The sequence below is a fragment of the Mastigoproctus giganteus genome, chromosome 14 (genome assembly GCF_048544385.1).
Source record: "Mastigoproctus giganteus isolate SK-2022 chromosome 14, ASM4854438v1, whole genome shotgun sequence".
NCBI lineage: Eukaryota > Metazoa > Arthropoda > Arachnida > Uropygi > Thelyphonidae > Mastigoproctus > Mastigoproctus giganteus.
The window spans coordinates 93,427,330-93,648,328 of record NC_143588.1 but is presented as its reverse complement, the minus strand read 5'-3'; the positions used below and the strand labels follow the sequence as shown (position 1 = coordinate 93,648,328).

At 38.2% G+C, this 220,999-nt stretch overlaps 1 protein-coding gene across 3 annotated transcripts; it reads right to left on the bottom strand.

Annotated features, from left to right (window-relative positions):
* Window positions 1–59,104: 59,104 nt before the first annotated feature.
* On the bottom strand, window positions 59,105–205,569 carry LOC150075376 (uncharacterized). Of its 3 annotated transcripts, XM_090389300.1 has the most exons (14): window positions 205,477–205,569; window positions 182,321–185,216; window positions 126,536–126,892; window positions 121,464–121,600; window positions 109,359–109,505; window positions 100,577–100,630; window positions 100,309–100,350; window positions 93,518–93,619; window positions 88,579–88,686; window positions 87,580–87,892; window positions 85,201–85,662; window positions 82,321–82,427; window positions 71,229–71,328; window positions 59,106–59,636 (listed from the first exon to the last, which is right to left on the bottom strand). In XM_090389300.1, exons 2-14 carry the CDS (start codon window positions 185,067–185,069, stop codon window positions 59,350–59,352), a joined length of 4,965 nt encoding a protein of 1,654 aa, XP_090245426.1. In that variant the 5' UTR covers window positions 185,070–185,216; window positions 205,477–205,569; the 3' UTR covers window positions 59,106–59,349. The 3 variants fall into 3 exon arrangements, with proteins under 3 accessions (XP_090245427.1, XP_090245428.1, XP_090245426.1); XM_090389301.1 differs by lacking the exon at window positions 93,518–93,619 and having other exon boundaries at window positions 59,105–59,636; XM_090389302.1 differs by lacking the exons at window positions 88,579–88,686; window positions 93,518–93,619 and having other exon boundaries at window positions 59,105–59,636.
* Between the last annotated feature and the right edge of the window lie 15,430 nt (window positions 205,570–220,999).

The following is a 220,999-nucleotide window of genomic DNA, read 5'->3' as shown; positions in this document are numbered from 1 at the left end:
AAACATTATCGAATAGTTCAAGACACGTTCATACGAATTCTAACACATTGTCGCGAGCTTGCGACCAAGTTCACACGAGTTGGGTGACATCCCCCCCACAGACACATAACGCACTACCACAGAATATGTCGGCTAGTTCACGAACACCCCCTCACCCAGTATCCAACGAACCGACATATCAACAGGTTACAAATCTTTCCTCGTGTACACTATCGCAGGACCAGATTTCACTTTTATCCAAAGGATTAAAGGAAGGAAAATCGTTTTGAATATTTTCGTTAGATTCTTTTAATTGCGTTAATTTGAATTTTAATTGTTTTGAATTGATTTTGAATTGTGTTAAATTGATTATTTAATTATTTATATTTCACTTTAATTATTTATATTTTACTTTAATGTACCGGTAAGTTGTCGATTTTTTCGTTTTAATTTCTGGAGGGTATCATATGGAAGTGTTCCACGTACTATATTGAGGTAAACTCCTCTTATCAATTTACTAAAAAAATTGCAATGTAATCATTTATATTACAAACATTTTTTAAAACTTTTAACTACTGGAGACTGTAAATATACTAGTGAATTATATTTCTTTTTATGCAGAACTGAGTCATTATGAACTGTAAAAGAATATTTGTGTGGCATTTATTTAATCTCCATGTTTTGTTTTAATTATAAAAAATTAATTTTTAGCTTTTACTTAATTGAAAATGGTGATCTATTAATTATGATTTAATAAAGCAAATTTTTAAAATATTGAATGAAAACAACCAATAATAATAATAATAAAGAAAGTTTTATTGTATTTTTTAGAAATTTCAAGGTGACCGATCCTGATGGGATTGGTCACATTGATGGCACTGCTCAGGTGCCACCTGGCAGATGAAATGTTAACATCTGTATTTTTGTCAGCTGTTCATGTTTAGCCATGAAATCAAAGCATTAAGGTAATATTAGATGTCTGTGAGATGTCACTGGCATATCACAGACACCACATGGGAATGAGGAGTAGCCTAGAAGATAGGTAGACACTTTTGCTCACCTGGTGTCTCTTAAATGTCAAACAATGTTGTTTCATAAGTCATAGTATATCGAAATTATTATTATTAGCCATATGGTGCAAGGAAGCCTGAGGCTTATGCTGCACCAGCCAAAAAAATAATAATAATTTCTGAATTACCCCAAGAGAGAGAGAGAGAGAGAGAGAGAGAGAGAGAGAGTCAGAAGTAGAAGGGAATCACCAAGAAAGAGAAGAATGATGATATCCAGCTCAGGATCCTGGGTGTACCAAGCCCATACTCACCAGATGTGAGCCCCCCGGGGTTAATGAAAACAGAACATACAATATAACCAGTTAGAAGACATTGGTGGGGAAAGGTACATGGGAGGATATGATTTCATTTCTAGATTAAAAAAAAAAACAGAAAAAATTTAAAAAGTGGTATCTATCATACACCATGCTAGCAGATAAAATTTAAGTGCAGGTCAAACTTGCTATAAATTTATTTTTAAAAAATTCTTTTTGCCTAATGATATTGTATTATACTGATTTTTTAAATGATTATTTTACTTGCTGTATTGTAAAACAGGCCTAAAATTATTAATAATAATAATAATAAAAAGTGCTGGCCAGACCATCATAAATATAAATTTTCTATTAACACAGGAAAAAAAAGAAAAAATAAATAACATTCTTAATTTCCTTAGTTTATTTTGTTCATTTTAGGTCAGTCTGTAATTCTTCCTATGAATCAAATATACCTGTAAAAGTAATTTCTTCTATTGCTATTATTTTATTTATATATATATAGCATTATTTTTAAAAATTGTCTTTAAGAAAAAGTGGAAATTACTACTTCTGAAGATTGGAAAAGTATAACAGAACTTATTTAAATGTATAAATATTATCTTAAAATAAGTCTGAACAATATTCAGTAGCACAAACTTTTTAATACACTGAAATGATTCATATTACCCAAAGAACTTTTCAAGTAAAATTCCATTTGGTGACAGAGAGGGGGGAGGCAAACGTAAAATTAACATTAGCATTAGCATTAGTAGAGGCATACGATGCAAGAAAGCAAGCTTATGCAGCATCAGCCAAATAAAAAAAAAAAAAAAAACACTTCCACTTCTCACCCCTCCGTTCGTTCAAAATACCTGTCCAGCTGAGCATGACAAGGGATGGAAGTCTGTTCCACCAACCAACTGCCTGCTGGCTAAAGGCAAATTTCTGCACGTCTGTCCTACATCTGTCTTTCCTCAATTTGAATTTATGCCCTCTCAGGTTATTATTCTGAGCAAGAGGAAGAATCCCATCAGCATTGAGCATGCTCAAACCATTCAAGGCTTTATACGTCTCGCTGGTGCCTAGTATCCAGAAACTGTAATTTGCATAACTTAGGCCTTTCTTCGTAAGAGTACCCCTTTGTTCCATTCACTAATCTTGTTGCCCTTCTCTGTACTCGTTCCAGCAGCTCTACATCCTTTTTGAAATGAGGCCTCCAGACCTGTATACAGTACTCAAGGTGTGGCCTGACCATTGCCTTATACAAGGGAATAATCACCTCCTTATCCCTGCTAGAAAAATTCCTGTATATCATTGACAAGACACCATGAGCTACTCTTACAGCCCTTCTGCACTGCTCAGAGAACTTCATATCTGCCTGCACAATTACCCCCAGGTCCTTTTCATTCTCTACCACTGTCAGTGTAGTACCACAGAGTTGATACATTGCTCTGGGGTTGCTGTTTCCCATATGTAGTACTTTACATTTGTCAATGTTAAACTTCATTTGCCACCTCTCAGCCCATCTGCTCAACCTTTCCAGATCCTGTTGCAGCAGCGTATTGTCATTAGTGTCCTTGACAACCCTGCCAACCTTCGTATCGTCTGCAAACTTGGACATTAAGCTTGATCAATATCATTTATAAATACAGAAAACATCAATATCATTTATAAATACAGAAAACAATAATGGACCCAACACTGAACCCTGAGGGACTCCACTAATAACATTAGTCCACGATGAGCAGTGTCCATTGATTACAACTCTGTCTTCTCCCCCTCAACCACCCCTTTATCCATAGCAACAATTTTCCTCCAATGCCACACTGCTCCAATTTGTGCAGCAGTCTTCCATGTGAAACAGTATCAAAAGCCTTTCTAAGATCCAAATATATAATATCAAAGTTATTCCCTGCATCCAGTTCTTTTGTGACTGCATCATAGTATCCAATCAAACTGGTCAGGAAAGACTTCCCCTTAACAAAACCATGCTGTGTCAGAGCTATAACTGAAGTCTTGTCTAGATGATCCTGCAGTGCTTCTTTAACCAGTGCCTCCATTAATTTTCCTGGAACAGAAGTTAAACTCACAGGTCTATAATTTCTTGTGTCGGCCTTTGATCCTCCTTTGTGAATTGGGGTCACATTTGCACATTTCCAGTCTGTGGGTACCTCCCCTGAGTCCAAGGAAGCTCTCATAATTATGGCTAAGGGTTTGCTTACTTCCTTTGCTACCTCCTTTAATATAACTGGACAGATCCCATCCACCCCAGGTGCCCTTCTTGTGTTTATCTTCAACAATTTCTCCTCCACTTTACTCTCAGTTACTACAAGATTATCTAGCTTACTGCCAGAGTTGAATACACCTCTGGAATTCCCCTCGCTGAATAACTCCTCATGTGTGAATGTTGATGCAAAATATTCATTTAGTTTGTTAGCTACCTGAGCAGGATCATCAACAGTTGACCCATCGATATCAAGTGGACCAATCTGATTCATCCCCTTCCTTCTAGAGTTTACATAAGTAAAGAACTCTTTCCTGTTTTTCTTTGCGTCCCTTGCCAAAGATTTCTTGTAATCTGCCTTTTGCCTGCCTAACCTCCTTTGTAACTTGGTTACAGATCAACTTGTATCTATCATAGGCTTCTGTGTCACGTGTTAATTTATATGTATTCCATGCATTTTTCTTCTCTGTCATATGTCTCATTAGTTCATCTGACATCCATTTAGGCCTAAACCTTGAACAATATTTCTTAGTTGGTATGTAAAGCCTAGTAGCTTCCAAGATAAGTTCTTTGAATGCTTCCCATTTTGAATTTGCTGTTGGTAACATCTTCAGTTGGTCCCACTGTATAGAATTTAAATACTGTCTCAGACCATCGTAGTCGCCTTTACGAAAGCAATAACCCTTCCCTTTACCCCTGATAGTAGTTACCTCTTTGAGTAAATCCCACTTCAGCACACTGTCATCACTGCCACCTAGTGGTTCCTTTTTCTGCAGATTCTTAATGCATGAAGAATCACTACTGATAATCAAATCAAGAGTATTACTTCCTCTGCTATTACTCCCAAACATGCTGATGTAGAAAACAATCATCCAATAAATCCACAAAAGCCTTGCTAGTGTGTGAGTAACCAACCCAAAAATTCCAGTCAATATCCGGGAAATTAAAATCCCCCATTATAGGACACTCTAATTTTCTGGCCCACTCTATTTCCCTGTACAGTTTCGTATTATACTCATCAGAGTCATTAGGCCTATAGCACACTCCTGCTCTCAATTTTGATCTCCCAATGCTTATGTCACACCAAACTGACTCGACACTACACTGTCCGGCGATGTCGACTGGCTTCACTTCCTTGGATTTTATGTGTTTCTTAACTAATAGCATAACACCTCCTCCCTTCCTATCCTTTCTATCCTTTCTGTTGACGTTGCACTCCCCAAATTCCAGTTCTGCATTCCTTATACCTGTGTGACACCACATCTCTGATATCCCAACAATATCCGCCTTTCATGCTTTGAGAAATACCTCAAATTCATCAAATTTATTTACAAAACTCCTAGCATTGGTGTACACGCAAGTATACATGCACCTGTTTCTATTCTTAGCTACCCTAACACAACCCATGTGTTTACTTGTACTGCAATGACTCCCAGCAGTCTCTGAAATACCCTGCATCTTGTTTTCCATTCTGCTGCTCATTCTAATAGAAGCAGTGCAAGAATCTCTTTCACCTCTGCCAGTGGCTACTGTTAATCTATTAGTCTTTGTATCCCCCCAAGCCAGCAGTTTTCCGACCCACCTAACACTGCCTCGATAGCATCAGCAAATATTCTTGCACCCTTTCTATTTAAGTGTATCCCATCCCTGCAGAAGCAGTCTCTCCTGTTAACAAGTACAGTCCAGGCTGAAAAAAATTCTACCCCTTGAGCCTTGCACAATCTTTCCAGGGCCGAATCGATCGACAAGGCTCTCATCATATACTCCCTCCTATTGTGTCTGGGCAGAATTGCAGACACTTTCAAATTCAACCCTAATTCACGGCTTGACCTGTACTTGTTAAGTAATTCATTAACATAATAACATTAATGGTATTATGTTAATGAATACAACACTTAATAGCCAGAAAAAATTTTTCTCGTGTACTAAAATATAGATAAACACAAATTTTAACAATATCATAAAATATACAGTAATTTCAAAAATTTGAATCTTACTTGGTGATGAAAGAATAATAGTTGGTGCAACAGGTACTGCTTGTGGAAGAATTAGTGTTGCAGGAGCATGATTGGCACTAAGTAAAAATGCCGGTAACTGTTGCATAGTTCTAGAAGGTACTGTTGCAATTAAATTATCTCGTGCATCTAGTCTTGGTATCATGGTTAATGATGCAGAAGGTTGAGAAACAAAATAAGTAGGATGAGCATCATAAGCAAAAGGTCGAGGAAATGCAGGTGGCCTAGTCATAGTTATGATTCCACTAGTATTCACTGGTTGATTTCTATCTGGTCCAGGAGATATGAATTGAACCACTGGAGGCTGTACAATTTGCATAAATGATAACGGCATTGTATTAGCATAAGGTGTGCAAGAAATAGACTGACTTGCTTGTGGTAACGAATGTGGTACAGATGCACGTGGTAATGAAGAATTTAGTACAGGTGTACATTGTAAAGAAGAACTTGGCAGAGGTGCACGTGATAATGACGCATTTGGTACAGGTGCACACACTAATGTTTCATAGATACATGGCAATGATGAGGTTTCAAGTGGGCATAACTGTGATGAGGTTACAAGTGTGCATAACCGTGATGAGGTTACAAGTGTGCATAACCGTGATGAGGTTTCAGGCGTGCATAATCGTGATGAGGTTTCAGGCATGCATAACCATGATGAAGTTTCAGGCATGCACGGCAATGGTGGATTTTCAGGTATGCTTGGTAATGATGGCGTTTCAGATGCACACGGCAATGATGGCGTTTCAGATGCACACGGCAATGATGGCGTTTCAGATGCACACTGCAATGATGGCGTTTCAGATGCACACGGCAATGATGGCGTTTCAGATGCACACGGCAATGATGGCGTTTCAGATGCACACGGCAATGATGGCGTTTCAGATGCACACGGCAATGATGGCGTTTCAGATGCACACGGCAATGATGGCGTTTCAGATGCACACGGCAATGATGGCGTTTCAGATGCACACGGTAATGATGGCGTTTCAGATGCACACGGCAATGATGGCGTTTCAGATGCACACGGCAATGATGGCGTTTCAGATGCACACAGCAATGGTGGAGTTTCAAGTGCACATGGCATTGACGCAGCTTCAGGTGTGCATGGCAGCTTTAAAGTTTCGAGTATGTGCAGTGATGATGAGGTCTCTGGTGCACATGATAATGAAGACAGTGCAGATGCAGATGGAAATGATTTAGGAACAATCACTTTTTCCTCTAACAGTAAAATTTCAAATTAATCTGATATTCCAAAAGAAAATTTCTAAACATGATTTTCATAAAATATGTGTAAAAGAAACAATTCTTGATGTAATGAAAATGAAATATTCAACATCAGTTGGCTACTTTTCTAAAATTTAACAGTGTACTTCAATTTTAAATACATACAAAAGAAACAAAAAATTAATAATTAATTCTCTGTTAGTTATTTTATTCACAACTATCTTGTAATTTTTAATTTATAATCATAAAAATGTTAAGAGATACAACATATTTAAAATCTATAAAATATTCAAATTAAAATCCTTTAAAACCCAACATAATATTTGATCAGCCGAAACAGAATTTAAGAATAACTGCTGTAATCTTGAGATGTTCTAGGAGGTCTTTTACAGAGTCCAGAAAAAGAAGTGTTATAAATTGTACTGCTGTATTTTCTAAATTATTAAAACATGCTTTGTTTTACTATAAATACATTACATTGTTCACTGGCTGCAATAGTGGCTTTTTTTCTTTTTCTTTTTTTTTTTTTTTTTTTTTTTTTTTGCTGGTGCAGCATAAGCCTTGGGCTTCCTTGCACCATATGGCTAATAATAATAATAACTCAAAAATCGTAATTCTGAGATAATCGATGAGGAAGATTTGGCTTTTAAAATTAATTTGTTTACAATTGAAGAAATTATGTGATTGTTGAAATATATTGTAATTCATCTCATCATACCTAGTGGTATTCAAAATTAGGCTGGTTTGATCAACGTCCATTATGGGTAACCAGAATATTCGAAAATGTAACCCAACCCCCCTTTTGAGTTGTGCCACTATTGCACCAACAAACACTCAAAATTTGTGACTTGAGTCTCCTAAAGATGGAAGGTAATTAGGATGAAGAACAAAAAAAAAAAACATTAAACAAGAGCTTTATTTATATTCATAAACTCAGTTTAATCTTTGAGAACATAATTGTGGTAAAGCATATATAAGAACAAGAAGTTAGTACGTAATTACTGGTGTAAAAACAAGCAAAATGGAAGAATTTAAGTAATGCTTAGAAAATTTTATTCCTTCCATAAATTAACTTTTAGACTTTTATAAAAGCCTGCATGACATTTGGGAATTGTGTTATTGTTCAACCAACAGTGGAGCTCACTGTGCTTCTTTTTCAAAATTAGAATAGAATTCTTTAGCCTTTTTTCAATTCTAAATCTACAAATGTCTCCAAAGGTTTTCTTGTTTTACTAGCTTTAACATTAACCGATTTATAATCATCCTGTTTGTATGATGTTTTTATAAAATAAAAAGAGTCCAAATGCTGCTTTTCTGCTTTAAAGCTAGCACTTCATCAGTATTTTCATTAAATTTCATAGAAGTGTGTCAGGTGAAATCTTTCAGGTCGCCTGAAAATTGCAGTGACTCGCCTCTGTCACCTTGAAAGGGTTTCCTGTCGTCTTTCTGGGTAATGTAACATATTGTGATGGGACGAATACAGGACCAGACTTTAGCAATCTTTTAATATTTTTCTATAATAATGAGTTTGAGTTGCACAGTCACCCTCGTTTTTCCTGCAACAAGAAATTTGCATTGCGTTACACTCCAATACTGGCACAACTGAAAAAGGATCACTATTACACACAGACTGTGCTCCATTCAGTCCGGTGCCTCCGTAGCCAGGTGGGCAGCAGCAGCAATGCATAGCACATGCTTCTTGATTAGACTGGGCTTCGAGCCCATGACCACCAAATACGGAGGATGCGGAAAGGTCAGGGAATGACCACCGCATATCCCCGGAGCAATATGGCCTTAGTTGCTAATGCTCCTAAAAACCAAATAACAAACAACCAAACAACCATTCAGTCCCAAGGCTGGGGCATATTGAAGAAGTGCCACTGTTGACCCTTCTCGATGCAGTAAAAACTCAGATGGCATAACGACACTTGTGTCACCTAGCGAGATAATATTGATCTCACATTGTACTGTTATTGCATAAATGTAGAGTCCACTGTCCCAAAATCAATTGTATTAATTCAAAAATTAAGAATTTTGAGTTGTGTGAATATTGCAGCCAGTGAGCGACATATGAAAAGTAATGTCTGATAAATGTGCATCTTGACTTGATACACTCTGGCATGCACTTAGAATAACATTTTATCATGAGCTAAAGTTTCAAAACACTGATTCTTCCCTCATAATATCAATTAATATTCATAGCATTTAAAATGTATATTCTCTCCTGCAAGTAACACTATAGAAATAAATCTGAAGATCATGGCAGCCAGTTTATGTCTCCATTAAATGGATCTGTTTGTAAACAACTTGTGCACCACATCCATTGTGACTCTTACCTAAAGTGACCAGATCCTAGGTCAATGCAGGACATCTGGGGGCTGAATTTTCAACCCCCCTATAAACAATATACACATACAAAATATAAATTAAATACATATACTTCTTTGAACTAAACTTATAAAATAAATCTTATAAAATCTTAGTGCTTAAAAAAAAAAAAATATATATATATATATATATATATTAGCCTATATTTGGGTTTTCTTTTTTTTTTTCCCCCACAGAAAGGCTGAAATTCCGTATAAGGTACCCCTCATGGTATGCTAAGTAATGAACAGAAGGGGTTACGTGAAGGACATGAACTGGAAAAAATAGTTGTAATTAGAAGGAAAAAAAAAACACTTATTGGAGGAGTCATTTTTTTAGTCGATTTTCATTTTTGCTTAGTGAAAAAAGGTTCGATTTTTTTCTGTGAAATAATAATAAAAATACATACTTTTAACAATAAATACAACAGAAATTAAATAATACAATTAAATATATTTTTCAGCCGAGTGAATTTTTGTTAATAATTCTTCATTATTTGCTATTTCTTCATAAAATTCTTCACAAGAATTAGCAAAATTGCACTTAACTTGTAGTATTGCTTTCAGCATTTCTACGGTCAGTTGTGTTTTTGTTGACGTCCACAGTTTATTTACTACCAAAAAAACTCTTTCTGTTGTACCATTGGTTCCTGGCAAACATAATGCAAATCATTTGCATTATGTTTGCCATTAAGTATGGAGGCTACATGTCCAATCTGGGAGAGTTTGTAATTTGGGGCAAACGACTGAAATCCGGGCATCTGGTCACTTTACTCTTACTGTAAGACAAGCAGCTTTATTTTGTTGAAAAGCTGAAGAGGGAACTAGGTTTAACTCATTTCATGAAGGCAAGGATGCAGTTAAAGAATAAATATTGCAAATACCAAAATTTTGTTACAGATGCAGCATAATCAATCCAATGATAATGCAATAAATGTATTGATATTAGTATTGTCAACATAATGTGAGGGAGCAAACCACCTGCAAAAAAAAAAAAAAAAAAAACAAGAATCACAATCACATTTTTGCAAGCCAATTTGTTCTATATGACAGTTCAGTGCACGTGACAATTCGGTGTACAAGACAATTTGATGAATGACATTTTTCTGTATTTGACAATTTGAAGTATGATGATTTGGTGAAGGATAATTGGTGGCTACAACAATTCAGTGAATTCTGAGAGAATACAGAGTACTGTATAGCAAAGCAATACAAAATGCGCTTTTAGCATGCCACAATGTAAATGATGAATTCAATGGTCACGATAATGTTCTTTATATTTTATATATTTTATGGAGCATACTATTCACCTTCATTTTTTAATACATATTTAGTGTTTTTTTAGAAGTACTATTAAAAAAAGTGCCATGGACAAGTTAAATATTGGAATATAGGAGTACCTTGTACGCACTTACTTTCACTTCTGCAACTTACATTTTTTTAGGAAATACACAGGGGGCCGGGAGGTCTTCCAGTGACCAAAAGTAGAAACCATTAATGGATGCCAGCTGGGTAATGCACATCCTCTGATGGTCAGTTTGCAATTCACTCTATAGTTTTTATTGAAAGAAGTTAGCAATAGACTCATGGATGGGTTAAAGATAGGTGGGTAAACTTTGGTGGGTTGGAATTGGAGTCAGAGTCCCTTACATAGAAAAGCACCCTGTCCCAATGGGATGTTTTCACCAGGGCCCATGGTGGTCCTGACTAAGGATCACCATGCCCATTTGGGATCTTATGCCAAAAGGCAGCTAGCATGGGGGGGGAGGACAGTAGTTAAAAGGTGTTTATTTTTGCACCAAACAACTAAGGTCATGAGGCATCTGTATATAATGCCTGTGCATTGCATATATTGTATTGTCTGTTTGCCTTGTTTGCTTCATAAAAAACCAGAGTTACCAGGTAGAGGAGGGGACTAAGCACCCACCCATAAAAATTCCTCCTTTGTGATGGGATTCAAACTACCTCATTTTCCACATGGCATGGACCCTAACCACAATGCTACCTAAACAGCCTTTAGTATGGAGATTTACAAAAATGTACAGAAATACCTTTCAAATACTCTTTTTTTGGGGGGGGGGGGAGTCCATGTTTTTCTAGTAGCTAAGATTGGTTGGTTGCAGGTTGAGAAGACTGAGGAAGGAATTTATTAACAAACTAGAAGAAAAGAAAAAATTAAGATTAATAGTCTTTTTTTTTAGGCTATCGAGGCCCATGCTATTCTAGCATGAGCTTCGATTGTTTCGGGGTTGGGAAACCAGAAGTAACTTACATGTTCAGAAACCAGGTGAAAGAAAGAGAAATGATGATGATCCCTGTAAAAGTTGTTGAAATCATACGCACTTTTAAGTAACATTAATTGGCTCAAGTTTAAGAGGGTAGAATATACTTACAGATACAAAAACAAGAAGACAAGGAAATAAAGAAGGTGGGCATTCTTTTGAGATTATTATTATTTTATTATTATTATTAGCTATATGGTGCAAAGAAGCCTGAAGCTTATGCTGCACCAGCCAAAAAAAAAAATTCTGAATTATCCCGAGAGAGAGAGAGAAAACAAGAGTCAGAAGTAGAAGGGAATCACCAAGGAAGAGAAGAATGATGATATCCAGCTCAGGACCCAGGGTGTGCCAAGCCAGGTGTGAGCCCCTGAAATTGAGAGTGAGTTGGTTTCCAATTCTCAAACACAGTAAGGACAGTCACTGTGAAATTTGCTGAAGTGGTAGGCTGGTTTAATAATATGGATTGATTCAGAGTTGAGAAAACTTATTGGCACAGAAACCAGAAATGAAAATGATTGCTTTTTTTTTTTTTTTTTTTTTTTTTTTTGGAAGGTTGTGCAAGGCTATGCTGTTCTAGTAGCATGGATTAGCTGCAGGTTTGTAAAGCCAAAAGAAACTCATTTAGATTGAAACCACAGGAAAGAAAAGTTAATGAAGGTAGGTTCCTGTTTTTCAGATACCTCCAAAGCCTGTTGTATTCTAGCAAATAGATTTGTGAGGGTTAGTTAGGAAGTTGCAAGAAATTTATTGACTGACAGAGGGGGAAAAAAAGTTATCAGGCTGCAATTTATTTTTTTTAATTTTTGATGCTGATGGAGCCTGTGCCGTTCTAGCAAGCTGGGAATTGAGAAGAAAAACCAGAAGAAACTTATTAAAGAGAAACTATAAGAAAGCAAAGTTACTGAAGCTCACTTTGCTTTTTATTTCTTTTTTGGACTGTTGCAGCCTATGCTATTCAAGTAGTGTGATTTGGTGGACAGAGTTGGGAAGACAAAAGAAATTTATTCAGTGATACAGAGAAAGAAGAGAGGATAAAATGAAGCTTGACTATATATATATTTTTTAGACTGAGTTGTTTTAATAGCATGGGTTGGGAAACCAAAAAAAAGAGCAAAGAAAAGAAATGCAGTTGACTACTGTGAAAGTTGTTGAAGTCGCATGCTGGTTTAGTAACATGGATTCGTTGAGGGTTGGGATGCCAGAAGAAATCTGACACAGAAACCAGAAGAAAGAAAAATAAATAAAGTGAAGATGTTTAGTAACTTTTTTTTTTTTTTTTTTTGAAGGGCTGTGAAGCCTATGCTGTTCTAGTAGCATTGATTGAAGGTTGAGAAGCTGGAAGAAACTCATTGATATAGAAAATAGAAGAAGGTAGCAATGATGAAAATTTCTAGAAGAGAATACAGAACCTAGTGCTCCCATATATAATATGCGATAGACAAATAATAAAACAATGAATGGACATCAGTTGGTTGTCCTACTTGTTTGGATGCCATAACAGACAGTGCAGCTGAAATTAACTGTAGCAGATAGACAGACATAATAAAATGGACTGATAATTTAGCAAGCCGTATAGATAATGTCCAAACTATGCAGGTTGTAAAATTTAAATAGCCAGGTTGCAAGCAATTCCTCAAAAATACTGGAAATGTTCAGTTTTGTGGAACTAACTCATGATTGTTTTGATTTGCTTGTCTAGATACACATACATTTTGTGTCATTGTTGGTCCTGTTCTACTAATAGTTGTTCCACTTTTAGCATTAGCATTAGTAGAGGCATTTGATGCAAGAAAGCAAGCTTATGCAGCATCAGCCAAAAAAAAAAAAAAAAAAAAAAAAACCACTTCCACTTCACCCCTCTGTTCGTTCAAAATACCTGTCCAGCTGAGCCTTAAACTTATTTAGGCTATCAACCTCCACCACAAGGGATGGAAGTCTGTTCCACCAACCAACCACCCGCTGGCTAAAGGCAAATTTCCGCACGTCTATCCTACATCTGTCTTTCCTCAATTTGAATTTATGCCCTCTCAGGTGATTTTTCTGAGCTAGAGGAAGAATCCCCTCTGGAAACACTGTTCATTTTTTAATGTTTTGATCAAATGCTAGATAGAAGAATGGCTGTGTGTCACAGCAGAATATAAAAAGCAAGAGCTGGTAATGTATGCATTTGGACACCGAATTTGCATAATTTACTGCCTATCTGCCTTGGAGGCCTGCTTATTGAATTTAGCAAAACACGTTTGGGCAGGTGGAAGAGACAACCGTGAATTTGAGAGAATTTGGATATACACATACTGAGTGAAATGCATTCATTGCAGCATGTTCAACATCACACACGACAGACCGCAAACCAACAAAATCATGACGTGCAGACAATGTGGTCAAAAAAAATTTCATCTCCTGTTGCTTATTCAGCAGCAGTGTGTAGACCAATGGAATGCAGTGTTTCTCAACCTTTTTTGTTGCTGTGGCACACTTTTAAACATGTTAAAATTTTGCAGCACATTACAATCACTACTATACTCATATATTCACAATCAGGAAGCGATTTATGTTGGGTATATTTCAAGGGCTTAGTGTTAGACAATGTTAAGTACAAAATTGCATTTTTGTTTTGAGACAACTTCAGTTTAACTTTATACAAATAACAATGCATAATATATCATTGAAACATATTTCTTAAGTAGTTTACAAGTTAGCTTGGGCTATAAGCACATTTCGGACCCTGAATTTCTGGTAAACCAAGAAAATGTCAAATGACTTTTTCTTGGTTAATTACAAAAACATTTGCTACAAAATGATTTTGCAATTGTTGTCTGACACTAAACCCTCAATTTAACAATACACTTCTTTGTGCAATATAAGTAAAGTAACCAGACATCCCGGATTATGCAGGATAGTCCCAGATTTCAGTCATTTGCTCCGCAATGCAAACTGTCCTGGATTGGACACATAGCCTCCATACTTAATGGTAAACATAATGCAAATCATTTTCATTATGTTTGCCAGGATCTAATGGTATAACGGAAACAGTTTTTTCGATATTAAATAAGCTGTGGATGTCAACAAAAATACAACAGACCATAGAAAAGCTAAAAGCAATACTACAAGTTAAGTGCGATTTTGCTAATTATTGTGAAGAATTTTCAAATAATGAAGAATTATTAAGAAAAATATATTTAATTATATTATTTAATTTCTCCTTTTTTTATTGTTAAAAGAAGTATGTATTATTATTGTTTCACAGAAAAAACCTAACTGTTTTTCACTAAACAAAAATGAAAATCGATTAAAAACTGACCCCTCCCTCTAATAAATGTTTTTTTTATTTCTAATTACAACTATTTTTCTCGGTTCCATGAAAGAACAGAACATGATATAACAGAACATGAAAAAACAGAACAGTGACAAAACAGAACAGGGGAAAAATAAAACATTTATTTTTGTCATATCGCGATATGTATTTATTTATTTATGAAATATCTATATAAAACAAAATATAAAAGAAACATATATATATATATAAAAAAAAAATTTTAATCGTAAAAACCTCAATTTATCTTCTTGATTTTGATATTTCTGCACAACTATTGCCACTTTATTACTAAGGGTCTCATCCCTTTTTTTTCTGACTTCTGGGCGACCTGTATGGGCATTGGCTAATAATAATCGCTGGCAAGCTATATCTCGTCTTAATCCGTCTAATAGATTCCAAATGCTTGGGTGACTACAATGAAACAATGAGTTTAAGGCATTGTGAAAACCTTCACAACAATTTGCAGTCTTAGGACATATCTCAGCAGCAGACTCAAAATGATTCCATATTCTAATTGGAAAGAGAGGTGATCTTCCTACAACTCCTTCGATGTAGGTTGAGAAGAAATACATTGTATGTGAGAACTTCACTGTAGTTATCCTCATCCGGAAATGTGGCAGCTAGTTGGTCAAAGACAGTTCTTACATCTGGTATTGGCACAAAGGAGAGAGCAGGTAGGGACTTCAGTTTCAACTTCATGTCAATATCAGACTCGTACACTTCCTTTAAACTAACACTGTTGATCTTCCTAATAACACTCTGGCAAAGGTGAAAGTAGCACCCTTTTACTTCTGCTTGTGGAAAAGCGACTTGAGCAGCAGAAATACATGCTTTTTCAAAGTCCTGCAGAATCTTTTGGGGTGTTATATTGAGCACCAATTGTTGCAATACGGTAAACATTCTGTTGTATGTATCCATATTCTTTTTTGCAAAAGAAAATAAATGCATGGAGGATGTGAATTGCCAATCTTAACATGCCATGTATACAGCTGATAAAACATGCTAGGTGCTTTATCAAATGTTCCATCTCCATAAATGACATCCTTGTCTAATTCTGAGAGCAGATCATCATTCCCAATTGCCAATATTCTTTCTGGGTCATCAGCTCCCATATCATACAAAATGAGGTCAGCATACTTCTCTGGGATAGGAAAATCAGTTGTAGCTGGATTGGGAATATAAGTAGTTTCTTTATGTTTAAAAAGACTTCGTGTGAGTGAGGATTGCTTTGGTAAGTGTTCCAAAACATCCCTATTCACTTCTGATAAAATATTTCCCATAACATTCCTCGGAGTTGCACCAACTGCCTTCATGTCTTGCTTCATCCTAGCCTTTAAAATGTTTGCCTGTGCTTTTTGAGGATTAGAATCATGGCAGTGTTGTGGATCTATTTATTTATGAAATAAATAAATAGATAGGACAAAAATAAATGTTTTATTTTTCCCCTGTTCTGTTTTGTCATAGTCCTGTTTTTTCATGTTCTGTTTCTTCTGGTTACCATTTTTCTCAGTTCATGTCCTTTACGCAACCTTCTGTTCATTACATAGGTAACAAGAGGGGTGGGGTACTGTATACCGAATTTCAGCCTTTCTGCGAGAAAAAAAAAAAAAAAAAAAAAAAAATATATATATATATATATATATATATTATATTTTTTTTTGTTTTTTTTAAGAAGTGTGGTATATCATTTTATAAGTTTAGTTTAAAAAAGTATATGTATTTAATTTATATTATTTATATGAATATTTTTTACATATAAATTTAAAAAAAATATATATATGTGTATATTGTTTCTAGGGGGTTGAAAAATTCCTCTCCCCAAGCTGTCCTGCATTGGAACACTAAGGATCTGGTCACTTTACATTTGTCTACTAATACACTGTATTAGGGGTTTGGATCACACAAGTTGTCTATCCAACGTGAGGGAGTACTTATAATTTCAGCCTTTCTGTGAAAAAAAAAGAAAAAAAAAAAATATATATATATATATTTTTTAGGCTATATTTGTAGCCTAAAAAGTATATATATTTTTATATAGGCTATATATATATATTTTTTTTTATATTTTATTTTATAAGTTTAGTTCAAAGAAGTATATTTATTTAATTTATATTTTGTTTGTGAATATTTTTTATAAATAAAAAAATATGTTTGTATATTTTTTCTAGAGGGTTGTCAAATTCTCCCCCCCCTAAGTTTCGCATTCGATCTGGTCACTTTAAATATAGGTGAACAGAACTAGTACTAGCAATCAAAACGTGACGTTACATTGACCACCGGAAGGCTCGCGGATCGGCGCAGCGTAAATCAACGAATTTTTTGTTTGAATTAATTTTATTATAAATTTTCGATTTTTTTAATTTTTTTTTTTTTCTAATTTGCATTTTTAGCGGCACACAGGTTGAGAAATGTTGGCTTAATCCCTGCTACTTCAATTGCAGCGAACTGGGCCACGAGGTGGTTTGTAAATGGTATGACGTCAAGTTAACGTGCTGCAAAAAGCATTGAATGCGGGATGACCATAAAAAAAAAAAAGGGGGGGGTTTTCTAACGAAAACGATATAAAATTGGTTTTTTTAATTTTTTTTTATGAAAACCTCAAACACGAAAGGTATCGAAACCTATAGTACTTAGTACCGTGCTTGGGTTGCAGGTTGAGAAGACGAAAGAAGATATTTGTTGACATTGAACTTCCGTAGACTGTAATTTTCAGGAAATACGTGTGAAGGAAGGTTGTTCCAGAAAACGGCAGTTGAATGAATAAACGAGATGGTTCTGTGAGTTTGAAGTTGGACAGTAAATGGATGTTGGCTGGGGCCGGCACGTGCTCGGACTGTTTTGAAAGAGAGAGCAGGAATTATAGAAGCCAATTCAGAAGAACAGTGCCAATGGAAACATCTGTAGAAGAGGCATGCAGCAGAAACAGTACGTCTATGAGACAGTGAGTGGAGAGACTCTGTTAGAGATGAGTCATTAATTAATCTAACTGCTCTCTTCTGAATGGAATCAAGAAGCCTGAGAGAGAGAGGTTTTGGGGCACCACCCCAGATGTGGGAACAATATTCCATGGTAGGGCGGATTTGCGATTTATACAGAGTGAGCAGCTGTTTGGAAGGAAAGTAACGCCGACAGCGAAAGAGAAAACCAAGTTTTTTAGATGCAGAGAAAGCAATATTTGTAATGTGCTTGTGCCAAGAAAAATTAGAAGTCAGGGTAATCCCCAAAAGAGATATATCATTTTGCCTAGAAATCGGAGTGTGACCAAAGATAAGCACAGGAGCAGAAGAATGCTTTTTGGGAGATTATTATTATTGTTAGCCATATGGTGCAAGGAAGCCTGAGGCTTATGCCGCACAGGCCAAAAAAAATTCCTGAGTTACCCTGAGAGAGAGAGAGAGAGAGAGAGAGAGAGAGAGAGAGAGAGAGAGAGAGGTAAAGGAGTCACCAAGAAAGAGAAGAATGATGATATCCAGCTCAAGACCCTGGGTGTGCCAAGCCCATACTCACCAGATGTGAGCCCCTGGGGTTGCATTAAGACAAGACTGAGTTTTAGAAGGATTGTCTTTGCCCCATGGAGGATTACCTGGAGATCGACACTTAGGGAATTGGCAGCAGATATTTGAGAAGATGAAGCTGATTGAGCAGGCAAGGTTCTCAAAATGGAAAGTGGAATGCAATGTGCTATCATTGGCAAAACTATGGATAGGATTTCCAGTCAATGGAAGAAGGTCATTAATATACAAGAGGAAAAGAATGGGGGAAAGTACTGAACCTTGGGGATCTAGGGGGACTTCTCCAGCATTAGTGGAGAAGTTAGAAGACAGAGAGCCATCACCCTCAGTGAGCGATCACAGAGAAAATTAGATAACCAATTACAAAAAACAGATGGCAAACCATAAGATTGAAGCTTGTTTAGAAGACCTTTATGCCAAATACAATTGTCAAGAGTAACTGCTTGTGTTTCACCAAACTTTTCCATTGAATTTGTCCATAATTTGTCCTAGTATGATAGTCGGCTGATCAAAGCAGATGTGTCTACTTATAATCGATGTGGCATGTATTTCAATCAATTCCTGACAAAAATGATATGAAATAGGTAACGTGGAACTTAATGCGCGAATCCGTCTACATCGTACTACTTCTTTTGCTCGTGACATCTGAACACACTCTGGCGCTGTATTTGCCGCAATAAACTTCAGAAAAAAAAAAAAAGTTAATCTTCGAAAAAACCCTCCTTGAAACTCAAGGAGGCGTGACATCACTCCTTGTGCGATGAAAAACTTTTTCTCTTTCTCTCTCTCTTGCCTTCCCTTTCATCTATCTTCATCCAGCACGGGATATTCCTATGTGGGATGATATATATATTGTTTTTAAATAAGAACTAGTAAAAATTTTCAGAGCTGCAAGGCTCAATAATTTCCACGATTTTTCGTGGTTGACCACGAAATGCAGTTGACCCTCCGCTTAACGCTGATAATTCGTTCCCGAAAAACAGCGCTAAATGAATCACGCCAAGCGAGTGCCATATTCCCGTAATGTAACATATATATTTGTGGGTCGCGGTCTACGCCATAGGATATTTCCTAATCAATAATAAACGGTAGCGAAAAGACGCACAAATATCGGTCAAAATATATAATATTAAAAATTTATACATATAAAATATTCTCCATTACATCTGTATATAATTATGTGGTAAGAAACTACATTACGTTTCAAAATTAAACTTAAAATCAATGAATTTATTAATCCGATGGCCCTGGGCTGTCGAATTTTTATAACTCTGGTCGATTTCGGGTTGCACTTTGGCTGTCTTCCTAGTAAACTAAAAGAGCTTTATTTAATCTAATTTAATTTAATCGAAAGAAGGGAGGGAAAAAATGTCAGGCTTTGAAGCCTGACATGTTTTTTCCCCTTTCTTTCGATATGAAACTTCTTTTAGGCATTCGTTTCCAAAAAAAAATCCTGTCGAGAAGTTTAACACCACTCTTCAATAATTTTTAGAAGTTCTTTTTTGAAAGTTTTGGCTCCTTGACTTGCGGCTTCTCCCTGGATTTTATATCTATCTTACCACCCCTTACTAGCTTTAAATGGTTCCACGTTTTATTTTTTTAAAGGTGAGCTTTCTTCAGATCATCTTATAGGTTAATCGATTTTTCTTTAATAATATTTAACTTAACGGAATTGTGCGTTGGATATTACCTTCAATAGAATTATTTAGAAGTCTCTCCATTTCAATTATAATAGCCGGCCTACGAATTTAGACGTAACATACAAAAGAAACAACTTGAAAGGGTGAATGAAACCAAGTTTCTCGGAATCTGGCTAGATGATAAGCTAAGTTTGGCAAAACAAATGATAACCCTACGAAAGAAAACTTCGTCACTAGTGGGAATACTCGCCAGGGCCTCTGCCTGGGTGTCGCCTCTTCTCAGACAAGTATTACTTTCTTTAATTCAGCCGCACCTCACCTATGGAATCATCTCATGGGGTACCACCAGCCAAGAAAACCTTGCGAGAATGAACTCCATTCTCAATCGATGCGTTCATTCAATCTTGGGCCTTCCCTGGAACGCATCGGTTAGTTCGAGATACAAGGAAGGGATATTACTAAGCATCTACCATATTGCAGAAAGCCGAGGCGATCCTTGTTTACAATGCTATGAAGACAGCAGACTTTCCCCCTCTCTTCAGATCCCTTTCTCATAACCACAGACGAAGAAGAAATATCATACAATCTAAGAAATGAAGCCAACCTGAAGATTCCGCTTTTCAGAAAAGTATAAAATACAGAGGTGCTAAAACCTGGAACAAACTTCCTGCAAAAACCAAAAATGTCACTTCACTAAATCAATTCAAGAAATTACTAACTGAACACATCACCAGGGATGTATGATTCAAATTACCTTCCACTCAACTCCTGGATTTTAAAAACACCAACATGGAAATAATGTACAAATGTTAAAGGAAGCAGTTGGCAAATTTCTGTGCATGTATCTCATCATTTTTTTTTCTCTCCTCATTTAATTGTAAAAATGTTCACAAGTATATTTGTATTATAAGTAGTGATGCTTTTCGAAATCTTCTGTAAAAAAATGTACAAAACATTTCTCAAATTTATTTATGTCGTTCCTGCTGAACATTACCTGTACAATTTCAGAACTGTACATTTTTCAATTGTATATTTGTATAGTCATCATTTTAGGGACCACCCCCTAAAGAGCCATTGGCTTATGTGTTCTCCCTCCCTTTTTGCTGTATCTCCCAAAAAAGTGTAACATAAAATAGGGATAAATAAACTATTATTATTATTATTAATTAATTAATATTCAGGATATTTTTAGTAACACTTTTTAAATTCTCCTCCCGGATGCAAGAATGTTGGGGTAAAAGACAGCAAGGAAGAATCCGAGTTCTTCTTTGAATTGAGCTCAGCTCCTCTCCTCCCTGTTTGGATTTACAACACTTTTTAGTCCTGCGTTCAGATGTATCGCACCCCAGTGGCTCTGAATGCAGTGATCGATACGGATTGGTAGATGCTCAGTAACTGAAGAACGTCCCATCCATATATACAAGTTGGCATTGCACAAAGCATTTAAGTTGGTTTTGAATTTAAAAAAAAAAGAAAGATATTATGTAGTTCACATCACAAATCATTAGCAAACCTTCATTTCAATTTGTTTTTATTCCCATCTGTTGTAGCACGTTCCAAATCCTTACATGGAGCAGTGGTGTCCAATTTACGGCCCGCGAATAATTTTTCATACGGCCACTGTGTGTACAGTATATGCAAAGTTAGATTTGTTTTGTGGGCCGCATTGAGTGATACGAGAAAAATCAGTGTTACATTTTATCTTGTTACATGTAAATGGAAGTTTCTATTTCCATGTTACAGTTTTTTATTTTCAGAATATATATAAAAAATGCAAATTCTCAACACTTTTATGTGCGACAAATCTATATGACTTGCTTTTGTTTTTTTTTTTTTTAAAATACTTTACTTTTGCTTTTAAATTCTCACTTTGGAAAATTTACAACCTGATAAGGATCACTACTACTCAATATTAAGGTGAATAAATAAATATAATGATACAGCTAAAATTTAAAATATTCGAAAATTTTATTAAGTACAACACACAATAATATTTACTGAACATAACATTTAAAGAGATGACTGAGGATGGATATTTTTAGATAATTGTCCAAAATTTGACTGAAAAATTGACGCCAATTCTCAATACGTTTGTGTGGAAACATTTGCTCGCAAGCATACGTTGATCCTAACAAAGTAGCCATTTTAATGACATTTCCTTTTATTATCAGAAAATCTTCAGATGGAAGGATCTTGTAGAATTTAAGTAGCTTATTTTCGCAGTCGCAGCTTGATGATCCATAATTTCAAGTTGCAAGCTGGGATTGTAGTTTTCAGCCATAGAAGTTGTAAATAGCTTGTCTTTTTTCATGGGATCTTATATCAGCAAATGGACTTTCAAAATTATCAAAAAGTAATTGTAATAACGAAAGGAACGATTCGTTGGAAATATGTGTTCCTCTTTTAGCTCGATACAACATTTAAAGTGAACTAAATTGTCTTGCTCAATATGGGATTTTTTAAAATTATTTTATTATTAGCTATATGGTGCAAGGAAGCCGAAGCCTTTGCTGCACAAGCAAAAAAAAAAAAAAAAAAAAAAACACCCCAATTTGCCCAGAGAGAGAGAGAGAGAAGTAGAAGGGAATCATCAAGAAAGAGAAGAATGATGATATCCAGCTTAGGACCCTGGGTGTGCCAAGCCCATACTCACCAGACAACTTATTCTGAAATGATTTGAGACAAATTTTCTTTTCCCTTGTTTTAAATTGAGAGAATTTAAATGACTAGAAATGTCTGTAAGAATTGTAAAAACAAACAGCCACTCCATATTTGATAGTTGTTTTATTGGTTTCCCTTTTTCTGTCATAAAAATATCAATTTCATGATGAAGCAGAAACGATATAACACTTTGCCATCTCACTGCACTATGTAAAATTACATCTTCGTATTCAACTTCAGTTTCTGAAAGAAATTGTTGAAACATAGGGTGATTAAGGCCATGTGATCTTATAAAAATTTTGTTGAAATAACCACATTCATAACGTGCTGGAGATCCAATACTTTCCCAAAGAGAGCTTCTTGGTGCCCAATGCAGTGAATCCCAATGGGAGGTTCAGCTCCGATATCCATCATTTTCTTGGTTATTCTACCCATAAGCCCAATGTTTTTACCAATCATATTTTTTGCACCGTAAGTTGTGATTCTTACCAGGTTTTCAATATTTAATCCTAACTTTTCAACAGATTGGCAAAATTTTTCAAAAATATTTTCACCTGTAGTTGTTCCGTGCATACTCTGCAGATCAAATAAATCTTCAAATACATTCATACAAAATGAAAATTTCAATCTTATTGAGAGGGAAAGAAACAGAAAAATAAATAAATAAATAATAATAATTCTCAGAATTTTCCTTACCTGGTACAGGCAGTTTCAAACATTGTCCGCATATGCTCCTCGTGTGATTTCGACACATTATTCGTTTGCACATATCGCAGAAGTTTCTAGTCTTCTTGTCTTTCTTGTATGGGCACAAAGGACATCTTTTACGTTTACGAGGTAGCCCAGGAGATTCGTAAGTTTCTTGAGAAGATTCTTCAACACCTGATAGTCTAGCCGCTTTCGAACGAAGATGTATTGGAAGATGGTGGATAAATGCCCTTTTTCGAAGCTCCTGTGTTACCAAACTCAAACCAATATCTTGTAAAAACTTTTTGCGGGTAATATTTGTATTTGGACTACTGCTACTGAAGACAGCTTGAGAATTGATTCCAGCAATGTCTAGAAGTCTAAAAAAGAGAACTAATGGCCAGCGTCTGCATTTCCTAGCACAAGAATAAATGCTGCACATTTTATCGAGTTTATCAACTCCTTTAGTTTGATTATACATTGAAACTATTTCTGGCATTTTATCTCCAGTTCTGGAATCAATAGCATCATCGAAATGCATTGATGATATCAGGATCACATTCATCTGTGTTTTGGGCACGTAAGAAACAATGGTTGCAGTGTCCCGAAAACCAAATATGCTACTTTTTTCCTTTCTGTTTTTTATCAAGACGAATTCTTGTGGCAGTTCCATTGTATTCGTTCGTAACGCACCAACAAGTTTAAGTTTTTTCTTTAGTAATCTTCTAATCAGAGGCACACTACAAAACAATTTATCAATGGTTACGTTACTACAAGTTCCTTCAATTGGGCGAACTAACCGCTGAACGATATCATCTGGTGTGTTGAAAATATTGTGTGGACCTGGCTGCCTTCCGCAATACACCTCCATGGACAATGTGTAAAACGTCTGAGGATCACATAAGGTAAAAATTTTAATCCCATACTTTGCATGTGTATTTGGGATGAATTGCTTAAAGGTACACATTCCATTAAATGGCACGAACTGTTCACCTATTGTTGTGTATTCAGATACTTCGTAATTTTTTTCACAGTTGCCAACGAATAATCCAAAAATTTCTCTGAATGGAGCTAATCGGTCTGTTCCTCTCTTTTGATTTCTGCACAGCACGTTATCAAACCTTAAACTACCTAGCAAAAAACGAAAACGCTTCAAAGACATAGTAGCGTGGAACAGCTCAACGCCTAAACCATTCATGTCCCACATATCTTCCAGGCTTTGATATCCAGAACGGCAGATTCCTATCAAAAGCAAAATTCCGATGACGGCCTTTATCTCTCCTTCATTCGTTGGCCTTATATCAGTTTCTCTGCTGTATTTAGATGATAATGTCTCTATATAAATATTAGTATTTACTACAATATTATGTACCATCGGATCGGTAATAAATAAGGAAAAACATTCGTGTGGTGGTCGAAGGTGCTTAGCTTTATCCTTTATCTTTGTATGTTGAGATGTTTTATTTTGCTTCCATTTTCTAGCCTGTTTCGAAACAGGTGTCTTTTGCCATTTTGTTTTTTCATCACGACCCAAATAATAATCTGACTCCGATTGTACTATATCCTCCATTTCTTCAGGCATCTTAGACGATTTTGTTATTTTATCACAACCTATATAATGATTTGGCTGCATTTCATCCTTAATTTTAACAGTTGAAGTCCTCCATACTTCCTCATCAGACATTGGTCTTTCTTCAGTATCGACAGAAATATCTTCACAGAGTTTCTGGCTTTTCAGCGGTCCGATACTCATTTTTAACCCACTCTGTTTTATGAGCTTGTAACTTTTATACGCAACTTGCATATTTATAAATTAAACTTAATTGGATATACATACAACACACACATTCCCAAAAAAAAAAAAATATATATATATATATATATATATACACATACCGTACTTAAATATATATTAACATTTATAACGAATTCAAATGAGAATGGTTTCCTTTCGAAGACCAAACGTGACTGCTTTGAACAACTTCACGAAATCCATATCAGACGATCGGATGGTGCTTGGATCTGTTGAAACCCCATTGGTCGAAAATTATTTCTACTGGCTACATGAGTGGCCAATCATACTCCGACTTTTGGTTCCTAGTTTCGGTTTCGAAGTTTCAGTGCCATCCATACTATGTGCGTATAAAATTCACATTATTCCGTACTCACAATTTATTGTATTGAAATTTCGTTCTAATAAATATGGCTTAAAAATATCAAATAAAATCAAGTTTAAAAAATTCATAATATAAAATCAAAAAAATATCTATTAAAAAGTACAGAAATTTGTACAAATAATTCCGAAAGCATATTTTCTTTATGAGAATACGTCATTATAAGAAACATGTCAAAACCAAAACTTTACAAGGAAACTAGGTAACTCTGCTCTAACTGATGTCACATGCGGACATTACGTGTTCCCAATTAAACACGATATTGATTGTAAGAAAATCAGGGCCGGATTTAAACTTGTATGAGGTATAACATGTATGAGGTACTTCTCTCTTACTGTTCACCTGTGACAATATTAAATATACCAAGTCATTCACCGGCTTGAAGGGTTACGAGCTTCAAAATTTTTTCCACCATTTGCACTTCTTCATGAATTGGTTTCAAAAATAAAAGAAACAATGAACATCTCTTATCACTGAACATTGAATATAATATTTCGACTGTATGACATTCTTTCTTCTGACAATTTCAAAATGATTCTCAAGTTCCACCATTACTGCAGAATTCTCACTATGGTAATACTACACAAATATAGCACTATACTCATTTCTGGTCATTGTACAGAGTTTTGTATATCTCCATAATTCATTTCACTATAAAGCTTGTTATTTTTATTCTGTCACAACAGGTGAATATGAGAACTAATTGTACCTTTTAGTTTCCTGGCAGGCGCTCATCGACACCATGGGGCACCGCTAGTTGGAGGGAATCGCATACACACACATGATAAGAAGCAGATGGGGCAATCTTACATGCCAACCAGATGCATGATAATACCAAACATTGCAGATGCACAATTATACCAAGAGCTATAAGTCTGTGCAAATCTAATCCATTATTTCTTAGTGATGTTTTCAATGATTACTTCAGCGCGTGCGCGTATAGTGTGTGGCAGCATGCGAATCAGCTCCGATTAAAGTTACTAATTTGTGCGGTTATACTGTTTTGATTTTCGAGAAAGATGTTCTAAAGAATTCCTCTGGTGATGATCTGTCCGGTAATGATGCCAAATCGCTTACATCTTCCTCAGGTAATGTTTTGCTTCGCCTTCGTTTTTCCGCCCTGGTAGGGTAACTACTAAAATCATTACTGTCGCTTTCCGTCATACTGCAATGCCGTCCAGGAACACCAAAAATCAACTAAAGACGACTACTGTCGTTTGCAGCCGCTGCAACAAAGAAGTCAGTGAAGTGGTCTCGTGTAAATTATGTTTCGCCCTGCTTTGCGAATCATGTTCGGGCCTAAAATCCCTACATAAATTAAATGCCCCGCGTCGCAAGAATTTCACGTGCGTTCCTTGCAAGAACAACCAGCCGAAAAAATTTAGGTCCTGCGAGCAGTTTACCAGTTGCACAGATAATCAAGTTGGTGAAGCGATCGCAGTTCCATTAGCAGATGATAATGATACATCACCCACTTCCAGCACCTCAGCTGCTGATACATTTCATCCAACGAACTGCTTCCCAGATATAAGGGCCGGATCCGTGGAACGGCTTATTTCCCATTGTGATATCACTAACGCCGCAACCTGTTCGGTTGACCCTGATGATGAAGACTCTAGCTTCTCTAACTTAACAGACGCAAAGGATAAGTCCCACCATCGCAGTGTCGCCACTGTAGCAACTCAAACAGAAGACTTCGCCAATATCCCGCATGCACAGCCAACAATGCATGCAGATCCCCAAAGAAGGAACTCCCCACCCTCTATCATGTTTACTAATGTGTCTACACAAACTGACTTTTCGCTTGCTGAATCTTTGTTTCCTAGCCACTCCACGTGCCTCTTCAAGAACCGTAAATCACTTGAAATTATTATAACATCAATACTTGAAGATATCAAACACCGTATGCTCTGCACTACTAATAACTACGTATCCGCCATAGCTGATAACTTTTCTCAAGATCCAAGTTTGTGTACATGTAATGATGGTGGTCCAGCTATTAAATGCGCTACAACTCAGACCTGCGCTACTAATCAGGATCACAATAACTTATCCTACAGCACTAATGCACTGAATTCTGGCCAAACACTAAATTGCCCCGAGATCCAGATAGCCAAAGAACTTCCTTGCCAGGAAAACCAGACCAGAAACCCTGCCAATCCTACGGAAGAATCAGCTAATCCAGATAAACCACTTAGTGTCCCACTCCACAAATCACAGAAGCCATCTACTACATTGCAATGGAAACCCAATCCTGAAACTATCGTCGAGCCTTACTCGTACTCAAGCCGAGTGTATCAACCTACAATGCCGAAGAAACCTGAAATCCACAATTGCGGCCCCCCACTGCAAACATTACAACCATCCCGGGCGGAAGTTGTAGCTGCACCTCCTCCTACACTTGTGGCCCAGAGTTACTGCAGTAAGCCTCGCCATCCTGAAGAAGGTAAAACGGGAACCCCAAATGTACTAAAGAGAAGGCGATCGTTTAAAATGGGCACCTCGGCCACCTCCAGGCTGCAGGCGATGAATCCACCAACTGTCCGTCTTCGACGAAGTCTATTCGTTTCCCGACTGGCCCCAAATACAACTCCAGATGATATCGCGTCATACATAATGCATGAGCTGCACTTTACTGTGTCCGTCACACTTCTTAAGAAAACACCCCTGCATACATCGTTCAAAGTTGAGTGCGATGCACAGAATTTCAGCTCCATATCAGCGACTGCTCTCTGGCCGTCTGGATCACTACTCAGGCCATACTATGAACCTAAATCCAATATCACCCCACTCCTAGCCATGGCTAATGCGCTATCCCACCAAGACTGCTCCCAAGCGTGACGGTTTGATAGGCATTCCTATTCTCAGAAGCCCCAAAACCAGGAATCAGGGTCACACGATGATGAGCCCTATACATACCCCGATGACAAAACCTCTCATCAATCTCTGCAATACCACAGCTACAATGAAATCCACCCTCAGCTCATACCAACTATTGTAACTAACCGTGCTAAAAAGCCAACAAAGAAAATAAATAATGTCCTCGAATCAGCACTCGTGAAGGTCTCGTGTCACCTTACACTCAAGATTTTTTATCAAAATGTTCGTAGTATTCGGAATAAGCTCGAGACACTTGAGCAGATGCTTCTGTCCCAAATGGCTGACGTCATCTGCATGTCTGAAACCTGGCTGGAACCACAACAAGAATCAATTGCCTCCGCCCAAGCTGCTGGTTACAAATCTTTCTTCACCTCCCGCTCTCATACCTGTGGTGGGGGCGTTGCTGTTTTCATAAATGCCAGTAAACTTGAGTTCGTACATGTAGTCTCCAGCAAATCCAATCTATTCGAAGCATTGATAGTAACGGTCAAGATCAACTCTTGCTTATTAGATCTCGGTGCAATATATACACCCCCAACCCCCGATGCTCAGACAATCAATGATATTGCATCCTGGCTAATAAATACGCTTCACACATCTGCTATCCACCTCATCTGTGGGGATTTTAACTTACCACCAAATCTCCAACATCTTCATGAGTCACTTATGGCTAAGATTGCACCTAGTGGCCTCAGGATCATAAACGAAGGCCCAACTAGAGGTCTTCATCGCCTGGATCTCATATTATCGTCTGGTTCCTGTAGCGTCGACATTAAACCCGAAACTCACTTTGAATCCGATCATGAACCCATCGTAGTCCTATTGCAGCTCCCAACGCCCAACTTTAATGTCTCCCACTACGTCAAAAGGAAGATCATCATCTCTCCCACCTTCCTACAACCGAACAGATGCCTTTATGCAACAAGATTAATTCCCTGGGAAGTTCTCGAATCAGGAGATCCGGAACTGGCTCTAGACATATTAACTAGATGGTTGCACACTGTTACTATGTTCTCAGCAGCTAAACAGGTCAGTATCTCCGCTAGAACTAATGCTTGGTGGTCTTCGGAGCTAAATCACAGTTTCAAGTGCAAACAGTCCCTCCATAAACAATGGAAACAGTCTGGTACAGCATATGACCGAACTCAGTACTCCAAAGCTAGAGCACTGTTTAATAGACTGAAATCGCAAGCCATTAAAGAATACACTGACAAGACCTTATCCAAAGGCAAAGTGCCATATACCCATAACTCTGAACCAGATTCCAATTTCAATCCAGTTGAATGGATCAACTATGTAGCCAGATTCCAAGACAACATCACACAACCATATGATTACCAACCAGACCCCATTTCAAGTCCAGATGATGAGCTGTTTTCTATTCAAATCGATCGACAGCAGCTTCGTCAAGCCATCAACTCGCTGCGTCCGTCATGCACCGCTGGCATCGATAATGTCCCACATTTCATCGTAAAGTGCCTCAGTCCATATATCCTTGATCCTCTGCTCTACTTGTTCAACTCCATCCTCTCCCATAGAGTGTTTCCGGCATCCTGGAGCAAATACAGTCTTGCCCCACTACCTAAAGTTCAACTACCAAGCCAGCCGAAGCACTATAGACCGATCTCCACTGCATCCACGCTCCTAAAGCTACTGGAAAAAGTTCTTCTTCCGCATATAACACGCCATCTTCTTCCACAATCATCAAAACAACTCCATTATGTTCTCCCTAATAGATCAACTGTCTCCAACCTTCTGGCAGTCCAAACGGAAATTTTAAATGCATTTGAGGCCAAATCAGAAATGGCGGTTGTTTATGCCGATATTGAAGCTGCTTTTGATAGCCTCAACATCTCAGCCCTTCTGAATCTCCTAACCAATTTCTTTCGGATCAAAGGTGACGTTTTCGCTTTTCTGCACTCGCTCCTCCGGAACAGAACAGTGTACTTCACTCATCGTAACCTCTGCTATACCCGATCCATCAATGCTGGTGTGCCGCAAGGTGGCGTTTTATCGGGGTTACTTTTTACAGCCCTCCTTATTCCGTTTGTGTGTAACAGAGATGATGTCATTACCTACGCCGACGATATAAAGTTCCTAACGGAAATACCACCATCAGCCGACAGGGGAGTGATCACATCGGAAATCTGTAATAAGATCACAGCGTTCTCTAGCCATCTCAACCATTTCGGTCTCAAACTGAACCCCCAAAAATCCGTTATTATGGTTTTTTCTCTGAAGAAGTGTCCCACATTCATACAACCCTCACTGGAGGGCGCAATTATTCCAAGTGTTACTAAACACAAAGATCTCGGTGTAACCTTCGACCCAAACCTTAGGTTCAACTGTCACATCGAATGTGTTCTACGCAAGATCAACCGAATGCGCTGGATTGCCCGTCAACATCTTCTTCATAACACAGACGCAAGAACCACAATCAGATATCTGGAAACCATTGTGTATCCTACCTTTCTGTATGCCTCTGAAATATGGGCATCCGCAGTACCTTCTCTCATGAAGCCCATCTTCGCCAGTGAATACTGGATATTGAAGTGGGCAACCCACAAACATCGACTCCCCCCTCAGCAGAGGACCACCAGCATGGCCGACCAACTCCAAATCCCACGGCTGCCTCAAATAATCAGCATGAGGAGAACTGTGACCACAGTCAAAATGCTGGTTGGCAAAATCAACTCCCCTGACTTCTGGGATATATGCCAGTGGCATGTTCCACTTCCGTCCTTACGAGCCACCCCTCTTCTTCAGCTACAACGGAACAGGCTGAAGATCAGTGACAGATTCCTACCTGGACAAGTACTTCCTACAGTACAAGCCCTGCTAATGATCGGAGTTGACCTGCAGAAATTCGCTTCTGATCGCAATTACAGGCGCTCGTTGGCCGAACTTGTTCCCCTTTTGTTTGGCCCCTGATGTCGACTCATACTGATATCTCCATCTTCTATCTCCTATGAGGTGCATAACGGCACGTCGCAGGAAAATCGACGAACTGTCTTCACAAGAAAATGCAATACCGAACAATAATGTGGCACTGTGAAATTTTCTGACTTGTGTGAATATGCTTAAATATGTGCTTTGTACATATGAACGTGTACATACCTTGGTGTACTGTCTGCCTCACAACTATGTACATACTCATATCTATTGAATGGCTAATGCTACGTTTTTAATTGTTATGTAATATTTTATACTGCACAAATTTTTATACTGTACATATTTTTATATTTCTATATCATTGTCAAGCCCCTGGCCTCCTGGCTGTGGCGGGCACATTATTGTATCTTTACTGTACAATAAAGATTCATATTCCTTCTGCATTGCATCCACTGAGTTCAATAATGTCAAGAAAAGTTGTCACAAATCGATTCTCGATCAATTCGACCAATACCGTATTACAATTCCCAACATTGTTATGATGCTCATTAGCATTGTTACATTATATTAAATTATATAAATTAGCATTACTGTACATTTATCGATAATTAAACTGAAGTTTCCATTTCCTAAATCAGATTCTAAATCTTCCACGAAATGTGGTGCTATAGCATTGAACATTATTGAAATACATTTTGTTTCTTCGCAGTTTGAAAACTTTACATTCCTTGATGTTTGAAAAACGAAATTTACAAATGTCCTTCAAATGATCAACTACCCTAGAGGGTCGCACCACCCCTCTGTTAGTTTTCACTCTATCATAACAAATAATGATACCATAAAACAACAATATAAATAGCAATACTGCTTGTACTAAAAATAAATCCTTGAATTTACAGAAGAGGAGCGAACATGCGGTACCACCTTCTGTTTAGGCCATGTTTACATAACTAATTTACAGTACAATGTTGGGAACACAGATTGTCAATATGTGCCATCAGTTAGAGCAGAGTTATCTGGTTTCCTTGTAAAGTTTTGATATGTTTCAAGATGCTAGGCAGTTTAGGAATGAGTAGTGTTAAAAGAAAGTGCATCACAGAATTTCAGCTTATAAAGGAGGACAATTTTCATGAAAAATAAATAAATTTTCTGTTTATACTCCGGTAGGAGTCAGAGGAGTTCACAAGATAGAATGCAAGAAACAGCACCGTATTCACGGACTTGAACCCCGGTCACTCAAGGCACGTGCGTGTACTTATGCACCCGCGCGCCTGACCTACGGCGGCCTGGCTAAAGAAATGATTCTAATATAGTGCTTAAAATTACCTCACTGCGAAAAAAGAGCGTGGGAAATCTTAACAAATGATTTCTCACGGTCAGGCTGCACACTGGTCAATTATTTCTGTATATTTGAAATGTTCTGCCATTTTTAAACGCAAATATTGTAATAAAAAGTAAAAATTCAGATTAAACCGCTATACAATTGCCTACAAACACAAAACACGGTGTACACAAAGTTAGTATTATGTATTATTACTCACCAGATGTGAGCCCCTGGGGCTAAATATATACAGTATATTATTTCTTTATAATTTAATTTCTTATTATATTATAATTTATATAAATAATATTTATTTATAATATATTTACAGTATACAGTATATTTAAAACTGCGAACGAGCGCGCTTGCCCTAAAGTGCTACGGCGGCCATTTTATATATAAAAATAATAATAATAACAAAAAAAAAAAAAAAAGAAGTCAATCAGAGTAACCCAAATGTAAATTTTAGTATTCTAAATTTTCGAAAATTGCTGGAATTAAAAGTTTTATAACTGCTCAGAACATAAAGCTTATATCAAAAAAAGTGTAAATATTGAAATGATTAAAATGATTTTTCCAAACATTAAATAGTACTGATCTGGAGGATGGAAAAGTAGCGAAAATTATTATTATTATTATTAGCCGTATAGTGCAAGGAAGCCTGTACCAGCCAAAAAAAAAAAAAAAAAAAAAAATTCTGAATTACCCCGAGAGAGAGAGAGAAATAGAAGGGAATCACCAAGAAAAAGAAGAATGATGGTATCCAGCTCAGGACCCTGGGTGTGCCAAGCCCATACTCACCAGATATGAACCCCCTGGGGTAAATTAATAGGATAACTAGGCGCCCCTTTTTAACTGGATCGTCCAGTTTTTGTATTCCATTGCCCCACCAAAGATGAAACGGGACGCCAAATAATCTTGTTTTTTGCTATTTTATTTAGAAGTTGCATGAAAATTTTATTTTTGAGGTCGGATTTACGGACGTGCAGGTGCACCGGAACAATGAAATAAAAATAAAGAATAATAATAGTGAGAAAAAATAAATAAAATAACTCTGCATATACAGTACTTCCCAACGAACATAACAACAAGTCGGAGTTGTTTACAATTAGTTGTTTACCCTTATTGCTTAACCATTGCTTATTTTGATTTCTTTTTTTTTTTTTATCTACCAGAATATTAGCTAAATATGAAAAACAGGGCGTCCAAAAAAAATCTCAGTTATAACGCTTTTCAGCTTATTGTACTCCTTACAGCTGGTCCACTCCCGCCCCACCCACTACAAAGGGCTATAATGAGAGTTTACTGTACTAGTATATGGTTGCCAGGTGCCCAGTTTTGATCTGGGCAGCAGCCCCGAAGAGGAGGGATTAGGGGGTGTACTGTACTGTATCTGGGTAGGGCCAAGACCTTAACAGTGCATTTTTAAATAATTAAATCAATTTTTAATTATCAAAAAAATTTCTACAAACCTATTTATTATACATTAGAAGTGACTTGTTACTTTTTTAAACTTTTACATCTACATGTGGACACAGAAACGCATATATAAACAAAAGGTTTGGGGGGGGGGCGTCATGCCCTTTGCATTGGTGCCACATGGCTGTCGAAGCCACTGCCGGACAGAACGGTACTTAAATTAAGCTTTCTGTGCGGTTATTAACAAATTGTTTATAATTGAATTTCTATGTCTATCTTTTCGATGTCTACATAAATAATATTTTACACTTTCAGCCTGTACAATTATTAAAGTTTGAAGAGGTTATAAAATTATGCACAAACGTATTTACCCCAGAGGACCAAAAATCCAATACCATGCCTTGAGTTGAGGAGGCACCGCGTCAGCACAGCATTGTAGGGGTTTCCTGTAAGGTTGCCCCAACTGCAGTGAAGCCAGGGTACCCTGTCAGAACAACAAACTCTACAGAGTCTACATGATTACACAGTCTACGCACCCATCATACTTACACATGCACAAGTACACCATACAGGATATAAGTGCCACCTGTATGGACAGCTATCAAGAGGATCACACTTTTTGTTTATACTAGTCACTAAGGTTCACTCAGTCACCGCACAGTTTACACAGATGGCTTGGCATTCACACAGTTTTATACAACTTGAACTACAAAATTAAGGTATATATTCTTTCATATACATATACGAATATATAGTTTTTTTTTTTTTTGTACAAATTCAGGGTACTATTTAAACAGTTAACATCACTTGGACACTCATGCATTCACCATTCTATTACACTTATCCCACTCAGTACAATTACCCTTAATAAAATACATACATATATCCATTTACAGTTAAATATCTGTTACCATTATTTATTCAGTTTTACATAGGAAGTGGGGGGATAAATTTATACATTCCTTCATTTTCACATAATTAGTCGTTCATTCACACTAGGAATAGAGGGGGAAACACTGAGTAGATATTTTTCAATATGAGAGCTTATATACACAGATATAAGCTCTCAATCACATCCCAAAACGCGGACGTGACTGAGAGCTCCGCCAGAGCTTAGACTAGTCGAAACAGTCATTCCTACAATTATTCTTTTTTGACCATAGTCAAGTCCACTGTAAATACAGCAAACATATACTCATGCAACCAGAATACATCCACACATTGACTCATTTATAATCATATCCCCAAGCATTCAAAACTATATACTCATTTGTAATCAACACATATGAGGTAAAAGTATATACTGTATATAGGCTCACATCTGGTGAGTAGGAGGCTTGGCACACCCAGGGTCTTCAGCTGGATATCATCACTCTTCACTTCCTTGGTGATTCCCTTTTATCTCTCCCTCGGGGTAGTTCAGATTTTTTTTTTTTTTTTTTTGGCTGGTGCAGCATAAGTCTCAGGCTTCTTTGCACCATATGGCTAGTAATAATAATAAGGAAAATACACATGAACATACATATTGCTAATAACTTATAAGGAATACTCAAAGTGACCAGACGTCCCGTCCCAGATTATGCGGGACAGTCTCGGATTTAAGTCGTTTGCCCCACATTGCAAACTGTTCCATAAAGGCATTTGAAAAGAATAATTGGATTTGCATTATGTTTGCCAGGAACCATGGTGCAACGGAATTTTTTTTTTTTTCTGTGATAAGTTGTAGACGTCAGAAAAAAACACAACTGACCGTAGAAACGCTGAAAGCAATACTACAAGTTAAGTCAAGTGCAAAATTGCTAATTCTTGTGAAGAATTTTACGAAGAAATAGCAAATAATGAAGAATTATTAAGAAAAATTCACTCCGCGTAAAAATATATTTAATTATACTTAATTTCTATTGTTAAAAGAATTATATATATATATTTTTTATTATTTTACAGAAATACCAATATAATATAGGTATTTCTGTGAAAAAATTACGATGAACTCTAGCAGTTGCGACGTCAAAAGCTGGATGTGCGTACTTAATTAGGGTGAATTTTTTTGAGTTATGAGTTAATTATGGGGAAATGCATTCTGGGTCATGTCTGATAGCCGTGATAAAGCTGCACGTGCATACTTAATTAAGGTGAATCGTTAGCTTTTTTTTTTCTTGAAAATTGATTAGAGGACGGGGGATCGCAAGTCGCCTGCTCCTCAGACAGCCCCATGTTTTAACTTAGAATTATTTTCAAGAAAAAAAAATCTGAATTTGGGTTCGAAACCATTTTTACTTCTGAAAATATATACCATTATTATTATTATCATCATTAGCCATATGGTGCAAGGAAGCCTGAGGCTTTTGCTGCACCAGCCAAAAAAAATTCTAATTTACCCTAAGAGAGAGAGAAAGAAGTAGAAGGAAATCACCAAGGAAGAGAAGAATGATAATATCCATCTCAGGACCCTGGGTGTGCCAAGCCCATACTCACCAGATGTGAGCCCCTGGGGTTACTGTATTTAATTTCCCATGTTGCTCCACCTATTGGTACTGGTTGAAAAGTTCTGAAAAAAAAAAAAAAAGCCTATGACTTGTGTTGAATTTGAAACTGTCATTCACCGTTCCAATCAACGCTTCATATCAGGAAGTAATCCTTGGTAGCTCTTGTGACAATATGAATTTGTGTCTGCTAATTTGCGTCTGCTAATTTGTGTCTTCTAAATAATTTGTATGTTTCTTGTTTTCAATAAATTATGTTTTGTAAAATTTAACAGTATCTGTTATTCCTTATTTTTTAGGATAACTACTGCTGATTAAAAGAACTTAAACTTAATTGACTAAATAAGTTAAAATTAACTGTTGATCAAATATGCCAAATTTCAATCTTAAACTTTATATAGGAAATTTTCACTTTATTCTCAAGCTATAAATGTTTATTTAATTTCCCGTGTGGCTCCATCTATTGGTACTCGTTGAAAACTAAAGGAAAAAAAAAAAAGTGCATAACTCAAACTGTATTACACCAATGTGTTTTTGAACCCATCCCAAGAATAATTAAGTGTATATCAACAATAAATATGTTTCTGAATCTACTTAATTCTAAGTTAATATTGAAAATCTAGCGTCTCTCGATACTCCAATTTTGTACTAATCTGAATACAGCTCCATTGATGCCATAGACCTCGATGAAGACATGTGCCAGTCACTGGACGCCGATGAGGAGTCAGTAATTTAACCCCAGGGGCTCACATGTGGTGGGTATGGGCTTGGCATACCCAGGGTCCTGAGCTGGATATCATCATTCTTCTCTTTCTTGGTGATTCCCTTCTCTCTCGGGGTAACTTGGGAAATTTTTTTTTGGCTGGTGCAGCATAAGCCTCAGGCTTCCTTGCGCCATATGGCTAATAATAATAATAATAATAACAACAACAACAAGGGAAGGGTAAGACCATCCAGCCCTATCAATTGCTTGCAACCAAGTGCTTCCTACTTCCAAATGCGCTAGTGACCAACCAGGATGGAAGAAAATGCCAACGCATGAAGTGGACCATCGAAATGAATACAGTACTTGCATGCTACTAAACAATAATTTCGTAGTATGCAACATACTACGAAATCATTGTCTTTTTTTTTTAAACCAATTCATGAAGAAGTGCAAATGGTGGAAAAAAATTTGAAGCTCATAACCCTTCAAGCCGGTGAATGACTTGGCATATTTAATTAATTCTATATGCTCAAAAGTTGTTATTCCCTAAACAAAAATCACCATTTATACTGTAATTGAAAATAATTTAGCTACGAAGCTGTACTTTGGCTACAAAAACGAAAAAGTATTATGTGATTACAAACGTTCAGATGAAGATAAAATAATACTCCCGAAGTTCCTGTTTGAACTTATAAAACAACTTCGTCAACGTTTGTCAGAATATGTTATTGTCTTCAGGGTCGGATTTACATATAAGCTAACCTAGCTACAGCTTGGCACCTCACATTACAAGGGGGCCCACTCCATCTTAAGCCGACCGGGCTAGCCGGGTGGGTAAAGTACCTGCCTGACAACCCAAAGGTCGCGGGTTCGAATCCCGCCTCGGGCTTGGATCAAAGTACTGCAAAAACCTTGGGAGGTGCATTATGGCCACAGATGCCGATGCGCCAACTACCAAAAAAAAAAAAAAAAAAACTCCATCTTAAAAAATCCTTTTTTACTATTGTCACAGGTGAATAGTAAGAGAAACGGGCCTCATACATGTTATAACTTAGGGTCAAAACAATCCGGCCCTGATTGTCTTACAATTAATATCGTGTTTAATTAGGAACACGTAATGTCTACATATGGCATCAGTTAGAGGTGGGTTACCTAGTTTCCTCGTAAAGTTTTCGTTTTGACATGTTTCTTATAATGACATAAGAAAATTCGCAATTATCTGTACAAATTTCTTTACTTTTTAATAGGTATTATGTTGATTTTATATTATGAATTTTAAACTTGAATTTTATTTTATATTTCTAAGCCATATTTATTAGAACGAATTTTCAATACAATAAAATTATTCTTGATATCCTAGAAATTGTGAGTATGGAATAATGTGAATTCTCATAGTAGTAACTGTATGGATGGAACTGAAACTAGGAACCAAAAGTCGGAGTATGATTGGACACTCATGTAGCCAATAGAAACAATTTTTGACCAGTGGGGTTTCAACAGATCCAAGCACCGCCCGATCGTCTGATATGGATTTCGTGAAGTTGTTCAAAGCAGTCACGTTTGGTCTTCGAAAGGAAACCATTTTCATTTGAATTCGTTATAAATATTAATATATATATATATTAATATTTATAACGAAATAACATTTATATAATGTTATAAAATTTATAACGTTATATAAATGTTATTTATAACATTTATATAACGATATATATATATATATATATTGTGAATTTGTGTGTTGTATGTATATCCCAATTAAGTTTCATTTATAAATATGCAAGTTGCGTATAAAAGTTACAGGAAAAGGTCGTAAAACAGAGTGGGTTAAAAATGAGTATTGGACTGCTGAAAAGCCAGAAACTTTGTGAAGACATTTCTGCCGATACTGAAGAAAGACCAATGTCTGATGAGGAAGCATGAAGGATGAAACGCAGTCAAATCATTATATGGGTTGTGATAAAATAACAAAATCGTCTAAGATGCCTGAAGAAATGGAGGATATAGCACAATCGGAGTCAGATTATTATTTGGGTCGTGATGAAAAAACAAAATGGCAAAAGACACATGTTTCGAAACAGGCTAGAAAATGGAAGCAAAATAAAACATCTCAACATACAAAAATAAAGGATAAAGCTAAGCACCTTCGACTACCACACGAATGTTTTTCCTTATTTATTACCGAACCGATGGTACATAATATTGTAGTGAATACTAATATTTATATTAGCATTAGCATTAGCATTAGTAGAGGCATATGATGCAAGAAAGCAAGCTTATTCAGCATCAGCCAAAAAAAAAAAAAAAAAACCCACTCCCATTTCACCCCTCCGTTCGTTCGAAATACCTGTCCAGTTGAGCCTTAAATTTGTTTAGGCTATCAACTTCAACAACAAGTGATGGAAGTCGGTTCCACCAACCAACCACCAGCTGGCCAAAGGCAAATTTCCGCACATCTATCCGACATCCGTCCTTCCTCAATTTGAATTTATGCCCTCTCAGGTGATTATTCTGAGCAAGATGAAGAATCCCATTGGCATTGAGCATGCTCAAACCATTCAAAGCCTTTTACACCTCTATCAGATCACCTCGCCGGTGCCTAGTCTCCAGACTCTGTAATTTGCAAAACTTAAGCCTTTCTTCGTAAGAGCAACCCTTTGTTCCATTCTTTAATCTTGTTGCCCTTCTCTGTACCCGTTCCAGCAGCTCTACATCCTTCTTGAAATGAGGCCTCCAGACCTGTATACAGTACTCAACATGTGGCCTAACCATTGCCTTATACAAGGGAATAATCACCTCCTTATCCCTGCTAGAAAAATTCCTGTATATCATTGACAGACACCATGAGCTACTCTTGCAGCTCGTCTGCACTGCTCAGAGAACTTCATATCTGCCTGCACAATTACCCCGAGGTCCTTTTCATTCTCCACCACTGTCAGTGTAGTACCGCAGAGTTGATACGTTGCTCTGGGGTTACTGTTTCCCATATGTAGTACTTTACATTTGTCAATGTTAAACTTCATTTGCCACCTCTCAGCCCATCTGTTCAACCTTTCCAGATCCTGTTGCAGCAGCATAGCGTCAGTAGTGTCCTTAACAACCCTGCCAACCTTTGTATCATCTGCAAACTTGGACATTAAACTTGATATCCCATCATCAATATCATTCATAAACACCGAAAACAACAACGGACCCAACACTGAACCCTGAGGAACTCCACTAATAACATTAGTCCACGTTGAGCAGTGTCCATTGATTACCACTCTCTGTCTTCTGCCACTCAACCATCCCCTTATCCATAGCAGCAATTTGCCTCCAATGCCACACTGCTCCAATTTGTGCAGCAGTCTTCCATGTGCAACAGTATCAAAAGCCTTTCTAAGATCCAAATATATAATATCAAAGTTATTCCCTGCATCCAGTTCTTTTGTGACTACATCATAGTATCCAATCAAATTGGTCAGACAAGACTTCCCCTTAACAAAACCATTCTGTGTCCGTGCTATAACTGAAGTCTTGTCTAGACGATCCTGCAGTGCTTCTTTAACCAGTGCCTCCATTAATTTACCTGGAACAGAAGTTAAACTAACAGGTCTATAATTACTTGTGTCAGCCTTTGATCCTCCTTTGTGAATTGGGGTTACATTTGCACATCTCCAGTCTAGGGGTACCTCCCCTGAGTCCAAAGAAGCTCTCATAATTATGGCTAGGGGTTTGCTTACTTCCTTTGCTGCCTCCTTTAATATAACTGGATAGATCCCATCCACCCCAGGTGCCTTTTTTATGTTTATCCTCAACAATCTCTCCTCCACTTTCCTCTCAGTTATTACAAAGTCATCCAGCTCACTGCCAATGTTTACTTTACCTACATCATTCTCCTTCCTGAATAACTCCTCATGCGTGAATGTAGATGCAAAATACTCGTTTAGATTGTTAGCCACCTGAGCAGGATCCTCAACTGTTGAACCATCAATATCCAGTGGACCAATCTGATTCATCCCTTTCCTTCTCGAGTTTAAATATGTAAAGAACTCTTTTCTGTTTTTCTTTGCATCCTTTGCCAAGGATTTTTCGTAGTCTGCCTTTGCCTGCCTAATCTCCTTTGTGACTTGGTTACAGACCAACTTATATCTATCATAGGCTTCCATGTCACCCATTAATTTATATGTATCCCATGCATTTTTCTTCTCTGCCATATGCCTCATTAGTTCATCTGACAACCATTTAGGCCTAAAGCTTGAACAATATTTCTTAGTTGGTATGTAAAACCTGGTAGCCTCCAAGATTAGTTCCTTGAATGCTTCCCATTTTGAGTTCGCTGTTGGTAACATCCATCAGTTGGTCCCACTGTATAGAATTTAAATACTGTCTCAGACCATCATAGTCGCCTTTACGAAAACAAAAACCCTTCCCTTTAGCTCTGATGGTAGTTACCTCCTTGAGTAAATCCCACTTCAACACACTGTGATCCCTGCCACCTAGTGGTTCCTTTATCTGCAGATTCATAATGCATGAAGAATCACTACTGATAATCAGATCAAGAGTATTGCTCCCTCTTGTTGCCTCACGAACATGCTGATGTAGAAAACAATTATCCAATATATAGAGACATTATCATCTAAATACAGCAGAGAAACTGATATAAGGCCAACGAATGAAGGAGAGATAAAGGCCGTCATCGGAATTTTGCTTTTGATAGGAATCTGCCGTTCTGGATATCAAAGCCTGGAAAATATGTGGGACATGAATGGTTTAGGCGTTGAGCTGTTCCACGCTACTATGTATTTGAAGTTTTGTTTTCGTTTTTTGCTAGGTAGTTTAAGGCAGTGGTCTCAAACTGGCGGCCCGCATCCGGCCCCCTAATACATTTCAATTATGTATTTGTTGTAAATACGGTGCTTATAATTTTAGAGACATGGACTGAGCTTATGTGCGCGACTGCTATTGAAGGAAAAAGAGAGAGAATGAATAGGTTGGGGCTTTGTCTTTGTCACTGTATGCCAGGCCACATGATTGGGGTAAGGTGGGAGAACTTCCCACTTCGATACAATCAGTAAATTTAGTTCGCCAGCCGACCGTTGGTGGCGCTTCAGTATTCTGGTGTTTCTGATTTTTTCTATTGAGTTGGTACTTCTGATATATATTTTCCTTGAGTCAGTCACTAGTTGGTTAGCTGGATGCACCGCTGCGCAGTTCATATTGCTATATAGATGGAGACAAACTAACGTACGGCCCGTCAGCTGCTTTCAGATCATGTATTCGGCCCGCGTGCAATTTGAGTTTGAGACCACTGTTTTAAGGTTTGATAACGTGCTGTGCAGAAATCAAAGGAGAGAAACAGACCGATTAACTCCATTCAGAGAAATTTTTGAATTATTCGTTGGCAACTATGAAAAAAATTACGAATTATCCGAATACACAACAATAGGTGAACAGTTCGTGCCATTTAAGGGTAGCGAAGAAGAATTTACGGTGCATTAAATATGAATTATTTGTTTCTTTCGCTGTGTTTGGTTTTTTGTCTAACCTGCTGTTTGCTCACCCTCATAACCCAGAATCTGAAAATTACCGACGTCAGAGGCCCAATTACAATAAGAATTTGTGAAGCTAATAATTACAGAACAATTTTATCAAGTAAGGAATTTGTTTACGGCGTTGAGTGCGCCTTCACAAGGTTCTTTGTGTGTACCATATTTGGGAAGATCACATCTACATGTAGAGGCATATCTACGGCAATATCTGTCGTCGCTCAAATTTACAGAGGCCGGGCCAGACGGCCAGCACAATATACACACACTCTGGTTTGAGGGCACAAACTTGGCCTGTGCAAGCAGGTCTGTAGGTACCTGAATGCATACGACATTGGTATATTACCGCCAAATTTGAATCCACTAAAACTGCAAATAACAGAACTTATATCACCAAACCAGCCTCCATGCTAATTATTCAGCCACAGAACTCAGCAGTGGCGTAGCTACCATGTAGGCAGGCAAGGCAATTGCCTCCGGGCCCTTTAAGGGCCCTGCGTCTTTGGCTGTCTCCTGTTTTTGCAATTTTCATTAATTAAGTAGGGACCCGAACATGTTCTTTGCCTCCGGGCACGAAAAAGGGTAGCTACGCTACTGGGAACTCAAGTCAACATTCGGATTCACATATCTATAACACTCAAACAGATTTTCTAATAATATTAACAAAACTGAACTCCAGTTATAAACTATTATTTTAACATGAAGCTTCAGTCATTGAATGATTTTCCGACTGAACCTCGCAGAATAACATGTAAAATCTGTAAAAGTGTCTGCAATTCTGCCCAGACACGATAGGAGGGAGTATTTGTATGATGAGAGCCCTGTCGATCAATTCGGCCCTGGAAAGATTGTGCAGGGCTCAAGGGGTAGAATTTTTTTCAGCCTGGTCTGTACTTGTTAACAGGAGAGACTGGTTCTACAGGGATGGGATACACTTAAATAGAAAGGGTGCAAGAATGTTTGCTGATGCTATCGAGGCAGTGTTAGGTGGGTCGGAAAACTGGTAGATTGGGGGATACAAGGACTAATAGATTAACAGTAGCCATTGGCAGAGGAGAAAGTGATTCTTGCACTGCTTCTATTGGAATGAGCAGCAGCCTGGAAAATAAGATGCAGGATATTTCAGAGACTGCTGGGAATCATGGGGGTACAAGTAAACACATGGGTTGTGTTAGGGTGGCTAAGAGGAAGAGCAGGTGCACGTATACTTGCGTGTACACCAATGCTAGGAGTTTAGTAAATAAATTTGATGAATTTGAGGTATTGCTCAAAATATCAAAGGCAGATATTGTTGGGATTTCAGAGACGTGGTGTCACACAGATATAACGAATGCAGAACTGGAATTTGGGGAGTACAATGTCTACAGAAAGGATAGACAGGAGAGGGAGGGAGGAGGGGTTATGATATTAGTTAAGAAACACATAAAATCCAAGGAAATGAAGCCAGTCGACATCGCTGGACAGTGCAGTGTCGAGTCAGTTTGGTGTGACATAAACATTGGGAGATCAAAGTTGCGAGTAGGAGTGTGCTATAGGCCTAATGACTCTGATGAGTATAATAAGAAACTGTACGGGAAAATAGAGTGGGCCAGTAAATCACAGAGTCTTATGGGGGATTTTAATTTTCCACATATTGACTGGAATTTGGGGGCTGGTCACTCACACACTAGCAAGGCTTTTGTGGATTTATTGGATGATTGTTTTCTACATCAGAATGTTCGGGAGGCAACTAGAGGGAGTAATACTCTTGATTTGATTATCAGTAGTGATTCTTCATGCATTAAGAATCTGCAGATAAATGAACCACTAGGTGGCAGTGATCACAGTGTTCTGAAGTGGGATTTACTCAAAGAGGTAACTACCATTAGGGGTAAAGGGAAGGGGTATTGCTTTCGTAAAGGCGACTACGATGGACTGAGACAGTATTTAAATTCTATACAGTGGGATCAACTGATGATGTTACCAACAGCAAATTCAAAATGGGAAGCATTCAAAGAACTTATCTTGGAAGCTACTAGGCTTTACATACCAACTAAGAAATATTGTTCAAGGTTTAGGCCTAAATGGATGTCAGATGAACTAATGAGGCATATGGCAGAGAAGAAAAATGCATGGGATACATACAAATTAACACGTGACACAGAAGCCTATGATAGATACAAGTTGATCTGTAACCAAGTTACAAAGGAGGTTAGGCAATCGAAGGCAGATTACGAGAAATCCTTGGCAAGGGATGCGAAGAAAAACAGCAAAGAGTTCTTTACTTATGTAAACTCTAGAAGGAAGGGGATGAATCAGATTGGTCCACTTGATATCGATGGGTCAACTGTTGATGATCTTTCTCAGGTAGCTAACAAACTAAATGAATATTTTGCATCGACATTCACACATGAGGAGTTATTCAGCGAGGGGAATGCCAGAGGTGTATTCAACTCTGGCAGTAAGCTAGAGAATCTTATAATAACTGAGAGTAAAGTGGAGAAGAAATTGTTGAAGATAAACACAAGAAAGGCACCTGGGGTGGATGGGATCTATCCAGTTATATTAAAGGAGGCAGCAAAGGAAGTAAGCAAACCCTTAGCCATAATTATGAGAGGTTCCTTGGACTCAGGGGAGGTACCCATGGACTGGAGATGTGCAAATATGACCCCAATTCACAAAGGAGGATCAAAGGCTGACACAAGTAATTATAGACCTGTGAGTTTAACTTCTGTTCAAGGAAAATTAATGGTAGGCACTGGTTAAAGAAGCACTGCAGGATCATCTAGACAAGACTTCAGTTATAGCTCGGACACAGCATGGTTTTGTTAAGGGGAAGTCTTGCCTGACCAATTTGATTGGATACTATGATGCAGTCACAAAAGAACTGGATGCAGGGAATAACTTTGATATTATATACTTGGATCTTAGAAAGGCTTTTGATACTGTTGCACATGGAAGACTGCTGCACAAATTGGAGCAGCGTGGCATTGGAGGCAAATTGCTGCTATGGATAAAGGGTTGGTTGAGGGGGAGAAGACAGAGAGTGGTAATCAATGGACACTGCTCATCGTGGACTAATGTTATTAGTGGAGTCACTCAGGGTTCAGTATTGGGTCCTTTATTGTTTTCTGTATTTATAAATGATATTGATGATGGTATATCAAGCTTAATGTCCAAGTTTGCAGACGATACGAAGGTTGGCAGGGTTGTCAAGGACACTACTGACACTATGCTGCTGCAACAGGATCTGGAAAGGTTGAGCAGATGGGCTGAGAGGTGGCAAATGAAGTTTAACATTGACAACTGTAAAGTACTACATATGGGAAACAGCAACCCCAGAGCAACATATCAACTCTGTGGTACTACACTGACAGTGGTAGAGAATGAAAGGGACCTGGGGGTGATTGTGCAGGCAGATATGAAGTACTCTGAGCAGTGCAGACGGGCTGCAAGAGTAGCTCATGGTGTATTGTCAATGATATATAGGAATTTTTCTAGCAGGGATAAGGAGGTGATTATTCCCTTGTATATGGCAATGGTCAGGCCACACCTAGAGTACTGTATACAGGCCTGGAGGCCTCATTTCAAGAAGGATGTAGAGCTGCTGGAACGAGTACAGAGAAGGGCAACAAGATTAGTGAATGGAACAAAGGGGTGCTCTTACAAAGAAAGGCTTAAGTTTTGCGAATTACAGTGTCTGGAGACTAGGCACCAGCGAGGTGATCTGATAGAGGTGTACAAAGCCTTGAATGGTTTGAGCATGCTCAATGCTGATGGGATTCTTCCTCTTTCTCAGAATAACCACCTGAGAGGGCATAAATTCAAATTGAGGAAAGACAGATGTAGGATAGATGTGCGGAAATTTGCCTTTAGCCAGCGGATGGTTGGTAGGTGGAACAGACTTCCATCCCTTATCGTGGAAGTTGATAGCCTAAATAAGTTTAAGGCTCAGCTGGACAGGTATTTCGAACGACCAGAGGGGTGAAGTGGAAGTGGTTATTTTTTATTTATTTATTTTACTTTATTTTTTTTTGGCTGATGCTGCATAAGCTTGCTTTCTTGCATTAAATGCCTCTACTAATGCTAAAGCTAAATTTTCGGCGCGTGTTCGCGCTAACCATGCACCACGGGATCTAGAGTTAACCTTTATAACATTCAGAATTTCTCTCCTGATTAAATGAACCAAATGATGACAGAACTGCGAAACTCCAACGTTAGGACCCTTGGTTCTTCTCATTCTTAGTTTCATTATCGTTAATTTTTATGCATGACAATCCAAGCGGAAAAGAGTGCACTTTTCTTCCCTCGGGGAATTTTTTCATATTTTTTAATTTCTTTATTATATTTTAACCATACGAATTAGGAGGTAAGTTTCGTGATATTTATAATCAATGCTAACAAATAAGTTGCATATGGTAACACAAAAAATACTTACCTTGAGAAAAAAATTAAAATACGGTATAGTCAGACCCCTGTGGGAACTGAAGAATCAATATGCTATCTTATGTTTAATTCTATTTTCTTTTATAATACCCCCAGCTTACCTTGGAACCTCAATAGGCTGTTGCTATACTTTTAAATTCTAGAACAGGGGTCCTCACTTTCTTCCAAGGTCCACAAGCTGCCCAATAAATATATTTTTATTTACCTTTTTCAATATCAGAAGATTCCATGTAATGAGGATTTTCTTTTATTCTTTCCCCCAATAAGTCAGGTTATTTACCATAGAGCAAAGTTTATTTCACCGTTATGACCATAAAGAAAACACAAACACTAAACAAATCATGATTATACAATTACCCATAGCCTTCTTATACTCTACAAAATTACTAAACTCACACATACCTCTTTCTTTTCTATTAAAATGCTTTAAAACAACCAATAGTGGGAACTTATCTCTCTCTCTCCTTTGACTCACTTTCTAAAGAGTCTTCCAACCTAGCATATATTCACACACACATACATAATTACTTCATATTTCATCTCAGTAGATTAGGTTGGGGGTCTAACCGAGTACGGCTCTATGAATTTTGGCGTCAATTTTCGTGCTAGCAGCCGTCTCTGTCGTTTGTTTTGCCGTTTCGCTTTTGAGCGTCTGCCGGTGAGGCAAGTCGAGGTTTAGGTTTAGCGCTTGCGCCGAGGCTTAGTTGCGGAAAAATATATTTTAGTTCTTATTTCGCCCGCTAGATGGCGCCACTTATTTTCGACATTAAATTAAATTTTTTTTTTACTTTACCCAGGCTGGAACCCATGTCATTGCTACCGATGGTCTGGTGCTTATCCCCACGGCTACCCTTTCAGTTATAAGAATATGTGTAAATGTAGCTGTTATAGTTAAGAGTGGTGTGAGTGTGACGTAGGAAGTTGTATTTCGCCTTGTTCTGATTGGAGGGGGATACGAACCGATGTTCTGATTGGTCTGGGGGTATAAACCGACTACGTCTGTGACTCTGCCTGTTATTTCTGGTCGGTTGATGCCGTAGAAATCGTCTGTTTTTACCGCGTTGGTTTTCAAGCTACTGTGTTCGCAATGAATTGTGGGTTCGCACACGCACACGCACACACACAAGCCCGAGCTCTCCTGCACGCGCACACACACACCGAGCAGCACACATTCTTTCCCAAGACAAAGGATTTGGCGGGAAAAACGTGGACGCTTCGCCTAACATACGGGTACATACGGGGCCACAAAACTTCGAGCAGGGAGATTGCAGCGACATCGGAAGACCCAGAAACTGTGTCACCATCTAGCGAGTCATTCTGAAAGCTGAAAATTAAAGATTTTATTTTTATGTAAGGTGTTTAAATGTATTTTTTCCTAGATAGCCATGACTTTGACGTTTTATAAATATATTTCCGTAGCTTTGCAATATGTGTCGCCATCTATCGAGTCATTCTGAAAGCTGAAAATTAAAGATTTTATTTAACGATATTTTTTTTCAAAAAATATCGTTAAATAAAATATGCATTTCAAGGCAAGTACCAAGTTCCATAACATGGCTTATTTTAAAGTTAAAGACTGGCTCCATCTAGTGTGTGTTTCTGCAAGTTGATTTATTATTATTTTTGCAATCTGTTTAATCTCAAAATAACACGGTCACTTTATGATCACATGCTGTATCTCACACATATAACGGAAACAACTCATTTCCTTTTCTCACAACCAAAACGGCGACTTTGTTTAAAGTTGATTTATTATTATTATTTTTTATTAACTGGATACTATTCTTAGCAAGACAAGCATACGATTTTGTTTTTTTTTATTAAGTTCATAACATTCCTTAGAAAGACAAAATAGAATCACAGCAACCAAATATCTTTTTTTTTTTAACTCCAACACAATTCTTTAGAAACAGTAAAGATTTTTTTTTCGGTTCCGATGTCGCTGCAATCTCCCTGCTCGAAGTTTTGTGGCCCCCAAGTACCCGTATGTGAGAAAAAAAAAATATATCGTTAAATAAAATCTTTAATTTTCAGCTTTCAGAATGACTCGATAGATGGCGACACATATTGCAAAGCTACGGAAATATATTTATAAAACGTCAAAGTCATGGCTATCTAGGAAAAAATACATTTAAACACCTTACATAAAAATAAAATCTTTAATTTTCAGCTTTCAGAATGACTCGCTCGATGGTGACACAGTTTCTGGGTCTTCCGATGTCGCTGCAATCTCCCTGCTCGAAGTTTTTTGGCCCCGTATGTACCCGTATGTTAGGCGAAGCATCCACGTTTTTCCCGCCAAATCCTTTGTCTTGGGAAAGAATGTGTGCTGCTCGGTGTGTGTGTGTTTGTGTGTGCGCGTGCGTATGTGCGCGCGCGCGAGCAGGAGAGCTCGGGCTTGTGTGTGTGTGTGCGTGCGCGAACCCACAATTCATTGCGAACACGGTAGCTTGAAAACCAACGCGGTAAAAACAGACGATTTCTACGGCATCAACCGACCAGAAATCACAGGCAGAGTCACAGACGTAGTCGGTTTATACCCCCAGACCAATCAGAACATCGGTTCGTATCCCCCTCCAATCAGAACAAGGCAAAATACGACTTCCTACGTCACACTCACACCACTCTTAACTATAACAGCTACATTTACACATATTCTTATAACTGAAAGGGTAGCCGTGGGGATAAGCACCGGACCATCAGTAGCAATGACATGGGTTCGAGCCTGGGTAAAGTAAAAAAAATTTTAATTTAATGTCGAAAATAAGTGGCGCCATCTAGCGGGCGAAATAAGAACTAAAATATATTTTTCCGCAACTAAGCCTGGGCGCTAAACCTAAACCTCGGCTCGCCTCACCGGCAGACGCTCAAAAGCGAAACGGCAAAACAAACGACAGAGACGGCTGCTAGCACGAAAATTGACGCCAAAATTCATAGAGCCGTACTCGGTTAGAACCCCAACCTAATCTACTCATCTCTCTCTCTCCTGTTATGTGGCAACATCAAATTTGGCATACAACCTTCCCTGGCCCTTCAGAGGGATATGAACAAACTGGTTGTTCCCTCTGAGCACAGACTATTTATTAATAACAATAACATCTATAATACATTCTTTTACATATGCTTCTACTACAGATGGGTAATTCACTCTCTCACTCTTTTCCTCACTATCTACTACTGTTTCCCCCTTTCCTGCAATATTCAGTTCAACCTATTCATTTCCCCCGTTTTTTCAGTTAGCATAATCAAAATTTTCAGGACTTACTTTCTCTTTTCTTCCCTCTGCCTTGATGGGGGTTTTCAGCTTCAGGACTCCTTCAAGTGATCGTCTTCCTTGGTCTAGCTTACTGGTCCACTAGATGTGCATCTTTGGACTGTGTTGTTTGTTGGACCTCTTCATGGTACAGAGGCTCTGCACCTGGGATGCTGCTTTGGCCATTCATTTAGGTTTTCCTGCAACTATCTTCACTTCTCATATCATTTTCTTTCTTATTCTTTTCCCCTCACTTTACCTTTATTAATACCCACTGAACTGTGCTGGCCTGGTTCTCACTGCCATTTCCGAAAAATCTCTGTCCTCCAAAAAATTCCCCCCCACACACCTTCCAAACCCAGTCTCACTCCCCAAAAATTCTTTCTCACCCTCTTGTTTCTCCTTTTTGTTCATCCCTCTTCCTCCTTTCCTTGACCAATCACCATTAATTTCTCTTTTTTCATCTTTATTCTTATTCGCCCAATTCTTTTTCCATTGTCTCGCCCCCCCATTCTGGTTGGTCAGGCACCTTTAGTTGTAGCGGGGACATTTGGATGCTTAGAAATTTCTGGAACACTTCTTCTGACCGTCCTGTTCACTTACCCCTTTCGTTATGCCTTTTTTAAGTGACCGCCCTTGAAATTTATAACAGCACACTTCGTGGTCGGCCTGTTTATTCAGCGCTATAATATCAGATCTTGGCTTGCTCTAGAATTCCGGGCCTTTCTTCTTTGGAGTCCTAACCCTTTCTTGCGGGGGGGGGGTGTCCCTTTGTTCACTTGCTTCAAATGTAGCTCCCGCTCTATTTACCATAAACAAAACTGACACTCCTATTGTTCAGTTTTAGTCAGAACTTCCCCCCCCCCTATTGACAACGCTAATCCGCACTCTAACTGAAACAAACAACTGGAGAAATGCAACAGCAATTTGCTTAACCCTGTGTTTAATATATATAATAAATTTCAAAATTTTACATACATTTTTCTGGGGTTGTAAGATTGGGATCTTACAATCCTTACCGCCCCCTCTAAAAAATCATATACAGTATACTGTATAAAAGTTTTTGTTTCTTCACACGATACCTACCAATCTTACTATTATATTTATTAACTTTATACACCCTATTCACTAAGCTTATATATCTTTATGCCGATCTGTCTAGTACTCTCTATACATATATACTTTTTTTTTTTTTTTTTGTTAGTTGTTGGCGCATTGGCTTCTGTGGCCATAACGCACCTCCCAAAGTTTTTGCATTTTACTCTGATCCAAGCCCGAGGCAGGATTCGAACCCACGACCTTTGGGTTGCCAGGCAGGCATTTTACCCATGTGGCTAGCCCGGTCAACATACACACACATTAAGACATTATCAACATTAAATACTGTAATAATAAAGTACAGCAGACTCTCGATTTACCGGGATTGGGTTAACTGGGATAAAAGATAAAAAAAAAACAAAAAAAAACCCAAATCAACCAGAAGTTATAAAATTCAAATAATACCTAGAATAGGTACAAACAGATATTTTGCAAGTTGTAAATAAGCGACAAGAACCGGCGTTATAAGTCGTCATTGGGAGGTTAGTACACCTATTATCTTGCAACCCTCACTATCTTCACACCTGCAGCTCAAAAAAAACCAAAAAAAAAAACCCAAATGTTTAGTTTGTTTTAGTGCGTTGCGTCAATTAATTTTCCGTCGCACCGCAAAAGGAAAAATTTTGTTTCATTATGTCAAGGATGTTGGAATTTTTTTTTTGTTTACAAATCGTGAAAATGATGGGCAAACACAAGAGTTGTGCTTTCAAATTAAACAAAAACTTGATATTATTCAAAAGTTTGAAAATGGTGCATCCGTTAAATCTCTAAAGAACCATTATAATGTTGGTGATGAAACCATACACGACATTGCAAAAAATAAAGGGAAGAATGGTATTGGACACGCGAGTATGTTAAGTTTTTTAGTTTTTTTTTTCTTTTTTGGCTGATTCAGTTACTCCGCGGTTAACTGAATCTGGAAATATGGGAACGATGTATATACAAAGGGTACTAGGAAAGTTTTGCAATACAGCTTTGTTTATTTAATTTTTTCAAAGTAATTTCCTCTACATTCAATACACCTCTCCATCCTCCAAAACCAATCTTTAAGCCAGTTCTGCCAAGTTTCACTAGGGAGTAAAGCACACTCGTTGTCCCAAGCCCGTAGAAGGTCCTCATCACTGGAAAACCGCCTCCCTTTTAGCTTCATTTTCACATGCGGGAACAGTGCAAAGTCGCAGGGAGCAAGGTCTGGCCTGTAGGGAGGGTGCTCGAGAAGTTTCAGTCCTGTCGTGGTCAAATATTCGGTGCAGGCTTTGGCGCGGTGAGCTGCAGCATTATCGTGATGGAGGTACCAGGTGTCCATTCTTGACTTTGGCTGCAGGTTCTTCATAGATCCAATGACTTTAGGCAGGCATTGTTCAGTATACCACTTAGCTGTGACTGTCTTCTGCGTGTCCAAAACGACACGTTCCACAATTCCACTCGATTTGAAAAATACAGCTATCATTTTCTTCTTTACAGATCGGGATTTTCTGACAATTACGGGTGTGTCGTCATCATCAAAGACCCAAACTTTGTTTTGAGCCTTGGTCGGCAGGTCGTAATAGTACAGCCAAGTCTTGTCACCTGTCACGATGTTGTTCACATACCAAGATTGTCCCTTATCAAACTTTTTTAACATCTCCCGGCACCAAGTCACACGTCGTGTCATCTGCTCTTCAGTCAGTTGATGCGGCACCCAGAGAGAACAAAGTTTCTTCACGTGCAAATGATCTTGCAGAATCGAACGAATTGCTGGTGCATTTAGGCCCAAAGTATCCTCTATCTGTTGGTAGGTCACTCGCCTGTTTTCGTCAAGCATTTTCTCACAGCAGTAACATTTTCCTCCGTAACTGACGTTCGTGGCCTTCCCAGCCTCTCAGAATCCTCCAGAGTGAAATTTCCCCTTTGGAATTCTCTATACCACCTGAATATCGTTGTACGATGTGGACAATCATCATCTAGTGCAAGAGTCATTTCTTCTAAGCACTGGTCTATGGTTAAACCATGCGCGAAATTATACCGCAAAACTGTCCTTATCTCATTTCATAACCACGATGCCATCGCAAGCACTTTACACTCTCACTACTAATGAATAACTGAGCCCATTGACTTGGCGCGGCGGCTACTATTCACGTATGAACATGTCTCAACATGCAGCAACAAGCAGCTTCCTGTGATTCATTGTTGCGTCATATTGCAAAACTTTCCTAGTACCCTTTGTAACACGAACGAATTCGCTTGTGTACGATTTGCCTTCGTGTTTACAAGAAATGGCAGTCGAACTCGGGATTCACCCGAACTGAAAGAAGAGAAGTTTCCGAAAATGTATTTGTTTTTCATACGATTGAAGATTTCAGTGAAGGGGAACACATTTCACCATAATAACATAAAACCCCACAATTCCAGCTATCAGTATTATCGCAAATGCAATTAGATCGAGTTTACTACCCATTTGTAACAGATTCCACCAGCAGGAACGCAATTGGAAATTGTTTTATGGTAGTGATCACCAAAATGTGTTTTAGTAAAATGTGAGCTAGCATGAGGGGATAATAGTATTTGTCTTTACTGCTTTGTTTATTCAGTCACTACACGCAGGCAGCTTTTTTTATGTGTATCAAGCGTGCCTCCTCATTTTTGTCCTTTTTATACTGAAATTGTTTCATTCCCTAAAAATGAGTAAAATAGTTGAGAAAAGTGTGAAAAGGAAGCATGCTGGTGAAGATTATTAACCATATGGTGCAAGGAAGACTGAGGCTTAAGTTGCACCAACCAAAAAAAAATTCTAAATTACCCTGGGGGGGGGGGGAGAGAGAGAGAGAGCAAGAGCAAGAGTCAGAAGTAGAAAGGAATCACCAAGAAAGAGAAGAATGATATCCAGCTCAGGACCCTGGGTGTGCCAAGCCCATACTCAGCAGATGTGAGCCCCTGGGTTAATACTACAGAAAGAAAAAGAAAAGCAATATTGATAGACTCAAAAATTCTTACTGGAAAAAAACTTGTAGCGGCCTCATGTAACCGTTTATGGCCAAAATCACACTGGCATCCGGTCCACCGGGGTTTGAAGGCCAGTCCGCCTGTCGATAGAGGGGAAAAAAACGAAATTATGAAACGCTTTAAGCGAAATTAAAGAATATGTGATATTGTGCATATTACTAAATAGAAAATTTCGCTATAAAGTTCATAAACAAGGTCCTTCTTGTATATATCAGTTTTTTTGGCGCCCTCTTGAATCGCCACCCGTAAGCAATGCTTACCTCGCCTACCCCTTTGCGGCGGCCCTGTGAATAGGCTAAGAGTCAAAAACTTGCTTCTTGTCCAAATGGTACAGCATCTTGGTTTTTGTCAAAGCTACTGGCTACAACTTTTGCTCATCTCTACTCCCATCTAATGATAAAGCTGACTTACTAGTCATCTTCTAAATCTTCCATCACGATCTCAATTAACTACATCATACCATTCCCATTCAATTCCCCCCCCCTGCAGTATTCCTTCAAAAAGGATGTCAGAAGAATTTTGAACAGGGGGATCTTAGCATCAAGAAAGCCCTAGGTTCTGATGGTATTTCTCCATTTGATCCCAAAACCCATGCTCCTGAGCTTATTCCTGTCCTGTGTCACCTTTTTACACTTTCTTATTCCATTGCCGATTTTCCTTCTGCATGGAAATTTGCTCACATCCAGCTAGTTCCTAAAAAGGGCAATAAATCTCTCATCCAATTTATCATCCCACTATGCAAGTAACCCTCATATAACACGGTAGTTTGGTTTCTACAAAATCTCATGTAATGCGAAACCGTGTTACATGGGACTAAGAACCAGTACATTCCAAAAACTAACAAAAATACGCCATTTTTTTAAATAACGGAAACTTAATTTTTATAGTAGTAAAAACTTAATATTTAACTTTATTTTTATAATAGTAGTAACTTAAATAGTAATAACTGAACAAAAGTCTTACCTTACAAACTGTGATACATGTGACATAATATATGTTCATTTAATTTTCTTCCTCTTCTTCGCTACTAAGCATAATCTCTTCTGCAGCATCTAGATTTTCTGTACCTTCTGCTCTCTTTAAAAGTCACTAACTGCACCCTTCGAAGTCACAATTATTTTTAAGGTCTCAAACAAACACAAGTTCAATAGCACAGAATCCAACCCAGATATCTCCCAACAAAATATAGTGGATCCCTGCTTTATATGATACGTGAAAATCAGAATATTTTCCAGTTAGCAAAATAAAAAATTTACGCTTACATACATAGCTAAAAAAATTAATATGTACTGTAATATGTACATACTAATTGATTTCTGTTCACTCCCTTTTTTTTTTTTTTTGGGTTGTAAAATTTAAAACAGTAAAAATGATAAGCAATTAATAACAAAGAACACTGCATGCACAAGTTGCAACAAACACGATACAGAGTAATGAGTTTCTGAAAATTTGTTTTTTGTATGATTGAATATTTCATGGAAGGGGAAACACGTTTCACCATAATAACATGAACCAGCTATTGATACTATAGCAAATGCAAGATCGAGTTTACTACCCATTTATAATTGCTTACACTAACAGAAAAGACCAATAAACTGGAAACTGCAAATTGTTTTGTTTTATGGTAGTGACCTCCAGAAATGTGATTTAGAAAAATATCACAAAGGCAATAATGACTAGTGAGTCAACAGTAGTGATTCACAAAAAGGAATGGAAACGTTGCAAATTACATCTAACATAATAGCAGTTTTGCCAGCACAAAAGCTCAAAAATACCGCGTTATGCGAGATTTCCAGCAATTCTCAAACCATGTTTGAACGAAACCTTGTTGTAAGTACCGTGTTTTGCAAGGATTTCAGCAATTTATCAATCGTGCTAAGATAAACTGTGTTGTAGAAGTACCGTATTATACGGGGGTTGCCTGTACTTACTTTTACTCTTTCTAAAGTAATGGAAAAATCCATTAACCACCAACTTCTAAAATATCTAGAAGTCTGCCATGTAATCAATGATCACTAATTCTGTCAGTGTCGATCCACTCGTGATATACTGGCTTATGTTTCCCATCTGTGGATAAACTGAAATGGGAATGTTTGCAAAATTCAAGCAGTTGCTCTTGACATTTCAAAGGCTTTTGATTATGTTTAGCATAAAGCTCTCCTAATAAGTTTCCATCTTATGATTTTCCAACTATTTTTTTGTAATTAAGTATGCAGTTTTCTCTCTGACTATTCACTGCAGGTGATGGTAGATGACACTATCTTCTAGCTTCTCCACTAATGCTGGTGTTTCCCCAGGTTCATTTTTCTCCCACTCTTTTCCTCTTGTGTATCAATGAACTTCTTCCACTGACCAGAAATCCTATCCACAATTTTGTTGATGACAGCACATTGCATTCTACCTTCCAGTTTGAGAAATCTTGCACAGAGCTTAACTTTGAATATCTCCTATCAATTCCTTAAATGCTGATCTCCAGGTAATACTTCAATGGGGCAAAGATAACTTAGTTAATTTCACTCTTTCTAAAAGTCAATCCTGCCTTATACCCTGCAAAAAGGATTCTTCTGCTCCTATGCTTATCGTCAACAATGCTCAGATTTCTAGATCACATATCTTTTAGGAATTACCCTGACTTTTAGTTTCTCTTGCATAAGTACACACAAATATTGTTCTGCATCTGAAACTGGGTTTTCTCTTTTGCTCTCAGTGTTAATTTTCTTCTAAACAGCTACTCGCTCCATACAAATTTTAAATCCATCCTACCATGGAATATTGTTCCTACATCTGGGATGGTATCCCATAACTTCTCTCAGGCTTCTAGACTCCATTCAAGAGGGCAGTTAGGTTAATTAATAACACATTTCTTACAGTCTCTCCACTCTGTCTCATAGATGTGCTGTTTTTGCTGCATGCCTTTCTACAGATACTTCCATGGGCACTGTTCTGAATTGGCTTCTATAATTTCCCCCCTTTTCAACTAGTCCAAACACATGCCACAATCAGTCAGCACCATTTTACCATCTAACTTCAAACCCACAGAACCAGGTTTTCTTTTTTCTCATTTATTCCTTCAACTTTTGTTTTTGGGAACAACTCCCTTCACACATATTTCCAGACAATTATATTCTACAGAAATTCAAGTCTAATGACAAGTATCTTCTTTCATCTTCTCAACCTTCCACCCACATACTGTACTATAGGTTCTATTACCTTTCATGTTTGGGGTTTTCATGAAAAAAAGAAAAAAAAGTCTCTGGTTACTTTTGGCAATAGTGTTTATACATTGAATGGGCACTTAAAACACACACACACACACACACACACACACACACACACACACACACACACACACACACACACACACACACACACACACACTTTTATAATATGGAGCATTAATTTCAAAAGCAAGTGTTCATATGGTGCAATATAAGGCCAGTAGGCAGTTACGTAGGGATGCTGTATGTGTGATCCAGTGTGAGAATGGACAAAAGATTTAAATGACTTTGAATGTGGCATGGTAGGTGGTGTAAAATGCAACAATATGAGGATTTTGAAAGTTGCCATTCTTCTGTGGTTTTCATGTATATCTATACCCAAGGTGTATCAAGATTAGTCTAATAGCCAAATAACATGCAGCCAACAGCAGTCCTGTGATTGGAAGTCACCTCTGGAGAAGCATTTTGTTTCTCAGGAAACTTTGTGTAAATCAGCTTGTTTTATATAAATGTTGAATAGTAATGGACCTAATGATGAACCCTGAAAGTTACCACATAAGGAAGGTTATTTGTCACGAAATAATAACCTACAGACTATGATAGACTATGTCATATGATGCAGCCTGTCAGCAATATAATCAGTTAACTAGTTTGACAATTGAGAGCTCATGCCATATCAATGGAATCAAATGCACTGGACAGGTCAGTATAGATGACACCTAATTCTCCACATCAATTTTTGTGGAGACAAAACGATAAGGAGATTAGATATGTTGCCATAGATCCACGAGGGAAAACAAGGCATGTAAAAACAACTTTAAACTTTTTAAAATAAATTTTTGCCAAGAAAAAAAGAATTGTTGAGCAAAACTTTTTACTCAAAAATATTATTTTATCCCCGGTCAGCCATTATGAATGACACCAGCAATAAAATTATTAGTCATTCAATTCAGACATATAGACAATCTTCATAATATTATTATGATATACAATTAGTAGATCTAATTGCTGGAATAAGTAATAGTACCAGAATTTGAGTGCAGGTTAAGCTTTGTTCCTGTAAAAGTCTTACAGACTTTGAAAATGTTTCATACAAGTAGAAAGTCTTTATTTCTTCTAATTGTAACTATATACTGTATATGTACAAATACAATTATATTTAATAAAGTATTAAAAATAATATTCATCCATACTCAAGAAATTTTTTTACTTTTACATCTGTATGTAATATAACCATAGATATCAAAATTAAGACATTGTCTAAACCTTCTGAATATCACTTTTATGTCATGATTAATTACAATTATATATAATAAAAAAAGAAAGATTTTATTCAGTTTTTACAAAATATTTGAGTAATACAAATATATGTACACAGTGCTCTACGGTGAGATGAGATCACTAAATTTATGATTTTTGTGCAGTCGCACACTGCAACAAAATCAAGTACAGAGAAAGTAACCTCTAATACATTCATGTGAATATAAAGTAAACACATGGTAATGCATGAAAGGACATCTAAAATATCTCAAAACGCTTTTGAAGAGAATGAATATGTCAGAATGAGACAGTTGCACAAGCAAGCAAGCAATGACACATGCGGAAACAGCTTGAGCTTCAACAATGATTCAGTACAACTGAATTAATGGAAACAAAGTTTTTTTTTTTTTTTAAACCTTGTAGGTAATATGTGAATTCGTTTCCACTGTGCAAATGGAATGTGAACACAATATAAAGATTTCTTCCGTTCACACTTCACTTTGATTCTCCACTGCGGGATATTAAAAGAATGCTTGCAGGATCACCAAATGGTCCCAGCCTATTACTAACATCAACAGCTCGCACAGCAAAGTGATATTTGTGTCCTTCCACAAACTGAGTCAATGTGCATGCCATGGGAAGTGGCAGAGCCTTTACATCACCAACTTTTTTCCAAAGACTGCTATTAACAGGACCAGAACTTTCTTGATAGGCATACAACTGATAGGTAGCAATATCAGCATGAGTAGAATTTAAGGTCATGTTCCAGGATAAGACTATGCCTGCAAGTAAGAAAGAAAATTAGTATTAGAAATTTGATATTCCAAGGTTATAATAATAATAAAAAATCCACAGAATCATTATACTACTGAAATGGTGGCAGTTAATATTCGTTTAATATGGTTATCACCAGTGCTTTTTTTGTGAAAAAATAGGTGCCGGCACTCATTCTTTGCTATCAGGAAAAACTGAAAATTAAAAGGATATGAAAAGTACTCTAAAAATTTTTTCCCTCTGATATTGTTACTTTAGTAGTAATGTTTTTGGAATAAGAACAACAAATTTAGTATATTAACACAGTTTATTAAGCATAAATTTATTATTCAAGTATGTAAAAAAATAAGTACAATGTGAGTAAAATAAGTAAATAAATCGGTCAACTACTGAGTGCCGGGCACTCAAGATGAAGGGTCCATAGTCACAAATGGTAATGGTTGTTAGTGTAGTATCTCAAATAGAGAACTCTATGGTAACAAAAAATTTCTAGTACCCTGGCTTGGCCTAAAACTGAGGAACTAATGAAAACATTGTCTATTTGAGTCTTTACAGTTGTTGTGAATGACAATGGTGGGAGAAGCGATTAAAGTCTTAGGGAGAAGCGACTGGCAGGTGGGGGTTGTGCAAAGCTACGCACAGATGCCTCCCCACCACCGCTGCTTCAACACTGGCTTTCTGAGTACCTCCTTGCCGGGACAACTCTAGCTTTGAAAATTGTTAAAAAATACTTCTCGTCACAAAATTTATAAATTACAGTAATACCCCGAAGTTACGTGATAGGTGGGTCCAACGAAAATCGCTTAAGTTGAATTCGCGTAAGTTGGGGTACAACTTTGCATATAAATACATATAAATTTTGTTTAATTGGAACCAACGGCTAACAAAAACACTAGTTTAGAAGAAAAATATTAATAAAATTGCAGTTCTTTATACATATTAATACAAAATATGTATTAAAAAATAAATGACTTACGTAAAAAAGTTATTTCGATGTCGATGGCTTCATAAAATCTAACAAATTCGTCTGACGACACAGAGACTTCTTTTTTTCATGCAGAATTTCTTCGTAGCAAGCTAATAATTTTTTTATTCCTTGCTTTGTAGCTATAACACGTTCTTCGTTGTAGTCTATGTTTTCTAAAATTTTTAAGCCCTTTCCAATTGAGCTGAGACCTGTAAAGTTTGCAATTGTCATGTGCTTTTCGCCGTTGCCTCATTTAGGCCTGTAGCACGTGCAATATCACATGGTCTTTCATTTCACTCAAAGCGTTTCACAATTTCATATTTTTTCTCTATCGACAGAGGCCGACTGGCCATAAGCCTTACCGGGGAAACCTCGGTGGGCCTGTGTGATTTTGGCCATAAACCATAGTATGAGGCCACTATAAATTTTTGACCCAGTCCGCCTCTGTTTATCGATAATTGCTTTTCTTTTTCTCTCTGAATCTGCAGTGTCTTCACCAGTAAGCTTCCTTTTCACACCTTTTAAGTATTTTACTCATTTTTAGGGAATAAAGCACAATTACAAAATGAGGAGGCACGCTTGATACGCATAAACAAAGCTGCGCGCATGTAGCAACTGAATAAACAACACCATAAAGGCAGAGATACACTATTAACACCTCACATTTCCAGGGGTTACTACCATAAAACAATAAAAATCCAGTTGCGTTTCTGCTAGTGGAATCTGTTATAAACTGGTAGTAAACTCGATCTAATTGCATACCGAGAGCTGGAATTGTGTTGGTTTTTACGTTATTATGGTGAAATGTGTTTCCCCTAAAACAAATACATTTTCAGATCTTCTCTTCATTCCTGTCGTGTTGCGTTCGACTGCCATTTCTTGTAAACACAAAGGCGAATCGTGCATAAGCCAATTCGGTTCGTGTTATATTATAAGATATCATTACCGTATTTATAAATAGTGTATGATCGAATTCGTGTAGTGTAAACACGTGTTATACGAGGACTGACTGTATACGGCTCGACCGACGCGATCCATTTCTCTCGTTTCCGACAAACATTGAGCACAAATTCGAATGCACACATATAAATATGACAGTTGGAATACAAATTCTTGTATATGTGTGCAGCTCATGCGCAGTAAAGTTGAATTTTGTTCATCTTTCGCTCTCACTCTGTGCCTTCGCACCATATATCAATAACATATGAAAAACGACCTTGAAGATAGTGGGCGGCAGTATTGCCAAACGAAAAAATCAAGAACTGCGTAACTCCGAGTTCACGTAAGTCGGGGTATTACTGTACCTTTATAGAATTATTAACTAACTATTCAGCAATCTTTTTGTCTCCAAAAGGAGAGTTACTTAGTACAAAGAAGCACGCTATCGAAGTGCAATAAAAAATTGTTTTTTTAAATTTTAACACAAAAAGTAAATGATAGATTTCAATCAGAATAGTTTTCCCTTAATAAGCATCGAATAATGCATAGCTAATATGATTTTTAAATTTTTAGCTCTATTAGTGACGGAAATAGAGGGGGTGGACATGAAAATTACATTTTCCTGTCTGGCGCTGCCATATTTAATTTTAAAAATATTTTAAATTATATTTTAAATCTACTCGTTGAGCTCTTTCCAATGGTATATAATAAGCTATAGGTTGTCAAAAACATTTTTGTCCCCCCTCCATTTCTCAGACAAATTTTTGTCAACAACGATCAATATGGCATCATGTTGGCCCACATGATGTACAAACCTATGCAAAACTTCAAGTCAATAGGTTGAGTGGTTCCAGAGATACAATGCTCTGACAGATGGATGGACAGACAGACAACCGAGTGACATTATACCAAAAATACCATTACTACCCAAAAATAATTTCATAATACAGTTTTTGTAGAATATTCCAAATTTTTATTAAGTTCTCATCCGACACCATATGCTGACTTCTTTTCTTCCTCTTTCTGTGTCTCCTTCTGAATGACATTTCCGAAGCAGCCATGAATCGACATATTTTTCTGGATCGAAGCGGGTCAGCAATGGGCCTACAATTTTAAGAAACAGTAGTGAAGAAACTGTTTTTATCATCAACAAAGCTCTGGTTGGGCTGGCGATCAGATTAATTTGTAAAAATCCTCGTTTACATTCACTCAATAAAATTGGTATCGTACTCAGAGCGTCCATCAAATGTTTCGATTCTTCCGAAACCATCTTTTCAATTAGGTATTCCTGAAATCCACGAATTGTATCTTTCATTTAACTGTAACTAATTGAAAATTTTCTAACTCCATTTTCACCAAATGCTAACAATTCATGTTTAGGTTTTCCTTCTCTTGTCATTAGGTATTGTCACTAGTTCTTAAATATGAATTTCTTTCTTTTTTTTTTTTTTTTTTTGAAACTGTCCAAAATGTCAGTGTCATTCGGATATTCAGGTACTGTGACCATGTAAACAGAGATAGGAAAAATTTACGGAAATATGTGGATACAGCGTAAAAGAAAATAGCTCTCTCCTAATTCTCGAATGGGGCACTTACAGTTGATTTAAAGTGGTGTCCAACCTACGGCCCGCCCGGAAAGTGAACTAAAACAGCATCTTTAAATTTTGTTAATTATCAAAAAAATTTTCTCATTAAATGTTTTGTTCAGTAAATGTAATTGTGTATTGTACTTAATAAAATTTTTGAATATTTTCAATTTTACTTTTACATGCAACAGATATGGAAAATGTAACACACTAAAGAAATCTAACTTTGAATTTTTTTTTTAATATGGACCCTGTACGGGAAAAGTTTGGACACCACTGCAGTAGAAGGTGGATCAGAGCCCCATTGGGAATACTCCTTGATCTGTTGACCAGCACGACTTCTCTGTGTGTGGGACAGGTGGTTGGATAGGTTTTACCAGGTACCACTAAGTTGTAGAATGGTAATCCCTTTAGCTCTCTAGCAGCAGCACTAATTGCCTAAAGGCCAGAAATGCGAACAGTGCATACCGAGTTAATTCTCTCCTAATCTGTCTGCTACATGAAAATTTTCTTTGCTCAACGTAAAGTATTTTTAATGTACTTCCAAGGGGAATCAAGAAAATTCACTATAAAAGGACTTTGTTAAACAGAGGTCCGACTGAATAATTTAGAATTATAAAAATGGTTATAGTTTTATATAGAAAATATCTTAACAATAGACAGTGAAAATTCAAATTTAGTTAAATAATTTTAATCTTATTTGAATAGTAGGTAAACATTTGAAAAAAATTTACGGAATATTACAAATTTCGAAGTGCACTGCATCCAAATGTCACACGTCACTGTTAATAAAGGTGCTATTCCATACCATCCCAAAAAAAAGAGCACTGGTTATCACTATAAATTCATTATTGCTATAGAGCAATTAAAAAGTCCCTTTGTACCAAAGGTGATGAATTAATGGTAATTTTAACTTAGGTGTATAGGGACTTTCCATTTACTCTTCATTTCTTTTCAATAAATAATATTTTAGCATACTTCATTTGCATGAAGTATGCTAAAATATTTGCATGATGTTAAATAATATAAAGTTAAACAATTAAAAACAAATACTTTCTGCAAAAAAAAAAAAAAAACAAATCAGATTATGGATAATTGTTTAGTTAAAGTGATTGCAAATACACAATCACAATCATTACTTTTGACTATCCAAGTAAAACAACACTGGATGGGAGTGAGGGAGTAAATAGTGATGTACCTACACTTCCAACATTTATAAACTAACTCAATAAATGATTTATTTTGGCAGTCATGAAAATATATGTTAAAGTGTTAAAAAATGCCATCATTTTTTATCCCTTTCACCTGTTTTTAAGAAGCATTTATTCCTTATAGTGCCTTACACTTTTTCCACAGCCTATACAACTAACTACGTTTAACTTTCGATTCCGTAGCTGTACCAACACCGCCCTAGGGGTTGTTGTTGATGAAACGATACACAATCGTTTAGTGCTCAGAGCAATTAGATGACATCATCTCCCCGAAGGCAGTGGGCAGTCCGTGTATGCTTAATTGCTTCAGGAACGAAAAGAGCAGATCGTGACTTTTGACAGAAAAGGGTGAGAAGTCAGAACGTGAGACAATTTCTTATGCAATTTAATGAACACAATGACTGTCATTCCAAAATTCCGTTCGTAAAAGTGTATCGATTTATGTTCGATGACGCGATTTTAAAACAAAAGAAACTGCCTTACACAAACATGGGATTTCCTTTCTTCTTACAATATTTCATTTTTAGTAGTGTCAAATCCCAAAGTTGACAGTCCCCAAGTAAAGTTCTTTGCCCCACATTATTGACCTGTGATATCAGAACAGGTCAGGGCAAATTAAGGTAGGGGAATGAAGAGGTATTTATAAGAAAAGGAGAAAGAAATCAGGATCTTTTTGGCAGTCTTACTGTAGGTTTCGAAGTTTCCAGGTTGAAAAAGTTTGAGAGCAGGTCCGAGAAGCTTAGCGAAAGTTTAAGTCAGCAGATAGAGAAAGTTAAAGAAGTTAGCCCAGAGGCATACAGATGGATAAAAGAGCAGGACCAAGGAGTGCCGAGAAAGAAAGACATTTTGTCGGAAAGACCCTTGCCTTAAATTCACACACACACTGACCTCCTCTTCTCATAAAAAATCATTCTGACAAATATGTATTATTTTTCATAGTTAGAATTTAACAGTTAACGCGACCTGACCAATTAGTTGTTAGGTTGACAGATGTATTCTTATTCTAATAATGGAACAATTGTATGACATGACTGTCATCAGTGATTGTGAACTTTCGCAAGAGAAATAGTGGAAAAGCACATGAAGAACATTCCAAAAGTCTAATACTGCTAACAGTAAGATAATGCTTGTTATTCAGTTAATGTACCAAGCAACCACATACCAATTAATCTAAAGCTTTGACCAGTTCAATTGTACTCATGTATATGACTTATATGTTTAATAAATCTTGTTTTGTTGATAATTTTGCCTCGTGACAATTCTCTGTTACACATAATTTATTGAGTAGATTTTGAGTTGGAGTTATGCGGGCTCAAAGTTCAACTTAAGGAGAACCTTTGAGTTAATCACCATGCGATCTTGATGCTGCGGGCTTACTCTTATTTAAGTCTGAATGGGCTTGAGGGTGCAAGATTTTTGTCCTAATCCAACTACTGGACTATCATTTGAAACCCAGGTCTTCTGGAAACACATAAGCGTACAGCCTTGTCATAAGCCGAGTGATTCACAGAGAATGTTGTTTAGGCAAGCATACACGCTAAAACAGAAGGAAACCTGTGGGACATATATCTGTTGTTTTCTGTAAATTTTCAGATAATCTTTTCACTGATGTGTTAGAACTTGTACATTATGTTGATAATATATTAGAAGATGAAATGCACAAGGCATAATTTCTTATGGGTTTAGGTAATTAACTATATAATATCGGTATAGAAACACCATAGTTTCCCATAAATTTGAACTACGTATGTAGTGTAAAAGGCATAATTTTAATTGTATCTCATATTGTGGGTGTCTTCACAACAAGATAGCTGGTATTGCACTACTTCAAATAAATAATGCTTCTCTAGTAGAGACTGTTATTTATTTTCAGTGGATACCACAATCCAGACGATCATTTCGAAGCTAGTTGGCTTCATCATCAGTGACTAGGCAGGTGCCCTGGCAAGGCAACATGCCAATCACAGTTGTGAAGTTATTTCCACAATATGAGAGATGCCAAATGGTGTATAAATAATAATGTATTAGAAGATGAAATGCACAAGGCATACCAGGGTACCTGCCCACTCACTGATGATGAAGCCAACTAGCTTCGAAATGATCGTCTGGGTGGTGGTATCCACTGAAAATAAATAACAGTAGTCTTCTCCACTAGAGAAGCGTTATTTGTTTGTAGTGCAATATCAGCTATCTCGTTGTGAAGGCACCCACAATATGAGATACAATTAAAACGATGCCTTTTACACTACATACGTAGTTCAAATTTATGGGTGAACTATGGTGTTTCTACATCGATATTATACAATTATGTTGATAAATATTATTTTGCAGAAGTTTTCTTCTGTAATGCAAATAGCACAAAGGGTGAATCAAATGAAAACAATTATTTTTACTATGATACACTTCATTACTTTAAATTATAAGTAATTCTCACATAATTTTGAAATACAGTCATTCCTTTCTTCAGATTCCTCTTCCATCAATTCACCAATGCCATCATGGAATTTTTTTTCTGCTTTGTACCATTTTATCTCATGGTCAGTATGAACTGGGTTCTGCAGGTGTGTGCCATATTCAGGGATACAAATAGGTGATATGCCCTTTTTGTGAAATTTGGTAAGTATGGTGGAAGTGTGAAAGTGTATTATTGTGTTGCACACAGGCATCCCTGGATTGTAATCTGCACTGTCTATTTCTTATCGTTTCAGCCTATTTTTCTGAAACTTGCAATACTTTCTGCTGTGAATCCTTTTCGCATGAAATTTGTTTGATAGTTCTGTGTCTCAGAAAACAGCCAACACAATCTTGTCAGCTGGCAGTACTGTTTAGAACTTTCAAGGCTTCAACAATGAAAGATGATGCCACTTCTTAATAGCTTGTTTGGTTTTAGGCTGGAAGTGATGCACTCTTGACTTTTTATGTTGCATATAAGCCTAATCCACAGTGTGCCAGCAGGATACTACATGCATTCACATAGATCTGCTGCATTTTATCAATCAACTCTCATGGCACTCAATGTGCATAAACTTTGGTGAATTTTAGTTCCCTATGAAACACACTATGCAGACCATATTCATATGCATATTACTGTGAGATCATCCTGAGTTATCAGTGAATTTTTAAAATCTGGCTTTTTTTTTATTCCTGGCCAAGTTAGGCATACTGTTGTATCCACTTATGGACATGATCTTCAGACAGATACCTACCACCACAGATTGCTTTGTTATGCAGTAAATATTTTCTGGTCTGTATCTTGAACTGTTAAAGGGTGCCTCTACCTTGCTGCATGCCATTTCAAAACTAAGACAGAGTATTACAATTCATCAGCCTCATTCCTTTAAAAAACAAATAGTTTTTTGTAAATACAGAAAAAAGAAAAAACACTTTTTGCATGTGATAAAGCAAAACAGTTTTCATGTGATTTAATTTCATATAATAGTACATATTAGAAAACATTTTCATTTTATTTTAACCCACCTCTAACCCTCATATGTCTGAACCCTTCACATGCACTCAAAAACTGATATATGAATAGCCCTGTAAATATATATTTCTTAGATCACTATATCGTTATTTTATTTAAGTCAAGTTACAAATAATACCACTGAGTGCTCACTATTTAAATTCATTGAACATATTGGTTTTCAAATAAAGCAGAAAATACTAAGAATACAACTTTGTTGTCAAAAGATATACTATGTCAGATTTTTTCCCTCCATATTTGAAAAAAATATTTCAAATAAGATTACTTCAGGTTCAAAATAAGGCAAATTTGAAGCACCTCTCTCTCTCTCTCTCTCTCTCTCTCTCTCTCTCTCTCTCTCATTTACAGAATCCTATAAATAAATGGGTTACAGCTCTGAGCTGGCCAGTCCAACCTTCTGGCATCACTGCCTACGAACCAATCTTTTTTACGAGAGGGGTATAGAAAAGTTTGTACCCTTACATAGAAATAATAGCCCTAGAAAAGTGAAAATTCACAGGAACTTTAATCCTTTTCTATGTACTCTCCATGTATAGTAACACATTTTTCCCATCTATGAATCAGTTGTTTAATGCCTTGATCATAGAAGTCTGCACTTTTTGTCTGAAACCCCGATTCCACTTCATTGATGACTTCCGGAGATAAATCAAAGCGGCGTCCATGCAATGGATTCTTAATTTCTCGAAACAAGAAGTGTGACGGTGCTAGGTCAGGAGAATAGGGTGAGTGCGTGCTGCAGTAGCACAAATCCAACAGTTGGTGAGAACATTGCATTTGACATTACTTCTGCAAAGGTGTCAGCAATCTTGGAACCCATTGTGAGGAGACCTTAGACATGTGCAGATGGTCATATAAAATGCTGTGGGCAGACCCATAACTAATTCCCACTGCATTTGCGATGAAATGAATTGTCACACATCTGTCACTCAGCATCAGCTGCTCAACTTTTGCAACTGTCTGTGGATGTTGGCCTTCCTTCTCTTGACTTGTCAAAGACACTTGTACAACCGCGCTGGAACTCCCGTTTCCACTTTTTTTCAGTGTCATAGGATGGACAATTCTGCCCATACACAGCTTTCATTTCTTCGTCAATTTACTGAGCTTTCTTGCCCTGCAAATGCAGGAACTTGATCACTTTGTCAACCATAGCATCCTTCTTCAGATTCTGGGCTCCATCTCTGGTGTACCGCCTACGGGAATGAAATTTCACATGTTAGTTATTGAATATGTAGAAAACTTATATTAAAAATGGCATCTTCCTACCGATGTTTTACCTAGGTCAGGGTAAGAACTTTTTGATATCCCCCCACCCATATTATCCTCACTATATTTAAAGTATTGTTATTTTGAAAGCACATAACTGTCCAGAATATACAAGTCAACTTCGTGGTTTCAGGTATTACAACCAATATGGAAAAGTCTGAATCGGCTGAAACAGCCCCATTTCATCACATCATCTCCAACAAACCTGAATGCACCCCTACAGAAGTATTCTCTGGGAAATTACCACACCTAAACATATCTAATGGAATGAAACACCACTTGGCAAGATTTATCACTCTACAGCACCTTTTACCACTGTTCACGAATGTTGGAGACGTGACCACTCCAAATGCTGTTTTTAATTGGTTACAATATTGGGCTTATGTGCAGCTGCCCCACAGATGGTTGAAGTACTGACAGATGTTCCTGTGGCCTCTTGGATGTGTTCCATAATGTTTTATGCAGATTATGTATGTGATACAAACTATCCTCTTTATAATTTGTCTAACACATTCTGTGAGTTTGGGATATCTTTGATCTTAAATATTCTTTTAGCAGCATGGTATATAAAGAAGTGGAAATTGGTGAAATAACGAGCATTACGCTTGCGTAGAGTTTAATCTGCATTTAATTCCTTAAAGAATTAAAGATTATGTCAGACATTTCATGGTACTTCCTGTACCACTCCAGTGACCTAAAAAACAGCAGAATTGGTAAATCGTGGTGATATGACCTACATTAAGTTGTTAGTTTTTATTAGGCATTATTACTCATTTATTTGATTACACATTTCTTATTTATTAAGGTTAGGGTTTAGTCTTGAATTAGTTAACAAATAGCTATTAGCAACCATCAGGTAAAGAATTTAAGTTTTAACAGTTTTTAATAATTTCACATGTTATTAATTTGGTTAATAAGATTAATAATAAATCAATTAACATTAAGTAAATGGATAACTTACACTCCTGTAATGCTGTCCTTATGATACCATCAGCCTCACATACCAAGATGGTGGTTTGCAATTCATTATATTTATGTTCTGTATTGTACTCTTAAACTGAAAAAGTCTGGAATTAAAACTCAGGTTACGGTCTCCTGCAGCAAATCTTAGATTAGTTTGTTGCTGAGGGTGAGCATATTTAGAATGAGGAATTTGGATGTTGTCAGATTAGACATCTGTTTGGCAGCTAACCTTTATGAGCATCTTAATTGTGTGGGTATCTTTGGTCTTCCTTCCTGAATAACAAGTGCACAATGGAATTTTGTGGGTTCAGATGAGTTGCAGTTTGTGTAGACAGAAAGGTTACTGTTGTGGCATCCAACCACCATATTATATCAAAAGTCTAAGTTCTGGTTCATTACCCAAACTGGCTTCTAATGCACTGCTGCTAGATAGGCATACCCACAATATACTGGTATGTCTTATCTCTGGTGCATATGCATGGGGGACTATCATGCCATATAAAACATTCATGGAGAAGTGTCAGAATACGTTTTGTCATACAGTGATTAGTCACTGGTCATATAGGTGACATTTTTGGCTCAGCTCTGGATACCAAGGTTTCTTGTTATGATACCGAAAGGCTAATTTCAGGGTAGGAAAGCCTTTTGTGACTTTGAGGAGAAATTATTACTCTAGGTATGACTGACAGCTTTCTAAAATTCAAAAGATTTTTTATACACTGCATACTTTAATTAAGCAACAGTCTAGCAGATAAACATTGCTTTTGATACCAGTTTTAGGATTTAAACTAGCAGTTTTAAAGTACGGCTATTAAGAAACTACCATACATTTTCTTAATTATGGTATGCTATTTCAGTTTTTATAATGACATTTATTGTATCATTATAAAAATGAAAACTATGGATATATTAAAATTGCAACTTCTTTGAAAGAAGTTACAATTTTCAAAAGGCTGAGCGGGCTAGCTGGATGGGTAAAGTTCCTGCCTGGCAACCCAAAGGTCGCGGGTTCGAATCCCACCTCGGGCTTCGATATCATGGCCACGATACAAGAAGGAAGCAGGAAAAAACTGGTTCCTTCATGTATTGCTCACATCATACGATAAAATAAAAACAACAGATAAATACACAAAACAGTTATATAAATATTAACAATTTTGTTTTGGAATCATTTCAAAGAGACATACCATTTGCAACTTTGGATATCTTCACTGCTGGTTTTGGTGGAAGGGCCTTTAGCAATTTGTTTTCTCTATAAACAGGTGCATTAGGCAGTGGAGCTGGGTGCTAAAATATGATTTTAAATTATACTTGTGTTATGAATAAGAAAATGTCAATTTATATACGTATTTAAATATTATATCTAATTATTCAAAATAAATTCAAATGTAAACACTTTCTTTAAACTGTACATACCAATATTTTTGCATATGGTTTTTTTTTTTTTTTTTTTTATGTGAACCCCAAACACGAGAGGTATTAGAACCTATAGTACTTAGTACCATGCTTGGGTTGGAGGATGAGAAGACGAAAGAGGATATTTGTTGACATTGGACTTGAACTTCTGTAGATTGTAATATTCAGGAAATACGTATGAAGGAAGGTTGTTCAGAAAACGGCAGTTGAATGAATAAATGAGGAAGATGAAAAGTTGGTTCTGTGGGTTTGAAGTTGGACAGTAAATGGATGTTGGCTGGTGGCGGCATGTGTTCGGACTGTTTTTAAAGAGAGAGTGGGAATTATAGAAGCCAATTCAGAAGAACAGTACCCATGGAAGTATCTGTAGAAGAGGCATGCAGCAGAAACAGTACGTCTATGAGAAAGCGAGTGGAGAGACTCTGTTAGAGATGAATCATTAATTAACCTAACTGCCCTCTTCTGAATGGAATCTAGAAGCCTGAGAGAGGTTTAGGGGGCACCACCCCAGTTGTGGGAACAATATTCCATGTCAGGGCGGATTTGCGATTTATACAGAGTGAGCAGCTGTTTGGAAGAAACGTAACGCCGAGAGCAAAAGAGAAAACCAAGTTTTTTAGATGCAGAGGAAGCAATATTTGTAATGTGCTTGTGCCAAGAGAGATTAGAAGTCAGGGTAATCCCCAAAAGAGATATATCATTTTGCCTAGAAATCGTAGTGTCACTAAAGATAAGCATAGGAGCAGAAGAATCCTTTTTGCGAGATATAAGACAAGACTGAGTTTTAGAAGGGTTGAAATCAACTAAGTTGTCTTTGCCCCACTGGAGAATTACCTGAAGATCGGCATTTAAGGAATTGGTAGCAGATTTTCGAAAAGTTGAAGCTGATTGAGCAGGACAAGGTTTCTCAAAATGGAAAGTGGAATGCAATGTGCTATCATCAGCAAAACTATGGATAGGATTTCCAGTCAATGGAAGAAGGTCATTAATATACAAGAGGAAAAGAACTGAACCTTGGGGGACACCGGCATTAGTGGAGAAGTTAGAGGACAGAGAGCCATCTACCATCACCCTCAGTGAGCGATCAGAGAGAAAACTGGATAACCAATTACTAAAAACAGTTGGCAAACCATAAGATGGAGGCTTGTTTAGAAGACCGTTATGCCAAACACGATCAAAAGCCTTTGAGATGTCAAGAGCAACTACTTGTGTTTCACCGAACCTTTCCATTGAATTAGTCCATAAATGAGTCTGCTGACGAGGCTAGTAGGGGCCAGTCGTGTTCAAAGCCGCTAAGTGGATTTTTCTTATTTATTGATTTGAAATTATTGTTTTTCTAAAACTTTTGATTTAAATTTAGTGGTATAGCATTATTTTGTGACATTTCTGATTAATCTGGTGTATTTATTCTTTACTCGGCCTTGTAATTGCATAAAGTATCGGTAAGGGTATCAAATCCACGTGTTACAAGTTACAACTCCGCTGAACGAGAAGTTTTTTTTAGCCATATTTAGCCGCTTATTGAATATTTTTTACATCAAATTATTTTCTGTAAGTAGCTTATAGACCTAGTAAGGATCGTTAGTTTATTCTGAATTGAGACAGCGAGATTTGAAAGTTAATTAATACTTAACTGTCCATAGATTACCGTTCATAATTTCTCGCCTTGTCTTTGTCATACGATCGTTATATATCGAACCTAGATAGCGTTAGTATAGTATAGGTTATAATATTTTCAGCGATCGGTAAAATCTATTAAACTTGTTGAACTTCGTTGGCATTTAAATTGCACTTTTAACTAAATACATATACCGACTTAGATTACAAACGTAACATAATTAATTAATACATAACTGATATGGAATTTATATAAAGGGAACTCGGAGATAATTAATACTTGACACTAAAAAATATACAAAGGGTACTAGGAAAGTTTTGCAATATGACGCAACAATGAATCACAGGAAGCTGCTTGTTGCTGCATGTTGAGACATGTTCATACGTGCATAGCAGCCGCCGCGCCAAGTCGATGGGCTCAGTTATTCATTAGTAGTGAGAGTGTAAAGTGCTTGCGATGGCATCGTGGTCACGAAATGAGATAAGGACAGTTTTGCGGTATAATTTCGTGCGTGGTTTAACCATAGACCAGTGCTTAGAAGAAATGACTCTTGCACTAGATGATGATTGTCCACATCGTACAACGATATTCAGGTGGTATAGAGAATTCCAAAGGGGAAATTTCACTCTGGAGGATTCTGAGAGGCCGGGAAGGCCACGAACGTCAGTTACGGAGGAAAACGTTACTGCTGTGAGGAAAATGCTTGATGAAAACAGGCGAGTGACCTACCAACAGATAGAGGATACTTTGGGCCTAAATGCACCAGCAATTCGTTCGATTCTGCAAGATCATTTGTACGTGAAGAAACTTTGTTCTCTCTGGGTGCCGCATCAACTGACTGAAGAGCAGATGAGACGACGTGTGACTTGGTGCCGGGAGATGTTAAAAAAGTTTGATAAGGGACAATCTCGGTATGTGAACAACATCGTGACAGGTGACGAGACTTGGCTGTACTATTACGATCTGCCGACCAAGGCTCAAAACAAAGTTTGGGTCTTTGATGATGACGACACACCCGTAATTGTCAGAAAATCCCGATCTGTAAAGAAAAAAATGATAGCTGTATTTTTCAAATCGAGTGGAATTGTGGAACGTGTCGTTTTGGACACGCAGAAGAGAGTCACAGCTAAGTGGTATACTGAACAATGCCTGCCTAAAGTCATTGGATCTATGAAGAACCTGCAGCCAAAGTCAAGAATGGACACCTGGTACCTCCATCACGAAAATGCTCCAGCTCACCGCACCAAAGCCTGCACCGAATATTTGACCACGACAGGACTGAAACTTCTCGAGCACCCTCCCTACAGTCCAGACCTTGCTCCCTGCGACTTTGCACTGTTCCCGCATGTGAAAATGAAGCTAAAAGGGAGGTGGTTTTCCAGTGATGAGGACCTTCTACGGGCTTGGGACAACGAGTGTGCTTTACTCCCTAGTGAAACTTGGCAGAACTGGTTTAAAGATTGGTTTCGGAGGATGGAGAGGTGTATTGAATGTAGAGGAAATTACTTTGAAAAAATTAAATAAACAAAGCTGTATTGCAAAACTTTCCTAGTACCCTTTGTATATCCCATTATAACTGTGTTGGGAGATAAGTTAGGGTTATAAACTGAAATTGAAATTTTATTTAAATTAAAAGTAATCATGACTCAGACCAGAGCAGCAAAACAAAAGGCTCAAGCTAATGGAAGTGCTGTGGCTCAGAGGAGAACTGAGGGGGGCAGCTGCCTTCTGAGTCACAGCCTTCAAAAATGCACAGCTTGCATGATGTTTGTGGAGCATTCAGGTACGGGACATGATATTGCCATGGGGGATGTCTTTGTGTGTGCACGATGCAAGGAGTGTATCGATATCAGGCAACAACTCAGTGTTCTTATGGGCCTATATGAGAGCTTGAAGGACAGGGTGGATGCCCTCGAAGGAACTAAATTGAGGGGCCCATCAAGCTCTCAGCTGCCCACATCAACGCCAGAGCTTGCACTTGGTCATCGTGAAACACAGCGGCAACCCCCAAGGCAGAATGCGCTGGTCCCAAAGGAACTAGTAGTTGTTGGTGACTCTATTGTCAGGGAAACGGGGAACATGCTTTGTAAAAAGGATAGGTGGAGCAGGACCAGGGTATGTCTGCTAGGGGCAAAGGTTGATGATGTTGTAGAGCAGATATCATCTTTTAAGGCCACAAAAGGTGATATAGTTGTACACGTTGGCACTAACGATATCAAGAGTAGGAGACCGGCAGAATTGCTTAACAAGTACAGGTCACCGTTGAAAAAAAGCCTTGAAATAGGGTTGAATTTGAAAGTGTCTGCAATTCTGCCCAGACACGATAGGAGGGAGTATATGATGAGAGCCTTGTCGATCAATTCGGCCCTGGAAAGATTGTGCAAGGCTCAAGAGGTAGAATTTTTTTCAGCCTGGACTGTACTTGTTAACAGGAGAGATTGCTTCTACAGGGATGGGATACACTTAAATAGAAAGGGTGCAAGAATATTTGCTGATGCTATCGAGGCAGTGTTAGGTGGGTCGGAAAACTGCTAGCTTGGGGGGAGACAAAGACCAATAGATTGACAGTAGCCACTGGCAGAGGTGAAAGTGATTCTGGCACTGCTTCTATTAGAATGAGCAGAAGCCTGAAAAACAAGATTCAGGATATTTCAGAGACTGCTGGGAGTCATTGCGGTACAAGTAAACACATGGGTTGTGTTAGGGTAGCTAAGAATAGAAATAGGTGCATGTATACTTGCGTGTACACCAATGCTAGGAGTTTAGTAAATAAATTTGATGAATTTGAGGTATTGCTCAAAACATCAAAGGCAGATATTGTTGGGATATCAGAGACTTGGTGTCACACAGATATAAGGAATGCAGAACTGGAATTTGGGGAGTACAACGTCTACAGAAAGGATAGACTGGATAAGAAGGGAGGAGGGGTTATGCTATTAGTTAAGAAATACATAAAATCCAAGGAAGTGAAACCAGTGGACATCGCTGGACAGTGCAGTGTCGAGTCAGTTTGGTGTGACATAAGCATTGGGACATCAAAATTGAGAGTAGGAGTGTGCTATAACCCTAATGACTCTGATGAGTATAATAAGAAACTGTACAGGAAAATAGAGTGGGCCAGTAAATCAGAGAGTCTTATAATGGTAGATTTTAATTTCCCAGATATTGATTGGAATTTGGGGGCTGGTCACTCACACACTAGCAAGGCTTTTGTGGATTTATTGGATGATTGTTTTCTACATCAGCATGTTCAGGAGGCAACTAGAGGGAGGAATACTCTTGATTTGATTATCAGCAGTGATTCTTCATGCATTAAGAATCTGCAGATAAATGAACCACTAGGTGGCAGTGATCACAGTGTGCTGAAGTGGGATTTACTCAAAGAGGTAACTACCATTAGGGGTAAAGGGAAGGGTTATTGCTTTTGTAAAGGCGACTACGATGGGCTGAAACAGTATTTAAATTCTATACAGTGGGACCAACTGATGATGTTACCAACAGCAAATTCAAAATGGGAAGCATTCAAAGAACTTATCTTGGAAGCTACTAGGCTTTACATACCAACTAAGAAATATTGTTCAAGGTTTAGGCCTAAATGGATGTCAGATGAACTAATGAGGCATATGACAGGGAAGAAACATGCATGGGATACATACAAATTAACACATGACACAGAAGCCTATGAGAGATACAAGTTGATCTGTAACCAAGTTACAAAGGAGGTTAGGCAGGCGAAGGCAGATTACGAGAAATCTTTGGCAAGGGATGCAAAGAAAAACAGCAAAGAGTTCTTTACTTATGTAAACTCTAGAAGCAAGGGGATGAATCAGGTTGGTCCACTTGATATCGATGGGTCAACTGTTGATCATCCTGTTCAGGTAGCTAACAAGATATCAGAGACTTGGTGATATTTTGCATCGACATTCACATATGAGGAGTTATTTAGCGAGGGGAAAGCCAGAGGTGTATTCAACTCTAGCAGTAAGCTAGAGAATCTTGTAATAACTGAGAGTAAAGTAGAGGAGAAATTGTTGAAGATAAACACAAGAAAGGCACCTGGGGTGGATGGGATCTATCCAGCTATATTAAAGGAGGCAGGCAGAGGAAGTAAGCAAACCCTTAGCCATAATTATGAGAGTTTCCTTGGACTCAGGGGAGGTACCCACAGACTGGAGATGTGCAAAAGTGACCCCAATTCACAAAGGAGGATCAAAGACTGACACAAGTAATTATAGACCTGTGAGTTTAACTTCTGTTCCAGGAAATTTAATGGAGGCACTAGTTAAAGAAGCACTGCAGGATCATTTAGACAAGACTTCAGTTATAGCTCGGACACAGCATGGTTTTGTTAAGGGGAAGTCTTGCCTGACCAATTTGATTGGATACTATGATGCAGTCACAAAGGAACTGGATGCAGGGAATAACTTCATATTATATACTTGGATCTTAGAAAGGCTTTCGATACTGTTGCACATGGAAGACTGCTGCACAAATTGGAGCAGTGTGACATTGGAGGCAAATTGCTGCTGTGGATAAAGGGTTGGCTGAGGGGGAGAAGGCAGAGAGTGGTAATCAATGGACACTGCTCGTCGTGGACTAATGTTATTAGTGGAGTCCCTCAGGGCTCAGTGTTGGGTCCATTATTGTTTTCTGTATTCATAAATGATATTGATGATGGTATATCAAGCTTAATGTCAAAGTTTGCAGACGATACAAAGGTAGGCAGGGTTGTCAAGGACACTACTGACACTATGCTTCTGCAGCAGGATCTGGAAAGGTTGAGCAGATGGGCTGAGAGGTGGCAAATGAAGTTTAACATTGACAAATGTAAAGTACTACACATGGGAAACAGCAACCCCAGAGCAACGTATCAACTCTGTGGTACTACACTGACAGTGGTAGAGAATGAAAGGGACCTGGGGGTGGTTGTGCAGGCAGATATGAAGTTCTCTGAGCAGTGCAGACGGGCTGCAAGAGTAGCTCATGGTGTATTGTCAATGATATATAGGAATTTTTCTAACAGGGATAAGGAGGTGATTATTCCCTTGTATAAGGCAATGGTTAGGCCACACCTAGAGTACTGTATACAGGTCTGGAGGCCTCATTTCAAGAAGGATGTAGAGCTGCTGGAACGAGTACAGAGAAGGGCAACAAGATTAGTGAATGGAACAAAGGGGTGCTCTTACGAAGAAAGGCTTAAGTTTTGCAAATTACAGTGTCTGGAGACTAGGCACCAGCGAGGTGATCTAATAGAGGTGTATAAAGCATTGAATGGTTTGAGCATGCTCAATACTGATGGGATTGAATAATCACCTGAGAGGGCATAAATTCAAATTGAGGAAAGACAGATGTAGGATAGACGTGCAGAAATTTGCCTTTAGCCAGCAAGTGGTTGGTTGGTGGAACAGACTTCCATCTCTTGTCGTGGAAGTTGATAGCCTAAATAAGTTTAAGGCTCAGCTGGACAGGTATTTTGAACGAACAGAGGGGTGAAGTGGAGGTGGTTTTTTTTTTTTTTTTTTTTTTTTTTGGCTGATGCTGCATAAGCTTGCTTTCTTGCATCAAATGCCTCTACTAATGCTAATAAGCCAGAATATCACCAGTGGATCGACACTGACGGAATCCATACTGGCGATCGTTGGTCAGATGGAAGGTTTCTAGGTAGTTTTAAAATTTGGCGGTTAATTGATTTCTCCATTACTTTAGAAATAATAGAAGTAATTGTAATGGGACAATAATTGGATGGGAGGTGATTTGTCACCCTTTTTAGGAACTGGCTGGATATGGGCAAATTTCCAAGCAGAAGGAAAAACACCTTTGGAATAAGAAAGTGAAAAAAGGCGGCAAAGAATAGGAATAAGTTCAGGAGCACAGGTTTTGAGAACAAGTGGAGAAATACCACCAGGACCTGGAGCTTTCTTAGCATCAAGATTCATCAAAATCCTTCTGATATCCTTTTGACGGAAGACCACAGGAGGCATTGAATGGAGCGTGTTGGGAATGTTGGGAGGTGTTTTACCAAGATCATTAATATATGAGTTGGAAGAAAAATGGGATGCTAGCAGGTCAGCTTTATCCTTGGCTGAAGTGACAACAGAACCATCTGATTTTGACAGAGGTGGGAGCAGAGATGGGCAAAAGTTGCGGCCAATAGTTTTGGCAAGAGACCAAAATGCTCGGCTACAATTAGGGCAAGAAGCAAGTTTTCGACTCTTAGCCTGTTCAAACTCTAGTTTGGACTGATTAATAACTGTTTTACAATTGTTGCGAGCTTTGGTGTAGGCAGAAAATGAAACTGAAGAATTAGAAACAAGCCAATTACGATATGCAACATTCTTCTCTTGAACAGCCTTAGCACATTTATTGGAAAACCAAGGTTTAGATAAAGGACAAGATTTTAAAGTGGAGTGTGGGATAAGGGATTCCATTCCTGCAAGAATAATTTCACTGACACGATCTGAGCAAACATTGAAACAGAAGTTTTGAAACAGTAATCCGACCATGGAAAAGAAGAAAAGAAGTCTCGCAGGTCATCCCATTTTGCATTCTTGTAATGTCAAACAACACGAGGTTGGGAATAGCCATGAGATAAAGGTTCCATTGGAGAAGAGACAATCACCAAGTTGTGATGTGAAGTGCCTAAAGGACCTCTCACTTCGATCGTGTACTTAAGATTGTTTGTGAGAAAAAGATCAAGCATGTTGGCTGTATGATTAGGATTGTCCGGTATTCTTGTAGGTAAATGAACAATCTGTGCAAGGTCATTAGTAATTGCAAAAGCCTCAGCATCTCGACCTGCTGGGTCGGTGTGACTAGAAAACGGAAGCCAGCTGGAGTTACCTCACTCTTAGGAAAGTTGGACTGGAGAAAGTCAAGTTGCAAAGAGAGGAAGTCAAAGAGCTCCAAGTGATTAGTGGAGTTGGAAGAATGGTAGAGATAACAGATGAATTTGACACAATGAGGTAGAGAGATTTTAAGCCAGAGAAGATCAAAGAGAGGAGATTCCAAATTGCCAAGTCTCTGACAGGGAATATCAGAACAGACATATGCACAAGTACCACCTTTGAGGATAAGAAATCATACAGCGAATAATTTGGGCATCTGAGATGAGCAGTAGTTGAATCAACCGATAACTGAGATTCTGTCAGAAAACGTACATGAGGTTTGGCAGACTGCAAGTGGAAATGGACATCGTTGAGATTAGAATTGAGACCACGTATATTTGTGAAATGAATTAGGAAGTGCTTGGGAGGTTTAGATCTTTTCACAGATAAGCTTGCTCTATTAGTTTGACAATTCATGGTGTATTTAATAGTAAGAAAAAGTGGGTGGGACATGCTGTATGAAGTAATGAAATTTTTGGATATGGCGTACACGTAGTAAGAATATACCGAGATCCTTGACATAACGTGGCCTCGACAATGCTCCCCACATACACACTACTCGGGCTCCCTCCAGTCACTATCTGGCAGAGTAGAGGTAGCAATATTATACACTAGCTGATCCGGAAGCCTCCTAGAGATTTACCAATAGGTTCGGTCCGGTATACTAACTAGCAGCCGGCCTGCGAACACTGTTCTAGAGCTGTACCCTCGAAATGTAAGGAATATTGGATCTCGCCACGATGTTCATCATAACCTCAAAAGTCATCAATCATACTGCATGATGGAAGAGATAGGGAAGGGTTGACCGGAACTTAGCTCTAGAGACTAAACATGGGTTCCACCTCTTCGAGCCTCCAATAAGCAAAGTGGTGGTATTTCACCGGTTGATGAGAGTCATCTACCACCTAGTACTGCCTGGTAATATAGAGTGGCGGCGTTCCTCCATGTGATGTGGGCGTCACACCCCGCCCCTGCTTACGGTGGTTCACACCATGTACTTGTGCATGGAGGTTTATCATGTATTCTTGGTTTTTAGATATAATGATGAAGCAGTTAAAATACAGTTAGTCTGACCATTTTGCTGGATAAAAACATTTCTGGGAGAAAAAATCATCCATCCATTGGTTGAAATTGACTACCTTGGATAGAGCATGGTGTGAAACACACACACACACACACACACACACACACACACACACACACACACACACACACACACACACACACACACACACACACACACACACACACACACACACACACAATTTCCTTCAACACTTACAGGATTCAAACCAGGTAAAAATATATATAGAAAATTGGGGGGGGGGAAGAGAACTAAGAAAACAAGGAATATTTAGCAAAGTGTCAGAGCCATTAAACTGCATTGTCAAGAATGTGATGTAGCGTCTTGGCTTTCCATTTATGGTAATATGAAAGAGCATTAATAAAAATAAAAATCAAAGAAAAATAAACTGAATAGAAAAAACAATAACAAAAAGAGATAAAACTGTGGGGTCTTTTTTTTTTAACTATGTAAATAGTATGTATGTGGGATAACTAGTAGGATTCACACAATGCAATGCATTTGTTTTCTAAATTTCAAAACTCCCTCCTCATTATCATATTATAAATATTGATTTTGTTATTAACAGCCCCCAAGTGTGCTATGGCTGTAGAAGTGTGTTCACATGCAGATTTGCATGCTATGTGGATAATAAAACTGGAATAACTTATAGGGAGAACCCTACACCTTCCCCCTAAGAATGGCCAGTTTCTAAGAGGACCTTAGAAACTCCTCCAATTGAATTCAGACCTCTCTATATGACTGGCAGACAGTAATGCAGTATGCTAAATAGGCTGCCACAGAGGTCTCTTCATTATCATATAATAATTACATCTAGTAACATTTTATTTTATTTCAATAAATATCATTCATGAATATGCATGCAGATTTTTATTTATTTATTTTTTTTTGAAACATTAAAAATATAAATTTCTCAAATTAAATGCATTTCATTTATGCATTTTTCGCCTGTTACTGAACAACATATACTATTTATCAATTCAGGATGCCTTATTTCCTGCTTTACCATGATAAGTGTCGAAAACGAAACACACAACATGTGACCACATAGAAAATTTGATGCTGATTTCACTTATAAACAGCAGAATTGCCAACTATATTTATGAAATTTCCTTGACAAGAAGTCTACATTCCATAAAATATTTCTGATATCTGAGTTATTGAAAAAAAGAAATATATGCAAAAAGTAAAATGCAGCAAGCAGAACGTACTAATATAAATCAAAAGTAATCTGAAAAAATTAATTTTATACAGAAACTATTATAGAAAAAGCATACCTTATTTGTGACACATGATAATACCATCGCATTTGGATTTACTGAACTAGAAGTTGACTGAGATACTTGAACTGACTTCATACTGCTTGTTTGGTTATCACATAGTGCTGTAAGGAGAGAGTAAAAATTTCACTATTCTGAACAATAATTTCTGTGATGGTCAATAAATTAAAATTACACACTGGGCTATTCAAATACACTGTTTGGCAACATTAACAGAACACAGAAAATGTGGCGTAACTCGTGCATCTTGTGATGAATTGGGACAAAATTTGGTATGATGGTGTACCATAGAATAATGATGAAATAAGGAGACAATGAGAAACTTTGGACAAGTATAAGGAACATTTATAGGTTGTGTAAGAATTACCAAAAAGGTCTCATTACAGAAGTCGATACAAGATACTCGAAAATATGGTCACATGACAGCAGCACAGCTAAACAGGCTTGACAGTGATGAACCATGCTCGATATAAGGGCATCTATAAGATTCTGCGACAACAAATCCCATTCTTCCACCAGTGCAGACCTCAGCTCACCAAGTGACTGAGGAGTTGACTGTTGGCTCAAGGGCATCCCACGCATGTTCAATCAGATTAAGTCTGGTGACCATATTGGCCATTGGATATCTTTAGTTTCAAGATGTTCCACCTCCACTTGAGATCTATGTGCAGTGGTAAGGATCTGCTCTCAGTACCTCTGTGCAGTTATTTTGCCCCTATCAAAAACATGAAGAGGAGTGTGACCATTGATCATTATTCCATCCCACACAAGAACTCCACCTCCACTGTAAGTGCCCTTTTCTCTGATGTTGGAGGGATGGTAATACATTCTCATTGTCTCCAGATGAAATAACATCTAGAATCTGTTAGCAGGCTAAAATGGGACTTGTCAGAGAACAGAACTGTACCCCATTTGTCAGGGCTCCAAGTCACATGTTTGTGGCACCAGTTTCAACAAGTTCTGTGGTGGTTTGGGGTTAATGGGATACAGACCACTGGCTTCCTTGCATACAGTGCACTTGAATTAAGCCTTCTTAACACAGTCCAGTTGGAAATGTTTTCACCTGTGGCTGCAGCAACTTCAAGAGACAGTTGATGACAGAACATCATAGGGTTCCATCTTGCTTTTAGAGTCAGATAGCAGTCTGTTCTGGTTGACGTAACCCTCAGGCTACCTCGGTCAGCTGAGACGACATCGCATGATACATTAAGCCAATGTGCCACCTCCACCTGCCCAGCTTCAAGTCATTCGACTGGGTCAGAGCATATCCGAAATGGCATGGCTGGTGGGGTGCTCACGGTCAGCTGTCGTTAGCACCTACCGAAACTGAAAGTGGTCCAAGGAGGGAAACCCACGAACCTCCGGCGAGGTGTTGGACGACCATGGCTCATCAATGCTCGAGGTGAGCGAAGGCTCTTCCAGATGGTACGTGGCAACAGAAGGGCGACTGTGGTGCAACTAGCCAGTAATTGGAATGCTGGTGACGGGAGTAATGTGTCACAACACACAGTACATCGAACCATGCTGAAAATGGGATTGCATAGCTGCAGGCCTCTCCGAGTGCCCATGCTAACCACGGTTCACCAGCGACAGCGCCTACAATGGGCAAGCGAGCATTGAAACTGGACCGTGAGTGATTGGAAGAAGGTTGTCTGGTCTGATGAATCACATTTCTTGTTGCACCATGTGGATGGCTGGGTACATGTGCATCATTTACCTGGGGAAGTGATGGTGCCTGGATGCACCGTGGGATGAAAACAAGCCGGTGGTGGTAGTGTCACGCTTTGGGCGATGTGGTGCTGGGATACACTGGGGCCAATCATCCAAGTGCTGGGCATGCTGATGTCTACTGCCTACCTAAATATCATTGCTGACCAGGAGCAACAGTGCATAGCACATGCTTCTTGATTAGACCAGGGTTCGAGCCCGTGACCACCAAATACGGAGGATGCGGAAAGGTCAGGGAATGACCACTGCATATTCCCGGAGCAATATGGCCTTAGTTGCTAATGCTCCTAAAAACCAAATAACAACAACCACCACCACCTCTGGCGGTGCCGTCTTTCAACAGGATAATGCGCCATGCCACACTGCCTAGATTGTTCGAGACTGGTTCGTGGAACATGAGGAAGACTTCCAGGTATTGCTCTGGCCTCCAAGTTCCCCAGACATCAATCCCACCAAGCATCTGTGGTTTGTGTTGGAACAGCAACTCCGATCTGCGGCATCTCAACCATGGACCTTACAGGAGTTAAAGGATCTGCTGGTTATGTGTTGGTACCAGATACCACAAGACACATTTAGAAATCTTGTAGCATCCATGGCTCGCTGGGGACAAGCTGTTTAGCCTGCACTTGGAGGACCAACATCATATTAAGTAGGTGGTCATAATGTTTTGGCTCATCGGTGGGTGTATAGGTCACTTATAATTATTTGGCCAATGTAGTGCTGTTCCTATATTTTTCCAATATTTTGTAACATCTGATAACATATCAGATATTAATTTACTGAACTATTATTTTTCAGCAAGCCCATTGCCTCTCAATATTTAGTTGATGGTAGGATGAAATGAGACACTGGATAAGAGTAGTGTCAATATGCCTTCAACTGTGCATCTGGAAAGTGCTTTAGAGGAGCAGAGAAAAATATTAGCTACCTGCTACCATAAATAAAGTCAAATGAGTATTCTTAAATAATCACAGCTGTCTGTCATTAAATCATGATTAGAACATATATTATTAATTTTTGAAATTAACATCCATTTTTATTAAAAATATTGGCATTCAAATACTTTTGCAAGTATAGCATATACATCAGTAGATTTTAACAATATCAGAAAAAGAACATCAATTGGAGAACCAAAGAATTATGACTTACATTGTGACGAAAGACTAATAGTTGGAGTGACAATAGGTGTTGATGGCTGAGGAGGAGGAGGAGGAGGAGGAGGAGCTGTTGCTGCTGGAGCGGGAGGATTCATACGGACTAAAATTGTAGGTAATTGCTGCCTAGGTCCAGAGGGTACTGTTGTAATTTGATTAGCTGGGGCATCTAATCTTGGCATCATGGTTAATGAAGCAGGAGGCTGAGGAACAAGATAAGTGAGACGGGGAGCTTGAGCAATAGGCTGAGAGAGAACAGGTGGCCTAGTCATTCTAACAGTTCCACCAGTATTCATTGTTTGATTTATAGTAGTTCCAGAAGGTATGAGTTGAACCACTGAAGGCAGTGGAGTATGCATAATTGGTAATGACATCAAACCAGTAGTAGGTGCACCAGAAATAGCCACAGTTGCACGTGGTATTGATGAAGATGATACAGGCGCAACAACTGTTCCTCCTAAGGTAAAATCTAAAATTAACTCTACTATTCTAGAAGAAAATTTCTAAATACCACTTTAAAAAATACATGTGAAATAAACTGATAAGGATGCAGTTATGAAAAGGAAATGATTGGTACCAACAGTTATCTTGTTAAAAATTTAAAGATGTTATAAAATCTTTAAAAAAATTAAAGATATATTTAATAAGGCTCTGCAATTCTAGATTAAAATCTCTTTATACTAGTACTGTTTTGCAGAAAATATATGTAAAACAAACTCTGAATTCATTACTACAAAAAGACAATATATGGTAACTGAAGTGTTATTAATTCTCAGTTTGTTATATATTCACAACTTTGGTATAACTTTTATCTTTATGCATAGTAATTATGAAGACATGCTTTACAAATAAGAAATTTCAAAAATATGAAACAGTAATGTGTGATCTGGTCAGTTGTTGCAGCTAAAGCAAATGAGTCACAGAATTCAATCTTAATTTCAGAGGCCTAGCAGTTTTTTTTCAAATATTTGATAAATGAATTCAAGTTGAATCTTAATTAAAATAACAATGCACTGGATTGCAATCAATCCATCATCCAAACCCAAGAAAAATTCGATGGGAGCCAAGAAAAGTGAAACAAATTGCCAATGTTACTCACACTCCCTTAGGTATTTTCTGCTTTCAATGAGTCCAACAAGATCAGATAGTCAATAAAGAATAGCAGGTTCCATTTCTGAGGAAATTTTTTGAGGCCTGGCACTATAAAAGCAGCATCAACCAGATACCTGTTAAAGTGGGCCCACTGATTTTGCATGACAATGCGAGCTGACCGGGCTAGCCAGGTAGGTAAAGTGCCTGCCTGGCAACCCAAAGGTCGTGGGTTCGAATCCTGCCTTGGGCATGGATCAAAGTACTGCAAAAACCTTGGGAGGTGCACTATGGCCACAGAAGCCGATGCGCCAACAACTACAAAAAAAAAAAAAAAAAAAAAAAAAAAAGCATGACAATGGATCTGTAACAAGGCCTGTACAGTGAATAAGTTAATGCAAGAATAGAACTGCGACATTTTACTCCACCCTAACTACAGTACAGATCTCAATCCCCCCATATTGTAATTATTTTCAAAGTTGAAGGAGCCCTTGGGGGAGATTCCCCACTTTAAATGACAGTAATATAGCTATGAACAACACTATGCAAATGCTCACCATGAAAGGAGTGTATAGTGTTTAATCCACCTTGCCCAACTTCAGAAAACTGTTATTGACAAGCATGGGGACTATACTGAAGATTTATTAAATCTGAACAAAGTATGATTATAAACTATATCATTTATGAATATCTGTAAAGAACTTATTGCCTGGTCCTCTATTTGAAGTAGAAGTTCAGCAAACCAACAACCTCTCTAAAAAACTTTCTACGATAAATATATAAATAAGTGTTGTTGACAAAATGCTGTAAGACAATAATAACAATCTTATAATGCATGTATCTGAATAAATTAAACTCTTTGAACTAAATTTTTAATTAAAATTCAGTTTAGAGAAAAAAAAAAAAAAAAACTGAACAAAAATTTACATCATGATAATCAAATTTATTCAACAAGTATTATTTTATAAAACCTGTGTCTGTTTCTTGGTTACATTCAACCAAGAAATGGAAACAGATTTTATAACATAATGCCTGTCAAATAAATGGTTATTACTGTAGCATTAAATTGTATTCAGCAATTCTTTAGTATTAAAGTGAAAGTAACACATGAAAATACTTTTTAGAGTTAAAATTAAGGAAAATTGAGATTCCAATATTTCGCCCATTAGAATACAAAGGCACTGAAATAATTCAGAGATATTTATTATCTAATTCTCTCATTACTGTTTGCCCAGATACAATATCTGGATTCTGCAAATCAGAATCTCATGTCTTCAATACTTACCAGTTAGTGTGGTTGATGATATAACCACTGATGATGACGTTGCTACAGGATCTGCATCTTCTTTTGTGAGATCTATTACACTAATTGAAGAAGACGTTGTAACTGGATTAGTAGTTGTAAGCAATACAATAGATGATGTCACTGGAACAGTATTCAAACTTTTGTTTACCGATGCTCTACTAATAATGTTGGGTACAGTTCGTATTTGTTTGGGTGTAGGAGCTGGAGATATAGTAGTTTGTCCTGCTGCAGTGTTAGCAATAAGCTGCATAGGAACAGGAGCTGGAGCTTTTTCTAAAGTTTTTTGTTTATCCTAGTGAAAAATAATAAAATAAATTTTACAAGTCACACATAATGTAATTATTAAAGAAAGCGTTTGGAACAATTGAATATGGCAAAAATAAATTTGCTTCTGACATCTCTTGCCTAAAGTTATACAAGTTCTAATTTATTAAGCATAATGTGCTTAATAAATAAAAAATGTAATTTTTTTTTATTTTAATGTGTTCATTCTACCAATATAAGATCCTTGATAATGCTAAATGAGTCCCTCTTAATTTCAATTTTGTTTGTAACAGTTGCATTTTTAATATGATAAATACAGTAAATAACACATTAATTAGAATTCCAAAACTAAGGCAAAAAACAACAACAACAAAAAAAAAACGTGTGCAGTGATAAAATATGATTGTTTTTTTTTATAATGGCACTGTTCATCCGATAGAACACTTTTTTCAATGATTACATGTTAATAAAATTATTAGAATTAAGTGTTGTTTTTAATTTTTTTGCAACAAATAGAGTTACCTTTACAACTGGCATGTTCAACACTGAAAGGCTGCTCTCTCCAATTAAATGGGCATGTATACATGTGACTCAATATGTGTTAGCAAGCGAGAGAGAGAGAGAGAGAGAGAGAGAGAGAGAGAGAGAGAGAGAGAGAGAGAGAGAGAGAGAGAGAGCGAGAGGGAGCGAGAGAGAGGGGGGTTGCATACTTACAGGAGTTGAAGTACTGACTGAAGAGAGACTGTGGCTAGAAACTGGTGTTTTCATTGGTACTGGCAGTGATAAATTTCTTTTATCCAAAATGCATTTTTTTCCTACAGCCTAGTAAACAAGAAACAAAACACAAGTGAGAATAGTAAAGCAGCTAAGAAACAGAACCTGCAGCTATGAGACAACAAAAAGAGAGAGAGATAACAAACTGAATGGTAACTTAATTATTTCTTAAAGGAACAAAATATTTTGCCAACATTGGGTTCCCCCCCCCCCTCCAACCACTGCCAAATGCAAATTCTTCAAGAATCTTGTGTCATTCATTGGTCTTGAGCAGAGAGAATATGTAAGCTGTCTTTGCAAGCTCTTTTATCCAACAAAGACATCCATTTCCTTTTTTATTTCTTAATGCAAAATATTCACTTCTTTCATATAATATAAATAAGCAACTACATGTGAACTTATCTTGTGATTCTTAGTTCTGTATCTTATTTTTATCACTCCACCAAAGTTTAAAATATGTTTCAAATACATGCTTATAAGAATTTGAACTTTTGCATTTCATGGACTTATTCCCACCCCAAATAACAACCTGTGACTTTTGGCAGTGGGATTTTGGGAGGATCATATCTAAAAGGCTGACATCTGTACCCATGTAAAACTTGAAAAGCAACACCATACATGATGAACCTCACAGCTGATATACTGTGCTCCATTGTCAAAAACTCTATCCTTTTCTTACAGCAGGTTGCTACTGACTGACATCACTTTGAACAGCTACTGCTCCAAAACTGGAATGCCACCTTTCTCTATCTCTTCAATGGCAAGTTTTGAAAAAAAAAAAAAAAAAAAAAATCCCACTGTAAGTCTCTTCTGCACCTTCTGAAACATCAAAATCATCTACTTTTAAATTTAAATGCATTTCTTAGGTCAACAGTGCCTCAGAGCATTAGCATAGGCATATGATGCAAAAAAAGCAAGCTTATGCAGCATCAGATAAAAAAAAAAAAAACTTCCGCTTCACCCTCTGTTTGTTCAAAATACCTGTCCAGCTGAGCCTTAAATTTATTTAAGGCTCAGCTGGACAGACTTCCATCTCCACAACAAGGGATGGAAGTCTGTTCCACCAACCAACTACCCACTGGCTAAAGGCAAATTTCCGCACATCTATCCTACATCTGTCTTTCCTCAATTTGAATTTATGCTCCCCCAGGTGATTATTCTGAGCAAGAGGCAGAATCCCATCAGCATTGAGCATGCTCAAACCATTCAAGGCTTTATACACCTCTATCAGATCATCTCGCCGGTGCCTAGTCTCCAGACACTGTAATTTGCAAAAACTTAAGCCTTTCTTCGTAAGAGCAACCTTTTGTTCCATTCACTAATCTTGTTGCCCTTCTCTGTACTCGTTCCAGCAGCTCTATATCCTTCTTGAAATGAGGCCTCCAGACCTGTATACAGTACTCAAGGTGTGGCCTGACCATTGCCTTATACAAGGGAATAATCACCTCCTTATCCCTGCTAGAAAACTTCCTGTATATCATTGATAAGACACCATGAGCTACTCTTGCAGCCAAGAGTATGGAAAAACTTTAATACCCACCCCTATACATACTGATTTCCTGGTTCAAAGTGTCACATTTAAAGGATAAAGGTTTTATCCTTTAAAATATAGAAATAAAAGCATATTTTTTGTCTTTCTCAGTCTCCTTAACATTTTTGAGGTGTTTATTGCCATGAAGATTTCCAATATACTATAACAAAATATCTTCAGATTTTTGATAACATTTTGTAAAGTGCAATAGGTGGGCTTAGCCAACTTTCATGTCATATAGTTGGACTATCTTGTTTCCAGTCTCTCATTTTAGCACAAATATATCAAGAATCAGGCTGCAGATTTTTACTGAAAAGAGAACTCAGCTTACAATACCAGCACTATTTTTAAACTGCTTTGATGCCCAATAAGCAATAAATTTTATACAATTCATGTCAATGATAAACAAATCAGATGGCTATGTGGCATAAGGTTCATTTTATGTGCGATGTTATATACTTTAAGATATTTTAGTATTGATTTCTTTGATATAATCCTTAGATTATTTCAAAGAAGTCAATAACTTTAACTTTCATTTACAGATTTAACTGAAAATGCTATTTTGGAAATAATAAGCTGTTCTGTTCTTTAAAAACAATCTGTGAATATTTCAATGTTGTAGCAATATAAAGTACTAAGCCAATATTTCAAACTCTAGAGATAAAAGAATACTACTTTCCATTGAACTAGTCCATAAACGTTACCCATTTATGGACTAATTCAATGGAAAGGTTCGGTGAAACACAAGTAGTTGCTTTTGACATCTCAAAGGCTTCTGATCGTGTTTGGCATAAAGGTCTTCTAAACAAGCTTCCATCTTATGGTTTGCCAACTGTTTTTAGTAATTGGTTATCCAGTTTTCTCTCTGATCGCTCACTGAGGGTGATGGTAGATGGCTCTCTGTCTTCTAACTTCTCCACTAATGCCGGTGTCCCCCAAGGTTCAATTCTTTCCCCCACTCTTTTCCTCTAGTATATTAATGACCTTCTTCCATTGACTGGAAATCCTATCCATAGTTTTGCTGATGATAGCACATTGCATTCCACTTTCCATTTTGAGAAACCTTGTCCTGCTCAATCAGCTTCAACTTCTCGAAACTCTGCTACCAATTCCTTAAATGCCGATCTTCAGGTAATTCTCCAGTGGGGCAAAGACAACTTAGTTGATTTCAACCCTTCTAAAACTCAGTCTTGTCTTATATCTCGCAAAAAGCATTCTTCTGCTCCTATGCTTATCTTTAGTGACACTCCGATTTCTAGGCAAAATGATATATCTCTTTTGGGGATTACCCTGACTTCTAATCTCTCTTGGCACAAGCACATTACAAATATTGCTTCCTCTGCATCTAAAAAACATGGTTTTCTCTTTCGCTCTCGGCGTTACTTTTCTTCCAAACAGCTGCTCACTCTGTATAACTCGCAAATCCGCCCTGCCATGGAATATTGTTCCCACATCTGGGGTGGTGCCCCCAAAACCTCTCTCAGGCTTCTTGATTCCATTCAGAAGAGGGCAGTTAGGTTAATTAATGATTCATCTCTAACAGAGTCTCTCCACTCGCTTTCTCACAGACGTACTGTTTCTGTTGCATGCCTCTTCTACAGATACTTCCATGGGTACTGTTCTTCTGAATTGGCTTCTATAATTCCCACTCTCTCTTTAAAAACAGTCCGAACACGTGCCGCCACCAGCCAACATCCATTTACTGTCCAACTTCAAACCCACAGAACCAACTTTTCATCTTCCTCATTTATTCATTCAACTGCTGTTTTCTGGAACAACCTTCCTTCATACGTATTTCCTGAAAATTACAATCTACAGAAGTTCAAGTCCAATGTCAACAAATATCTTCAACAAATACCTCCAACCCAAGCACGGTACTAAGTACTATAGGTTCTAATACCTCTCGTGTTTGGGGTTCACATAAAAAAAAAAAAAATACTAATTTTCATTTTTTTATTTCTCAGCCTCTTTGACATTCTTGTGACCTTTGTCCCAATGAACAGCATTTCTTTGATTTATAGGATGAGCATAAAATAATTTCCTTTTATCCAACAGAGATCTATAATGAATTAAAACCTTTTAGGATGACATCAACTAATCATCATGCAAAAGCACATGAAATGCAAGTTTTATATAGTGCTTATTAAATAAAGAATCCTGAGTGATAGGTCAAATGAAAATGAACCGTTATCCTCTATTTAACTCTGAAATGACTAACAATTGTTGAGCTTGTTACCTTTATCATTTATTATAAAAATGTCTCTATTTTGGAATGGCTTAAAGCCCACAGCAGAGAGAGAGAGAGAGATTTACCACTTTATATTTTTTCTTGCTTTCTTAATTGTAAATTCTGATTCTATATCCATTCTCTATTCATCTCAATCATGATGATAAATCTTCAATTTGGTTTTATCTATCAACAAAAAAATGTGATATTTCAGTGGTCTTTAAAAGTGAGCTTTCATATTTTCAACATACTAGTTATAGACGTGTGGTCACCATGCTGAAGTCATAGTTTACAATACATAGCATGGTCTGTGCTTCTACTTCTTCCAGAAGTAGCAAAACAACAAGGGGTAGCTAATCTGGTCCAGCTCATATTTTTCTCAGAAGAAACAAACACATATAATAATATATAAAATAATGATTGTACATTAAATATTACCTTTTATCGATTTTGATAGGAAAAAACTAGATAATTAACCAAATTTTTATCAACAAAAATAAACAAATGAACAGAAAAAGGATTAAAAAGCACACATGTAATATGTAAATCATGCCTGTATGAGAACATACATAATATCTCAATCAGGTAGCTACAGAAAGGCTAAAGCCAAGTCAAAGAAGTGAAAGGCTGCATGAGTGGATTGAACAGCCCTCTTTCATGTCTTCATAATTTTGAGGTATCCTTAAAATGGAGTGTCACATTTAAAATTATGTTCAGAAGTTTGAAAACAAATGTATATTTTGATATAACGATATTAGGATTGTGGGAAACAACAAGGAGAGAAATAAGAAATTAACAGATCAATTTGATGATTTGGGCAAAATATATACTTGACAGTACTTTATATTTATATCTTTACATACAACCAATTAGCTCAAAAGCTGAGATCACAGCTAGACTAGAGAAGGATTATTAAAATTAATACCAGTGGAAGCAGTTCATATTCGTGGATATTTACAAACCTACTCGTGTGAATTGAAGTTGATGCCTCAAATCCAAGGTAATCAAACCTCTGTGGTTTTTTTGACTGTAAAATAATATATGAAGTCTCATTAAAGAAAAGTCAGTAGCTAAAATAGTGGTGGCTTTTAAAGGAGTAATCAGTAAATCTAGTTTCCTACCTGGGACAAAATACCTGGATTTGAAGAAAAATTTGGAGAGCTTCCAGTCAGTCCAGTTAATTCTGCAGTTTTATGTAATGTCGCTGCCTTAAGTTCAGATTCCTGTATAAACAAAAATAATCACAGTTCATTTGACTGCTCATATGATTAGGTGGTAGTCCCATGTCATGTGTGTTATTAATTATGGATGGATGCATTTACTGTATTTATCCAAGTGTAAGGCAACTGTGAATGTAACAAGTCATAATTTCATACTTAGAAATACATACAAGGTGTTACAAATGCTGCTACCATAAGAAAATTAATTTACAATTTCACACAACAGAGTTTGGAATACTGTTTTTTTTTTTTTTTTTAATGTAAACCCCAAACATGCTGTTTACAAGTATGGAGACTGCACATAAAAAAAAAAGTGTCATCCTTCTTGAAATGGTCCAAAGATAGGCTATGCACCTGGTGAGATCAGAAAAAGGGCATCTACACGAGGAAAGTCTTTAAATATTTGGATTACAGAGCATGGAAACTAGGCACCTTAGAAGGAACTTGAATGAGGTGTATAAGGCTCTGAGAGGCTAAAACGAATGATGACCGAGGTGGAATTTTTGCTGTTATTAATGATTCCAGAATAGGGGCCATAAATTCAAATTACGGAGACAGATTTAAAGTAAATTGCAGGAAGTTTTCTTTTAGCCAGCAAGTAGTTAATTACTGGAATAGGTTGCCTCCATGGGTGGCTGAGGTTGGCAGTGTGGGGAAATACAAAACTCATCTGGATAGTCAATTGTTATAATAACTACTCTTTTACCATGTGAGATAATAATATAGTTTATTAAGCCCATTTTATAGCCCAAACCACTATACATTTAAGGTGACATTTCAGGCAACTTACTGCTGCCTATCATCAGACCATACATTGACTGCTGTCTGGCTCCTGGTTGCCGACACTACCAAAACCTGTTGTGCTAATTGGTAGCATTGGCAAGCAGGAGCCAGACAGCAGCCAATGCATAGTCTGATGACAGGCAGCAGTAAGCTGCCTGAAACGTCACCTTAAATGTATAGTGGCTTAGGCTATAAGCTTAATAAACTATATTATCTCATGTGGTAAAAGAGTGGTTATTATAACAATTAATTTTCATGGAAAACAACCACAATGTCCTTCTCTAACTACAAGGTGAGCCAAAAGTAGGTATACGGTACTGATGGGGGTGTGTGTTAATTTGTGTATTACCGTGACATACAGTAACACACAAATTCTGGTTAGCCAGGTGTTACTGTGTCACAGTGTTGGGGACAGGTTCCAAGAATGTTGCAATGTTGAGGGAGGACATTTTGAGCACCTAAGAGACTAAACATGACCCGATCAGTACTGTATACCTACTTTTGGCCCACCCTGTATATCAGCTGGATAAACACCTCTGTGAGGAGGGAGTTAAATAGGTAGTTTATGTTATATCTTTTGGCTGGTGCAGCAAAAGTCAAACCTAGGGTTTTATTGCACCCTGTGGCTAATACTAATACATTTAATTAGAAGCTTGAATTGCATTTCTTGATATCTTTTACATGTTTATACTTATAGGTATCCACCTGAACTAAGAATTACTCTCCAAGTGTTTCCTTGCTGGTTTGTATATATTCCTTGTAACTTTAGATTGGTTGACTGTCTGAGAGCTATTCAATAAATAACTGATTTAAAATATCCTTTGATAAAAGAAATTGAGGGGATGACAAACTGGGACTTTGTGTGGCCGCTCAACATCACAGTGGTCTATCCACTCAAATAAAAACAGATCTATGTAAATGAAAGACCTCTTCGTCACTCAGAGAGATATCTGAAAGAACAGTCAGGTTTTATATTTGTACTGACAATACCCAGTTTCAAAATTCAACTCTTCTGTAATTGCCATGTACCTTATGAACTATGGAGAATTTGTGGGGACAAAATTATTTAGACCTTTTTTGGCACTCTTTACATATATCTATAACTAAATCTTCCTTCTTAAGATAGCCAAATGAATTGCATTTACTGTGGATTGGATATTGCAGAATACCCAGAGTGAGATTTGTATATAAAGCTTCCAGTATCTTTAAAATTGAGTAAAAAAACTCAAGTTTAGTTTTTGAGAATCAAGTTCATGGAATTTGCCACAGGCTTCTTGGCGGCTTCTAGCAGCAGCATGCAGTAATACCAGCTGAGCTGTCTCAAACTGTGCAGACTAATTATTTTACTAGTGAATAATCTGTATTATGGAAGGGTAACACACATATTAATACAAATAACTGAATCATACTAGCTAATGACAACATCCCACAACAAACTAAAGGCTGTTAACATCAAGGTTTTTACTAATGCTGCATCCTTCTTCCGCTAGTTCTACTTAACAAGGCTGTCAAAAAAATTTTTCAATGGCAAAGGACTTTTGTAATATCCTGTATTTTTAAAAAAATCTCTCAAAAATCAGCAACCATGTGAAATTCCTCACAAAAATTCATCCAAAACTAGAAATCAGTTCCTCCTCCCATCTGGCCTCCTTGGCTGTGAAGGATGTGTACAACAGCACTGTTCATGTTCTCTCTTGTTGTACAATAAAGAATATTTATTTATTTATTTTGTTTAAAATTCCCAATACCATTTAAAAGTAATGACGACTTCCAAATTCATTACATACAGGACTTTTTAAAGATTTAACAATATCTCTGTGTACATATGAGTGCAACACATATCTGTCTGCATTCACTGATGTTTTCACTTAGATACCTGATAGCAGAGACAGTATTATTTAGTAACCTGCTTTGTCGACTAACAACTTCAAAGAGCATAACCATACCTCATAAAATATGTAGTAGTAGTAGTAGTAGTAGTGGCATGTGATGCAAGAAAGGTGATACTCACCTGTATAGTAATCTAACTATACAGGTGAGTCTTAATTTGACACATTCTTTTGGGATGCGATCTCTCATGGAATATGTCTAAGTTAATGGCCAAGCAACATGGATCATCAAAAGGACTACTTCTGAACTGTGGTAGCACAAAGTTTATAGCTCATTTGGTTGGAAAAGACTGCAATTTCATCTTCTCTCTCTCTCTCTCTCTCTCTCTCTCTCTCTCTCTCTCTCTCTCTCTCTCTCTCTCTTCTCTCTCTCTCTCTCCCCCCCCCTCTTGTCACTGGGCATTAGTTATCTATTGTACTGAAGTCATACTGATCAGTTCCATTGCTTTTACTTTCTGAAACATAAATTGTTACTGCATGAAGCAGATTTCAAAGGCTGTGCAGGTCTGCCTAGAGACATCTCAAATAAGGTGCAAATTTTTTGTAGTGTGAATCACTGAGTATATGAGAGGGGAATAGTCAAGCCATTTATGTCCCATGACTACAGCAGGCATAAAGAAGATACTGAACTATTAACTAACATGTGATGGCCAATTCAAGCATGTGATTCATGGTTATGCAGAGGGCTCATTTTTTTTGCACATGCTATGATATAGATAATCATTGGCCCAACTGAAAAAAGTGATAATCCTCTGCAATGAGTCTTCAGCAAGTGGCTGCTTCATCATTGCATCCAGGTTTCTATAGACAATTCACACAAAATTTTTGCATGCATTCATGCATGCAAAAGATGCAATCTAAAACATCACAGTCTTCTCATGCAGGCAAAGGAAAATCCAACAAAAAATATGCTGTATGGTGCTAGCAGTTAGGTGTCAGCAATTCTGCTCCAGTGTATGAGCTGGTCTTTGGGAAGATTATCTGATTGTTCCTATATACTGCTGCTAGCCTTCCAGGTGATGTGTACCTGCATGTTCTCCATATTAGATATCACTAAAAAGATATCTCATTCCAAAAAGGTGTGGCATACTTCAGCTACCACATGTGTATGTGGATCACACCCTCTGGAGTTTCTAGCATAGAACTGAGATGGACAACTTTGTTAAAAATCAGGAGAATCTGGAGTAGGTATAGGATACACTCATTCCTGCCATTTCTCTCTTGTGATGTCACAATGTATATAACAAAGATAGTTGGTGAGCATTTGCTAACTATTATACTGAAGCCAAAATATGAAAAAAACACCATAATACAATATTTTCCACCTCCCACTGAATGCAATGGCCAAAATATAACTGGCTTTTTTAAATTTAGATTTACACTTCCTAAGGCCACTCCCTAAATAAATGTACAGCCAGGCTTCACATAACCAAGTTCGATTAAGGCATTTTTCAGTTACAGCTATTTGAAAAAATTATACCACCTTTCACTTTACATGATGCAAATTTCCAGTTAACGCGATCTCTTTTTATGTGATAGATGAAAAATATTTGAATCGTGCACTAAGGTTACCATCGGTAATGCATAAAGGTAATGCGTCGGACAGGCAATAAACAAGCATTTGTCCACTACCCGCCTCAGTGTGTTCCATCAACCATTGGAAGCAGACACATTAATTGTTTGTCCCCAGCTAATAAAGCCACGTGCAGACTTGCATTTTTGCAATTTTTTAGGCATTTAAAAATTAGAATTTTTAAATGCCAAAAAAAAAATAAAATAAATAAAATAATAATAATTTTTAAATGAGCCAAATGAAAAATGTTACTGCAAAGGAGATAACGGTAAAAGAACTAGATGAAATCTTTCATATCGCAGAGAACCTCAAACAAAAGGTTTGAGGTTCTCTGGGATATTTATTTCGCCAAGGCCTAGCAAAGGTTGTTGTTGGTTATCGAAAATTGATTGATGAAAAAAAGAAAGCCAACACTGTTGAAATATTGCTGTAACAAACAGTTTCTTCATTGCGTATTTTATGCAATAAACATTTAATTCTATAATTATTTTCATTATCTTTTACATGGTATACAATTAAAAAGATATTTTTAAAATTCTTTATGGACATTTCTGAAGGTCGCAGACCAATTATAATTTTTCCTATTGATTATTATATCCGATTAATGCATTTCTGTTTTGTGCAATGGGCTAGCGGGACGCATTTAAGATATAAGAGATATTTTTAAAATTCTTTATGGACATTTCTGAAGGTCACGGACCAATTATAATTTTCCCTATTGATTATTATATTCAATTAACACATTTCCGTTTTGCACGATGTCCTTGCAGGACGAATTAATCGTGACCAGCCTGTATTTAATGAAGTAGCATTCCTGCATAAGCATCATACACTATTTATTAATGGAAACCTTTCCAATTACAATGATGTTATTTGGTTATAGAATAAGATTTTCTCAACACAAGTACAAATTTCTTTTTTTATTTAAAAGGTGGCTGTATAATGGTCTTTTCTGAACACAAAGAGACATGTTAACTCACCATGTATCTTTATATGTTCATTTTGAAAACAATTTATACTTGTAACATTAAAAAGAATATTTAATTTTAAATTAAGTAGTATATTTGTTAAGGCATTGTATTCTATAATTGTCTACAAAATCAGCATTAAAACTTTGGAAGTAAGTATTATTATAATTTAAAACCTTAAAATAATGCACATACTACTGAGTAGTTGTTTCCTGCATTTTATCTGTGAAATCATATTTGAATTTATAAACTGCCAATGTGATCAGGTAATTTTTAATTAACAACATGCCTGATTATTATAATAATTTATATATATTTACTGTTGTTTCTTGAATATCAACAGTTATTTAAAAGGATGATCACAACTACAGAACTACTCTTAAATAGTGGGTGAGCGGGCACAGTTTTTCCAGATTCAAATACAGATTTCATCCCTGAATAGCAGAACCTTAAAATGCTTAGAAAAACAGAGCAAAGAATATGGATAACAGATACAAGAATTATTTCATAAAATAGTCTGACAGTACCTTTTCAGAGGTATGCAATTTTTACAAGATAAAAATAATTATTCTATTTTCTGAGTCAAGACAAATTCAAGAATGTATATGTGATTCTGAAGGGTGAGTGTTCTCTGTTCCAGTTCTTTATGAAAAGTATTTTTAAGGGTAACACTTTTTATGTAGTAATGGAAAGCCCAAATTTTTATACAATCATTACAAATATGCATCTGAATATTATGGGCAGCTTTTCATTAGGGAAGTAAAAGCAATTTCACTCGCTTTTACACATGAGTTTTATAATACTGAAAGCAGTACAGAATAAAAGATTAGAGTTCAACACAAACCATCTGAATGATATGGAGCAGTAGGAGATATTTATCATAGTGTTATATAAACATATATTTTTACACCATATATAATATAAAGTCCATTTCTATAGGGAAGTGTGGAGTTTATAGTATAAAAATGTTACAAACAATAAACAAAAAAAAACATGATTTGTAGAGACACTCACAGTTTCCATAATTTCAGTAATAGTTCAACCAAACTGTAATTTAGCTTGTTTTTTTGTGAAAATGCTATGTAATTATTCATGTGTATTGCAGTGGTGCCCACCAACACTTTCCTATAATAAATAATAAATTTTCTATAATAAATAATAAATTTTATACTCCGGGAGAGGAGTTTGTGTACACTATGCTAAGAATACCACAAATAACTGACCTTACAACAATTCAACATATATGTAAACACTATGTGAGTACCTCTATTACACCCTGTGTATATCCTATATATTACTATATCTAATGCATCCTAAGATTAGTTCATTTGTTAGTGAAAATTTTCTTCATTTTAATACTAAGAAATTCAATGTTCAAAATAATAAGAATCAATTTATCTCTGTTCAAGTTTAAAAAAGCAGCATACTGATTACTATCATTACTTTTACTAATAACTGAAACACAAAAGTGTTTATTACCTGTACTATACGAACATTAACACCAACGGTTCTTGTAAGTACCTAATAATAAAACAGAAAGAAAAAATATGTTTAATAATAAATCACAGCACAAAAGAAAATATTTCACACAAAACTTCTAATTCAGTCTTGCCTTCAAATAGTTGCATATTTTTTGAGTATATCAATTGTTAATGAGGAAATCAATTGTTAATATCAATTATGAGGAAAAAGATTATCAATTAGCTACTTTAAGAATTTTTAGGGAGAACTGTCTCCTGCATATTACCTTTGGATGAGGTGGGCTCCTTGTTAAAAGTGGTTTTGTTAACAGATCTGTAACCTGAAATGAAATAAAATATTTATCATGTTATTACAACGACCTTAAAATAATATTAAACTGGATAAATTAAATGAAATCAAATTAGGAAAAGAAAAATTATACACCAAGAAAAAAAAAAAGATTTTCAATTATTCTATATGAATTAATTCTCTTTTCTTTTTATTAATTGATTTCCGAAATTCTCCGAAACTGTTAATGACTGTAATCAAGCTTTACAGCCAAACAATATTTATGACATCAACCACATATAAATGCAGATCCTAACCTTGTCCTACATATTATGTTATCAAAATGATTGGAACACTAGGAGAAAAGACTGTTTATAGATCAGATTGTGACAAGGTATAGAGCTTCTGGTCTGAAATAGAGTATATAGTTTTTTTTAGAACTATATCTACCAATTAAAAAAATATATATATTTTATAGTCAGGGATGGCCTTCAGAAGTTTTACGACCTTATTGTTATGGTAACTAATATAAGAGCACTCAGTTAAGATTGGGCCATACAATTTTTTGAGACCAGCCATGGTCCTATGGTCAGTGTGTGTGGCCACAACTAAGGTGGTTGTGGGTTTGAGCCTAGAGAATGTCACAAAAAATGGAAGGCCCAATGTGAACTATGATGCCAAAAATCCAGCTGTCCTTAAGAATTTGAGCACATTACAAAATATTTCTCCATTCCTCTGACAGAACAATTCTTAATCGGGCAAACGATATTGGTTTGCATGATGTCATACAGTAGTTCCACTAGACTGAGGCAGAGCTTTGAGTCGGACAGTGCATCACTTTCGCATTATTTCTTCACAGTCACGCTGTCAAATACATCAAGCTTTGTAGGAAAGGGCTGTTAAAAATTGTAAGGTCCTAGGCCATAAAATTCATTAATGTTGAATAATGCAATTTATGGCACAGAACAATATCATAATATCCTCAATAATATGTACAGTGAAGTGTAAAGTGTGTTAGTTGTCTGACGGCACTGGGGGGGTCCCCCATCTCCACATTGTATTCTTTGTAAGTGACACAGAACTCTGCGGACGCCAGATTTAAAAAGTGTGTGGGGAGTGGTTTGCTGTGTAGTGTTACGTTCTGTTGTTTCTCTGACCATTTAGCTGTTGGGCCCCTATTGGGACCCACTGTTGCCCACACTTTGCCACGAGGAGGCAGGTCAGGCACCCAGTAGATTATTTAAAAGGAAGGTCCCGCCACCTATTTTCCAAGGATTGCAGTGGCAAGGAAAAAAAAAAAAAAAAAAAGGAGGGGGTGAACACTAGAATTTGGAAAGGCCGAAAGAGGTTTACGAGCAAGTGGTTGAATTTTTTGATACTGATTAGAATTTAGCAGCATTGTTAGGGCCGTACTCAGTCGATTTAGTTAGAGTGGTGTGAAAGACTAGAGACTGGGGAGGAAATGGGTAGAAGGATGGGGATGATAGAGTAAGCATCCCCAAAGAGGTCAGTGGTGACGAGCCCTACCAGGCAAAGTATGGGGAGGCAGGGAGGGGAGGAGATAGAATCCCGTCTCCTCCCTCCCCTGCCTGGGGATGGGGTTTTAAAGGTAACCGGGTTAAAGTACCCAGTTCAGTTTGCCAAATGGCGTGTTGGCAGCAAAGCCACAGTATGTTTTCATCAGTGATGGTTGTCAGGTCCATGTCTTGTGGAATCCGGTAGGAAGGTCAAACTGCCCATCCCGCCCTGGCTGTGGGATATGTTAGCTGGCAGTGAGAAACCCACCAGGCAGAGGGGGGAGACACATTTACTTCATTCATAATCCGCATTCTCATTCTACTTGCATTCTATTTTTATACTTTTTTATTTTCTTATAGTCTATAATAATTTTTTTTTTTTGTTCCTGTTAGGTTATATATATATATATATATATATATATATATTTTTTTTTTTTTTCCCTTTTTCACTCACTCAACAAATATATTCTTTTGTCTTCTCAACCTCCAACCCAAGCATGGTACTAAGTACTATAGGTTCTAATACTTCTCGTGTTTGGGGTTTTCATAAAAAAAAACAAAAAAACTCATTCATCTCTTTCTCACACACCAGGGGGGATGCAATGGTGTATAATGTAATTTAAATACTGATGCTTAATAATTAAGCTAAATAAGAAAGAATATAAAAGATTAAAACTGGGGTTAGTGTGAACTTAACTTTAACATTTATGGTTTGTGTTCTTTTTCTCACACACCTACACTCTCATTCATTCTTCTGGCTTTCATTTCATTTGTTCGACTCTTGCTTTCTGCACTGCACTCTGTGTGGGCACCTCAACTTACTATTATCCTTCAGTTGTGGTGCAGGCCTAGCCGCAAGTTTTTGCAGGCCAGGGGAGAATGCAGTCAGTGTTGTTGGTAAATGTTTGTTAGTATATATAAAGTAGAGTAAGTTATTATTAACGTATTTTTTCAGCCAATTACATTTGCTCTTCTACTCATTCCCATTCACCATAACACTCATTCACTCTCTTTCCCTTGTGCTGGGTCCGTCTGTCTTTCACCAAAACTGATATTTATTCCTTTTTACCATAATTCCTAATTCACTCAGTGACCAGCCTATTCATTCTGTCTTTAATTCTACATTGTATCCCCTTGCTACCAGCTTACTGATATTTTTCAGCTAATCTGCTTCCCTGGCTGCCTGTACATCTCCCTCCCCCACATGGTTACTTATTTGGTGTAGGGCCCCAGGTTCCTACACATGGCAGAGTAGTCCTAGGGGGTACCCAAGTCAATCCGGTTTTGTCATGTCAGGGCGCAGAATACTGCTGTCCTGACAGTCATTAGGTCATCATCTGGGTGTGGTGGGAGACATGGACAATTTTAACTATTGATTATTATTTAATTGCTAGAGGACTGAATTGCCATTCTTTGGATAGTTCTGCACATTTTGAATACTTTCTGTGTGAAGGTTGTAAAGGCTTTATAATTTTCCTCTTCTATAATGAATAGATGTTCTTCTCCTCTTGGAAGGGGGCCAATCTGTGCTATTAGCTGTGTTCTGGGGATGTCATAAATTATACATTCATATAGAATGTGTGCTCAGTCTTCACTCTTGCCACAGGTGCAATTTGGGTCATCAGTCAGCCCTAAGGAGGTTAGTTTTTGCCTTTAGGGAGCCGTGACTTGTCAATATGAATGTTGTAAAAAGTCCAGGGGCATACCACTTAGGCGGCTTTGGGCTGACCATTGTCATTTGTGGCAGAAACCTTTTGGTAACTAGACCTCTGGTTTCCTGCTCCCATTTTGTTTGCTCATGGAGCTTTGTGGCTATCCTTTTTCTTTCAGCATTGAAAGTGCTGGCTATATCAAGGGCTATCCCCAGAAATTCTGTGGGTATGCCCTTTTTAAGTCTATAATACAAGCCTCTTTTGGCTACTTCCAGGTAAAGTGGAAGAGCTCTGGCCAGCAACTGTAGCGCAGATGTGCTCGCTGTGTGACATGCTCTGGTAATGGTGAGAAGTATTGTCCTTTGTATTGATTCTAATTTATTCCTATTTCTCACTATGGCCGAGCGGGTGAACCACGCACCGGCTCCATAGGTGATAACAGGTAGGAACATTGCACAGTATATGATTACCAGGGTCTTTTTTTTGAGCCTCCAGTCTGATCGACTGATCCTGGCAATCATAATTGCATAATTTCTCATTTTCTTTGCCAAGTAGGTCAAATGGGGATAAAAAGTTAATTTAGAATCAGAGACCATTCCAAGGTATTTTAGTTCTGTAACTATTTTTATAGTAATTGTGTTAATTTTAATTTGTGGATGTCTTCTTATGTCCAAATTGCCTTTTAGAGGTATTTGTTTGGTTTTTTCAGGCGATATTTTGAGCATGTGCATTTGTGCCCTCTCCTGCAGCTGCAAGAGGTATAAAGATCAAAGGAGCTTTATAGGCAAACATGACTAACTATTGAGAGATCTGTTAAAATATGTGGCCTCCCTAGTAAATGTTCAACTTTGGCATAGTCAAATGCCTTCTTCTTGAGCATCATGTTCTAGAAGGTCTTCAGAATGATGAGAATCTCTGAAATTCATTATACATTTAAGTTCTTCCTTATAACTTCCTACAATCTGTCTACATTCAAATATGCCAAGATTGTTTGTGTGTTATATTAAGTGTAAATAAATTAATTTAAATAATAAAATATAACTCCAAAATAAGCATTATACATTTTCTTGTAAAATGTCAGCAATCTGTTTAAAATAATTTCAGGGGAATGGGGTAAAATATTTTAAAATCTGTTTAAAATATTTTCACCCCATTCCCTGCCTTAGTTCTTTTTAATGCTTCTTCCAACCTAAATTTAGCCACCATCTACCAATAAATTTATTGCAGATTTATACAAGGTGAGTACCGTTTTCTAAGCATTTGCTATTCATTTTTTAGTCAGATTTATCACGGTATTATAAGATTACTATAATTTCACTACTGTAAAAATGATTAATACAAAATACATACCTTTTTATATTTTTAATATTTAAATTTAATATACATAAAGCAATCGAATTTATTAATTATTGGGTAGGACAACTTTCACTGTCACTAACGGAATCACTGCTATCTGTTGACTTTTTCTTTTTGTGCGACTAACAAGGAACCTATCCAATGATACTTGCTTTTGCCTCCTTTTGAGGATTTCACGGAAATATGACATTGCATTGTCGTTAAACAGATTCATCGCTTGCACTATTACAAAATGAGGAGGCACGCTTGATACACATAAACAAAGCTGCGCGTGTGTAGCAACTGAATAAACAACACCGTAAAGGCAGAGATACACTATTAACACCTCACATTTTACTAAAGCACATTTCTAAAACAATAAAAACAATTTCCAGTTGCATTCCTCCTAGTGGAATCTGTTATAAACTGGTAGTAAACTCGACCTAATTGCATTTGTGATTATACTGATAGCTGGAATTGTGTTGGTTTTTACGTTATTATGGTGAAATGTGTTTCCCCTTCACTGATATAATAAAAAACATAAATACATTTTCAGAATCTTCTCTTCATTCCTATCATGTTCTGTTCGGTTGGGGTGATTCTGCGTTCGACTGCCATTTCTTGTAAACACAAAGACGAATCGTGCATAAGCGAATTCAGTTCGTGTTATATAAGATATCGTTCCTCTATTTATAAATCGTGTATGATCGAATTTGTGTAGTGTAAACACGTGTTATACGAGGACTGACTGTACTCGTATTGCAAGACCTCGCTCGTTTATCAAGTTAAAATTTATTAAAAATTTTTGCTTGTCTAGCAAAACACTCGCAGACCAAGTTACTCGCAATCCAAGGTACCACTGTGTAGCTATTTCCTTATCAATTAATTACTAAGATTATAACTTTAGAGAACACTTAATAAAAGTTTACAAGTTTACATTCTCTAAGCTTAATCATTTAGTTAATTAAGATTGTGTAATATGTCGATGATTCTAATGTCAGGGAAAGGGGAAATCTTGTCCAAGAAGAATAGGTGGAATAGGACCAGGGTATGGTCATACTCCACATATGGCAGGTGCAAAAGTAGATAGCACTGCAGAGCAGATATCATCTTTTAAGGGCACAAAAGGTGATACTGTTGTACACGTTGGCACTAATAATATTAGGAGTAGGAGATCTGCAGATTTACTTAACAAGTACAGGTCAATGTTGGAAAAAATTCAAGAGTTAGGACTGAATTTGAAAGTGTCTGCAATTCTGCCCAGACACGATGGGAGGGAGTACGCGTTGAGAGTACAATCAATTTAGTCTGGAGAGAATGTGCAAGGCTCATGGAGTAGAATTTTTCCCAGCATGGTCTATGCTTGTTAACAGAGGAGACTGTTTTTACAGGGATGGGATACACTTAAATCGAAGGGGTGCAAGAATATTTGCTGATGTTATCGAGGCAGTGATAGGTGGATTGGAAAACTGCTAGCTTAGAGGATACACAGGCTAATAGATTAAAAATAGATGCAGGCAGAGGTGAAAATGATTCTTGCACTGCTTCTACTGGAACGGGCAGCAGACTGGAAAGTAAGGTACTAGGGATTTCGAGGACTGTGGGGAGTCATCAGGGAACAAGTAAATACATGGGCTGTGTTCAGGTAACTAAGAGTAAAAACAGGTACATGATATACTTGCATGTACACCAATGGTAATAGTAAAGAAAATAAATTTGATGAATCTGAAGTGTTGGTCGAGATGTCAAATGCAGACACTGGGATTTCCGAGACATATCACTCAGATATAGGGGATGCAGAATTTGAATATAGGGAGTACAATGTATACAGGAAGGACAGACAAGACAGGATGGGAGATGCTCTTAGTTACGAAGTATATTAAATTTAAGGCAGTGCATCCAGTCGACATGGGTGACCGTGCAATGTTGAGTCCAACAAAATTGAGAATAGGAGTGTGCTATAGGCCAAATGGCTGTGATGAGTATACCAACCAGCTATACAGAGATATAGAGTGAGCCAATAAATCATAATGTCTCATAATGTGGGATTTTAACTTTCCACATGTTGACTGGAATTTGTGGGTTGGTCACACACACTAGCAAGACTTTTGTAGATTTCTTGGATGACTGTTTTCTACAGCAACATATTAGAGAGGTAACAAGAGGAAGCAATATACTTGATCTGCTTATCAGCAGTGATTCTTCATGCATTAAGAATCTGCAGGTAAAAGCCCCACTGGGTGGCAGTAATCACAGTGTACTAATATGGAATTTAATTAAAGATAACTACTGTCAAGGGTAAAGGGGCTTTTGCTTTCATAAAGGTGACTACAGTAGTCTCAGACAGTTTTTAGAAATACTGTTCAAGGCTTAGACCTAAATGGATCTGAGATGAATTGATAAGATTTACGGCAGGGAAGAAAAATGTGTGGGTTGCATATAAATTATCAGGTGACGCAGAAGACAATGGTATATGGTATATTAAAAATTAGTCTGTAATCAAGTCACAAAGGAGGTTAGGCAAGCTAGGCAGATTATGAGAAGTCTCTGGCAAAGAATACAAAGAAAATCAGCAAAGAATTCTATGCTTATATTAAGAGTAGAAGGAAGTGATTAAATCATATTGGGACACAATGTCAATGGGCTAACTGTTGATGACCCTGCAGGGCCGGCTCCAAAATTTGAGGGGCCCTGTTCAAGAATTACTTGTGGGTCCTGTTTGTTATTTCCTTACTTCCAGAAGTTAAAAACAATACAGACATTACTGAAAGTGAGTATAATATAAAAATTACATTTTTAAATAACATCTATGTTAAATATCAAACGAAACATACACATTGAGAATGACGTATATGCTCTACTTCTAGGTGTAGCCAGGGTAGGGTCAGCAGGTACATTGTACCCCTGATACTGAAATCTGGTATTGTGGCACTTTTTTAGAAAAGTAATACTGTGCCATGATAGGCAATTAGTGCCTTTTTTTGTGAATTTACCTGCTGACAAAAAATCCTGGCTATGCCACTGTAACTCACACCGGTGGAATGGCAATGTTAAACTTGGAACTGCCAAAGCTGAGGGATCAAATGCAAGGATACAGATGTATATGTGTTTGAGTGACTATGATTCAGGCCCATGTGACTTACTAAAATCCAGTGATATTCTTGCATTCTACCCTTCCTTGTATTATATGTTGCTGTCCTGGAGTTATAAATAGAAAATTTATTTATTAGGCCTGACAACTAAGTTGGGCCAAATGAATAGTGATCAAGTATAAAATGCAATAATGAACACATGTTTGAGTGGACCATGGCTCAAGCCTGCATGACTCCTAAATACTGTTAATGATTATATTCATTGTCAAAATAATTGACTGTAACTTTTCTGATCTAGTAGTCATGCTGGAGTACAAACAATCCCATTTTACAGTGTCAGTACATTAGCAACAGGAAACTTGAAGCTGACACTGGGAATGTGAGTAGATTAGCAGCAATAAACTTGAGGCAACTTTTTGGCGGTTTGGCATTACTGCTATATCTTTCATATACATCTTCCATTCTTCATCAGTGTTTCATTTTTTCCAGATTTCTTAATTTTTGATGATGACACCTTGCAAAATCCATTTTTTCTTGTAAACACAATAAATTCAGAAACTGCAACAAAAAATACATTTGTTCTTTGTTGGCTGTTAACTAACAGCCAACCGATAACAAATGTACCCAACTCAACAGAACTGATACATTAAGCAATTATACAGAAAGTGCTGAGTGGCATCAACCCTATGGCAGAATTAAACTCAAAAATACCATATGGCAGTGGAAATATTAATGTTTCTCCTGTTGAATAACTACAATAAAATTTTCTTTAAATTTTTGCTTATTTCAGTGTTAATTTTTATACAGTTTCAGAAATAACTGCAAAATAATTTTATATATTTCACAACAAAATATTTTTTTCTTACTGTATTATGAAAACTAAATTATTAAAATTAAAAATAAGTTTTTGATTTTCATACCCTTTAAAATTCCTTGAAAAAGTTCATTAGTGAAAGGGTTAACTACAAACATAAAAATTTTTGAATAGTGGACAACATCCAAAGACTATCTATAGCCATAAGGGAGCAAGATTACTGTAAACTTTGCACATTATGAGTTCAGTGACATAGGTCACAGAAAGTAACACCCTCACATAATAAAAAGTCCACTTGGTTATATAATTTAGCTTTTTATAAAATTAAAATAAATTTCCTCCTACTGTCTGGGCAAGTATAAACTTTTACCTGCTGCTGGAGCTGTAAAACTCTCTTCTTCCATTTTTCCTCCATTTTTTCAAGTTCTTCACACCTTTTCTTTAAAGAGGCAATGACACTCTGTTGACTTTCCAGGGCATATTCATAAACCCTTTGTATCACAAGATCTTCTAACATCTGTTAAAATACACAATTAATACCATCTGTGTTACTTACATAAATGAGAAAAAATACAAAGCAGGGAAGGTTTCATTGTAAAATGACAGCTGTTATTTGTACTAAGGTACAGTGCAACCTTAAACTAATTAACCATTGGTTACTTATATAAAGTGTCACAACTTAACTATTTCTGATTTTTTTCTTTCTTTTTCTTTTTTCTGACAGAAATGAGGAAAAAGAAAAGTTGGTTCTGCGAGTTTGAAGCTGGGCAGCAAGTGGATGTTGACTGGCTGTGGCATGTATTAAGACTGCTTTGGAAGAGAGAAGGGGAAATCATCATCAGCCATTTTCAATCCACTGCAGGATGAAGGTCTCTCCAGCAACTTTCCAGTTCCTTCTGTTTTGTGCAATGGTGATCCATTTACTGCCCACAAACTCATGAATTTCATCTATACATCTCCGCCATTGTCTTCCAGGTTTTCTTCTAGCTCCTCTTGGGTCTCATTCTGTTATTTCTTAGTCTATCTGTCATCATGCCTTTGAGCTATGTGTCCTGCCTAAGACCATTTTAGTTCTTTAGTTTTGATAAGAATGTCCTTTACTTGAGTTTGTTGCCTAATCCATGTGTTTCTCTTCTTATCTAACAGTCTGATTCCCAATATAATTAGTTCCATTCTTCGCTGTGTAGTTCTCAGCTTCTCTTCCATTCTTTTGGTGAGTGCCCAAGTTTTACTTCCATAGTCATGGTGGGGAATATACATTGGTTCATTATTTTACGTTTCAGACAAACTGGGATATTGCTCTTCAGTATGTGACTATATTTCCTGAATGCTATCCATCCAAAATTTATTCTTCTCTTGACTTCCAGCCATTTATCATTACTACAGCTAATAACTTGTCCCAGATAAGTATATGACTCCACCTTTTCGATTACTGCTCCTTCAATCATTATGTCCCTTTCTGCCGCATACTTGTTCATCATTACTTTTGTTTTAGCCATATTCATCTTTAGTCCAAAATCCTTACTAACTGTGCATAACTGATTCAGATTTTCCTCTAATTCTTTGGGATCGTGGCTTATGACCACAATGTCATCTGCAAATCATAAATGGTTTAGGTACTCTCCATATACACTGACTCCTTTCTGCGACTAGTCTAATCTTCTGAAAGCTTCCTCAAGGGCAGCAGTAAACAGCTTCGGAGATATTGTCTCTCCTTGTCGAACTCCTTTCTCGATTTTAAATTTCCTACTGTCTTTGTCTAATCTAATAAAGGAGGTAGCACTCTCATATATTTTCTTCAAAATCATAATATATGGGGTATCTATGCCTTGTCTTTCCAGTGCCCGAAACATTGCCTTATGCTGTAGGGAGTCAAATGCCTTTTTCATAATCCACAAATGCCAGGCATAATGGTGTTTTATATTCATTTGCTTTCTCCATTAGCTGTGATATTACGTGAAGGTGATCCATAGTTGAGAATCCTGTTCTAAAGCCAGCTTGCTTTTTCGGTTGATTCTCATCAAGTATTCTTTCTAATCTGTTAGTAATGACCCTTGTGAACAACTTGTAGATGTGGGATAACAAGCTAATTGGTCTATAATTTCCAATTTCTGATTTATCTCCTTTCTTATGCAGCAAAACTATGATTGCATTATTCCACTGCTTAGGCATCACACCTTTTCTAATGCATTTTGCAAAAAGCCTTGCCAGTTTTTGTGTTATGTCTCTTCCTCCCAATTTTAACAACTCTACAGTAACTTCATCTTCCCCCCGGGGCTTTCTGATTATTCATTTTCTTCAACGCATGTTCTACCACATCAAGAATAATATCGGGTATGTCGTATGTGTTACTAATTTGCGATCCATCTTCCCCACTGCTGGCATCATTTCCTCGCTCCTTGTATAATTCTCTATAGTAGTCTTCTGCTATTTGAATTATGCCTTCTCTGCTATTTATAAGTACACTATTGCTATTCTTCATTTTCAGTATCATTTTTCTTTCTGTATTACTGCTCATGGCTGCTGATTTAAGTCCTTTGTTTTCCCTTAATGCTTGTTCTACTTTTCTTGTGTTAAATCTTTTTATGTCCTCTCTGAGTCTCTTTCTAATGGCTTTGCATAACTCAGTGTACTCAATTTTCTCCTTGTCAGTGTTTATCTTGCTCTTCATTTTTCGCCTTCGGTTCATCATAACAAGTGTTTCTTGCCTAATTTTTTCTTCTTTGGATTTCTTTTTCCCTATAGGTTTCTTGGGCTTTATCACTTTCAGAAAGTTGTAACATTCCTCGTCGATATCTTGGTCCTGAGCAGTCTGCAGAAGCTCAAACTTGTTCTTAAGTTCCAGTACATACTGCCTTTTCTCCTCTTCTATTATCTCAAAGACCTTTGTATTATTTACTCGAGTCAGTTTTTTCCTTTCCTACATCTATATCAAGTGTACATCATACCATTCTGTGATCACTTCCAACATTTACCTTATTCATGACGGTAACATCATTCACGATATATCTTCTGTTAGTGAGGATGAAGTCGATTTCATTAGTCGTTAATTCATTTGAACTCTTCCATGTCCACTTTCTGTTCACCCTTTTCTTGAAAAAAAGTGTTCATTACTGACAATCCTTGAGATTCTGCAAATTCCACAAGTCTTTCACCTCTTTCATTTCTTTACCAATTCCAAAATTTCCTTAGTTTCCCCTTTCTGTGCTGTTTTGTCTTTTTCCAACCTTAGCATTGAAGTCTACCATAATAATAGTGTAGTGGGTTTTCTGCTCATCTAGAAGACTCTCAATTTTGGTGTACAAGGGGAATTATAGAGGCCAATCCAGAAGAATAGTGGACAATGCCCATAGAAGCATATATAGAAAAGGCATGGAGCACAAACAATGTCTATGAGATGGACACTTTGTATGAGATGGGTTGCTAATTAACCCAATGCCCTCTTCTGAATGGAGTCTAGAAGCCCAAGAGAAGTTATGAGGGAACTGCCCGAGAAGTGGGAACAATATTCTATGGTATGGTAGATCTGAGATTTGCACAGAGTGAGTAGCTGTTTAGGAAAAAAAAGTAACACCAAGAGCAAAAGAAAAAATCTAGTTTTTTTAGATGCAGGGTAAACCCTAATAGAGATATGTGACCTTGTCTGGGGATCTGAGCGTTACTGAAGATATCGTTCAGCTTCCTTTTCCAAGATATGAGATGAGACTGAGTTTTAGAAGAATTGAAATTAACTAAGTGATCTTTTCCTAAATGGTGAATTACCTGCAGATTAGTATTCAAAAAATTGATGGTGGATATTGGAGAAACTGAAACTGTTTCTGCTGTATAAGGTTTCTCAAACTGGAGCGAGGTATGCATTGTGCTACCATCATTAAAAGTATGGACAGGAATTCTAGTCAGTGGAAGAAAGTCATTAATATAAAAGGAAAAAAGAGTGGGAAAAAGAACTGAACTTTGAGGAACACCAGCATTAATGGAAAAGTTAGAAGGCAGAGCACCATCTAATCACTTGCAGCGAATGGTCAGAGAGAAAACTGGATACCCAATCACAAAAGACAGTTGGCATTCCATAAAATGGGATGCTTGTTTAAAAGACCTTTATGCCAAACAATCAAAATGCTTTGAAGTGTCAAGAGCAACTGCTTGAGTTTTGCCAAACTTTTCCATTGAATTTGTCCATAAGATTCAAGAGCAACTGCTTGAGTTTTGCCAAACTTTTCCATTGAATTTGTCCATAAGATGGGTAACATAAGGCAGTATATCACCAGTGGATTGACACTAAAGAAATCCATATTGGTGATCATTGCTAAGATGGAAGTTTTCTAGATATTTTAGGAGTTGGTGGTTAAAGGATTTTTCCATTACTTTAGAAAGAGTAGAAGAGAAGTAAGTGCAACTGGATGATAACTGGATGGGAGAGATTTGTTGCCCCTTTTAGGAATTGGTTGGATGTGAGAAAATTTCCAAACAGAAGGAAAAACACCATTAGGACCTGGCATTTTCTTGGCATCAAGACTGTTCAAAATTCTTCTGACATCTTTTTTATGGAAGACTACAGGAGGCACCGAATGGCAATGAAAGGAGGCTTAGTTTACTAAGCTCACCAACACAAGAGTTAGAAGATAAGTAGGATTCCAGCAGGTTGGCTTTATCTTTAGCTGAGGTGGCAATAGAACCATTGGATTTTAACAGATGGTGTGAGTAGAGATGGGCAAAAGTTATGGCCAATGGCTTTAGCAAAGAGACCAGAATGCTTGATTACTGTTTGGACAAGAAGAAAATTTTCTACTCTTATCCCTTTCAAAATCTAGTTTGTATTTATTAATAACTGCTTTACTATTATTGCAAGATTTGCTGTAGGCAGAAAATGAATCTGGAGATTTGGTTGCAAGATTTAGATGATTACAGATGTTGCATATTGAAAGCTAATTGCGGCATGCAACATTTTCATCTTGAACAGCTTTAGCACATTTAATGGGTTAGAAAACCAAGGGTTAGATAAAGGACAAGAGTTTAAGGAGAATTGTGGAATAAAGGATTTCATTCCTACAAGAGTAACTTTGCTGACACGATCTGAGTAAACACTGACATCAGATTTAAAACAACAATCCGACAAAGGAAAAGAAGAATAGAAATCTCACAGATCATCCTATTTTGTATTCTTGCAAATGACAAACACAAGGTTGAGAATGGCCATGAGAGAAAGGTTCCACTGGAGAAGAGACCATCATCAAGTTGTGACTTGAGGTGTCTAGAGGAACGCTCACTTCAACTGCATACTTGGAAGGGCTATTTGTAAAAAAAAGATTGAGAGTTGGCTGTGTGGTTAGGATTACCTGGTATTCTGGCATGCAAATAAACAATCTGTGCAAGGTCATTAATAATTGCAAAAGCCTCAGCATCTCAACCAGCTGGGTTCATCCACTAGAAAACTGAAGCTTGCTGGAGTTGTGAACATTAAAATCCCCAAGAAAAATTCTCTCACTGTTAGGAAAATTGGATGGGAGAAAGCTGACCTTCAAAGAAAGTTAGAGTTACATGTGATTAATGGACTTGGGAGATCAACAGAGGCAACAGATCAATTTGAGAGAATTGGGTGGAGAGATTTTAAGCCAGAAAAGATTGAAAGAGATGATTCTAAGTTACTAAGTCTCTGACAAGGAATATCAGCACAGACACATGCACAAGTACCACCTTTGAATTGAAAGGAATCGTACAGTGAATAATTAGAACAACTGAGATGAGTAGTTGTTGAATTAATCAATAATTGGGATTCTGTCAGAAAAAAGTAAGTGGGACTTGGCAAACTCTAAGTGAAAATGGGCATCACTGAGACTTGAACTGAGACCATGTATATTTATGAAATGAATGAGAAAGCATTTGGGAGGTTTAGATCTTTTCACAGATAAGTTTGTTCTATTAGTTTGACTATTCATGATGTATTCAGTAGTGAAGAAAAGGTAGGGTACATATATGAAAAAGTACATATATGAAGTAATGAAATTTTTGAATATGAAATACATACAGCAAGAACAACACAGTTAACCTAACATAGTGAACACAGTAACATATAACATACAAACAGTATTATTAAAATAAGGCTGTACACTTTTGTCTTTTCATAACTGTTACATTTTATGCTGGAATGTAGGCTGTTCAATTAAAGTGTTATTCCTGTTTCCCAACACCTACATTATGTTATTTTAAGGTTGCACTGTATCTGAGAAAATGTATATAAAAAAAATTAAATAATTACAGCTACATCTAACTTTAGTACAGTTGAACTTGTTTACAATGAGCATCAAGGGACCAACAAAATTTCCTTGTTATAACCATTACTCACTATATCAGTGATGAGTTAAATTTACCTCCTATTTTTTTAAAATTCTCAATAACTTGATAAAAAGACAGATTCAAAAAAACAAAAGAAATATTAGAGAAAAAAAATATTAGTATATACCTATCATTTGTATTAATATGCTTGTATAAACTACAATACACTTAATATTAAACTATTTATTTGTCTGTAATTTTAAAACCAAATTAATACTAAACAATTTATTTCTCCATAATTAAAAACGATACTAATTAATAATAAGCATGATTTCAATTAGTCTTTTTATTGTAGTGAATCATTGAAGCAATGCTTCATCGACATTTGTAACCCCCCCACTTTCTAAATTTTTTTTTTTGGTTATGTTCTTTTTGTGCTGATATGTAAACATGTTTATTCTTACAATGTTGATATTGTTGAAGAGGGCAAATAAAACTTTTTATACACTTCAACATTTTTGCACCATGTTCTAACTCACGAATAATTTAACATTTTCATGAATTGAGAGACACTTTCTTTTGTTAGCAGACATGTTTCCAAAGGAAGAGTTGGTTTCTAACTGATTTTACTTTAAAATGACAATAAAGTGATCTGCATACAAACAATTATCGTTTCCAAAATTCTTAGAAGTTCTGAAATAAATTTATGGTTTGGTGAATACAAGACAATCTGTAAATAGGGTAATGCGACCATAGAAATTACAAGCAGAATGCCAAAGGGGCTATACAACAAGCATTATTGTATAGCCCCGTCCTCCCTGAAAGAACAAGGATAGGTCATAAACCGGCCCCTAATCCGATGTGGGTGGTCATAAAAGCTAAGTTACCCCTTTCATTTTTGTCTATTCCAAGAATTGGGTTTTTCGACTACTCGAGCAATTAAAGAATGTTTGCATAGTTAAAAAAATTTGTACGGTATATCCGTGTAGTACGCTCGTTATAACAACGAGCGACTGTATGGGAATATGTGTAAATTAAAATCATTATGGATTTTTGCTCATTACAGCCATGATCTCGTTATAACCAAGTTTGACTCTAAAGTTTTCCCTGTTCTTAAAGTTCGACTGCAGTATACTGGCCAAGCACACTGTTCCAGATTTTCAAATTTATAATAAAATAAAATCTTTTTTTATTAAAGTCGGACAAAATTCTTTAGATTAATACAATAATTTCTGAGACCATCTTTAACGTTTAACATCCTGTCTGGGTTTATGCATATGGCCAAATTGGAAAAGTAATGAAATCTTTTTTTTTTTCCTTTTTTTTTTTGTGATATAAAACAGGCTGAACCAATGAAAGTACTACAACTACAAGAAAATGAAAGATCAGTAGACATTTTCAATAGCATTATAAATGAAGACATATTTTTAACACAGCACTTCAGCTCATATCTATATTATAAGATACAAGCTGAACTGCTATATTAGAATGGAAGGAATAGATAGAACTCTCTCTCTCTGCATGGATTATTTACACCAAATCTAAGAACTGTTACACAGAATGAACCTGAATGACATTAAACTTTAAAGAGATGGAGGTGCTTGGTCAGCATAAATGGAAGAATGCATTAATATAATGAACTGATGGGAAAAAAAACACAAGTACCGTATTTCCCCATGTATAAGATGCACCTTAATTTTGTGGGCCGAAATTTGAAAAAAAAAATGTATTACATAAAGTTATTGAACTCAAGTTTTATTCATCATAAAATTCATGCAACTCCTCATCACTGTCAAAACTCCCATCCATTAGCTTGTCCTCATCTGTGTCTGATGACGAATCACTGTCTTCATATATTGCCTCGTCCTCAGTTCCATCTATGGCATTTGAAATGCCACACTTCTTAAATGACTTGACAACGATCTCAATCTTGATATTATCCCAGGATCATTTCATCCAGGTACAAACTTCTCCTATAGTTGGTTTCTTCACTCTTCCTGCTGGTGTCAAATTGTCCCCAGAAGACTTCATCCATTGGTTCCATTCGTCTCTCATGGCAGCTTTGAAGGGTTTGTTAATGCTGACATCAAGTGGTTGGAGCTGGGATGTCAAGCCTCCAGGTATGATGGCAAGTTTTGTTTTTTGCTCTGCAACAATCTTCTTTGTGTTTTTTTGTTATGTGTGCCCTGAACTGATCAAGCACCAACAGGGCAGGTTTGCGTAAGAGCCCATCTGGTCTCCTGCTCCAAACTGTCTCAAACCAGATCTTCTTCCCATCCAACCCTTGTCATGAACGTGGATAATCACTCCTTGAGGAATGTCTTCTTTTGGCATTGTTTGGCGTTTGAAAATCAGCATAGGAGGCAGCTTGGTTCTGTCGGCACAACAAGCTAGAACAACTGTATAATGGCTCTTTCCATGTTGTTGTTGTTGTTGTTATTTGGTTTTTAGGAGCATTAGCAACTAAGGCCATATTGCTCCGGGATATGCGGTGGTCATTCCCTGAATGACCTTTCCGCATCCTCCATATTTGGTGGTGACGGGCTCGAACCCCGGTCTAATCAAGAAGCGTGTGCTACGCACTGCTGCTCCTTCCCACCTGGCTACGGAGGTGCCTGCTCTTTCCATGTCCACTTGTCTTCACAGTTACAGTTTTCACCCCCTTCTTATCAACAGTTCTGTTACTTGGGACATCAAATGGAAGGGGAACTTCGTCCATATTTGCAATCTGTCCCAACTCAAACTGATGTGTCTTCCGACATTGAATGACAAAATGATGAAATTCAAAGACCTTCTGCTCATAGCTTTCAGGCATCTTTTGGGCAAGTCTGGTGCGTGTACACATGCTTAGTCAATTCCATTTACCTGAAGCACCAATTGTGCCCTCCTTTGAAATCAGTAACTTCTTTTTCATCAGCAATTCTTCTTGCCTCATGCTGAACCATTTTTGTGGACACAGGAATTCCAATTGCCCTTTGCTCTTCAATTCCCTCTCAAAATCCGGCCATTTTGCTGACTTGCCTCTCATGGCCTTCTTCTGCCGTGGCGTTTTCAGCACGGTTTCTTCTTCCCATAGCCAGTCTCGGATTGTTTTCTCAGTTGGAGGAGGGCCAAACTTATGTTCAGCAGCACGATTTCCATTCACTTTTGCAAACTGGATCACTTTTAACTTGAATTCAGCACTGTACAAAAATCTTTTCTGAGCCATTTCTGGGCAGAACGTGGCAAAACGTAACCTAATATACCGGTAACAAGTGCGAAACAATGAACGCAAAGACAACAAGTGCGAAAAAGTGGGAAATGCAAGTAAAAAAATCTACAACCACTGTATAAGACGCACCCAGTTTTTAGACCCCAATTTTTTTGAAAAAAGGTGCGTCTTATACATGGGGAAATACGGTATTTGGTAAAAACCCATTTTTACTTTTGTTATTAGAGTTAAGGCTTACTTCAAACTCTGACAGTGCTCAACACACTGCAGAATATCTAATTTTCAGTTCATCAGTAACATATAAACTGTTAAAATAATATTTCTGATGATTCCATTGAAAATATGCAGTCTGCATTTTGTAAGGTCAGTGCTTCCATCTCCTGAAATTACTACTGCTGGGCTATTTGCAGAATAATGTTACTGTAATATTTTCCACACAATCTAAAAATGAAAACAACCAAAGGAATATTAATACTATTTCTAAACAGCAACAGTAAAAGGTTCACTTAAATCTAATGTCAGTATTATGAAAATATTCTTTTTTTTGGCAAAACACATTTTTGTTTATAAAATGAAGTTTTTTAACATATTTATTAGTATGTCAGTATTGCTTAACGGTAAGTGGAAAACATTTTCAGCATCTAAGACAATATATATGACAAGACATGAGGACAATATAAGTGTTACTATAAATTTAGTAAATGTGTTAGCATTAGTGAATAGTATAGGTTTGTTAGGTTTTTTTTCTTTAGGAGCATTAGCAACTAAGGCCATATTGCTCTGGGAATATGCGGTGGTCATTCCCTGACCTTTCCGCATTCTCCGTATTTGGTGGTGATGGGCTCGAACCCCGGTCTAATCAAGAAGCATGTGCTACGCACTGCTGCTCCTTTCCACCTGGCTACGGAGGCGCCAGTGAATAGTATAAAATACTTGGTAGATATACCTAGTTAAATCTATGAAGTAAACGTTAGTAAATTCATGTTAGAGATTGTTATAATAAGGGGGGGTTAAAAGTTATTTGCCATATATAAATTGCAAATGTTTTTGTGAAAGACAATATTGCCAATCTGTGCTGTGACTCTTCTTGTACATTCACAGAAAATTTTAGGTTTGTAACTATCTTCTTCTTTACAGAGGGCATTGAAGTGTGGAAAGTGAATGAAGTGGTGACTGCTGAGAGAATCAAGCACTGTGCAATCATTCAGTACTTTCATTTAAAGGGAATGTTGCCGAAAGAAATTTATGAAGACATGCAACAAAAAGGAAAATCTCGTCTTTCATATGCCATGTTCAAAAATTGGGTTGCAGAATTTAAGCATGGATGAGACAGTGTTGAAGATGCACCTCCCAAGTGGGAGGCCTGTTACCATGTTGACACTTACAAACGTGGATGCCACTCACGACCTGATCATACAAGACTGCAGAACAGTCTTGAAGCACAATGAGACAACATCCAACATCTTCCATGAACGAGTTCACGATATTGTGGTGAATGTTTTAGGAACAAAGATTTCTTCAAGGTGAATCCCTAAAGCACTGAATGTAGATCAGAGCAGGAAAGAGTGAGGTGTTATCATGAGATTGTGCAGCATTCTGAAGGCTAATGAAGCTCAGTTTTGGAGGTGGTATGCCACTATGGATGAAACATGGGTACACCACCCTGACCCTGCAGCAAAAGAACAATTGAAACGGTAGAAATATTTCTCTTCTCCCCTACTAAAATGTTTTGAGTGCAGAAGTTGGCTGTGCAAGTCATGGCACCCATCTTCTGGGATGCAGAAGGTGGTTGATTTCTTGGAACAGGGTGCCACTATCAATGCCGAGTATTATTCTAACCTACTGAGACTTTGCAAAATATTGAGGCTCAAGAAGCATGGGAAATTGGCCAAAGGAGTTGTCTTGCATCAAGACAATGCACCGGTGTGCACAGCATTTGTGACTCGGGCAACACCGCACAACTGTGGGTTTGAGCTATTTTACAGCATCCACCCTACTTAACGAATTTGGCTCCATTAGACTATTTTCTATTTCAAAATCTCATAAAGGATTTGAAAGGGCAGAAATTTGACAGTGACTGCTGTGATGGATGCAGTCAACAACTGGTTTAAAAAACCTTCTGAATTTTATTTGAGCAGGTTATGAAAGCTAGTGAATCATGCCAGAAAGTGTGTTGACTTAAGGGGGGGGGGGAACTACGTTGAAAAATAAATGTGTTTCACAACTTTCTAGCATTCCTTCTATGAGAGGCTAGAAACCTTTCAACCTCTCCTCGTATATAAAAGTAATATACAAAATGTCTATTGTTTCATACTTACAATCTGGGTGATTTTTCATGGATCAACCACCCAGACTGAAATGCAAAGCAATGATAAGGGGGGTTCTATGTTTCCGTAATAATCAATATGCAGTATATGGTGTTACCAAATGCATTAGTCATGCCTAAAGATTTAAGTATAATATTTCAATTTTATAAATTATATGCGTAGTGCATGTTAATTATCAATGACATGACAGAGAACAGATGAAAATACTGAACACAAAATATGAAAATAAAATACGAATACAAATCAATAAATTCATGTTTATATTTTATATCTAAATTTTTTTTAAAATTTATCAGAATTAATATATATATTTTTTGAAAATAAAAGGTGTAAAAAACAGCATTTTTAACTATTCAGTTTTTTATTAAAAATGAAAAGTTATATACAGAAAAGTTAAGAACAGATCAAATATTGGTACTAACAAAGAAGAATTCAGAAAAAGCCAAAACGTTTCAAGAAATTTAAAAGAAATTTGGTTACATGTCAATTGACCTGCCACTGTGTTTGCTTCCAGTTAAAAACTACAAAACTACATAAATTTTTCAGAAATTTCAGAAATTTTGTTATGAATAAAATCTAATATCCTGAACAGTTCAAGAATACACTAAATTACAAGATTGCTAAAAAAATTGGGGGAGGGGGAATAACGAAGAAGCTAACTTACTGCTTTTGTAAGTGTTGTTTTATTTTCAGCGAGATCCTCAAAACTTTTATGCAATGGACTGGAATTATCAACTAATCCATTTTGTATAACTTCAGATACCTCATCAGCCCCATGAGATTCTTCCCCCTTGCTATACACTAGAAGAAAATTTTGATATAAGGTAAAAATCATCCATCATAAAAGTTTATAGAGTATGCTTGAGAATGAAACTGTTTCTTTATCAAAATCTCAACACGATACATCTATATCAGAATGGCCGTGATCACCATCCTTCCACACAAAACAGAAAAAGGCATAGGTTTGCAAAACTCAGAGAAGAGGAATTAAAAAATTTTTATGGGCTTTATTTCACATTGTGGGGGTGGCGTTTTATATATATATTTATTATTATTTTTTTTTGTCTATATTATTACTCTAGTATTTATTATTAATTATATTCTTAAAAATCCCCACTTTGCATCTGACTTGTTATCTCACAGAAGAATTCCGGTTCTGAGGGAGTTCCTATATTAGATCACTCCTCCTTTGGATTTTGCTGTGAGTTCAGAAATGGCTAAACACTATTTGCATTAAGTGAAATACAATCAGTTTATTATACATACTTACAAATAAAAGATAAGACAAATCATTACACATTATTCACTTCATATATAGGTACAGGGCATGGATCACGTTCCTGGTCATTAGGCTCTCCCATCCATCATCTTCTTCTTACTATAGGCCCACTAACATCTCGTACAATCAGTTTAATTCAACTCTTTCTTAATTACAATTGACATTTATTATTTATCTATTTATATCTTTCTTTTTCATACCTATCTAGCACAATCCTACATTCTTCTTCATGGTTGATACAATTCTTCTTCTGGAATTTAATGTCCACTTTACAAACTATTCTATTCTATTCTCTCCCTAACACATTAAAATTACATGTTAATGAAATATACATTGGTTTATTTATTTCTTCATCCTCTCAGGTAAACTCCAGCATTTAGCGACTAATTTCTCTATATCAGTGACATTATATAAGTGACATACAACTGTACCTGCTCTATGGGCTAACCCGTCCAAAATTATTACTTTTCCTCCATTAATTAATCAGTAAATAAATCATAACTGTAAACCATCCTTCATTAAACTATTTCTATGATATTTCCTTATTTATCTATACCTTAACTTAACTCTTAACTGTATGCTTCCCTAAATCTCACTTAATATTTATCTATCTTCCCTGCAGTCCTTTGCAATTACATAGAGGTAAATTCGTTGTTTAACCACTTACTTCTGGGGGTTTGGATCCCACCGCTAATACAATGTTTGGCCTGTGACTTTCTGCTCTGCATCGGGGTCCACCATTGGTTTGGAAATGCTCTTCTCCGATTCCGGACTGCTAACTTCTGCCAGGAACACTATTCGCTTTGCCGATCATATCCTTCTTTGCTGTGCCGGGTCATTCAATAGGAGTTGCTTCCCATTACTTTATTTCTTTCTGTAGGCTACAGGACGGTCCAGTGTTCTTCCATAAGCATTATCTCGCTGACCTCCTAAACATATCTCTCAGTGGACGCTTTCGGACTTCTATGTCCCATCTCGAGAAAGTTCCCTTTTCTGTAACTTATCTATACTTTACTAAAGCTATCAGAACTTAGTCAACTCACCATAACTGGTTCTACTGGTGGATCGCTTCCGGGGACTGTTTCCTGAGCCTACCTCTCCAAAAACACCTTTCTCGCCCTCAAAAAAACTTTATCACTCTTGTTTGCGTGCGCTCTTCCCCTTTTTATTTCCCAAAATTTCGTAACGCCCCTCCTTTCCTCAACCAATCATTTCTATCTGACCATCATCGTCTCCATTCTCATTTGCCTATGACACATGACAGGAAGGCCGAGTTCCTTCCGGTGTAGAAAGAACTTCCGTTTCTAGAGAATTCTCGAATATTCTGGAAATGACCAGAAATTTTGGAGTTCAGAATCCATCCGGAAAACATCTGCGTCCATTTTCTTGATTCGTCTCGCCTTATTATAAAATGACCACACCTGCTCTGTTTGCAGTAAACAAAAACGCTTACACCTGTTACCCCTATTGTAATCTCTAGAGCACTCTCCGTCCCTTTTGCCATGCCATCAATTAACCCCCCACTGTTCCGTCTCGATATCTTCACTTGCTTCTTCAGGCAGGTAGTGGGCGCTGATCATATATCTGTTTCTAATGTTTATCTTCAAGGTATATTTGCTTGTACATTAAATTTAACCTTCTCTTAAATTAATTCCATTAGTGCGAGACCCATTATCTTAAACAATATTTGTGACTTTAAGTGTTTTCTTGTAAGGTCTATAATATCACTCAATCTAGCGTTCTATCATAAATTATATAGACATTTAATTTAATTTGTAAGACTTTGTGTCTTACAACATCATGGCTGAGCTAGTGTCTCAGGATGTGTGGTTTCATTTCCTACCCTGGAAACTTGAGTTTTTCATCCAGCAAACAGCTGAATGAAACCAGAATGAACAAATCAAGTACACAAACTTCATAGACATAATATACTGATACCGCGTGGCCTTAGTTGCCTCAACACCACTCCACATGGTTTTCGCTTTTTGCAAACTAATAGCTATTTTTAAACAAGTATTTTATGCTGATTTCAGAAATGTTATTAACCCCCCACTTAATTTTTTCACAAATTAAGTTGATGTCAAGTTGTATTATTGAATGTATTAAGTTTAGTGTAATAGAAGTTGTAGAAGTTGTGTAATCCTCAAGCAAAGTCAAGATATTACAGAATTGGTAAAAAATGTGCATTTTGCTTATTTTGGAGTGAAATTCTGTGACCAAGATAAACGATGGGCTCCACATAAAGTTTGCCAAACCTGTGTTGGAACATTGAGATTGTGAGAAAATGGTGAAAAGAAGGCCATATCATTTGAAATTCCTATGATTTGGCAGAAGCCTACATACCACTGTGATGACTGTTACTTTTGCTTAGGTATGTAGAGGGATATAATGCAAAGAGTTCTTACTCTTTGCATTGTGTATCCCAATATTCCATCTGCAATTAGACTAGTTCTACATGGAGATAACTTACCAATTCCATGCCCTCCACCTATATTTGAGAATGTAGCAACAGAGAGTGTTCAAAGTGAAGCTTCTGAAGATGAAACTGAAGTCTACATGCCTGGAAACATTGAATTCACCCTCAGCTGTTTTTGCAGCATGATCTGGTAAGAGATTTAAATTTACCAATCTGCTGAACTTCTTGGTTCTTGACTTAAGTCAAAAATCTTCCAGCACATGGAACGATTTTCTCATAGTACAGACACAGAAAACGAGAACTAGTCCCATCCTTTTCTGAGGACGATTCTATGTTTTTTTGCAGTAATATAAATGACTTAATGAACTAAGTTCAGCAGATTCCTTTGGCAAATTTAAATCTCTTACCAGATCAAGCTGTAAAAATTTCCACTGTGGAGCATTGTGCAATGCTCCACAATGGAAATAAATATGGTTCAATTCCAGTAGCTCACTCTGTGCATTTGAAAGAAACATATGAGAACTTGAAGTTGTCAAATATTAAGTAAGAAGAACGTGGTTGGTTGGGTGGTCTGTGCTGACTTTAATGTGATAATTTAATCTTCTTTAATGTGATAGGCATGTTACTCAGATAGCAATCTGGCTACACAAAAATGCCTTGCTTTTTGTGCGAGTGTGAGAGTCAGGCAAGGAGTAAGCATTGAGATATCAAGGTCTCGCCAAAGAGGGGTAGTTTGTTGCCTGGATCAAAGAACATAGTTCATAAACCACTGGTAGACCACAAAACTGTTCTCCTCCCACCCTTGCACATCAAATAGGGTTTGATGAAACAGTTTGTGAAAGCTCAGGAAGATCCCAGATTCAACTACATTTGTACTAAGGTAGATTCCCATCAGCCACCCAAAAGCTAAAACAAGGTATTTTTGTTGGAACTCAAATTTGCAAACTGATGAAGGACCAAGATTTTGATCGAACTAGGAATAAAAGAGAAAAACAGACATTCATTAGCCTAAGATAGGTTGTTGAGAACTTTTTAGTGAACAACAAGGATCCAGACTACAAGGATATAGTTGAAAATATGTTGGCAAAGTTCAAGAAGTTGGGCTGTAACATGAGTATCAAGGTACATTTTTTACACTCCCACATCGGCTACTTCCTAGAAAATCTAGGAAGTGTTAGTGACGAACAGGGTGAGAGGTTTAACCAAGGCATTAAAGACATTGAGAGGAGGTGGAACATCAACATGGGGGCTAACTGCTGCTGGATGCTGAAAAGGGACTGTAAAGTAGGATCTGTAAGAAAATTTGACCAATCATAGCTGATAAATTTTTAAAATGAGAGGTAAGTGTTATATATATATCTATATATATTTTTTTCAGTATCGAGTATTATCTCCGAGTTTTAAGTTGTATTAATTAATAATGATACTTTCGTAAAATTTAAGTTGTTATATGTATTTAGTTAAAAAGTACAATTTAATTGACAATGAAGTTTAACAAGATTAATAAATTTTACTGATTAATTGATAAAATTATATATTATACTAAGCTAACACTATCTAGTATGGGATATAACATATTGTATAACAATGGCGGCAAGTTACAAACAGTAAGTTTACAGGCACTTAAGTATTAATTAACTTCCAAAATCTCGCTGTCTCAATTCAGAATAACCAAGGATCTTAACTAGGTCTATAAGCTACTTATAGAAAATAATTTAATATAACAATTTGTCAATAAAGCAGCTAAATATAGCTAAAAACTTTTTGTTTGCTGGAGCTGCAAAATTTGTAAAACACAAGGATTGGATGCCCTTACCGATATAGTAAGTAATAACCTACAAAATCTCTATCTAAGCTAAAATGCCAATTTAAGTTAATGAAACAGAAAAAACTTCTCTGTTTTCCGGCGCCGTAAAAACTTCACCTGCACAAGGCTACTCTCCTTTAAAACAATACTTCAAGGCTATGCTCCTTGAAATCATTGAAAACAATACACAAATCCAAAATATAAATAAAAATTTATTCAAAACTATCAACTTACCTAAATCCAGTTTTACTTTTTTTACTGCAACCTGGTCTGAAGAGGAATCACCACTGTCATGCTTCTTTTTAGTTCCACTTTTCCTATTTGATTTTAGAAGAGCATCAAAGTCTGTGTTTCCTTGAAGTTCTTTAGGATCAGCATCATCTGGTAGACTGTCAACTTCATTTGAAGAAACTGACTCTTTATCTTCTTCTAAAGAAATTTCAATAACGTTTGGAGAAGATTGTGCTTTACTTTTATTTGTAGAAGTCACACTGCTTACTTTCAAGATGGGTGTTTCATTGGTACCTTCTTCTGACTGATCTTGTGGACTACTGAGGCTGTCATCTTTGCAAATTTTATCTCTTGATTCATCTAAAATAAGAATGGACAAGAAATTAACAACGCAGCTTTTAATTTTACTTGCATTGTTGTCAACAAGGAATATTTGTCGATTCACTCTTCATTTAAAATTTTCTGCTATTATTAATTAACTGACATGTATTCATAAAGCTGATCTGTACTGTACTAGACTTTAAAAAGAGTAGGTTTGTGATGAAGCTGCTCTTGGTATTTCTGTGTGTATGTGTATTGGAGAGAGAGAAAAAATGCCCTACACTAAGCCCACTTATGTGTTAAAATAAGTTTAGGTTACCCTCTCAATTTGCATGGGTTATTTCACTGACAAGATCTTAGATGAGTTATCTGCATTTGGGAAATTCATTATACAGTGACAGAAAGGGGGGGGGGTGTTATGTTAGTTTCTGGTCATCCAAAGTTTCCACCTTTGTCCTTGTACTTACATAGGCCTTCTGGCCTATGTAAGTACAAGGAATGTTTAAAATATAAAAGTTGACCAAATCACTATACTAAATCTTAGATTTACAAGATTTTATAAAATCCTTGCAAAACTCTAGAAGTGAGGTCTGCTAATCTGTTTATTAATTTTTTAGAAGGCCTGAAAGTCATTCCAGGCCTTTTTTATTCCATTAACTACATTCTCTTTTAATTGGCGTGAAACAATCTCAGAAATTATTCAAGAAATTTTACAAACCATTCTGCTACTTTTTTCCCCCTTAAAAAAAAAAAGCTTCATAAATCACAGCACTTTTTTTTTTACCACACCTCTGTACCAGTATACCAACTTAGTTACTTCACAGTTCAGAAAGATGCGGATTCAAATTTCAGTTCATTCTATGGTTTCTTGACAATCATGATTTTCAAAAGCTCATAGAAGATAGCACTTATCCATTAAGTCAGATATGCTATTCACTAAAGATTAACCAAAAATCACAGTTGTCAAAAAAACCACAGGAGCTGGAAACCACAACTGGGAAGGGCAACCTGTACATTATCTTACATGGACTTCGTATCACTGTCACAGTCATTTTCAGTGGAATTTTCTTGATGAATCACACATTTCTGAAATCATTATTTCATTTTTATCTTATCATGTATACCTCTTTAAAATATTGGACTACAAATAATACCAAAATGTTGATTTATTAACTTACGATTAACAGTTACACTCTAATGATCAGTTTATTTCATTTAATAAGAAAGGCAAAATATATTTCTGAATTTCTTAAAATATTAAAAGCTATTTATATTCCTTAAATATGTATCCCCAGGCACCACAGGAATACAAACTTTTATCCCTGATTTGTTTAGGTATATAAATTGATATACCTGACAAGCCTGAAATGTCAGTGGAAAATATATTTTTAAAAATGTTGCTGCTTTTTTTTTTTTTTTTGTTAGTTGTTGTTTTGGTGTTTATTGGCGCATTGACAACGGAGATCATAGTGTACCAGTTCATTTGTTATACAATGTATTTATATAAATCTTGTTCGAATGTAAAAGGTTAACTGTTTCTGTAGTTGTTGTTATTTGGTTTTTAGGAGCATTAGCAACTAAGGCCATATTGCTCCGGGAATATGCGGTGGTCTTTCCCTGACCTTTCCGCATCCTCCGTATTTGGTGGTGACGGGCTCAAACCCTGGTCTAATCAAGAAGCGTGTGCTACGCACTGCTGCTGCTGCTGCTCTTTCCCACCTGGCTACGGAGGCGCCCCTAGTGTTTCTGTAGTATTATATTATTATTTACAGCAGATGGTATATGTTGATTGTTTGTATGAATCTAAAAATATCTGACACTTGTTCCTTGTCACCTAAAGATCTTTAAGGGCGATGTTTTGGTTTCCTTTATATAATGATGAAAAAATTCGGTGTTGATCATTTTCATATGTTGGGCATTCTATAAGTATATGTTTAACTGTTTGGAGAGTATTGCATACTTGGCATCTTGGGGGTTCTTCTGCACGTAATAGATAACCATTTGTGAAATGCGTATGGCCTATCCGCAATCTGGTCAGAACAACTTCTCTCCTTGATTTCCTTATGCTTGTTTTCCAGTGCTCAACTTTTGGTTTTATTTCATATAATTTATTCCATGTTTGTTTTTGCCAGAGTTCTTGCCATTGGGTTAGACAGCGATTTTTAATGACTGGTTTGTAGTCCTTATGTGGAACTGCGAAATATTGTTCTTGAAGGTTAGTGGTTGATTTTGCAATTCTATCCGCTTCTTCATTTCCTTTTATTCCTTTGTGTCCTGGTATCCAGCAGAAGGGGCTTAGAGGGGAACAGGTATCCTGTGTGTTATCAGACACTCAGCCTAAAACACTGATGGATCCAATATCTCTCTATTACAGAAGATTTAGGAGAAGTCCGGTTGGCCTGCCTCCCTAAAATCCACTCATGCACACCTTCTCGATGGTAAGCTCTGTTACGTCACTTAGGTGGCAACGAACGTGTAGAGTGGTTCTCTTCAAGCTGCCTGGTCAGCGTGAAGAGGAAAAGACCAAACCCTCCAGCAATGAGAGCACAACAATACAAATGGCCCTCAGTCCCCAGCAGCTTTCACTCTCCCTCTTACGGCAGCGAGAGGATCAGAGAGGAAGCAGAGGGTGCTAAGAATCTCTGGGTACGACCAGGCTGCCATGCACGGAAATTGAACTTGGCCTGTTATAACGTACGATCACTCATCGGTGAAGACAGGATATTAGAGCTGGAAAAGGAATTAGAAAATGTGAATTGGAATATCATCGGTTTGGCTGAAACAAGAAGAAGAAATGAATCACTTATAAGTTTATCAAGTGGAAATCTGCTGTACACCAATGGAAACAGTGAAAGGAGTGAAGGTGGAGTTGGGTTTCTGGTCCATAAAGATTTTAAAAACAACATTTTGGAATTCAAAAGTACATCACCAAGGGTGTCAAGACTAATACTCAAGATTTCTAAGAGGTACAAGCTAAAGATTATAATGATTTATGCACCAACATCGAGCCATGATGATGAAGAGGTTGAAGAAATGTACACTGAAATTGAGAGTCTTCTAGATGAGCAGAAAACCCACTACACTATTATTATGGGGGACTTCAATGCTAAGGTTGGAAAAAGGCAAAACAGCGCAGAAAGAGGAACTATAGGAAATTTTGGAATTGGTGAAAGAAATAAAAGAGGTGAAAGACTTGTGGAATTTGCAGAATCTCAAGGAATGTCAGTAATGAACACTTTTTTCAAGAAAAGGGTGAACAGAAAGTGGACATGGAAGAGTCCAAACGGATTAACAACTAATGAAATCGACTTCATCCTCACTAACAGAAGATATATTGTGAATGATGTTACCGTCCTGAATAAGGTAAATGTTGGAAGTGATCACAGAATGGTAAGATGTACACTTGATATAGATGTAGGAAAGGAAAGGAAAAAACTGACTCGAGTAAATAATACAAAGGTCTTTGAAATAACAGAGGAGGAGAAAAAGCAGTATGTACTGGAACTTAAGAACAAGTTTGAGCTTCTGCAGACTGCTCAGGACCAAGATATCGACGAGGAATATTACAACTTTCTGAAAGTGATAAAGCCCAAGAAACCTATAGGGAAACAGAAATCCAAAGAAGAAAAAATTAGTCAAGAAACACTTGTCATGATGAACCAAAGACGACAAATGAAGAGCAAGAAAAACACTGACAGGGAGAAAATTGAGTATACTGAGTTATGCAAAGCCATTAGAAAGAGACTCAGAGAGGGCATAAGAAGATTTAACACAAGAAAAGTAGAACAAGCATTAAGGGAAAACAAAAGGATTTAAATCAGCAGCCATGAGCAGTAATACAGAAAGACAAATGATACTGAAACTGAAGAATAGTGATGGTGTAATTATAAACAGCAGAGAAGGCATAATTCAAATAGCAGAAGACTACTATAGGGAATTATACAAGCAGCGAGGGAATGATACCAGCAGTGGGGAAGATGGATTGCAAAGTAGCAACACATACGACATACCCGATATTCTTCCTGATGAGGTGGAACATGCATTGAAGAAAATGAAAAATCGGAAAGCCCCGGGGGAAGATGAAGTTACTGTAGAGTTGTTAAAATTGGGAGGAAGAGACATAACACAAAAACTGGCAAGACTCTTCACAAAGTGCATTAGAAAAGGTGTGATGCCTAAGCAGTGGAATAATGCAATCATAGTTTTGCTGCATAAGAAAGGAGATAAATCAGAAATTGGAAATTATAGACCAATTAGCTTGTTATCCCATATCTACAAGTTGTTCACAAGGGTCATTACTAACAGATTAGAAAGAATACTTGATGAGAATCAACCGAAAGAGCAAGCTGGCTTTAGGACAGGATTCTCAACTATGGATCACCTTCACGTAATATCACAGCTAATGGAGAAAGCAAATGAATATAAAACACCATTATGCCTGGCATTTGTGGATTATGAAAAGGCATTTGACTCCATACAGCATAAGGCAATGTTTCGGGCACTGGAAAGACAAGGCATAGATACTCCATATATTATGATTTTGAAGAAAATATATGAGAGTGCTACATCCTTTATTAGACTAGACAAAGACAGTAGGAAATTTAAAATCGAGAAAGGAGTTCGACAAGGAGACACAATATCTCCGAAGCTGTTTACTGCTGCCCTTGAGGAAGCTTTCAGAAGATTAGACTGGTCGCAGAAAGGAGTCAATGTGAACGGAGAGTACCTAAACCATTTACGATTTGCAGATGACATTGTGGTCATAAGCCACGATCCCAAAGAATTAGAGGAAAATCTTAATCAGTTATGCACAGTTAGTAAGGATTTTGGACTAAAGATGAATATGGCTAAAACAAAAGTAATGATGAACAAGTATGCCACGGAAAGGGAAATAATGATTGAAGGAGCAGTAATTGAAAAGGTGGAGTCATATACTTATCTGGGACAAGTTATTAGCTGTAATAATGATAAATGGCTGGAAGTCAAGAGAAGAATAAATTTTGGATGGATAGCATTCAGGAAATATAGTCACATACTGAAGAGCAATATCCCAGTTTGTCTGAAACGTAAAATAATGAATCAATGTATACTCCCCACCATGACTTATGGAAGTGAAACTTGGGCACTCACCAAAAGAATGGAAGAGAAGCTAAGAACTACACAGCGAAGAATGGAACGAATTATATTGGGAATCAGACTGTTAGATAAGAAGAAAAACACATGGATTAGGCAGCAAACTCAAGTAAAGGACATTCTTATCAAAACTAAAGAACTAAAATGGTCTTGGGCAGGACACATAGCTCGCAGACATGATGACAGATGGACTAAGAAAATAACAGAATGGTACCCAAGAGGAGCTAGAAGAAAACCTGGAAGACAAAGGCGGAGATGGATAGATGAAATTCATGAGTTTTTGAGTAGTAAATGGATGGCCAGTGCTCAAAACAGAAGGAACTGGAAAGTTGCTGGAGAGGCCTTCATCCTGCAGTGGATTGAAAATGGCTGATGATGATGATGATCCAGCAGAAAAGTATCTCTTGTTTTTTATTTGTGAAGCCTGTTAGTATCTGTTTAATTTGCCAGAGTACTGGATGGGTTATATTGCTTGTGTTTTGTATGGCTTGGATTACACTTAATGAATCACAGTATATTACTGTTCTCAAGTGATAGGTGGTTCTGAAATGCTCCAGGGCTATCTGAACTGCTACTAATTCTGCAGTGTAGACACTGCATTCTTTTGGGAGTTGGCGTGACAATGTAACATCTGGGAATACTGCTGATGCTCCTACATGGCTCTCTGATTTTGATCCGTCTGTATATATTGGTATGTGATTGGGATATTGCATTCTATGCATTGCATGCAGTTGTTGAAAGTTGCTGTCTGATAAAGTATTTTTATTCAAGTTTGTGTGAGGAGTTCATAAGCTGTGGTATGGTTTATCCATGGTGGATCTATATGTCCTTCTTGGTTTGCAACGTTATCTATTTTGAGATCATGTGTTATCAGTAGCTCCTGTAGTCTGATGCCTAGAGGCTGGTTTGCTCTTTTGCGGTTCCTATATATGTTTTCCCATTTTGGCGAGAATAAAGTTGTCCAAGTCGAATGTTCTCTTATGGGTCTTATCCTGTAAGCATACAGCAGTGACAACTGTTGTCTCCTCAGGGACAGTGGTGATTCATTAGCCTCTGTATAGAGACTGTATATAGGGGATGTGCGGAAAGCTCCTGTTGCTATTTGCATTGCACTATGGTGAATCGGATCTAGCCATTTGAGGGCGCTCTTTCTTGCTGATGCATAAACCGGTGCTCCATAATCTATTTTTGACCTTACTAGTGCTTTATACAAGTTGAGCAGGGTATAACGGTCTGCCCCCAAGGTGTTGTTGTTAAGACTTTAAGAATATTAAGTTGTTTCATACATTTTATTCGTAGTTCTTTTATATGTTCTACAAAGGTCAACTTGTTGTCTAGAATAAGTCCAGAAATTTTACATTTTGTTTAACTGGTATTGTGTTACCTTGCAATATTAGTTCAGGTTCAGGGTGTAAATTTCATTTTTTACAGAAATGTACGCAGACTGTTTTTTGTTTTGATATTCTAAACCCGTATTTCTGGGCCCAATGTTATTATTATTTGGTTTTTAGAAGCATTAGCAACTAAGGCCATATTGCTCCAGGATATGCGGTGGTTTCCCTGACCTTTCCGCATCCTCTGTATTTGGTGGTGACAGGCTCGAACCCCGGTCTAATCAAGAAGCGTGTGCTACGCACTGCTGCTCCTTCCCACCTGGCTACGGAGACGCCTTGGGCCCAATGACTGACGTTAATTGCACATTGTAGTTGTCTTTCTATTGTTCCCATGTTCTGTGCTTGATATAAAATACTGAAGTCATCTACATATAGTGCATATGACATTGTGGGTGGTAGTTCTTTTGTGATGCTATTTACTTTTATGTATGGCACTCAGGACAGACCCTTAGGGAACTCCTTCTTCTTGTTTATATGATTTTGACATTGTGTTTTGTACTCTAACTTGAAATGTTCTATTTTTCATGAAATTTTGAATGAATAGTGGTAAATGTCCTCTGCGTCCTGCATCGCGAATGTCTTGTAATATACAGTGTCTCTATGCTGTGTCATAGGCCTTTTCTATATCAAAAAAATACAGTAACCATATACTTTGAGGTTATAAATGCATCTCTTATATCTGCTTCTATTCGTACAAGGTGATCTAATGGGGATCGATTGGGTCTAAACCCACACTGCATATTGGTGAACCAGTTAGTTGTTTCAAAAAACCAGACTAATCTTTTGTTGATTATCTTCTCTAGCACTTTGCTTAAGCAGCTTGTGAGGGCTATCGGACAATAGTTGTTTGGGTCCTTCTGATCTATATTGGGTTTTTGGAAAGCTAATAACTATTGCATGATGCCACGCTTCAGGATATTGGTTTTCTAGAAATATGCGGTTGTACAGTAGAAGGAGTTGTTGGAGCATCAGCTTCTGTGGCCATAATGCACCTCCCAAAGTTTTTGCATTTTGCTCTGATCCAAGCCCGAAGCAGGATTAAAACCTGCGACCTTTGGGTTGCCAGGCAGGCACTTTATCCACCCGGCTAGCCCGGTCGGCATGTTGCTGCTAATTTGATAGTAAATTGTTTGTTGTTAAACTGAATGCTTTATATATCTACTCTCAGAGTTTATGGCTAACTTAGTATCTCATTTGACTTAGTATTAGTAATGTCAAAAGATGCAAGGAAGTGGGCTTTTTCAGCATCAGCCAAAAAAAAAAAATAAAACAATAAAAATAAAATAAAATAGAATATTCATACTATTACCATTCCCCCAAGGTAACCATCCAATTTTGTTTTGAATTTGACCAGGCCCATTGCCTTAGCCACATAGGGAGGTATTTTATTCTGATTTAACAACCTGCTGCCCATTGGTGAACTTCATGAGATCCAATCTTTTGTTATTCTCTGAAATTTTATATCTATGTCCCTGATTGTTGCCTTGATTGTGAGGAAGAACAGATCTTCCTCATTCATTTTACTTAACCCCTTCAGCATCTTATACACCTCAATCATACTTCTCCTTAGATGTATAGTTGTCAAACTTTACAGTCCACGTGTTCTAAGCCATTCTTTATATGTGCGTTGATTTTCTCTCATCACTAATCTGGTTATCTTCTTTGCCTTAGCCACATAGGGAGGTATTTTATTCTGATTTAACAACCTGCTGCCCATTGGTGAACTTCATGAGATCCAATCTTTTGTTATTCTCTGAAATTTTATATCTATGTCCCTGATTGTTGCCTTGATTGTGAGGAAGAACAGATCTTCCTCATTCATTTTACTTAACCCCTTCAGCATCTTATACACCTCAATCATACTTCTCCTTAGATGTATAGTTGTCAAACTTTACAGTCCACGTGTTCTAAGCCATTCTTTATATGTGCGTTGATTTTCTCTCATCACTAATCTGGTTATCTTCTTTGGATCATCACCAGAAGTTCTGTCTTTTTAGGCGTGGTCTCCACACCTGTATATGAAATTCCAAATGCAGTCTAACTATCATCTTGTATAGAGAGGTAATGACTTTCTTGCTACCAGCAAAGAACCTATTAGATCATGGACAGGACAACATGTGCCTTTCTAGCCACCTGTTTACACTGCATGAAAAATTTCATGTCAGATTGAATTGCAACACCTGTCATTTTTGTCTCGAACCATTTTTATCTCCCACCCCCAGCTTTTTGCATAATTCCAGGATTTCTGTTTCCAAAACGTTTCCCATATCCTTACATTTATAAGCATAAAACTTTAATTGCCATTTTTTTCGGACCACCATATATGCAACTCGGTCCAAATATTTTTGAAGCAACATGCCCTTAGCTTGAATTGTTACCCATCTTTCCCGCCTTCAAATCATCAGCAACACTGACAGCTACCCCTGGACACCCTTATCAGTACCATTTATGAAAATTAAAAATAGGAGAAGACCCAACACAAAGTCCTGAGGGAACCCAACCTGAAGACTGACCGGTTATGACAAACCTGTTTTCTATCTTTTAGTCAGCCCGTGACCCAGAGTAGGATCTCATCGAGCTGCAACTCCATCTTCCTCCAGATTATACAGCAGCCTTTCAGAAGAGGCAGTATAAAAAACTTTATTAAACTCTAGATATATAATGTCAAATTGTTAACTGCATCCAACTGTTTAATGACTACACCATAGTAATTTATCAGACTGATCAGGAATGATCTCTCCTTAATGAACCCATACTGGGATCTATTCAAGATAAAATTATTGTTAAGAGAGTCTGGAATCACATCCTTAATAACATGATCTTCTCTAAAGCAGAAGTTTGATAACTATAGAACAGTCAACCTCACTGGTCTATAGTTTATCAAACTCCTTTTTAGCATTGCCTTTGTGAATTGGAGAGACATTAGTACTTCTCCAGTCCAAGGATCTTCCTGAAGCTAATGATGTTCTTATTAACATTCCCAATGGTTTGATACACTTGCTTTTGCCTCTTTCTTCATAAATGAATATATACCATCCTCTCCTGGAGCAATGGCCTGCATTAACCTTAGTAGGTTTTCTAACAAATGTTTCTCTGAGATCATTAGTTTTCCAACAAATGTTTCTCTACATTACATCAAAATTTCTTACATTTCCTAGAGATTTCAGCTTACTTTATATTTATTTATTTATTAACAAACTTCTCACCACAGGACATGCAGACCCAAGATAATGGCGAGAAAGCTGAGCATTACAGAGAATCAACACAAACCAGTCATTTGTATATTAAAATATATACAAAAGTAGGATTAACAAAACAGAGTTAAAAGCAATTTCTTATAGATATATGGGTTAAGTGTATAATCAAAGTTGTGATTATTTAATATCTTAAGAAAATGGAACAGAGGACTACCAAGTAAATGTTGTGTAAAAGGGATAGGCAGTGAGAAAATTATTTTATAACAAGAATTCAAGTAGGGTATAGTTAAAGGCATTTGTTTGAAAAGAGATTGAGAATCAATAATAAGAGTTTATGATATTGAAAACAAAAAGAAGCTCATGGAGTTGTCATCTGAATTAATAAGGGACGATTTTCACATGATAGTAAAAAGTTTCATAGTTTTGACAATGAAAGGCAAGGCAATATCAAAAGCATAAGAATTTAATGAATAAGAATTTGATTTGAATTCATTAAAGTCTGTGAAAAAGATATTCATTGTGGAGACCAAACATCACAATAATCAATTATAGGAATTATAACTTTGCCACTCTTAAAAATCAAGGAAGAATGCTTAATTAAGCTGAGAAGTTTGTAATTCTGAGGTATTACATGATCGATATGGCAAGACAGATGTGGATAAGATTGGAATGAGACACCTTGAATGTGTTAGTACTTGCAAAAACAGAATTTCCAATAATAATCAGTAAAGACTGAGGATCAAAGTGTACAATTTCAGTGAAAGCAACTAAGCTACATTTCAATGGATTTAAAAACAAGTTTTTTTGTTTAACTATCAGCTGAAGAATAAATAATTCTGTAAAGTTTAACATCTATATAAAGTTACCATTCAACATTAACAGGCTGAAACAGAGTGGACAGATCATTAATGTGAGCAACAAAGGAAATTGAATCAAAGGTGATCCTTGAGGAACACCTTGCAAAACAATAAATGGGTATAACCCCCATGCACAAGCACACTGTGGGTGACCACCCAGGTATGAACAAACGTAAGCAGGGGTCAAGGTGTGGCACCCACACCACATGGAGGAATGCCACCCCTCTGTGTTACCAGGCAATACTAGGTGGTAGGTGACTCTCATCAACCGGTGCAATATCACCACTTTGCTTAGTGGAGACTTGAAGTGGTGGAACCCATGTTTAGTCTCCAGAGCTAAGTTCCGGGCAACACTTCCCCATCCCTTCCATCATGCAGTATGACTGATGACTTTTGAAGTTATGATAGACATCATGGCAAGATTCAATCTTCCTTACATTTCGAGGGTACAGCTCTAAAACGGTGTCTGCAGGCCTGCTGCTAGTTAGTACACTGGACTGAACGTATTGGTAACTCTTTAGAAGGCATCCGGATTAGTTAGTGTATAATCTTGCTAGCAATACTCTGACAGATAGTTATTTGTTATTTGGTTTTTTTTAGGAGCATTGGCAACTAAGGCCATATTGCTCCAGGGATATGCGATAGTCATTCCCTGACCTTTCCGCATCCTCTGTATCTGGTGGTCACGGGGTGTACGATTCCTTTCGCCTCAAAGGTGGTACTTGTGCATATGTCTGTTCTGATATTCCCTGTCAGAGACTTGGAAATTTGGAATCTACTCTCTTTGATCTTCTCTGGCTTAAAATCTCTCTACCTCATTGTGTAAAATTCCTCTGTTGTCTCTACCGTTCTCCCAGCTCCACTAATCACTTGGAGCTTTTTGACTTCCTCTCTTTGCAACTTGACTTTCTCCAGTCCAACTTTTCTAACAGTGAGGTAATTTTCCTTGGTGATTTTAATGTTCACAACTCCAGCTGGCTTCCGTTTTCTAGTCACACCGACCCAGCAGGTCGAGATGCTGAGGCTTTTGTAATTACTAATGACCTTGCACAGACTGTTCATTTACCTACAAGAATACCGGACAATCCTAATCATACAGCCAACACGCTTGATCTTTTTCTCACAAACAACCCTTCTAAGTACACGGTCGAAGTGAAAGGTCCTATAGGCACTTCAGTTCACAACTTAGTGATCGTCTCTTCTCCAATGGAGCCTTTATCTCGTGGCTATACCCAACCTCGTGTTGTTTGGCATTACAAGAATGCAAAATGGGATGACCTGCGAAATTTCTTTTCTTCTTTTCCTTGGTCGGATTACTGTTTCAAAACTTCTGATGTCAACGTTTGCTCAGATCGTGTCAGTGAAATTACTCTTGCAGGCATGGAATCCTTTATCCCACACTCCACTTAAAATCTCGTCCTTTATCTAAACCTTGGTTTTCCAATAAATGTGCTAAGGCTGTTCAAGAGAAGAATGTTGCATATCGTAATTTGCTTGTTTCTAATTCTTCAGTTTCATTTTCTGCCTACACCAAAGCTCGCAACAATTGTAAAGCAGTTATTAATCAGTCCAAACTAGAGTTTGAACAGGCTAAGAGCAGAAAACTTGCTTCTTGCCCTAATGGTAGCCGAGCATTCTGGTTTCTTGCCAAAGCTATTGGCCGCAACTTTTGCCCATCTCTGCTCCCACCTCTGTCCAAACCAGATGGTTCTGTTGTCACTTCAGCCAAGGATTAAGCTGACCTGCTAGCATCCCATTTTTCTTCCAACTCATATATTAATGATCTTGGTAAAACACCTCCCACCATTCCCAACACGCTCCATTCAATGCCTCCTGTGGTCTTCCGTCAAAAGGATGTCAGAAGGATTTTGACGAATCTTGATGCTAAGAAAGCTCCAGGTCCCGATGGTATTTCTCCACTTGTTCTCAAAACCTGTGCTCCTGAACTTACTCCATTCTTTGCCGCCTTTTTTCACTTTCTTATTCCAAAGGTGTTTTTCCTTCTGCTTGGAAATTTGCCCATATCCAGCTAGTTCCTAAAAAGGGTGACAAATCCCTCCCATCCAATTATCGTCCCATTACAATTACTTCTATTCTTTCTAAAGTAATGGAGAAATCAATTAACAGCCAACTCTTAAACTACCTAGAAACCTTCCGTCTGATCAACAATCGCCAGTATGGATTCCATCAGTGTCGATCCAGGTGATGTTCTGGCTTATGTTACCCATTTATGGACTAATTCAATGGAAAGGTTCGGTGAAACACAACTCTTGACATCTCAAAGGCTTTCGATCGTGTTTGGCATAAAGGTCTTCTAAACAAGCTTCCATCTTATGGTTTGCCAACTGTTTTTAGTGATTGGTTATCCAGTTTTCTCTCTGATCGCTCACTGAGGGTGATGGTAGATGGCTCTCTGTCTTCTAACTTCTCCACTAATGCCGATGTCCCCCAAGGTTCAGTTTTTTCCCCACACTCTTTTCCTCCTGTATATTAATGACCTTCTTCCATTGACTGGAAATCCTATCCATAGTTTTGCTGATGATAGCACATTGCATTCCACTTTCCATTTTGAGAAACCTTGTCCTGCTCAATCAGCTTCAACTTCTCGAAACTCTGCTACCAATTCCTTAAATGCCGATCTTCAGGTAATTCTCCAGTGGGGCAAAGACAACTTATTTGATTTCAACCCTTCTAAAACTCAGACTTGTCTTATATCTCGCAAAAATAATTCTTCTGCTCCTATGCTTATCTTTAGTGACACTCCAATTTCTAGGCAAAATGATATATCTCTTTTTGGAATTACTCTGACTTCTAATCTCTCTTGGCACAAGCATATTACAAATATTGCTTCCTCTGCATCTAAAAAACTTGGTTTTCTCTTTCGCTCTCTGGGTATTTTTCTTCCAAACAGCTGCTCACTCTGTATAAATCGCAAATCCGCCCTGGCATGGAATATTGTTCTCACAACTGGGGTGGTACCACCAAAACCTCTCTCAGGCTTCTTGATTCCATTCAGAAGAGGGCAGTTAGGTTAATTAATGATTCATCTCTAACAGAGTCTCTCAACTCGCTGTCTCATAGACATACTGTTTCTGCTGCATTCCTCTTCTACAGATACTTCCATAGGCACTATTCTTCTGAATTGGCTTCTATAATTCCCGCTCCCTCTCTTTCAAAACAGTCCGAACACGTGCTGCCACCAGCCAACATCCATTTACTGTCCAACTTTTCATCTTCCTCATTTATTCATTCAACTGCGGTTTTCTGGAACAACCTTCCTTCATACGTATTTCTCGAAATTTACAGTCTACAGAAGTTCAAGTCCAACGTCAACAAATATCTTCTTTCACTTTCTCAACCTCCAACCCAAGCACGGTACTAAGTACTATAGGTTCTAATACCTCTCGTGTTTGGGGTTTACATAAAAAAAAAAAAAAAAAAAAAAAGAATCAGCCAAAAAACCCCCCCTTACTTCACTCATCCACTTGCTCCAAATGTTTGCCACGTTCTGCCTCAAATCTATTTAAGCTATCAACTTCTACAACGACAGATGGAAGTTTGTTCCAGCAATCAACCACCCGCTGGCTAAAGGCAAACTTCCGCACATATATCCTACAACTGTCTCTCCTCAATCTGAATTTATACCCTCTCAGGTGATTATTCTGAGCAAGAGGAAGAATCCCATCAGCATTGGGCATGCTCGAACCATTCAAGGCTTTATACACCTCAATCAGATCACCTCGCAGGTGCCTAGTCTCCATACACTGTAATTTGCAAAACTTAAGCCCTTCTTTGTAAGAGCAATCCTTTGTTCAAATCACTAATCTAGTTGCCCTTCTCTGTACTTGTTCCAACAGCTCTACATCCTTCTTAAAATGAGGCCTCCAGTCCTGTATACAGTACTCAAGGTGTGGCCTGCCCATTGCCTTATACGAGGGGATAATCAACTCCTTATCCCTGCTAGAAAAATTCCTGTATATGATTGACAAGACACCATGAGCTACTATAGCAGACTATCTGCACTGCTCAGAAAAATTCATATCTGCCTGCACAATTACCCCCATGTCCTTTTCATTCTCTACCACTATCAGTGTAGTACCACAGAGTTGATACGTTACTGTGGGGTTACTGCTTCCCATATGTAGTACTTTACATTTGTCAATGTTAAACTTCATTTGCCACCTCTCAGCCCATCTGCTCAACTTTTCTAGATCCTGTTGCAGCAGCATACTGTCATTAGTGTCATTAACAACCCTGCCAACCTTCGTATTGTCTGCAAACTTGGACATTAAGCCAGATATACCATCATCAATATCATTTATAAATTCAGAAAACAACAATGGACCCAACACTGAATCCTGAGGGACTCCACTAATAATATTAGTCCATGAAGAGCAGTGTCCATGGATTATCACCCTCTATCATCTCCCATTCAACCATCCCTTTATCCATAGCAGCAATTTGCCTCCAATGCCACATTGCTCCAACTTGTGCAGCAGTCTTACATGTGCAACAATATCAAAGGCCTTTCTAAGATCCAAATATATGATATCAGAGTTATTCTTTGCATCTAGTCTCTTTGTGTCTACATCATAGTATCCAATCAAATTGGTCACACAAGACTTCCCCATAACAAACCCATGGTGTGTCTGAGCCATAACTGAAGTCTTGTCTAGATGATCCTGGAATGCTTCTTTAACCAGTGCCTCCATTAATTTCCCTGGAACAGAAGTTAAACTAACAGGTCTGTAATTACCTGTGTCTCCTTTTGATCCTCCTTTGTGGATTGGGGTCACATTTGCACATCTCCAGTCCATGGGTACCTTCCCCGAGTTCAGGGAAGCTGTCATAATTATGGCTAAGGGTTTGCTTACTTCCTTCCTTTGCTGCCTCCTTTAATATAACTGGATAGGTTCCATCACCCCAGGTGCCTTTTTTATGTTTATCTTTAACAATTTATCCTCTACTTTACTCTCAGTTATTACAAGATTCTCTAGCTTACTGCCAAAGTTTAATACACCTCTGGCATTCCACCTCCCTGAATAACTCCTCATGTGTGAATGCAGATTTAGATGTTAATTGTCAAACTAATAGAGTAAGCTAATCTTAGAAAAGATCTGAACCTCCCAAACGCTTTCTAGTTCATTTCACAAATATATGTGGTCTCAATTCTAATCTCAACAATGTCCATTTCCACCTGCAGTCTGCCAAACCCCATGAACTTTTTCTGACAGAATCTCAGTTATCGGTTGATTCAACTATTGCTCATCTCAGTTGCCAAAATTATTCGCTCTACGATTCCTTTTGCTTCAAAGGTGGTACTTGTGCATATGTCCATTCTGATATTCCCTGTCAGAGACTTGGTAATTTGGAATCTCCTCTTTTCGATCTTCTCTGGTTTAAAATCTCTCTACCTCATTCTGTCATATTCATCTGCTGTCTCTACCGTTCTCCCAACTAGCTAGAAACCTTCTGTCTGATCAATGATCGCCAGTATGGATTCCGTCAGTGTTGATCCACTGGTGATATTCTGGCTTATGTTACCCATTTATGGACAAATTCAATGGAAAAGTTCGGTGAAACACAATCAGTTGCTCTTGACATCTCAAAGGCTTTCGATCGTGTTTGGCATAAAGGTCTTCTAAACAAGCTTCCATCTTATGGTTTGCCAACTGTTTTTAGTAATTGGTTATCCAGTTTTCTCTCTGATCACTCACTGAGGGTGATGGTAGATGGCTCTCTGTCTTCTAACTTCTCCACTAATGCTAGTGTCCCCCAAGGTTCAGTTCTTTTCCTCTTGTATATTAATGACCTTCTTCCATTGACTGGAAATCCTATCCATAGTTTTGCCGATGATAGCACATTGCATTCCACTTTCCATTTTGGGAAACCTTGCCCTGTTCAATCAGCTTCAACTTTTCGAAAATCTGCTACCAATTCCTTAAATGCCGATCTTCGGGTAATTTTCCAGTGGGGCAAAGACAACTTAGTTGATTTCAATCATTCTAAAACTCAGTCTTGTCTTATATCTTGCAAAACGGATTCTTCTGCTCCTATGCTTATCTTTGGTGACACTCCGATTTCTAGGCAAAATGATATATCTCTTTTTGGAATTACTCTGACTTCTAATCTCTCTTGGCACAAGCACATTACAAATATTGCTTCTTCTGCATCTAAAAAAAACTTGGTTTTCTCTTTCGCTCTTCGTGTTACTTTTCTTCCAAACAGCTGTTCAACTCTGTACAAATCGCAAATCTGCCCTACCATGGAATTTTGTTCCCACATCTGGGGTGGTGCCCCCAAAACCTCTCTCAGGCTTCTTGATTCCATTCAGAAGAGGGCAGTTAGGTTAATTAATGACTCATCACTAACACAGTCTCTCCACTTGCTGTCTCATAGATGTACTGTTTCTGCTGCATGCTTTTATACAGATACTTCCATGGGCACTGTTCTTCTGAATTGTCTTCTATAATTCCTGCCCTCTCTTTCAAAACAGTCCGAACACGTGCTGCCACCAGCCAACATCCATTTACTGTCCAACTTCAAACTCACAGAACCAACTTCTCATCTTCCTCATTTATTCATTCAACTGCCGTTTTCTGGAACAACCTTCCTTCATACGTATTTCCTGAAAATTAGTCTAAAGAAGTTCAAGTCTAATATCAATAAATATCTTCTCTCATCTTCTCAACCTCCAACCCAAGCACGGTACTAAATACTAAAGGTTCTAATACGTCTCGTGTTTGGGGTTTCATAAAAAAAAAAAAAAAAAAAAAAAAAAACCCCTATAAATGGAGTTGAAGTACCATCAATTATTACGGATAATTTACATATTAAAAGCAGTGATTCAAGAAAATCCAGTAAAGCAGGTCAGAGACCATAAGATGAAAGCTTGGAGAGAAGAAGAAGATCGATGTGAACAGAGTGAAATATCAAGGAATAGCAAATCAATTTGATTTCCATTGTCCAAATTAGTTTACAGGAAATGGGGGAACAAGGTAAGATCTGAAACAGTTAATTCCACTGTTTCAAATCTCACCTTTCAACTGTATATATCATGAGAAGTATCTGATAAACATATCTGACTTATTATAGTATTTATTTCTGCTGGACTTTCTATGGACATTCCACTGGCTTGAATTAAGGACCTATTAGATTATATAACTAACAAGACCAATTAAGGGATCTAATAGATTTTCTCTCTTCTTTTTTGTATTAACATACGAGAACCCACATTTCATTCTTAGCTCTCTTTGCTAGTGCTTTCTCATAATCAGCTTTAGCCAATTTTTATTCTACCAGTGGTTTTGTTACATATTCTCTTATAACATTCATATGAATATGAATTGTGAAATTATCTGTAAGTGTCCCATGGCTTTCTTTTCCTCAATTTAACCTCATCTATACTGGCATCTTATGCTTATGAAAATTGCGCATTAGTAAAAACATGTTTGGAAGATAAATTCCTTGAATATTTCCCGTGTCATGTCGTGTCATATCATATCATATCATATCATATATCTATATCTGACAGTACACAGTAGTCTCTCCAGTTAACTGAAGGGGCTCACATCTGGTGAGTATAGGCTTGGCACACCCAGGGTCCTGAGCTGGACATCATCATTCTTCTCTTTCTTGGTGATTCCCTTCTACTTCTGACTCTCTCTCTCTCTCTCAGGGTAATTCAGAATTTTTTTTCTGGCTGGTGCAGCATAAGCCTCAGGCTTCCTTGCACCATATGGCTAATAATAATATAATATAATATACATAACCCAAGGATATCTCATTATATTATAGTTCCTTCTTTTGAAATCAAAGAACTAGCTTTCATCTTTGACCACATTGGTTTCTTCAGATACAATCCATTTTATTGTATTGTGGTCACTAGCTGCTATTGGTTTCACCATTTTCAATACAGTTAGGCTCCTTAGTGAGAACTATATCTAGGTATATTTAGGATATAAGAGCTCTCTCTCTCTCTCTCTCTCTCTCTCTCTCTCTCCTCTCTCTCTCTCTCTCTCTCTCTCTCTCTCTCTCTCTCTCTCTCTCTCTCTCTCTCTCTCTCTCTCTCTCTCTCTCTCTCTCGTACATGCTGGAATATGTAACAATCATCCAATTTGTTCACAAAACTGTTATCGTGTAGCATATTTCCAGTCCATGTATTTCAGTCTATAAGTGGTAGGCTGAAGTCATCCATAATAAGATTGTACTTACTAGCCTATTCAAGCTGCCTAAAGATGTTTATGTTATACTCTTCAGAGTGATTTGACCTGTAAAATATTCCCCCCCCCCCACTCCAATCATGTTCCCTTTTATTGCAAATAATTTTACAAAACATTGATTCAAATCTTCATTACCTTGATCGGACACTGGGAATATTGTTGCCACCTTCAGGAAGTTTTTGATCAGAAGCATCACCTTCTCATCCCTCCTTGGATCTCCTGAGCACACAATATTCACCTAAATGAAGTTCTTCATCTTGTATCTCTAAGTGGCACCATGTCAAAGTCTACAACAGCATTACCTGACTTGATCAAAAGCTCAAATTCATTTAATTTATTTAAAATAACCCCTGGCATTACTGTATAGACAAGTTAAGTTTTGTACTTTATTTGCTTTTGACAACGCTGATACACAACACATTGTTACTTAAAAGTGTTTTACCCATATGGTCTTAGATTGCTAGTGAATTCTGCTCTATTACAATTTCTATTTAGAATTTAGGTAGTTAATGGTTGCACACATGCACACTTGGTGAGCGTACATGTGTGCATGCTCAGCGAGGGTGCAAGCATAATTTTGTTCCATGCCACTGACCTGAGTTGTCCGTGTGTCGATCTCTCTGGAACTAGCAGTTCCACAAACTTTTAATGCTTCCTCAATATTAGCAAAAACCATTGCACCTTCTCTGTTTAATTAAATGCTGTTTTTACAAAATAAATTCTCTCTATCAACTATAGTGAGAAAAATTTTGCCCATTAGTCATCATGAAATTCCTCTTTTCATACCTGGTCTGAATTGCAGACAAAAAAACATTTTGCCCTATCTCACAATATTTTCTCAACATGACCTTTTATTTAATAATAATTCATCAGTTCATTTTAGCTTCAAGTCATTAGTTCTCACACGTATTACCATGTCCACACTAAGGAAGCCACCAGAATGAATTTTCTCCAGAGTATAATCTCATTCTTCAGAGACTCCAAGCCGCTAAGTGGATTTTTCTTATTTATTGATTTGAAATTATTGTTTTTCTAAAACTTTTGATTTAAATTTAGTAGTATAACATTATTTTGTGATTTTTTGATTAATTTGGTGTATTTATTCTTTACTCGGCCTTGTAAAAGTATCGGTAAGGGTTTCCACGTGTTCGTAACTACCCCTACCGTTATTAACTTTCCCGCCATTGTGATACCGTACTAGATATACCGTAGGTTATATACCGTACTAGATAGCGTTAGTTGAACTTCGTTAGCAGTTAAATTGTACGTTTAAATAAATACATATAACGACTTAGATTACAAACGTAATATAATTAATAACATAACATAATTAATTAATAAATTAATAGAATCATGACTCAGACCAGAGCAGCAAAGCAAAAGGCTCAAGCTAATGGAAGTGCTGTGGCTCAGAGCAGAACTGAGGGGGGGCAGTTGTCCTCTGACTCACAGCCTTATAAAATGCACTGTTTGCTTGATGTTTGCAGAGCAATCGGGTACGGGACTTGATACTGCCAAGGAGGATGTCTTTGTGTGTGCGCGATGCAAGGAGTGTAACGATATCAGGCAACAACTCGGCGTTCTTTTGGGCCTATATGAGAGCTTGAAGGACAGGGTGGATGCCCTCGAAGAAACTAAATTGAGGGCCCATCAAGCTCTCAGCTGCCCACATCAACGCCAGAGCTTGCACTTGGGCATCGCGTGACACAGAGACAACCCCAAGGCAGAATGCGCTGGTCCCGAAGGAACTAGTAGTTGTTGGTGACTCTATTGTCAGGGAAACGGGAACATGCTTTGTAAAAAAGATAGGTGGAACAGGACCAGGGTATGTCTGCCAGGGCAAAGGTTGATGACGTTGTAGAGCGAATATCATCTTTTAAGGGCACGAAAGGTGATATAGTTGTACACGTTGGCACTAATAATATTAAGAGTAGGAGACCGGCAGAATTACTTAACAAGTACAGGTCACTGTTGAACAAAAGCCGAGAATTAGGGTTGAATTTGAAAGTGTCTGCAATTCTGCCCAGACACGATAGGAGGGAGTATATGATGAGAGCCTTGTCGATCAATTCGGCCCTGGAAAGATTGTGCAAGGCTCAAGGGGTAGAATTTTTTTCAGCCTGGACTGTACTTGTTAACAGGAGAGATTGCTTCTACAGGGATGGGATACACTTAAATAGAAAGGTGCAAGAATATTTGCTGATGCTATCGAGGCAGTGTTAGGTGGGTCGGAAAACTGCTAGCTTGGAGGGAGACAAAGACCAATAGATTGACAGTAGCCACTGGCAGAGGTGAAAGAGATTCTTGCACTGCTTCTATTAGAATGAGCAGAAGCCTGAAAAACAAGATGCATGGTATTTCAGAGACTGCTGGGAGCCATTGTGGTACAAGTAAACACATGGGTTGTGTCAGGGTAGCTAAGAATAGAAACAGGTGCAGGTATACTTGCGTGTACACCAATGCTAGGAGTTTAGTAAATAAATTTGATGAATTTGAGGTATTGCTCAAAACATCGAAGGCAGATATTGTTGGGATATCAGAGACGTGGTGTCACACAGATATAAGGGATGCGGAACTGCAATTTGGGGAGTACAACGTCTACAGAAAGGATAGACAGGATAGGAAGGGGGGAGGTGTTATGCTATTAGTTAAGAAACACATAAAAACCAAGGAAGTGAAGCCAGTCGACATCGCTGGACAGTGCAGTGTGGAGTCAGTTTCGTGTGACATAAGCATTGGGAGATCAAAATTGAGAGTAGGAGTGTGCTATAGGCCTAATGACTCTGATGAGTATAATAAGGAACTGTACAGGGAAATAGAGTGGGCCAGTAAATCAGAGTGTCTTATAATGGGAGATTTTAATTTCCCAGATATTGACTGGAATTTGGGGCTGGATACTCACACACTAGCAGGGCTTTTGTGGATTTATTGGATGATTGTTTTCTACATCAGCATGTTCGGGAGGCAACTAGAGGGAGTAATACTCTTGATTTGATTATCAGCAGTGATTCTTCATGCATCAAGAATCTGCAGATAAATGAACCACTAGGTGGCAGTGATCACAGTGTGCTGAAGTGGGATTTACTCAAAGAGGTAACTACCATTAGGGGTAAAGGGAAGGGTTATTGCTTCCGTAAAGGCGACTACGATGGACTGAGACAGTATTTAAATTCTATACAGTGGGACCAACTGATGATGTTACCGACAGCAAATTCAAAATGGGAAGCATTCAAAGAACTTATCTTGGAAGCTACTAGGCTTTAAATACCAACTAAGAAATATTGTTCAAGGTTTAGGCCAAAATGGATGTCAGATGAACTAATGAGGCATATGGCAGAGAAGAAAAATGCATGGGATACTTACAAATTAACACATGACACAGAAGCCTATGATAGATACAAGTTGATATGCAACCAAGTTACAAAGGAGGTTAGGCAGGCGAAGGCAGATTACGAGAAATCCTTGGCAAGGGATGCAAAGAAAAACAGCAAAGAGTTCTTTACTTATGTAAACTCTAGAAGGAAAGGGATGAATCAGATTGGTCCACTTGATATTGATGGGTCAAGTGTTGATGATCCTGCTCAGGTGGCTAACAAACTAAATGAATATTTTGCATCGACATTCACACATGAGGAGTTATTCAGCGAGGGGAATGCCAGAGGTGTATTCAACTCTAGCAGTAAGTTACAGAATCTTGAAATAACTGGGAGTAAAGTGGAGGAGAAACTGTTGAAGATACACACAAGAAAGGCACCCGGGTGGATGGGATCTATCCAGTTATATTAAAGGAGGCAGCAAAGGAAGTAAGCAAACCCTTAGCCATAATTATGAGAGCTTCCTTGGACTCAGGGGAGGTACCCATAGACTGGAAATGTGCAAATGTGACCCCAATTCACAAAGGAGGATCAAAGGCTGACACAAGTAATTATAGACCTGTGAGCTTGACTTCTGTTCCAGGAAAATTAATGGAGGCACTGGTTAAAGACGCACTGCAGGATCATTTAGACAAGACTTCAGTTATAGCTCAGACACAGCATGGTTTTGTTAAGGGGAAGTCTTGCCTGACCAACTTGATTGGATACTATGATGCAGTCACAAAAGAACTGGATGCAGGGAATAACTTTGATATTATATACTTGGATCTTAGAAAGGCTTTTGATACTGTTGCACATGGAAGACTGCTACACAAATTGGAGCAGTGTGACATTGGAGGCAAATTGCTGCTATGGATAAAGGGGTGGTTGAGGGGGAGAAGACAGAGAGTGGTAATCAATGGACACTGCTCATCGTGGACTAATGTTATTAGTGGAGTCCCTCAGGGCTCAGTGTTGGGTCCATTATTGTTTTCTGTATTTATAAATGATATTGATGATGGTATATAGGGATTAATGTCCAAGTTTACAGACGATACAAAGGTTGGCAGGGTTGTCAAGGACACTACTGACACTATGCTTCTGCAACAGGATCTGGAAAGGTTGAGCAGATGGGCTGAGAGGTGGCAAATGAAGTTTAACATTGACAAATGTAAAGTACTACACATGGGAAACAGCAACCCCAGAGCAACGTATCAACTCTATGGTACAACACTGACAGTGGTAGAGAATGAAAGGGACTTGGGGGTGATTGTGCAGGCAGATATGAAGTTCTCTGAGCAGTGCAGACGGGCTGCAAGAGTAGCTCATGGAGTATTGTCAATGATATACAGGAATTTTTCCAGCAGGGATAAGGAGGTGATTATTCCATTGTATAAGGCGATGGTCAGGCCACACCTAGAGTACTGTATACAGGTCTGGAGGCCTCATTTCAAGAAGGATGTAGAGCTGCTGGAACGAGTACAGAGAAGGGCAACAAGATTAGTGAATGGAACAAAGGGGTGCTCTTACGAAGAAAGGCTTAAGTTTTGCAAATTACAGTGTCTGGAGACTAGGCACCAGCGAGGTGATCTGATAGAGGTGTATAAAGCCTTGAATGGTTTAAGCATGCTCAATGCTGATGGGATTCTTCCTCTAGCTCAGAATAATCACCTGAGAGGGCATAAATTCAAATTGAGGAAAGACAGATGTAGGATAGACGTGCGGAAATTTGCCTTTAGCCAGCGGGTGGTTGGTTGGTGGAACAGACTTCCATCCCTTGTGGTGGAGGTTGATAGCCTAAATAAGTTTAAGGCTCAGCTGGACAGGTATTTTGAACGAACAGAGGGGTGAAGTGGAAGTGGTTTTTTTTTTTTTTTTTTTTTTGGCTGATGCTGCATAAGCTTGCTTTCTTGCATCAAATGCCTCTACTAATGCTAATGCTAATGCTAATGACTCAATCATGTCTAGCAAGTACATGGAGTTTTGAATTCAATTTGTTATACTACATCGTGTACATCATCAGCAAGCAAAAGCTCTACATACATGAGGTGAGTGCAAGCAAAAAAGGACATAGTTCACAGCAGAATTGCAGCTGGCAATTTTAATATCAGTCATGAGATTGTCCGGCAACTTATTACTAATTTTCTAGGTAAATCCATAATCTCTATTACATAAATTTAAAATTATAAAATATCTAACTATAAATTCAAAACAGCAATGCTTAATTACCTTTTATTTATTTATTTATATATATATATATATATATGAGTTGTGGAAATAAAATTCCTGGATTAGTGCAATAAAAAGAACACAAAGTGAAGGAGCTCAAATATGGCTTTATTTTTATTCAATGTAATCACCACCTAACTGAATGCATTTATTATGCTATTCTAAAATTCCTGAAAAGAGTCAGTGAAGGCATCCAAAACGATGATGTTCAGCTCAGTGGTTAAGTTTTTCTTTATGTCTTCAACATCCTGAAATCTCTTTCCTTTGAGGGCAGTTTTCACCTTGGGAAGGAGGAAGAAGTCTGCTGGCGCTAGATCAGAAGAATAGGGTGGATGGTTGATCTGCCATGTTTCATCAGAAATATCATCACAAGTGCAGAATGGGTGTGGGCATAGTTTTGCAATAAGAACAACCTGCCTTTCTCTCGAAATTGTGGCCTGTTCAATTATTTTAAAGCACCTATATGTAGAAGGATGCATTGGCTTTCTTCCCTTTAGGTACAAATTCTATGTGAATCACACCGTTTATTGAAAAATATGATCAGCATCATTTTGATCCTGGACTTATGTAAACAAAACTTTTTGGGCCCTGGTGATGATTTTGAAGTCCACTGCATGCTTTTTTTGAAGCTTTATCTCTAAGTTGTACTGAAACATCAAACAGTTATCTCCAGTGACAGCTGAGGATGAAGTCCCTTGACAAGTCTGGATGAAGAGTTTGTATGCTGACACACTTCATTGCTTTTTCTCATCTGTGAGACACAAATTTTGCACAGACCTCCCTTTTCTCTAAATCTTCATGCAGAATTTGATGAACTGTTTCCTTGTTCATATCCAACAACACCAGGGGCTCACATCTGGTGAGTATGGGCTTGGCACACCCAGAGTCCTGAGATGGATATCATCATTCTTCTCTTTCTTGCTGATTCCCTTCTACTTTTTCTTTTTTCTCTCTCTCTCTCTCTCTCTCTCTCTCTCTCTCTCTCTCTCTCTCTCTCTCTCTCTCTCTCTCTCTCTCTCTCTCTCTCTCTCTCAGGTAACCGTAATTTTTTGGCTGGTGCAGCATATGCCTCAGGCTTCCTTGCACCATATAGCTAATAATAATAAGGGGCACGATGGCCCAGTGGTTACGACACCGGACTACCAGCCTGATGGATCCGCCGGGTTCGAGTACCGTCTTGGCGGAAGCGAATGCGGTTCCATCACGGTGGGAGACTGGTATAATAATAGTAATAAATTAGAATAATAATAATAAATAAATTAATAGTAATAAAAAATTAATAAAATAAATGAACATCGTGAAAGTTGCTCCAAGAGACCTACCTACCTACCCCAAGGTCGGAGTGGTGGCTAAGGCATATTGTGGCGCCATCTGGCATCACTTGTGAGAACTACCACTGGACATAAGCCGAAGCTAAACAGGTCCACCTCCATAAATGGATGACGTCGCAGAGAAATATTAATCATATTGCATAGAGTATGGCACAGGATAAAGTCACTCGCGTTCAGGCCTTAGGCAGAGGGGTCGGTTCAAAAAATCAGAGATGGTCTCCCAAAGAAGACAGTGGGGCTGACAGCGCCACGAACTGGAAGTGCTTCCTGCACAACTGACTACCCAGGAAGGGAGAAAACGCCAAAACATGAAGTGCAGCATCGAAATGAATACATACATCATGCAAGCATACTACGAAGTAACAAAGCTGGAGACCGATATGACAACTTACAGGGCGAGACTACATACCAAGTGGCTGGAACGATACCCAGATATTCAGGTCACCAAACAGCGAATAGCGGACCATCTTCAAGAAGAGCCTGATAGCTCCTGCAATCTTGGAAAAAATCAAGCAGGACATGAGCGATCAACTATAAAGGATAAAGAATATGGAACCAGAGGAGGAAGAACATACCGAAGGAAGGACTACCGAGCCAGAGGAGGAAGAGCAAGAAGAAATACAATCCACGGCAGCTGGAGAGGAAACAGACAAGGTTATGATATCCAGAATAGAGGACGAGTGGAAGAAGGCCCTAACAGAATTCAAAGGAATGGACCCCACAAAGACTCATGTGATACCGAAGCAGAGGCCGAATAGAACCTTGTGGAGAGTCACAGACCACCTGAATTGGCACATAATACCCCATTACTTCGATAGCAATGGTGCAACACTGAAGGCCATCCACACAGCTGTGTATTGTGCTGTGGTAGTAGCCACGAGGATTAATGGAAGAGAAGCGAGACACCAGCAGCAGAAGAACCGAAAACAGAAGGAACCGCCAGCTTGGGAAGAAGGCTTCACCAGAAGATAGAAGAATTAAGAGTCAAGATAGGCCAATGACCCAGTACCAACGGGGCAATAGGAGTAAGAAATTAATTGGAAAAATGAAGAGCATCCTCAAGAGAGACAGCGTCCACAGCAAACATAAGACAAAAAATCAAGAATAGGAGAATACTTGAACACATTGAAGCAGAACCTACTTGCACTCAGCAAGAGACTACGCTGGTACAAAGAGAGCTCCCAGAGGAAATTAAACAACCGAATCTTCGATGAGGATCAAAGAGGATTCTACAGGAATCTCGGAGAAGGTGGGAAAGAAGGGAACAGATCACCCGAGAAGAAGATTGAGGAGTTCCGGGGAAACATATGGAGCAGGGAAGTAAGCCATAACAGCCGAGCTACTTGGATAGAACTAGAGTGCAAGAAAACCAAGGATGTACAAGAAATGAGAGGGTGGGAGATTCGGGAAGAAGTAAAGCATACAATCAAGAACTCTCACAACTGGCAAAGTCCAGTTGTGAGAGGAATAGATAAGGTCCACAACTACTGGTACAAGAAACTCACTTGCACACACAAGCACATGGCAGAGCAGTTCGCCTGAATAATAAGGCACCCAGAGACAATCCCGAAATTTATCACTCAAGGAATCACATATCTGAAGCCTAAAGACGAAGATACAAGAAACCCAGTGAAATATAGGCCAATCACTTGCCTCACAACAATGTACAAGATCTTAACCAGCTGCATAACCAGGAAGATATCAGACCACTTGGAGGGCCAGAACATAATGGCCAAACAGCAGAAAGGATGCAAGCGGCTGAGCAAAGGATGCAGGGAGCAATTAACCATAGATGCCGCGATTATGGAGCAAGCCTACAAGAAGTGCCGCAACATGTACACAGCCTACACTGATTACCGCAAGGCCTTGGACTCAGTGACTCATAGCTGGCTAATAGACGCGCTGAACATATACAAAGTCAATCCGATAGTGACAAACTTCCTAGGAGAAATGATGGCAAAATGGAGTACCACCATTAAGGTTGGAAACATCACAACCAGGCCAATCCCCATCAGGAGAGAAATCTTTCAGGGAGATGGATGACATCAAGCTCTACGTGGGATCCGAGAAGCACCTTCAGCAACTACTCCAGATCACTGAAGAATTCAGCAATGATATTAGGATGGAATTTGGTTTAGACAAATACAAGACCTACGGATTGTGTCAGGGAAAATTATTCAACGGAAACTACCAGCTGAAGAGTGGTAAAGAGATCGAAGCCATGACAAGGTAGAGGCCTACAATTACTTGGAGATGATGCAGGCTCAGCAGTTACAGCACAAGGAAATTAAGGCCTGACTGACCGAAAAATACCATCAGAGACTTGGAAGCCTGCCGAAAGCAAAGCTAAACGGACGGAACACAGTTAAAGCCATAAACACCTATGCAGTCCCAGTGCTAACGTACTCCTTCGGGGTCACAGATTGGACTAACACTGAGCTGTAGGATATCATGAGAAAGACAAGGATGACCAAGAGCCACCAACACCACCCGAAATCTGCCGTGGAGAGACTGACAATTGTCTGGGAAGAAGGAGCCTGATAGACCTCATTGAGCAACAGAAGACAGCAATAGTTAACTTGAATAGATTTCTTCCAGAAACACACAGCAGCACTCCACCAGGCCATAAGGAAGACAGACAAGCGGTATACCCCACTCAACTTAAGCGAGGAGTCCCACCCCAACCAGGAGGGCCAAACGAAGCTAGAAAGATGCGCAGAGAAGACACTCCACAGTAGACACTATAATGATCTCCATCAAGATCACATAGATAAAATTACTTCCAATGCATGGCTCATGAGCGGGATGCTCTTCCTCGAGACTGAAGGATTCATGCTCGCCATCCGATGGAACTATAGAAAATACATCACCAAGGAGCCCGGAGTGTTCGATGACACATGCTGACAATGCCACCTGGCCTCAGAAACGATCCATCCAACACATCACTGCGGGATGCAAGGTGATCACCCAGACTGAGTGCACTCATAGACATGACCAGGTAGCCAGGATAATACATCAGAAGCTAGCAAGGAAATACCAGTTGGTCGAAGAAAGTGTACCGTACTACAAGTACGAACCCCAAGCAGTACTAGAGACCCCAACCCACAAGCTGTACTGGGACCGCGCCATAATAACGGATAGGACAATCCCACACAACAGACCAGACATAAACCTTGTGGACAAGAAGGAAAAGGCTACCTATCTGATTGACATAGCGGTACCCAACACTGGAAACCTGCAGAAAACCCATGGGGAAAAAATCAGGAAGTACACAAACCTAAGACAGGAGATCAAAGAGATGTGGCATATGCAACAAGTAACGACCGTCCCAACCATCGTGTCAACAGCAGGTATGATGCCATAGTCCCTACATAACAGCCTAGCAGCAATAAGTCTCCCAGCAAACACCTACAAGGAACTCTAGAAAGTCGCAACCCTGAACACCTGTAGGACAGTGAGAGAGTTCCTCGACCAATAGTAACATCAGATATAACAACAATCACCTTGTGTACTTGGTAGCAATACCTGTCACGAGGTGAACCCCCAATCAGTGAGAAATAATATAACAATAACTCACCAGCTCATTCTGAGGCTTAAACGAAGATCCCCTTCCACATTCTCACAAACTTTTACAACTCTGTCCTCATTTCAAGTGGTTGGCGGATGCTCATGGCTTTTGGTCATTTTTTTTTTTTTTAGGTGAACTGCTTATAATCAAACACAGTTTTGACTTAATATTTCATCACCATAAACAGTTTTTAACATTTCATACATTTCCATTGCAAATTTTCCAAGTTTAAAGCAAAATTTGATATTCGTTTGTTGCTCTACTGCAAATCGTAACACAGAATGTTAATGCTGCTAACAAAACCGATTGTTACTTGCAATGTGTCAACCTACTGAACAATCTCTGTACCACCATCTGTTGGAGGAAATTTGAACTGCAATATACCACCACTTCCATTTATTTTCGAAATCATTGAACATGGCTGCAACAGCATCGGTATGAGAATTTTATTGCCACTTGATATATGTATGAATTATATTGTTCAGTACACTAAGACTAAAACTTTCAACAAAAAATTCTCTTGCAGAATTTTTAGTTGAAAGTTTTAGTTTCACATGCTTCATACATAGGTGGGTTATCTGCCCTCCGCAAAAAGAAGCATGTCCAATCAGATGACGTGACCTAAGTCGAGCCAAGTAAGGACAACTTCCGCTCTTCAGACCTTGTGCAGACTGCACTGCCATTGCGTGATTACAGGCTTAACCTGATGCAGTTTATTTGTGTCAATAATCTTGCCATTGGGAATAATAATCTGGTGCATATTATTTGTGTGTAGTCTGTATAGGGGAATGACAGGCAACAATTATTCAGGGAAATGGCTGATTTGGCAGCAGTATTAGCTAATTCATTTCCTCTGATCCCAACGTGGCTTGGGATCCAGCAGAATTCCATGTCAAATTCTAACTCAAGGAAAGAATAAAGAAAGCATCTGCCAAATCCAGGACAGGACTGGATGAGGATTATTATTATTATTATTATTATATTTTTTTTTTTAGGTTGCAATGGTATTTGTATAAAGTGCCCATTCAGACAAGCATGGCGAAAAGCCATGCTTGTCTGCCATCCACAACATAACAACTTAACTATCAGTGAACAGATTTTTATGAAATTTTATATTTGGATCTTATAAAAAAATGTTTAGCCATACTAGATTTCATTAAAATTGGACCAGTAGAAATTTGACATTTTTTTTTTACATAAAATAAAATTCCAACTTATCTATACATATAAATGGAATTATGTTTCAGATGTTTTGATATTATTCTATACGGAATAGTCAGATTCGCAGCAAATTTTCAGCATATGTTCTTTCGGTTTGTTGGAAGGTTTAAGGACGAATTCAAATTCAGTTCTTCCCTCAATTTTTTCCCTCCAGAAATCTATATTGGTTTCAGAGGTTGAGCGTTACTTGACTAACTGTCATTCCATATCCCTTTCATTCCCCCTCCAAGAAATCTGTATATAATTGTATAAATGAAACTGAATTCCAATTTGAGAGACAAAAAATCAAATCAACCACCAAAATTTCAGTGTATTTTGTTAATCCCCAGTTCTATACCCACCACCCCACCAGGTTGGGTGGTGGGGGTAGAACTGCAGATTTACAAAATTAAAAGAACTCAAGAGTTACTTAGAATATTCTTAGGAATCTTTGTATCAAATTTCACGTTGACAGGTTAAACCATTCCCCTTAGGAAGCACTGATATATAAATCTCATCTTGTGGTACCCCATCACATGAACATTATGTGGTCAAGTTTTGATAAACACTTTTTGGGTACAGTATACATGTTAGCATTAGCATTAGTAGAGGCATTTGATGCAAATAAAAAAATAAAATAAAAAAATAAAATAAATAAATAAAAAATACCCACTTCCACTTCACCCCTCTGTTCGTTCGAAATACCTGTCCAGCTGAGCCTTAAACTTATTTAGGCTATCAACTTCCACAACAGGGGATGGAAGTCGGTTCCACCAACCAACGACCCGCTGGCTAAAGGCAAATTTCCTCACATCTCTCCTGGATCTGTCTTTCCTCAATTTGAATTTATGCCCTCTCAGGTGATTATTCTGAGCAAGAGGAAGAATCCCATCAGCATTGAGCATGCTCAAACCATTCAAGGCTTTATACACCTCTATCAGATCACCTCGCTGGTGCCTAGTCTCCAGATACTGTAATTTGCAAAACTTAAGCCTTTCTTCGTAAGAGCACTCCTATGTTCCATTCACTAATCTTGTTGCCCTTCTCTGTACTCGTTCCAGCATCTCTACATCCTTCTTGAAATGAGGCCTCCAGACCTGTATACAGTACTCTAGGTGTGGCCTGACCATTGCCTTATACAAGGGAATAATCACCTCCTTATCCCTGCTAGAAAAATTCCTATATATCATCGACAATACACCATGAGTTACTCTTGCAGCCCGTCTGCACTGCTCAGAAAACTTCATATCTGCCTGCACAACCACCCCCAGGTCCCTTTCATTCTCTACCACTGCCAGTGTAGTACCGCAGAGTTGATCGTTGTTGTTGTTGTTATTTGGTTTTTAGGAGCATTAGCAACTAAGGCCATATTGCTCCGGTGCGGTGGTCATTCCCTGACCTTTCCGCATGCTCCGTATTTGGTGGTGACGGGCTCGAACCCCGGTCTAATCAAGAAGCGTGTGCTACGCACTGGTGCTCCTTCCCACCTGGCTACGGAGGCGCCTCACAGAGTTGATACGTTGCTTGGGGTTGCTGTTTCCCATATGTAGTACTTTACATTTGTCAATGTTAAACTTCATTTGCCACCTCTCAGCCCATCTGCTCAACCTTTCCAGATCCTGTTGCAGTAGCATAGTGTCAGTAGTGTCCTTGACAACCCTGCCAACCTTCGTATCGTCTGCAAACTTGGACATTAAGCTTGATATACCATCATCAATATCATTTATAAATACAGAAAACAATAATGGACCCAATACTGAACCCTGAGGGACTCCACTAATAACATTAGTCCATGATGAGCAGTGTCCATTGATTACCACTCTCTGTCTTCTCCCTCTCAACCACCCCTTTATCCATAGCAGCAATTTGCCTCCAATGCCACACTGCTCCAATTTGTGCAGCAGTCTTCCATGTGCAACAGTATCAAAAGCCTTTCTAAGATCCAAGTATATAATATCAAAGTTATTCCCTGCATCCAGTTCTTTTGTGACTGCATCATAGTATCCAATCAAATTGGTCAGGCAAGACTTCTCCTTAACAAAACCATGCTGTGTCTGAGCTATAACTGAAGTCTAGTCTAGATGATCCTGCAGTGTTTCTTTAACCAGTGCCTCCATTAATTTTCCTGGAACAGAAGTTAAACTAACAGGTCTATAATTACTTGTGTCGCCCTTTGATCCTCCTTTGTGAATTGTGGTCACATTTTCACATCTCCAGTCCATGGGTACTTCCCCTGAGTCCAAGGAAGCTCTCATAATTATGGCTAAGGGTTTGCTTACTTCCTTTGCTGCCTCCTTTAAAATAACTGGACAGATCCCATCCACCCCAGGTGCTTTTCTTGTATTTATCTTCAACAATTTCTCCTCCACTTTACTCTCAGTTATTACAAGATTCTCTAGCTTACTGCCAGAGTTGAATACACCTCTGGCATTCCCCTCGCTGAATAGCTCCTCATGTGTGAATTTCGATGCAAAATATTCATTTAGTTTATTAGCTACCTGAGCAGGATCATCAACAGTTGACCCATCGATATCAAGTGGACCAATCTGATTCATCCCCTTCCTTCTAGAGTTTACATAAGTAAAGAACTCTTTGCTGTTTTTCTTTGCATCCCTTGCCAAAGATTTCTCGTAATCTGCCTTCGCCTGCCTAACCTCCTTTGTAACTTGGTTACAGATCAACTTGTATCTCTCATAGGCTTCTGGGTCACGAGTTAATTTGTATGTATCCCATTCATTTTTCTTCTCTGCCATATGTTTCATTAGTTCATCTGACATCCACTTAGGCCTAAACCTTGAACAATATTTCTTAGTTGGTATGTAAAGCCTAGTAGCTTCCAAGATAAGTTATTTGAATGCTTCCCATTTTGAATTTGCTGTTGGTAACATCATCAGTTGGTCCCACTGTATAGAATTTAAATACTGTCTCAGTCCATCGTAGTCACCTTTACGAAAGCAATAACCCTTCCCTTTACCCCTAATAGTAGTTACCTCTTTGAGTAAATCCCACTTCAGCACACTGTGATCACTGCCACCTAGTGGTTCATTTACCTGCAGATTCTTAATGCATGAAGAATCACTACTGATAATCAAATCAAGAGTATTACTCCCTCTAGTTGCCTCCCGAACATGCTGATGTAGAAAACAATAATCCAATAAATCCACAAAAGTCTTGCTAGTGTGTGAGTGACCAGCTCCCAAATTCCAGTCAATATCTGGGAAATTAAAATCCCCCATTATAAGACACTCTGATTTACTGGCCCACTCTATTTCCCTGTACAGTTTCTTATTATACTCATCAGAGTAATTAGGCCTATAGCACACTCCTACTCTCAATTTTGATCTCCCAATGCTTATGTTACACCAAACTGACTCGACACTGCACTGTCCAGCAATGTCGACTGGCTTCACTTCCTTGGATTTTATGTATTTCTTAACTAATAGCATAACCCCTCCTCCCTTCCTATCCTTTCTGTAGACATTGTACTCTCCAAATTCCAGTTCTGCATTCCTTATATCTGTGTGACACCACGTCTCTGAAATCCCCACAATATCTGCCTTTGATGTTTTGAGAATTCCTCAAATTCATCAAATTTATTTACTAAACTTCTAGCATTGGTGTACACGCAAGTATACATGCACCTGTTCTTTTTCTTAGCTACCCTAACACAACCCATGTGTTTACTTGTACCCCAATGATTCCCAGCAGTCTCTGAGATATCCTGCATCTTATTTTCTAGGCTGCGGCTCATTCCAATAGAAGCAGTGCAAGAATCATTTTCACCTCTTCCAGTGGCTACTGTTAATCTATTAGTCCTTGTATCCCCCCAATCTAGCAGTTTTCCGACCCACCTAACACTGTCTCGATAGCATCAGCAAACATTCTTGCGCCCTTTCTATTTAAGTGTATCCCATCCCTGTAGAAGCAGTCTCTCCTGTTAACAAGTACAGACCAGACTGAAAAAAATTCTATGTTTTTAACCAATGAGGTATATTATCTGATAAAAGAAAGTGCACAAGATGCAAATGCAGTGTGTAGATTACCTAACTTGTTTTTTTTTTAATGAAAAATTATAACATTTATATATCCTAATGAATGCTTTAAGGAATTTTTAATTTATATAGCAATTTACTGGGTTTTTTTTTTTTTTTTTTTTGTTAGTTGTTGGCGCATCAGCTTCTATGGCCATATTGCACCTCCCAAAGTTTTTGCATTTTACTGTGATCCAAGCCCGAGGCGGGAATCGAACCCGCGACCTTCGGATTGCCAGGCAGGCACTTTACCTACCTGGCTAGCCCGGTCGGCGCAATTTACTGTATTATAATTTATAATTCAAATGTTCTGGTTACCCAAGTGGACTATATAATTCTAATTAAAAATTACATAAATGTTTAATTTTAAAACTACACAAGCTATACCTAGGGTTGCCACTTCACAGGTAGTTAATTCCAGGGGAATTTGTTTTTGTAGGGAAGAGGGGACTGATGTGAACAATGGAACTAGTTTTATTTACTGACTAGAAAACATGAATATTTGATCTTAATTTTATTGTTACATTGCAAAAGCAATAATAATGGCTTCTTATTAAAAACTGTTACTAGTGATTAATTAAAACAGTAATCATGAACAAAGCCACATAAGGCAAATGTTTGAATCATATAATGACAGAAAAAATGGAATATTCTTGTCTTTTCCAATAACTTCTCTGACCTTACAACACATCCTTTCAGAGTGTGTGTGTGTATATATATATATATATAAAATTTATTATTATCAACATCAAATTTTATTTGGGGAGGTAGGGGAGACAGTATTACCAAACGATCTTAGTAGTAACAAACAGGCTATAATAAGAGTTGAAACTTTTTTTTTTTTTTCCCCATTTGCCTCTTTTTATCAAAATTTTTAAAAGAATTTTTAAAATTTCTTCCCACGTTTTCCTGTAGCACATGCACTAGCACTTATCTGAAACATTTCTCACCTGAGAAATTCTTAAGCACTTTTTCAACCAAGGGCTGTAGTTGCCCGATCTATGAGTGAGTGAGTGAGTGAGTGAGTGAGAGAGAGAGAGAGAGAGAGAGAGAGAGAGAGAGAGAGAGAGAGAGAGAGAGAGAGAGAGAGAGAGAATAAAGCTAGCACTATTTCTCACCTGAGAAATTCTTAAGTATCTTTTCAACAAGGGCTGTATTTTTTGCATAAGTTATCCAGGATATTGCAGCCCATATAATGTGAAAATTGGCCATCAAACACACCTGTATCTGGTGCATGATGACCTAAGTATAACAGCCCTTTCACATTAGCATTAGTAAAGGTGCACGATGCAAGAAAGTAAGCTTATATAGCATCAGCCAAGGGAAAAAAATAAATAAATAAATAAATCCCTTCTCATTTCACTCATCCACTCACTCCAGATGTTTGTCTAGTTCTGCCTTGAATCTATTTAAGCTATCAGCTACTACAACAACAGATGGAAGTTTGTTCCAGCAATCAACCACCTGCAGGCTAAAGGCAAACTTCCGCACATCTATCCACAACTGTATTTCCTCAATTTGAATTTATGCCCTGTCAGGTAATTATTCTGAGTAAGAGGAAGAATTCCATCAGCATTGAGCATGCTCAAACCATTCAAGGCTTTATACACCTGAATCAGATCACCTTGCTGGTGCCTAGTCTCCAGAAACTGTAATTTGCAAAACTTAAACCTTTCTTTGTAAGAGCAATCCTTTGTTCCATTCACTAATCTGGTTGCCCTTCTCTGTACTCATTCCAGCAGCTCTACATCCTTCTTAAAATGATGCCTCCAGAACTGTATACAGCACTCAAGGTGTGGCCTGACCATCGCCTTATACAATGGAATAATCACCTCCTTATCCCTGCTGGAAAAATTCCTGTATATCATTGACAATACTCCATGAGCTACTCTTGCAGCCCGTCTGCACTGCTCAGAAAAATTCATATCTGCCTGCACAATTACCCCCATGTCCTTTTCATTCTCTACCACTGTCAGTGTAGTACCACAGAGTTGATACGTTACTGTGGGGTTACTGCTTCCCATATGTAGTACTTTACATTTGTCAATGTTAAACTTCAGTTGCCACCTCTCAGCTCATCTGTTCAACTTTTCTAGGTGGTCAACTCCAAACTACACCACTCTACCTCAGATGTATAAAAAACAATGGATTCTTTCAGATGAGCTATAGTGAGCAGTGTGGAGTGGATTTGAAGTTAACTGTGTGAAAGGGCTGCAAATCATCCTCTTCCAGGAAAGCTCTCAACACAATTAGTGTCTTTCTGGCAATGATGCAATTCACTGCATGAACAAACAGTTACATCAATAAACATTAGTTTGCAATGGAAACTTGTTTCAAGAGTTACTTCACTTGATATGATTTTCATTCATATACTACTGGAGTATATGAATGAAAATCATATCAAGTGAAGTGAAGCTTTTTTGATGTTGACACACTATACACATGCCAAACAATTCAACATCCACCTCTTTTTTTCCTTATCTTTTAAGTTGATGGTAAATGCAATGGTACATATCCTTTGTTTTTGGCCAAAAACCTGTAAAGAAGAATAGGGGCTCACATCTGGTGAGTATGGGCTTGGCACACCCAGGGTCCTGAGCTGGATATCATCATTCTTCTCTTTCATGGTGATTCCCTTCTAATTTTGACACACTCTCTCTCTCTCTCTCTCTCTCTCTCTCTCTCTCTCTCTCAGGGTTACTCGGGAACTCTTTTTTTTTTTTTTTTTCCCCCCTGGTGCAGCATAAGCCTCAGGCTTCCTTGCATCATATGGATATTAATAATAACAATAATAATAATAATAATAAGCAAGAGAGGAAAGATGTGTAGAGCTTAACTAAGCCTAACCAAAACCACCTGAAACAGATTCCAAAAGTTACCAGCTTTAAGAGAAAAAAGTGCCAAGATTTCACTTGCTACCAAGTATGAAGCATGTGAAGAAATAAAATGAAAATATTTAATGTATTAATCAATAATTCTAATAATTTTAATAAATCAATAATCGTAATATTTTTAATAAATCAATAATTCCAATAATATTAATAAAACAATTAAATAAATATATATAAGGAAATCAGGATGAAAACGATGCTAATATGGTAAAAAAAGGCATCAATACCATTGAGATGGTATTGATGCTAAAGCATATTGACACCTTGGACTCGGGGGAGATCCCAACAGACTGGAGATGTGCAAATGTGTCCCCAATTCACAAAGGGGGATAGAAGGGCGACACAAGTAATTACAGACCAGTTAGTTTAACTTCTGTTCCAGGTAAAATAATGGAGTCACTGGTTAAAGATGCATTGCAGGATCATCTAGACAAGACTGCAGCAATAATTCAGACACAGCATGGGTTTGTTAAGGGAAAGTCTTGTCTGACAAATTTGATTGATGATGATGTGGTTACAAAGGAACTGGATGCAAAAAATAATTTTGATATCATATACTTGGATTTCAGGAAAGCTTTTGACACTGCTGTGCATGGAAGACTACTGTAAAAATTGGAGCAGAATGGTATTAAGGGTAAGTTGCTACAATGGATAAAAGGATGGTTGAGTGGGAGAAGACAGAGGGTGTAATTAATGGGTGGTGCTCTTCGTGGACTAATGTTATTAGTGGATCCAACAGGGTTCGTTGTTGGGTCCACTGCTGTTTTGTATATTTATCAATGATATTGATGAAGGTATATCAGGCTTAGTGTTGAAGTTTGCAGATGATACAAAGGTTGGCAAAGGGCTGTTAATGACAGTAATGGCGGTGTGTTACTGCAACAGGATCTAGAAAATTTGGGCAGATGGGCTGAGAAGTGGCAACTGAAGTTTAACATTGACAAATGCAAAGTACTGCATATGGATAGAAACGTACCAACACAATTACTCCCAGGTCCTTTTAAAGGTTTCTGAGCAATGCAGACAGGCTGCCAGGGCAGGTCATGGGGTTTTTTCAATGATATACAGGAATTTTGCTAGCAGGGAAAAGGAGGTGATTGTCCCTCTGTATAAGGCAATGATCAGGCCACGCCTTGAGTACTGTGTACAGGTCTGGAGGCCTCATTTTAGGAAGGATGTAGATTTACTTGAGCATGTACAGATAAGGGCAACAAGATTGGTGAGCGGAATGAAGGGATCCTACCAAGAGAGGCTTAAGTTCTGAAAATTGCAGTGGCTGGAGACTAGGCACCTGCGAGGTGATCTGATTGAGGTGTATAAGGACTTGAATGGGTTGAGCACGCTGAATTCTGATGGGATTCTTCCACTTGTTCAGATTACGAACCTAAGGGTGCATAAATTCAAATTGAGGAAAGACATGTAGAATAGATGTGCAGAAATTTTGCCTTTAGCCAGCGGGTGGTTAATTGCTGGAACAAACTTCCATCTGTCGTTGTGGAAGTTGATTGGTTAAATAAATTTAAGGAGGAACTGGACAGACATTTAGAGGGAATTGTTTTGTAAATTTTTTTTTTTTTGGCTGATGCTGCATAAGCTCATACACTTGCTTTCTTGCATCACCTGTCACTACTACTACTATCTACTCTGGAAAGCTCTGTGCTATTGTAAGAATAATTCACTGGAATTTCATGATATCTGTCCCAAAGAAGGGTAAAAATGATAATAAATATGAGTATATTCTTTTATCGCCTGTTAAGAAAATGAACTGGTCCATTGCCAAAGCAATGCTATTGCTTTGGCAAAGGACCAGTTCATTTTCTATTCACTCTCTCTATTCACTCTCTATTATCACATCAAGGATCTACTTCATATGATGAATTAAATTCAAATCACCAAAAATCCCCAACCAACCTTTTTTTTTTTATTTGTGATGGTGGGAAGCAGTAAATTTTATTTCACATGTGCTGCAGAAATCCTGGTTCAACTCATCAAGATAATGCTTTATAAACAAGAACCAGAAAAGCATTTTACGTGAATTTTTAAATTGTTGTTTAATATAATTTTTTGAAAATAATATCTGAAAATGGCACAGCATGGGAAAAACATTGATTCCCCCCCCAAAAAAAAATAAATAAAATGCACTGAGGAAAAAATAATTGTTTCATTATACTGTCTTAAGTGGTGATAATGATGATATAGGATCCTGTTACAGCCTTAATTACATTAATTCCATGCACTTTCTGTTGATATAATTATGTGTCGAACAATTCACGATTATTTTTGTATGTTTTTCTATGTATTTTCATATTTACTACATAGTAATATTTGTGTTTTCCTTCTTTGAATACACTGCAAGGATTCGCTACATTTAGTAAACAAAGAACAACACCATCTTGGCTGGCGATCACTTCGTGTTTTTGGGTTGATTTCTTTTAATATATTGCATATAAATATTAATTTCTTTTCCCACCACATATAAGGTCATTTATCTTTATAAGAGCAATGTTATTTTGTCAGATTTATGTCTCTCTCAGCAATATTTCGTGTTCCCGATCACATCATGTGGCCATCGTAACTTTGTACAGCATTGTATATATATCGATTTCTATGTGATTTTCACTCCTCTGTTTTGAGGGAACAGAAAAGCATAACTGATATACCATTGGATAGAGGGGACCTTTCTATTCTATATGTATCATTTTATTATTTTTTGCCCTGTATTCATGTTAGAATTTATGTCTTGTCACGTGGTCCGCTTGTGTCGGCATATTAGGAAGAATTTGACCCCCCATTTCTCGCCAAATTCTTAGCGTTGGAAAAATCTAAACTATTGAGCTGTTAAAGGGTGATTTACTCTCTATCAGCTAAAAATTTTGGCCCCCCACACTATTTGTTCACTTGTAATTAATGTCCAAAATTACACCAATTCCTATATGCCTACGATGTATAGCTTAAGCACTTTGTTACTCTATTTTGAACTGTGCCTTCTGTCCAAGGACTTTTGGATCTGACTAGAACTGTGCCATCTATATAATATCAACAAACAATAACTGTTATTATGCCGGCACACAAGAAATCTGAACTTTCTGGAACCCCCGTGTGCTGCCTCTACCGCACCTCACATGAATACCCGGCACCTCCGTAGCCAGGTGGGAAGGAGCAGCAGTGCGTAGCACAAGCTTCTTGATTAGACTGGGGTTCGAGGCCGTAACCACCAAATACGGAGGATGCGGAAAGGTCAAGGAATGACCACCGCATATTCCTGGAGCAATATGGCCTTAGTTGCTAATGCTCCTAAAAACCAAAACAACAACAACAACAAGAATACCCCAACCATAAAGTGGTCCCCAAGAAGCTGGCAGGAAAGAACATCTCACAGCTCAGTGCACAGGAGGTGCAAGATCCTCTAAACTCCTTCCCACCTACCCAGCTCTTCTGCAAGTGAGGTTAATGATGCCACCCAACAGGACTCCCAACTGGCTGATGCAGACAACGATCATATCTTTACCCTTCGGACTATCCTCTTAGATGCACTGAAGTAAGGTCAGAAAGTGTCGGGAAAAATGGTCCTTGACATTGATAACATCTGAGCAAAAATGGAGATCATCCACGATTTACAGACAGAGAATGCCTCCCTGCAAGAAAAAGAAAAGACAGCACAGCCCCAGGTTGCTCTGCCGATCTTTGCCCAGGTTACCTCAATACCCAAGGCAACCAAAGATCCAGCATTGGAGGACACTCATAGACAAAAGAAAGACCCAGAAAACAATATCATCCTGATTAAGGCAACTGACTAATCAGAGGCAAAAACAAGTGAGGAGGTGAAGAACAGCATAATGACACAGCTGAAGGAAGATCTAAAGGAAATAAGAATTAAAATATAAGACACATCAGAGAAAATGAAGTTCTTATAGAAACAGGTTACTTGTTAACACTTGTTACTTGTTAACAGGAGAGACTGCTTCTACAGGGATGGGATACACTTAAATAGAAAGGGTGCAAGAATGTTTGCTGATGCTATCGAGGCAATGTTAGGTGGGTCGGAAAACTGCTAGATTGGGGGGATACAAGGACTAATAGATTAACAGTAGCCACTGGCAGAGGTGAAAGTGATTCTTGCACTGCTTCTATTGGAATGAGCCGCAGCCTGGAAAATAAGATGCAGAATATTTCAGAGACTGCTGGGAATCATTGGGGTACAAGTAAACACATGGGTTGTGTTAGGGTAGCTAAGAAAAAGAACAGGTGCATGTATACTTGTGTGTACACCAATGCTAGGAGTTTAGTAAATAAATTTGATGAATTTGAGGTATTGCTCAAAACATCAAAGGCAGATATTGTGGGGATTTCAGAGACGTGGTGTCACACAGATATAAGAAATGCAGAACTGGAATTTGGGGAGTACAATGTGTACAGAAAGGATAGACAGGATAGGAAGGGAGGAGGGGTTATGCTATTAGTTAAGAAACACATAAAATCCAAGGAAGTGAAGCCAGTCGACATCGCTGGACAGTGCAGTGTCGAGTCAGTTTGGTGTGACATAAGCATTGGGAGATCAAAATTGAGAGTAGGAGTGTGCTATAGGCCTAATGACTCTGATGAGTATAATAAGAAACTGTTCGGAGAAATAGAGTGGGCCAGTAAATCAGAGAGTCTTATAATGGGGGATTTTAATTTCCCAGATATTGACTGGAATTTGGGGGCTGTTCACTCACACAGTAGCAAGGCTTTTGTGGATTTATTGGATGATTGTTTTCTACATCAGCATGTTCGGGAGGCAACTAGAGGGAGTAATACTCTTGATTTGATTATCAGTAGTGATTCTTCATGCATTCAGAATCTGCAGATAAATGAACCACTTGGTGGCAGTGATCACAGTGTGCTGAAGTGGGAGTTACTCAAAGAGGTAACTACCATTAGGGGTAAAGGGAAGGGGTATTGCTTTCGTAAAGGCGACTACAATGGACTGAGACAGTATTTAAATTCTATACAGTGGGATCAACTGATGATATTGCCAACAGCAAATTCAAAATGGGAAGCATTCAAAGAACTTATCGTGGAAGCTACTAGGCTTTACATACCAACTAAGAAATATTGTTCAAGGTTTAGGCCTAAATGGTTGTCAGATGAACTAATGAGGCATATGGCAGAGAAGAAAAATGCATGGGATACATACAAATTAACACGTGACACGGATGCCTATGATAGATACAAGTTGATCTGTAACCAAGTTACAAAGGAGGTTAGGCAGGCGAAGGCAGATTACGAGAGATCCTTGGCAAGGGATGCGAAGAAAAACAGCAAAGAGTTCTTTACTTATGTAAACTCTAGAAGGAAGGGGATGAATCAGATTGGTCCACTTGAGATCGATGGGTCAACTGTTGATGACCCTGCTCGGGTAGCTAACAAACTAAATGAATATTTTGCATCGACATTCACACATGAGGAGTTATTCAGCGAGGGGAATGCCAGAGGTGTATTCAACTCTAGCAGTAAGCTAGAGAATCTTGTAATAACTGAGAGCAAAGTGGAGGAGAAATTGTTGAAGATAAACACAAGAAAGGCACCTGGGGTGGATGGGATCTATCCAGTTATATTAAAGGAGGCAGCAAAGGAGGTAAGCAAACCCTTAGCCATAATTATGAGAGCTTCCTTGGATTCAGGGGAGGTACCCATTGACTGGAGATGTGCAAATGTGACCCCAATTCACAAAGGGGGATCAAAGGCTGACACAAGTAATTATAGACCTGTGAGTTTAACTTCTGTTCCCGGAAAATTAATGGAGGCACTGGTGAAAGAAGCACTGCAGGATCATCTAGACAAGACTTCAGTTATAGCTAGGACACAGCATGGTTTTGTTAAGGGGAAGTCTTGCCTGACCAATTTGATTGGATACTATGATGCAGTCACAAAAGAACTGGATGCAGGGAATAACTTTGATATTATATACTTGGATCTTAGAAAGGCTTTTGATACTGTTGCACATGGAAGACTGCTGCACAAATTGGAGCAGTGTGGCATTGGAGGCAAGTTGCTGCTATGGATAAAGGGGTGGTTGAGGGGGAGAAGACAGAGAGTGGTAATCAATGGACACTGCTCATCGTGGACTAATGTTATTAGTGGAGTCCCTCAGGGTTCAGTATTGGGGCCTTTATTGTTTTCTGTATTTATAAATGATATTGATGATGGTATATCAGGCTTAATGTCCAAGTTTGCAGACGATACAAAGGTTGGCAGGGTTGTCAAGGACACTACTGACACTATGCTGCTGCAACAGGATTTGGAAAGGTTGAGCAGATGGGCTTCGAGGTGGCAAATGAAGTTTAACATTGACAAATGTAAAGTACTACATATGGGAAACAGCAACCCCAGAGCAACGTATCAACTTTGTGGTACTACACTGACAGTGGTAGAGAATGAAAGGGACCTGGGGGTGGTGGTGCAGGCAGATATGAAGTTCTCTGAGCAGTGCAGACGAGCTGCAAGAGTAGCTCATGGTGTATTGTCAATGATATATAGAAATTTTTCTAGCAGGGATAAGGAGGTGATTATTCCCTTGTATAAGGCAATGGTCAGGCCACACCTAGAGTACTGTATACAGGCCTGGAGGCCTCATTTCAGGAAGGATGTAGAGCTGCTGGAACGAGTACAGAGAAGGGCAACTAGATTGGTGAATGGGACAAAGGGGTTCTCTTACGAAGAAAGGCTTAAGTTTTGCAAATTACAGTGTCTGGAAACTAGGCACCAGCGGGGTGATCTGATAGAGGTGTACAAAGCCTTGAATGGTTTGAGCATGCTCAATGCTGATGGGATTCTTCCTCTAACTCAGAAAAATCACCTGAGAGGGCATAAATTCAAATTGAGGAAAGACAGATGTAGGATAGATGTGCGGAAATTTGCCTTTAGCCAGCGGGTGGTTGGTGGGTGGAACAGACTTCCATCCCTTGTCGTGGAAGTTGATAGCCTAAATAAGTTTAAGGCTCAGCTGGACAGGTATTTCGAACGAACAGAGGGGTGAAGTGGAAGTGGTTATTTTTATTTATTTATGTTACTTTTTTTTTTTTTTTTTTTTTTGGCTGATGCTGCATAAGCTTGCTTTCTTGCATCAAATGCCTCTACTAATGCTAATGCTAATGCTAAACAGCCTCCTCCTCTGAAGCAGAAAAGATAAAGATGTCATCAAAGTTGAAGACCTGAATCTTAATGTGGGGGATCCCCAAAAGGCTGGGACCCACCATGATAATTTAAGACATTTCTAAAGACCCGACCAAGGACGACATCATAGATGAGATATATATAACAAAAACCTGAGGAGCCTTGATATGACCCAGCAGGAGGCACAGAATGTCATAAAATTCAGATTCCCGACCAAGTCAAGGAACAAAGGCCTGCTGAACTGCATTATTGAAGTAACCAGGCCCATAAGAAAGAGAATCATAAACCAAAGACTTTACAGTGGCATCTAGATGCTTTAAATGTCTTAATTATGGCCACTCAGCAAAGACCTGCCGACAGGAAGTCAACACCTGTGGACACTGTGCTACCATAGGACATGTATACTCGGATTGCCCAAACAAAGCTAGCCCCCTTCAGTTCCTCAGCTACAAGCTGCATAAGAGGGATTGAAATCACTCATTTAAAGACCCCAATTGTCCAGTGTTCCCAAGAGCCAAACAGTCAGTTAAATCCAAAACCACTTATGGATAACGACGACGACAGAAGCAACTGGTACAGCAGTAATAATCTAAGAGTCATGAAACTAAACTGTCAAAGATCGCTCACAGTTATGAATCAGGTCTCCAGGATTGTGGAAGAAAAGAAAATACAAATTCTACTCCTACAAGAGCCATACAAATATAAAGATCTGTCAAGGGACTGCCCACCAAGGGCAGGGTTCTGATGTCAAATGTGACAATCACTGGTCAGGGAGGCAATGCAGTAGTACGCTGCTGGGCCGCAACTGCAGTCTTCGACCCCAGACATCACAGTCACCAAATTGATGGGGCTATGCACCCCCTGACGCTGTCGCTGCCTCAATCAAGGGTCCCTTTGGAGGGCTCCACGTTGTCTCTATCTACATGCACTGTTCCCAGCACACACAGCTGATGAACCCATTCCTGGACAATGTAATCAACAACCTACGACAGCATAGTATACTGACTACGGCAGATGCAAATGCTAAATCCCAACTATGGAACAGCCCCCTTTCACTGACTGTAAAAGGGAACTCCTTGAACTCCTGTAAGAGGGAACTCCATCTTCCCACCAGCACAACCCCTCTTGGCAGCTCCAACATTGATGTAACAATCACTAATGATAACCTCTGCAACTCCATACATAATTTGCAGCTACACACCTCCTGGGCAACCAGCGTTCATAAACCCCATCACCTTCACAGTCAGCACTACAACAAGAAACAGACCATGGACTCAATATGAAGCTAGTAGCTTCAACACCAGGAAAGCAGACTGGCACACCTTTGATAAATATATCAAAGACTTTACAACACTAGACAATCTGGAAAGATTTGGAAGCCTTCCAGAAGAAGACCAAGCCACTGCCTTCCACCGGCCTGCAACACCTCAATGCCTTGATGTAAGTGGAGAGGACACTGTGCACCGTGGCGGAACACACAACTCACCAACCTCAGGAATGCGAGAATAGCCAGGAGAAAATTTCAACGAGCCAAGAGGGATAGAAGACTGGCTGGAGACATGGAAAGACTACAGGAAGCATACAAAGAGACTAGAAGAGTGTTCCATACCATGAGAAATGCAAATCATGGGAAAGACTTGTAGAACAAACCAGAAATGAAGACCCATGGAGTCTGATCTACAAACTTGTGACAGATAAGGTTATTCTGGGAGATATATACTACTCCCCCGGGCTCCCAAACCAGACAGAGTCAACAACCTGGGCTGAATCAGTAGAATCCATTCTTGATGCTATAGTCCATCAAGACATCCTCACATAAGAGAACATTTTCCAGACCAACAGTAGGCTTGACCACCTTGCACATGCAGGCATACTGTACGAGGAACCTATCACCAAACACGAAATTGGGGAGGCCACCCGGTTCACCAAATCTGGAAAATGCCCTGGCCTTGACATGCTCAAAGCCAAAGTCATAAAAAGAATATGGGCTGTGAGACCAGAGGTCATAATAAACCTGCATCAGGGATGGAGTCTTTCCAGCGCAATGGAAAAGGGCCCTTCTCAAGATAATTATCAAAAACCCCGAAAAGCCGCCTGACCAACCTCACTCATATAGGCCAATTGCCCTTTTACCCATTATGGATAAAGTGCTGGAAAAGATCACAGCCAGAAGATTACTTGCACTATCATTCAAAGGGCCTCCACTCTGAAAAAACAATACGGCTTCACAAAAGGAAAATGCACCAAAGATGTCATTCGGGCCATGATGAGGAATATGCCCTCGACCTCTTTGTGGATTTTAAAGGGGCCTTTGACACCCTTTGGTGGCAAAGCATCCTGGAGAGATTCTGAGAGGTGGGGATGTCTGCAACTATGTATCGCCTAGTGTCCAGCTACCTGGACGGCTGCCACCTTGTGGTCAAAATACCCACCGAGGAAGTTACCAGATCTTCGACTAGGGGTTGCCTGCAAGGATCCATCCTGGGTCCCCTTGCATGGAATGCGGTGTTAGACACCTGGATATCAAAACACTGCCCCAACATCATGAAGATAGCTTATGCTGAGATCTGGCTATGGTCCTGCATGGGGATTAGAGACTACAATTGGAAGAAGCAGCCAACAACGTTCTAGATCTCTCACAGTGGCATGAAAACCACAAATTTAGTCTCAGCTACTAAAACTCGACAGATGCTCCTCAAAGGACACCTAAACCCAACCAGGTCCCCCAGGTTAAGTATCGGGACCAACAAATAAAGCTTGACCCTACCTACAAATATCATGGAGTCCTGCTGGATGAGAAGCTATCCTTCAGAGAACACGCCAACTATATCAAGGAGAAGATCATAAAATATGCTGGCAAGCTCCTGAGGGTCACCAGGAAGAACTGGGGTCTGAAGGGGCAAACCTTAAAGCTCTACTATGAATATATTTTTCTCCCAATAGCCACCCATGGGGCAGGCACCTGGGGCCATAGTGCCAACTACACTGTAATAAAACGACAGCTAGACCAAGCACATCGCACCATCTTCCCGATGACCTCTAGGGCCCGCAGAACAGTTTCTACTCCTGCGCTGCAGGTCCTATCCAGCAAGTTACCTCTTCATCTCAAGGTAGCATACCATTATCTAATATACCATAAGAGACGGAACCTCCCATCATGCAGCAGCAACAACATAGCATTGGACCTGAACAACACCATCCAAGAAGAGAAGAAAAGAATTAGATGTGAACTGATCTCCATCTAGCAGAATTCCTGGGCTGCCAACATACTTGGAAGAACCACACATAATTACATGCCGACAGTGCAGGAGCACCCCAAATAGTTCAACAAATGGTTCATACCAAGCTTACACACAACTTTTATACTAACTGGACATGGAAGCCTCAACGCAAAACTTTGTACATTGGGTCCGGTACAAAATCCTGCCTGCACCTGTGGAATGCCAGAGATGGCCCACCACATTACATCACCTGCCCAATTTACCAAGACATGCGAATGCCTCTTCAAACTCTCAAGGAGGCATATGCACCGGAACAGGCACTACTACTTATACAAACGAAGGAGAACTTTGCAGCATTCAATGAATTCGCAGAATGTGTATTCAAATGTCAATGATGTCTGATGGCTCACCCGAACTAGGATCCTGCCCAGACATAACCAGCCTGCGGGTTCCACCCATATCCTAGCAAAATTCCCGACAAGAGGAAACCCACTGACAATAAGTACCAAACTCGGAAGATACTCCAGACCATGACAGCTAACCTCATACTCGGGTGGGATTACACAATCTGACTCAGTCACACTGAGTAGGAAACAGGCTTCGGTCTAGTAGGCTCCCTACCAGAAAACTAACCCTTAGAGGATAGGATATCAACCCCTCCGGGGACCCACCGCTGGGTGGACTTGCTGACCCCTTTCTGGGGGTGGGATTGACTCACTGTTCATCACTACAATCTGTATTCTTTTACTACTCTCATCACTTAGTTTTCTAAGGAATGCCTTCTCCCATTCCCAAATTACTATCCTCTTATCCCCCACCCAAACATCCCAAATTTCTCCCACTATCACCAACTCCTTTCAATTACTACTTGGGGCCCCCCATCTACCCTGAGGACCCCAGTAAAGAGTCATAGATGGTAGGACCTGGCGTGCTTCCACGTGGCTAGGGATGGGGGTCAGGGGACACTAGACCTGGTGTCTGGTGCACCCTGGCTCCTATATGCCCGCTGGGTATGGCCAACTGCAGAACATGTTCTGTTCTGCAGTTGCCAGGAAGTGCCGGCTTGGGCGTTGTCCAGTACTGAGGACTCAGCAGAGAATGGGGGGAACCCTAGAGCTCGCAACAATGATAAGAGACATCTGAATCTGACCATTGCCTCATATATTTGTTTAACCCAGGGGCTCACATCTGGTGAGTATGGGCTTGGCACACCCAGGGTCTTGAGCTGGATATCATCATTCTTCTCTTTCTCTCTTATTTTTTGCATCCAGTTCCTTTGTGAATACATCGTAGTATCCGATCAATTTGGTCAGACAAGACTTCCCCTTCAACAAACCCACGATGAGTCTGAAGTGTAACTGCAACCTTGTCTAGATGATCCTGCATTACTTTTATAACCAGTAACTCCATTATTTTCCCTGGAATAGAAGTTAAACTAACAAGTCTGTAATTACTTGTGATCCCCTCTTGTGAATTGGGGATACATTCACAGGAACCTTCCCCGAATTCAAGGATGCTCATAATTATGAAGTAAGGTTTGCTTACTTCCTTTGCTGCCATCCTTAATACAATTGGATAGATCCCATCTACCTCCAGGTGCCTTTCTTATGTTTAACTTCAACAATTTCTCTTCTACTTTCCTCTCATTTATTACAAAATCGTTTTGTGCCCTATCAGAGTTTGATAAACATTTGGCATCCCCTTCTCTACAGAATTCTTCATATGTGAATGTAAATGCAAAATACTCATTCAGTTCGTCAGCAACCTGAGCAGGATCATCAACAGTTGAACCATCAATACGAAGTGGACGAATTTGATTCATCCCCTCCCGCTTCCTTCTAGTGTTTATATAAATAAAGATGTCTTTGCATCCTTTGCGAAAGATTTCCCATAATCTGCCTTTGTTTGCTTTTTTAGTTGATTACGACTAGTTTATATCTACCATAGATTTCCGTGTCCCCTGATAATTTATATGCATCCCATGCATTTTTCTCCTTTGCCATGAGTCTCATTAGTTAATCTGACATCTTCTTTGGTAAACTTGAAGAGTATTTCTTAGTTGGTATGAAAAGCCTAGTAGCTTTTATGATTAATTCCTTGAATGCTTTCCATTAGAATTTGTTAATGGTAACATCATCAGTTGGATTCAATGTATAGAATTTAAAAACTGTCTAAGACCACTGTAGTCACCTTTACGAAAGCAAAAATCCCTCTCTTTACCTTTGATGGTAATTACTGTATATCTTTAAGTAAATCCCAAATCAATACATTGTGATCACTAGCACCTAGTGGTTCTTTTTATTTGCAGATTCTTAATGCATGAATAATCACTGCTGGTAATCAGATCAGAGAATTACTCCCTCTTGTTGCCTCTCTAACATACTGCTACAGAAAATAGTCATCTAATAAATCCACAAACTTCTTGCTAGTGTGCGAGTGATCAACCCACAAGCTCCAGCCAATATCTAGAAAGTTAAAATTCCTCATTATATGACATTCTAATTTACTGGCCGACTATTTCTCTGTACAGCTGTTCGTCATACACATCAGAGTCATTAGGCCTATAACACACTCCTATTCTCATTTTTGCTTTCCCGGTGCTTATGTCACACCAAACTGACTCAACATTGCACTGGCCACCCATGTCAACTGGATGTGCTGCCTTAGATCTTCTTAGACAACACCAGAAAACATGTCATGAAAAGAAGGGCAGAGAATCATATTAGGTGAATCAGGTTTGCTGAAGAAAAAATATTTAGAGACAATGGCGAGATTTAGAAGCACTTCAGTGTTTCCAATGGCACAACTTTACACACGCTCAATATTAAAACTAGAAAAGAAACTGAAATTCTTGTAAATGCATTACAATCTCTAACCAATCAAACTTCAGCATAAGAGAATGTAGAAAGTAAATGTAGTGATATCCTTGCAGAAACAGTTAATGATCACATATGGCTGAAAGTAATAAAACCCATATACTACCAAACATACACTGTAGTGCACAAGATACTCATTAAGTCTCATACAACTAGAGAAAGCCCACTACAATTAAAAGAAAAAACTGTACACATTGCTCAAAATAACAATTAAATTTAGTGTGTGTGTGTGTTTTTACATCTGAGTATTCTAGCATATTTTAAAAAATTTCACTGTTTTTTAAAAAGTAACACCACAGAACTAAGAGGTGTTGGAATTAATGAAATAAAAATATATACTCTATAGTGAGAAAAGTATTAAATGTTCTTGGTAGTTATTAATGTTTATTTAGCTGGGAAAACACAGGATTCATGCAACATCCTTCAAGTTGAAGTGCCAAGATTCTGCAACGGAATTTAGAATGATCTTTACCTTGAAAGGGTCAACAAGAGTTAATAAATTTTTCTCTATTTTTTAACTGGAAAAAAAAAAAAAAAAAAAGTGGGGGGGAACTTCATTCATCTACAAAGCCAAGAAGGGGGAATTTTCTCTTATATTTACCAAGCATGAAAATACTTTTTTAATTTGTGCAAGCTCGACAAAAACATGTCGCAGAAGTTAATAGTTGAATATTATGTTCGAAAACATTCACGAGAATTATATCTTGTTACATACAATATAGAGAGTTCCATACAAAAATGTTTATTAATTGAGAAAGCTTAGAGGTTGTTTGCTGTAATATTGTTGAAACAAAAGGTTATACAATGAGATACTTTGTCAAAGTATCCTTAGTTGTTAAGAACATAAAGCCTGTAGTATATTTTGCTAGTAAACATTTCAGATAATACAAACTCCAAATATTTTTTAAGTGTGCTGTGCACTGTATCACTTCTTTTTAATATTTTAATAATTCAGTTTTCCAAGGAAACTAAATTATGTCAAATAAAAAGGAGAAACCAAGGATGGGGTACAAAAGTTTAATGTCTTTTCTTGAAAGATGTCAAAAGTTACGGGGTGTGCAGTAGTTTTGTCCCAGACAGACAGTTTTTCTTTTTTTTTTTTTTTTACTGTGAAATGAATATTGAAATACAATTCAGCAGCAGCCTGGAAAGCAAGGCAATGGGGATTTCCAGGACTTCTGGGAGTCATAGTGGAACAAGTAAATACATGGGCTGTGTTAGGGTAACTAAGAGTAGAAACAGGTGCATGTATACTTGCATGTACACAAAATGCTAGGAGTATAGTTAATAAATTTGATGAGCTTGAAGTGCTAGTTAAGAAATCAAAGGCAGATATTGTTGGGATATCAGAGACGTGGTGTCACACAGACATAAGCAGTGCAGAATTGGAATTTGGGGAGTACAATGTGTACAGAAATGATAGACAGACAGGAAGGGAGGAGGGTTATGCTGTTAGTGAAGAAACACAAAATCTAAGAAAGTGCATCCAATTGATGTTGGTGGACAATGCAATGTTGAGTCTGTTTGGTGTGACATAAGCTTGTGTGTTTGTTTGTTATTTGGTTTTTAGGAGCAATAGCAACTAAGTCCATATTGCTCCGGGGATATGCGGTGGTCATTCCCTGCCCTCTCCGCATCCTCCATATTTGATGGTCATTGGCTCGAACCCCGGTCTAATTAAGAAGCGTGTGCTATGCACTACTGCTCCTGCCCACCTGGCTATGGGGGCACCACTGTGACATTAGCACTGGAAAAGGAAAAATTAGAGGTGTGTGTTATAGGCCTAATGAATCTGATGAGCATAATAAAAAACTGTACAGGGAAATAGAGTGGGGCAGTAAATCAAAGTGTCTTATAATGGTGGATTTTAATTTCCCAGAGACTGACTGGAATTTGTGGGTTGGTCACACACACTAGCAAGGTTTTTGTGGATTTATTGGATGACTGTTTTCTATAGCAGGATGTTCGGGAGGCAACTAGAAGGAGTAATACTCTTGATCTGATTATCAGTAGTGATTCTTCATGCATTAAGAATCTGCAGATAAAGGAACCACTAGGTGGCAGTGATCACAGTGTGCTGAAGTGGAGTTTACTCAGAGAGGTAACTACCATCAAGGGTAAAGGGAAGGGTTTTTGCTTTCGTAAAGGTGACTACGGAGCTCTGAGACAGTATTTAAATTCTATACGGTGGGACCAACTGATGATGTTACCAACAGCAAATTCAAAATGGGAAGCATTCAAAGAATTAATCTTGTAAGCTACTAGGCTTTTCATACTAACTAAGAAATATTGTTCAAGATTTAGGTCTAAATGGATGTCAGATGAACTAATCAGACATGTGACAGAGAAGAAAAATGCATGGGATACATATAAAATAACAGGTGACACAGAAGCCTATGATAGATATAACCTGGTCTGTAACAAAGTCACAAAGAAGGTTAGGCAGGCGAAGGTAGATTACAAGAAATCATTGGCAAAGGATGCAAAGAAAAACAGCAAAGAGTTCTTTACTTATGTAAACTCTAGAAGGGGATGAATCAGATTTGTCCACTTGATATCGATAGTTCAACTGTTGGTGATCCTGCTAAGGTAGCTAACAAACTAAATGAATATTCTGCATCTATATTCACACATGAGGAGTTATTCAGGGAGTGGAATGCCAGAGGTGTATCAAACTCTGGCAGTAAGCTAGATAATCTTGTAATAACTGAGAGGAAAGTGGAGGAGAAATTGTTGAAGATAAACATAAGAAAGGCACCTGGGGTGGATGGAATCTAACCAGTTATATTAAAGGAGGCGGAAAAGGAAGTAAACAAACTCTTAGCCATAATTATGACAGCTTCCCTGAACTCTGGGGAAGTACCCATGGCCTGAAGATGTGCAAATGTGACTCCAATCCACAAAGAAGGATCAAAAGGGGAGACAGGTAATTACAGACCTGTTAGTTTAACTTCTGTTCCAGGGAAATTAATGGAGGCACTGGTTAAAGAAGCATTGCAGGATCATCTAGACAAAACTTCAGTTATACAGCTTGGACACAGCATGGGTTTGTTAAGGGGAAGTCTTGTCTGACCAATTTGATTGGATACTATGATGGAGTCACAAAGGAACTGGATGCAAAGAATAACTTTGATATCATATATTTGGATCTTAGAAAGGCCTATGATTCTGTTGCACATGGAAGACTGCTGCACAAATTGGAGCAATGTGGCATCAGAGGGAAATTGCTGCTATGGATAAAGGGATGGTTGAGTGGGAGAAGACAGAGAATGGTAATCAATGGACACTGCTCTTCGTGGAGCCCCTCAGGGTTCAGAGTTGGGTCCATTGTTGTTTTCTGTATTTATAAATGACATTGATGATGGTATATCAGGCTTAATGTCCAAGTTTGCAGATGATATGAAGGTTGGCAGGGTTGTTAATGACAGTATGCTGCTGCAACAGGATCTAGAAAAGTTGAGCAGATGGGCTGAGAGGTGGCAAATGAAGTTTAACATTGACAAATGTAAAGTACTACATATGGGAAGCAGTAACCCCAGAGCAACGTATCAACTCTGTGGTACTACACTGACAGTGGTAGAGAATGAAAAGGACTTGGGGGTAATTGTGCAGGCAGATATGAAGTTTTCTGAGCAGTGCAGACAGTCTGCAAGAGTAGCTCATTGTGTCTTGTCAATGATATATAAGAATTTTTCTAGCAGGGATAAGGAGTTGATTATCCCCTTGTATAAGGCAATGGTCAGGCCACACCTTGAGTACTGTATACAGTACTCAAGGTGTGGTTTTAATTTGATTTTAAGGAGGTAGAGCTGTTGGAACGAGTACAGAGAAGGGCAACAAGATTAGTGAATGGAACAAAGGGTTGCTCTTATGAAGAAAGGCTTAAGTTTTGCAAATTTCAGTGATTGGAGACCAGGCACTTGCGAGGTGATCTGATTGAGGTGTATAAAGCCTTGAATGGTTTGAGCATGCTCATTGCTGATGGGATTGTTACTCTTGCTCAGAATAATCACATGAGAGGGCATAAATTCAAATTAAGGAAAGACAGTTGTAGGATAGATGTGCGGAAGTTTGCCTTTAGCCAGCAGGTTGTTGATTGGTGGAAAAGACTTCCATCTTTTGTTGTGGAAGTTGATAGCCTAAATAAATTTAAGACTGAGCCTGACAGGTATTTGGAATGAATGGAGGGGTGAAATCGGAGCATTTTTTTTATTTTGGCTGATGCTGCATAAGCTTGCTTTCTTGCATCGTATGCCTCTACTAATGCTAATGCTAAAAAAAAAATATCATTAGGTTTGGGTAAAGTTAAAGGGGGTGTAGAATACTTTCATGAAATACAAAAATATACTCAATCCACCAAATTTGATATGCCTGCATTGTTGTGGACACAATTATATTGATTGTCATAGTGCTCCTTTCATCACTAAGAAAGGAGCACTTGATGGCATTTATTCATCTTCTCTAATGATGGCAAACCATTGCTAACAAGTAGTGGTATAAAATTAAAACTTTATATTTGTATTTTTTTTTCAAGATTTGATAAGCTATGCCATTTATACGTACTCATGCAGCAATTATTGACTAGTCCCTCATATTCTTCTGAAACAGTTATTGTTGAGTCCTTATCCTTATTTACAATGAATTATCCATTGTAAATAAGGATATTGTAGATATACATAAATCAATGTAACCCTTATGGCCTATCATAGTTGCTAATTAAATTATATTGTTATAAGAGTACAATAAAGGGAATTTAGTATATAAGAACATGCAAAAAAATCTAAATTCTTTTAAAGGATATCAACTTACCCTCAATCAAGCTACTTTCAGTTTTACTGGGTAATCCATCATCTTTAATAATTATCTCCTCACCTTCAATGTCCATATTTTCATCTTTACTTGGGCTATCTTTTTCATCTTTGATATCCACTTCTTCAATTTTGATGGAATTATCTTTAATATTTGTCTCAACTTTATCTTCCTCATCTTTTGCAGCTTCATTTTTTTCATCTTTGACAATGTCATCCATTTCATCTTTGACATCATCTTTTTCATCTTTTACATCATCTTTTTCATCTTTTACAGTGTCATCTGTTTCATCTTTTACAGTGTCATCTGTTTCATCTTTTACAGTGTCATCTTTCTCATCTTTGATAGCATCATTTTTATCCTCTTCAAAGGCATCACCTTTTTCATCTCTGATGGAATCAGCTTTTTCACTTTTGATGGCATCAACGTTTTCACCTTTGATGGCGTCAACTGTTTCACCTTTGATGGCGTCAACTGTTTCACCTTTGATGGCGTCAACTGTTTCACCTTTGATGGCGTCAACTGTTTCACCTTTGATGGTGTCAACTGTTTCACCTTTGATGGCGTCAACCTTTTCACCTTTGACGGCGTCAACCTTTTCACCTTTGACGGCGTCAACCTTTTCACCTTTGACGGCGTCAACCTTTTCACCTTTGACGGCGTCAACCTTTTCACCTTTAACGGCATCAACCTTTTCACTTTTAACGGCAGCAACTTTTTCACCTTTAACGGCATCAACCTTTTCACTTTTAACGGCATCAACCTTTTCACTTTTAACGGCAGCAACCTTTTCACTTTTAACGGCAGCAACCTTTTCACTTTTAATGGCAGCAACCTTTTCACTTTTAGCGGCAGCACCCTTTTCACTTTTAACGGCAGCAAACTTTTCACTTTTAACGGCAGCAACCTTTTCACTTTTAATGGCAGCAACCTTTTCACCTTTAACGGCAGCAACTTTTTCACTTTTAATGGCAGCAAGCTTTTCACCTTTAACGGCAGCAAGCTTTTCACCTTTAACGGCAGCAAGCTTTTCACCTTTAACGGCAGCAAGCTTTTCACCTTTAACGGCAGCAAGCTTTTCACTTTTAATGGCAGCAACCTTTTCACCTTTAATTTCAGCAATCTTTTCACCTTTAATGGCAGCAACTCTTTCACCTTTAGTGGCAGCAACTCTTTCACCTTTAGTGGCAGCAACTCTTTCACCTTTAGTGGCAGCAACTCTTTCACCTTTAGTGGCGGCAACTCTTTCACCTTTAGTGGCAGCAACTCTTTCACCTTTAGTGGCAGCAACTCTTTCACCTTTAGTGGCAGCAACTCTTTCACCTTTAGTGGCAGCAACTCTTTCACCTTTAATGGCAGCAACTTTTTTATTTTCAATAGTATCATCTTTTTTATCTTTGACAGCATCACTTTTTTCTTCTGTGATAGAATCACCTTTGTCATCACTGACATCACTACCTTTCTCATCTGTAATTGTCACCTCTTCAACTTTGGGAGATTCCTTTTCATCATTTTTAATAACTATGTCTTTATTTACAGCAGCAGCAGCATCCCTTTTACGTTTAGTAACTGAATTCAGTTTCCTATTAATACGTACCTTTTTTTTAGTGTGGTCTTCATCACGTTTTACATTTAAGGCTTTACTTTTGGTAGACAATTCATTTTTCACAGATGTGTCTGGCATATATTTGCAGTCTTTAAAACTCACAGCTTCATTAGAAACAGCAGCACCTTTATTTTGTTTATGTTTATATTCTTTATCATTCTCATCACCACTTCTAACAGGCATACTATGGTTTTCAGTGCTCACATCATCATTTCCTACATCTGGTTCATCAATATCCATATCTTCATCTTCTTCCATATCCACAGCTTTACTTCCTATATCTCCTTCAGTATTTATAAACTTAATTCCTACATCTTTATCTTTATTTCTGGTAGTGCTTTCGACTTCACCAAGTGCATTGTCACCTTGAGTAGTATCATCTTTATCTTTAACAGATTTATGTTCAAGAGGCCCCTTTACTTGGGTGACAGACACTTCACTTTTGTGAGATATACATTCCATCTGCCCATATATTTTATTTTTGACTGCCGTGTCATTATTCTTCACAGTCTTATTTTCAACCAATTTGATTGTCACATCTTTGAGTTTAGCAATTGCAGATCTAGTATCTTCATTAAGAGAGTATACATTTTCTACCTTAGATTCTTTTTCCAAACCCTTCTTTAAGGATTTTTCAAAAATATCCAAATTTTTACTTTCAACATTTTCTTTCTTTTCATTAGAAGGGGTGCCATTAGCTAAACTTTGATCACGTGATTCATCTTCATCTGATAAAATCAATACAAATTCTCTTTGGTCTCTCTGCTGAGAAGTTGATGGAATTACACCATCATCTGCAGCTTCCTCCTCTGATGCCTCTTCTCTATCTTCCCAATCTGAAGGTTCTTCCTCTTCGGGTTTAGTTATGTCTTTTGAAAGATTTTCTTCATTTTCTGTAACATTAAGTGCTGCTTCTTCTTCCTCCTCTTCATCACCTTCACTCTGTAGCTTATCCTCAACAGAATCTTCATTACTGTCTATAAAAGTTAAATCCTTTCTAATATTCTCCAACACTTTTTCGTGTTCCTTTACTAATGGCAAATTTCCAGTACTACTTTTCGGTGTGTTGGAATCTTGAGATTTTTCAGTTATGGAATATTCCACTTCTGCATTACCCTTTTCACTTTTTTCTGTCATGGTCATGACATATATAACTATATATTTAATCTCATGTTACTTATTTATATTTTCAAATAATTTTGGCAGACATAAAATAACTATTCAGTACTTCATCTTGAACCCTGTCAAATTCCATTCCATTAATCATATGCTGATATGACAAATATAGGTCTGTAACAGAAATAAAAAATTAGCAAAATGATTTAAAAATGACACTTAAGCATATAAATAAAAACATTTTCACAAATAATACAAGTCAACTGTAATGCTTATTTGCCAAACCAATGATGATAAAATGCTATCATATATAATTTTTTGGAATAATTATAAATACTTTTAATAAAAATTATTAAAAACAAGAAGTCACAAGGCATGTTAGTTTAACTCTTCAATAATAAGATGATTTATCACACTTCAAACCAATACTGGAACTATGTTTTATGCAGTAAGAATACACAAAACATCCATTCCCCAATGTTTCACACATCTTAAACAATAACTTCATATAAACTTCATATAAAAATATCAAAATTTAAGTAAAACAGGGTTTCCAACTTTCTAGCCTTTGCAAATCTACAGGAGATTTCACAGTCTACACTAAATTCATGCTGAATCAGAAATTCAAACTTTGCTTCAAACAGTTTTTATGCTAGAGCACAGGTGCAGGGGTCAAAAGAGAAAGAATACTAACACGGTTAGTATTCCAGTTAGAGTTAATTTAGGGCAGGTAAGTAGGGAGCTTCATCTATTCCATAAGGATGAATATTTATTTGTAAACATATAGTAAATTTATTTTTATATAATATAATATGCAAGCAGCAGTGACGTGCAAAATACAGCCTCTCCTACTGAAATGCCAACCCCACCTTCTCGTAGTGCATCCTGTTTTTACAAATGGTGATATGGCGACGGAGTACAGGGCGGCATAACCCTACAACAGTGTCTGCCTCCATGTCAGGAGCGGCTATAAACAGCGTCTGTTCTCCATATTAAGAGCGGCTGACTAAAACACCTGGCTGAGGTATAAACAGCATGCAGAAGGCAATGGGCAATAGTAAATTTATTTTTATATAATATAATATGCAAGCAGCAGTGACGTGCAAAATACAGCCTCTCCTACTGAAATGCCAACCCCACCTTCTCGTAGTGCATCCTGTTTTTACAAATGGTGATATGGCGACGGAGTACAGGGCGGCATAACCCTACAACAGTGTCTGCCTCCATGTCAGGAGCGGCTATAAACAGCGTCTGTTCTCCATATTAAGAGCGGCTGACTAAAACACCTGGCTGAGGTATAAACAGCATGCAGAAGGCAATGGGAAACCACTGCATCATTTTTCTCAAGACAAGCAACCGTGCAAAAGACACAAAATCATACTTCATTACTGATCCTGTGGTGGATATCCCAAGATCCGGCAGGAGAACAATCAAGAATTCTCAGGTCGTCAGCCAGCAAAACCCTTGCAACAAACAGGAAATGAAAATTGGGACGTGGAATGTATGAACTCTACTGAGATTGGAGAAGCTGGAAGAAGTGAAAAGGATGATGCGTGATAGGGAAATGGACATCTTGGGCTTGTGTGAAACCCGATGGCAAGGTAATGGTGATTTCCTCAGTGATGAGTACAAAATGATCTACAGTGGAGGTACAGAAACTGGATGAAATGGAGTTGGTATCCTAATCCAGAAAAGCTGGGCAAAGAATGTTATGAATATCTATCATGTAAAATGATAGATATTCATAACTAAAATACTTGCTGTCACCAAGAATGATGAACAACCTCAAACAAACATCAAAATGGGGAACAACAAAGTGGAACAAGTGAAACAGTTTTGTTATTTGGAGAATTTCATTACCCAGGACAACCGGTGCACTACAGAGATCAGAAGAAGAATCACCCTTGCCAAGCAAGCAAGATTTCAGTAACAAGCAAAATATTCTAACCAGCAGACACATCGATAGGGAGACCACGAAAAAAGTTTGCCAAGTCATTCGTTTGGAGTGTGCTGCTGTATGGAAGTGAAACCTGGACATTATGCAAGCAAGATATCAAGAGACTGGAGGTTTTGGAGATGTGGGTCTGGAGGAGGATGTTGAGGATTAGCTGGACTGAGCGATGATCCAACGAATCTGTCTTGAACGAGATGCAAGAAAAGCGGCAGTTACTCACGACTGCGGCAAAAAGACAATCTAAATTTTTAGGACACACCCTAAGACATAACAAATTTTTAGTGAATATCTCATAGTGAAAAATATTGGGAAAGAAAGGAATGGGACGACCAGGGAAGAAAATTCTGGAAAACCTAATGAGGAAAATTAACTTTAGGGGATATGAGGAAATGAAATGTTCAGCAGAAGACAGAGATGTATGGTTGCAGTGACAATGCGAAGCCTTTAGAGTTTGATGATAATACAATACAATATTGTAAAATTGTAATATAAAATGTAAAATTGTTTTATTTTATTTTTTACTAGAAGCATTTTAGCAAAAAATTCCTTTATATAGTTAGCAAAAACATTTGATGCACCAGGTGCAAGAGGGATACTGATTCAGTGAGGTGGAGGCAGATAGTGATCCCTGCAATTTCTGGATCCACTCCTAGGTGGCATGTAACACATTTCCAATATAATATGTGGTGTGCTGCAGGAAAAGGCTGGTCACCCTTGCTTTAGCTTTATACCAAGATGTATATGTTACACCTGCTTGCATTACCTAATATATTATTGATTAACATAATAATATATTAGCTAACATAACATTGATTCTTTTTATAAATAATTAGTGAACATGTTATTTAAAGAACTGATATTGAAGACTGTTTATGAAATTGTGATTAAAAATAATAAATAAAGATTATGAATGAGATTTTGCCCATTCATGAGCAAACATGAGAAAGTGCACCTGTGTATAAAGTAGGCCAGCTGGTGTTTGCAACTAAAAATATTGCAAACACCAGCATTATTCATAGCTGTGTACATTATAGTGTTAAAACAAAGATGGTATTAAAAAGTCAGTAGGTTTGAATTATTTCTTGTCTAATCCTATATTATAAAATACGTACACGGCAGGCCAAAAAAATACGAACCCTTGTATTATGACAGTCACAGGCAGAAGAAATGCGAATAAATGCAAATTGATACAAAGAAAACTGTGATATGGGGTGATGATGTGCTGCCTCATTGAGTATAAAGACTGCACCGGCTGTTCGACTGCAGTAATCTGAAACTAAAATGGGGAAAACTTGTGATCTATCAGACTTTGAAAAAACTCTTACTGTGGATCCACGTTTATCAGGAGCCATGATGCTGACCGGGCTAGCTGGGTGGGTAAAGTGCCTGCCTGGCAACCCAAAAGTCACAGGTTCGAATCCCCCCCTCGGGCTTGGATATCACGATGGTGCCGCACTATCTGGTTGGATCTCACAGCCACGAGAGAAGCAGGAAAAAACTGGTTCCTTCGTATATTGCTCACATTATACGATAAAAAAAAAAAAAGGAGCCACAATTCAAGATATGAAAGACATAACTGCTTTCTCAAAAGCATCCTATCTCAAATGTTTTTAATCACTGGAAAGCAAGTAGTTCTTCCATGTCTCAAAGATGTAAATGTGGCAGAAAAACAATATTTCAAAAGCAAAGCTGTAGTATTCTAAGGAGGACTGTATGGAAAAATAGAACATCCAGCATATAGCAATAACATCCGAATTCAACCAAGCCCAGAACTGTCCCATTTCAACACATACCATATGCAGGGAATTGAAGAAATTGGATATTGGCAGTCACCTGCCTATTTAGAAAAACAGAACAATCTGCTTGCAGTGGTGCCAAGACACTGTGATTGGACAGTCGAACAATGGAAGAAAGTCATGTGGTCAGATGAATCATGATACACTTTGTTTTGCACTGATGATAGGCAGAAAGTGTGGCAAGGACCTGACAAAGTGATGGACCCTGCTTACCTTGTAAACAACCCAAGTATGAAAGAATGTTTTGTTGGCATGACTGGGTCCATTGACACTGATGGAAGGTTGAATGTCACCCAGTGAGTATTTGAATCCAAAAGTGATGGTCACTTTATGAATGTCAATGCAACAGCACATTGTGCCAGAATGGTTCAGAGAACATGACATGGAGTTCCACCATCTACCCTGGCCCCCCACATTCACCTGATCTCAACCCTAATGGAATGTGTGGGATTGCTGGAGAGAGCTGTTGAAAATTAAGTTTTTTTTTTTTTTTTTTTAAGTTGTTGGCGCATCGGCTTCTGTGGCTATAATGCACCCCCCAAAGTTTTTGCATTTTACTCTGATCCAAGCCCGAAGCGGGATTAGAACCCGCGACCTTTGGGTTGCCAGGCAGGCACTTTACTCACCTGGCTAGTCCAGTCAGCAGAAATGAAGTCCTCTTCCTTCAACTTTGTCGCAGCTACATTCTGCTGGAAGAATGTAAAACACCTTATAGACTGCAGTAATCTGAAACTAAAATGGGGAAAACTTGTGATCTATCAGACTCTGAAAAAGCTCTTACTGTGGATGCACATTTATCACTTGTTATTCGAAACAAAGGCGGCCCGATTTGATACTGAATAAAGGCTCATTTTTTTTTTACCAGTGTGTATAGCATATAATTTATACAAAGATGTGCTTGCCAGGTTGTCTGCATGGCAAGCAGAAGTACAATGCTATAATATTGCACTATCTATGCAGTGCAAACGTGACCCAATTCCAAAAGTTAAAGGTAAACAAAATAGTTATGTTTTTAAAATTGAAGTTTGCCTGGCTGTTCACTTTATTTACAGTTTGGCATATATTAATTAAAAGAGACCATCTTCCAACTGATGAGAAGCCAGTAAGCTTCAAAACAACTATCTTGTATCAGATATTTAAATGTACAGCAGATTCGCCTATTTGGGTGAATCTGCTATGCATTTAAAAATCTGAGACACCACAAGACAGCTGTAAATTATATTAATTCATTACTGCAAATCATACATTAGCAGTTTAGGCAGAATCACGGATAACAATATTTGTCTCTAAGTTGACCATAAGTCCAAGCCTTTGTGCTGAGTATTCAGCACTCAGTCCTAGTAAGAGCAGAAAGTTTCTCCATAATTTAAATCAAACACAGATAAAGTGTATCAACTTCGATAAGACTAACTATTGCATTGAAATATCCATGCACTCCTATAATATTGTAAAGGCTGTTCCTATCTGAGGATGGTCTGTATGTATCGTACATTTAATGGATTTATGGTGCACAATTCTCTTGACTTGGTGCATTTTAGCCTCAGATCAGGAGAATGTCTGTTCCAACTCTTTAAAATACACTACTTCAGAGCAGAGTAACATTTACATTTTCATTTACATTTTCGTGTTCAGAAAATTGACAATTAGTAAAAAATCCATTTCACCTATCCATTCCCTCCAATAGTTTGTCTAGTTCTTCCTTGAATTTATTCAAACTATCCACTTTAACAAAAATGGAAGGAAGCTTGTTCCAGCAATCAACCACCATTGGCTGAAGGAATTTCTGCATATATAATTTCTGCAACCATCTTTCCTCAATTTGAATTTATGACTGCCCTCGTACATAGTCTGAGCAGGAGAAAGAATCCCATCAGCACTGAGCTTGCTCAAGCCTTAACCACCTCAATCAGATCACCTCACAGGTGCATAGTCTCCAGATGCTGCAATTTGCAGAAATGAAACCTCTCTGGTAAGAGCATCCCTTTTTCCCTCACCAACCTCATTGCCCTTCTCTGTACCTGTTCCAGAAGCTCTACATCCTTCCTAAAATGAGGCCTCTAGACCTATTTGCAGTATTCAAGATGTGGCCTGATCAATGCTTTATACAACGGGATAATCACCTCCTTATCCCTGTTAGCAAAATTCCTATGTATCATTGGAAAAAACCCCATGAGATGTCCTGGCAGCCTGTCTGCAGTGCACAGAGAACTTCATATGAGACTGCACAATTACCCCAGGTCCTTTTCATTTTCCACTACCCTGAGTATAGTACCCCCACACAGTTGATACATTACTCTGGGATTACTACTACCCATATGCAGTACCTTACATTAGTCAAACTTCAATTGTCATTTCTTAGCCCATCTGCCTAATTTTTCTAGATCTTGTTGTAGTAGCATACCTTCATTACTGTTAACCACCCTGCCAACCTTTGTTTCATCTGAAAACTTGACATTAAGCATGATATACCCTCATGCCATTAATAAATACAGAAAACAACAATGGGGTCAGCACCTATCCCTGGGGGCCTCTACTAATAACTTTAGTCCAGGAACAGCGGTGTCCACTAATAACCACTCTGTCTTCTTCCACTTAACCATCCCCCTTTATCCATAGCAGTAACTTGTCCTTAATGCCACATTGTTCCAACTTGTACAGCAGTCTTATTATGCGCAACAGTATAAAAAGCTTTCCTGAAATTCAAGTATAGCCAAAACCTGTAAGATGTCAATGATTGTAATCATTCGCAGCCACTACTGGCATTGTGAATTAAATGCCTTGATAATTTGTATTAATATAATTTGTATTATTTTGTATTAATAAAATAAGAATGTCATAAAAAAAAAATTGTATGTTTTACTATGTTTGAATTTCAATCATGGGGAACATTCTACTCCCACTGAAGGCCAATGCCAAGTACTTTGTGCCAAGTCTTTGCTTATAATTCAACTTTTTTTAAGACAATACCATTCTCATTGGCTCTGCCAAGTTGGTAATATCTTTTTAAAAGCAGAATATTCCTCATGACTGAAAATCAAATGCAATGAATTTTAATAGATAAAGCACCCTGCAATCCTATAACAGACAATGTGACTACCATGAAAATTAAGGACCTTTTAGATCTCTGCATTGAATAATTTTTTTATGAAAAACCCAAACACGAAAGACATTAGGACCTACAGTACTTAGTACCATGCATGAAGTGAAGGTTGAGAAGATGAAACAAGATAATTGTTGATATTAAACTTGAATTTTTGTAGATGGTAATTTTCAAGAAATATCTGTGAAGGGAAGGTTGTTCCAGAAAACAAAGTTGAAGGGATATATGAGGAAGAAAAGTTGGTTGTGTGAGTTTGAAGTTGGGGAATAAAAGGATGTTGACTGATTGTGGCACATGTATTTGAGTGGCTTGAAAGAGAGAGGGAGGGGAATTATAGAAGCTAATTCAGAAGAACAGCACCCATTGAAGTATCTACAGAAAAGGCATGCAACAGGAACAGAACATATATGAGAAGAAGAGTGGAGAGACTTTGTCAGAGATGGGTCATTAAATAACTTAACTACCTCTTTCGAACGGAGTCTAGAAGTATGAGAGAAGTTATGGAGCAGATCTGTTCTTGTATTAGCAGTTCATGTCTAATAGCAGTCCTTGTATTAGAAGTTCATGTCTAATAGCAGTTCTTGTATCAGAAGTTCATGTCTAATAGCAGTTCTTGTATCAGAAGTTCATGTCTAATAGCAGTCCTTGTATCAGAAGTTCATGTCAAAAAATGATATCTGAGTTAGCATTAGCATTAGTAGAGGCATTTGATGCAAGAAAGCAAGCTTATGCAGCATCAGCCAAAAAAAAAAAAAAAAACCCACTTCCACTTCACCCCTCTGTTCGTTCAAAATACCTGTCCAGCTGAGCCTTAAACTTATTTAGGCTATCAACCTCCACCACAGGGGATGGAAGTCTGTTCCACCAACCAACCACCCGCTGGCTAAAGGCAAATTTCCGCATGTCTATCCTACATCTGTCTTTCCTCAATTTGAATTTATGCCCTCTCAGGTGATTATTCTGAGCTAGAGGAAGAATCCCATCAGCATTGGGCATGCTTAAACCATTCAAGGCTTTATACACCTCTATCAGATCACCTCGCTGGTGCCTAGTCTCCAGACACTGTAATTTGCAAAACTTAAGCCTTTCTTCGTAAGAGCACCCCTTTGTTCCATTCACTAATCTTGTTGCTCATCTCTGTACTCGTTCCAGCAGCTCTACATCCTTCTTGAAATGAGGCCTCCAGACCTGTATACAGTACTCTAGGTGTGGCCTGACCATTGCCTTATACAAGGGAATAATCACCTCCTTATCCTTGCTGGAAAAATTCCTGTATATCATTGACAATACTCCATGAGCTACTCTTGCCGCCCGTCTGCACTGCTCAGAGAACTTCATATCTGCCTGCACAACCACCCCCCAAGTCCCTTTCATTCTCTACCACTGTCAGTGTAGTACCACAGAGTTGATACGTTGCTCTGGGGTTGCTGTTTCCCATGTGTAGTACTTTACATTTGTCAATGTTAAACTTCATTTGCCACCTCTCAGCCCATCTGCTCAACCTTTCCAGATCCTGTTGCAGCAGCATAGTGTCAGTAGTGTCCTTGACAACCCTGCCAACATTTGTATCGTCTGCAAACTTGGACATTAAGCTTGATATACCATCATCAATATTATTTATAAATACAGAAAACAATAATGGACCCAACACTGAGCCCTGAGGGACTCCACTAATAACATTAGTCCACGATGAGCAGTGTCCATTGATTACCACTCTCTGTCTTCTCCCCCTCAACCACCCCTTTATCCATAGCAGCAATTTGCCTCCAATGTCACACTGCTCCAATTTGTGTAGCAGTCTTCCATGTGCAACAGTATCAAAAGCCTTTCTAAGATCCAAGTATATAATATCAAAGTTATTCCCTGCATCCAGTTCTTTTGTGACTGCATTATAGTATCCAATCAAGTTGGTCAGGCAAGACTTCCCCTTAACAAAACCATGCTGTGTCTGAGCTATAACTGAAGTCTTGTCTAAATGATCCTGCAGTGCTTCTTTAACCAGTGCCTCCATTAATTTTCCTGGAACAGAAGTTAAGCTCACAGGTCTATAATTACTTGTGTCAGCCTTTGATCCTCCTTTGTGAATTGGGGTCACATTTGCACATTTCCAGTCTATGGGTACCTCCCCAGAGTCCAAGGAAGCTCTCATAATTATGGCTAAGGGTTTGCTTACTTCCTTTGCTGCCTCCTTTAATATAACTGGATAGATCCCATCCACCCCAGGTGCCTTTCTTGTGTTTATCTTCAACAGTTTCTCCTCCACTTTACTCCCAGTTATTTCAAGATTCTGTAGCTTACTGCTAGAGTTGAATACACCGCTGGCATTCCCCTTGCTGAATAACTCCTCATGTGTGAATGTCGATGCAAAATATTCATTTAGTTTGTTAGCTACCTGAGCAGGATCATCAACAGTTGACCCATCAATATCAAGAGGACCAATCTGATTCATCCCCTTCCTTCTAGAGTTTACATAAGTAAAGAACTCTTTGCTGTTTTTTTTTGCATCCCTTGCCAAGGATTTCTCGTAATCTGCCTTCGCCTGCCTAACCTCCTTTGTAACTTGGTTGCATATCAACTTGTATCTATCATAGGCTTCTGTGTCATGTGTTAATTTGTAAGTATCCCATGCATTTTTCTTCTCTGCCATATGCCTCATTAGTTCATCTGACATCCATTTTGGCCTAATCCTTGAACAATATTTCTTAGTTGGTATGTAAAGCCTAGTAGCTTCCAAGATAAGTTCTTTGAATGCTTCCCATTTTGAATTTGCTGTTGGTAACATCATCAGTTGGTCCCACTGTATAGAATTTAAATACTGTCTCAGTCCATCTGTAGCTTACTGCTACAGATGGACTGAGACAGTATTTAAGAGAAGCAACAACCCTTCCCTTTACCCCTAATGGTAGTTACCTCTTTGAGTAAATCCCACTTCAGCACACTGTGATCACTGCCACCTAGTGGTTCATTTATCTGCAGATTCTTAATGCATGAAGAATCACTGCTGATAATCAAATCAAGAGTATTACTCCCTCTAGTTGCCTCCCGAACATGCTGATGTAGAAAACAATCATCCAATAAATCCACAAAAGCCCTGCTAGTGCGTGAGTAACCAGCCCCCAAATTCCAGTCAATATCTGGGAAATTAAAATCTCCCATTATAAGACTCTCTGATTTACTGGCCCACTCTATTTCCCTGTACAGTTCCTTATTATACTCATCAGAGTCATTAGGCCTATAGCACACTCCTACTCTCAATTTTGATCTCCCAATGCTTATGTCACACCAAACTGACTCAACACTGCACTGTCCAGCGATGTCGACTGGCTTCACTTCCTTGGTTTTTATGTGTTTCTTAACTAATAGCATAACCCCTCTCCCCTTCCTATTCTGTCTATCCTTTCTGTAGACGTTGTACTCCCCAAATTGCAGTTCTGCATCCCTTATATCTGTGTGACACCACGTCTCTGATATCCCAACAATATCTGCCTTTGATGTTTTGAGCAATACCTCAAATTCATCAAATTTATTTACTAAACTCCTAGCGACTGTGTCCACCGGCCTGCCTTATGGAAACTACTAGAGGTTGAACATGTACCTCGAAAAGTCATCACACTCCTCCAAACTGCATACAACGGTTTAACCAGCCAGGTGCGCATCCAGAACGATTTATCTGAGGAATTTACCATCCAAACTGGAGTCCGCCAAGGGGATGTAGCCTCCCCGTTGCTTTTCAACATCGTGGTCGACGCCATTATGAGGCAAGCATTCAGAAACAGACAGGGCATACAATATGACAAGGATCACTATGTGACTGACCTGATGTTTGCTGATGATAGTGCTATCCTTGCCGGTAACGACGCTGAAGCCACGGACATCCTCTACGACATTGCCCGCATTGCCCGGCCATACGGTTTGAAGATCAATGCTGGTAAGACAAAGGCCCTGACAACAGATGGGTCGCAAGCCACCATCTATCTTGAAGGCGTCCAGATCGAGCAAGTGCAGGACTTTAAATACCTTGGGTCGCTGGTCCAGGAGAAGAAAGTTGCATCCACCATGGAAATCCACAGCAGAATTGGACAGGCGGCCACTGCGTTCGCCTCGCTCAAATGGTGTCTGTGGAAGAGGACCAACATTTCCACAAAGACTAAAATCCGACTCTTCCGGACTTTGATCCTGCCCATTCTTCTTTACGGATCGGAAACATGGATTTGTCTCAAGTTAGATTTGAACAAACTTGAGGTATTCCAAATGCGATGCCTGCGGCAGATCTTGGGCATCTCTCTTCGCGACCGCATCACTAATGATACCATCCGCGCCAGATGCCAACAGCAACCAACCATTGCCGACCAAATCCAGAAGCGAAGGCTCAGATGGTTTGGCCACGTATGTAGAATGGGCACGAACAGAATACCATCCACACTCCTTTGGAGACAACGACCCACCCAATGGAGCATCCAACGGACCGCGCCTAGGAAAACGTGGGCCAAGCAAGTGGAAGATGACTTGAAGAGCCGACGTCTCGACCTTAACCAGGCCAGGACTGAAGCCATGGATCGTAAGGTATGGAAGAACATCACAGAGCAAGTCCGAAACCCTGCGGCACCTACAGCAGCATACTGGTTGCGTGGCCAACCGCCTCCCCCAGCTGCCAGCTAAGGACCAAAGAAGAAGAAGAAGAAACTCCTAGCAATTAAGTTAAGTTAAGGAACAATTGAGTTAAGGAACAATTGTTAGCAAGCCTTCAATTTCTAGCAAGAAAACAAGAGTTACAAACATAACAGGCAGCAAATGTTACAATGTTTCAATTCCAGAAATGACAAGATTTTCATTTCCTGGGGCAAGTCTTCAGAACCATTCAGAATTGCATCCCCTTTTAACTAACCAACCACATGAACATGCACCTTCATTATTATGGAGAGCATGCCCTTCCACTATTGTGCCCGAAGTGGATGTCTTGGATGCGACATCCTGGTACTCTTCAATTTTCTACTATTATTATGAATTAAATCCTAAACTGTGCAATTTTACTATTAACTTTTAAATGAAGTATAAGGTGGCAAGGGAAGAACAAGTCAACAAACTCATTTACCACTGTATGTTTGCATACATCTAGTTCTATCTTGGGCAAATTAATCCGAGTGGCACTCACACCAAAACTCACAAGCGCATAAGGTTCATTTTGACTTTATTCAATAAAGTGGTTCTGGAGGGTAAAACAGCAGGAGTGAAAAAAATAAATAAAATCAAATAATTAAATAAAAAATAAAATTATATTTTAATAAAAAGTATGCCGAAATGATCCATCCTCTCAATGTGGAAATCTTGACTTTGTATGACAAAGTCAAGATTTCCACATTTCAGTTATAAGGTACTAGATAGCGTTAGCTTAGTACAGTATATACTATTAGCAATTAATCAGTAAAATTTAATGATCTTGTTAAACTTCATTGTCAATTAAATTGTACTTTTTTAACTAAATACATATAACGACTTAGATTTTACAAACGTAACATTATTAATTAATGCATAACTTGATACGGAAGTTATATAACGAAACTCAGAGATAATACTCGATACTGAATATATATATATATATAGATATATAGCGTTATAACTGCATTTGGATATAAGTTTAGGGTTATAATTTTGTACTGAAATTGAATTGAAATCATGACTCAGACCAGAGCAAAGCAAAAGGCTCTCGCTAATGGGAGTACTGTGGCTCAGGGGGAGAACTGAGGGGGGGGGCAGTTGCCCTCTGAATCACAGCCTTTTAAAATGCACTGCTTTATTGATGTTTGTGGACAATCAGGTAAGGGACATGATACTGCCAAGGGGAATGTCTTTGTGCGTGTGCAATGTAAGGAGTGTGGGGAAATTAGGCAACAACTCAGCGTTGTTATGGGCCTATATGAGAGCTTGAAGGACAGGGTGGATGCCATCGAAGGATTTAAATTGAGGGGCCCATCAAGCTCTCAGCTGCCCATATCAATGCCAGAGCTTGCACTTGATCATCACGCAACACAGCGGCAACCCCCAAGGCAGAATGCGCTGGTCCCACAGGAACTAGTAGTTGTCGGTGACTCTATTGTCAGGGAAACAGGGAACATGGTGTGTAAACAGGACAGGTGGAACAGGACCAGGGTATGTCGGCCAGGGGCAAAGGTTGATGACATTGTAGATCAGACATCTTTTAAGGGCACAAAAGGTGATATCGTTGTACACGTTGGCACTAATGATATTAAGAGTAGGAGACCGGCGGAATTACTTAACAAGTACAGGTCACTGTTGAAAAAAAGTTGTGAATTACGGTTGAATTTGAAAGTGTCTGCAATTGTGCCCAGACACAATAGGAGGGAATGTATGATGAGAGCCTTGTCGATCAATTTGGCTCTGGAAAGATTGTGCAAGGCTCAAGAGGTAGAATTTTTTTCAGCCTGGTCTGTATTTGTTAACAGGAGAGACTGCTTCTACAGGGATGGGATACACTTAAATAGAAAGGTTGCAAGAACCATTTACTAATGCTATCGAGGCAGTGTTAGGTGGGTCGGAAAACTGCTAGCTTGGGGGGGGATACAAGGACTAATAGATTAACAGTAACTGCTGGCAGAGGTGAAAGTAATTCTTGCACTGCTTCTATTGGAATGAGAAGCAGCCTGGAAAACAAGATGCAGGGTATTTCAGAGACTGCTTGGAGTCACTGCGGTACAAGTAAACATATGGGTTGTGTTAGGGTAGCTAAGAATAGGAACAGGTGCATGTATACTTGCATGTACACCAATGCTATGAGTTTGATAAATAAATTTTAGGTGTTGGTCAAAACATCAAAGGCAGATATTGTTGAAATATCAGAGACGTGGTGTAACACAGATATAAAGAATGCAGAACTGCAATTTGGGGAGTATAATGTGTACAGGAAGGATAGACAGGTTAGGAACCGAGAAGGGGTTAAACTATTAGTTAAGAAACACAAAATCCAAGGAAGTGCAGCCAGTCAACATCACCGGATAGTGCAGTGTCGAGTCAGTTTGGTGTGACAAGCACTGGGAAATCAAAATTGAGAGTAGGAATGTGTTATAGGCCTAATGACTCTGATGAATATAATAAAAAAACTGTACAGGGAAATAGAGTGGGCCAGTAAATCACAGTGTCTTATAATGGGGGATTTTAATTTCCCAGATATTGACTGGAATTTGTGGGTTGGTCACTCACACACTAGCAAGGCTTTTGTGGATTAATTGGATGATTGTTTTCTACATCAGCATGTTAGGGAGGCAACTAGAGGGAGTAATACTCTTGATTTGATTATCAGTAGGGATTCTTCATGCATTAAGAATCTGCAGATAAAGGAATCACTAGGTGGCAGTGATCACAGTGTGCTGAAGTGGGATTTACTCAAAGATGTAACTACCATCAGGGTAAAGGGAAGGGTTTTTGCTTTCGTAAAGGCGATTACGGTGGTCTGAGACGGTATTTAAATTCTATACGGTGGGACCAACTGATCATGTTACCAACAGAAAATTCAAAATGGGAGGCATTCAAGAGAATTCATCTTGGGAGCTACTAGGCTTTACATAGCAACTAAGAAATATTGTTCAAGGTTTAGGCCTAAATGGATGTCAGATGAACTAATGAGACATGTGGCAAAGAAGAAAAATGCATGGGATACTTATAAATTAATGGGTGACATGGAAGCCTACGATAGATATAAGTTGGTCTGTAACCAAGTCGCAAAGGAGATTAGACAGACAAAGACATAGGAGAAATCTTTGGCAAGGGATGCAAAGAAAAACAGCTAAGAGTTCTTTACCTATGTAAACTCTAGAAGGAAAGGGATGAATCAGATTGGTCCTCTTGATATTGATGGGTCAACTGTTGATGATCCTGCTCAGGTAGCTAACAAACTAAATGAATATTTTGCATCGACATTCACACATGAGGAGTTATTCAGCAAGGGGAATGCCAGAGGTGTATTCAACTCTAGCAGTAAGCTACAGAATCTTGAAATAACTGGGAGTAAAGTGGAGGAGAAACTGTTGAAGATAAACATAAAAAGGCACCTGTGGTGGATGGGATCTATCCAGTTATATTAAAGGAGGCAGCAAAGGGCAACAAAAGTAATTATAGACTTGTTAGTTTAACTTCTGTTCCAGGGAAATTAATGGAGGTACTGGTTAAAGAAGCATTGCAGGATCATCTAGACAAGACTTCAGTTATAGCTCGGACACAGAATGGTTTTGTTAAGGGGAAGTCTTGTCTGACCAATTTGATTGGATTCTATGATGTGGTCACAAAGGTCACAAAGATGCAGGGAATAATTTTGATATCATATATTTGGATCTTAGAAAGGCTTTTGATACTGTTGCACATGGAAGACTGCTGCACAAATTGGAACAGTGTGGCATTGGATGCAAATTGCTGCTATGGATAAAGGGATGGTTGAATGGGAGAAGACAGAGTGGTAATGAATGGACACTGCTCATCATGGACTAATGTTATTAGTGGAGTCCCTCAGGGCTCAGTGTTGGGTCCATTGCTGTTTTCTGTATTTATAAATGATATTATGATGGTATATCAGGCTTAATGCCCAAGTTTGCAGATGATACGAAGGTTGGCAGGGTTGTTAAGGACACTAATGACAGTACTTTGCTGCAACAGAATCTAGAAAAGTTGAGCAGATGGGCTGAGAGGTGGCAAACGAAGTTTAACATTGACAAATGTAAATGTACTACATATGGGAAGCAGTAACCCCAGAAGTAACGTATCAACTCTGTGGTACTACACTGTCAGTGGAAGAGAATGAAAAGGACCTGGGGGTAATTGTGTAGACAGATATGAAGTTTTCTGAGCAGTTCAGATGGTCTGCAAGAGTAGCTCATGGTGTCTTGTCAGTGATATAGAGGAAGTTTTCTAGAAGGGATAAGGAGGTGATTATCCACTTGTATAAGGCAATGGTCAGGCCACACCTTGAGTACTGTATACAGATCTGGAGGCCTCATTTTAACTGTTGGAATGAGTACAGAGAAGGGCAACAAGGTTAGTGAATGGAACGAAGGGTTGCTCTTACAAAGGCTTAAGTTTTGCAGATTACTGTGTCTAGAGACTAGGCACCTGCTAGGTGATCTGATTGAGGTGTATAAAGCTTTGAATGGTTTGAGCATACTCAATGCTGATGAGATTCTTCCTCTTGCTCAGATGGATGGCTCAGATGGAGCAATCTGAGCATCTTGCTCAGATTGCTTAGACGGAACAGACTTCCAAAAGATGGAAGCCTGTTCCACCTTTAGCCAGCAGGTAGCTGATAGGTGGCACAGACCTCCATCTTTTGTTGTGGAAGTTGATAGCCTAAATAAATTTAAGGCTGAGCTAGACAGGTATTTGGAACAAATGGAGGGGTGAAATGGGAACTTTTTTTTTTTTTTTTTGGCTGATGCTGCATAAGCTTGCTTTCTTGCATCATACGCCTCTGCTAATGCTAATAATGTGCAATACTAAAACTTTGATAGCCACAAAATTAATGTAGTGCAGCAGTTTTCCTCTTCAATATTTTAATTATGCTACTAAATTAGAAAGTGAAAATATGATCCTATATATACATAATTTAGCAAAAATTATTTTGAGCTCCCCACAACAATATTTATTTATTTTGATGTGTGGGAGCAGACATAGAGGAAAGCTACATGAACTCTACTAAATTTTTGATACAAATAATTTTGCATTCATACAATATTCTAAATCAGTTTTAAGGTATGCTAATTTCACTCTTTTGGATTGGCAACTTTCATTTCAATTAAAAGTGTTTTGTACACTTCATTTGGAAGAATTATTGTAAGAAATAACTTATCAGAATAACAAAATTATATGACATACAAAAAGTAATTTAGAAATGAAATTACCCTGTTTTTGTAATTTTTTATTCCTGAATTACTCACTGTGATCTGTATCATATAATGTTAAAATACTATTAAAAAAGAAACCATTTCATTACAAAATTTAACTCTTACAAATGAATATAAAAGGCACATATTTTGCCTGAAGTGAGAGAGGCCAACCGAACTTTACAGCAAAACTAGTCTTGAAGTATGGGCATCAAGCAGAATTTATCAAAAAATTGGCAAAGTTCATCCATCCTCCAGATATGCTGATGCAAGGAAGTAAGCAAACCCTTAGCCCTAATTATGAGAGCATCCTTGGACTCAGGGAAGGTCCCCACAGACTGGAGATGTGAAAATTTATCCCCAATTCACAAAGTGGGATCAAAGGGAGGGGTGAATCATGAGTAATTACAGACCTGTTAGCTTAATTTCTGTTCCAGGGAAAATAATGGAGTCACTGGTTAAAGAAGCATTGCAGAATCATCTACACAAGACTGCAGTAATAATTCGGACACAGGGGAAGTCTTGTCTGACCAATTTGATTGAATACTATGATGTGGTCAGAAAAGAACTGGATGCAAAAAATAATGTTGATATCATATATTTGGATTTCGGGAAAGCTTTCCTGAAATCCTGTTTTCTATCAGCATCAAATTTCAGGAAAGCTTCCTGAAATTTGATACTTTTGCACATGGAGGACTACTATACAAATTGGAGCAGTATAGATTAAGAGCAAGTTGCTACAATCGATAAAAGGGTGGTGAGTGGGAGAAGACAGAGCATGGTAATCAATGGACACTGCTCTTTGTGGACTAATGTTATTAGTGGAGTCCTCCATAGTGTGTCACCCAACAATGGGCCCAGTGTTAGGCCCATTGTTGTTTTTATATTTATAAATATCGATGAAGGTATATCAGGCTTAATGTCCAAGTTTGCAGATGATACAAAGGTTGGCAGGATTGTTAGTGACAGTAAGAACAGTATGCTACTGCAAAACGATCTAGAAAAGTTGGGCATATGGGCTGAGAAGTGGCAACTGAAGTTTTAACATTGACAAATGCAAAATACTGCATATGGGTAGCAGTAACCCCAGAGAAATGCACCAACTGTGTGGAACTACACTCAGGGTGGTAGAGAATGAAAAAGACCTAGGAGTATTTGTGCAGTCAGATATGAACTTTTCTGAGCAGTGTAGACAGGCTGCCAGAGCAGGTCATGGGGTCTTGTCAATGATATACACGAATTTTGCTAGTAGGGAAAAGGTTTGTTTGTTTGTTTTAGGGTTTTATGGCGCATTAGCATCTAAGGCTATAATGCGCCAAGTCAAGGGGAAAAGGTGATTATCCCTTTGTATAAGGCAATGATCAGGCCACACCTTGAGTACTATATACAGGTCTGAAGGCCTGATTTTAGGAAGAATGCAAAGTTGCTAGAATGAATACAAAGAAGGGCAACAAGATTGGTGAGGGGAACGAAAGGGTCCTCTTACCAAGAAAGGCTTCTGCAAATTGCAGCGTATGGCGACTTGGCACCTGCGAGGTGATCTGATTGAGGTTTATAAGGCCTTGAATGGTTTGAGCAGGCTCAATTCTGTTGGGATTCGTCCTCTTGCTCAGATTATGAACCTGAGGGGGCATAAATTCAAATTAAGAAAAGACAGATGTAGAATAGATGTGTGAAAATTTGCCTTTAGCTAGTGGGTAGTTGATTGCTAGAACAAACTTACATCTGATGTGGAAGTTGATAGCTTAAATGAATTCAAAGAACTAGACAAAAGTTTTGGATTGAATGGATGGATGAAATGGGAAGTTTTTTTGTTTTTTTTTTGGCTGATGCTATATAGGCTTGCTCTTACATCATATGCCTCTACTAATGCTGCATAATGAATAGAAATTGTGGAAATTTAAATCAATCATTGCCCATAATTTTACAATCATATTCACAAATATCCAACTAAGAACTAGACAAATTATTGGAGGGGATGGGTAGGTGAAGCAGGAAGTTTTTTTTTTTGCTGATGCTATACAAGCTTGCCTTCTTTCATATGCTACTACTAATACTAATAATCAAATTTATCTACACACATTGCAACATGCAATCATTAAACAAAGAGAACAACTACTATCCTGTATGATATCAAAGCTAATACTTTGTAAAAGAAAGCTACTAAAGTCCTGATTTTGCCTGCAAATGGAAATTGATAAAATCATAATCTGTAATATTGATAAAAATTTTTGCAAAAATAGGTCTTCCAATTTTAAAACATGATTGTTGAATATCTACAATCTAAATCTGTCAACATTCTTTAAGTTGTAGCTAGTGTTGTCAGCAAATTTATTAGCAATCACTTCTACAGTTGCCCTCTTTTTTTTTTTTTTTTTTTTTTTTTAAATCTTACTCAAATAGAACTATAATTATTATAACCCTTTAGGCTGAATTATGGGTACACCTTGTCACCATGTTGTGGGAATGGCCACATTTGGGATGGATTCAAGCAAAATAAGCATGGGTTTTAGATTTTCATTTTTGGTTAGAGAAAAAATGTTAGGTCAGTTTACGCCAGTAATTCAGGACAGATTCAAGAAAAAGAACCCCATTCCTCTGGAGGTGTACCTATAATCTGGAGTATAACTGGTCTTTATTGTACTACATTATCATATCAACTGACAGTATTTAAGTTTACTATAATTTACTTAGAAATAGCCAAGCTAATAAATGTTACAGCTGGAGGGATACTAAATGAAATTTTAGAAAATATAAATGTTAATGTTTCTTATTTATACAAATTAATAAAAGTTAAAATTGAAATTTTCTTTCATTTGGAATCATCTTTTTTTTGTCCCTTGTCACTTGGGCCATTTTCACTGAACAAAAACATGGCACTACAATTTGATGTTATTTTTTACATTTTTAAGAATTAGTACAACAACATCAGTTGAATGACACGAATGGCTGTAATCTATAAAAAAAAAAAATAAATAAATAATTAATTAAAATAAAAAGCACATTAATTTCCTACACCACAACAGCACCTTCTGCTTCAAGATAATGCTCATTCACATCCTTCTTGAAAGACCCAATAAACACCAGCATGATGATACCAGAAGCTACTACACAAAGATATAATAATTTCTCCTCCGTTTATGAGCATGTAAAAAATATTAATTTTATGTAAAAAAAAAAAATTCGCTTTTTAATGGAAATAACTATGCTACCACATTGTGCACACCCGCGTAATCATAGCACGGAGAGCAACAACTGCATTTTTGTAAATATACGAAATAGTCCATTATTTTTCATATTAATATACAGTACTGAATCAGAAATAAACAACCCATCTTTCAGCTTTATTACTAGCAACTTTTACACTTGTGTAGAGTTGTTTCACTTATCTTTATTATTTGTTTATTTTGTTTTTATTTGTCTGTTGAGGTAGCTCCATATGGGCAACACAACCTTAAACTCATGTCCCTAACTCAATATACATTTTTGGTAAGAATTCTGTAATGTAACAGCTGGCTAGTTTTATACTTGAATGACATTCCGCGATCACCGAAAACAAGAAATAACTCACTTCAATGAGTTGTTTTCCCATGTGCCCCTTAACAGAGATATATGAAAGGAAACAACAAATTTTATAAAAAGGAATGTTCACAACCAGAAAAAAAAAAAAGAGTATGCAAAAAAAAAAAAAAAAATTCAATACCTTCTCCTTCTTCGACTTTTTCCGACCACATTATGATAACAATATTCCAATAAAATTTGAAAATTCTTTATATTTCTCCATATCCCTTCATATTACAACAAACAAATCACAATGTGACACCATTCCCCATTTCCCATGTTTCCCTATTTTCCCTATATTGAATTACAATATTTTCAATATTACGAAATGTGCAATATCGATGAACATTTTCATATGTTCATTTAGCGATGTTATGAGTGAGGTAACTTCGTAGAGATAAAAAATATATACTATGTCATGTAAAGTTTCACATATATATTTTTTCAGTTATAAATATGCGCGGATGTACTTTCTCAAATTAGTTAAGAGTTCATCCCTATTCAAAACACTATTGTTCCCAGCTAAATATAATTTAAATTGAATTATGCACTCAGTAGAAAATTTATTAAGAACTGGCCTTTTCAAAATGCAATGAGACGTATTGCAACTCTCTAGTGATGTGTCTTCAATTAGGTGTTTGTGAAGCTGCAAAGCAACTTAGGTTATGAGGAGTCGGTATATTGTGCGTAATTGGGTATGTTCTCTAGGTTTTCTGAAGAAAATACTGTTTCCGGAAGAAACACCATAGTACCCTTTCTCCATACCCTCAAGCTCAACCATCTCATGAAGAAAACCGATAAAAAATCCTTACGTCATCGACGGGATCTGAACTCAGGCGTTTCCCACCTGGTGTAGGAAGAAGGTGATTATAATCCCTGTTGCCCGAGAGGGCCAGTGTTTTCAGCAATGTAGGTTATATTTCTAATACACATTCGCTCAAACTCATTGGCCAAAAAATTAGAAACCTTTATTAAATGCTAGTCGAGCCATGTTTTACCAGAAATAACCCCAGGGGCTCTCATCTGGTGAGTATGGGCTTGGCACACCCAGGGTCCTGAGCTGGTTATCATCATACTTCTGTTTCTTGGTGATTCTCTTTTACTTCTGACTCTCTCACGGGACACTTCAGAATTTTTTTTTTTTTTTTTGGCAAATTTTTTTGCTGCACCAGCACCAGCACTTATCCTGCTTAGACTTCCTTGCACCATATGGCTAATAATAATATTAATAATAATAATTACAACACGTACACATCGTGGCATTATTCTACTAGGTGTCTGATGGAATCTAGCTCCATATTTGACCATTTTTCAATCGGGATATTTGTCAGTTGCTGTATTGTGGTCGGTAGAGAAATGTAAAGCCGTTATAAATATGTGAGGCATGCTGATATGCTCATTCCAGCATATCCCAGGCATTCTCAATTGGATTCAGATTGCAAAATTAGGCGGTCAAGACGTTGGAAATCTTGGAACGTACCTCGAACCATTCACCTACACCTACAATTTTTGAATGGTGCAAGTTTCATTGTCGTCTTGAAATAATCCTTTGCAATTCGGATAAATACTGGTACGATACAGAAAAATATTCTTTGGCGGTAACACGATCTTCTAACGGTATGAACTCACTCAGTCCGTACCAATCGATACCAGCCAATACCACGATACGAACTCCATCGTCTTGAGCGATGGACACAAAACAGTATGGATGTATGACTTCATGAGGGTCGAGCCATACTTTCATCCCAGTGGTGCAAGAAATTGTAAATCAAGACTCGTCAAATCAAAGGTTTTTTCGACTGTACCGTAGTCCAGTCGTGGCTTTGGCCGAATTTTTTGATTTCCTACAGATAGAAGCGGCTGTCATAAAGACTGCCAAATTACAGAATCTTCAACTCTCGCTGCATAGTTCTGATTGAAATGGGTCTTTCTTTGCCTAAATGGAATTTTTAAGTCATTTGCTGCACACTAGACCTTCTATTCTGACGCACAGTTTGCTTTAAATTTCTGTGATTTGGCTCTTGGAGCACCGATTTGATGCATCATTTCTTCCTTTCAGAGCTGCATTTTCCTTTGGTCTTCCATTGTGTACTTTTGAGGGGGGTTCCTTTCGACACACCAGTGATTTGCTTTGTTTTCTTAATTATGGTTCCTCCTAAATGTGCTCCAACAATAACACCTTTCTGCAAATCGGAAAGATCATCTGTATTCCCCATAGCCGGATCAACAAAGCTCTAGGAACGCGCAGGGTATTTATGTGATCATACCATGCGTCAAGTTCTAGTTGCATAGTGTACGTTCAATTATCTTTTGATACCAACTACAAAAGATTGCTAATTTTTGGACAGTGAGTGTGCGATCAGAACTAAAAAATAATTTAGAGGGCACAAAAATTCCTGTGTAGTATTAACTTCTACACTGCTATGCAAAACTTAAGGACCAACATTATTTCTGAAGGTTACAACCACAAAATCTTTACTTAAGGTACTCTTTACTGATGAGAGTAGATTCAGTCTCAACAGCGATTCTGAACGTCAGCTAATTTGGCGACAAGTTGGCACACGCTATCGCTCCGCAAACATCACTGAAAGGGATCGATATGGCGATCGAGGTGTTCTCGTCTGGGGCCGCCTTATCTTGGACGTACACAACTCCAGACACTGGAAGACGGTACTGTAAGCGGTGCACGTTACAGTACTGAGGTAATTCTTCCTCATGGGTGTCTATTCTGAGGTGCCATTGGCCCCGAGTTCGTGTTTATGGATGATAACGCCACACCTACATCGCATTGCAGCTGTTGATATGCTTTTGGAAAGTGAGGACATTGTTCGAATTGATTGGCCTGCCCGTTCCATCGATATAAATCCCATCGAACACATATGGGACGCTCCGGGGAGACGCCTAGCGCATCCACACCCACCAGAAAATGTTCACCAGCTGAAGATGACGCTGACAGAGGAATGGACGATGTTACCGCAAAAACTTATCAACAACATTGTTCTAAGTATGGACAAGCGGTACAAAGCCTGCATCGACATTAGGGGTGGCCATTTCTCCTACTGAGGACCACTTCTTCCCTTTGTTCCATCTTTGACAGTGATGCATCTGTATCACGGCAGCCAGTGCTATGTTGCCATTTTTGAATAAAGTCCCTCTTTACCGTTTTGTTTCCGTTGTTGTGTCGCTGTTGTTTTCTTCATCATTTCTGTACCTCATAAGGTTCCTTTGGTATGCTTTTCCCATTTCCAGGTCACTCCTATGAGAAGCTACTGGTGAGTAAAATTTAAGGACCTGACTGGTCCTTAAATTTTACAAACCAGTGTATTACTTATATTTAATAATAGAAGCCAAGGTGCTAGCATCAATGAAAGAAAAAAACAAAACAAGTCAAGAAAGCAAGATCGAGGTTTGGAAACTGAAAAAACGAGGATATAAGAAAATGTATAGAGAAAGATAGAGAAACTGAGCCCTGAGAATGAAGTACAATGAGCAGAGGAGGAATGGAAATAATTTAAAAAGGCTTTAGTTGCAACTGCACAGGAAGTGAGTTGAAGGACAAGCGGTGTTAGGTGTTGGAACGACAGAGCAAAGGAGGCTACTCTAATGATGAATAGGGCCTTTAGAAAGATATGTAAAAACACAACGAGAGAGGATATAAAAAAGCAAAATGGGATGAAAAGATAATAGTTAAAGAAGAGAATAAATGGTTGGAGAGTTACTTGCAAAGAATGTAGGAAGCTAATAATTGGGAAAAACGTGTTATATGGATCAGCGAGGAATATGAGGGAGGGGCCAGGGAGCAATGATATTACCTGAAGCGTGAGATGAGAAGAATAATTAAGATGAGGGAGAAAAAAGGAGATGGAAAGGCTATTTTAGGAGGCTACTGAACATCAGAGAAAGAGGATATACAATGGAACAAGAAAAACAGAACAACTATTTATTACGAAAGTTATTTCATCTACCCATGTGTATAATGACTGTAAATTGCGTCTGTTCTCTACGTCCGAGACCGACTAACTCAGCCACAGAGTGAAAAAAGCCCATAAAAGTTCTTCGCGTTATCAACGGGATGCGGACCGGGACTTTTCCACCCCGTGTGGGGACGAGTGACAATACCACTGTGCTAAACGCGCAGACATAATGGAAGAGGTAGGGGAAAGAGAGAGGATCATCAAGAAGTAAAATGGTGGCAGCAGTGGAAAAGATGAAAGGAGGTAAATCGCCAGGGTTTAAGGAAGTGACTATAGAAATGATAAGATGGGCTGTACTGGTACATAGAGTAATGGAAGTTGTATGGGAGGAGAAAATAGCTACGAGAGACTGGAAAAGACCATTTATTGTGCCTTTATATAAAAAAGGTACAAAAAAAAAAACCACAAGAATTATAGGAGGATCACCCTGACCAGCCACATAGGAAAACTGTACGAAAGAATAATGGAGGGGAGCGTACAAGAAAAGATGAAGGCAAGGATGATTGGCTTCAGAAAAGGTAGATCGATCACACATCTAATTATTGCTGTCAGAAACATGAGCATGGTAGGAATATCTGCATTGTTTTGCGCATGATAGCATAGAGGAGAAAGATATAGGAAATGTCACAGAAACAAGGAGTACGGGAAGTTGTTGTAATAAGGTTTTAGTCGCACCAACAACTAAGGCTATATTGCTCTGAGTATATTGTCTGTAAATTGCGTATTCTGTGGTCGATTTTGTTTGCTGAACGAAAAACCCGAGTTTCCCTCCTCTGAGACTGACCTCCCCTGCTAACCTCTCCTGAGACCGACTAACTCAGTCACATTATGAAAAAAAACCATAAAATTCGTCACGTCATTGACGGGACTAGAAACTCATGTCTTTTCTACCCAGTGCGGGGAGGACGGCGATTCTACCAACTGTGCTACCCATGAAGGATTAGGGGAAATCATTGATATAATAGTACTAAAAGTCTATACTAAGGGACTGAAATTCTGTAAAAACAATGGTTGGAAGCACGGCTAGTTTGAAATTAATAATGGATTGAGACAGGGTAGTGCACTCTAATTGTGTGCACTACCGTGTATCATCAATTACTAGTAATTCATACTAGTAATTGATGATATAGCAAATGCTGTCGAGAAAAGGATAGGACAGAAAAAACGAGTGATGACGTTTGCTGATTTGTTGATTTATGGTGATGGAGAGCAGGTACAGAATCAGGTGAGTTGAGTGGAGGAGGTAAAGAGATAGAATTTAAAGTTTAATGCTGCTAAGAGTAACGCATTGAGAATAACAAGGAGAGAGAGAGAGAAGGAAAATTGAGGGAAGATAGGAGACAATTTCAGATATTTAGGGAGTATAGGGAGGAAAAGAAGGGAGAATTCATGAGGAGATATGTAGAAGAGCAGACCAGGAAGAATGTTTTATAATTGTGTAAAAGATCTAGTTTGTAGAAAGAAGATACCTGAGAAGTGCAAGGTGGTACTCTATAGAGCTTATTACAAATAATAACCTGGATCGGAATCATGGATAACCCAGGAGGATATTATCAAAATACAAGCGATTGAAATGACATTTCTGAGAAGTGTGTTTGTGTGGAAAGACCAGGAGATAAGAGTAAGAAACGTGGCCATTCGGGAGAAAGTGGGAGAAGAACGATTAAAAGAAAAGACCCTGACATAAACAGACTGAAATGGTTTGGTTAATTAAAGAGAATGGAAAGTTAATAGACTGCCCAAGATGTTATAAATGAAAATGGAAGGTAAAAGACCATGAAGGCAGAGATGGCAAGAGGTACCGATCGATATGGAGAGAAGAGGTGTTAGTCGGGAGAAGTTAGAGAGGGAGAAATGGCGAGAAAATCGAGATAATTGGAGAACACTGGTTTCCTTATCGACCCGGGGAGTTGGAACAACGATAAAAGAAAGCAAAATCGTTTCAGTACTGTATTTACTGTTCATGATGACGTAAGGTTTTAGATGCATCAGCAACATAGACAATATTGCACCCTATGCATTGTTTGTAAACTGTTTTCTCTGGTCGGTTTGCCTGTTTACTATACGAAAGAGCATGTATGCCTAGACTGAGACCGAGTAACTCAGCCACGTTGTGAAATATGACCATAAAAAGTCCATGCACCATTGACGGGATTTGAACCTGGGCCCTTTCCACAGAGTGAGAAGGCTGGTGCTTATGCACTGAGGGTTGAATTTCCTTTGATTATACCAATATTTACATTGATCTTTGAAGCCTTGGAGCTTATCAGTGGTTCGTGGTTATTCTGCTTGCACCTTGTAGAAAAGCTGCCGCAGTATGAGAAAAGCCCATAATGGGCTTTTCTCATACTGCAGCCGAAGTATTCACGTCAGGCCAGGTCAACATGATTTTATCATCTGGAAAATCGGGTTTATCATTCGGCAAAATAGACAAACAGCCCAAAATATATATACTATTACGTACATGAATCCTTAGCATGAAAAGCTTTCTCTTCATAACCTTACGCTGGCTACGACGGAATTGGGCATCTTATTTTGTACACCTCATCTATTTCGGTTATCAGAACTCTAGCCTTTCACTCTACAGAAGCTGCAACACTGTCTATTAAAATGAAAATGGATGGCCAGATGATATGCTTCCAACTGCATCATGCTGGTGGAAGTAGTAGTAGTAGTAGTAGTAGTAGTGGCATGTGATGCAAGAAAGCATGCGTATGAGCTTATGCAGCATCAGCAAAAAAAATCCACACCATTCCCTCCAAATGCCTGCCCAGTTCCCTGGAACAGAAGTTAAACTAACAAGTCTATAATTACTTTTGTTGCCCTTTGCTGCCTCCTTTAATATAACTGGATAGATCCCATCCACCACAGGTGCCTTTTTATGTTTATCTTCAACAGTTTCTCCTCCACTTTACTCCCAGTTATTTCAAGATTCTGTAGCTTACTGCTAGAGTTGAATACACCTCTGGCATTCCCCTTGCTGAATAACTCCTCATGTGTGAATGTCGATGCAAAATATTCATTTAGTTTGTTAGCTACCTGAGCAGGATCATCAACAGTTGACCCATCAACTTCCACAACGACAGATGGAAGTTTGTTCCAGAAATTAACCACCTGCTGGCTAAAGGCAAACTTCCGCACATCTATTCTACATCTGTCTTTTCTTAATTTGAATTTATGCCCAGTTAGGTTCGTAATCTGAACAAGTGGAAGGATCCCATCAGAATTCAGCGTGCTCAACCCATTCAAGGCCTTATACAGGGTGATTCACCACCAGCGCGACAAACCTGCAGGAGGTGCAGGGGTCACAAAGCCGAACTGGAACCACACAGCACTGAGATATAATAGCAACATGATGCCAGGTATCTCTCATGACAATATTATGAGTTTGTAAGAGGAAGGGTGATGGTCCGGGGAATGTTTGTTAGGAGTCAATAAGTTACTGGAACCCCATAGAATTCCTTACCAGAAATTGGTCCACTGGCCGCTGACCAGATTACCTCACCATGTTGACTGGCTGGATTATGAAGGATGTCACTCTTTTTATAACGTGTCCAGATGGTTTGGGAAACATAACGGTGACTTCTTTATTCGGTTGTTTTCTTCCTGAATTTCATTCCCACGGACCCCGTGTTGAACGATATGAAACTGGACATCCATTATCAGGAACCACTGACATCCAAGTTACAGGGGCTGTTACAATATTCTGTTTAATGTTCTTGGGTCAGTACTTTCAGAACGTTAATTGATGCTAAAGGACTCTATAACAAAAATCTGATTGCGTGCGAAAGTTGGTTTTTAAGCTCTTTTTCGGTTGTTGTGAAGGCGATTACTTTGCGTCATCAGATATAGTACCTTGTTCTGCAATATAAGTGGTGACTTATAATTCTAACTTAGAGCAAAATAGAGAATCAAATTTCAGGTCCCCATGATTTATAAAAATACAGCACCAAGAAATTCTTTGGTTTTTAAAGAATACAAGTAATCGAGCTGACTAATTCTCAGAATGGCAAGATCACCATACTACCACCAGTTCTTCTAACCTGCCAGAAGATGGCAGGAGAGTACTTTGCCAAGCTCTTGCAGCTGGCAGCACAGTTGCAGGATCTGACATGTCTGGTAGTTGCAGAGTGGCCTTTAGTTAGTGTGAAGAGGATTGTGAACTGCTGATCGCTGGGCAGCATTTTTCATTCACTATTGAGTTCGACGTTGTTGGGTTTTAGAAACATTGGGTCATATATATTATATATTGTGTACAATATACGTATATATTGTATGTAGTAGTAGTAGTGGCATGTGATGCAAGAAAGCAAGTGTATGAGCTTATGCAGCATCAGCCAAAAAAAAAAAAAAAAAAAATCACACCATTCCCTCCAAATGCCTGTCCAGTTCCTCCTGAAATTTATTTAATCTATCAACTTCCACAACGACAGATGGAAGTTTGTTCCAGCAATTAACCACCCGCTGACTAAAGGCAAATTTCCGCACATCTATTCTACATCTGTCTTTTCTTAATTTGAATTTATGCCCCCTTAGGTTCGTAATCTGAACAAGTGGAAGGATCCCATCAGAATTCAGCGTGCTCAACCCATTCAAGGCTTATATATACCTCAGTCAGATCACCGCGCAGGTGCCTAGTCTCCAGCCACTGCAATTTGCAGAACTTAAGCCTCTCTTGGTAAGAGGATCCCTTCATTCTCCTCACCAATCTTGTTGCCCTTCTCTGTACACGCTCAAGTAAATCTACACCCTTCCTAAAATGAGGCCTCCAGACCTGTATGCAGTACTCAAGGCGTGGCCTGACCATTGCCTTATACAGAGGGATAATCACCTCCTTTTCCCTGCTAGCAAAATTCCTATATATCATTGACAAAACCCCATGACCTGCCCTGGCAGCCTGTCTGCATTGCTCAGAAAACTTCATATCTGACTGCACAATTACTCCCAGGTCTTTTTCATTTTCTACCACCTTAAGTGTAGTACCACACAGTTAGTACGTTTCTCTGGGGTTACTTCTACCCATATGCAGTACTTTGCATTTGTCAAGGTTAAACTTCAGTTGCCACTTCTTAGCCCATCTGCCCAAATTATCCAGATCCTGTTGCAGTAGCACACTGCCATTACTGTCATTAACAACCCTGCCAACCTTTGTATCATCTGCAAACTTCGACATTAAGCCTGATATACCTTCATCAATATCATTGATAAATATAGAATATAAATATACAAAATACATATAAATATACAAAACAACAGTGGACCTAACACCGAACCCTGTGGGACTCCACTAATAACATTAGTCCAAGAAGAGCAGCACCCATTGATTACCGCCCTCTGTCTTCTCGCACTTAACCATCCTTTTATCCATTGTAGCAACTTACCCTTAATACCATTCTGCTCCAATTTGTACAATAGTCTTCCATGCGCAACAGTGTCAAAAGCTTTCCTGAAATCCAAATATATGATATCAAAATTATTTTTTGCATCCAGTTCCTTTGTAACCACATCATAATAACCTATCAAATTTGTCAGACAAGACTTTCCCTTAACAAACCCATGCTGTGTCTGAATTATTGCTGCAGTCTTGTCTAGATGATCCTGCAATGCTTCTTTAATTAGTTCAGTAAGGAGAGCAGAGCGGCGAAAATAAAAATTAAGGTAAGTCCATTCTGCGAATTACAAGGCCAATCTGTGTACATATCATGCATAAATATATATAAATCAAAAATGGTAAATAAACAGGGATCAACAGTGCGAGAAAAGATGGAAACACATAGGCCTTTCTTTTTGGTGTAAATGTTATGCAAATAAATAACTATTAGATTTATTACAATTTAAGAAACATAACAAGGTTAAAGTCAAAAACAATTACTATTAATGACAAGCACGTGGTTTATTGACTCAAGAAAAGATAAAATGGAATACATAAAAATAAACAAAATAAAATATAGGACTTACTATTTCCAGACGTAAACATCCATCTAACACATTCCGAAGATTATAACGACCTCAGGTGGAGAAAATAGGAGGAATCAGCAAATTCCAAAATGAAATGGAAATGAGTGTGTTGTTAATGTGAAACAAAATTCATGATAAATATGGCTCAGTATAGAAGAATAAAAAAAATAAATAAATTAGTAAAAATAGAGGATATTAAATAATTATGCGAAAAAGGAAAAAGTTAATATAGCAAGAATATAGCTTCCCGATACTCATTTGTAAATGGCTCGCGAGAATTTTCTTTTTTTTTTTCGTGTATACCATGATTTACATTTTCTTTACCATATTTTAGTTTATATATTCATTATGATAATAGGATTTTTTTGTTCTTTAGTGGTCCTAGTCCAAACAAGCTCCCTGTAACGTTTCAGTGGTTGCTTTACACAGAACTAAGTAAATTAAGTCGGGATATGGGGTGTTCCTTCTGCAAACGTTTGTTAGTGTATTGTCGCCTCGCATGAGATGGTCCCCTGAACCTCTCTGTACTTGACAAAATTATCTCCTATTATCTTATATTGGGAAATAGTTCCAACATATGAGTTCATCAGATTAATTACTTTAGCCACTGAGCTGCTAATTACTGGAATAAGTAAAGGCTGAGTGTTTGGGAAATTCAGAGGTCAGCTGGATCGCAACTTACTGGAGGTTTTTTTTTTTTTTAATTTTTTGGTGGCACGTCATGGCCCTACTTACAATGAAAAGATAAGTGACGAAACATTTGGGAATTAGAATATAGATGTTATATTTTAATTACGAGTTTTATTAATCATAAACTTTATTTTATGGGGGGAAAATACTAAATAAATAAATAAATAAAACGTCTAGTTAATATTTAAAATATAAAAATACATGAAAAGAAAAACCAGGAGCTTCAGTAGTATTTATCCTCTGAAAATTTAATACTTATTATTATTAGCAATATTCCTTTTTTTATTGGCAATTTTTTAAAATTTATTTACTATTCATAAAAATTGGAATAACCATTAGTTATTCCAATCTGTTTCTTCTGAACTATCTGTTTCTTCTCAGCAATGTTAGTAGCTATAATAAAAAAAAGGCTTGGAGACCTTTTCCAGAAAGCCATCTTTTTTGAAATATTTTTCATCCAAGCGCTCCTTCAAATAAACTCTATCCTTCAAAAATTTTTCCTTCAAACTTATGAGCACATACTGTATAATATTTTCCCTCTTGCTCTTGGGAAATTGATGTAAACCCTCATATGTTAATTTTTACATGAAAATTTCGGATAACTGTTTTAACCACAGGGGCTCACATCTGGTGAGTATCGGCTTGGCACACCTACGGTTCTGAGCTGGATATCATCATTCTTCTCTTTCTTGGTGATTCCTTTCTACTCTCTCTCTCTCTCTCTCTCTCTCTCTCTCTCTCTCTCTCTCTCTCTCTCTCTCGCTCTCGGGGTAATTCAGAACTTTTTTTTTTTTTTTTTGGCTGGTGCAGCATAAGCCTCAGGCTTCCTTACACCATGCAGCTAATAATAATAATAATAATAATAATACAATAAAATACAATTTAAATAACCAAGACACTGGACTACCAGCCTGATGGACCCGGGTTCGAATCCCTGCATTGAGTTGGTGGAAGCGAATAAAGTGGATAAAAAAAAAACATCGCGAAAGTTGCCCCATTGGACTTACCTTCCGTAAGGTCGGAGTGACTGCTGGAACAGATAGTGGCACCATCTGGTGTCACTAATGAGAACTAAAATAAATAAATAAACCACTGGACATAAGCCGAAGCTAAACAAGTCCAACTCCGTAGATCGATGATATCGCAGAAAAATATTATTCATACTGCATCGAGTGTGGCGCAGGATAAAGTCACTCACGTTCAGGCCTTAGCAGAGGGGTCGGCTCGAAAACTTGGAGACAGTCTCCCACGCAAGACAGTGGAGCAAGTGGCGCTGTCACCAATAAGGCTACCACAAGAGAAGGGCAAGACCATTCAGCCCCTCCAACTGGAAGTGTTTCTTTTTGCAACTGCGCTAGTGACCACCCAGGAAGGAAGAAAACGCCAACGAATGAAGTGGAGCATTGAAATCAATACATACATCATGCGAGCATACTATGAAATAACCAGACTAGAGACCGATATGACAATGTACAGATCGAGACTACATACCAAGTGGTTGAAACAATTCCTGGATATTCAGGTCACCGAACAGCGATTAGCAGACCAAAGAAGAACCATCATTGCGAAGAACCTAATAGCTCCTGCCATCTTGGAAAAAATCAAGCAGGATGTCAGCGATCTGCAACAACGCGCAAAGAATATGGTCAATATGGAACCAGAGGAGGAACAGCAAGAAGAAATACAACCCAGAGTAGCTGAAGTGGAAAGACACTGTCATGATATTCAGAATAGAAGACGAGTGCAAGAAGGCCCTAACACAATTTGAAGGAATGGACCCCATAAGAACCCATGCGATACCTAAGCAGAGGCCAAATAAAATCTTGTAGAGAGTAACAGACCACCTCAATCGGCAATTAATGCCACATTACTTTGACAATAATGGTGCAACGCTGGAAGCTATCCACACAGTCGTATACTGTACTGCCATAGCAGCTACTAGGATTAATGGAAAAGAAACGGGAGACCAGCAGCAGAAGAACCGAAAACAGAAGGAATCGCCAGCTTGGGAAAGAAGATTTCAGCAGAAGATACAAGAATTAAGAGTCAAGATAGGTCAGTTGTCCCAGTACCAACAGTGTAATAGAAGTAAGAAATTGATTGGAAAAGTGAAGAGCATCCTCAAGAGAGACAGCGTCCACAGCAAACATGAGACCAGAAATCGGAGAATAGGACAATACTTGGACACACTGACGCAGAACCTCCTCGCCCTCAGCAAGAGACTACACCGATACAAAGAGAGCTCCCAGAGGAAAATAAACAACCAAATCTTCGACGAGGACCAAAGAGCTTTCCTCTGGAAACTGGGTGAAGGTGAGAAAACAGGAAACGGACCACGCGAGAAGAAGACGAGCTAGGAGTTCTGGGGAAATATCTGGAGCATTGAAGTAAGAATAACAGCAGAGCACGCTGGATAGAAGTAGAACGGAAGAAAACCAAGGACATACAAGATATAAGAGAGTGGAAATTCGAGAAGTACAATAGTCGATCAAGAACACCTACAACTGGCGAACCCCCAGGAATTCATAACATCATCAACTACTGGTGCAAGAAGCTCAACTGCACACACACACACACAAGCACCTGGCAGAGCAGTTAACTCGAAAGATAAGGCTCCCGGAGACAATCCCGAAGTTTCTCACTGAAGGAGTCACATATCTAAAGCTAAGACAAAGATACGTGAAACCTGGCGAAATATAGGCCAATCACACCTGCCTCCCAACGATGTACAAGATCCTGATCATTTAGAGAGTCAGAACATAATGGCCGAACAGCAGGAAGGATGCAAGCGGAGATGCAAAAGATGCAAGGAGCAATTAACAATAGATGCCGCAGTTATGGAGCAAGCCTACAAGAAGCACCGCAATCTATATACGACCTACATCGATTACCGCAAGGCCTTCGACTCCGTACCTCATAGCTGGCTAATGATCTTGATCTACAAGGTCAATCCGATAGTGACAAACTTCCTAGGAGCAATAATGGCGAAAGGGAGTCCCACGGTTAAGGTCCAGAACATCACAACGAGGCCAATCCCCATTAGAAGAGGAATCTTTCAGGGAGATGATCTGAGCCCACAATGGTTCTGTCTAGCACTCAACCCGTTATCCACCGTGCTTCACGTCAGCAAGTATGGATATAACCTCAAAGAAGAAAGAAAGAACCTGTACACCCTCACCCACCTGATGTACATGGATGACATCAAGATCAACGCGGCAACCGAGAAGCAACTCCAGCAACTACTCCGGATCGCCGAAGAATTCTGCAAGGACATCGGGATGGAATTTGGTCTATACAAATGCAAGACCCACACCCGAAACTACCAGCAGCTGACTGGTAAAGAGATCGAATCTATGACAGAAGGAGAGACCTACAAATACTTGGGGATGATGCAGGCTCAGCAGTTAGAACACAAGGAAATCAAGAAGTGCCTGAACGAAAAATTTCAGCGACTCAGAAGCCTGTGGAAAGCAAAGCTAAACGGACGGAACACAGTTAAAGCCATAAACACCTATGCAGTCCCAGTGCTAACGTACTCCTTCGGGGTCATAGACTGGACTAACACTGAGCTGGAGGATATCATGAGAAAGACAAGGATGACCAAGAGCTGCCAACACCACTCGAAATCTGCCGTGGAGAGATTGACAGTTGCCTGGGAAGAAGGAGCCTGATAGACCTCATTAAGCAACAGAATTTGCTTAATGAGGAACTTGGATTTCCTTATTAAGAAAAAATGAGGAAATCCAAGAAGAAATCCACAGCCTTGGATTTGCTGCTGTGGATTTCTTCCAGAAACACACAGCAGCACTCCTCCAGGCCATAAGGAAGATAGACAAGCTGTATACCCCACTCAACTTAAGTGAGGAGTCCCGTCCCAACCAGGAGGGCCAAACGAAGCTAGAAAGATGGGCAGAGAAGACACTCCATGGCAGACACTAAAATGATCTCCATCAAGATCACATAGATAAAATTGCTTCCAATGCATGGCTCACGAACGGGATGGACCCTCTTCTCCGGGACTGAAGGATTCAGGCTTGCCAACCAAGACCTTTCTGGTAATCAACACCAGAAACTAATGAGAATACATCGCCAAGGAGCCCGGAATGTCAGATGACACATGTCGACAATTCCACCTAGCCTCAGAAACGATCAAACACATCACCCGGGATGCAAGGTGATCACCCAGACTGAGTACACTGATACACACGACCAGGTAGCCAGAATAATACATCAGAAGCTTGTGAGGAAATACCAGTTGACCCAAGAAAGTGTACCATATTACAAGTACGAACCCCAAACAGTACTAGAGACCCGAACCTGCAAGCTGTACTGGGACCGCGCCATAATAACGGATAAGACCATTCCGCACAACAGACGGACATAACCTTTGTTGGCAAGATGGAAAAGGCTACCTATCTGATTGACATAGCGGTGCCGAATCCTAGCAATGTCTGTAAAACCCATGAAGAAAAAATTAGGAAGTACACGAACCTGAGAAATGAGGTCAAGGCGATGTGGCATGTGCAAGAAGTATTGATCATCGTGTCAACCACCGGTATGGTGCCAAAGTCTTTACATAGCAGCCTAGCAGCAACAGGTCTCCCAGAGCACACCTACTAGGAACTCCAGAAAGTCGGACTTCAGAGCACCTGTAGGATAGTCAGAGATTTCCTCGACCAACAGTAAAACCAGACATTACAAGCACCCTTTGTACTTGGCAGCAGTACCCGTCACGGAGTGGAATCTCCCAATCATGGAGAAATAATAATAATAATAATAATCTGCTGGTTACGTGTTGGTACCAAATACCACAAGACAGATTTAGAAATCTTGTAGCGTCCATGCCTCGCCGGGTACGAGCTGTTTTGGCTGCACGTGGAGGACTGACATCATAATAGGTAGGTGGTCATAATGTTTTATCTCATCGGTGCACCTGGGGTGGGTTTAAAACGTAAACGCGACACCCCTACAGCGCTGGCACGGTGTCTCGTTTACGTTTTAAATCGCTATATCTTAGCTTCTAATAGTCCGATTTTAAAATTT

Coding starts and splice junctions, on each gene's coding strand:
- LOC150075376 (XM_090389300.1), bottom strand. CDS start 185,069: ATGACCATGACAGAAAAAAGTGAAAAGGGTAATGCAGAAGTGGAATAT. Junction 85,663..87,579: donor ATCATCAACCACACTAACTG/GTAAGTATTGAA, acceptor ATTTTACCTTAG/GAGGAACAGTTGTTGCGCCT. Junction 71,329..82,320: donor TATCATGTGTCACAAATAAG/GTATGCTTTTTC, acceptor ATCATATTTTAG/CACCCAGCTCCACTGCCTAA.